The sequence below is a fragment of the Argopecten irradians genome, chromosome 7 (genome assembly GCF_041381155.1).
Source record: "Argopecten irradians isolate NY chromosome 7, Ai_NY, whole genome shotgun sequence".
Classification (NCBI taxonomy): domain Eukaryota; kingdom Metazoa; phylum Mollusca; class Bivalvia; order Pectinida; family Pectinidae; genus Argopecten; species Argopecten irradians.
The window spans coordinates 45,451,393-45,682,757 of record NC_091140.1 but is presented as its reverse complement, the minus strand read 5'-3'; the positions used below and the strand labels follow the sequence as shown (position 1 = coordinate 45,682,757).

The following is a 231,365-nucleotide window of genomic DNA, read 5'->3' as shown; positions in this document are numbered from 1 at the left end:
TTTTGATATTATAAAAGATCTAAATATTGAGATATTAAACAAAACAAACTATTTTTTCAGACCGTGTGGTCGCTTTCAATTTTTAATCGATATACGAGTAGATACTCCGATATAGATATATAATTAGCCATGTCTTTAGTTTGATGGTTATGTAATACCTGGACAAGGATGTTGTTTACCTGTACACAACGCCATTCATCGAACTCACCTGTATTTACCTGGCCGCGGGCAATTTGCTATTCGGTGGACTATATCGGGTATTTGCTATTGTCTTACTGTCAATCAGGTTAGGACATCTGTTAATTGGATTGTGATTTGAATTATGGAAACCCCGTACATTTATGCTCTAGGTTTTTTATTGTCACCTCCATTTTTAAAATGTAAAAGCAAATGGAAATAAAATATATATCGAACACAGGTAAAACAATAATGGAAGTTGACTTATTCAGAAACAAAAATGGTTCTAAGAACTAATCAACTAAAGATTAAACTTAAAACATTATTCCAGTCTAATACTGTAATTACGGAATCGTGGCATATCTATATAGCAATCTACCGTAATTTCTAAGGTATTAGTAAAACTTCTAAGCATGTATTTTCACCGTTTCGAATCTACATGTATAGTCATACAAGAAGGGTTACAGCATGACCACACTAATTATATGTAAATATACTTATTTTAATATCACTTAGTATATTTTTGAAAAGGTACAAGATATTATATCTATTTATAATGCCTGCATACAAGTAATTTCATTTTTCATTTGAACACTATATGTGGTTACGTTTTGGATTATACGATAAATGTTCATATATCATACTATTAAATTTCGGTATGATATACAAAAGGATCGACAATGAATATACTATTTTAAGGATTTAGTATGATTTTGAAATAATGAATTTAAATCTACTCTTATACTGTAATTAAGAAACATATATCAGAAATACCATTGATGTATTTCTGCTTTTTAGTAAACGTTAAAGTTTCAAAGGCAACAATATAGATATACATATTATTTTCGGTATAAGTTCGGTACTGTTACTCCAATATCACATAACTGATAACCGTCCAAATTTATTTTTACTCAAAAACTGTGCCGTGTTTGCATCGTTGTGGCAGAAGTTTGAAATAAAAACATGGATTCTAGATATATTCATGCTAAATTTTGGGATTTTACTCGTAAAAAGATAGCGTTACAATATACTGTTTTTTATTACACAGAAATTTACATAATATGCTATCTAAATCTCAGTCCAGACTGATCCGAACATCATATTGATATCGCTATCGAATTGGTATTCTTGTTTGAATGTTTGAAATGGTGTAAATGGAATGTTTTGAAACTGAAAATATCTTAATCATGAAGCTAGAATAACCATTTACTCGAAAAACTCAAATTGTAGATCTAACGTATACGTGTATGTGCTGTATAGATGTATAGTACTAGGCTTACCTTGTGTAGCCGCGGACTACTGTGACATCACAAGACCACGTGAGCGCCTAGCTCATTATCTCTGAACCGTAGTCGACACTACCCGTAAATCACGACCAAAACCAACCGGTAGCGCTAAAAGCTAGGCGATTCGTTGGGTGGGACTTAATTTCTCATTCATCCAAAGCAATATCCTGACGTATTATCAAAAAAAATTTTGGCTGCACAAATCCTTTAAAGAGCCTCAGAGAGAAATACGCCCAATGAGGGACTGATAGCTGGATAATAAGGAACAAGATGTATTATGATAAGGAAACAAAAATTGTTCTCTTAAAAAAACCCAAAATATGCTAACAACTTTAAATTAAATATAAAAAAAGACCCCCTGCACCACCTTCTGAATAGCTTTTAATTTAAAAAAGTAATAATGTGATAGAATGGGTTTCTAAAAGGAAATTAACGAATACGCAAATTGGCCAAATTAGCGTGTGAGCGTCGAAGGCGCGCGGTTTTGGTGTTTTAGCGGTCTGAGGCCTAGGGTGAACCCCGAGAAAAAATATTGTAATTTAGAATGGCTGAGATGAGTTTTACAATGTATTCTGATGATTTTGCGAGCGCCCGAAAGCGCGAGATTTTGCTGTTTGGGGGGTCCGGGGGTCTCCCCCGGAAAAAAAAACGTTTTAGAATATGGCTTAGATGAGTTTTACGATGCATTTTGATGAATTTGCGAGCACCTAAATGCGCGAGAATTTGGTGTTAAGGGGGTTTCGGGGGTCTCCCCCAGGAAAAAAATACGATTTAGAATGACTGAGATGAGTTTTACGATGTATTTTAATGATTATAGAGCGTTCTTAACATGGTAATTTGTCGATTTAAAGCTACCTGCATTTAGAAATGGTGTGTCCTCATAAAATTATGTAACCCTACTCGATCTGAATATACCGACTTCACACCATCGGCACATTATTGTTGTGTAACATAAAAAAATGAATTAATTGTCTCGCTAAGACATATAAACAAATTTATCTTTTATGAGCATTTTTTAAATAGTACACAGAATTCCTTGATGGACATTTTTAGTCTAGTTCGTGTGTATCGAATTTTTACTATTTAAGGTTTGACATTATGTGCTTGAACGTTTTAAGAAACGCGCCGCGCAGCGGAAAATTTTCTAGAATGAAGTATGAAAAATGTGCAGGAGGACCCTTTTTTCTTTCATATAAGCATTTTTAGAAAATTTCGGTCGGCGAAAATGGGGGGGGGGAGGCGGCAAAAAGACATGTTTGACCCCCCCGTCCTGGGGAACGGGGGCACCCCCCCAGGGTCCTCCTGCACGGGTACAGTCAGGGATGTAAGTTATATATGTTGTATAGTACGGGTACAGTCAGGGATGTAAGTTATATATGTTGTATAGTACGGGTACAGTCAGAGATGTAAGTTATATATGTTGTATAGTACGGGTACAGTCAGGGATGTAAGTTATATATGTTGTATAGTACGGGTACAGTCAGGGATGTAAGTTATATGGTACGGGTACAGTCAGGGATGTAAGTTATATATGTTGTATAGTACGGGTACAGTCAGGGATGTAAGTTATATATGTTGTATAGCACGGGTACAGTCAGGGATGTAAGTTATATATGTTGTATAGTACGGGTACAGTCAGGGATGTAAGTTATATATGTTGTATAGCACGGGTACAGTCAGGGATGTAAGTTATATATGTTGTATAGTACGGGTACAGTCAGGGATGTAAGTTATATATGTTGTATAGCACGGGTACAGTCAGGGATGTAAGTTATATATGTTGTATGTGACGGGTACAGTCAGGGATGTAAGTTATATATGTTGTATAGAACGGGTACAGTCAGGGATGTAAGTTATATATGTTGTATCAAGAACGGGTACAGTCAGGGATGTAAGTTATATATGTTGTATGTGACGGGTACAGTCAGGGATGTAAGTTATATATGTTGTATGTGACGGGTACAGTCAGGAATGTAAGTATGTTGTATGTGACGGGTACAGTCAGGGATTTAAGTTATATACGTTCTTATTAGAGCATTTCAAATTAATATAAATGATCTATCATCAAAACACAAACACTTGTGTGGGAGGAAGCCTCTATGGTGATCTTCAGCAGCATTTAATAGCGATTTGCTACAATGAAATCGACACGGACGAGAACAAAGGGATGATTGTTTTTGTATCCTGTCGAATGGTCCAGTTGAGATGAGTTCGACCTAGCTTCTCTGGGAAAGTAGGTATGCCGTCCAATACACACACGTTCAAACACTGAACTATGTTCAGATGACATCAATGGAATGTGGCGAAAATATTCTGGAAAATGACAATAGTGCAAGACCTCTTTTAATATATGGGTGAGTTCAGGAGTTGGAGAGGGACGGGGTATTGAGACTTCTGCGCATGACAGGCTAGCAGCTGGTTGGCATTGTATAGGCTCCGAATATTTTTACAAAGTTTGATGTAATTCTGACACTTTACTGAACTCATTTTGACCAAATAACGGATAGAAGCTATGTGTTATGTTGAAACCTGTGTGAAAGCCATGAGGAAATGGGAGGAAGAAGAAGGAAACGAAGCAAAAATTCTGGTGTGACCCCACCCAGTAAGTCACGAGTCGGAACACACGTGAGTACGAACGATACAGGTACGCAGCACGTGAACATTTCTGATACAGGTATACAAACCGGAATGCAGACATCACAAATATTATCGAATGCCCACTGCTCACTATTCGGTTCACCAAATGGAAGTTTACCCATTTCGCATAGTTTTGACCCAAACTCGCCAGTTATATATCATGTACCTGTGCAACCAGGTACACAGGTAAGTGCACGTGAACCAGCGCGTGCATTCCATCATAGCACTCCGAATAGGACGAGTGAGACGGGGACCGCAACAACAGGACTCAATACACCGCCTCCTGCACAATATGTTAATCCTGTCCCAATCCCGTACCACGTACCCTACTCCACACCGGCCCCGCAAATGGCCAGCATGGAACCGCCTCCCCCGCCTCCGCCTCCACCGCCCTCGCCTCCTCCTACGCCTTCGATGTTTCTTATCAATGATCTACATACTAGACTCTCACAACTAGACCAAATTCTCCCCAAACTGGACATTCTAGATCAGATAAATGAAAAAATAAATACGTTTGAAAACTCAAGGATTTATGTGAGTCTCATATACGTCCTTGGAAAACTGTATAAGAAATATCCAAAATGATTTGGGTGATGTTAGGGAAATGGCGGAGAGAAACAAGGCTACAAACGATAAACAGGAAGATCACCACTGCAACCTGGAATTCCGTGTAAGTGAGTTAGAGAAAAAAAAATGAAATGTTACTTCAAGAAAACCACGAACTATCTGAAAACTTCCTGAGACTGCAGACACAGTCCATGAAGTACAATTTGCTATTCTCAGGAATCCCTGATACTTATGACCAGGCTGAAAACGCTGAAGATACGGTGAAGGACTTTCTCCGCGATTCCTTACAAATCGAGCGCGCGGATGAGATAGCATTTGACAATGTTCACCGACTCCGACAGAGGAGCGACCGCAAACCTCGCAGCATCATTGCTAAATTTTCAAAGTACAGTGACTTAGAAAAAGTACTCCAGGCGGCGCCTACTAAACTACGGGATAAACCGGAGATCAGCATACAAAAACAATTTCCCCAAGAAATCGCGCGAAGGCGCGGCGCGCTATACCCAGTGATGAGGGAACAGAAACGCCGTGGTAACCGGGCTGTGCTTAATTACGATACTTTGTATGTTAACGGAGAGCCATACCGCGACGCACCCCCGAGATATCCTGCAACCGAACGACCACCTCCCGGAAACAACGGCCGTCACTAGGGACGCGACACAAGGGGTCATGTGACCAAGGACTTAAAATTTACCTACCTCAATGTATGTGGTATCAAATCAAAACTGTTATCACCTGAATTTGTAGATGTTATCAAATCAAATGACGTCTCTATTTTTGTAGAAACTAAAACAGATGACTATGACGTCCTAGATTTACCCCAGGGATTCAGTTATATAGCGAATAAGCGTAAGTCAGGTGGTATAATATTGATCTATAAGAACGAGTATAAGTCATCATTAGTGTTTCATAAAACTCCTTCAGAGTTTGTTCAATGGGTAGAAATAAATACCTCTAAAAACTCGCATAATCTACTGATAGGCTGTGTTTATGTACCGCCAGAAACGTCAAAATACACTTCGAATGAAGCGTTTGATGATATCGAAAATGAAATGACCAATCTGGTTAAGAATGAACAAAAAATAATGATTATTGGTGACCTAAATGCTAGAACACAATGCCATAATGATTTTGTTGTTCCAGACGGTCAGCTGGTAGAACTTTCTAATGCAGTTGAAAGCAATGATTTGAGAAATTATTTTTACGATTATGAATCATTAATTCGGGCTGGAGTCCCATTACTAAGAGTTAGCCAAGATCAAGCTAGACCAAATACATTTGGAATCAAACTTCTAGAATTTTGTAAAAATAACAATCTTTACATAGCGAATGGTAGGGCCGGTAAGGACATTAACATTGGTAGAAATACGTGTAAAGATGTAAGTCTGATAGATTATTTAATCGTCTCCTCAGATATATTTCCTATATTAACTGATTTCGAAATTCTGGATTTTGACCCACTTATATCTGATGCGCATTGTAGAATATTGTATAGTATTCAATACACAGAGGCCATATTTGAAAATGAAAAAAATACTTCAACCTCAGAGAAAATAAGAAAATGGGTAAAAGAAAAACAAACTGATTTTGTTAACACTCTACAATCTGAACAAGACGGTATCATAATGGAAATAAATGAGAAAATAACAAGACTTCAGCAGTCAACAACACCAGTATTAAAAACTGATATAAATGATATAGTAAATATGATTACGGACATGTTTAAAAAGGCAGCTAAAAATGTTTTTGGTACACAAGAAAACAGAATTAATAGAAGAAAATCTACACTAAATTGTGACAAACCTTGGTTTACACGCGACTGCTCACGTAAAAGAAAAGAATTTCATGAAGCGAAAAAACGTTATAATATTCTGAAAAGTAGTGCAAACCGGAAAACAGTAGTGAAAAAGAGCAGGGAATATAGGAATCTCTTGAAGACAAATTACAAGAAATTCCAAGAAAATATCGAAACTGAAATTAGAAGAACATCAGTTAATCAACCAAAAGTAGTTTGGGATATGTTGAATAGACTTGATAAGAAGCATCATGAACTTAATGTTGATTTACCTATCGAAGACCTCTATACATATTTCAGCAATCTAAATTCAACCCAAGATAATGACACAGAAGAATTTGAAATTCCTATTTTTACAGATAACACATATGACAATATACTGAATAATAAAATTTCTTTCAAAGAAATTGTGGACACAATTAAAAAATTAAATAATAATAAAGCATGTGGCATTGATAATATATATAATGAATACATTAAGAGTACTGTAAATGAAATGTTACCTGTTTATAACAAACTTTTTAATATTGTTCTCGACACCGGTATTATTCCGGAAAGCTGGAGTACGGGGATTATTAAGCCTATCTTTAAAAATAAAGGTGATCCCAAAGATCTAGATAATTACAGGGCAATTACACTAGTTTCGAAAGATTTCAAAGATTTCAAAGATTTCAAAGATTTTATTATAGTCTCCCAGACACATTAAAATGTGTTACATGGATTATAAAATTACAAGTTACATTTTCAACTGCACGTGGCAGGATGGACAATATATATCATTACCAATTACTAAAATATGGACAATTAATTTGGAAATTAACAATACTTATACCGTACTACTATCATAGCTTTTATTCACATCTACAAAAATACCATCATTTTTCTAATGAATAGAGACACCTTCTTCAATAATTGGATATTACAAATACCTATAAGGCCACCCATCTTATGAAGACTGGGATTACTATAATAATACTGTGGGATATATTTAATACGTATATTTTTTATTTCTTCGTGTTTACATACAAAAAGATAGTGAAATTCATCCCCGATATTTTCATTGCATAAATGGCATATTCTTTCACGTTTCTCAACATTACGCCATCTTCCAGTCTCAATTGGAATTTTTAAATTTGATGTACGGAATTTAGTTATGTATACTCTATTCATTTCCGATAATTTTATAAGATAATTTTCAAATCCAAATTCTTTTTTATATATTAGATAAGTTTGCCCTCTTGAGGAATTTTCCACATCTGAGAACCATTTTTGTATAAACTGATCTTGAAGGCGCTGTTTCATAAAACTTTTATAAAAACTGTTAATCATTTGTATTTCATTGAGGAAGACATTTGACTGACCAGATTCATCAAAAATATTTTTAATGAAAGATATCCATTTAAATGTGTATATTCCTTCGAAATGTAACTTCGAGATTAGTTTATAAAGTATACTACTTAATTTATTTTCATTTTGTATAAGTCTATTCCAAAAACACAGCATTCTCAGTTTGATATTTATTTCGAGTGGGAATCTTCCCAGTTCCCCATACACCATAAAATCTGGAGTGCTACTTCTGACTTTAAGTATTCGTTTGCAGAATTTCAGGTGTGTTTGCTCGACTGACTTTAAATTCCCATACCCCCAAACTTCGGAACCATATAGCAGTATTGGTTCAACTAACGAATCAAATAATTTTAGTTGTAGATCTATTGGAATAGCTTGGTTACGCACCTTTTTTATATATAGCGAATATTGATTTTTGGGCTTGGTCAACCAATCTGTTAACAGCGTTGGAAAAATTACCATTATATTTAAAAGTGATGCCTAAATATGTAAAAAGTATCTGTTGTTTCCAAGACATGACCGTTAAGCACGAAATTATACACCTGTTTAGTTTTCCTCTTGCTGAAAACTAACACTTTAGTTTTGTTAATATTTACCTGAAGTTTCCATGTATCGCAATATTGTTGAAAAATATCTAGTGCGTTTTGCATACCTTCTGGTGTTTCGGAAAGTATCACAGTATCATCTGCATAAAGTAATATGAATATTTTCAAAAATATACTTAATTTATCAGACATTTTCTGTTCGATAGTCTCAAGGGAGCTAACTCCTGCAACCTCCATATATTGTTCTAAATCGTTTAGGAATATTGAGAAAAGAAATGGGGATAGATAATAAGGTACTGTATTGGTAGCTTTAGGCACGGGAAAACAATCAGATATTTGACCATTGTATTGTACACAAGATTTTATATTATCATACATATTATAAATTACTTTAAAACATTTTCCCTTTATTTTGCTTTTCCTAATCTTTTTCCATAAACCTACACGCCACACAGTATCAAATGCTTTTCGAAAATCAACAAAAGTGCAATACAGCTTTTTATTATTAGCGAGATATAGAGATATCAGAGATTGCAAAATAAAAACATTATCCATCGTGGAGTGATTCTTTCTAAATCCTGCCTGATTTTTTGAAATGAGGTTTCTTTGAATAGAGTATTTATTCAACCTTGTGTTTATGATAGAAGTAAACAATTTCCCAAGACAACTTATAAGGGTTATTGCTCTATAATTATCCGGATCTTGCTCACTTCCTTTATTTTTGTACATGGGTTTTATAATACCAATAGTCCAACTCTCAGGTATCGTGTCTTGGAAAGGTTTTTACGCCTGTTATCAATGCTAGGTTGTATAAACTATCGGATGAAATTGATCTCATCAGTCACGCACAGGCGGGCTTCCGAAAAGGTCATTCAACCGTAGACAATATATTTATTTTACATGTACTTATATCGTTGTACTTGTCTTCAGGTAAAAAAATTACTGTGCTTTTATTGATTTCAAAAAGGCCTTTGACTCGGTTTGGCGTGTTGGCCTGTGGCAAAAGTTAATCAAGAGTAATATAACTGGCAAAATATTTAATGTTTTATATGCTATGTATTCGAACACAAAATCTTGTGTACAAAATGGAAATGAAAAATCAGAGATGTTCACATCCAATATCGGTCTAAAACAAGGGGAAAATTGCTCACCTTTTTTATTTGCCCTGTATCTGAATGATTTAGAAACTTATTTTGCTGATAAAAATGTTGATTGTCCAAACAAAATCCATGAGTTATGTCGAGAGAACCTTAACATGTATGTTCGACTTTTTCTAATTTTATATGCTGACGACACCGTTTTGATGTCTGAATCAGCTGATGGTTTGCAAGCAATGTTAGATATGTTTCAAGATTATTGTCAAATGTGGAAACTTGTGTTGAACACTACAAAAACTAAAGTGATGATTTTTTCGAAAAGAAAAACAAAAACGGCAATTAACTTTTCCATTTTTGATAATAGATTGGATATAGTAGAAACTTTTTCGTATCTAGGAGTAATTTTCAATTATAATGGAAGTTTTAACATTGCTAAGAAACATTTATGTGATCAGGCTAAAAAGGCACTTTTCGCCTTGTATCGTAAAATAAGGAATCTGCACCTACCAATAGATATACAATTAAAAATTGTTTGATTCATCGATTAAGCCAATGCTATTCTAGTGAGTGAAATATGGGGTTTCGAGAACATAAATATGTTGGAAAAAATCCACCTACAATATTGCAAAAGAATTCTTGGTGTGAAGAAAAATTCTACAAATTTCATGATATACGGAGAAACTGGCAGATTCCCTATTTCAATCGATATTAAGTTAAGTTTACTTAGGTTTTGGTTTTCTCTCATCTCAAATGAAACGAAATTGTCTAGCTCTATGTATAAATTAATGTATGCCCTCCATGTAACAGGGAAAACTGAATTCAAATGGCTTAAGTGCGTTAAAGAAATTCTAGATATTTCTGGTTTAAGTTTTGTTTGGATATATCAAAAAAGCTGTTTACCTGATATTAAGTATCTGAAAACAACTACTACCCAGAAATTAAGGGATCAGTTCATCCAGTCGTGGTTCCAAGATATTGAAAACTCTTCGAGAGGTTCTTATTACTCTATATTTAAAAACCATTTTGGACTTGAAAATTATTTAATACGATTGAATGAAAAAGACAGAAAAACAATGTGCAAATTCAGAACTTCAAATATTAAATTTCCGGTTGAAACCGGAAGATGGATAGGAGTTCAACGTAACAATAGAATATGTCATTTATGAAATACCGGTATTGGTGATGAATTCCATTATTTGTTTTTATGTTCAGATTATAATGTTAAGTCAGCTACGTGGGGATTACATTCCTGCTTACTACACAAAACATCCTAATCACATTAAAATGAAAGGCATGTTCTCCATTTTTCATAAAAAAATGTACGCAAATTTATGCTTATTTGTTCAGAAATTATGCAATTTGTTATAGTATTAATTACAGCTCAAAATTATCTAAAATATATGTATTGTTCTAATGTATTAATATATATACACATATGAATAAGTCAATTATTACTATAATCAATACATGTATATTAATATCTCCTATGTTACCAATTTTAAAGGTGAAACAATTTGTTGGAAAAAATGTTATGACACACTGAATTTTGTTTGTAAAAGTTTGAATCTTTATACAAATAATGCATCTAATTTTGCCTGTCATGCTTTAAAATTGAATTATATATGTATGACCTCTTGTTATACACAATAGTGTATCTGAGTGTAATAAAAGAATTGAATTGAATTGAGACCGAAGATCCTACTTACAAACACCAGTACAAGGAAAAGATACAATTACCCTTTCCACCCGACCGATTACGTATTTAAAGTTATTTGTCGTAATTGGGCGGAAATTGACGTTTTATTTTCCTCAGTAATATATTGAAAACCATCTGATTTGATTAATTAAGCCGCTAAAATCATTCAAATAAACAAACAAACATGTATGTTACCTTATATGCACTGTAAAATTCTTGTTTGTATGCCTTTTGTCTTTACCTAGAAACATACATGCAGAAATCAATTTATCATTACTAATAACAATATTATTAAAAATGTAAAATGTATTTGTAGACCACAACCTGGCTTCATGGTCTAACCGTACGCACATATTTTACTGTATTGTAGATAAAAATATAATGACTTTTAGCAGCACTGCCAAAAATTATTTTCAGCTCTTAGCTCTAATTGTAAAATCAAAAAAATATACGTTGTACGTATTGTAATTCTCAAAATGTTGGTAATATGTGATAGCGAATAAAATATTGAATGTTCTTATTGCTTCGTGAGTATGAAAATTACGGCACACATGACTTTAACCCCGCTTCCCCCACACGTGTTCATGTACCCATAATAAATACTTAAATGTTTTATAGCACGGGTACAGTCAGAAATCTTTTTTTTTATATGACTGCGAGTTTTCCCGTTTTCTGATTGATCTAGACGATCGGTCAGGTCTTTAAAAAATGCAATGTCAACCTGCAACCGATGAAAACCGGAGATAGCCATTGCAAATCCGGTAACCTGTGATCAAAAGACACTGGAAATTCCACGTCTATTGCATTTTTGACCAATTAAAATAGAGCATCGACAATCATAGGGAAATAGACGCCATCATGGAAAAATATTAAACACATTTTATGTAGCTGTACGTTATATTGTGAAGAAATATAGCAAAAGTACTAAAAGTTTATTAATATTAGTCGTTGTGCTGTCCATGTTTCAAAGTTTTGTTTCAAACAGCAAATCTTCTATTATAGGCATCATTTCATATAACAAAACAATTATTGACTTCGTGTAGGTTAATACAAGAAATTTTTAAACCTGCGATATTATTAAAAATGTGAAATGTATGGTCTGACCGTATGCACATATTTTACTGTATTGTAGATAAAAATATAATGACAAAAAGTCAATATTTCTATATCTTATATGCAGTCAGAGATGTAAGTTGAAATATATGTTTGATAGCATTGATACAGTCAGAGATATGATAATAAGTTATATATGTTTGATAACACGGGTACAGTCAGGGATGTAATTATATATAATATGGTTGATAGCACGGGTACAGTCAGGGATGTAAATTATATATTTTGTAAAACACAGGTACAGTCAGGGATATGATAATAAGTTATATATGTTTGATAACACGGGTACAGTCAGGGATGTAATTATATATAATATGGTTGATAGCACGGGTACAGTCAGGGATGTAAATTATATATTTTGTAAAACACAGGTACAGTCAGGGATGTAAGTTATTGATGTTGTATAGTACATCTCTAGACAAAGACTTAATTTAAATGTGTTGTATAGCATGAGTACAGTCAGGGATGTAAGTTTTTTTTTACATTATCTACAAAGTGCCGTTCGAATGCACCGAAACAGTCTAGTAATTGATATCCGGTACGACCGCAGACGTCCGGTACGAGCAGTGATACGGCTACAGTCACGGATGCGCCTGACAGCCCCTGCCCGAAAATAATGCGAAACTACGGCAAGCGTTTTTTTTTTCATTTACTGCGTACTGACACGTACTTCCGGTTTCACAATCGTCTGAAAAATAGGAAAGCAAGATGCCGAAAGACAACAGCCTGCGAGATAAATTGGAGGGAAACGAGTTGGATCTCAGTCTGAACAACTTAAGTGTTGTCCCAGTTAAAGAACTGGTTGGTATTTTATGGATATAAGTCATATTTTCTTGATTACAATTGTACTTTCACTTCCCCAGCGTCTAACATGAACACCGGCTAAAATTATGCAATCCACCTCATCAGTCTTGTAAGCCATGAATATGGTTATTTATTGGTATATAGGCAGCACAACATGACATAGCTCTAATCCTATCTGTCGATACGTCTTCTTTAAGATTACCCAATTTTCAACGTGAGTTTAAGAAAGAGAGAAATCTCTTTAAATCTGATCAAATTCGAATTGGGAAATAAATGCTTTTAAATTGTACTACTGTAGTAGATTATCACATGATTACATTTTATCTTGATTATCTACCAGGAAGTTATTATTAGTTTGATAACAAAAGTCAAACTAAAAATAATTTCACTAGGGCTGAAACGATTCATCGCGATACACATTGAATCGCGATATTTGTGTGTCGATACAATTTTACGATACAGCCTTGCCGTTTTGGTTCGATACGATGTAGTCTCTGCTGTGTTAAGACTCGCATATGAAGCGATAAATCTTAGCCATATCCAGATTATCAGACACTGCAATCAGATCAAAAAGTGGTGTAAACATTATCTGACCATCACCCCACCTGTTTTGATTAGCAGTATGGGCCTATTACGCCTGGCAAAGAGATCATGAGATGGTGTCGCTATTCACCAGTTAACATATGTCGGCCAGCTGAGGCTGATTTGGAAACAAGCTACTGACTTTACAATAAATGTTATAACTACAGCTGGTAGGCATCAGATTAAAAGCTAACACTTTTCACAATTTATTTAACGATTTACTCACGTTTTCAGTGTTTAATAGGTCTATACTCTCTGAAGATAATCATAAAGTTTGCAATTGTAATGGCTGCCATTTTGGCATTTGGTAATTATAATAAAAGAGTGGGATAGGTATGACAAATCTGGATTTAAGTAAAATTTTATTTATGATATAACAATGATAGCAATGACAATAAATTGTACAAGTATTAACAAATACATTTTTGCACAGAAATTTTATCTATAAAGATAATTTTTTTTTGTTCCTAAACTTAATTTCCTTAGTATTTTTGGCCTAGTTGTCATGAGAATAAGTCCATAATATAATGATATTTATTTACAATTTTGAACCATGTTCAATCAATTTAAATAAGTCTGTTGATGCTTTGAAAATATGTCAAGCTATACAAAGATATAAATTTTAGTTTTATTTTTTTGTTATAGTTTCATTGGCTACAGTGATTTATCTCTCTTTTATTCTTCTTCTTATTTTTTTATTTTTTTTTGTGTAATTTGAGTTATTGATTTTGTTGTTGTCATCAAATATAAAAAATACTCACCTTTTTAATTTGTCTCTTTTACGTATGGTTTATTAATACATTAGTTTTGCAGCTTAAAATCCAGACATAAAAAACTGTTGGAAATGCAAAATGACAGAAAACAAATGTATCGTATGGAAAATAATCCAATCGAAAGGGATATATCGTATCAGAGTACTGCTCTATCGTTGTAGCCCTAAATTACACAGTAAATGTTATTTTTGGCAAAAATTAGTCCTTCTGATTATATATGATTGACTTTTAAAATTGCTATTAAAAGTGCAAGGGTTAAATGAATGACTGAATAGAACTGTTACTTTGTAAGTTTAAGATGTTGAGATAATAATAATTAATTGATATTTCTGTATTCCAGGCAGCGTTACCGAAAGCAACACGACTAGACCTGTCATGTAATGCCATAACAAGCCTACCTGTAAGTTCCACTTTTTCTCGCTTACACAAACCTGGTAAATATGGCAGTTTTGAGAAACTAAAACAATGTGGGTAAAGCACAATTTACTGTCAATTAGTCTCACCACCTGGTAATTATGAAGTCATCTGTTGATGATTTTTGTGACGTCATAAACACAATCGCCAGAAGGTGTGACTAAATTAATCAACAGTAAATTGTACTTTACCAGTGTCATTTTCGAATCTCGAAACCCCTGTATTGTTCCACATCATATTTATGATTTTCTCTTTCTGTGGGAAAATTGAAATAATAGAGGTACATTATATATCTCCTCTCATTCTTATGAAATCAAAATATGTATTTATTGTTATATAACATTAATCACGTTAAGAGTTACTTATTTTGTCTATACTGTATTTCAAAAGTGAGTTACCAATATTTCTTTCATATTGTCATTTGGTAGATGAAAATCTGTTGTTTTGTATGTTGGTATGCATGAAACTATATAGCCAGTTGTTAAGGACTGTTCAGAGCAATTGATAACAGTATACGTGTATGTATTGTTAAAATAATTGATGAAAATTTTTGCAAGAAAATGTGTTTTTTCTCTCCAAAATTGATTAATTTAAACTTCACATGCTAACTACAATGTATACAGATGCATGGGATAACTTTTATGGAAAAGGACTGATATTGGCACATCCAATCCTGTGATTAAGATTATATATGTTTGTCAGTAAAATCTGGTTTAACTCTGACAATAGTCACTGGTAAGTCCAAAATAGGTAAAATAACCGAAACTTGGTAATTTAACTGGGAAATAGGTAAAAATTACCAATTTTCGGTTATTTTCCCAGTTGTACAGTTATTTTCCCAGTTGTAGAGTTAAATTACCAATGTCCAGTTAAATTCCCTATTTACCAGTTAAATTCCCTATTTTTCTCAAGCCTTGCCCGGAGGCTATATTCTTCACCGGGAGGTGTGAAGACTCCCGCTGTGAGACCATGCCTCGCTGGCACAGCAAATTTACCTGTGTCCGGTCGGCTAACTGGTCGGTCAACGTCCCAATATACTTACTGTGGGCATTTCTGGGCTAAGTCAAGAAGCCATTTCTTGTATTTTATTACGTTTGCGATGTGTGTTACTGTTTCAACAGTTTTAATAACGTAACCTGCAGTTCTCGTTTCAGATATCATAGGACCAGAGAAGATCGAAGAACTGTTGAAGAGATGAACATGATTAATTTTGAAACTATTTAAATTATACAACATACACTGTCTGTCTCTTGTTTATTTTTTACGAACAGCTGGTTGATCGTATAAATCCTTGCTAAAGTTTTTAATTCTATTTCAGAGAAACGAAACATCGTGATGCATGACTGTTATAGAGATGAACAGGATCGATTTTGAAATAAATCAAATTATTATCTCGCGAAGAAGTATTGTGTATTTTGAGGAAATAACAATAAAATGGCATTGTTTTGTTTTGTTTTTAAATTAGTCACCGTAACCAGAAACTGATTGTCCAAAACATCGGCGGTCCACCGTACTCCGTGCACATTTCAATGTCTAGAGATACTACACATGAATAGTTATTAGAAGTGTTTGAAAAGATTAGAATCTAGTCACTTTAAATCGTCACAATACGTATTTAGTATGTTTGACTTTGAGATCATTAACCAATTAATCGGATAGCAGATACGTTGGCTTGCAATAATCGCATTGTGAGTAAACTCACTACGATACCAGACCCAAGCCATGGCTAGAAATATATAACAATACGATTGAAAATATCACTAACCTTGCAGAACCTTTCAGATTATTAATTATGTAGTAATTAATTGTAGCACCAGAGAAGATCGGAGAAACTACCAAATTAACATTGTGATGCATAACTGTTGAAGAGATGAACATGATTAATTTTGAAACTATTAAATTATAATACACTGTCTGTCTCTTGTTTATTTTTTTACGAACAGCTGGTTGATCGTATAAATCCTTGCTAAAGATTTTTAGTTCTATTTCAGATATCGTAGGACCAGTGGAGAAGAAAACTATTATGATAGTAATTCAATATTTATCTTATATTTACAAATTACAATGTCTAACATAAACCTTTGCCGACAAGATTCAGACTGGCCATGCATATAGGCACTTACGGTGACCAGCATCATATGCTTCACAGTGTTAAAAGATTACACAAATATGTTTTAAATTACCTCCTGTATAGACCCTTCTGAAGCACCAGCGATTACAAAAGGTAACATCCATGATTTGAGTAAGTAATAGTATGTACGTCCGAATTTGTCAAACAGCAATGATTTATCTAACACAAATGTGCCACCCCACGTGCTAGCCTTGGACCATACCAAATATCTTTAGGGTGCAAAGGTATATATTTCCTGCCAACAGTGTTCAACTCTCAAATAAATGTCCCTTCCTAAAAAAGAAATGGCGTCTCTCATATTATTATAAGGCCGCTTGTCATTGAAGTTGGGTACGCGTGTCCCGAAACGATCACGTGGCGGCACGTAAAACTCTTCAATTCCTGAAGTTGGGTAGCTGCCAAGACTCGGTGAGAGAAGTGATGACAGGGGCGGAGTCAATCAGATACCAATCAAGGTACACTTCGTAATTTGATTGGATACAATATACACTGAAATCGGAATGATCGGGACGCTGATTATATACCAAATATAACGATGACATAAGTTTCTCGTATTATTTGTACAAAGTTTATATCAAAAATCCTAAATATCAAATCTGAAAATATTTGGACATTCATATGTATAAATTAATTATATTAGTTATATGCAGTTACAACTCGACTCAAATATAAGTAGAACTACTAAAAGTTACAAATTGTGTGTTCTCAGTAGTTCTTATTAACTGCCATATTGAACATATGAAGATATTGAACAGCAATTTGTTATCCAGACGATTAAATTTTTTGAGTGGTTAAAATTAAGGGTCCTGATGAAAAAGATAAAAGACACTCTGAGAGACAGAAGACAGCTGTGAGCGCCAGGTATACAGGTATAGAAATTAACGCAGCACGACATTGGCTATTCGGAAGTTTTCTGATTTTGATACTCGAAATCTACTATTTGGATTAGACATAGACATCTTTAGTCTCATTTGTTTTCGTCTGACACTTGCATTATTTATATTTTAAGTACGCTAAATCACAGTAGATACTGATAAATAAGCAATGGTATGGTTAATGTGTGCATTAAATCCCACGATCGATTTCAGACATAATGCAATAAATAGATGCATTAAGATATATGCAAAAAAAAAATCTGTTTAGAAACATACTTATTGTATGGGCAGGTTTCGTGAAAAAGTCAGAACTTTGTTAAGTGGGTTTGACCAATCCCGAGTTGGGTTTTAGGTAACATAATCAAGAACATTTATACGTCCTTGATATAAAAGTCATGTATATGTGGTTCCAAACATGGCGGATATACAACGTACATGGATTATTATGTACATTTTATTGTGTATAATTATGCAGTAACCGCGCAGAGATGTTCATTTATCAACGAGAGGTACATCAATATATGTTTGGTATAAATCCTTATTACATAGTGTATTCCAAACTCATATTTGTGATTGGGGATAATATTAAACATGTATCGGATATGTACACAGGTATTTGTGCCTTCAAAATATTAGATGGCAGACACCGAAAATCGCCGACACCAACCGAGTAGAGTCGACATTCAGGGGTCCCGAATCGGGTCAATAGGTTGGGGCTGTGTTCTGAGAAAAGTTGCATTATCATCTTTAATTCTAAATTTTATCCAATGGCGCATTTTCAAGCTTGATATACCAAACCATTCCGTGTACACTTGAATAAAAGTTCATGTTTCATGTAGAATATTAATTTCAACACAAGACGATACATACATCATGAGAATATATTACCAAACATGTAGCGAGTTGTCTTAATTTCAAAAGTGTGTATAACCAGAGACAGATAATTTATGATATCTACGTATCTGTTATATTATGTCTACGTCTTTGGAATAACTCGCGGGAAAAATCACAACCATTGTAAACTAAATCACCACCTGTGCTAACTAAGGAAAGTACATGGCCGCGGGCAAAGCGTTACGAAAACAATGGGGGGGGGGGGGGGGGGGGGGGGTCGCACCTCTTGATAGCAGGGAAAGCCCACCTGTAGTGTTTTGATTGACAGCCACCGGTACGCTAATCAGTAATTGATCCGTGTCACTGCAACTCACAGGTAAGTGCCTGAGCATACGTACGTGTACAAATATTACTCCCCAGAATACATCTTCTTTAGTTTATCACCATCCGTCGTGTAGATTTAGTGTTGAAGTCAGCTTGCAAAGCGGTGCCGGGCCGTCACACGTACAAGTTTTTTTTTTTGTTTCACACCAGAAATATATATGTAAATATGTTTCTGTTCACACATAGAAAGCCATGTTGTGAAAAGGTTAGGAATAGATAATTGATTTTATTGTGTCATGTTTCTGTAATTCATGATAAAGTTGTTCACAACAATATTTAATATAACGAAATGTGAACCACCTTGCCAGACCACGGCCCCGCTCGTGCATGGCATAGATAACCTCAGGCCACAGCCCATAGCTGGGAAAATAAAAATATTGATACCTAATTACGAACACATTTCTCAATAAGTACTTGTAACAGATTTATATTTCGTTCTTTACCATGTATATCTTGTTTTAAATTAATGCTATTAATGTTACACGTACATATACAGATCTGCATGCCTATCTCCAAAGTGAAATCGTTCAGTTTTCATGTTGTAGAATTTAATATTTTTTAATTTTTAATCGCTTTTATTCCACGGGCTGTTATTTGAAGTGTCAAATTTAAGTGATGTTATATAGACTACATTTAGATTTATGAATACAGATCGTAGTACACCCCACCAAAGTTTGTTTAAAAATATGATAAAAAGTGATTATAAACTGACTCATTTGTACTGTTGTATGTCACAAACTAAATTCCAAAATTTCTGAAGAAAAAAAATCTTGTCTGGCTAAAAATATCAACCGGTAATATTTTGTAGAGATGTTAAAGACTGGAAATTTTAGCGTTATAACTTGAAACGAACAGGCAATTTTAATAGACATGCATTTAATCATTATCCAATGTAACCCACGAAAGCTTCATGGATCTTTTACTTGTAAATTTTTAAGGGAGAGAGTGTATGTGTGTGCCTGTCGGCCAACTGTGATCATGAGTGACTGGTTAGCTTAACCCGATCCACATATCATCAACAATGAGTCTGAATCGACTTAATAAAAAAGATTTCATTCTTGACATTGAATAAACATTGACTTGAATAAAGAACTATTATTTAAATAATATAAGAAATCTTCATATTTCTTGTAATATTGCATATGAAACTCTGAAAGCAAATCTAGCTATGCTCCTTAAATAGGAACCGCCATATCCCGGCTGCAGGCCGTGTGCAAAAAAAAGTCAAAACATGCGGGATTTATTAGATGCCTTAACTGACCTATATCAATAATGAGTGTTTTGCAATTAATTACTACATAATTAACAATCTAAAAGGTTCTGCAAGGTTAGTGATATTTTCAATCGTATTGTTATATATTTCTAGCCATGGCTTGGGTCTGGTATCGTAGTGAGTTTACTCACAATGCGATTATTGCAAGCAAACGTATCTGCTATCCGATTAATTGGTTAATGATTTCAAAGTCAAACATACTAAATACGTATTGTGACGATTTAAAGTGACTAGATTCTAATCTTTTCAAACACTTCTAATAACTATTCATGTGTAGTATCTCTAGACATTGAAATGTGCACGGAGTTCGGTAGACCGCCGATGTTTTGGACAATCAGTTTCTGGTTACGGTGACTAATTTAAAAACAAAACAAAACAATGTCATTTTATTGTAATTTCCTCAAAATACACAATACTTCTTCGCGAGATAATAATTTGATTTATTTCAAAATCGATCCTGTTCATCTCTATAACAGTCATGCATCACGATGTTTCGTTTCTCTGAAATAGAATTAAAAACTTTAGCAAGGATTTATACGATCAACCAGCTGTTCGTAAAAAAATAAACAAGAGACAGACAGTGTATGTTGTATAATTTAAATAGTTTCAAAATTAATCATGTTCATCTCTTCAACAGTTCTTCGATCTTCTCTGGTCCCACGATATCTGAAACGAGAACTGCAGGTTACGTTATTAAAAACTGTTGAAACAGTAACACACATCACAAACGTAATAAAATACAAGAAATGGCTTCTAGATAGTAGCCCAGAAATGCCCACAGTAAGTATATTGGGACGTTGACCGACCAGTTAGCCGACCGGACACAGGTAAATTTGCTGTGCCAGCGAGGCATGGTCTCACAGCGGGAGTCTTCACACCTCCCGGTGAAGAATATAGCCTCCGGGCAAGGCTTGAGAAAAATAGGGAATTTAACTGGTAAATAGGGAATTTAACTGGACATTGGTAATTTAACTCTACAACTGGGAAAATAACTGTGCAACTGGGAAAATAACCGAAAATTGGTAATTTTTACCTATTTCCCAGTTAAATTACCAAGTTTCGGTTATTTTACCTATTTTGGACTTACCAGTGTAAACTTTCTGTTTTATAGGATCCTTTCTGCAGCCTCGCACATCTTGTGAAGATTGACTTGAGTAAGAACCAGCTCCAGGAACTCCCACATCAATTCGGTCAACTTCAGAATCTTCAGCATCTAGACCTTCTTGGAAACCAGCTCTCGGTCCTCCCCATTAGCTTCTTCCAGCTACGTAAACTAAAATGGCTGGATCTGAAGGACAATCCAATGAAAGAGGATCTGAAGAAAGTAGCTGGCGACTGTCTCGACGAAGCCCAATGTAAAAAGTGTGCCCAAAGGGTAAGTTTACTGTTTAATGCTTATAACAAAGTGATTTCTTTGGTCCACAGTGATTCATTATAACTGTGTTTTACAATATCATCAACAAAGTACAATTTCAATAGGAAATTCAAATGAAACCTTTGGATCAACAATTGTATTTTACAATATACAATATACACATGTATAGATTGCTTTGAAATCCACCGAAAACACATTTAAACTTTTCCGATTTACTGACTGGAGCTGGGAAACATTTGATAGACATGCTAGAAATATGTAAAATACTGTATAGGCTGCTGATTTCGCTGGTCAAAATGTTCATGATTTGATCTAATTTGATAAATCAAGATTTTAGCTGTTGTAAATATTTAGCCCACCATCATCAGATGGTGGGCTATTCAAATCGCTTTTTGTCCGTGGTCCGTGGTCCATCTGTCAGTCCGTCCGTTGTCCGTTAACAATTCTTGTTATCGCTATTTCTCAGAAAGTGCTGAAGGGATCTGTCTCATATTTCATATGTAGGTTCCCCTAGGGGCCTAGTTGTGCATATTGCATTTTGGGACCAATCGGTCAACAAGATGGCCGTCAGGCAGCCATCTTGGATTTTGATAATTAAAGTTTGTTATCGCTATTTCTCAGAAAGTACTGAAGGGATCTGTCTCAAATTTCATATGTAGGTTCCCCTAGGGCCCTAGTTGTGCATATTGCATTTTGGGACCAATCGGTCAACAAGATGGCCGCCAGGCAGCCATCTTGGATTTTGATAGTTAAAGTTTGTTATCACTTTTTCTCAAAAAGTACTGAAGGGATCTGTCTCATATTTCATGTGTAGGTTCCCCTAGGGCCCTCGTTGTGCATATTGCATTTTGGAACCAATCGGTCAACAAGATGGTCGCCAGGCAGCCATCTTGGATTTTGATAATTAAAGTTTGTTATCGCTATTTCACAGAAAGCACTGAAGGATCTTTCTCAAATTTCATATGTAGGTCCCCCTAGGGCCCTAGTTGTGCATATTGCATTTTGGGACCAATCGGTCAACAAGATGGCCGCCAAGCAGCCATCTTGGATTTTGATAGTTAAAGTTTGTTATCACTATTTCTCAAAAAGTATTGAAGGGATCTGTCTCAAATTTCATATGTATGTTCTTCTGGGGCCTTGTTGTGCATATTGCGTTTTGGGGCCACTCGGTCATCAAGATGGCCGCCAGACAGCCATCTTGGATTTTAATAGTCTATGTTTGTTATCATAATTTCTCAGAAAGTACTGAAGGGATCTGTCTCAAATTTCATATGTATGTTCTCCTAGGGCCCTTGTTGTGCATATTGCGTTTTGGGGCCACTCGGTCAACCAGATGGCCGCCAGGCAGCCATCTTGGATTTTAATAGTTTTAGTAAATGTTATCATAATTTTTCAGAAAGTACTGAAGGGATCTGTCTCAAATTTCATATGTATGTTCTCCTAGGGCCCTTGATGTGCATATTGCGTTTTGGGGCCACTCGGTCAACAAGATGGCTGCCAGGCAGCCATCTTGGATTTTAATAGTTTTAGTAAATGTTATCATAATTTTTCAGAAAGTACTGAAGGGATCTGTCTCAAATTTCATATGTATGTTCTCCTAGGGCCCTTGTTGTGCATATTGTGTTTTGGGACCAATCGGTCAACAAGATGGCCGCCAGGCAGCCATCTTGGATTTTCATAGTTAAAGATTGTTATCGCTATTTCTCAGAAAGTATTGAATGGATCATTCTCAAATTTCATAAGTAGGTTTCCCTAGGGCCCTAGTTATGCATATATCAATTTGGGACCGATTGATCAACAAAATGGCCGCCAAGGAGCCATCTTGGATTTTGATAGTTGAAGTTTGTTACTGCTATTTCTCAGAAAGTACTGAAGCAATCTGTCTCAAATTTTATATGTAGTAATTTTGAAAAAGTTTGAAAGCAGAGAAAAGATCCCTCTTTCCATTGTCAGACATAGATCATTTCTTTGGTGGGCGCCACGATCCCTCTGGGATCTCTTGTTGTGATATGGCTTTAAGGGTCTGTTTGATTCAACCTTTTCTTAATATTTTGCAGATTGATTTTTAGGTCATCTGACCAGAAGGGTCAGGATGACCTATTTTTATCATGCACCGTCCGTTGTCGTGCGCCGTGTGCCGTGCGTAAACTTTTCATTCAAACAACTTCTTCTCAATAACCAGAAGGCCCAGGGTACTCATATTTGGCCTGTAGGTTGCTAGGATGGAGGGCTACCAAGTTTGTTCAAATGAATGACTTTGACCTTCATTCAAGGTCAAAGGGGTCAAAAAGGCTAAAATCTTTAATCCTCTTCTTCTCAAGAACCAGAAGGCCCAGGGTACTGATATTTGGCCTGTAGGATGTTGGGATGAAGGGCTACCAAGTTTGTTCAAATAAATGACCTTGACATTACTTCAAGGTCACATGGGTCAAATAGACAAAAATCATTTAAACAACTTCTTCTGAATAACTGAGAGGCCTTGAGACCTGATATTAGGCCTGTGGCATGCTGGGATGAAGGGCTACCAAGTTGCTGGGATGCATTTGTCGTATTGTACTAATAATCAGATGACCGTTAAGGTCCATGGGCCTCTTGTTTGTGATTACATCAATGTTCCGCAAACTTACAAAAATATCATCCTTGCGAAAATCAACAGCTGTACAGTATTATATTGTCAAAAATAATGAAAAGAAAAACAACCCCAAAACAATCCAATATCATTCTAACTGTTCGAATACTGTTAAAACTGTATTAACTAATACTGCTTCTTATCCAGGTGTTGGACTACATGAAAGGTATCAACTCTGCAGTGGAAAGAGAGAAACAGCGGAAACTTACCATCCAACGCGGTAGGTTCATCCTTTAGCAATTCTTGACAATTGTGGTTTTCCTCCTGGTACTCCGGCTTTCCTTCACCTCCTAGATGACCATCAGTGTTAAATCTATCAAACCAAAGAAATTGCTCTGCTAACTTGTGTATTCAGTAGTTGATTCTGGTGTTGTTTTCAGTTTAAAATACCATATAAATTATAAGCGTCCACTTCATGGGTAATGCCTGATCATGATGCTTTCAATTCATAATTTGCACGACTTGCAATTTTAACAAGTTATTAGCATAATGACTGAATTCTTTTATTTTGAAATATCAGAACGTGAAGCTGCTGAGAAGGCTTTAGAGGAAGAAGAAATGCAGTTAAAACGTGAACGACGTAAACAAGCTAAGTTGGAACGTCAGCGAATACAGCAGTTAGAACAGCAACAGAATCACCAACAACCGCAAAACACATTTGAGGATGAGGAAGAAGAAGGTGAGAATGTTTAATGAGTCAACATATTTCATTGATGCCGCTTCTTACAGTAACGTTGACTGCAAACCAACTTTAATTCCTGTGCAATTTACTTTTGCAAATTTCAAGATTGAGATCGAAATTGATTAAGTAGCGGTGAAAGAATGTTCGAATTATTTAACCAGAGGTTTACCGTATTCGATTTGATAAGGATTATGATTTGAATTTGGTATTAACATTTCAAAAGTCATTTGTCCATATCTGGAAGAAAAATGTTCTGAATTTTAATGTTTTCAGTTGAGGAAGTTGAAGCTAATGGGACACATCAAAAGGCACAGACCCGTCAGAAAGGTAGAGTTATTTCCCTTTGTATTCATTATTTTTGAAATATATTTTACACAATAAGTATCATGCAATGTTTAGATAACCAGAAGAGGTTTATTTTTATAATGCCATTTATTGTGACTAACATTTTAATTGTTATTCCTTTTTTTTCAAAAAATAAATTGCTGATATGATCAGCAGCCGCTTATTCTTAGATACTTTTTCCAGTAGACACATGAGAGTAGATTTTTGACTCCCAAAAAATCACATTTGAGTCTTAGGTTTGAAGCGCATGTCTATTTCTCATAGGTTTTGACTCTTCAGATTTTGACTTTTTAATCAGCTAAAAGCCAAGGGTGAACTTGATGTCCTGTATATCTATATTTTTTTTGGTGTCCAAGAAAGATCCCAAGATATTATTTCAAAATGATGACAGATAAAGTTCGATGGTTTCATGTGAATTGTCAGTAGCCACAAGGTATAGCGTCTAGTAACAAAGCAAAAATAAAAAACATTAATCTAAGTCATGTTTTCAATATTACAGGTGGTGGATGTTGTTCCTGGATAATGTGGATGGCAATATTGTCTCTTGTCATTGCTTTATTTATTGGAGCCTTCAATGTTTACCAAAAGGAAATAGAAGCTAACCCTGTGTATAGCCAACATGTGAAGCCTGTTTGGGACAAATATGGAAGCCCACATTGGAACACATATATCATACCGCCTTGGAAAATGTATGGAGACCCAACATGGCAAAAAGTAAAATCATTTTGTGTGGAAAAAATCAAACAGGTGCAGGAATTTATTAATGAAAAATTATCGTCAGAGGAGAAAACAAATAAGAAATCAAAAGCGAAGAAATCTAAAGACAAAAATAAAAGCTGATGATTCTAGATGTTGGCAAAAGATTGTGTAAATTTGTCATAAAATGCTGAATTAAAGCATACCACTAAGGGTAATGGGTCCTTTTAGGGCATTCTGGTATATCCGAGTTACTTCCTTCGTTTCACTCCATCATTATTAAAGGGAAGTAACTCTGATATATCAGATTTTCCTGATTAGGTGAATGTTCCTGAATCCAGGCCATGATATCCTGTCTAATGGCCACTGATAATGGTTATGGAGTCCGGAGGAAGGTGTAATTTCCTTCCATATAAAAGAAATAAAACTTAAATTAAAGACAAATTAAATTAAGTTTTCATCGTAAAATTAAGTTATGCACTTCGAGTAATTCCAACTGAACATAATTTCGTGCATATTGCCCATGGGCTATCTGCAATTGTGACCCATTTTGCAAATAAAATCATTTCTTAATAATAGACTCGTGTGTAATTATATACACATTAGATTTATTGTTCTTGAGTCTATATTTACGTATAATGCCCATAGCAATTAATTAAAATGCACCAGTGTAGGTTGTCTTATGGGTAATACACAGAAAGTTACGGTATTTTTTTGTCAGAAATATATAAAAACAGAATTTTTGTTTGTTTGATTCAATAAACGTCCTTTTAATAGCTATGGTCATATTTTTTTGTCAGAAAATGTATATAAACAAAGTATTGATAACTGTCAGTAATACTTTGTAAAGTCCTTTTTATTTTTCATGTCCAAAGTTTTACTGTTGTGTTTTGTGTTATTAGGACTATAAAATGATTACTTGATAGTACATGTACTTTCATGATGACAGCCAGATATCGGGTGATGTCAATGTTGGTATTGTTATTTTTTCAGCTACAAAAATGTACTTGCACAAACTTATATAATTAGTGCAATAACTATCTTGCATTATGCCTTTCACCATCAAAATACCAATATCATCTCTTAAATTTTATGTAGTGAGTACAAATTTACAATGCTCTAGACCAACAGTAAATACTAACGGCCTTGTTCAGAACTACCTAATGCATTTTGTCAGTTCCTGGTAAACATATGTACTACTATTTACAATATAATGTACATGTCAATATTTCATAGAAATTTCCTTAATTTCCTTGCCATATTTCCCTTCTTAGATTTTCCACCACAGATTTTTTGATTTTGATGTCTACGTCAGATAGTTCCTTGAGAACCCCAGTATCCAATTCAGGCTGTAAAATGGAAGGAGTCCTGAATGATAAGCATTTTTGTCTTCATTATAATGAAAATAAGTAAACAACTGTGGTATAAGCTTAGATTTCCTGTCTGCTCTGCATTCAAGAAGAACCTAGTATTAAGAAATACCATGTAATTGGACAATACTCTGGGGCATTAAGTGCAGTTTTTCTCTCTGCTTCATAGTTGACATATTTATGCATTCTTTTTTATTTGCAGAAAGAAAAAAATATCTTTACATATCTGTATATTCTTGCTTTTGAATATTTTTTGTGAAATGGATGTTACCCAATTGAATTTCTAACAACTTATTTTATACAAAACTACTTCTATCTATATTGATATCATCAAAAATAGTTCCCGATCTCATTAAAAATAAATAGAAAAATCATCAGAATGTTTAATTAGAACTAAAAGTGCAAAGGTATATCAATTAAATATCTTTATCAATTAATATTGGTAATAATTGTTGTTTTAAAAACAAATGAGAAAGTGCCTGTTGTATTTTGTTTCTTAGTTTCACAGTTTTATATTTTTGTGATAGATAATGCGATTCATACCATTCTGATAATTTCCTGATTTCTTTTGGATTGCATTTTTCCTTTGAACAGATTAAACATTTGAAATAAAAACCTAAGACAGTTTTTTCTCTCAATGTTTTTTTTTCTAACTGGAACGCCACAAGTGAGACTCTGAGATTCTGAATGATACAATGTTCTTATGACATACAAAACGTCAATTTACGTTATTTAATTATATATAATAGCTTGTACATTTAGTTGCTCGGTAGAGAGAAATCAGGTCTTAATTCAATACCTAAATGTGCCTGATGAGTAAGTTACTGTAATCATGGATAATTTCGTGAGTGTCTAATTTCGCGATAGATTATTATACTCCTGTTAACTTTTTGCAAGGATTTTTAAGTGAGAAGGATTTGTCACTAGGGGTTTTGGATAAATAGGTCGCAAGAGCGTTTGTGTTTATGCACTGACCGTGACGTTGGGCGACAACTGATTTCCCTTTGATATCCGCCGGCGTATATCCTTTAATGTAGCTTGCGGGTGCGAGGGTTACCGTCTTACTTTCTGAAGAAGGCTCATGAGCTGTCGTATCTCAAAGAAAAATTTAAGACAATTCTTCTAAATTTTCCGTCCTTTAAGTCAGCACTAATTATAAATGTTGTGAAATTTAATAAACTTTACAACGGTGTTTCTTTTGAAGCGATAAGATAAGTATTTGTTGAGAAAAATGTTTTTTTCTATTCCTGGTTCATAGACGCTCCTGTGGTGTTTAGTAGTGTAAAGAAACTGTGACGAATCCTTCTCGCTTATAAATCCTTGCTTTTGCAACATACATGCTACTTCATACATGCACGAAACATTGCGTGCGGGATTTTTTTTCGCGCTAAAACGTCGATTTCTGCGTTTGCAGCATTCGAATTCTAAGAAAAATATTTTAGATTTATTGACACAGCCAACTTTTATAAAGGTGACTTATTTATTTTACACCTAGGACATGTATGTTTTTGGAAAAGAAAAAATCTGAACTAACGTACTAATTTAGTGTCAGAGAGTATTTAAGAAGCACAGGAGACATACACTGTAAGCGTTTGTTTTTTAACGTTAGGATCTTTGTGTTTTATTTTGAATTTCACTAAATAGAAGTTTATTTCAAGTGAGGAAAGTCTAAAAGAAAAATATAAATGGTCATGATACCATCGGTGTAGCTAGTTTTGAAACTTGAATTCTAATGTAAATTTGCTTGTGTATCTAGTCTTTTGGGATGATCATGACAATGTATAAAGGTCATCAAACAAGAAAATAATAAAGACTGGGAAAATCTGTCATCAAATGTTTTATTTTTTTTACAAATGGATCCATTTTTCTGCATGATAATCAAATGCACTAAGTCATTTCTTTTTTTTATTGGAGCAAGTTTAAAAAATATTCTCTTTTGTCAAGGTCTTTTGATCGTAATCCGAAATAGCTTAAAAGTAGTGTGGAGTCTTCAGAATAAAATGTTTCCTTTCGGGGCAGTGTGAAGGTTATTTCGCAACTCTTCTTTTAGATAAGATTTAATCATATGTTGTCCAACACATTCTTTCTTCATTTATATAGAAGTGGCTTCTATGTTCCTGAGACGGTCATGCTTTCTGGTGAATTCATGTTGCTTCTATGTTCTTAGGACGGTCATGCTTTCTGGTAAATTCATGTTGCTTCTATGTTCCTGAGACGGTCATGCTTTCTGGTGAAAGCGTGTTGCTTCTATGTTCCTAGGACGGCCATGCTTTCTGGTGAAAGCGTGTTGCTTCTATGTTCCTAGGACGGCCATGCTTTAAGCGTGCTGGTGAAAGCGTGTTGCTTCTATGTTCCTAGAACGGCCATGCTTTCTGGTGAAAGTGTGTTGCTTCTATGTTCCTAGGACGGCCATGCTTTCTGGTGAATTCATGTTGCTTCTATGTTCTTAGGATGGTCATGCTTTCTGGTGAAAGCGTGTTGCTTCTATGTTCCTAGGACAGTCATGCTTTCTGGTGAAAGCGTGTTGCTTCTATGTTCTTAGGACGGCCATGCTTTCTGGAGAATTCATGTTGCTTCTATGTTCTTAGGACGGCCATGCTTTCTGGTGAAAGCGTGTTGCTTTTATGTTCCTAGGACGGTCATGCTTTCTGGTTAAAGCGTGTTGCTTCTATGTTCCTGAGACGGTCATGCTTTCTGGTGAAAGCGTGTTGCTTCTATGTTTTTAGGACGGCCATGCTTTCTGGTGAATTCATGTTGCTTCTATGTTCCTAGGACGGCCATGCTTTCTGGTGAATTCGTGTTGCTTCTATGTTCTTAGGACGGTCATGCTTTCTGGTGAAAGCGTGTTGCTTCTATGTTCTTAGGACGGTCAGGCTTTCTGGTGAAAGCGTGTTGCTTCTATGTTCCTAGGACGGTCATGCTTTCTGGTGAATTCATGTTGCTTCTATGTTCTTAGGACGGTCATGCTTTCTGGTGAATTCATGTTGCTTCTATGTTCCTAGGACGGCCATGCTTTCTGATGAATTCATGTTGCTTCTATGTTCCTGGAACGGCCATGCTTTCTGGTGAATGCATGTTGATTCTATGTTCTTAGGACGGCCATGCTTTCTGGTGAAAGCGTGTTGCATCTATGTTCCTAGGACGGCCATGCTTTCTGGTGAAAGCTTGTTGCTTCTATGTTCTTAGGACGGTCATGCTTTCTGGTGAAAGCGTGTTGCTTCTATGTTCCTAGGACGGTCATGCTTTCTGGAGAATTCATGTTGCTTCTATGTTCTTAGGACGGTCATGCTTTCTGGTGAAAGCGTGTTGCTTCTATGTTCTTAGGACGGTCATTCTTTCTGGTGAATTCATGTTGCTTCTATGTTCCTAGGACGGCCATGCTTTCTGGTGAATTCATGTTGCTTCTATATTCCTAGGACGGCCATGCTTTCTGGTGAAAGCATGCTGCTTCTATATTCCTAGGACGGCCATGCTTTCTGGTGAATTCATGTTGCTTCTATATTCCTAGGACGGCCATGCTTTCTGGTGAAAGCATGTTGCTTCTATATTCCTAGGACGGCCATGCTTTCTGGTGAAAGCATGTTGCTTCTATATTCCTAGGACGGCCATGCTTTCTGGTGAAAGCGTGTTGCTTCTATATTCCTAGGACGGCCATGCTTTCTGGTGAAAGCATGTTGCTTCTATTTCCTAGGACGGCATGCTTTCTGGTGAACTGTTGCTTCTATGTTCTAGGACGGCCATGCTTTCTGGTGAATTCATGTTGCTTCTATGTTCCTAGGACGGCCATGCTTTCTGGTGAATTCATGTTGCTTCTATGTTCCTAGGACGGCCATGCTTTCTGGTGAATTCATGTTGCTTCTATGTTCCTAGGACGGCCATGCTTTCTGGTGAATTCATGTTGCTTCTATGTTCCTAGGACGGCCATGCTTTCTGGTGAATTCATGTTGCTTCTATGTTCCTAGGACGGCCATGCTTTCTGGTGAATTCATGTTGCTTCTATGTTCCTGAGACGGTCATGCTTTCTGGTGAAAGCGTGTTGCTTCTATGTTCCTAGGACGGCCATGCTTTCTGGTGAATTCATGTTGCTTCTATGTTCTTAGGACGGTCATGCTTTCTGGTGAAAGCGTGTTGCTTCTATGTTCTTAGGACAGTCATGCTTTCTGGTGAAAGCGTGTTGCTTCTATGTTCTTAGGACGGCCATGCTTTCTGGAGAATTCATGTTGCTTCTATGTTCTTAGGACGGCCATGCTTTCTGGTGAAAGCGTGTTGCTTTTATGTTCCTAGGATGGTCATGCTTTCTGGTTAAAGCGTGTTGCTTCTATGTTCCTGAGACGGTCATGCTTTCTGGTGAAAGCGTGTTGCTTCTATGTTCTTAGGGCAGTCATGCTTTCTGGTGAAAGCGTGTTGCTTCTATGTTCTTAGGACGGCCATGCTTTCTGGAGAATTCATGTTGCTTCTATGTTCTTAGGACGGCCATGCTTTCTGGTGAAAGCGTGTTGCTTTTGTGTTCTCTATGTTCTAGGACGGTCATGCTTTCTGGTTAAAGCGTGTTGCTTCTATGTTCCTGAGACGGTCATGCTTTCTGGTGAAAGCGTGTTGCTTCTATGTTTTTAGGACGGCCATGCTTTCTGGTGAATTCATGTTGCTTCTATGTTCCTAGGACGGCCATGCTTTCTGGTGAGCTGTTGCTTTATGTTCTAGCGCTGCTTTGTATGTTCCTAGGACGGCCATGCTTTCTGGTGAACTGTTGTCTATTTCTGGAGTCATGCTTGCTGTGAAGCTTTATGTTCTTAGGACGGTCATGCTTTCTGGTGAAAGCGTGTTGCTTCTATGTTCTTAGGACGGTCATGCTTTCTGGTGAAAGCGTGTTGCTTCTATGTTCTTAGGACGGTCATGCTTTCTGGTGAATTCATGTTGCTTCTATGTTCCTAGGACGGTCATGCTTTCTGGTGAAAGCGTGTTGCTTCTATGTTCCTAGGACGGTCATGCTTTCTGGTGAATTCATGTTGCTTCTATGTTCTTAGGACGGTCATGCTTTCTGGTGAAAGCGTGTTGCTTCTATGTTCCTAGGACGGTCATGCTTTCTGGTGAATTCATGTTGCTTCTATGTTCCTAGGACGGCCATGCTTTCTGGTGAATTCATGTTGCTTCTATGTTCCTAGGACGGCCATGCTTTCTGGTGAATTCATGTTGCTTCTATGTTCTTAGGACGGTCATGCTTTCTGGTGAAAGCGTGTTGCTTCTATGTTCCTAGGACGGTCATGCTTTCTGGTGAAAGCGTGTTGCTTCTATGTTCTTAGGACGGTCATGCTTTCTGGTGAATTCATGTTGCTTCTATGTTCTTAGGACGGTCATGCTTTCTGGTGAAAGCGTGTTGCTTCTATGTTCCTAGGACGGTCATGCTTTCTGGTGAAAGCATGTTGCTTCTATGTTCTTAGGACGGTCATGCTTTCTGGTGAAAGCGTGTTGCTTCTATGTTCTTAGGACGGTCATGCTTTCTGGTGAAAGCATGTTGCTTCTATGTTCCTAGGACGGCATGCTTTCTGGTGAACTTGCATGTTCTTCTATTTCTGGTGCTTTCTAAAGCATGTTGCTTCTATTTCTAGGACGGTCATGCTTTCTGGTGAAAGCATGTTGCTTCTATGTTCCTAGGACGGTCATGCTTTCTGGTGAAAGCGTGTTGCTTCTATGTTCTTAGGACGGTCATGCTTTCTGGTGAATTCATGTTGCTTCTATGTTCCTAGGACGGCCATGCTTTCTGGTGAATTCATGTTGCTTCTATGTTCCTAGGACGGTCATGCTTTCTGGTGAATTCATGTTGCTTCTATGTTCCTAGGACGGTCATGCTTTCTGGTGAATTCATGTTGCTTCTATGTTCCTAGGACGGTCATGCTTTCTGGTGAATTCATGTTGCTTCTATGTTCCTAGGACGGTCATGCTTTCTGGTGAATTCATGTTGCTTCTATGTTCCTAGGACGGTCATGCTTTCTGGTGAATTCATGTTGCTTCTATGTTCCTAGGACGGTCATGCTTTCTGGTGAATTCATGTTGCTTCTATGTTCCTAGGACGGCCATGCTTTCTGGTGAATTCATGTTGCTTCTATATTCCTAGGACGGCCATGCTTTCTGGTGAAAGCATGCTGCTTCTATGTTCTTAGGACGGTCATGCTTTCTGGTGAATTCATGTTGCTTCTATGTTCCTAGGACGGTCATGCTTTCTGGTGAATTCATGTTTCTTCTATGTTCCTAGGACGGTCATGCTTTCTGGTGAATTCATGTTGCTTCTATGTTCCTAAGACGGTCATGCTTTCTGGTGAAAGCGTGTTGCTTCTATGTTCTTAGGACGGTCATGCTTTCTGGTGAAAGCGTGTTGCTTCTATGTTCCTAGGACGGTCATGCTTTCTGGTGAAAGCATGTTGCTTCTATGTTCCTAGGACGGCCATGCTTTCTGGTGAAAGCGTGTTGCTTCTATGTTCTTAGGACGGTCATCTGAATGCTTCTCCCATGGTGAAAGCATGTTGCTTCTTTGTTCCTAGGACGGCCATGCTTTCTGGTGAAAGCGTGTTGTTTCTATGTTCTAGGACGGTCATGCTTTCTGGTGAAAGCGTGTTGCAAAGCGTGTTGCTTCTATGTTCTTAGGACGGTCATTCTTTCTGGTGAATTCATGTTGCTTCTATGTTCTTAGGACGGTCATGCTTTCTGGTGAATTCATGTTGCTTCTATGTTCCTAGGACGGTCATGCTTTCTGGTGAATTCATGTTGCTTCTATGTTCCTGAGACGGTCATACTTTTTGGTGAATTCATGTTGCTTCTATGTTCTTAGGACGGCCATGCTTTCTGGTGAAAGCGTGTTGCTTCTATGTTCTTAGGACGGTCATGCTTTCTGGTGAAAGCGTGTTGCTTCTATGTTCTTAGGACGGTCATGCTTTCTGGTGAATTCATGTTGCTTCTATGTTCTTAGGACGGTCATGCTTTCTGGTGAATTCATGTTGCTTCTATGTTCTTAGGACGGTCATGCTTTTCTGGTGAATTCATATTGCTTCTGTGTTCCTGAGACGGTCATGCTTTCTGATAAATTCAATGTTGCTTCTATGTTCTTAGGACGGCCATGCTTTCTGGTGTAAGCGTGTTGCTTCTATGTTCTTAGGACGGTCATGCTTTCTGGTGAATTCATGTTGCTTCAATATTCCTGTTACAGTCATGCTTTTTAGTGAATGCGTGTTGCTTCAGTATTCCTGAGACGGTCATGTTTTCTGGTGAATGCATGTTGCTTCAATATTCCTGAAATTGCCATGCTTTCTGGTGAATACATGTTGCTTCTATGTTCCTAGGACAGCCATGCTTTCTAGGGAATGCATGTTGCTTCAATATTCCTGAAATTGCCATGCTTTCTGGGGAATGCATGTTGCTTCTATGTTCCTAAAATTGCCATGCTTTCTGGGGAATGCATGTTGCTTCAATATTCCTGAAATTGCGATGCTTTCTGGGGAATGCATGTTGCTTCTATGTTCCTAGGACAGTCATGCTTTCTAGGGAATGCATGTTGCTTCAATATTCATAAGACGGCCATGCTTTCTGGTGAATGCATGTTGCTTCAATATTCCTGAGACGGCCATGCTTTCTGGTGAATGCATGTTGCTTCAATATTCCTGAGACGGTCATGCTTTCTAGTGAATGCATGTTGCTTCAATATTCCTGAGACGGCCATTCTTTCTGGTGAATGCATGTTGCTTCAATATTCCTGAGACGGTCATGCTTTCTAGTGAATGCATGTTGCTTCAATATTCCTAAGACGGCCATGCTTTCTGGTGAATGCATGTTGCTTCAATATTCCTAAGACGGCTATGCTTTCTGGTGAATGCATGTTGCTTCAATATTCCTGAGACGGTCATGCTTTCTAGTGAATGCATGTTGCTTCTATGTTCCTAGGTCGGCCATGCCTTCTGTTGATTGCATGTTTCTTCTATGTTCCTAGGACGGCCATGCTTTCTGGTGAAAGCGTGTTGCTTCTATGTTCTTAGGACGGCCATGCTTTCTGGTGAAAGCGTGTTGCTTCTATGTTTCTGAGACGGTCATGCTTTCTGGTGAAAGCATGTTGCTTCTTTGTTCCTAGGACGGCCATGCTTTCTGGTGAAAGCGTGTTGTTTCTATGTTCTAGGACGGTCATGCTTTCTGGTGAAAGCGTGTTGCAAAGCGTGTTGCTTCTATGTTCTTAGGACGGTCATTCTTTCTGGTGAATTCATGTTGCTTCTATGTTCTTAGGACGGTCATGCTTTCTGGTGAATTCATGTTGCTTCTATGTTCCTAGGACGGTCATGCTTTCTGGTGAATTCATGTTGCTTCTATGTTCCTGAGACGGTCATACTTTTTGGTGAATTCATGTTGCTTCTATGTTCTTAGGACGGCCATGCTTTCTGGTGTAAGCGTGTTGCTTCTATGTTCTTAGGACGGTCATGCTTTCTAGTGAAAGCGTGTTGCTTCTATGTTCTTAGGACGGTCATGCTTTCTGGTGAATTCATGTTGCTTCTATATTCTTAGGACGGTCATGCTTTCTGGTGAATTCATATTGCTTCTGTGTTCCTGAGACGGTCATGCTTTCTGATAAATTCAATGTTGCTTCTATGTTCTTAGGACGGCCATGCTTTCTGGTGTAAGCGTGTTGCTTCTATGTTCTTAGGACGGTCATGCTTTCTGGTGAATTCATGTTGCTTCAATATTCCTGTTACAGTCATGCTTTTTAGTGAATGCGTGTTGCTTCAGTATTCCTGAGACGGTCATGTTTTCTGGTGAATGCATGTTGCTTCAATATTCCTGAAATTGCCATGCTTTCTGGTATTCCTGAAATTGCCATGCTTTCTGGTGAATACATGTTGCTTCTATGTTCCTAGGACAGCCATGCTTTCTAGGGAATGCATGTTGCTTCAATATTCCTGAAATTGCCATGCTTTCTGGGGAATGCATGTTGCTTCTATGTCCCTAAAATTGCCATGCTTTCTGGGGAATGCATGTTGCTTCAATATTCCTGAAATTGCGATGCTTTCTGGGGAATGCATGTTGCTTCTATGTTCCTAGGACAGTCATGCTTTCTAGGGAATGCATGTTGCTTCAATATTCATAAGACGGCCATGCTTTCTGGTGAATGCATGTTGCTTCAATATTCCTGAGACGGCCATGCTTTCTGGTGAATGCATGTTGCTTCAATATTCCTGAGACGGTCATGCTTTCTAGTGAATGCATGTTGCTTCAATATTCCTGAGACGGCCATTCTTTCTGGTGAATGCATGTTGCTTCAATATTCCTGAGACGGTCATGCTTTCTAGTGAATGCATGTTGCTTCAATATTCCTAAGACGGCCATGCTTTCTGGTGAATGCATGTTGCTTCAATATTCCTAAGACGGCTATGCTTTCTGGTGAATGCATGTTGCTTCAATATTCCTGAGACGGCCATTCTTTCTGGTGAATGCATGTTGCTTCAATATTCCTGAGACGGTCATGCTTTCTAGTGAATACATGTTGCTTCAATATTCCTAAGACGGCCATGCTTTCTGGTGAATGCATGTTGCTTCAATATTCCTAAGACGGCTATGCTTTCTGGTGAATGCATGTTGCTTCAATATTCCTAAGACGGTCATGCTTTCTAGTGAATGCATGTTGCTTCAATATTCCTAAGACGGCCATGCTTTCTGGTGAATGCATGTTGCTTCAATATTCCTGAGACGGCCATGCTTTCTGGTGAATGCATGTTGCTTCAATATTCCTGAGACGGCCATGCTTTCTGGTGAATGCATGTTGCTTCAATATTCCTAAGACGGCCATGCTTTCTGGTGAATGCATGTTGCTTCAATATTCCTGAGACGGCCATGCTTTCTGGTGAATGCATGTTGCTTCAATATTCCTGAGACGGCCATGCTTTCTGTTGATTGCATGTTGATTCTATGTTCATTGGATGGCCATGCATTTTGGTGAATGCATGTTGCTACATGTACATCTGTAAATGTTAGAAAACTCCGTTTTATGTTTTGTATTTTAATTTTGGTATTCCTTACGATGAATGGTGTTATTTTCGAAAATTATCACATCTTTGATGTACTAATGCATCGTTTGTGATAGCGATATTATCCTGCTAATACACATAATCATAGCATCACACACAGTATTTTTTCTTGTTTAACTATATCTGTGGATATCACTTAATGATTTTCTAAAATATAACAGTTTCTCGTCAGTGCCGAAAACTTAACAAAATATGTGTTACCTAGTTGCATTCCGACATTTTTTAAATGTTGGTTGCAAGAACAAGCTAGGCCACAAAAAGGCTTTATTTTGAAGAGTGTTAGCTAAAGCGACAAGTCATTTTTGTTAATTTTCTTAAATAATGTTTCAAACAATGTTTTGCCTCGGAAGTGGGAAGTAGATCAGACGAATCCATAGACGTGATGGAATTTTTACACATGGTGTCCAATAAATTATGATACACTTTCAAAGTTTAATCATTTGTATAATACAGAAAGAAAAACACCAAAATTTCATTTGCAAAAAGTTGGTTTTCTGCAGTACACAGCTTAACAAAATAAAATATGTAATCTTAGCAAGGCTGTTCTTTTAAAGACATATCTTTGCAAATGCGGCTAAAACGACGCTGTCCCTGACATTTGAGCAACTTAAGAACACCGGTATCGAAAATTTATTCTTATTTTCTAATGCCTAATTAATAAATTTGACAATATTTTGTGGGGTTGGTGATTGCTTTCTATATTCTGGTAATACTCACATAGAAATGATTTGATTTGTTGAGAAATAGGGCATTAGAGAACCAAAATCACCATGTCTTACAAACTATGGAACATTTATTTCCTGTATAATGTCCTCTTAACGTGTCAACGTTCTGAAAATGGTGATGCCATTATGACGTCAATACGTTTTAACAGAATAATTATTCAGTTATGTTATTCATATAACAAAACTTTTGATTGCATGCCTTCATATACAATTAAATAACTTTTCGTTGCTCTTGTATGTCAAACGCTTTCACATTTTGAACGTGTTACATAAATTATGAAACACCCTGTATATACATGTTTCTGTCAGTACTACATGATTTCAAAATAGTTATCACGGGTACATTGATATTTTAATTCCGTCAGGGCAAAATGTTGACTACAAATTCTATCAAAGGAAAACGTGGTTATGCAACGCATTCATGAATCTATCAGGAGTTCATTGCGGTCCCTCGTTCAACGAAATGATCATGACGGGACCGAAATGCACTCTTGGAGAGATGGAAAATCATGAACTGTTTGTGAGATGTTTATGAATATAACGTATTTTCTTGTGTGATTAAATTTTGTGTATTTTGCGAGCTATAAGACACCGCGAAAATTGATCACTGTCGTTTTAACGTGATGGCTGAATAAGAAGGCTTACAAATCTGAAGCACCTGATTCTACTGTACTTTTCCGTGAGTCATTAGACCGTGTTAAGGTTAAGGTTAAAATGTTCGACCATATCCTCTTCTTAGTAGTTTTAGGTCTTAACAGGCAAATTAAAAAATAAAATGATTTAATGTACAATCGCATTTATAATCACAGCGTGGATCGTTCTTACCAAAATGGGTTACAAAAACAAGGGTGTCTGTTAAAATGTAAATATATAGCCTATGATACCATCGATGGGATATTTTTTTGTATGAAAGCAAGCGGTATACCCGTATTGTAAACCAAGTTTTATTAATGTTTTAACAATTTTCGTGCGTTGTTTTTCACAAACAATAAAAAACGCTAATAGGAAAGTTATTATCATAGTGACAGTAACGTTATCATCAACCATCGGTTCTGATTAAGAATGTAAATCAAGAAAATAAATAGTCACAAAAATTGCTATAGACATGGAAAATGATTTAAATCACCACTCGATGGTGTCGTTTACAATGTTATTATTACAGTGTTAACTTAAATATCTGAAGTCTCATTTCCATGGCGTTACAATTCTCGTACGAGATTTCCCTCGACCTAATCGGTGTGCATTGTGCCTGTTCATGATGGAGCCTAAATTATAAGTCGCACTCCTCTTTGGACCTTTCGCACTTGGTTCGATACACCATACCATATCGTTACTGGTCAAGCCCAAGCGTTTGACCATGCGGTCGTGGTGTTTGCTGGACTCAATATTAGGAGGGTTAAACTTGGCCATTTCATAGCCTGATATCACAGTTGGAACGGAGGAAGATTTTTTCACTTCGGTGCTTCCGTAATACTCATAGTTCAACAAAGGATGCGTCCACGGGTCCAGCTTTCTATGTCTACTGTCATTTATGGGCATCGGCGAATTCTCCCTTGGAACACTTGATGCAAATTTATTTTCCAGTTCTGTTTGAATACCAATAGAAACTCCCTTTTTCACTGTATTAGGCACAATAACACGTTCTTTGGTATTATCTGTATTGGTGCTAATATCAACAAGACGTTTTTCACGAGACACAATACTTTGGTCTTTTTCATTTTTCTGTTCACTCGAACGATACCCCAAAGAGCTTCTGGCTGTCTGTGTTTGAATATTGACAGCGGAACCTTTTTCACTATTGTCACGGATATTCTGTTGACTGTGTATGGTTTTACTTGAACTGCTTCCAAATGAACTTGTTCTGTGAACGTTGCCCTTACGTCTTGGTGGTCGTGTGTTGCCGTCCACATGTACTGTATCATACACTTGTGGTCCGGTGGGATGTCCGCCATATCGGCCCTCCAATCCTGCGAAATCTGGATCCTGGAATTCTTGTTCATCGTCCTCATTAGTCCAAATGAAACGATCGTGTCCTTTTCTATTTTCAGTATAATGAGAATCGCGATTACGCGCATTATTTTCTGAATCCTGCAAGCGTTGCTTTCTATGAGGACTATTGCTTTTGGTTCGAACACTTTGTCTTTCGCTCGGACTTGAACGCACCTGTGTAATTTCTCCTTTCCCAGGTGGACTTTCGGCAATCAAATTTTTCTCCCCTCGTTTCATGTTCTTTACTAAAAGTTTGTAGCTATCAGTTGCACCAACTGCAAGGTCTTGAAACACAAACCCGTCATCCGGGCCTCCGTAAACGCTCTGCTGATAATAAACCTCCTTTCGAATATCCGGAAGTGACGTTTGCTCAACAGGAAATGTTATATTTGTCTCATCTTCCATGCCATGTAGACTGTTTTTCACTAGGCGACCATTTTGTTTGCTGGGCCGTCTTGGTCTAATATCATCTATTCGTCCAGTGTCCCTGTATAGAGGACTTCCGAAAGTCGGCTTTCGGAATTTTGGTGACGTCTTGTCGCTCTTGGCAGACGACCGTTGGAGATACGGGGAATATCCACTCATTTGTGCGGATGATATGGCAGTCAAGTCCCTTTCAAAAATGCGGTCTTCATCATCTTTATCTATATCGACGATCACGTCTACAAATAGAAGAAACCACCAAGGTAAATATCTTTATCATTGTCAGTTATTGCTATAAACATATTTATGAGTGCGACTTAAATTTCGGGTAGATTAAAAAATCATTCGCCACTAAAAAGTGTAGGGTGAAGGTACGATAAAGCATTATTTTTACAGTTTGCACTGACATGGACTCAATAACCATGCTTTCTAGTATTATCATTATCAGTGTATAATGTTAGCACAACACGCGCGGTGATTCTATTGTTACGTGAATAGTCGATGGCGTAGCAACGTGGGGTCATGACGAGAGAGAAAAAAATATGAGTATTTTGATAAAAAAACCATGCAACCGACGCGGGAATAAATAATATTCATTTACTTGAAAAACTGTAAATATAAGGAATAGATGTTTATTGTGTTGAGGTTATGAGGGTATAATTATAATGCAGCCCGTGTAAATTTTATGTAACCCGGCCTCGCCGGGGTCACATAATTTACACGTGCTCCATTATCATTATACCTTCATAACCTAAACACAATAAACATCTATTTCTTAATTAACTGTAAACGCAAAATGAAGTCGGCATAGAAATAAGTTGATTAACAAAAACAATGACACCCTTTTTGATATAGTAGTTGAATTATTTTTACAAGATGAACCATGAACACTTTTAACTACCGTATAATATGAAAATGCAAACCACGAAAAAAAAGAATCCACGAATTTTTCACGTCATAGATTATGGTCAATCCATTTCAATTCATGTGTGAATCCATTTACTATACATACTTACCTGCATCTTTCGACTTGTGATCTACTTTTGTAACTTCTTTTACTACAATGACTGTAGCTTTTGTTTTTTTACAGCACAGACACCCAACAAGACATATGATTATGGCGATCAGAAAGACTACGCCCCCTGCCACGCCACCGACGATACTTGCGAAGGCGACACTTTCCTCGGAGGTACCAGTTTCTTTTGTGTCTGTTGGTACTGTAATGAAAAGCAAGGATCATCATATAAGATATATGTTTGCACATTATTCTACATCATCGAAACACTCAGGGGTTACTATCACTGCTGTTATACCCACTCCTGCATTTTATCACAAAAACTGAAAGCAATCCAGGAGAAATAAACCCTTACCAATATAGGCCTATATATACTTCCTTTGATGATTACAGAGCGATGAAGTGTACCGTTATGTGATTCAAAAATGTTGATGCATATCATGTGACCAAACGACTTGTCTCATCTGATGTCGCGCACATAGCCTTCAGTTTTGTTATGTCATAGTCCAGGGATGTATTGATAATAGTAATTGTAAGGAAGTACAAAAAATGGAGAGTTACGTGGATGTAGATTATCTTGATTTTTTTTGTTAAGTTTTTGTGCTGTTCTTTCTTCTTTCATTTCATATAACAAAACAATTATTGACCGTTTGTAGATTATTACGAGGAATTGTTAAACCTTTGAAAGGTGATATTTTCCTTGGTCTTCGGCCTCGGGGGATATCACCTTTCACAGTTTTAATAATTCCTCGTATTAATCTACAAAAAAGTTAATATCTGTATATAATAACCCCTGGATTATCGAGGATGATTATTCCAAGTCTAAAAAGTCTCAAGAATGTTTAGGTATACTCTATAAACCTTAGGGTTAGGACGAAAATTTCATCAAATATAAATTTTCGGTAGTGTTACACCTAGATAATCACGAAACAATAAAAACACACGTGCTTTAATTTATTATCTTTTGTATCTTTCATGTCATCTTTAGAATCAAGTATCCTCTATACAATATGAAAGGAATGAATTTCCATGTATTATGTCCCATGTATGCTTACTTTCATTAAGCAATGAACACAGTAAAATAACTTCAGTTTACTATACTTATTGTATGCTAGATACACGGTCGGTATCATGTTACCACTTTACCGCTCACAATACCTATACTAGAACAATACACATGTTGTAGTTTAACTACCATATATTATACAAAAATAGTTTCACTACCATATATTATACAAAATATTTTGACTACCATATATTATACAAAAATAGTTTGACTACCATATTTATACAAAAATAGTTAGACTACCATATATTATACAAAAATATTTTGACTACCATATATTATACAAAAATAGTTTCACTACCATATATTATACAAAAATAGTTTCACTACCATATATTATAGAAAAATAGTTTCACTACCATATATTATACAAAAATAGTTTGACTACCATATATTATACAAAAATAGTTTGACTACCATATTTATACAAAAATAGTTAGACTACCATATATTATAGAAAAATAGTTTCACTACCATATATTATACAAAAATAGTTTAACTACCATATATTATACAAAAATAGTTTCACTACCATATATTATACAAAAATATTTTGACTACCATATATTATACAAAAATAGTTTGACTACCATATTTATACAAAAATAGTTAGACTACCAGATATTATACGAAAATATTTTGACTACCATATATTATACAAAAATAGTTTGACTACCATATTTATACAAAAATAGTTAGACTACCATATATTATACAAAAATATTTTGACTACCATATATTATACAAAAATAGTTTAACTACCATATATTATACAAAAATAGTTTCACTACCATATATTATACAAAAATATTTTGACTACCATATATTATACAAAAATAGATTGACTACCATATTTATACAAAAGTAGTTAGACTACCATATATTATAGAAAAATAGTTTCACTACCATATATTATACAAAAAATAGTTTCACTACCATATATTATACAAAAATAGTTTGACTACCATATTTATACAAAAATAGTTAGACTACCATATATTATAAAAAAATAGTTTCACTACCATATATTATACAAAAATAGTTTCACTTCCATATATTATACAAAAATAGTTTGACTACCATATATTAAACAAAAATTGTTTCACAACCATATGTTATAAAAGAAAATCTATAGCTGATTACCTCTTGGACACTCCTGAGTTATTCCTCTTTGCTTTAGTTTCATTCAAACATTTTAGAAATAGATGTATACTTTCAAGCTTTGTAAACATATAAACATGTTTGATATTGTATCATAATATTTTCCTCCTTAAACTGTTCATTTTAAAAAGTTCATTTCAATATATTTTTTTTATAAAAAAATGAAATACTTGGATAACAAGCTATCGTCAATAAATAACAATTTAATTTTGAGCACATCAGTAAGCTGACTGTTCTTTTCTAATGAACACCTTAAAGAACTTTTTATGGTTCGTTGTTTTCAGAATGTCATGGTATAGTCTTTGGGTGATATCCAAAAGTTGTTAAAGATTGACTTGTACATTCTGGTGTTCAACCATATCGAATTTTAACAATACATAATTATATACCCCATTGTAAGTACGAATACACCTATTGCTTATCACCACGACATGTCAATGAGGTGTTTATTTCTATGTAACGTACAGCTATTGTCTGAGACTATCGGTACATTCCATGTGTATGGGAATATATAACGATAAAACGATATATAGCTGTAGTGTGTACAGAATATAAACGAAAGCTATCAAAATAGTTTGATTAGTATTTAACCTACATTCGAAACACGAAAGAATTTAAAACATACACTCATGAGTTTTATGAAACTGAAGTTTATAAAAAGCCATTGTATGTTAACTTGCAAATTGTGTTCATTGAAGGGATACATTTTAATGTGTATAAAGTATAAATTCCTGACTTTTGTTCAACGAACGCTAATTACGACAACGTAGTGATGAACCTACATTTGTATTTGTCCCTGAGGATTTACATACTTTCAGCATCAATGATATTATACGGGGTTATAAAAGGTATAAAATGTCTACTTAGTTGTGGTTTTTTATTTAATGAATTCATTCTACAATGTACATAGCTGGTTTCTGCTATGTACTTAATTATACACTGTGTGTATCACGATTCAATAAAATTTTCTTTAATTTAATTAGGAAAAGTTATCAATTCAAATGTATTTACATCTTGAATATTTACTGTATACCATATATTCATATGACACTACGTCTAACTTATCAAAAACAAATAAATCACATATTGTTAAAATAATCAAGATTATGTGTCGACTTTAGGTGAATTAGTCATTTAACTTCATTCGAATTATAGCTTTCATGCCTTAAATTAGACAAGAATTTATACACATAACTTTTATTACCTATACATGTATGTAACTCTTAGAATTGAAACTGTATCATAATATAGATTTCTTAAACAATTCAAAATCTCGTGAAAACGATAAAAAATGAATAATACTCACCACAGATTTCTGAAAAACAAAACAGACAGTGATTTCAGTTACATAGTTTGTAGGCACGTTGAGAAATTACGTAGAACTACACGTTTTATCGCTAAACAACTCCCAAGGAGCCACGATGAGGGCTTTAACTATCCCCTCGACTCCTTATCTGACAGTTCACGTACTCATTTACATAGGAAATATCTCCATATGCCCCTAAAATACATGTACCAAGCCAAACGACTACAAACTAATCACCAGTGTTGGTTCAACAGTAAAACCCATTATACAAAGAGCGATTGTATCGGTATGTAGTCTTCGGTAAATGTTTGTAGCCATGCATGGTAGGGGAATGAAAGTTTGAATGACTTAACCAGATCCAGTCTGAATTTATTAACGATTTGAATAGATTTGAACACGGCATATCTTGTTTGGGTAAATACAGCTTGTCTGACAGGTGGCTGATTGATTATTGCCAATATATCTATCTACCAAGTGTCCGTTTAGTGTGTCGGTTTGTATAAATGCAATGTATCGAGTAATGTGTGGCAGTAAATCGAAACAAAGGTGCTTTGTAGTTTACTCATTTTTTAAAATCTAATTAACACTTTTTAACTTGCATTGTCAGCTCTAGCTTTAATTTGTATTTCTCGTTTTGTCGACACTATTTGCCTTTTAATGTTACACATGGAATTGGAGTCATTTTTACCTTCAAATTTAAGTTTGTTGACTTGATATAGTAAAATTATAGTTAAACTGTTTATTTAATATATAAATTGAAACTGATAATACTGCTGATAACTCCAGTGAAAAGGATTCACGAAGTTCAGGATTTTATCTAATGCTTTATTATTATATTGAGTTATGCTTTGTCACAACAGGTTTGTTTTCCACAGACAGCCTTGTGTTATATTCAGGCATTCTATGTAATTCTGTTTTTATTCGGAATTATCTGACAAAATAATATGACCAAGAACTGCTAGTAATTAAATTGAAGTTTTCCCATCTAATTTATCAACATGAATAGAACTATAGAAAACTTTGATATTTCAACTTCAATAAGGACTGGATATTTTATCTTGAAGTTGTGGGCCACTTTATGGAGTTATCATTCAGATATTACACGGAATGCTCAATGAACATGTATACACATTGAACAGCCACGCTGTAAATATTTCCCGGGTAGCTTAAATCATTCCTTCGCGATAACGCTCACAACACAAAAATATGTCTTGTTTGTTTATTGATAAAATCCTTATGTACCTGTAACATTCTGCATGGTGATATAAACGCCCCCTGGCGGACTATATTGACTTGTCTGATTGTAGTGACACCTGTCGGGGACCTCGGTTCCAAAGGTGACGCCATTTGCTTCTTCAATAGCCTAAAGGTCATATAAAAGATGTAAAACTCAAACATAATACATTGGTAAACCCCTATCATGCTTTTCCCCCACTCATGCTTTTCTTTATTTTACAAAGCGTCTCCTTTGTTTGATATGTATAATGCTATGCCTTAGTCAGTATGACTTTTTATTTGTTTGTCTATATATTTTGTGTAATATTAAATGTCACCACCCGGTGGCCATTTCACACAAAACTATTTTTTGTTGTTTATGCGACAAGATTGAGGATGCATAAATGGCTTTAGTATTAGCATGTGATAGTTTCCTTATATGTGTTATTTCTCTGTCCCATGCATTACTAGTATAGCATAATTTTATATGCTCGTCTAAAACATTTTCGCACATTTATACCATAAAACTTTTAACCATGAGATAGAAACTTAGATACCTTAGTATTTATATTGGTCAATTTTGTTCAGCATGTGAAATAGAAATACATTTTTAAGGGAAAATGTTTCATAAAACAATTCACAAGGGAAATTCGCAATCGAATGACAAATGTTTACTGTAAAACGATATAAAACAAACACACGGTTTTCGGAATCGTGTTGTATGAGTTATTTCGTGAATTGAAGCTTATAATTGTAATAAAAGCACCAAAATCACCCATTAAATCATATCTAAACAAATATGATTGACGTAATATTAAATATCGAAAGTTACAACAAAAACCTACGTAGCATGATGTTCTGTACGTTTGGCCATCTGTAAGCGAAACATCTGTATTCCACAGAGCAATGTAGGTCACGCCATTTTCTGTCAGATCAAACAGGCAGACGAATTCTCCACCAGCTAGCCATTCAAATGAAAGCATTACACCATAAGTTGCACGATATCAACATTCCTATTGTTCAATTATTCATTGTTCTAACGGAAAATCTCCTCGTATACGCCGACACTAAAATGTTTAATAAATCGACCGAATTTGCACTTTTCTCTGATTCTGAATGTATGATAATATTTTCCAACAGAGTAAAGTAAAGACAGTAATATAGTATTATAACTGTTGGAATATCAGAGACATCTGATAAGAAAATCATTAGAGTTATTCTTGTTCATGCGTATAAGTCCATGTTCTAAGTTTATAATGGACCGGGATGACCGGGATGACCGGGACATTGTGTTGTGTTGCGGTTTGCTGCAGCTAGGCACCCGCATCTTTGTTCAAACCTCGACAGATATGAAGTACTAAGTGTAGAAAGGCGTCCCCACAAAAATGAAATCTAAGTGGGACTATTCTGTATTTGCATATCACAGCCTTATACTTATCTGTAGGTAGTATCAATTGTTATGTCATGTGTTTTGAGCGTCACGTCATTTTTTCACGGAAATCGACGTAAATTGTGCTCACAAGGTGATGAAGAAACCTACCGTAAAGGCAGACAACTCTGTAATACGCATAATGGATTAACGTTTGATAGGCAGAAAGAAGATATGGAAAATATATGTAAGCCGTAAATGATGCATTTAATGGTTAGGTTTATAGCTATTATTCAAAGCAAAGAGAATTGTGTCTTCGATGTAATGTATTTAAGCTGGCTGAATTTTGTTGATGAATCATTTTCTTTACTATGTTGGAGAGAATTTTGTTTTGGAAATTCACTACGTTTCATTACACCAGGAAAAATGAAAATGTGTAATTACCGAGAACTAAATCGCGGTGTATCGTAGCGGCGTTGTCATGGCTATTATTTCATATAACTGCTCATTTAAAGAGAAGGGAAGAAAATGCGTGAAGAGTACAAAAATGTATATACTTTTCAGTTTGAGGTTTCTTAAAATTTAAATTTACGATGGAATTAAAAAGCAGAGGTAAAGATACAATTGCTTCCCAGATTTATTACGGAGAATTAAGTTTCCATGCCTTAGGCACGATGCAGATTCATTTAAAGCAAATAATTTATTTGTATAGCTATGAATGTTGTCCAAGTATATCGTATCACAAGCATAACTACCTTATGCATGTGCATAGACGAATACGGAAAATCTTTTTACAATAAAATACATAATTTTAATGGAATTTTAATATCTATAACTTCACGGTTAATGAAATATTTTCTCAAATTACCTGCATCGATATTTGTTTTTGTGTACGAACTCTTTGTGTCCTCACGAAAATATACTAAAGCTGAAAGTATTGAAAACAAACTCCTCGAAAATTCCATTATTAATATTGTTTTCACATAAACAAAATAACATTTTTACACTTACCAGAGTAGATCAGTGCTGGTGCGCATGCCTGGTACGTTATATTTAATATACTGGTGTTGCTACACACATCTAACTGGACATCGTCACATCGAGATGAACCATCGCTTGACACAATGGACACGTTCTGGTGCTGTCGTAAGATCGGATCCGGACATGTCCGAGAAATCGAACTTGGATCAGCTCCTGGGAGATAAACGTTTATGTGGTTTCGTTAACTAACTATTTGCAAGCTTCTTTTCTTTATAAAAATCTAGATATTTCATAGAAATGATTTTTGATTTTACCTGGCCTTTTATTTCGGAATATCAATATATTAGCTTTATATCGCTTTTATCTCAGTATGTTTAATAAAAATCCTCACGTATATATATATTGCTACGATTATGAAACTATTGCTCAAGACCAAAGTATCATTGGAAATTATAATCACGAAATGTGAGACAAGCGAAAATAGCCGCTACATAGTATGTCAGCAGGATCAGTTTCAAGTTAAATGAGATCCACTGCCTTGGTGATGGTTCCTTGGTTTGAAATAAATAGACTTTTAAAGTGACACGAATTCTTTTGCTGTAAATAAACAAATAACTTAGTATGCATTTCTTAAAATATACCGTATACAGATGGACCTCACTCACTTATTCGATCTCACGAAACACGAAGTATCAATTGAATTAGAACATTTTGAATGTTTCGACTTATTTCACATTGTATTTTAAAGTGCATTTCATTAACTCGAACACTTTGATTAATCAAAGTCAAGTTTGAAATCGAGGTTGTGAGGTTTGACTGAATATAAATAAATATGTAGCAACTTATATAATTGTCGCTTTATTTTAAATGTTGTATCCTACATTTACCTTCACGAACCAGCATTATGAATGTCCCAGCCTCATAAGGCGTTTCCCTGTTACATATATCGTCAGCAGTCATTGTGAAGTTGTCATCACGAACAAATATACGGTCGTTGATTGAACTCTCAAGACCTTCATAAATCGTTAAAGAATTAAATTAAATAATTGTTATCAAAAAGAGTATCATTCTTACATGTTACAAAAGAAACGAGTCAAAATGTTTGAACTAGAACTCTCAAGACCTGAATAAATCATTTAAGAAATTAGATCAAATATTGGTTATTCAAAACAGAATTTCATTCTTAAATATTACAAAAACAAAAAACAAAAAAACAAAAAAAAAACCCGAGTCAAATGTTTGAACTAGAATTATTTTATCTTAGAAATGATTGAAGCTGAACTCTCAAGACCTGAATAAATCATTTAAGAAAAAAATAGATTAAATATTGGTTATTCAAAACAGAATTTCATTCTTAAATATTAAAAAAAAAAAAAAAAAAAAAAAAAAAAAAAAAAAAAAACGAGTCAAATGTTTGAACTGGAATTGTTTTCATCTAGAAATGATTGAAGCTAAACTCTCAAGATCTGAATAAATCATTCAAGAAATATAAAATCAATATTTGCCATTAAAAAGGAATATCATTCTTACATGTTACAAAATAAATTGTTTGAACTGGAATTGGTTTCATCTTCAAAATGATTGAAGCATTTGTACTAAATATGTTAAAATGTGAACTTGTCATTTTACATGTATACAGGCTTGACACCATTATACAAGTGAGTTATTTCACAGACAGCGGATATCTTATCTTACTCCAGGTTAAAGAAATAGGGAACAACGAACAGCATTTTGTTTATAGAAAATGTCAACGAAGAATGGTTATTAAGTAATAATATACCAATGTCAAGGGAGGTTTAACGAACGGAAAAACTTTTTTTGAAAAGACGTTTGTATTAAGTATACGCTTGGGACGAATATTTTAACTTTGAACGAAATGCATATTTTTGTTAAAAATTCATAAATTCGTGTTATTTATCTCTTCACAATGCACCAGAAATGATCAATTCGGCTGTTGTAAAATGTACAATGATATATCTGTCTTTCAAGGTAAACCTGACTCGACTCTATCCAAAAAACGAAAACCTGACAGTTCTACCCTACAAGGTTTAAAAACAATTCAACTAAATGAATCAAGATAGACGAAGGCTGCTCAGCTTTTCCCGACAAAGTAATAAAAGTGCATATTATATTGCGCTGCAAGCGTAATTGCATTTTGGCGTATGTTAATCATATCGTGCTGCATTGATTCAACAATGGTATATGTACTGCTCTGTTTTCTATTATATTATTTATATTTGCATTACTAGTGCTATAGGAAACATCTGAAACACATGGTTAATGGTTACCTAAAACTCAATTAAGGACATGTCAGGTTTATGATGCAGATTAAGTACCCGGAGGAAAACAACCGACCTAAGGCCACTTCCTGGCAACTGGCTCACTTAGAATTTGAATTCGAAGCTCAAAAATGATAGTGGTGATAGATATGTTTGAACACTTCAACAATTAATGCATTGACTTTGGTTTTATGTTAGGGTTTCATTGATATGTAACTATCTATATTTAGATACTATGAAGTCAAATTTTCATCATTTTAAATAGCTGTCTATCAAATGCTGATGTTTACACTATAAAGATCTATTGAATGCTTGCAATATTCAAATGATGAACAATTTAACATGTTTTCCAAAAAGGTAATGATAATGTTATAAAGTGAACATAAATGGAACATTTAATGCTATATTCTTGTTTAATGCCACCTTATAACACTGTATGCCCCTCTTGTCATGTCGATTTCTTTGTATACATGTGCTTAATAATAGATATGTTCTCATATAACACGTTTTCGTGCGTAGGAATGCATCAGTAAATATATTGAAATATCTTAAAATATATACACCATTTCTAGGTAGTATCATTGTATCGTTGTTTCACAATGAACCTAACGCTGACCTTATAGGACTTACGGTTTAATATATAGTAATAGAAGACCTCCTGGGAGACCTGTGTTAGTGTCAGACACAGATACGGACGGAGCTGATTACCAAAGACTGTGAAAGTAGAGATCCCTCTGAAACAATATCATTGGTATAAATGATCTAGAGCATTCTGTTATCATGAATAATAAACATACCTTAATTTATAACTTTTCTAACCGCTTGTCATCAGGAGCATCATATATGGTTGGTATAAACAGGTTTTCGCATTATACAAGTTTTATTTACTATAAATTTAAAAAACGATGCCATGGAATTAAGCGGAAATAAACAGGAGTCCGGATTGAACAATGACCGTTTATGATAGGTCACACTGAATCTATTTATATAATAACATATTGTACAGAAGACGTAGTATATGGATATGTCTTGTTACCAGTTTACCTTATCAAACATGCAAACTCCAAATCAAGCATTCATAGGTGTATTTTGTAGTACATCTTTAATTGCATTACTTACATGTATTTTTACTTTCTTTGGACACAGATAAATATTATAACACACACATTTTCATAGTATATAACTTATCAAGTAGGATATGATTTGTACATGAAATCGTTAATTCACATTCATTATATTTCTATGGATATAAAACGCTTAAATATCTATTGGAATACACCATCTTTCACTTTTTTTAACGAATACGATAAGTAGGTATACTTGAAATATCAACGGACGCTAGACATGGAGAAGAACGCATGCGCTACTGACTTGAGTATATATCTGTTGACGTTGATTTCGTCACAGGTGAAGGTCATATTGCTGACGTTACTGGAGAGGAAGACAGGGTACTCCACTACACTTGACGCTGTGAAATTGAGGACGCCTTTGTCCGTGCTGTACCAGTCATTCCTTAGAAGGACTGGGAACTCGCACAAACCTTTAATAAAGATAAAATCTGAATAAAAATTGCGATATTGCAATGATAGAGTCACTTGAATTTTTTAAATCTTGAATACCGTCGCAAGTTGAAATAGCAAACGATAACAAAATAAATAAAAAAAACATGCCAAAATAAATAAAAAAATGCCAAAAAAAAAAAAATACAAAAATAATATAAAATTATAATATACCTAAAAATCAATAGATTCATATGAAAATACAGAAGTGTTAATAGAACTATAGGCTCCAAAAGGACTTCATCAATTATAAGTACCATGCTAATAAAGTCGAATTTAGTGTCCCCTCCGACAAAAAAGAATCAAAACCAAAAGTGAACCAAACACCCCTGAGCTTAGATCCGATTGCGTAATAAAATATTTCTGAGGACATCACGATATTGGTCAATAAATTTCTGTAACATCTTCATTAACTAAGGAGTAATTAACTAGGATAAACTGACGACTTACATTATACATGGATACATTACAACTTTAATAGTAAAATAATGAAGGAAAAATTCATAATGTTTGACAAGTGAAAAATACTTTAAATGCTTTTGATTTGCTAGAGTTTTGCACTTAGCTTCACCCTGTCAGCGATATTACTATTTGACTGTATGTGATTTACTTATATTTCTAAAGCACTTTGATACTTTTAATATGATAGGGTTTGCAAGCTCAGCTTATTTATCTATTTGAAATTCCCCAACATCAAAATACAGCATTGCAGCGCTGAACCAAATAGCAAAAACAAAACATCAATGTCATGTTTTAGATGTGTTGCACGCTTCGATTACGTAATTTATTCTTTATGATTTGACCAATCAAATATCTCATAGGATATTTTACGCTTAAATATAACATTTTAATGGAGTAAAAAAATGAAATACAATCAAAATATCAAAATTTATTGAGCATGGTAAATGAATTGGAAAAAGGTGACTTCAGAAACAAGGATGTGTATAAATAAAAGCGCTTTCTGAAACAAAAGGTTGGAATGGAAAAAACGTCTTGTTGACAATGTTATTCAATAGAAACGGTTAGTTGCAAGTAAATTAAAACAGTTTCTTCCGTCTGTGTAAACACATTACTTTGTCAGAGCTGTGGAAAGGAAAGTGAAATTAGATATCTGTTTGATTCATATCTGTTTTTGAAATGCATGCTAAATTGAATTCAATTGGTATCAGTAACGCATTCGGGTCATATCGAATTCCAGGACTTGCGGTTTAAATCGGGAAACTAAGGTTTCATTTATAACCACACTACTCATGTCGCAATTATTTTGAAACAGGTATGATTATTTATGTAGTCCAGAACAACGATGTGTCTCAATATGTATGTTGTACAACCAACATTATGTCGATTCGACGATAACGCCATAGTTGAAACGTACCATATATCTACATGTACTTCGTCAGTTTGTTGAATTATTAATCTTTGAAATTCATTTTCTACTTCTTAATATTTTCCCTTTATATCTTAAGTCTTAACATACAGTCTTCCAGTCTTCTTAAGAAATATATATAAAAATAAGAAATATCACCTTTCAATGGATTGCATTTAATGAAAAAAAATTCCTTGAAATATCAGTGATACGTTTACCACAGTTTGTAATATTCTTGCTACGATTATTTAGTACTGCATATGCCAGTTTATTTATCTGCAATATTTTAGCATTAAGATAATCCGGACAGGTAATGGTGTCGTCATTATTCATACATTTGGTGCCAACGTGTTAAAGAATTTTATCTAATTAGGTTTAAATATTTCCCTTACCGATAAGGCTATATGCGAAATATTTACAATTTCAACCAGATATTACAGAGCATTTGCTTTACATACACATAAATCAGTCTTTTCAAAAATGGGCAGGTACGTAAATTCTTTCGAATACAATTTCGATGACGATTCATTATATGACATTAATCGTTTTGTGTAATTTAATAATAACTTCTAGCGCATTTGGTTCTGTAATCACGATATATTTGTTTTTATAAATGTAACAGACCGATTACTCTTCCGTAATGCTCTATCATTCTGTTTTCTGTTAACGTCTATAATACTATGCTATTAGTTGGTTAGATTTACCATTGTTTATGTTTATACCATCGTTTATCTTTATATATACCATCGTTTATCTTATGTTAACATATGATCTTAAAATATCTTTGTATGGCCCTGTTTTATAGTATGGAATTATTACATAGTGTTCGAAGATAATTATAAGAATCAATCTCAATATCATATACATTATACATTGTAAAAAAATCATTTTCACGGTATATCAATGAATATGATTACAATATTGATATCGATATAAAGTCACGCAGCTGCAGTTTTATCTTGATTCAGGAAGTAGAAAAAAAAATCTGCTTACTTACCTGTACAGCAAGGAATTGTAACTCCCATAAAAAGAATGAAAAACAACATGATATTCCACATCTTCTCACCAAAACACTTTTATCACCACCTCATATGCTGTCATCAACTTTTTCCATAGAACACCTTTGGTACATGTGTTTTAAAGATGGTTAGAATAAATGAAATGAATCATATGATATCTGAGATATGTATAAAAAGTTTTTCGCAAAAACTCGACGAGCTTATGAACTGCCTGTCACATGAAAAATACGCACGTTCATTGGTCAATGCCTTTTAGGGATAATCGCGTATACCCCAAACTTTCTGCTCCTTTACATCAGATTTTGCCAAACAATGGTATCACGTTTCCTTATCGACCCAGCTTATAAATTGGTCATTGTTTTTACCTGGATGGGCTTTAAGCTACCTTTGTCGACATGGTCAGGTTGCTTTAAACTACGTTGTTATCACCGTGGAGGTGGTTTTGACATTCAATATCATTCAAAACAAATATATTTCTTTATAAATTCGTGAAAAACATCTGTAACTTTTAAGTGAATATTTGATATCAAAATGATAAAAACTGATAAGGGGCAAATAAAACATGAACTCGGTAAAGTAGAAAGTTGATTCCTTTCGTGTAAGGAGGTAGATAGTGGAAGCGTAAAAGTGATTTAAAAACTGATAGAAAGTAGTGTTATTTCCGACCCATTAGTTCTAGATAAGTAGTTCTATATTACCCCGAACACACATAATCATTCACCCTTAATGTAATCACGGCGTTTGTTCGTCACCCCAAATCATTCCAGATCGTTGGTTTTATATACTGTACCGTTAATACGCCCAGTATCCAGTGGTTAATTATTTCAAAATTCCACCGTAAAGTAATACACTAACGTTCTATTCTAAAATTCTTTGTGTAAAATGATGACGGATATGTGATTGATAAATAACAAAACAATTATGAATTCCGCGTTTCATGTAGATTGTGAACAATTTTGAAATACATTTTAAACAATCGACAAATGGCATTTTAGTGGGAAACATATGAAAAGAAATAAAAACATAAAAAAGTTGGAATATCTGCAGTTTTATGAATCTATATTTTTACGCGTAATTTCCTGCACCTGGTAGCCTACAAAGGTGTGAACATATCATCTAATGAGCCATTGGACAATTTCAAGGTTAAAGGTAATGACGTACGTGATTGCTACCAATGTATTAGAAGTCTACAAATTGCTAACCCACACAAGGTAATTAAATAGATGACGGAAATGGCGTTTTTCCTGTTTTGAAGTGTAATAAGTTATTTTTGTAAAGGATTAGACATAATAATGACTTTTTTGGCCCCTAAATCTACTAAATTTCATATTAAGTATTTAGTAATTAAGTAACTGCGTTTGCAATATTGAATACGCCCCTGATAAAAACTTAATGATATTTTTGTTGACAGAAAGTATGTTTTTGCTATATAACAATGGTAACTTTGCATTAATTAATTTTATATTTTATGGGAATTACCAGACACGAAGAATACATCGTTTAGAGAAATATAAAGTTTGTTCTAGAATGCTTTATGTTAACTAGATGAAAAACTGGATAAAAAAATGCAAATTTTGATGAAATTTTCACATTTTGCATAATTAAGTGATTAACAAACTAAAATAACAGACTTTGAAAAATAGCGGATTTTGGGCACACAAAAGACCCTTTTCATACCTAGTCCTTTTAAATTTGAATATGATAATGTTATCAGATTCATAAAGATAATTGTTTATCTTTCATTCATTGTGTTACGGAGATACAGATATATATTTACATGTCTATATAATCTGCCGATCGACACGAGCTTATCGTCGCGTTATATTCGCTTATCAAATATCGGATTAATATTACACCATGAGTCACATTAGCTGATAAACAATTTAACAAATCTGTGTTCTTTTATTGTGTACAATTTGGACAAAAAATCCCGAAAAGTTAAAATTAATCAGCTGTCCAGTCGACATTTGTCATATGGTTTTCAAAAATGATAATTTTTATAAGTATAATGCATTACCATGAGAGAAAACAAAAGTTCTAGAACATCAAAGAATGACGAGACCAACATTCTTGTACCCCTTATGGTTAATCTTGAAATGTGAAAAAAAAGATTAACAAAAACACATTTTGAACATGATCATGAAAAAAGATGCGCCGCCCGGGAATCGAACCCGGGTCGCAAGAATGGGAATCTTACATGATACCATTACACCAGCGGCGCTTGATAGTTCGATGTGGACCTTTGTTGATGTTGATCAAATTTTCGATTTGTCACATGAACATGACTTTAAGGCTGTTTATCACTAATCCAAGAATACTCTCCAAGCTAAAATAAATGGTTACCATATGTTTTGTGTTATTGTCAAAATATTTTATACAACTTATTTGTTGATTGCATAAAAAGATTTGCGCCGCCCGGGAATCAAACCCGGGTCGCAAGAATGGGAATCTTGCATGATACCACTACACTAGCGGCGCTCGTTAGCACAATTTCATACAGAAATATAATTTTTTTCCAAAAATAATTTTATTTAGGAGTTAATTTGTCAATACGGATATGTAACATACATTTAACAGTTCAAAACGAAATACACACATATTTCATGTAAATTCTTTTTAAGTATATCCACATTCAAAACACTTTCACACCACAGAATTTGAAACAGAAATATTCGCAATGCTGAATCATTGGGATAAATTTAACATACTTGTATGGATATAATTTACTACTGTGTTGTTCCATTTGTATCCAATCACACTTACCAACCCCTATCCAAAGCGTGTGAACCAAGATTAAAATGGTCGCTTTTCGCTTGCATACGACAGGAGAAGTCTCAAAACGATTCAAGAAATCTGATACTTCAGTACTTATTTTCAATCATAAATGCATTGTCTATAACTTGCAATGTCAACTTTGCAAGTTTGTGCATGATATTTATGTATTAACATTGTTATCTATAGAAACAAAGAAATAGGAACGCGCTTTTAACATATGTTTGAGGAATCGTATTTTAATAAAGAACATTTTTGTACTAACGAAAATCTTAAAGATGAGTGTTTCAAATTTTTTTACCCAAAATTATTGGCATTATAAAAACTTAGTGTTGAAACAATCCTCTATTAGATTTTCGTTAATTCTAAAAATGCTATCTTTTTTATTCAATGATATCCAATACATAAGAATGTAAAGGTTGCTGTAACTATTACCCGACTTATGTGTGTTTATTGAAAGATATTCAGATTGGTGATTACCATTTTTTAATTCTGGTGGAACACGATGCTTCTATTACTGGAACGCATAATATCAAATTGCATATCTCCTTGTATCAGTGTGTATTCTATGGAAAATGGATTATCATGGTCAAATTATTACCTAATAACCTGTTGTGTGTAGCCATCAAATGAATCATTGCTGTAGTAAAAAAGGAAATTATTCTACTCATTTATCATTGGAGCGGCATCCAGTCATGCTTTTATATCATCAATCCTTGAAATGGGTTCCGATCGACTCTCAAGGACTTCCTTGAGTCTATGATTTCAAATGATTTACTATTATTTATCGTAGGATTTTCTTGATTCTCTCTCCTAGCTAGAGATCAACATCTATTACAATGGAAGATCCGGGGATTGGGTATTGGTTCGCTCGTTTTAGCTCAGCTGCCTGAAGGGCAACAAATCATCTGCCGTGGTGCGGCGTCCGTAATCCGTCCGTTGTCGCAACGTCCATCTGGCGTCAACGTTTTCACTTAAAAAACTTCTACTCCAAAAGTTGGAAACCTAGAGTAATGAAATTTAGGCTTGTATATGTAGCATGCTGGAATGTAGGTCTACAAAGTTTGTTCAAATGAATGGTCTTGACCTTCATACAAAGTCGCAGAAGTCAAATAAGTTAAAATCGTTAAACGACTCCTGTTTAATCTACATGGATTGGATTTGTTGTCATTATATTTCAGAGAAATCACACTAAGGTGATACAACGACAAAGTTTCAAACATCATGTTTGAAACGAGCATTTATATTAGGCTAAAGACCGCAAGATCAGCTGAAATGCTCAGCGAAAGAAAACTTAAATGTAACTATTTCAGAATGTTGTTACTAATCAAACATATTCGTTAATTGTAAGGTTGTAGTTACCAATTTTTAGTTCGTCTATTTTATTTTTATCATGACCAAAACTTTGTATATATTGATGCATAAACTCTTGTCACATCGATAAAACCCGAAGACGATTTCAATATCTTACGGGTGTGTTATTGTATATTGTATTTTACTACAGAGAGATAACGTCATTCTTTGAACTAGCGTACCAGCGTGTGGTATTTTCAATTAACAGTTCCGATTCCTAAACAATATCAATAGTGATAAAGCTGAAAATATCTACATGTATATATATATAAAACGTTTAACGAGTATTCATATACTTGTGAGAATTGAAATTTATGTAGGCGACAATTATCATCAGCTCCTGTTGTGAATTCCCAACACCTTTCGTCTCGATTTTTGCAACGTCTCTCCCGTGTAACTTTTCTGCATTGGCGAGAACCCAACTACACCTTGCTTATTCTAACTAAAGCAACTTCGTAAAGAGTTGCTTGTAAAAGTACTGTCTCGGCTTTTACTTTTAAGACATTGATAAATTGTTAAATAAAAGAAGGCGAAAATGTCGGAGGGCTGATTTTTTTTTGCGAGTTCCTTATTCCGGTTAACTTAAACGGAACCAAGTACAAGGTTCTCGCAACCAACTTCAGTCCTCTGAGAATGTTTCCTCGGATATGAAGCAGCGGTTCTGCATATCCAGGTTTTGGTAACCGCCCAGAGTTTTAGTTGTATGACTGACACTCTTAGCTGCGACTTGTTGTGACCGGGTCATTCATCCTACTATTGTAGTCCTCCATCTCAATATTATTATCGAGTAGTTGATATGTGTGATGTTTTAAAATTCATACTCAACTTTGCTGCAAAGTGGTTTTAAGATGGTCTCCCTGCATGCATTGTGATGAGTAGTTATTGACTTTACTCGTGTGTTTTAGGAGTGGGTAGAATGATTTGGAAGTCTTAAACCGCGAAAAAATTCCCACGAATATTTCATGTTCTGCAGTAAAAACAAAAAAACTTCATTTCTTCAACGTTGTCATTTAAGTATCAAACTTGTTCTAACGTATTTGTATCATTATTTCAATGGATTTCTTACTATAAAACTGTTATTATATTTGAACAAAACACTATGCCGATCTTAGACTCGAAATAAATTCCCCAGTTTTTTCATGCTTTACGGCGGTCAATGACCGTAGTTCATTAAATCGTCAAACGTGCTTCAGTGAACAGCATAGCTATTTCGGATCTAAATTTATCGACACCTGTACATTGACCCCCTTGATAAACATTTTTGACGTTTTATAGCTAGGCCTACGTAAATGGGTCGTTTCACCTGACCAGAGGTAACTGTATTCCCTTATTATTTATTAGATATAACAATGTTTACGTATAGTGTGCCAGCTTGGAATTGATTTTTACACACGCAAATATATGTGTTGATTTGTGAATTCCTGTTTATAATTTTGTGTGTGAAATATGTATACCTAACATGCAAAAAATGCGTCATTTCTACGTGATTCAAAAATATGTCACACGCAAAATCAGGCTACGTAAAATTGGTTATTTATGAGGTTCTTTCCTGACATTTTATTCATTTGTTTTTATGAATTCATGATATTGTCAAATCAATGGAAATGTTTTACAAAGTTATTTGAATTTAACTGTATAATTAATGACCACATCGAAGGTATTTATTGACCGTTATCAAAGTGGCGACATTTTTTATTTAACTTTGTTTTGTTACATTTCATATATTTCTATTGTGTATTTGTTCTTCATGTCTAAAGATATTTTGTTAATTCGTCATGATTTGACGATACATTATAGTATCCACACACAGGGGGATACCTTTTGTGTTTTGTCTTATAAAAAACTGTCATCTTTTGAGAAACGACGGCGAATCATTTAAACAGACTATATTTATTGGTATGGGTACTAGTTTAAAAATGTTTTCAAAATAATTGTGTCAAGCAAACAGTTGTTTTACCAAATATGAGTCCTAAGATGTTCAGTAAAATATCGAACCCGCATTTCTCGAATATTTTCCGCTGTATTACATCAACTCTCTGATTCATTGAACACAAGTCGTATACAGAGTTATTTTACTTTACTTTACGCTCACTAAAAATGTATGCTTTCGGAGCTTTAAACAACTTATTATATACAGATATTCAAAAGATCTGAAGTTATAACTTAACTGTAAAAAAGCTTATCTACATTTGCATATGTTGTGTTGGTAATAAACCAGAGGACACTTGTTCTTGGGAAATCTCTTACTCTTCTCTTCTTACTCGTGTTCAGTTTTCCACCCAATCTGCAGTCTGTTTGACAATAAACATTGATTTTGTGTTTGCACAAGAGATTCTGTAAACCTTTTTTCTTACGCACTTTTGTATTTTTATCTCCACGAATGGTTAATTATCAAATATGTATATTGAGAGAAAATCCTTATAAATTCTCATTCTGAGACATGTGATATTCGGGAAGTAATTTTGAAAATGAAACCGCCAAAAACTTTCTACCAAAGAGAACGGAGCGAATCTATCAATTTCGGATGGAAGATTAAAATCCCTATCTGCTCTACGTTAGAGTTATAAATGTCGTTTCTTAATGAAAACTGTTTACACGATATGAATCCCCTAAGACTGGTTTTAAATCAATGTCACGGTGGTTTGATCAATGAGGCAGTCCTAATGAAGCTGTTCTCAGCAGAGACAGATTAGCCTCAGCACAAACTATGCATCAACATTAGCCGCTATTTTTTATGAAATGTTTTAAAAGAAATAATCGGATTAATTTTATTTTTTTTGCATCAGACTTATCAATGAATAATATTCAATCATTCCAATATCATTTTAGAGGAGCAATGAATAGAAAGATATCCTTAAAATAGCATTCATTTTCTTTGCTCATTCTATCGTAACATTTTCGACCAAAGTTTCATACAGTTTTTTTAGGAAACGCGTTCCAAAATTGGTTTTAGATTAGCTTAAAATAAAGTAAAGAGTTATCGTCTTTATATGGTAATATGGAGGAGACCGATAAGTCCCAACTACGGAAATCCATGCTTTTTATCACATACCTGTTGAATCTGGTTATAGTAATACAAGCAAATTTCAGACCATGAAATACATTGTTTTGTATTGCACATGTACAATACGGAATGTTGTATTCACCTACTAGCCGGAACTACTTTTTAGGGGAATTGCTTGTATTGCATTGGTTAATTTTGGGAAGAAAAAAGTTTGCTACTTAATAAATTGTAAATTTTATTTTTGTACTTTATTTAAAATATAAATTAATAAAAATAATGTTGTGGACTTAGAATAGTTCTGGGTAGAATTTAAATTTGGAATATTAAAATGAGGATGTTGGCAGCAAATAACAACAAGGTGTCGTCTGCTTACACCTTGTTATCAGAGCCGGTGTTGGCTTTGTTTATAATGGCATTTGTTGGGGATTTCGACATTTTACATGATTTACTGATGGATCCAGAGACAGATGATGAATCAAGCATTCCTCAAGTTGAAGGTAACGAAACATCGAAGTCTGGAAATGAAATTAGATCTAGTTCATCATCCTCAACCATCGCGTCTTGTGTTCCCCCTCCTCCTGACCCCACCCCCGATACCCATGGCCATGTTTCATCTGATTTAGACGACGCCGATGACCTTATTCCATCCAATATTTACACTTCCGGTGTCTCAGATCTGAGAAATTACATCATGAGTAAAAGAAATGAAAACACTGTTAAGAAAACTGAGGGATGCATTAAAAGATTCAAAGACTGGATCCAAGCTCCTCCTAGGTCCGACCCCAGGGAAGTTCTTCAGATTCTGCCATTTGAACTAGATACATACATTGGTGGGTTTTTGCTGTCCCTTCAGAAGAATGATGGTTCTAATTATGAGCCTGATACTCTTACCAGCTTTCACAGGGGTATCGACCGCTATCTGAGAGAAAATGGTTATAGTTTCAACATTTTAACCTCAGATTTATTTGCCACGAGTCGTCAGGTACTTCAGTCTCGGCGTAAAGAGTTGAAACAGAAAGGATTTGGGAATCGTCCCAATAAAGCTCAGCCTGTCTCAGACAACGAGGAGGAAATGTTGTGGGAATGTGGTCAGCTGGGTCATGACAACCCACATGCTTTGCTAAACACCGTCTGGTTCAATAACACTAAACTTTTGGGGTTCAGGGGGTGTGATGAAAACAGACAATTAAAATGGGGAGATATAGAATTTGAAGCACGATGAAACTGGATCAGAATACCTGGAATTTAACGAAAGAACAACAAAAAACAGGAGGGGGAAACAGTACTCACATGAGATCGTTTAATCCGAAACAGTTTGGAAATCCTGAAAATAAATCGCGATGTCTGATCGAGGCCTACAAACTGTACGCAAAGCATCGACCTCAAGCGATGAATACACCGGAATCGCCATTTTACGTTGCTGTTAATCAAAACAACAGTGGTCAGAAGTGGTTCAAAAATCAACCCGTCGGAAGAAACAAACTTGGTGTAATGATGAAAACAATGGCAAGTAATGCTGGTTTAACTGGTAAGAAAACAAACCAATCCTTGAGAAAGACTCTGTGTACAAAACTCCTTCATTCAGGTGTTGCTCCTACGACAATTATGCAGTTATCTGGTCACAAAAACGTAAATAGCGTAAATAACTATGCCGTCGCCTCATTTAACCAACAGCGTGAAATGTGCGAAATTCTTCAAAATGTGAAAAAGTCTGCTGCATCCTCCAGTGTAGCTTCCAGTGTAACTTCCACAGTATCACACAGGCCTATGACCATGACGAAAACACCACACAGGAAGAGTTTACCAGATGTCACCACGTGTTGTGAGAATGACGTAAGCCTACAAAATCTTGCGACGGGAATGTTTTCTGGTGCAAATATCAGTGGTGGAACTTTCAATATCTCATTCCAAATATCATCCCAGTCAAAAAATACAACATCTCATAACACTTCACCTCCTCGCAAGTACAAACGTATAGCTCAGCTACCGGACTCCGATTCTGACTGAAGTTAAGCCGTGGGAAATTTTGAGTGTGTGACCGATGTCGGTGACGTCACGATCAGACCATGATATCGCGAGTTGGGAGAATTTACTATGTTATTGTGTTTTTTTTTTATCTTATTTTACAAGTAATTGTAGTAAATCTTAACGAAAAATTATTGTCATATATAAAAATCAAAACCTGTATCTTACTTGTTGAGTTATAATTTCACTGACTCAATTCGAAAAACGAGATAGTTTGCAAAATCTACACTTTGTAGCATTTTCTCTCCTCTCTCTGACAAGCAAGGCAGTGGCTTGTACCGAAACTGGTTCAGACCGGTTTTTGAAAGACGAAGCGAACTGAACATTTGGATTTTTGTTAATCATCTCAAAGTCAATAAAACGATCTACATCAAATAGGGAAGGTATGTGATAAAAGCACTCATTTATTGCGCGAACGTATATATTCACTCGTGCGCTCCGCGCACTCGTAAATATATTCGTCCGCACAATAAACTCGTGCTTTCTGATTCGTTAGAAAAACACAAGTGTGTGGTCTTGCATATTTATTGAACGAATATGAATACTATATCGTTGTACAAAGATTTTTTTTATTAAGTCTTATATATATATAAATATCAATCTACATAAATAATCTAACAACGATGCCTATAAACAAATTCTGATAATTCTTTGTTTGTTTGTGCTATCCTATTTAGCTCATTCAAACGATCCATAACCGTCTTAGTGTTGCCTCGCATCAGTCACACTGATCAATAGGATTTCAAAACAATTTCTAAAGCTAACAATGGAAGTTAAAAGGCATTCATTTGTGATTTACAAATAATAATATCCTATTTCAAAATTCGTCTCTGCGACCATCCTCCGTTATGATTATGCGGTTGAATCCAAGGAAGTGGATGGTCATTTTTTTATTTCTCTACATGGATACCAATACTCCGGCTGACGACCCCTTATATAAAACATGTGCATTGACACACGTGCGTTGAGTCTAACATCTAGCGATGCATGCTTTTAAACTTGCACTGTCATCGTTAAGCTTATAATAACTCCTCTCGCTACAAAAAGACTTCTTTCCGATGAAATCACGATGTCGATCCTTACATTTCCCCCAACGCCTTCATCAGACAGTATCTCCGGAGCCGATGCATGGTAATTTACCTATTTTCAGATTTGACAAGAACCGTCTGACTATAAACACACTCTTAAATCTATAAGTCAGACGTCTAAATAGTTTTTGTTGTTTTCGTCTACTTATGATATTGTCTTGGCTCACTATATGGTTGATGTCCTTAAACATGCATTTCAATCGTTACATTGGAATAGCAAATATACACACCGTATACAATTTATCATAAGCATAACGAAAATATCATTTTCTTGTAAGGTGTGTATTCTTATTTGTAAATTTGCAATGTCTATATGGATAACCTAATATATCACCTATTGTATTTGTCTTTAAGTTATTTAATGTATGCATTAAGTCAAATATGCCTATAAAGACTACCCCCAAGGGGCCAAGAAAAATGTCTTTATAGCTAAGTGGTCTTTGTACACAGGTCAAATTGTAATGAAATTTGAGACCAGAAGAAGGAGGTGTCATTGATAGGTGATCTGTATACAGAGGTGGTCGCTAAGACAGGTGATCAGTATACAGAGATGGTCGTTAAGACAGGTGATCTGTATACAGAGGTGGTCGCTAAGACAGGTGATCTGTATCCAGAAGTGGTCGTTAAGACAGGTGATCAGTATACAGAGATGGTCGTTAAGACAGGTGATCTGTATACAGAGGTGGTCGTTAAGACAGGTGATCAGTATACAGAGATGGTCGTTAAGACAGGTGATCTGTATACAGAGGTGGTCGTTAAGACAGGTGATCTGTATACAGAGGTGGACGCTAAGACAGATGTTCTCTATCCAGAAGTGGTCGTTAAGACAGGTGATCTGTATACAGAGGTGGTCGTTAAGACAGGTGATCTGTATACAGAGGTGGACGCTAAGACAGATGTTCTCTATCCAGAAGTGGTCGTTAAGACAGGTGATCTGTATACAGAGGTGGTCGTTAAGACAGGTGATCTGTATACATGTATACATAGAGGTGGACGCTAAGACAGATGTTCTCTATCCAGAAGTGGTCGTTAAGACAGGTGATCTGTATACAGAGGTGGTCGTTAAGACAGGTGATCTGTATACATAGGCGGTCGTTAAGACAGGTGATCTGGTATACAGAGGTGGTCGCTAAGACAGGTGATCTGTATACAGAGGTGGTCGTTAAGACAGGTGATCTGTATACAGAGGCGGTCGTTAAGACAGGTGATCTGTATACAGAGGTGGTCGTTAAGACAGGTGATCTGTATACAGAGGTGGTCGTTAAGACAGGTGATCTGTATACAGAGGTGGTCGTTAAGACAGGTGATCTGTATACAGAGGCGGTCGTTAAGACAGGTGATCTGTATACAGAGGTGGTCGTTAAGACAGGTGATCTGTATACAGGGGTGGTCGTTAAGACAGGTGATCTGTATACAGAAGTGGTCGTTAAGACAGGTGATCTGTATACAGAGGTGGATGCTAAGACAGGTGATCTGTATACAGAGGTGGTCGTTAAGACAGGGGATCTGTATACAGAGGTGGTCGTAAAGACAGGGGATCTGTATGCAGAGGTGGTCGTTAAGACAGGTGATCTGTATACAGAGGTGGTCGTTAAGACAGGTGATCTGTATACAGAGGTGGTCGTTAAGACAGGGGATCTGTATACATATGTGGACGCTAAGACAGATGATCTGTATACAGAGGTGGCCGCTAAGTCAGGTTTCATTATAATCATAACTTTATCTTAAATATCAGATTTAAATGTCGTCCTCTGCTAAATGACTTTTGACTAGAAGTCCGCTGTGACAACGCCTTATGCTTTGCGTTTGGTTTGACCCTGATGCCAAATATGAGTGTTCATTTATATAACATAAAACATACAAAGTATTGGTAGTAAACTTCTACTTAATGTTAACGTGGATATTGCTGTGTGTTGACGATTTCGCTAAACCAAATTTTAAATTGTTCCCTATATAGTAGTTGTGATCTGTTCGTCTATGCTATACATATTCGTGATATTTTCCGTATGAAAGGAGCGAAATTTTCCATGTTGCATATAATTCTATGTTTACAGTTTTTAAAGATGCTCCACCGCCGACAGAGCATAAACATTTCTCATCATTTGAACAATAATTGGTGTTTAATTATCTATATACAATATGTCTAATTAACACACAAACACATAACATAATAAAATATAGTTTATTTTGCCTTTGGTGTAAAAGGACATAGTGCCACGGATTTTTTCGGGACGTAATTAATTATTTTTCATATATTTAATTTGAAATAAAATGAAGTAATGGTGTAAAGTAAGTATTTTTTGTAACAGAAGAACAAATATCAAATCGTCTGCTCGTGTTTTTTATTGAGAAAAAATACCATTTGTCAGCGGTGGAGAATCTTTAAGAGGAAACAAACGTTGAAATAATGCGGTCTCCGAAATACACAGAAAGACGTCCATATTGTTTTAATCCTTGTTTAAACTAGTATTATTTTGTATGCCTATATATCACTTCTTAGGTATACTTTCCATATAGACATGATATAATTTACAGTCAAACTAGCGCTCCTTGTAAATGCTAAAGACACTAGGAAACATAATGACAAGGCTATTTGGTGACAGACATATGCGCCTACTAAACTGAAATGTACATTTGTTGCATATTTTGTCAATATTTACAAACAACACAACACTCTACGACTCAACAGTAATACCTAAGTTTAGGCTTAATGCTTACACACTTTTTATCAACTTATTTATGTTCAAGTGATATATAGGTATACACAATTTTACTAGTTTAAATCGGGCCTAAAACCTTAAACGAACGTAATGTTACATAGAACTGGAACGTATCGAAGCCAGGGATCCAACCAATGGAACGGTCACCCATCCGAGAGCACAGCGAATGATTGTCGGCATTTATTTACTGTAGGTAACGTTTTCGTTGGTTCGAACCCCGGCCTTGGGACGTTACAATTGGTCCTGACATCTTACGGTGCCTTCAGACAACACAGGAAGCACAAAGTTCCAGGAACATCATATCTGTGACTGTAACACTTACAAAATTGATTAAAACTTAAAATGAAAATAATCAAAACATAACAGTTTGATCTTTTTAATAACATTTATTTATTCAATATTTCAACAATCATATTTCACATTTCATATAAAAAAGACAGAAAGTCAAGAAAGTTTGACATTTTATAATGGTAGCAATGATACGTGATATTTTCTGCAAAAAAAAAAAATAAATCTGTAAATCTGTATATTATTCACTTGTGAACACAATAAACACATGTTCACATAAAACAATTGTACATGTATAAATCTCATGTGTTTAGTACGCTGAAACATGATCATGGACAGTCTCTGAACTAACTGCAGAACATAGATTGTTTTCAATACAGAATCGGGAACTATCGTTCCGAAGCAATCTGATAGTGCTATATTCAGATAAATAGGAAAAATCTCAAAGACGTCTGTATGTATAAATGCATAATCCTCGTTTTGCAATTTTCATGCACTTGTTATATAGCTATTTTAACCATGTACCATCCCTAAGGAGATAGATTCTTAACTTAAAGCAAGAGAACACTGTGTCTTGTCATAATTAGTTTCGTTAGAATTATTCTTAGCTACAGTGATATGGATGTGATTCTTATTCCATATTTTAATGTGTTCGGTTAAGTCAGTAATATTTTGGTATCGGAGCGAAAGTTGAATTTAAGCAGCGATATTCCCAATAGAAACAGATAAAGTGATGTAAATATCGTTCTGTTTTTGTTCATACGTCTAGACTTTGTTTAATGACAAAATATCATCCCCTGCAAATCAGCAAAAGTACTTAACCAAATCAATATGAATCCTCAGGATGTTGGACATGGAAGCAAACTTAAGACAATATAGTTCACTCAAGGTATTTTGCTTTTCAAGGAAAAACATTTCTTAGGCAAAGGCTTCATGACATCGTATATTTATGGGTTCTGGTAGCTAGGCAAAACTATACAGTTTATGGGAAGATAGTTTCCATATTTTCTTTTAGAGACACTTAAAGGACAATGACATTCTAGTATTGATTATACGTAATTACTGATGCTAACTTTTAGACAAAAATCGGATTAAAGCGTACAATGTAGCACTGTATTAATCAACTTCAGCTGACACCAGATAGACGAATTTCATTTCGGTTTACTTGCAAGTGTTACCTTAGAATTTATTGATCTTAATGTGACAGTATGATAGATGAAGTGCGAAACGAGCCCATAATTAACTTACAGCTGCATATGTTGTTTCTACATTTCACGCGATCTTCTGTTAACAATCTTTTATATTACATCACAAAAGGAGAATATGTGTTTCTGCTCGAAATACTGTCTTTTTTTAGTGATTTCGAATATTGTAACTCTTCTTATTATGCGTCTTTCAGTTCCTATTGATACGTGGTCGGATCTTTTTGGACTTTCATCTAACGTCCTACCTAACAATAAGTTTGACCGAATTCAAGTCGTTTTGGTGCTGAGCAGTTTAGGTACAAACTTTCGATCTTCATTTCGAAGTACCGAAAATACTCGGTACCGAAACGACTTGTTCCGGTCGTTTCGGATCTGAACAATTTCGGTATAAAGTCGTTTCAGAAAGTACCGAAACGACTTCGTTTTTTGAAATATCGAAACTACTCAGTGTCGAAACGACTTGTTCCGTTCGTTTCGGTACTGAGCAGTATCGGTGTAAAATCGTTTCAGAAAGTACCGAAACGACTTCATTTTTTAGTACCGAAACTACTTAGAGCCGAAACGACTTATTCAATTTGACATTCGACATCTCACAATCCACCAAGTCTAACACCATATTTTTTTGTTTCTTTGAAGAACATGGTACTCATATACATATTGTATTGCCCATTTGTTCTGTGACAATTTAAGCTGATGTTGATGATTTAGTAATACATTTTAATGAATCTGTTCTAGGTTATATGATATACTGTACACGTAAAAGTATTTTCGCTTGTGAATTAATTTCGCGTATCCTGTGGCATGTAAGAATCCACGATAATGTATATGCTGGAAGTCAAATAAAGCTTTTTAATTGTGGTATTTTGTTGCCGTGAAAAAAAGCAGTTCGGTATGAAATTGTGAAATTAAGTAACTGCAAAAATAAGAGGGTTTACAGTTGCTCTCTATTTAGATTACCTTATAAGTTTTATTATTTAAGCATTGAACGTCTTTCAGTTGGCATTCACAGCCAATACGAATGCTAACTGGACAGATGCAAATTCTATGAATCGCGCTAGCGCTTCATGTTGACTTTGCCTCTGTCCAGTTGGCATTCGTATTGGCTGTGAATGCCAACTGAAAGACGTTCAATGCTTACATTTTTATTTGATTACAATTTTATTCAGGAATTTTGCATCTATGACGAATAAAGAATTCATTATCGCGAAAGACGGAACAGAAAATTGAACAGCCATCTTCTAGTATCGCTGGTACAGCAATTTTGACGTAACAATAATATTGACGACATAATAAGCGGATGGCATTTCATAGACTGATGTATGCCAACAGCGGGTACATAGTAGGGCTGCAGTGCAAATGTAAATATTTAAGATTGAGTTAGCACAAAATATTATCTTAAATATCTTGATCATTGCCTAACCTGCATACAAATACAAGCTATAGCATTGAAATTTACAATTGATTGTACGCTGTGCATTAACATGTATGAGTAATTAATCTAAGGTTTTCGCTTTTGAGCGTATATACATATACACGTCTTCACAAGGTAGTAAAACATCAATATTTAATTATGTTATTGAACATAATGAGAACATATTGACAAAACCATTAATGAAGTCAATTGTATGCAGTACAAGTATTCATATTGGCTTAGCATCACACATCGCTTACACTCCTGATAAAGAATTTGTGATTGGAAAATATATATATTTATATAGGTGCAAATTTGTTAATAATAAATTAATTTTAAACTGTTTAACATTCACAACGGTTGTATAAACATCTGACAACACCTATCGTAATTAACATCATTTCAATCTTGTGAAATGATGTATTATTTCGCTGACAAAGCCATTTACATAATTCAATAAAAGATCTTCATTGAGTATGTTACAAATGATTAAACGACACCCGTCATATCACTTCATTTATTTGTAATTAAAAAAAAAACATACGAGAAAGGTTGCTTTTTAATCAAGCCAAATACTTATCCAAAATGCCGTACGATTATTTACGTGGTCAAAATTTTCGTGATTTCGCTAAAATTAACAAAATGAAATCACAGCAGTTTTAAAGGATTTAAGTGTCATGTATGATGTTGAAATAATTTCTCAATGTTTTGAGGATTATCTTAGAAATGACCTGCGAAATCGCGAAAATATCCCAGCGAAAAGAACGGGCTGTACGGTATAAACACTTTGATAGTACGTTTGAATTTTCGTAGCAATCAAATCTTATTATCTGTTGAAAAGAATGCACCGTAATCGAAACGAATGCGCCGAGAGTACTCAATTGGCGGTATAACCTCAAACATTGAACCTCAAGGAACAACTGATACGATTACGTAATTTAAACAAATGATCCCAGAGTTGTCAATTCGTAATAACTCCGACAATGAAACTGATATACATCAGTTCCAAATAGTATCATAAAGTGACTGATACCAAGGTCAATGTAAGCATTATTTAATGCAGTCGATAGATATAGAGGGATTGGAGTGCGAAAGGCACTCGCTGTCCACACACGTGACATGTCATGGAACATTTACAATGATAATGAAATATGGATGAATTTTCGGAGACAATGTATCCTATTTATGTGTACGTACATCGGTTAATGATTATAAATCACAGACATTTCAGGCCACATCAAATTAATTTATAGTTTTATGAATCTGCTTGCTTTCAAAGTGAAAAAAATACGATCAGCTTAAAGTTTCCCACTTTTCTTTCTGAGAACTTGCACAGTGCATTTTTTAAATAAACAACCACTTTTGGGACGATGAAGATAATAAAACCATTACCATTGAAGAATGAACTATTCCAAAGCAAAACTACAAATTAATCTGTTGTGGCCTTAGTAGAGTAGAAGATGATCCAGCAGTTCCTTAAACGATCTCTACAGTCTAGACAGTCCATAATAGTCCTTCACAATAGACCTACAGCATTTGTCAAACTCGTTTGGTGTCATAATTCCTTCTAGTATTGGCATACACACATCTGGGCAACCTTGTCAGTCACAAATGTAATACTTTTTGGACGTTATATATGCCTTCGTAGTCCTAACCTGATAAATTCAAAATGATGTAAAGCCATTACTTTCCATCTAAGCCTGATATTCTCTATGCTTTACAGTACATAACCACGAAGAAAACTCATTTAAGATAATAACGTTACAAAACATGCCTTGTTTTTGTAAGTCTTGGGAAAACCCTCTTTTTAAAACCCATTTACAGAAAAAACAAACCGTCATTTTCTAATGTTTTTATCATAGTGCGCATACAAACTTATATGTAGATGTATACGTTTTAAATTCTACATATATTTGAAACCATTAAACAGTCATTTTTGTCTCACCAACTTCAGACTTCTGACGTCATAGGAATAATGACGTAATTTTAAATGCAAAACGTATATATACTGTAAACCAACTTATTGCGATCTAAATTCGCGAATTTTGCGGAAGATAGGAATTCGCGAAAATAAGTCACCACGCAAGAAGTTCCTCTTAAGCCTGTAAAGTTTATTTTGGCTGTAAATCGCGTCAAAGCAAAACATTATGGAAAACGCGAAGTTATCTCGCCACGGAAATGAGTTAGTCTACAGTAATGATAGCAGTATTATATTAATCTATACCCGAAATAGGCAAACTATATTACAGATAGTTGTTGATGATTTAAATGGAAGAAAGCTGGGTGTCGCTATCGATTGATGAACTACTCATTCTTATACACGTGTTTATTTACATATCTTTCGGTTTATTTAAATGCTGTTTTGTCGAAAATGCATTGAATGCACGTATTAATGTATTTTTTTATTGCGTGAAAAGTACTAACATGGGAGAGATAATATTACTGTACAGGTGCCTTGAAATTCGTTATGAAATCGTATTCTTTTGTTTTGATGATATTTGAAAACTTATTTCATTTTGAGTCGTTAGCGTTTAACAACCCTGGTATTAAAATAATATTAGATAAACAATATCTTCTATATGACTTCATGTATGTGTAACAAGCTAGGCATTGCTTTAGAACAAAAACAATTACTGAATGACATTAGTTGAAGTTTCTAGTAAAACGATTATTACGCCCCCTCCTGGATGAAAAAGTTAATACACAAGTGACTTTGAGAAGCTTGACGAATCTGAGAAACACCGTAGTTTCAGACAATTATCGTGCGATATATTCCCTGCAGATCGATGTATGATATATGAGTATCATAATTGCGTCTGTCCATTCTCCGTAATTCCCTCAAACGTGATAAGATTTGCCGGCGCGGACGGCTGGTACTGCAACAGACAGATAATGGAAATTAGTGTAATCTCGAGAATTAGAAGGAATGGCTAATGACATAGGAACAGCCATAAGGTGTCTGGAATTTCTGGACACGTCCTGCATTATAAAAGTATTTTCCTAGTGATAAATACTGATTTTGTCACCGAAGGTAAAGTATGTCTTTCGAATATGGTTCAGTTCAAAGACCAACCAACATTTTTCTATGAAACAGAAAAAAAGTCAGACCTAGCAAAATGTACTTAAATGATATAAAAAAAGGGTTATTATGCAATTCTGTATTTGTATATTACAATGTTATCTGCCCTTGCGGATAGGTATAGATTGTGACGTTATATATTGGCAAACGTAACGTCATATTTTTGAAAACAACGTGAATTGCAGTGGCCAAATAATTGTGACTTAAATAATGACTTAAAATCGATACAACTCTGTAGTATGCAAAGACGGAGTTGATAGATCCCCAACCATTCATACAGTGCTAGGCAACATATCAACACAATTATGAATTTTATGAAAACTATTATACATAAAACACGGTTATAACGAACATCATGGCGCCAACGAAATAGCTTCGTTCTAAACATAGTTCGTTATACATATTACAGACATTCTGAAGTGGAAGGAAAACCAATACGTAATAAACGTGAATACGAGTACAAGGTACAAGTAGTTTACCTCTTGTGTGTAACATAAACCCTTATTCTCGAGCGCGGCGTCGCTCCCATTTGACCGTAAAGGTTGCAATTCTCCCTTATTTGGAGTTGCCGCCGCTGCTGCTTTTAAAGCTTTCTCCTTCTTCTTCTTGACCTGTTTTAAAAGATGTATACATTTAACATTTTTATTTTAGTGGTAGTTTGATTTTAGGGCTTTTCGCGTTGTCTTTGAAGTGTTAATTCATTTATTGCGCTAAATTTTGTACAATTAAAAAAAATAAACAGTTTTGAACCACAGCATTGCATTATCAATATTCGCGCTCATAATTCATAATTCAATTTGTTAACTTTTTCACATTTGCGTTAAATTTGACTGCGCTAAAATGAATACATTTACATTTTCATTGTAACAGGTCGGACAAATTTACAGTTTTAACAGGAACGAGAGATCCGTATAGCTAGTCGGGCGACCCGCATCCCGAGGCGGCGTACTGTTCTGTCGCTCTACCGACTGAGCCAAAAGAAAATCCTCTCGTTCGCAAAACTAGAAGGAGACTGTTACACTACATACAGTATTATTTAATAGATTGGGACATATGCTGAATTAGGATATGCTGATGGAGAAGTATTTACAAGTATTTGAAATTGAATGTGACTCCACTTTTCATAAAACTGTTTACCTTTACATACTGATTCCATAATCTAAGTAGGCTTCCATCTTGCATTAAGTAGTGATTGCATAATATCAAGCATCTCGAACTTTGGGCAATATAAGCCCTTCAACATCTATTTGAAGGTGCAGTGTACTTTAGTGCAGACACTGAAATCATCTTGAAAACACATTTATCAACATGCTGTCAGAAAATCGATATTTCATGACAAGTATTCAAATATATATTGTTCTTATTGGGATAAAGCCGGTTCAAAACTCCAAATGCACATAGACCTACCTTGTACTTTTTGCGCCGTTTACAATTCACATGCATTGCATATTCGATTATTGACACAACCATTGCTAAGACGAGACCTCCAATCAAGATGTGAAAAATTCCGGAAACATTACTTAAAGATAAAGACTTCTTTCCTTTACCCTACAAAACACATCAACATATACACAATATATTTTGTAATCTAAAAGATGAGTTGGTATGTTAGTTCATTATCAGATATGATCATCCAATGATTTTGTAGTATAGGTAAATGTAAACAATTTTCATAGAAGATTACATGGATAATTCCCAGTCTAGATGAGTTGTTATTTCTGTGACTCGAGGCATTTTTTCATAACAAAATTGATGATATTTAATGAGGACAAGATAAGGGCAACCCCAGGCCTACAGGTACGACTTTAGACAGATGCAAAGGAGCGACATCCAACTGCAAATTAATTCGATCAAATGATTTCTGTACATCAAAAGACAAAACTACCCTCACCAACCTTAGATACGAGTTGTCTCACACAGAGCCTTCAGTTAGCTACGTTATAATCAGGGGTGAGATAGGAGAACATTGATATAATATAGAAATCCCGGGAGATCGGACATGTAGGTCGAGTGAATACTTACCCCTGTTACACCTCCACATTGACCTCGGTCAACCCACCACTTCTGTCGGAGTCGGATCAGATGACCAATCTCCCGTAGATGTAAAACTGCTAAATTAACACCTTTACTGTAAGGCAAAGAACATGATACATTACATGTTTTACATGAACTTTTTTTTATTTAAGAAGAGACTGAAACACGAGTACAAAAACAAATAAGAAAGGTAAAAATGTATGCCAGACGAGTTCGAACCCATGACCTCCGAAAACAAGCTTGTTGCGGTACTGATTGAGCTAGCCCCTGTAGCTGCGTGTCGGCGATCAATTCGTAGATGCAAAAAAAAAAAAAAAATAATATCGATTCTGTAAATTCTATATTCTGCAGTTTGTGATGTTATAAATACCGATTAAAATTGTGAAAATGCTATATTGGATATGTTAATTCAGTAATTGCAAATTACAGAGCTATATGTCCTTGCAGGTAGGTACTGAGTGTTGCATCATATCTTAGGAGTATATTACAAAGTAAGGATATACTAATCAATACCTACCCACAAGGCAGCTAACCTTGGACATACTAATCAATACCTACCCACAAGGGAGCTAAGGTAGCAAACAAGAGAAGAACAGCCTGGCCCCAGTCTATATTTTTATTAGAGTGGAGTCCCTGTTTTGAGCCATGCATAAAAAAATTAAAAATCAAATATATTCTGAAATTGGTACATCCAATATGGAGGGTTTGATTTAAGCTTCAATTTTTTCAAAAATAAACATAACAAAAATGGGTTAGAGATTACAATTCTGGGCTCCTCCGAAAGTGCGTCTTGACCGGAAATGCTAGCTTTACTTGAAGAAAAATCCATAGCGCGGGTTTTCGCACAAATATTGAAAAATCCACACGATCGACCTATGAAATAAGTTAGCTTATTTTGCCATTGTGATAGAAGTGCTCAATTTAAGGTAGGTCTTAAGAAAAAAATTGAGTACAATTTTCTGCAATTTTGGGCTAAAAATAATGATATTTTGCAATTTTTCAGGTAGTTTTTTGTTGTTACCATGGTATTCACATGCATGAATAAGCGCAGAATATGGCCAAATCTGTATCAAAATATCAGATTGTAATTGCAAAAGTTGTGCTGATAAATTATATATATATTTTTTGTACAGGTTTTTTTTACAGTTAAATGACTATATCTATATTTTAAGGCATGCGCCTTATTTTCATAGATTGTCCAAATCTACTGTTTTCTGCTACCTAACCTTGGACATACTAATCAATACCTACCCACAAGGGAGCTAACCTTGGACATACTAATCAATACCTACCCACAAGGGAGCTAACCTTGGACATACTAATCAATACCTACCCACAGGGGAGCTAACCTTGGACATACTAATCAATACCTACCCACAAGGGAGCTAACCTTGGACATACTAATCAATACCTACCCACAAGGGAGCTAACCTTGGACATACTAATCAATACCTACCACAAGGAGCTAACCTTGGACATACTAATCAATACCTACCCACAAGGGAGCTAACCTTGGACATACTAATCAATACCTACCCACAAGGGAGCTAACCTTGGACATACTAATCAATACCTACCCACAAGGGAGCTAACCTTGGACATACTAATCAATACCTACCCACAAGGGAGCTAACCTTGGACATACTAATCAATACCTACCCACAAGGGAGCTAACCTTGGACATACTAATCAATACCTACCCACAAGGGAGCTAACCTTGGACATACTAATCAATACCTACCCACAAGGGAGCTAACCTTGGACATACTAATCAATACCTACCCACAAGGGAGCTAACCTTGGACAAACTAATCAATACCTACCCACAAGGGAGCTAACCTTGGACATACTAATCAATACCTACCAACAAGGGAGCTAACCTTGGACATACTAATCAATACCTACCCACAAGGGAGCTAACCTTGGACATACTAATCAATACCTACCCACAAGGGAGCTAACCTTGGACATACTAATCAATACCTACCCACAAGGGAGCTAACCTTGGACATACTAATCAATACCTACCCACAAGGGAGCTAACCTTGGACATACTAATCAATACCTACCCACAAGGGACTAACCTTGGACATACTAATCAATACCTACCCACAAGGGAGCTAACCTTGGACATACTAATCAATACCTACCCACAAGGGAGCTAACCTTGGACATACTAATCAATACCTACCCACAAGGGAGCTAACCTTGGACATACTAATCAATACCTACCCACAAGGGAGCTAACCTTGGACATACTATCAATACTACCCAAACCTACCCAAGGGAGCTAACCTTGGACATACTAATCAATACCTACCCACAAGGGAGCTAACCTTGGACATACTAATCAATACCTACCCACAAGGGAGCTAACCTGGACATACTAATCAATACCTACCACAAGGGAGCTAACCTTGACATACTAATCAATACCCTTGGACCCACAAGGGAGCTAACCTTGGACATACTAATCAATACCTAACAGGAGCTAACCTTGGACATACTAATCAATACCTACCCACAAGGGAGCTAACCTTGGACATACTAATCAATACCTACCCACAAGGGAGCTAACCTTGGACATACTAATCACATACCTACATACCAATACCTACCCACAATGGGAGCTAACCTTGGACATACTAATCAATACCTACCCACAAGGGAGCTAACCTTGGACATACTAATCAATACCTACCCACAAGGGAGCTAACCTTGGACATACTAATCAATACCTACCCACAAGGGAGCTAACCTTGGACATACTAATCAATACCTACCCACAAGGGAGCTAACCTTGGACATACTAATCAATACCTACCCACAAGGGAGCTAACCTTGGACATACTAATCAATACCTACCCACAAGGGAGCTAACCTTGGACATACTAATCAATACCTACCCACAAGGGAGCTAACCTTGGACATACTAATCAATACCTACCCACAAGGGAGCTAACCTTGGACATACTAATCAATACCTACCCACAAGGGAGCTAACCTTGGACATACTAATCAATACCTACCCACAAGGGAGCTAACCTTGGACATACTAATCAATACCTACCCACAAGGGAGCTAACCTTGGACATACTAATCAATACCTACCCACAAGGGAGCTAACCTTGGACATACTAATCAATACCTACCCACAAGGGAGCTAACCTTGGACATACTAATCAATACCTACCCACAAGGGAGCTAACCTTGGACATACTAATCAATACCTACCTACCCACAGGGGAGCTAACCTTGGACATACTAATCAATACCTACCCACAAGGGAGCTAACCTTGGACATACTAATCAATACCTACCCACAAGGGAGCTAACCTTGGACATACTAATCAATACCTACCCACAAGGGAGCTAACCTTGGACATACTAATCAATACCTACCCACAAGGGAGCTAAACCTTGGACATACTACATCAATACCTACCCACAAGGGAGCTAACCTTGGACATACTAATCAATACCTACCCACAAGGGAGCTAACCTTGGACATACTAATCAATACCTACCCACAAGGGAGCTAACCTTGGACATACTAATCAATACCTACCCACAAGGGAGCTAACCTTGGACATACTAATCAATACCTACCCACAAGGGAGCTAACCTTGGACATACTAATCAATACCTACCCACAAGGAGCTAACCTTGGACATACTAATCAATACCTACCCACAAGGGAGCTAACCTTGGACATACTAATCAATACCTACCCACAAGGGACTAACCTTGGACATACTAATCAATACCATACCCACAAGGGAGCTAACCTTGGACATACTAATCAATACCTACCCACACAAGGGAGCTAACCTTGGACATACTAATCAATACCTACCCACAAGGGAGCTAACCTTGGACATACTAATCAATACCTACCCACAAGGGAGCTAACCTTGGACATACTAATCAATACCTACCCACAAGGGAGCTAACCTTGGACATACTAATCAATACCTACCCACAAGGGAGCTAACCTTGGACATACTAATCAATACCTACCCACAAGGGAGCTAACCTTGGACATACTAATCAATACCTACCCACAAGGGAGCTAACCTTGGACATACTAATCAATACCTACCCACAAGGGAGCTAACCTTGGACATACTAATCAATACCTACCCACAAGGGAGCTAACCTTGGACATACTAATCAATACCTACCCACAAGGGAGCTAACCTTGGACATACTAATCAATACCTACCCACAAGGGAGCTAACCTTGGACATACTAATCAATACCTACCCACAAGGGAGCTAACCTTGGACATACTAATCAATACCTACCCACAAGGGAGCTAACCTTGGACATACTAATCAATACCTACCCACAAGGGAGCTAACCTTGGACATACTAATCAATACCTACCCACAAGGGAGCTAACCTTGGACATACTAATCAATACCTACCCACAAGGGAGCTAACCTTGGACATACTAATCAATACCTACCCACAAGGGAGCTAACCTTGGACATACTAATCAATACCTACCCACAAGGGAGCTAACCTTGGACATACTAATCAATACCTACCCACAAGGGAGCTAACCTTGGACATACTAATCAATACCTACCCACAAGGGAGCTAACCTTGGACATACTAATCAATACCTACCCACAAGGGAGCTAACCTTGGACATACTAATCAATACCTACCCACAAGGGAGCTAACCTTGGACATACTAATCAATACCTACCCACAAGGGAGCTAACCTTGGACATACTAATCAATACCTACCCACAAGGGAGCTAACCTTGGACATACTAATCAATACCTACCCACAAGGGAGCTAACCTTGGACATACTAATCAATACCTACCCACAAGGAGCTAACCTTGGACATACTAATCAATACCTACCCACAAGGGAGCTAACCTTGGACATACTAATCAATACCTACCCACAAGGGAGCTAACCTTGGACATACTAATCAATACCTACCCACAAGGGAGCTAACCTTGGACATACTAATCAATACCTACCCACAAGGGAGCTAACCTTGGACATACTAATCAATACCTACCCACAAGGGAGCTAACCTTGGACATACTAATCAATACCTACCCACAAGGGAGCTAACCTTGGACATACTAATCAATACCTACCCACAAGGGAGCTAACCTTGGACATACTAATCAATACCTACCCACAAGGGAGCTAACCTTGGACATACTAATCAATACCTACCCACAAGGGAGCTAACCTTGGACATACTAATCAATACCTACCCAAGGGAGCTAACCTTGGACATACTAATCAATACCTACCCACAAGGGAGCTAACCTTGGACATACTAATCAATACCTACCCACAAGGGAGCTAACCTTGGACATACTAATCAATACCTACCCACAAGGGAGCTAACCTTGGACATACTAATCAACTACCCACAGGGGAGCTAACCTTGGACATACTAATCAATACCTACCCACAAGGGAGCTAACCTTGGACATACTAATCAATACCTACCCACAAGGGAGCTAACCTTGGACATACTAATCAATACCTACCCACAAGGGAGCTAACCTTGGACATACTAATCAATACCTACCCACAAGGGAGCTAACCTTGGACATACTAATCAATACCTACCCACAAGGGAGCTAACCTTGGACATACTAATCAATACCTACCCACAAGGGAGCTAACCTTGGACATACTAATCAATACCTACCCACAAGGGAGCTAACCTTGGACATACTAATCAATACCTACCCACAAGGGAGCTAACCTTGGACATACTAATCAATACCTACCCACAAGGGAGCTAACCTTGGACATACTAATCAATACCTACCCACAAGGGAGCTAACCTTGGACATACTAATCAATACCTACCCACAAGGGAGCTAACCTTGGACATACTAATCAATACCTACCCACAGGGGAGCTAACCTTGGACATACTAATCAATACCTACCCACAAGGGAGCTAACCTTGGACATACTAATCAATACCTACCCACAAGGGAGCTAACCTTGGACATACTAATCAATACCTACCCACAAGGGAGCTAACCTTGGACATACTAATCAATACCTACCCACAAGGGAGCTAACCTTGGACATACTAATCAATACCTACCCACAAGGGAGCTAACCTTGGACATACTAATCAATACCTACCCACAAGGGAGCTAACCTTGGACATACTAATCAATACCTACCCACAAGGGAGCTAACCTTGGACATACTAATCAATACCTACCCACAAGGGAGCTAACCTTGGACATACTAATCAATACCTACCCCAAGGGAGCTAACCTTGGACATACTAATCATCAAACCTACCCACACACAAGGGAGCTAACCTTGGACATACTAATCAATACCTACCCACAAGGGAGCTAACCTTGGACATACTAATCAATACCTACCCACAAGGGAGCTAACCTTGGACATACTAATCAATAAATACCTACCCACAAGGGAGCTAACCTTGGACATACTAATCAATACCTACCCACAAGGGAGCTAACCTTGGACATACTAATCAATACCTACCCACAAGGGAGCTAACCTTGGACATACTAATCAATACCTACCCACAGGGGAGCTAACCTTGGACATACTAATCAATACCTACCCACAAGGGAGCTAACCTTGGACATACTAATCAATACCTACCCACAGGGGAGCTAACCTTGGACATACTAATCAATACCTACCCACAGGGGAGCTAACCTTGGACATACTAATCAATACCTACCCACAAGGGAGCTAACCTTGGACATACTAATCAATACCTACCCACAGGGGAGCTAACCTTGGACATACTAATCAATACCTACCCACAGGGGAGCTAACCTTGGACATACTAATCAATACCTACCCACAGGGGACTAACCTACCTAATCAATACCTACCCACAGGGGAGCTAACCTTGGACATACTAATCAATACCTACCCACAGGGGAGCTAACCTTGGACATACTAATCAATACTACCCACAGGGAGCTAACCTTGGACATACTAATCAATACCTACCCACAAGGGAGCTAACCTTGGACATACTAATCAATACCTACCCACAGGGGAGCTAACCTTGGACATACTAATCAATACCTACCCACAGGGGAGCTAACCTTGGACATACTAATCAATACCTACCCACAAGGGAGCTAACCTTGGACATACTAATCAATACCTACCCACAAGGGAGCTAACCTTGGACATACTAATCAATACCTACCCACAAGGGAGCTAACCTTGGACATACTAATCAATACCACACAAGGGAGCTAACCTTGGACATACTAATCAATACCTACCCACAAGGGAGCTAACCTTGGACATACTAATCAATACCTACCCACAAGGGAGCTAACCTTGGACATACTAATCAATACCTACCCACAGGGGAGCTAACCTTGGACATACTAATCAATACCTACCCACAGGGGAGCTAACCTTGGACATACTAATCAATACCTACCCACAAGGGAGCTAACCTTGGACATACTAATCAATACCTACCCACAAGGGAGCTAACCTTGGACATACTAATCAATACCTACCCACAGGGGAGCTAACCTTGGACATACTAATCAATACCTACCCACAAGGGAGCTAACCTTGGACATACTAATCAATACCTACCCACAAGGGAGCTAACCTTGGACATACTAATCAATACCTACCCACAAGGGAGCTAACCTTGGACATACTAATCAATACCTACCCACAAGGGAGCTAACCTTGGACATACTAATCAATACCTACCCACAAGGGAGCTAACCTTGGACATACTAATCAATACCTACCCACAAGGGAGCTAACCTTGGACATACTAATCAATACCTACCCCAAGGGAGCTAACCTTGGACATACTAATCAATACCTACCCACAGGGGAGCTAACCTTGGACATACTAATCAATACCTACCCACAAGGGAGCTAACCTTGGACATACTAATCAATACCTACCCACAAGGGAGCTAACCTTGGACATACTAATCAATACCTACCCACAGGGGAGCTAACCTTGGACATACTAATCAATACCTACCCACAAGGGAGCTAACCTTGGACATACTAATCAATACCTACCCACAGGGGAGCTAACCTTGGACATACTAATCAATACCTACCCACAGGGAGCTAACCTTGGACATACTAATCAATACCTACCACAGGGACTAACCTTGGACATACTAATCAATACCTACCCACAAGGGAGCTAACCTTGGACATACTAATCAATACCTACCCACAAGGGAGCTAACCTTGGACATACTAATCAATACCTACCCACAAGGGAGCTAACCTTGGACATACTAATCAATACCTACCCACAAGGGAGCTAACCTTGGACATACTAATCAATACCTACCCACAGGGGAGCTAACCTTGGACATACTAATCAATACCTACCCACAGGGGAGCTAACCTTGGACATACTAATCAATACCTACCCACAGGGGAGCTAACCTTGGACATACTAATCAATACCTACCCACAGGGGAGCTAACCTTGGACATACTAATCAACTAAGGGGAGCTAACCTTGGACATACTAATCAATACCTACCCACAGGGGAGCTAACCTTGGACATACTAATCAATACCTACCCACAAGGGAGCTAACCTTGGACATACTAATCAATACCTACCCACAAGGGAGCTAACCTTGGACATACTAATCAATACCTACCCACAAGGGAGCTAACCTTGGACATACTAATCAATACCTACCCACAAGGGAGCTAACCTTGGACATACTAATCAATACCTACCCACAAGGGAGCTAACCTTGGACATACTAATCAATACCTACCCACAAGGGCGCTAACTCTGATATATGCAATGTCGGAATAAAGACCTCAACAGACGTCAATACGCACCTCATGTCACTGTGTAATGGTAAGGCTATGCCGTAACCAAAGTTGTTTAAAGTGGAGCCTACTTTCATCGTGTTACATGGCTTTCTGTGGTTGAAGTATTCATTAAATGACTCCTCTAATAAAAAGGCATATTTTCCTTTGGATGATTGCACCTTTTCCCAGCCTTTTTCGTTGGATTCCATGAATATGTCGGCGTTTGAATCATTTTGAAGCTGCATAAACTTCCACATGCTCTCATAAACCATAACTTTTGATTCCTACAAAAGCCAAAGTCAGAAATACCATCACCAAATATTAATTCATTATAGTGTGCAGCCGTATGGGACATGAAGTGACGTTATATAATGGGACTGTGCGTAACGGAATTGGAAATTACTAAATGCCCCGATTCATAGTGAGAGCAAAGGTTGAAAGACCTCTCGTATTAACCTTCGTATGTATTTTGCAAAATATATTTTTGTATTTATCGCTTACATAGTTATCTTCCTTTGCGAGAAGGTATTGATTGCTAAGTCATTTTTTCTGAACGTAACGTCATACTCTTCAGTGACATAGTTTTCACACACAACATAGTGACGTCACAATCGATACATACCCACAAGCGTATGTAATATCAAGAGACTGGATTTAGATAAAGAGGGTAATATGTTCGGATTTTCTCTTGCGGATAAGCTTTCTCTTGATACAATACTTATCTTTCAAAATCATGAGGCCGTATCGAAATATGATATTGTTAAAATATTCCAAGCAATATATCTATTACAAAATAAACCATAAGCTTTTGATGCCGTGTTATGTCACAGCATTGATTTATATTGAAAATAACCGCTTACCTTATATTAGTATCGATTCAATGTTTCATGTGTACAATCAATATATTAAAAATAATGAAAGATGTAAACATGTTTAGAGTGATATTTAAGCATAATCATTATATATTATGTGAAACGTGATACTGTAAACGTGGATATTTTCGTGATTCCTTAATTTCGCGACTTTCATGCATTAGATTTTAGCAATGTTGTTATTATCGCGATAGATACACTTTTAGACATTAAACAACAAAGTGCATACATGTATAAAATATTACGCGCGGGAGTATTTTCGCGATCAAGCGACCTTTGCGTAATGAGCTTAAATTTCCTCCTCGCGTAAATTTCCACGTAAACAGTAATATCAGGTGATTCGATGATTATAGTTGTTACCTTGAAAAATGTTATGGTCGAGCCGCCACCCATGCAGCCATATTTAATCGTCTGTTGTTTCGCCAAATCATCGACAGAGTCGATAGGTATGGAAAATTGTTCTACAGTTAAAAACGCTGCTAGGTTAGCAGTATAGGATGATATCAAAATCAAAGTGAAAAACCACCAGGCGCTTTCAGCTGTCCGACCAGAGATAGACCTGGAAAGAGTATCATACATTTGTTACTGTTACGGTACTACTTTTTAGCAGTAAACTTATTTCGGCGGTTTTAAGCTTTAATCGCAGCATAATAATACCTAGACTTACCCATGTTCATATTATACGATATAATAAAAATAATAAGCATATGTCAAATTAGGATCCTCTGTCATAATCTTTAAAGCTGACAATGCAAGTTAAAAAACGTATTTGAGATTTAAAAAGACAACAACAAAAAACAAACAAATACACTTGTATTTCAAAATCGGTACATGTGTATCCGAAACAAGATATGTTAAGAATGACATGATGTCCAGCCCGTTCTTTATATAGGGGGATGGGCCAGTGGAAGGTAACTAAGCAGAACAAAAACAAAATGGCTAACTTCCTTGGAACGACACTGTCATATAACTGGGGGGTCGTCTCAGAAACGGTTTTTTGAAAAAGATTTATTTTCATTGTGTTTTGTTAATCTCAAATGCATGTTTTTTTTTAACTTATATTGTCATCTTTAAAGATGCTCCACCGCCGACAGAGCATAAATGATATTCATTATTTGAACAATAATTGGTGTTTAATCGTGTATATATATGCCTAAATAACACAAAATATAACATAAAATATCTTATTTCGCCTATGGTGCATGCGCAATCATTACTTCGTTCTATATAAGATATAGTGCCATGGAATTTTTTCGGGATGCAATTAATTATTTTTCATATTTTTAACTTGAAGTAAAATTAGAAGCTCAAACTTTTCAATGGTGGTAATGGTGTAAAATAAGTAACTTTTGTAACTGAAGAAAAATACAAAATCGTCTGCTACTGTTTTTGATAGTGAAAAAATACCATTTGTCAGCCGTGGAGCATCTTCAAGTTAAAGACAGGATAATATAAAAATCGGAAATAATAGCGCTTAAACAATAATTATTATTTCGTAAAAGTAAACTTGTTGATGCAGTAATTGATGACTTATCAAAGGAAAGGGAGATTGCAAGCGTTAATGTTTGTTACCATTTATTTGAGATTCTAGAACTTTCTAGAATCATTTAGGGATTCTGTCTGTAAAGCGACATCAGAAGTCGTCAATACTCATTTACAATGCTGGAATTTTGTAATTAACACCCGTCATCAAATACAAGTTAAAAGATTGACGCTAATGAAGCAAATGACGTAAATTCCTCGGGAAAATAACATTTTAACTTTCTTTTAAGAAGACATTGATGAAAAATCACAGCTCTCATACATCCGTGTGTTCTTGAGTAATGTGTTGCGCTAATGGTTTTGTGTAAATGCAAGTTTCACCAACTAGATAATATGTTGCTGTTAAATAAATATCAAGGTTGGCAATTGTCCCATGTGGTTAATAATTCAAACTTAAAACATTTCACCACAATGATACATATTGTAAATAATTCTATGTTATCCCCTCTGACCTATTTGTCGTTAAACCCACCTCTACGCAATGTGAGCACAATCAATATGTCCTTCACGAGAGAACATCATCTGAGAAGATGACACAAGACAGCAAATTACAAAGTGAAATTAACAACGGCGTTTTAGTACAAGGCGATTATTTTTACTCATTAAAGGAAGATGTTGCGCTGCAGCACAAATCAATATTTTGCTCAGTGATGTTGTCGAATATTTAAATACAGTTAGTAGTAATTGTTGTACATCTATGCACTCTTATATATGTATGTGAAGCGAGAAATCCAGAATTGCACTCTAACAGGACGAGTCTATGGCGATAAATCAAGGAAATATGAACGTTTATATCTACATTCTGACGTTGCCAAGCAGATATATCAACTACATCATTTACTACAGAGCGAGTACATACAGGAAAGTACATTTAGGGAGAGCAATTAATGCGAACATTCGGAACAAACAATGGCAATATAGGAATGTTTTCTCTTTTGGTACATTGCATTTATTAAATGAAGCTATTTGTCATTTTGTAGATGTATTCTAATGTCTTTTAGATAAGTTACCAAAATAATAGTCAATGTCTCATTGAGGTATTTTATTCTTGATAAAATTGATTGAATTGCTACCACCGGATTTTCTTTTGCAATTGGGATCAAGCCTCGATTTATGAATTATTGAACACTTTATACAGCAAATATGCATATCAAAATCAAATTCAACCTCAGTCTATAGTGCATGATTAATAAGTATCAGTTTGTTGGTATCTAAATACTGTAAATAAACTTTCTTTCATGTGCGATTTGTCTTCGCGAAGTTCCCGATGCAAATAAATTAAAAAAACTAATGCATCTACTCTGCATCGCTTATACATTGTACTGATAGGAAGTTCCATTCAACATCTAAAACTGCGACCGTTAATATTAGCTGTTCTATTATGGAAATTGAAATAAACAGAGCCGCGAAAGAAAGACGGCATTCAGTAGCATATACTGTAAAACATTCCTTAAACGATTTAGTAATTCTGACTTATTTTGAAGTTACCAAATTAATGTTAAAGAAATCAAAATAATATCGGGGAAAGCTATTAAAAGGAACACAATTACCTTGGAAATATATCCGAACCTTGCATCATAAGAGCCCCAAGATTTGACCAGAGTGAATTCAGCATACTGAAGTCATCTGATGGCCCTGTGGCGGAGTTCTCCTTCCATTCATAGGGACTAAACCGTCCCACTAGGAATAATATGGTACTGACTGCTAGAAATCCCACAGTAATACACACCCAGACCATGTTCGACAAAGGCTCTTTGAAGGAAAATACTCCTGGTTTCTGCTTGTCCGGACGTTTGATCATAATGGAAATTCCTGTTTTCATAAACGGTTTTGTAAAGTCCACGTCTGCTTCTCTTTCCTTTGTAATCGTCAATGGTGCCACTGCCAGGTGTGCATCCTAAACATGTAAAAACAATTATTAATGTTATTTCATATCTGTTCTTTTTCGGCAGCGTGGTTGTACGATCGCATAATGTTATATAGACGTTAAAGATGCTCCACCGCCGACAGACCATAAACGACACCCATCATTTGAACAATAACTGATGTTTAATTGTGTTTATATGTGTCTAATTAACACAAAAATGCATAGGAAATAAAGCGTTTTACTTTTGATGCATGTACAATCAGTACTTAATTTCATATAGGATATAGTGCGACGGATTTTTTTCGGGATGCAATTAATTATTTTTAATATTTCTATTCTGAAGTAAAATTAGAAACTTTTCAAACTTTTCAATGGTGGTAATGGTGTAAAATAAGTAACGTTTAACTGAAGAAATATACTAAATTGTCAGCTTCCGTTTTTGATAGTGAAAAAATACCATTTGTCAGCGGTGGGGCATCTTTAATAACTGTTTGTTGTATTATTTTGTATTGATGGAAAATAAATTGTTGGTAGTTTGCTTAGTGCGACATATAATGCGGAATTCCCTATCAGATAAGTAGAGTAGGAATAACCCGAGAGGTTCCAGGTAGAGACTGTCAATGGGAACGGTTTTGGATATGTTGGTGGCTCTGAAGAGGGCTATTTATGGTTTGGCTTCAGTTTCCGAAGAAAAACCATCGAAAAACGGCTAGTACCAGACAAACTGTGATTCTTTGGCCTTACAATTGTGAGCCAAAAATAGGAGGCTAGTTTTATAACAATTTGAGTAATGTAACAGCCCGACAAACGCAGATTGTTTGATCAAATTATAATGACTCAAGTAGCACTTTCACGATGTTTTACACTTCCATTTGAATAACCCTGTAATCACCTACATGGTATGACTATAGTGTGTAACAACACTTTATATGACCTGGATAGGAGCTGTCACCGTCACTTATTTTACTATATAACTCAGGGGAAACAAATGCTTGTTTTTATTATTTTTATGAATTGGTTGTAAATTTTGATTTTCTTATTTGGAGAACCTGAATACAATTTTGGTGTGGGAGGTGGGGAATTCTAAATACAATATATGGAAACAAATGCTGGAATACTATGTGAAGGCATATCGATAAGTATATAGATATTCCTAACATATAATCAGTTTCCTTACACAAGGCATGCTATATTCCAGGAATTCAATTTCTAGACATAGATAAAAATATCCGTTAGACCTGGGTAACACTACATGTGTCGTCGGTGAAAAGTAAGATATTGTGATTATAGTAGAATTCAATTTCATCATATCACAAACAATGTGTCCCTATATAAAGCAGGAATGCAACTCATGCTTATCGAACAGCAGAAAAGTACATCTTACCGACCTCAAAGAAATTCAGTTACGAAGACATTGACATTTGATGTTTTAGGAATTATACATGTAGATACCTTTTTGAACAGAAAACCAAAAGCAGGCACTAAGTATGAGATGAAGGGGTCTGAAGAAATTGGGATATCAGATCAGTGCTTGGGAACTGTTCCAAAAAGGGCTAGTGACAGAACCTTATTAATACAAAAATCCTCGACCATCGACCCCTGCCCCCAGAACTGAGAACAGAAATGATGTCATTAAGATTTGTTTTACAGCATTTGTCTTTTTTATGTTTATAAGAATGAACTAATAGAAAAAACCCATAAGGGACCCAGATGACACAGTCTTAAAATACACAAATAAGATAAATGATCATATCTTTTTCATTTTGGCGTGTGTGAGTCATTGGAGGACAGCATTTGCAGTGAAAGATATCCAATGATTGATTTCGATACCAGACGGAACCGCGGGTGGTTAAGATGTTCTGCCATATTACCATAAACCATTCACCTCTGGGTCACGAGTTCGAACCGCATGCTTGAAAATGTCCTTAAGTACTAATCGGTGGTTGGTGTATTTTCTCACCGGGCATACCAGATTTCCTCAACATCCTAAACCAGACACCTCCGTAAATGATCCTGGCTTTTTATAGGACGTTACATCAATCAAACAGAACCAAACGATGCATAACAATGAAAGCTTAAATAACACGTGTTAAACCAGATCAAACTACAAGTTAACAAGTGTTGAGGAATACATACGAGGTGTTCCGAATAGGTGTTAGGGCGAGTTCGATCAGAAGCTAAAGTGACTGTAGTGTTTACTAAATCAAGTAAAACACTTAGTGGACTAGTACATACCCGTCGTACAATTTCACCGATCATTCCCGTCCAGCTGCCGTTGACCTTGACCCCATATTCATCATCTTTCTGTACGACGAACTTGTACGTAAAATTAACTAAATTTGTAGCTGTAATTTCTTTCAGTAAATCAACACAAAACCCTTCATACTCCTGAAAGGGTTTTCCGTTGTCATTTTTCTCCTTCAACTGAACAAAAGGCTGAGCCTGAAACAAATTCAAAGTACATAATTGTTGATATTGTCATGGCATATTTTACGCTGATTTTTGATAAGCAGGGAAATCCATATTGTGACAAATCCCTTGTAAACTACCTAAACACGCATTATCAGATTTAGCACGTTTCTCAAGACTTCTTTATACAGAGTTATCTACCCTTGCGTGTATATATTGTTTGTTGCGTTTGTTTATGTGTTTGCAAGCGTAACGTAATATTTTCCTCTGAGAAAACGACGTGAAACGTGCACATAAAATAATGATATAATAATGGATAACTACCCACAAGAGAAGTAACTCTGTAGTCTGCAAAGACGGAATAAAGATTGTGCCGAACGTTAGATGGGAATTATTCGACAGTGAATTATTTTCGAGCACTAGAATATTTTCTATGATTCTGATTGAAGCAACAAAAATATGAACTGAAAATTTCTTACCAAAACAGTTGTTATGATTTTTATGGGCTGGTCAGGTGTCGCTATAGGTGGAGGCTTAGTGTTGAGAACTAGACCCTCTGAAGACCAGTATCCTATCTGCAAATAAAGGCATGTTCAGTTATTCTTTCAAAGACATTGAAGTATATTATTATGCATTATCTTGATGCAGAAATGTGCAGTGAACTGATACAAATGTCAATCATGGATATTGTATGTGATTTGAATTCTTTAAATGTATGCATTCTCCCAATTAGACTATAACTTTAGGAAGAACCCATAGGTATGATATACTTATAGGTATGATATATTTATATGTATGATATATTATCAGATTAGTCAACATCTATAATAAACTGACAAGGCAACAATCTGAGAAGTATGGTCTCGATATTCTAGGAGCAACTACCGCTATCGTTATATCCACCCTGTATGTCATAATAAAACTGAAGGCTATGTGTTTGACAACATATGAACCAGGTAGCATGGTCCTTTTGATGTGTATCAAAAATTCGAATAACAGTACGCTTTGAAGCTTTGCGTCGCCTTTTGTAATCTTAAAAACAAGAAGTTTCTATTGGCATGTGATTGGTAAGATATTTCGTCTCCTGAACTGTTCTCAATGATATTACATGGTCCAGGGGAGGGTATAACGACAGTGATAGTAACCCCTGAATGAGAATGATTGACATGCATAAAAAGAGCATGGTTTACCTTCTTTGCACTTTGTTCGTAACTGCTTTGGTATATTTGTAATGTATAATTTACTCTTTCTCCGTCCTCGTTGAACTGAACATTTCCAGTAATTCCCGAAAATTCAATCTATATGTTAAAAAAATAAAACGTTAACAGAATTACTTCCTTTATGAATAAAAAAAATGTATATCATTTCAATGAATAATTCTAGTTATGTGCATTGGTATTTATTTCATCATTGACTTGATAACAAATTGTTTCAAAATCGTTTGTATAATTTTAATACTTTAATAAAAGATTTAAAGATATTGCTTCCTTTTAGATATAGAGACTTTTATCAGATACCGTGTACATAACCGCTTATTTCGAAGGACGGTATTTTCGGGATTTCACGAGGCACATCTATGACAGTGAAATGTTCAATTTACATCTGCGAAAATTTTAAAATATTTTATTGGTAATACAATAAATATAAATATAATTATGATATATATCATAAATATAATAAAGTACGTTGTATTACAGGCAACGCCTATACAAATCCGTTCCAAGAGAAAATCTTTAATCATATATGCCCTGAAAATCACTTAACGAGAATTTATTTCCGTTGGGATACAGAAATACCATATTTGCGTTACCTGGATAAATTATTATGTCAAATTAGCTGCAAAATAATTCATATACTGTAAATAAATAATTGTTTGCGAGCGATTTAATTTCGCTAATTGCATGTTGGTAAATAAATCGCGAAAATGAGTCACTACCAAATTATTCAAGTACACATAAATTATAACCAGAGAAGCACGTAAAAATATAACCAGAGAAGACTACATCGCGAATTTAAGTCAAAATGAATATGAAGAAAGTTTTGCTCTTCTATCTTATTTAACATATGCCGGGCAAGAAAATCTATGACACACTTACATTTTTTAAAGCAGCAAGAACTTCATGTCCGTTTGCAAATATCACTTTCGGCGAACACAATATCCCTTGGGTATTGTCAGTGTTATAGATTTTACCGCGTCTTCTTTTGAAAACTTTTAAACGTCCGTTTTGTTGCTCTCTTACAAGAATAACATTTAGAGCTGTAGCTAAACTTGCTATTCCGTCAACCATTAACGCCAATTCCGTCTGAAAAGTAATTAGTAAATGAGTGAATTATGTCATTAGAGAAACTACATTTTTGTGGGTTTTTCTTTCAAAATGTTTATGCCTATAATACTAATCTCCGATTCTCTCTTTCAGCTTTCAAACATTTTTATTCATCATAAAGTTATAAACAATGTAGTTCTTGTAATATTTCTATGATAAATATTTTAGAAACAACTTGCTACTGCATTTTTTTCATTACAGATATAAAGATATAGAGGAATTTAACTGCACAAAATACTCTTATGCACTAATGGAATAATGATACGTTAAAGTGAACAGTCGGGCAAGGATGGCTAAAGTCGGTAAAAATGGTGTGAATGTATCCAGTATAATTTCTTATGAAATGGAAAAATAAAATCTCTTGTCAAAATCTGTCTGCGTACGAAGAAATTAATTTAAAGTATGGAAATTCTAAAACGTCCTCCCGACTCACTATGTCCGTGGTTACATTTCCACGCAGCCTCGCTTTCAATGCTTTCAACTTTTCTTTACTTTAATGGTCAGAACTGGGAAACTAAGCAGAACTTGACCGTCGTATTAATATGTGAGAACTTTTGGAAGGCCAATGAACGCATTTAGACTGATTTTCTTTGACCGACTATTCACTTTAATGTTTTACTACACATAAAGGGAATATAAGTATAGAAGCAAATATTAAGATGCACTTTATGTGATATCTTGACTTGATTACCACTGGTAACAACAACAACAACAAAATATTTCTTTTGTTTATTTTTTTAAACCTACCGTAAACTCTGGCACTGTGTTGTTTTCATTCCTATTAGGAAGATTCCACTTCTCCAGAAATTGTTGTAAGTATCTGTTTTCGTTGTTAAGAAGTTGAAATCCCGTAAATGTTGCTCCACTGTGGAAAAACATTTTTAGGTCAATGTGTATGATGTCCTGCAACATAAAAGTATAACTAAAACAATAGCATTATTTAGTATCAATTAAAACAGTGGGAATTAAAACAACAACATTACTAATTATTGATTAAATCAGCGACAGAATCAAGTATCGATTTAATTAACAACTCATTATTGATATAGTAGAATCAAAGAACAATTCATCTCCAAAGTAAGTTCCGTCTTAGTGTACACTGTAATAAAATGTATGGATTCAAATTGCAAATGTTTTCACATGATCCAGAAAAAAATTCTTATTAAGTTGATTTTATATTTACAAGGTTCAAATCCCGCATACATTTTAATATCTAATACAACTTGATTAATTTATATCAAGAGTAACTAGTGAGCATCATATCAAGTACCATATCCTAGTATTACAGAAATAGAATTGTTTGATGATAAAGAAGTAAACACATACGTACCAAGCCAGTAATTATATAGTTATAACCGTCCCTATTCATACCAACTTCTGTTAACTGTAATGAAATAAAATGAATAATATTTAAAAGGATGAAATGATAGACACGACACATATACAATGTATATCTTCCCCGGCTCGTGGTCTAAGAAAAGTACAAAAAAACTATTATTTATATAATATACATTGATTTAGTGTTTTGATCCTCTGTGCAATGGCGCTATAATGCGAATACGAAATAAAAGGGCGTATCAGTTACATGTAAAAGGGCGTTTAACGTATATCTACCCGTATCCCGACATCCCAGGGGTACCTACAATTATATCATTGTTGTTATATCCTCACCGGACTAGTTCTTTGTCATAGCAAAAAATGAAGTTTCTTTGTGCAACAACAAATGAAATAAGTAATTTGAGTGTATAACGGTATACTGTATGTGATGGTAACTCATAGAAAGCGGCATTACATGGCGGGTAATATTGGTTCCCTTTTAGCTTCAAGTAAACCGTTTTGTATGAGAATTTACAAAACACTATGATGATATAAAAGATAAACTTTACGATACTTGCGGAAAATTAATGCTCAAACAATCGCTAAAAGAAAGAAAGTCAGGTAATTGTTTTTGTTTAGTTAATTATAAAAAAATACGTAAAACGTGTATACAGGTTAATATACGAAATATAGTAACGTATAATATCGTATGGCATCGATGAAATATCATTTATGGTGGTATGCACCGAAAGCGTAATATATCTTTAGCACTTTCATGATTAAACTTACGACGGATCATTATTGTGAAAGTGAATCGTCCTGTGATATCTTAATGTGAAAACAGTATTGAATATCCGATTTACCATCCATTATCAGAAGTGTTCAATTTATGGTTATAATATAACTAATTCACAGGAGGGCGATGTCATGGAAACAGATCACATGTACCGCTGTGACACGTCACGTGCGCTACATTTCCGATGACATGTTAGAGTATACTTGTGGTCCTTTCTTAATGGGTTTATAATGATATATACGCTAATGGTTCATATCTCAATTCACTTGCATCTGATTCCGTCATTTTAGAAATCATTCGGTCATAAAATTTTAGAAACAGTAGGTTAAAATTTATCGCAGTGTAACATCATACCATCACCGCTTAATGGGGATAATGGAAGGGTTGACAAAATTATGTATTATAGCTTAAAAATGATATTCAATAATAAATTTTTAAACAAGGTTATCATTTGCACCAATCAGGACACAGAATTTAAGCTAAACGTTATTATTTCATATTTATTTTCCCATGCCGATGAGACGGTAAGGGCAATGATTTCATTTTCACTTGTGCATCCGCTTTCCTATCTTCCCTTATATCACGTTTGTCCTAAGTTTGTCAGCACCGCCATAGCTTCATTTTGCATGGGTCACAATCAAATCTCAAGTGGCTTTATTTCATTGTTTCATTATTTCAAGTGCTTTGAGAACCTATGTCAAGTTCATGATTGGTAAAATAAATGAGGCATAAAACGTGAAGTTCCCTACTCATTTACATCCTAAACCTAGAACTTAAAACAAATACACACAATTTTATTACCGACCAACAATCATACATCTTTACTTTACAAAATCCTATTTTACCAGGCAAGAATTTGAGATTTCAATTTCAACAAACTTCGCGACAAATTGTCTTCACGGATTTACCTTTCATATGCGTAGGTAAGTTAAAATTTGGCGAACTGGCAACATTCGAGAAATTCGAGAGGAAAAAACTGAAATAAGTTAGGTTACAGTAAATAAAAGGTTAAAAACAATCTAATAAATGAAAGATATAATTACCTTTTTAAGAAACACAGGTAGTCTTTTCCTATCAAAATCCAAGACAAAAATCTTTTCCGCGCATGGAACACCTAGTTTGTCTATTTTGTGTAGAATGTCGTGAGCAGTATGAGGGTCCTCTATCTGTCTGGCCATTATGGTTATATTTTCCTTATATTTACTAAACAATCTATATAAATGTTGCAGTCGCCACATATCTGTAATAAAACGAAAATAACAATTTAATAATTCTCTCTCTCAATATTAACATTCTTAAAACATTTCTAGTTTTTCATTTAAATTTTTTTTTATTATTGAATAAGTCACTTATATTCCGAAAATCAGATTACAATGGAGCCTTATGAGCTTATTGGTAAATAAAGGTAAAAATGCTAAGGTGGTTTCATTTTGAATGAAAATATCAATTTTAAATATTTCACATTGTCTGATATATTTTTCCATTAAAATAAACCCCCTACAAGTATTGACGATCACCTTAGTCTTAGTATTAAAACAATAATACAATGCTAACATCTCGAAAATTAATGTAAATATAACTTTGTTTCGAAAATGTATGCACTTCACAATACATGTATGAAGAAAAAATAAGTTCATTGCTTGGTGATCAGTCAATTTGTGTTTGAAATACAAAAATTATATTAATAAAAATGCGTTTTGAGATAAAAGTCAAATGTATACCTTTAAGTGTCGCTACCTGTTACAAAAATAATGTAAATCAATTGCATATCGAGCAATGTTTAGATTTCATTTCCAAGAGAATTTCAAGGGATTCGAAAAATAAAGAAATATGAAATTCTAACTCAAAAGAAGACAGATTTATCTCTTTCTTTATTTCACTTAATCTCAATTTCACACTTGCGTCTCACAAAATATTATTGCCATTGTTCTCCTGTCCTATTACAATGTAAGCATTGTTATTTGTAAGCATTTACTCTACAGAGTTGATCATTGATAGGCCCCGGCGGAGATAACCCTCATGTCAGAATCAGCTGTTTCTATAATTTTCAAGAGATGTTTTTCTTAAAAATTGCTTGTCTTATACACTATCGTCAGCAGTTTGATTTGACCTGAGAAAAAAAGGACGAGAAAAAGGCAAATCAACCTGTCTGTGTCTGCGACCAAGTATTTAGTCTGCGAAGCTCAAATGACATCCAGGATATCTAATGCTTTATAATCGTTTCGTATTATTCGATCTTTGATATCTGTACTAGTCTTATAAAAAAAACAAGAAAGCGGTAAGTATCAACTACTATAGACTGATTTAATTTTACAGAATGCAAACACGAATTAAAATCCAACAGCTAAATTGCGAATTAAGAAGATATTTCGCCATTTCTTTGAATATTGTACGAAATGGAAAGTAATGAGTAAGTCATATATGCTGTTTATTTAGATCGCGAAATTGCGATTCACGAAAATTAAAATGTTCTTGTTTTACGTAAAAATTTGGGAAAATATAACCAGCGAAAAAAGTAACCGGTTATTCGGCAAAACTGTTATATCACTAATCATATATTCATATAAACTTATTGCTATTATGAAAATATAGATAATTATATTACAATGAACCCTTGATAATCCGGACGCCGATAATCCGGAAACTTCACACTCCGGACGGAAATGTTGTTAAACTGATTTGATTACTAACCAAGTAAACAAATTGCGTGATTCACGTTTTGGACTGGGGACATAAATGTCCGGATTACCGAGGGTTCACTGTAGAGCGATTCAGTTATATTTTGTCAGCCTTAATATACAACCACTCTCTGAGTCAACAATGCATACTTGCATAATGAAATATTAAGGTCGTATTTCTATCGCAGGTTCTGCTAGGAAATATAAGTATGCTAGTGCATTCCAGTTCAGAAAACATAGATCACGGTGACCTAATGAAACATTTGCTTATCACTTAAGGTCCGTAGATCAGATGTCAAACCGACAATGTTCGCCAAACATTAGTTTTAAGTTTACAAGGCAATATGACCAAATATAACGACCGCTACTCTTTTCAGGTAAACTGTTTCTTACTTTTCAAGATGTATTTTCATAAAGAAGGGAATGACGTTTGAAATAAAGAAAATAAAAATTCAACCATTCGACTGTTGGCAGCAGATATATACACCGCGTCGATAAATAAGCACCACCTTATTTTTCATGTTTAGGCAAAAGTAAAAGATGAAGGAAACGAAAACGACATGGTTTCCGTAATATTTGTCTTTTAATATGAATCAATAGATAAAAGATAATGTAAATTTCATTAAATTTAAAGATGCTCCACCGCCGACAGAGCATAAATGATATTCTTCATTTGAACAATAATTGGTGTTTAATCGTGTATAAATATGCCTAATTAAAACAAAAGATAATATAAAATAGTTTATTTCGCCTTTGGTGCATGCGCAATCAGTACTTCATTCCATATATGATATAGTGCTACGGAATTTTTTCGGGATGCAATTAATTATTTTTCATATTTTTAACTTGAATCAAAATTAGATGCTCAAACTTTTTAACGGTGGTAATGGTGTAAAGAAAGTAACTTTTGTAACTGAAGAAAAATACTAAATTGTCTCCTCCTATTTTTGATAGTGAAAAAATACCATTTTTCAGCGGTGGAGCATCTTTAATTAGCATAATGTTAATTTAGCATATTCTTCCGTTAATACAAAAAAAGTGAGACAAAACTGCAAAACATGGAAACTGGAAAAGTAATGCCGCCACACGCAAACGGGAAGTTCTATACATCCAAAAGTGGGTCAAATATGTTGAATGATACCACTAGTTTATTTTCACCCAGTGTCCTTCAATATCTGGTGTGTCCACCGATCATGTTCAACGTTTCCGCGACACGTCTCCTCATGCTCTATACCAGGTAACGCTCGAGCGTAAACTGGAACAAAGGTTCACTGGGGACACGCACATATGTTACACCTACCAGATAAACCTTCACACGATGGCCTTTAAGCGAAGTAGAAAAAAACATAAAGCAAAAATTTACTGATGCTTAACTTTCGACGCTGTGTATAGTTACAGTTCAACCGTTCAGTGATATCATATTAACAAAACAGTTGGATCCGTTTAATATTCATAGCATGTTCAGATAACCTCAGAAGTTTTTATTTAGTAGTTGTGTTAATATAAATAGCTTTTTTCATCACGTCATTTTATTTCTATTTTTTAAGTCATTTACCAACATAAGAGTTTTGTTTTCAAACAGTGCTGTTGTTTTTTGATTAAATTTCAAAATACGTGCATGACATGAAACATTAAAAAAAAGATTATAAAAAGTTAAACTGTTCGTGCAGGGGACATGGCACGATGCTACATAAACGACATGCAATTATAGATAAGGTGGGTGAAGGGGAATGTGGGAATGCAGTCTTAGAAATGTATAAGATTTTACAATTGACGTCCCGAGTGGAAACTATTTCGCCCATTGATGTCATTATCCTCCTCACATTGAAATTGTGGGTGCAACGGCTGTCTCTTTCAGGCAGAAATTGTCGAGACGTTTCATTCAATAGTACATAAGATCATATTCTAGACTGTAACGCTTAGACACGGTAGGTTGTCAAGTTAAAACTTCCAGACAACAAATATGTGAGAATTGTGGGGGCAATGGGTGTTTTGTGTGTGTAGGAAATACATGCCAGAGACTGACAGCTTAAGAGAAGGATTTATATAAAAATATATCTAACAAAAATATACATACTATAGCCTGTGTACATCGGAGGCAATGTTAGAGGAAAACATGGATCGATTAGCACATGCTTGAGTCTATATTAGGATTTGGAATTACCACTATTTTACTAATTGAAGTATTACCGTATTTTCCGATGTATTTATGTACAACAAATTTGCTGGGTTTCCGACCTTAACTTTAATATGGAAATCGAATAAAAATAAAAATGGCTTATTTGCAGTTTCATATGATACGACGACTTTAAAAAACCAAAACGTCGTGGGCGAAGTCCCTCGATCCGGAAATTATGACTTCAAAATAACCAGAAGGTGAGTATTTGTACTTTATCCACGTTATTTTAGTATCTAAAAACTTCAAAGAGAATGACATTAAAATTGTGATATAATATTGTAATAAAAAGTATCATTGGTTCGTGAAATAACATATTGCCCCATGATAAGTTCTACTAAAATATCTAGAATAAATGAACTAAACAATACACAACAATACCTCGGAAATTACGGTAATCTAATCACATACTGCAGTTTGTATTCCTATCGTATTAGTTATAACATAAGGAAACCATCCACAAACATAACAAGTTAACAGTTCTTAACCTTCGCGCTTCCTTTAAGACGATTCTTAAAAATCCATAGTGCCTTGACTTAAGAGAACTTGAAACGGCTCATTTTATACAAGGTTAAAAAAAGTGTGATGGTTGTTTTGTTTTCGATTTTTCTTTCACTTGAGCTAGCAAATGAGAAACTTGATAAAACTCGAACTTTGGGATCGCCTCTACTGAGAAGTAAAAATTATTTTTTAACAAACATTTTTTTTATGTAAATTTTTGGAAATATATGTTCGTACAATAATTGAAAATGGAAGCAAAACCATATAGTACTGTACTGGATCATGAAAGATTCTCAATTCTCATCGGATATCATCCAAATTGGTGGTTGTCTTTTTTTTAGCCAATCAAAAACGTGTAAAACAACGTAAACTATATATTGAACGTAAAACGTCGGTTGCCATTTTCATTTGATATCTGGTGAGTGTAAAATAGCAAATATGTACCATACTAATGTATTTCTACTGTACCGAAAACATACTAAAATACCTCTCATTTTCAATACTTTCAATACAACTGCTGGTATGTGTGATACTATCTAAACTACTGTAAACCAGCTTGCATTCGCGGATAGTAAATTTCGCGATTTCCAGACCAATTTTCAAATTTCGAGAAGAATAACTTCCGACTTAATGGAATTAAAATGTAGATATGTATCAATATAAACGAGGTTTAGATGCATTCGCGGAAATAAACTTTCGCGAATTTACTATGATCGTGAAATTCGCGAAAGTAAATCGCACGGCGAAAGAAAAATGGTTTACAGTATATCAGCTAACACTGTACATACGTATACGCTATGATCGGCATTGCTAAAGCAAAACCATAAAGAGACCATTACACATACTAACCATCATCCGAATTGAAGAGGTAGAAAACTTTTGTCCACCCTCCGTTACGAATGTACTCGGCCATTGCTGGCACGATGGAAGGATTCATCTTGATTTCATAGGTAAATTTATCTTTGTGATACGATTTCGGCGAGGAAGGCACGATTACAGGCACTTCTAAGGCTTGGCTGTACGCTTGTATGACGTCATACGAATGTATATTACTCATGCAAACTAAGGCAAATACCATCTTCTTCAGATGCTCACAAACTGCAAAAGAAGAAATAAAATTCAATTTACACTATCAACTTAATTTCGCCTAATTATTGCTGAAAAGTTCAATTTATATATTCCCTCTTTGCATATTTCAGGATTACCTCCCTGGCGGGTAGGTTTCCCTTGTGACGTCATTATTTTGTAAGCAAAACTCACGTCATTTTCTATAAAACAATAATGTTACGCTCGTTACTACTTGACGTCACAATCTATACTTTACCACAAGAGCAGATACTTCTGTAATATGCAAATACAGAAGAGCGGTTCCGGTGGGATTAAATCGATTGCCGGATGCATTTGAAAAGCGGTAATTTAGTGTTCGGCGATTCCGAATGGATAACTACCCGCAAAGAACATGGACTAGGTTGGCATCGCATTATCCTTTCTCTGTGCATTAAATGTCGAACCCTTATCACGTACAATGTATGTCATTCAGTCAATCAATTCCATCAAATGTTTATCGTATATCAAGGTATCAACCGATTGTGATTTTCAAAGGAAAATGTTTTCTAATGTAAAACATGTCCTATATTATGAAAAAACCCATTAATATTTACAAGAACATGTCATTGAAAGATTTTATAATAGAGTTGATGTTTACTTTGCTCTGTTATTTGTTTATAATACAGACAACGTGACTTTCTTTATCTTACCTGTTTATAATACAGATCAAGTTCACTTTTTTATCTTATTTTTTATAATACAAATAATGTCCACTTGCTCTATCTTACCTGTTTAAATACAGATGATGTTCACTTTTCTATCTTACCTGTTTATAATACAGATAATGTTCATTTTTCTATCTTACATGTTTAAATACTGATTATGTTCACTTTTCTATCTTACCTGTTTAAATACAGATAATGTTCACTTTTCTATCTTACATGTTTATAAAACTGATAATGTTCACTTTTCTATCTTACCTGTTTATAATACATATAACGTTCACTTGTCTGTTCTTCCTCTTTATAATACAGATAATGTTCACTTTTTTTATCTTATCTGCTTATAATACAGATAATGTTTTCTTTTTTTATCTTATCTGCTTATAATACAGATAATGTTCACTTTTTTCTTTTATCTGCCTATAGTACAGATAATGTTCACTTTTTATTTTATCTGCTTATGATACAGATAATGTTAACTTTTTTTTATTTTATCTGCTTATGATACAGATAATGTTAACTTTTTTTATCTTATCTGCTTATAATACAGATAATGTTCACTTTTTTATTTTATCTGCTTATGATACAGATAATGTTTTCTTTTTTTTTTATCTTATCTGCTTATGATACAGATAATGTTATTTTATTTTACCTTATCTGCTTATGATACAGATAATGTTAACTTTTTTTATTGTATCTGCTTATGATACAGATAATGTTCACTTTTTTATTTTATCTGCTTATGATACAGATAATGTTCACTTTTTATTTTATCTGCTTATGATACAGATAATGTTCACTTTTTTATTTTATCTGCTTATGATACAGATAATGTTCACTTTTTTATTTTATCTGCTTATGATACAGATAATGTTAACTTTTTTGTTTTATCTGCTTGTGATACAGATAATGTTCACTTTTTTATTTTACCTGCTTATGATACAGATAATGTTCACTTTTTTATTTTACCTGCTTATGTTACAGATAATTCTCACTTTTTTATTTTATCTGCTTGTGATACAGATAATGTTCACTTTTTTTATTTTATCTGCTTGTGATGCAGATAATGTTCACTTTTTTTTATTTTATCTGCTTGTGATACAGATAATGTTCACTTTTTTATTTTATCTGCTTATAATACAGATAATGTTCACTTTTTTTATTTTATCTGCTTGTGATGCAGATAATGTTCACTTTTTTTTATTTTATCTGCTTGTGATACAGATAATGTTCACTTTTTTATTTTATCTGCTTATGATACAGATAATGTTCACTTTTTTATTTTATCTGCTTATAATACAGATAATGTTCACTTTTTATTTTACCTGCTTGTGATACAGATAATGTTCACTTTTTCTCTCTCCCGATTCCTTCAGGTTTTATTATGTTCCATGGAAGCTTTACATACTTTTAGAGCCCACTTAAGAGCATTTGCGAACGTCTGGCGAGGGCGTGGTAAAAACACTTGATTTAATTTTATTTCGTGAAAACTCAGTCACAAGGTCTGCAATCGAGCCATCTTCTATTGGATTAAAAGCTTGAACGTCCTGGATAAGGGGGGTGTATGGACTTAGTCCTGCCTATTACCTATCATGGGACGATAAAACGTGTTAGCTAGATACTTTATGCCTCATTTCTTGTACGACAAATGCTATTCTATAAAACGCCACAAAACGTACATCCAGTGAGTTTAAAAGTGTTGTTAGACTGAAAAACGATAACTTCTTTATGTATCTCTCTTAAAGAACATGGTATCATGCGATTGAATCATTGATATATTGATGCTATAAATTTGTGATTTTATTATTTGAATATAAAATCCCTTTAAAATAACAATAACGTATATCTTTATACGTCGAAAAACCTTACCAATACATATTACATAACACTTCCTTGTTATGATAAATTACCACATTTTAATATTTTTGACATCATAAACGAAGAATTAAAAAAAATCGCAAAAACAAACCTTAAAAAAGAGAAAGAAATAAACTGATAAAAGATATCTCAAAAGAATTCAAAAGAATTCTAAAAAAACAAAGAAAGAATGTATAGACACTTTCTTTAGCGGATCGACAAGGGGCAGCCTTAAATTTTACAATACTGACAGGTTTGCCGTTAGGCATGCTACTCTTCGAAATCCCATCCAGACAAAGTATCGTTTTGACACTTATTTTTTATAATACAGATAATGTCCACTTGCTCTATCTTACCTGTTTAAATACAGATGATGTTCACTTTTCTATCTTACCTGTTTATAATACAGATAATGTTCATTTTTCTATCTTACATGTTTAAATACTGATTATGTTCACTTTTCTATCTTACCTGTTTAAATACAGATAATGTTCACTTTTCTATCTTACATGTTTATAAAACTGATAATGTTCACTTTTCTATCTTACCTGTTTATAATACATATAACGTTCACTTGTCTGTTCTTCCTCTTTATAATACAGATAATGTTCACTTTTTTTTATCTTATCTGCTTATAATACAGATAATGTTTTCTTTTTTTATCTTATCTGCTTATAATACAGATAATGTTCACTTTTTTATTTTATCTGCCTATAATACAGATAATGTTCACTTTTTATTTTATCTGCTTATGATACAGATAATGTTAACTTTTTTTATTTTATCTGCTTATGATACAGATAATGTTAACTTTTTTATCTTATCTGCTTATAATACAGATAATGTTCACTTTTTTATTTTATCTGCTTATGATACAGATAATGTTCACTTTTTTTATCTTATCTGCTTATGATACAGATAATGTTATTTTATTTTACCTTATCTGCTTATGATACAGATAATGTTAACTTTTTTTATTGTATCTGCTTATGATACAGATAATGTTCACTTTTTTATTTTATCTGCTTATGATACAGATAATGTTCACTTTTTATTTTATCTGCTTGTGATACAGATAATGTTCACTTTTTTATTTTATCTGCTTATGATACAGATAATGTTCACTTTTTTATTTTATCTGCTTATGATACAGATAATGTTAACTTTTTTATTTTATCTGCTTGTGATACAGATAATGTTCACTTTTTTATTTTACCTGCTTATGATACAGATAATGTTCACTTTTTTATTTTACCTGCTTATGATACAGATAATGCTCACTTTTTATTTTATCTGCTTGTGATACAGATAATGTTCACTTTTTTATTTTATCTGCTTATGATACAGATAATGTTCACTTTTTTTATTTTATCTGCTTGTGATACAGATAATGTTCACTTTTTTATTTTATCTGCTTATAATACAGATAATGTTCACTTTTTTTATTTTATCTGCTTGTGATGCAGATAATGTTCACTTTTTTTATTTTATCTGCTTGTGATACAGATAATGTTCACTTTTTTATTTTATCTGCTTATGATACAGATAATGTTCACTTTTTTATTTTATCTGCTTATAATACAGATAATGTTCACTTTTTATTTTACCTGCTTGTGATACAGATAATGTTCACTTTTTCTCTCTCCCGATTCCTTCAGGTTTTATTATGTTCCATGGAAGCTTTACATACTTTTAGAGCCCACTTAAGAGCATTTGCGAACGTCTGGCGAGGGCGTGGTAAAAACACTTGATTTAATTTTATTTCGTGAAAACTCAGTCACAAGGTCTGCAATCGAGCCATCTTCTATTGGATTAAAAGCTTGAACGTCCTGGATAAGGGGGGTGTATGGACTTAGTCCTGCCTATTACCTATCATGGGACGATAAAACGTGTTAGCTAGATACTTTATGCCTCATTTCTTGTACGACAAATGCTATTCTATAAAACGCCACAAAACGTACATCCAGTGAGTTTAAAAGTGTTGTTAGACTGAAAAACGATAACTTCTTTATGTATCTCTCTTAAAGAACATGGTATCATGCGATTGAATCATTGATATATTGATGCTATAAATTTGTGATTTTATTATTTGAATATAAAATCCCTTTAAAATAACAATAACGTATATCTTTATACGTCGAAAAACCTTACCAATACATATTACATAACACTTCCTTGTTATGATAAATTACCACATTTTAATATTTTTGACATCATAAACGAAGAATTAAAAAAAATCGCAAAAACAAACCTTAAAAAAGAGAAGGAAATAAACTGATAAAAGATATCTCAAAAGAATTCAAAAGAATTCTAAAAAAACAAAGAAAGAATGTATAGACACTTTCTTTAGCGGATCGACAAGGGGCAGCCTTAAATTTTACAATACTGACAGGTTTGCCGTTAGGCATGCTACTCTTCGAAATCCCATCCAGACAAAGTATCGTTTTGACACTTGAATAACCGGTTCCCCAGACCAGGCATTCAAACTGAAATGTCATAAAAAATAACCACTGTTCTATGTGTTTTTGTCTGTGTAAAAGGACACGTAACCTTTCTCTATTGCAGAAAAGATTTTTTTTTTTTAAAGCGTCCGGACTTTGACAAGTTATGATATAGGCAGTTTTTCTTGTTGAAATCATGTATAGACAGCTGTATAGACCAAGATCTGGTTGATCATGGTTAGGATTAACCTTTAAAACGTTACTTTAAAGATGCTCCACTGCTGACGAATTCTTTTCTCTATGAAAAACAGGAGCAGACGGATACGTATTTTTCTTCAGTTACAAAAGTTATAACAGTTTTTTTGAAAACTTAAATGAATTACTTCACGTCATAAGCATATTTTTGAATAACGTCATTGCTTAAAACAATCATTAGCATAACATAACGCTATGCATACCAATACATAATTTGTTTACGTGTTGTTTCGGCAATTTTAAAAATAGATAAATTCTGTTTCTTATTATGCTAGAGAATAACTTCAGTAAAACAAAAACTTAACAGTAAGTATAATGCTTGAGGGAATGGAATGAACATTACAATGAAGACACTATTCTCGAGGGCAAACGTTTTGCTCTGCATAAAAAATTGTGTTTAAAGATGCTCCACCGCCGACAGAGCATAAATGATATTCATCTTTTGAACAATAATTGGTGTTTAATCGTGTATATATATGCCTAATTAAAACAAAAGATAATATAAAATAGTTTATTTCGCCTTTGGTGCATGCGCAATCAGTACTTCATTCCATATAGGATATAGTGCCACGGAATTTTTTCGGGATACAATTAATTATTTTTCATATTTTTAACATTAAGTAAAATTAGAAGCTCAAACTTTTCAACAATGGTAATGGTGTAACGTAAGTAACTTTTGTAACTGGAGAAACATACTGAATCGTCTGCTCCGGTTCGTGTTAGTGAAAAAATACCATTTGTCATCGGTGGAGAATCTTTAACTAGTTTCATAGAAATCTACGGATGATCCTAGCCTGCTTCTTTATATAGAAAAACAAGCGATAAGCATCTTTATAAAACCTATTGCTACACTGTCCATGCTGATTGAACCTTGCCTAATATGTGTACTTAAATCAAGTTTATTTTGTAAGACTGTAAACCATGTTCTGGGTGTAGTTCAAATACCAAAAATTGCCTGTTGGCATGGTTACAGCTTCAAATATAAACATTTAAATCAGAAGAGACCAAAATTCTCCTCCCAGATGACTTCATCAGCTATGAGTACGAGGCAAGCTTACAATTTGTATGTCTGTAGTAGGTTTCTATTAAGAGACAGAAAGAGTAAGCATTCTCTATGGCCCACAATGTCTTAAATGCAACATTTACTAAGGGACACATTATGCTTTTCAAGCGAAATAGATAAAAAAAAGAATCCAAATTTAGTCTACTTTTAAAAATACAGTAGGGTCTTTCAGCACATGTTAATGTTCGACCGTCAGAGACGTGCCATAAAGGTGGGAAAGTCTATTTGTAATGGAACTGAGAAAAAAGTAATTTCTTATGTCATTTATTGTGTTGTCTTCCCCAAAGCTCAATTTATCGACTTCGGTTAAGGTACACATCGTTGGAGTAACAATACTGCATACTTATGTTATTCGTGGGGATTTATTTTCGTGATATTATCAATCAAGTTTATTTTAACGAGTTTAAGTACTCGGGAACAAACAAGAGAGAATAACAAGAAATAATTGCTACTACTGTTAGATTTTAATGAATGCGCGAATTAAAAAAAATATCTATATCGCGAAAAGATTTTTCCTCAAAAGAAACAACGTCATTAATTTTGTATATAGTACATGCTATATGGATTCCATGACGGTTTCTGATGTGAGTTGATACAATGTAGTTACTTTATTCAAACAGTCAATGAATCAATTTTTTTTATTTACAAAATATTCACATGCAAAGTAGTCGATCGCTGTTGATATTGATTTTCATGGTTTTTACGGTGTAGTAAACTTCTGCTTTTTCACCTGTACGAGTTTGAACAATTCTATAATTGGCAGTATATACGTGTTTTAGCTTAGAGCAAACCAAACAAATGTTGGACTTGAGAAATATTTGTAATATCAAAAACCTTGGCATGTCTGTTGGGATTAGATAAAAATACAAAATTGATGATGATAAATTAAATGTTTGCTCTAGGAAACATTAATGTCATTGTTTAAACATAAAGTATTTCACATTTGTGAGATATATTAAGATTGTATTATACATGGTTAACTTTTATGATCATGATACCACAACGAATGCCAAAACAGCGCAATATTATTGATAACTAAAATCAACCCTTCCAAAACAGAGGAAGTTAACAAAATATTTATTTTATAAAAAGTTAAAATTTTGTACAAAAAGTCATAAGCACATATTAAGACTTTATGTTTTATGTCTGCAGTTTTGTTTATCTGTGAAACTATTACTGAAATGGTGTTTTTTACAAGCTCTATCTATTTAAATAGGTAGCGGAGCAAAGCAAGGTTTATATCATAATTGTGAATATTTTATTAATGTTGTTTTTGTATATTAGATGTAAAACGGCAATCCCAAAAACCAACCCCACGCACAATACCCAACCTTTTAGATGTGCACTACTTTGAATTTGTTTAATCATATGTACAATGTACTGCTTCTATTTTAATGTATAATTTGTATTAATTGTTTATCGATTAACTTCTGAAAAAAATACATAACTAAATTGAGTTATTTGGCATATAAACACAAATCTATAGTACACTGAATCTTGTACATATATGTTTGACTCCTGAAACTCATGGATGGATGATCTGTGATCTCTATTTGCGAATGGATGTTTTTGATCTGTATCCCATGAGCGGAACGAGTACCTTACACATTCACAATATTCAACTAAAAAACGCGTATATCAAATGATACATCATATAATTTACAAACTTTGATTATCTAAATTATCATAAATAAGTTGTTTAGATACTATATATATTTCATGAGTATATTTTGTAAATCAAATGTATACAATATTAAATGCATTGTGTTATCTGGGGGAGAATCTGTATAGGCATAGTCTGTTGTTTAATCCCTTTTCATATTTTTTATGAAATAAAATTTGATGATTGAAATTATAAACAGCATAAGATAAAGCAATGCTCCTATCCGGAGTTTTAACTATATACCACTCGCTGGACATGGTCTTTGTATCCGTATGGTTTTTTTTATTCACAGGTTGGGCCAATTTAATTTGAAATCGGTTTTATTGAAGTACCGCTTAAAAAGAAATGAAATGCAATCCCTGTTCACACATAATCATTGTCTTTCTCCTTGGTTATATTAAAATCTGGATAATTTAAAGGGATTTTCCATTACAGAAGACTTCAATATAACCAGGTTCCACTGTATGTTGCAATTGGTTGTTTCCGGCCCTTGATACGCGGTCTTATTAAGTTGTTGGTCGTTATATAGAGGTGGTCACTAAGACAGGCTCACTGTCTGAAACATTTCTTAACGAACACTAGAATTGAATTGTATTTGAACTATTATCGCACATTTGAACTTTAAAATGGTATTTAAACCGTAAAACGTTAAAGAGGATTGGTGAAATTGATCTGAATTAAACAGCTACGCGATGGGACTATTAAATGCTGAAAGCTATCAAATTAACTTCGGCTACATTAGTAAATGAAAGTAAGAATTGTAAAACGGATCTTTGTGGTTTAATGTCGATTGAAAACGAACGAAAGTAATGTTTCATATCACCGTTTTCCAAAAGTATTGAATAGAACAATAAAACGACACTACTTCATCACCTTATTTTAGGAGTCAATCCGAGGATATATCATTAAAACTTTATGTCATGTTTCTTAACAGATATACTGCAAGCGATTGTCGAAATATTGTTATAAGTGAACAGTAAAGGAAACAAAACAGACATGATTTTACCTTATATTTTTTATTTTATAGTTGCTTAAAATTATAATTGACAACAATAGCTCCAAATTTCCAATTTAAAGTCTTTTCGTGAAACTCATTAAAAGTTAACAATACACATTTTTTGACGAAAAATGGAAAATTCACATTCCAGTCGAATGCCCGAACCAGGGTCTCTGGTGTGAAAAACTAAGGTACGAAACATGCTCTGTCAACTGAGTGACCGTATTTAACACTATGTATAGACACCCTACTTCTACCATAGTTTATTGGGACTCCAAACAAATATCTATACGTCCGCTTTCAATGCTTCATACTTCTCCCATACTTATCGCGGGTTATCCCCGATTACTAGGGAAAAGATAACTCGGTCTTTTACCGGGGTAAGGAAAATACAGTTACACGCGCTAAACAGTGACGTCATCAATACATGCTACGACCATTTCTACCATATCTCGTTAAATTATGGAGGAAAAGAATCATACATGGGCCAGTCAGTTGGAAAAGGATATCTTAATCTTCGTGAAAGATTTTGACCAAGCCTCGGGTTGATTAACCAAAATCGTTCACTATGGTTGGGATATCCCTGTCCACTTGACAGACCCATGTAAGATTATATTAGTCATATACATATTTAAGAAAGGACAATGACATAGTGACATCCTACACTATGTTCCTTTTCAGAATAACATAAATAACTTTTTTACCAAAAATGAAATCTCCCGTTCGCATTTATCGCCAGCTTATGTTTATAGTAGATTGGCAATAACACATACCCAGCTCGCCGGGTAACCATTATCACTTGTGGAAATAAACCTATCTATGTATTCATTGTATGATAAATCACCACTGTGAGTTTAAGTGACACTACATCCCTCCCTAATATAATCGATTGTCCGACAAACATTTTAGGGTAGGTAATTCTTAGGTATTGGTTTAATGGCACTTTCTTGGTCAGGGGACATTTCTAGAGCTACCCTGAGAAACCATCTTTTCAGTTTAACAAAGAGAGTTGGAGTTACAAAAATAGATTATTGGGTATGTATTCACTAGAATTGTAGAGTTAGTTTTATTTTCGAGAAACTAATACTAACATTTCGAGCGATTAATTGCATCAGTGAGACATTTTTCAAAAGGACATGTTCAGTCTTTGCCTATCACAGAGTTACAGCACCTCTCTTGCAGGCAAGTATCCAATGTGATGTAATTGGTTGTGAGAGAAATTCACATCGTTTTCTCTAAAGTATGACGAAACGCTTACATACATATGACGTCAAAATCAATACTTCCCACAAAGGTAGATAATTGTAGCGTGCTAATAGAGAAGATCAAATAGACTGGTTCCCATCCCTTAGTTTCATGCTCTCCGCCAGGCTGCGCTCCGCTCGCTCTGTCTATTCATGTCACCACTTGATGACGGGTAAGAACTGTTCTCATAACGCAATACCGAAAGTAAAAGACTCCTTTCCCATGTATCCTATGTGTGTATTTCTCTCTAAGATAAAAAAGAAATTAAGTAGGATTTAGTTGTTCGTGTCTTTGTCAGAGAGTCCCCAACAGTAAGCAATTGTAAGAAATGTGACAATTTATTCGTCACTAACAGTTCACATAAAGCTTCAGCTCACTGACTGACATCGTCATATATATCGTATGATTGTTGGGTCAAGTGATAATAGTGTTAAGACACATCAGCCGAGAGGGAACAAACGCAACCTTTAGTTGATTATGGTTACATTTTAAAAATGTGTTTTAACATAAGGAACTGTTCTATTTATAAAAGCTTCATAGTAAAAGGCATTTATTTGAGGAAGGTTTTGATACCTGTTCGGCGAATGTCGTAACGAAAATGATTTGGTATGGTTACAACATGTCGGCGTGAACAGCTACATCATTGAATAAGGAGATTCTCAATCTACAGTCTATTTTGTTTACTGATACACCTTTTTACAACACATTTCCTACAGTGTTTAAACGTACTACATCTAAGCACTGCTGATAGATTCTAGAGATGTAACAATTTACAACTTGTGTTTAAGTCCTTTCGTACATAATGTTCAAATAGATATGTTTAAATCAAATTACATATTTGTAAGACAATGTTGAGTCGCATTTTAAAACATTCATTGAAGAAAAATGACGTTCTATATGTAAAACCACCTTTTCAACATAAGTATTCGAATATTGTTAATATCTTTAAATGTTATATGGGCGTATTCATATTTGAGAATATTGTAAAAATAGCACTTTTTAAAACCACTTGACGTACAGATCTCGTACATTCTACTGAGAGTTACGCTTAATGCATCCACCCATGTAAGTAAAGTTTGATTATACTGATACTTGGAAAGATTTTTAAGTTATGATATTTACCTCTGCATGCATGTTGTCGAGTAAAATTTTGATTCTACATAATGACTTGCCTAAAATACTTGACTATAGAAATATATAAAAATCAATCCCTTTGTAAACCTGTCCGACGGGTAGGTGCTGAGACAGATAATTGTTAAGTATCTATTGATAATATAAACTGGTTAAGTCTCCATGAATCTAGAGTACAGACTGAATGCTACTTTAATAGAATACATATAAAAGACCACACCCAAACTGTGAAAATCGTAACAGGACCTTAAACGTTAAGTGCCTAGACGGACAGAATTTAAAAGTGAAATACGATCTGTGAAACAAGAAATAGTTGGCGTTTTTCTAACCATTATTTAAAGTGACCAATTGTAGACTTGGTAAAGGAGATAAAAGCTGAATTCGTTCTATGAACCAAAAACTTGCAGATGTCTGTCTTACCATTCAATAAAGTGGTCATTCTTAGCTAGAAACTTCAGGGAGATTAAACGAAAACACAACTTAAAATATGTGATACAAAAGCTTTTGAATGTCTTTGAAACCATTCAGACGTGACCAGTCCTAGACAGGCTAAAAGTTACGGAGATTAAAAACAAAAACTCGAAGTCATGATATATTTCATTTATCAACTAGATGATACATATGACCGTAAGATAAATATAAGATTTATAGTTTAATATTTGTTAAGATTGTGCTAAGCTCGAAATAACATTTGATATGAAATTCCTCTTATCGGTTTCTGTGATCCAGCATGGAATTGAATTCGGTGCCTGGGATTGTGCCCGTTGTTGATGCCGTAGTCACTAAAACAAACTCTATCATAATATTGAATGACAATCTCTATTTCTTAGACGCTTAACCAATGACCTGTCAGTTCTCTGGCTCTGTCTATAAATACACTCCAATTGATCATCCAGCTAAATATATATACCAAATTAGGTCTGCACAAAATGGCTTCTAATGATGGCTTTTGTATGATATTTACTGGGGAATTTCTTGTTCCTTCTATAAGACACATGGGATTTGTACCATTTGCTTCCCTGATGATCTTTTGAAGAGAACGGACCGTGATGTCTGCTAGTAGCTAACGAAACAATTGTAAATAACTGGACGAATCCATAAAATGGCTATGTTGTCTGCGATAGATACTTCCTCCAAAAATAGCTGACCTATATAGACAATCTCGACCTTGATTTCCAAATCGGAAGACAACAAAAACGTTACTTTATAACTGTATGTCTTTTGTACACCACATGCCTGATTTCAGTTCTACGATAAAATAACATGAACGTAAGTAATATCTAACCACGAGAGCATCGAACTGCCCAATATGGAATTCCAAATAGAAATTCTACTGAATGTCGAAATTTATGAATGACCAAGGAAAATCATTAGAAATATTACTTCATGATTGCCTTTTGAGTTTATATCAAAAACAAAAGATATTATTAATACTCTGTTTTAAATCTATAAGATTCAGTGAACGTAACCAGGTCTAGGAAACCCATTGGTACCGCAGAAAAACCACCGACCCAATCGTAGACAGTTCAAACCAATTGTTCAACACTGAATACCTACTTCAAACTGGAGGGTATGTGGTAATATGTCAGAACATTTTATACCACTCGGTTACCCCAGCCTCTCTGACAAAATGCAATATCTATTAGTATGCATTATGTAATAAAAATATAGTAATTAAAACTTCCCCCATAAAGATTGAATTGTAAGTTCCATCCAGACAATCAATTATGCAATTGTATTTTACTTTCATATACACAATAACAATGATGTGGTGGGGTGTTGTTTCTTTTTTGTTTTAAATTAAGTGTAGAAATTGATAGGTTCTCGAATAGACTGTGGAGATTTCACATCGAAAGTCACGTTAAGTGTATATGCTACCAAACGCACAAATTCGTTATCAATGTAAATGACCACTAATATGCACTTCGGGTCAATCTGATGATGCATTATCGACTAGTCCATTCATTTTGGTACATTCCTTTTGAAGCTCATCACATGTACAATGTCAAGCATCAGCAGCTTGACACGTTTATTCGAAAATAGCACAAAAATGAAAATCATGTTGCTTATGGATGTCTGCATTTGACCGTTTACCATACAATTACGCTTGCTAATGTCTTATATGAATAATATCTTACCTTCTAAACTGTCTTTATTGTGTAATGTTGGTTTCAGAACAGAGCCATGCGATGATGATGAGTATGTGTTACACATTTCCTGGTAAGTGAATATGCTGATGAAAAAGTAAGTATGGAAAGTCTAGTCAGCTTTACAACACATAACCCTATTTGACTGTCATTTTCAATTAGATACACAATAAAATGAAATAAATTTCACTGATTTGATTATATGCCAATTAGCCTGAACGTTAATATGCAGATTAATTAATAATTTAAGAGAGGTGCTTAGTATTTAACATATTGCACGATTCGGTAAGATGACAATATTTTTAGTAATCAAAATTCCTGATTATAAGTATGGAGGACTGTAATCGCCATCTGATCTGTCACTTCCATAGTCGATTTATGACGTCCATTTATGCTCCAGCAGGAACAGAGCCCAATTTCACGAATATCCCTAACTTTATATTCCCCATAGTAAAGTATTACAGAAGTAGAGAAAAGCTCCTTCACTTAGTATGCCCCTTAACTTCTGCAATGTTTTCCTCTGCGGAATTACAAGTTAGGGAATTCTTTAAAGGTATAATATGTTGATGTAAGTGGTTATGTCAGCGTTTGTGTGTTTGGTTTATAAAAATCAACAACGTCAAGAATACGAATAGGACCAAGTTTCATGAACAGTGCCTAAGCATTACAAAAGAAAAAACAATCTTTAAGTGAAGGAGCCTTTCTTGAAATATACAAAATGCTTTTCTATGGAGAAAGTTAAGGAATTTCTTAAATAGAAATGTTCGTGAAAGTGGGCCCTGAAGACAAACAATAGTTTTAACACACTTTAACATGGCCAATAATATTTCCTAAATTAATGCTCAATCGCAAATTAAAATATTGCTCTAATAACTCTGTAAAAGTAATTGCAAAATAAATAATAGACCTTGGTCATGTTTTATATATTTACATATGTTGGAAGTAATGAAATATAATATATGCGAAAATAAGTAGGTTTATTTTTATATCAATACATCATATATATATCATGTATAAAATTTTTGACTTTTAGTCCATTCGACTTTGTATCAAACTTTGTCTGCCAACAATTACAATTTGTTAAAATAGAATACATTTATGACAAATAAACTATTGCTAAACGCACACAATAAAGCAAAGGTTGAACTAGATTTTCTATTTATGTACATGTGTAATACAATTGATTATTGACTACAACTATTTTAGCCATTTAAGGATATATATTAGTGATATGAAGATCAGTCATCCCATCAGAATGATAAGTAACCACAATTTAATGACAGTATAGCCAGATAATTTGTGCTAGTACAAACCCAAAAGCTTCAAAATTACCATTTGATAATACGCTATCACATCTAACTTTCACTGTATTAATCGATTGAAATCACAAATGGGATATTCTTTGAGCAATCACTATCTCCGGAAGATACCGACAAAGGTTCATTAATTCGATTTTCAGCTGTCTTGAAACTTACATCGTGAAATACAGAAGAGAAATATATTCCATCAAGCGCTGTGCTCCCAGACAAAGTTTCAATGCCTTAGACAAGTCGAAGACATCCATGACGTGGTACGGTGCGAAAGATTGACGATTGCGTGTCAAAGCAAATACCAAAATTATTATTCACAACGGTAAACTTGACATTATGACAAAATATTGTTATGACACCACTTATCAAAATATAAGACGCCATTAGTGTATGCATATAAGCGCAATGTGAGACTTGGTCTACGACTGAGGCTTGGCGCAGAATTTTAGCCATTTTGTCCTCGGACTTTTATCCATAATACGTCTTTGCTGTATGGTAATGGACGCATTACAGCACCAGGTATATGGACCGTGTATATCATCTTATGACCAGATTAGTCCGTACTTATTGGTACAGTGAGGCATAGACAAAAAATGCTAAATTCCTCTATTTATAAAAGAATAAAAAATGATTGGTTTGTGCAAAAAGCGATTTTAGGAACTCAATGTGTATATTCCCTTTCATAATATGAATATATTATATATGTACTGAAAAGATATCAACTAAGAACAAAAATCGAATATGGATGCAAGACATCACTTTTCCAAGTTTGGCTTTATTCTGATGTGAAGGATATATTGTCCAAGTTGAGATTTATTTGTGTACTTGAATGTATTGTCGGTATGTCTGCTTTGAGCAGCATTTCAATGATTTGAACAGCAGCAGCTTGTGTATAGATTCCATTCCTGAAAATACGAATACCATTTCCACTTAATGTAAACGTACGAATTCTAGGACAGTCAGATTTAAGCGTAAATGTGTATTATAGTAACCTACCAACAGTAACTTATGATTTATTAGCACGGATAATAGTAACCTATCAACAGTAACTTATGATTTATTAGCACGGGTAATAGTAACCTATCAACAGTAACTTATGGTTAGTTAGCACGAGTAATAGTAACCTACCGACAGTAACTTATGATTTATTAGCACGGGTAATAGTAACCTATCAACAGTAACTTATGGTTAGTTAGCACGAGTAATAGTAACCTACCGACAGTAACGTATGATTTATTAGCACGGATAATAGTAACCTATCAACAGAAACTTATGGTTAATTAGCACGAGTAATAGTAACCTACCGACAGTAACTTATGATTTATTAGCACGGATAATAGTAACCTACCAACAGTAACTTATGATTTATTAGCACGGGTAATAGTAACCTACCAACAGTAACTTATGATTTATAAGCACGGGTAATAGTAACCTATCAACAGGAACTTATGGTTAATTAACACGTGTAATAGTAACCTACGAACAGTAACTTATGGTTAATTAGCACGGGTAATAGTAACCTATCAACAATAACTTATGATTTATTAGCACGGGTAATAGTAACCTATCAACAGTAACTTATGGTTAATTAGCACGTGTAATAGTAACCTACCAACTGTAACTTATGATTCATTAGCACGAGTAATAGTAACCTACCAACTGTAACTTATGATTCATTAGCACGAGTAATAGTAACCTACCATCAGTAACTTAAGATTTATTAGCACGGGTAATAGTAACCTACCAACTGTAACTTATGATTCATTAGCACGGGTAATAGTAACCTATCAACAGGAACTTATGGTTAATTAGCACGTGTAATAGTAACCTTCCAACAGTAACTTATGATTTATTAGCACGAGTAATAGTAACCTAACAACAGTAACTTATGATTTATTAGCACGGGTAATAGTAACCTACCAAATATAACTTATGGTTGATTAGCACGGGTAATAGTAACCTACCAACAGTAACTTATGATTTATTAGCACGGGTAATAGTAACCTAACAACAGTAACTTATGATTTATTAGCACGGGTAATAGTAACCCACCAACAGTAACTTATGATTTATTAGCACGAGTAATAGTAACCTAACAACAGTAACTTATGATTTATTAGCACGGGTAATAGTAACCCACCAACAGTAACTTATGATTTATTAGCACGGGTAATAGTAACCCACCAACAGTAACTTATGATTTATTAGCACGAGTAATAGTAACCTAACAACAGTAACTTATGATTTATTAGCACGGGTAATAGTAACCTATCAACAGTAACTTATGGTTAGTTAGCACGAGTAATAGTAACCTACCGACAGTAACGTATGATTTATTAGCACGGATAATAGTAACCTATCAACAGGAACTTATGGTTAATTAGCACGAGTAATAGTAACCTACCGACAGTAACTTATGATTTATTAGCACGGATAATAGTAACCTACCAACAGTAACTTATGATTTATTAGCACGGGTAATAGTAACCTACCAACAGTAACTTATGATTTATTAGCACGGGTAATAGTAACCTATCAACAGGAACTTATGGTTAATTAGCACGTGTAATAGTAACCTACCAACAGTAACTTATGATTTATTAGCACGGGTAATAGTAACCTACCAACTGTAACTTATGATTTATTAGCACGGGTAATAGTAACCTACCAACTGTAACTTATGATTTATTAGCACGAGTAATAGTAACCTATCAACAGTAACTTATGGTTAATTAGCACGGGTAATAGTAACCTACCAACTGTAACTTATGATTTATTAGCACGGGTAATAGTAACCTACCAACTGTAACTTATGATTTATTAGCACGGGTAATAGTAACCTATCAACAGGAACTTATGGTTAATTAGCACGTGTAATAGTAACCTACCAACAGTAACTTATGATTTATTAGCACGAGTAATAGTAACCTAACAACAGTAACTTATGATTTATTAGCACGGGTAATAGTAACCTACCAAATATAACTTATGGTTAATTAGCACGGGTAATAGTAACCTACCAACAGTAACTTATGATTTATTAGCACGGGTAATAGTAACCTACCAACAGTAACTTATGATTTATCAGCACGGGTAATAGTAACCCACCAACAGTAACTTATGATTTATTAGCACGAGTAATAGTAACCTAACAACAGTAACTTATGATTTATTAGCACGGGTAATAGTAACCTACCAACAGTAACTTATGATTTATTAGCACGGGTAATAGTAACCTACCAACAGTAACTTATGATTTATTAGCACGAGTAATAGTAACCTATCAACAGTAACTTATGGTTAATTAGCACGGGTAATAGTAACCTAACAACAGTAACTTATGATTTATTAGCACGGGTAATAGTAACCTATCAACAGTAACTTATGATTTATAAGCACGGGTAACAGTAACCTATCAACAGTAACTTATGATTTATTAGCAGGAGTAATAGTAACCTACCAACAGTAACTTATGATTTATTAGCACGGGTAATAGTAACTTACCAACAGTAACTTATGATTCATTAGCACGAGTAATAGTAACCTACGAACAGTAACTTATGAATAATTAGCACGAGTAATAGTAACCTATCAACAGTGACTTATGATTAATTAGCACGGGTAATAGTTACCTATCAACAGTAACTTATGGTTAATTAGCACGGATATGAATTAGAGCAAATTGGTGGTGCATTATCGGAAACCAAATTTACCAAATTTAACGCTGTACACGAATTAGCGCTTTAAAGACAGCACAAAAAGTGCTAAAATAGAACTACCGCTAAAATAAGAATGATAACAGATTTGATTGTAAGTAAAATACCCCTCAATATCACCTTATATTCAGAGGTTGAATGTTTCTAACGTCAATCAGAAAATTGACAGGTAATCTATCATCAATGACACATTATAGGCGTATTATCAAAAAGCTGAAACGAAGGTAGTGAGAAGAGATGTGGCATTATAATTGTTGTTTAATTTTAATCATTTTTAATTATACAAACGGGTGATAGGGACACCTTTAGCGTTCGATACCTTCATGACATTTAGATATGGAGCTAAGGGTGTCACTTTGGGTATAACAGCTAAAGGTAGCGGCGGTAGCGATATAATAAGGAAGAATCATTTTCAATAGCGGCGTTATCAACATATCTGACAGTTATAGGGGTATGAACTTAACTTTTTCATTAAAAATGGGTTTAATCTTTCCGTAAAAGTAATTGAATCTAATATGGCAGCGATGAGGGTAATAATATCGGCGCAGTACAGAAGAGAAAAAAACGTTAAAACTTCCCCAAAATTAAGATACTTAATCTTCCCCCTCAACAAGCCCTGTTTGTTATTGTTGAGTCTGACTAGTATCAGACTAATTATTGTCAATTATGTAAATTAAATTAAATACATTTAGCTTAATTAAATTTAATGACTTCTATGCACAGGATCACGCAAAACCGCATTCAGTAAACCTAATTTATTTTTCTTGGAAATCGAGTTTAAATTATTTTGATTTAATTTCGGTAGTGAGAGGCAACGTGAAAAACGGGCGGCACGCTAAGTCGTTACTGAGAGAATACGGGAGGAGTGGAGCCCTCATTATACGTGTTGAATGAAGAGACGCTACATGTGACAAAACGGAGAATCGTTGGAAAAAATATTCAAAATTACATTTTATTTTTTTAAATTTGAAAATAACAGTTAATACCTCCTATTACATTCACGAGAGATCTATTTATAACAGCTAATGCCTCCTATTACTTTCACGAGATACCTATTTATAACAGCTAATACCGCCTATTACATTCACGAGAGATCTATTTATAACAGCTAATACCGCCTATTACATTCACGAGAGATCTATTTATAACAGCTAATACCGCCTATTACATTCACGAGAGATCTATTTATAACAGCTAATACCGCCTATTACATTCACGAGATACCTATTTATAACAGCTAATACCTCCTATTACATTCACGAGATACCTATTTATAACAGTTAATATCTCCTATTACATTCACGAGAGATCTATTTATAACAGCTAATACCTCCTATTACATTCACGAGAGATCTATTTATAACAGCTAATGCCTCCTATTACTCCTATTACTACATTCACGAGATACCTATTTATAACAGCTAATACCTCCTATTACATTCACGAGAGATCTATTTATAACAGCTAATACCGCCTATTACATTCACGAGAGATCTATTTATAACAGCTAATACCTCCTATTACATTCACGAGAGATCTATTTATAACAGCTAATACCGCCTATTACATTCACGAGAGATCTATTTATAACAGCTAATACCGCCTATTACATTCACGAGAGATCTATTTATAACAGCTAATACCTCCTATTACATCACATTACATTCACGAGAGATCTATTTATAACAGCTAATACCTCCTATTACATTCACGAGAGATCTATTTATAACAGCTAATACCGCCTATTACATTCACGAGAGATCTATTTATAACAGCTAATACCTCCTATTACATTCACGAGAGATCTATTTATAACAGCTAATACCTCCTATTACATTCACGAGAGATCTATTTATAACAGCTAATACCGCCTATTAAATTCACGAGAGATCTATTTATAACAGCTAATACCTCCTATTACATTCACGAGAAGATCTATTTATAACAGCTAATACCGCCTATTACATTCACGAGAGATCTATTTATAACAGCTAATACCTCCTATTACATTCACGAGAGATCTATTTATAACAGCTAATACCGCCTATTACATTCACGAGAGATCTATTTATAACAGCTAATACCGCCTATTACATTCACGAGAGATCTATTTATAACAGCTAATACCTCCTATTACATTCACGAGATACCTATTTATAACAGCTAATACCTCCTATTAAATTCACGAGATATCTATTTATAACAGCTAATACCTCCTATTACATACTCATTATTAGAGAGATCTATTTATAACAGAATAATTTTAACAGCTAATACCTCCTATTACATTCACGAGAGATCTATCTATAACAGCTAATACCGCCTATTACATTCACGAGAGAAATATTTATAACAGCTAATACCTCCTATTACATTCACGAGAGATCTATTTATAACAGCTAATACCTCCTATTACATTCACGAGAGATCTATTTATAACAGCTAATCTCCTATTACATTCACGAGAGATCTATTTATAACAGCTAATACCTCCTATTACATTCACGAGAGATCTATTTATAACACTAATACCTCCTATTACATTCACGAGAGATCTATTTATAACAGCTAATACCTCCTATTACATTCACGAGAGATCTATTTATAACAGTTAATACCTCCTATTACATTCACGAGATACCTATTTATAACAGCTAATACCTCCTATTACATTCACGAGATATCTATTTATAACAGCTAATACCTCCTATTACATTCACGAGATATCTATTTATAACAGCTAATACCGCCTATTACATTCACGAGATACCTATTTATAACAGCTAATACCTCCTATTACATTCACGAGAGATCTATTTATAACAGCTAATACCTCCTATTACATTCACGAGAGATCTATTTATAACAGCTAATACCGCCTATTACATTCACGAGAGATCTATTTATAACAGCTAATACCTCCTATTACATTCACGAGAGATCTATTTATAACAGTTAATACCTCCTATTACATTCACGAGATACCTATTTATAACAGCTAATACCTCCTATTACATTCACGAGATATCTATTTATAACAGCTAATACCGCCTATTACATTCACGAGATACCTATTTATAACAGCTAATACCTTCTATTACATTCACGAGAGATCTATTTATAACAGCTAATACCTCCTATTACATTCACGAGATACCTATTTATAACAGCTAATACCTCCTATTACATTCACGAGAGATCTATTTATAACAGCTAATACCTCCTATTACATTCACGAGATATCTATTTATAACAGCTAATACCTCCTATTACATTCACGAGAGATCTATTTATAACAGCTAATACCTCCTATTACATTCACGAGATACCTATTTATAACAGCTAATACCTCCTATTACATTCACGAGATACCTATTTATAACAGCTAATACCTCCTATTACATTCACGAGATACCTATTTATAACAGCTAATACCTCCTATTACATTCACGAGATACCTATTTATAACAGCTAATACCTCCTATTACATTCACGAGAGATCTATTTATAACAGCTAATACCGCCTATTACATTCACAGGAGATCTATTTATAACAGCTAATACCTCCTATTACATTCACGAGATACCTATTTATATTAGTTAATATCTCCTATTACATTCACAGGAGATCTATTTATAACAGGTAATATCTCCTATTACTTTCACGAGAGATCTATTTCATGATAAAACCAGTTAATCATTACTTTGTTGCTAAAGAAATCCCATGAATACAAATTTATGATTTTCATGGAAATACACGTGTGTTATCTCTTCCAGTGATTTGCTTTGATGACGTGTCAGCTTGAGAGCGATATCTCCATATATCCTCTTGATGCACAATGCACATGCTTATACTTTTGTCATAGGATTGGATTAATTGCACATAAACCGATTTCCTTTGGAATCAAAAACAGAAATCTTAACAATCCAGAAATTATGCGTTTATCGATAGAAAGAGATGAACATTTCGTAATTGAAAATGTTATTCACATGTACTGTGAATGTGTGATCAATATTACAATTTAAAACGTTTTGAGGTTAACGTATCGAGGGCCAAATGTTGTTAAAGACGTGTGATGGTGGCATTACGTGTTTTGAATGTCTATGCCTGGCTTATAATGTCTGTTCAATAACGTGTTCTCTCGATTAAATTCAAATATGGAAAGAAAATCCCAGACATTGTCCACCAAAGCCATGCTTATCCCCTAGATGATGTTACAGAATCGCACCTTGGTCAATCAATTTGTAGATTATTGAACTATAAGATTGTAAAGATAATCAAAACTCAAACATGGTGAAGAGATTGAAAAATACTAAACACAGCAATAACTGTCTATAAGAAGAAACTACCCCGGTCCAAAATGAAATTACGACGTGATGGGAAAGGATAGCATCAAACCGAACCTTGTGGATTACGCAAAATATTCCATAATATTATATCGACAGTTTACAAAATTAGATCACTGTCACCTCCTTTTAGATAATAGGTTATATTTTCATTCATTTTTATTTACCTCGGCATATAAATGTATGATAATTTAGAAGGAATTACAAATATCCTCCATAGTTTTGTTGAAATTGAAACAGAAATTTCAACTCCAAGTTAAACCCCTCATAACTCTAAATGGTCTCTGATCTGACCTTAGTATTGTATTCATGATGTGATTATATTGTCATATTATGTTCACCTTACCCTAAGGTATATGTTAAAAGCGTCATCGGTGAGGGCCATCGAGACCAAAATTGACATCACTTCTTTTATAATCCGAAACAGAAAACTAAGCGGATTGCCTCTGAAGGCATGAGGCAGACTGTCAAGTTCATAGCAAACCTTATAGATATGAGTTACTGTATTATTGTGAAATTATTCAATTTTAACAAAAATCAAATCATTTGATTGATTAATCTATTTCATGACGAAATTAAAGAAAATATTAATATATAATATTTAATACACAATAATTTGAACGATTACTATCATGATTAGATACTTTTGTTGTTTTATCAATAAAGATTAAAAGAGAGATACCGGATTATTAACGAAACAGGCGGAACCATTGAGAATGGAGCTACATCTTAATAGACAATTTACTCTATGTATCGAACAAGTCTTCCGTTAGGAAAACATTGCTCGACACTAGATCAAAGGATTCAACTTCCGCGTACAATCAGAGTAATTGATGATTCGCACAACCTGCCCGAGCGCCTCTGTCTATAATTAACTTGTACGTCCTCTAAAAATCGATTTATATCTATTCCCGACTGATGATCCTTTGAGTACATAAACATAACTTGTGATATCGTTCACACAGTCGTCCTTATGATGAATAGACTGGGCTCGATTATTACGGCGGATGCTCTCCCGCGGTCAGCTTGCTGAGCAGCAGCGGCAAAGGTCAGGAAGATTCTAGCTGAAATTCACAACGATCTGGAGAGAAATTGATTCGAAACGGATAGAGAACTGAATAGATGGAACACGCGTAAATGAAAATCGACAAATTGTCGGTTTATTTATTACTATATTTCCCCCCTTAAACACAAAGAAATTGGTCAGAGTTTTACGTTAAGTTTAGTTTAGTTTAAACATATTTTATTTGAACAAAGTCAAAAGGAATTAGCACAAGTTATACAACTTAGAATTGCCTTTACCATACAAAAATGTATATGATGTTACATAAGAAAACAAACAATAGCAGCATTAATAATTGTATATCAAATTATATGTAAAAGAAAGAAAGAAAAGAGAACAAACATGAACAATTATTGATAGTCACATTTGATTTGTTTAGCCATACCAGCACCCACGTTTTATAACTACATCTAAAAATGTTTTAACATTTGACATTCATGACGTGACTAATTCCGTACAATTGAACATTATTTTTTAAACAATCTAAAATAATATATAATAATAATGATTTTTGCAATAAATATCTTACAAATACATTTTGGCATTAATGTTCTTTAGAATTTTTTTTTTATATATATCTTGAAACAAATTTTGACGATGAAATACCAGCAATTATCATTAAGCAACCAGTGAATGTTGTTAAATCAAACAAAACGATTAGTATTTCTTATATATTCTTGGATTGTCATGCGTATGCTTTCATTATCTTTCGGACTGAGTGTATCAGAAACATAAATTATCAACTTCAAATTAAAATTCGTATTATACAAAGACAAATCTACACGGTGGTCATTGAATTGGTCACATTGGAAAAAAATTATGATATGCATTTTCTATAGGAAATAAACAACGACAAGATGGTGATAAAACTAAATTAACTTTGAATAAGTCAGCATTTAACGCACTACAACCATGACGAAGTCTTGTATGCATAATATCAAGTGTTCTATTACCAACTGACCGTCTTGCTACAGTTTTATTCCGTTAAATTTGGGTTTTACATTTTGAAACAGTTTCTGAAGATCTTACTGCCAAATCTAATGAATTCCAAAGTTTCACCGTACTGGGAAGAAACAATTTTTCAAATAGCACTAGGCGACACCTAGGTGATACATAATCATGATTATTTCTTAAGTTATAAATGGTACTTTCATTAACCCTATCAGGTAAAAAATCATGTAAATAAGAAGGAGCTAAATTATGATGAATTTTATGAAATAATAATAATTTTTTCTGCTTACGTCTTTCAGATAATGTGTCCCAACCAGTTTCCATATATAATGAATTTCTACTTGCGAAAGAGGTAAAACCTGTAACTATTCTGGCAGCTTCTAATTGTATTTTTTCTAGGTTTTCTGAATCTAAATTGGTACATCATCCCAAACCTCACTCGCATATTCCAATAAGGGTATAATAAATACAATATATAATTTAGACAATGTTACCCCTTTTAATGTAAATTTCAACTTACGCAAAACTGACAAATGCCGTAAGGCGGAGTTAGCTATATTTGTTATATGCGTTTCCCATTTCATATTTTCATTCAAAGTTATACCCAAGTGTTTGTATAAACCACTGTTAGTCAAGATCGCGTTATCAAAATGCAAATTAATATCTAATTTTGCAAGATAACCGTTAAATAAATCTACTTCAGTTTTATTAGGAATAAAATTTACTTTCCATTCCCTTGACCAGCGCTCTAAAATTGATAAATCATGATTTATGTGTTGTTCAATATCTTGGATGTTATTTGAAGAATACGCGAGAGAGGTGTCGTCAGCAAACATTCTTGATAAGGAAAACAAATTTTCAGATGTATCGGTTATGAAAATAAAAAATAACAATGGTTCAAGATCCGACCCTTGAGGAACACCAGCTTTTAAATAACCAGAATTTGATTACAAGTCGCCAATAACAACAATTTGATTTCTATCACTTATATAATCCTTTATCCAATTATAAATATTTCCCCTGAAGCCATAAGAAAATAGTTTTTTTAAGTAATCCACGAAAAAAGAAAATATTACAGTTTCGATGGTATTTTGACATCTCGATGGAAATTTGGTGTGTTACATAGTTCATCAACAATTTCAGATATGGAACAAAAATGAATTCAGTAAATCAGTTTTTTTCTTGTTATCGTACACTAATGTACCATTGCCACTATCATATAATTGGGGAATAGATTCTGATAAAGCAGATTTTCCAATTAGACGATGCATCAATTTCCAATATGATTTTGAATCGTGTACAGCAAAATTGTCAATAATTCCATTAATATTTTCAAAAAAGATACTTTAGTAATTTTTTTTCATATTGTTAACCCGGTTTCGTTTTTAAATCTCAAGATGTCACCTGGACTATTAGGGCTACGTGCTTTTTTATGCAAACAATCTCTTTTTATAATTTCAGTACGTAATTCAGAGTTGAACCATGGTTTGTCATCTTTCCTGATAGTTACTATTTTACTGGGTATACACGTATTAGCCAAGTTTAGAAAAGAGTCGGTGAAAATTTCACAAGTTTCATCAACGGAACAATTTTCAAATCTATCTTGCGATGGAAAATAATTCATATTATTTAGGCTTTCCAATAGCAAATTCCTTTCCTTTTATCATTTTTACATTCGAAAAAAGTGATGTACACTCTCACAAATATGTCCACAGTAACAGCATGGAGTTTCCACAAGGTTTATCCTGAACAAATCGTAATTTAGGGAACTACATTGGTGTCTAAGTTTTGTATGCAATATATTTAACTTCCGGTCACCAATGCCAAAGTAAGAAGGAGAAGATTCTAAAACCGGTTTTAGTGAATTTCTAAAAAGGCTCAATGATATTGCTGACTTAACAGAGTTTTCTAAGTTATTCCAAGAGCGAAGAGTAGAAGGTAGAAAAGAAGTGTTTGTAGATGAAAGTCTGAAATACGGAATTCTATAGTCATCTCTATTTCTTAATGGATAGGCAGCTTGATCTTGAACGGTAGAAGGAAGTAGAGAAGTAAGAAAATCAGGAGTTTGATTTGTGCGCATTTTGTAGAGAAGATGAAGTTTTTTCCTTTTTCTTCTAGAAGATAGAGATTCTAAACCAGTTTCAAAATATAGAGAATCGATACTTGCATAAGAGGGAAGACCGGTTATTATTCTAGCAGCTTCCTTTTGAACTTTTTCTTATTTTTCCGAGTCTGAGTTTGAAAAACCATCCCATAATTCACATGCGTATTCTAATACAGGTAAAATAAAAGCGCGATAAATTCTGAGCAAAGCGTCACGTTTTCAATTTTCTAAACACATTTAACTTTTTCATTACTGAAGAATATATTGCTTCCTTGTGATCTCCCCATTTGGCACTAGAATTGAATACCACACCCAAATGCCTATGACGGTCGATAAAGTCTAAAATATTACCATTAAATTCTAATTCTAATTATTCATTTATTTCATTACTGTTAGAAATAAAAAGAACATCGGTTTTATCTGGATTAAAAGACACTAGCCATGTTTTTGCCCAGGTGTTTAATGATTCAAGATCTTTGTTTAAAGTTGTTTGAATTTCGAGACAAGAAGAGGAAGAACATTGAAGAGAGGTATCATCTGCAAAAAGACGCGATACGGAGTCAAAAACATCTGCAATATCATTTATGTATATCAAAAATAATAGAAGGCCTATATAATGGAACCTTGTGGAACCCCAGCATCAATATTTCCCAACCTTGAAAAGGTATCATTAACACATACCTTTTGCTTTCTTTGACTTAGGTAGTCCTTTAACCAAACTAGTAATTCGCCTCCAATTCCATAGGACTTTAACTTTACATATAACCCAGAATGCCACACCCTGTCAAAAGCCTTTGAAATGTCACAAAAGATAATACATGTATGTTTTCTTTCTTCGAGGGATAAACAAATGTTATGGTATATTTCAATTAATTGATAAACAGTGGAATGTCCTGGGAGGAAACCAGATTGGTATTTATAAAATAATGAATTTTCCATTAAATAATTAAATATATGTTTAAAAATAACACGTTCAAAAACTTTACCAACAGTGGACAAAAGAGATATTGGAAGATAATTTGTTACGGAATGTCTATCACCTTTTTTTAAAATAAAGGCATAACAATTGCCATTTTCCAAAGTTTCGGATAAATGCCAGATGACAAAGACATATTGAAAAGTATCTCGAGTGGTTTACTAATAGTATTACAAACATGTTTTAACATATGGTGACTGATACCATCATGACCCGAGGCCTTGCCGAGCTTTAATATTTGCAGTACATCTTTGATTTCAGAGTGATTTAACTGTATAGAATTTAAACTTTTATTTGTTTTCAGTGTAATATTTGGGATCTGAGCGTCTTGTTCATTTATACGAGTAATGCTGCAAAAGTACTCATTTAATAAATTTGATTTCTCATCATCACTCGTAACTATATTATCCGTAACAGGATCTGCAAGAGTTGGTATAATTTGTGAAGTTCCGTTAGAGTTAAGTAAACGTTTGATTAACTTCCAATAAGCTTTTGGGTCAGTAGTAAAATATTTATCAATTATACCATGCACATTTTCATAAAAGTTTAAACGACAATACTTTTTCATATTGTTTACTTTGTTTCGTTGTCTTTTAAAATTGAGAATATCCTGAAAACGCTTAGATTTTCTAGCTATTTTATGTAACCTGTCCCGGATTCTTAGATTAGTTCTGAGCTCAGAAGTCATCCAGGGTTTATCGGATGGCCTAATTGTAACTTCTTTAGAGAGTATACACTCTTTAATGAAATTTAAAAATACATTAGTAAAAGTTTACAGACCCACTACCAAGCAACGATTCACTCCAGTCGTATTGCGATATAAGATTATTTAACTTGACATAATCGGCTCTTTTATAAAACCAAATTTTTCTCTTATAAACAGATTTAAAAGCGCATGGCAAAGTAACACTGACAATACAACCTTCATGATCGCTTATCGATCTATCAATATTTATTACAGAAGAATCAATACAAGATATAGACTGACTTAAAAGAATTAGGTCAAGCAAACTTGATCAAGTCTGACCTATCCGTGTAGGTTCATTGATTACATTTGTTAAACTGAAAGTACTCATAATATCCAAAAGAATATGGTTTGGTCCAACATTGAGCAAATCAACATTAACATTACCAGTAATAATAATGTTAGGTGAAATATCTAGAGCATTTTCTATAGAGGTTCGTAAATTTTCCCAAAAAGCCGCAACTGAAACTTCAAATCTATAAATAGTACATAAAATAAATTTGGTATGTTGCAAGATAACTCGTATCCAAATAACTTCATCACCCGGGTGTTCAAGATGATCTAGACGGTCAACTTTCAATAGACTATTGACGTAAACAATGACTCCACCCCCCGCCCTGTTTCTATCCAGTCTAGGTGGTGCATGGAAACCCGATAAAAGAATATCATCGGTACAGACGTTTTCATCAAGATGGCTTTCAGTAAAGCACAAGATATCATATTCCCCAGCTACATCTTCAATATAATCTAATTTGTTTCGGATACTTCTAACATTCAGATGGAAAACGGAGAGCTCGCCAACGCCAGGGCCAGGATTAGACTCAACGTCCATATGTGTTAATATAAGTAGAATAAGAATAGATAAAAAATCAGTATTAAGAACCAGAGATAGAACAAAATTAATTAACAAACATATCGAGTTTTTCACGTAACGATAATTTATCAAAATTCCTTATGAAAGATGTTCGCGTTTGCGTACATCTATGTCTATACCGGATTTACCATGTAAATCATATGTGTAAAACAATAAAAACTTTATTACTAATAAAATGGCAATGTTATCTTTTCGAAGTAATGCTTGCAAACAAGTTAAATACACTGGAATACAAAGCAGTTTTGAACATTACATAAAAGGAATCTGTCTCGTCATTATCGCTTAAAACATGTAACCTTTTGTATACACAAGAAGAATGCGTTCTTAAGTAAAAAACACCAATGGCACACCTCCAGGTATTAATACAACTACCTATTATGGGAGATAAAAATGGGAAAACATACATATTTGGAGGTTGCCAGAAGTAATTCTATATTTCACAGAGTACATGTATATGTATTTCGATATCTCATTGTCAAAGTGGGAAAGGGGGGAGACGGACTGACAGGTGATAGATTTAGAGAAAAGTGATAGAAGCAGAGAAGGAAAAATAAGGACAGAAACAAAAGAAAACAACAGAAGACACATTTTTAGACAGGTTTAGTTAATTATGAAAACTAGGGTTTAGATCGGCTGTTTCAGAAAATTTATAATAATATGGTAAGTATATGTGTAGCAATAGCAAAAAAACAATAAAATGTTCAAAAACAACTTAAACAAAGCAAGAAATAAAGGCAAAACGTTCAAAAGATACATTATATATGTCATATATTTACAAAACAATTACAATATGTACATTTTTTAGATAGTCAAATTTTGCTATAAATGCATTTGTGAGTTGAGAGGTTCAGAAATTTATAGCTAAGCCTTTTAAGGTTAAACTCTTCACAAAAAAAAAAAAAAAAAAAAAAAAAAAAAAAAATGCTATGCACTACTTAATATGTTTAGAACTCTTTCAGATAAAGAATAAAAAAAAGAACAACATCCCAATGATACTGCAACATACTTTAACTATTTTATACGGGAAAAAAATCCCTGAATTACAGGGATAATTTACTATACGTTGCAGTATACATTGTTAAAAAACTTATTAGTGAAAATTTACATGATGAAAGAAAGCCCAGTTTTTATATGGAATATTTCTCAATTTACATACAATTTTAAAATGCATATATCTATACATTTCAGTAATTTGTGCCAAGGAGAGCTTTATATTTCACCAGAAAACTTCATATTTTATTTTGAAACACTGTCATAAATTTGTCACATTTTGAAAGTTACAAATTAAGACCGTGGTTGCCACTCCATAACACTCTACATTTTGGCAGGGAAAACATGCAAAAACTATGATTGGGAACATTCCAAATAATGCTTTTAAAAAACACATATTCTGATTGGGAACACTTGACATTTTTACAGTATGTTTCACTATAGTTTGGTAAATCAAATTTATGACAGTTTATATATTAAATACATATAATTTAGTGACATTTTCGATAAGTGGTTTTTGCCATGAAAAAGGGCTAGTTTTAGAACAATAGAATCCTAAATCAGAAAAAAACCACTGAACATAGACAGTTAAACATGAAGGTGTTTTGAGTCTAGTTTATCTTAGAGAAATTTTGGAGTGTTTATTGACTACCACCGTTAGTCGGAGTTCGGTTGTCGATAACACAACCAAGCGTAATGAGATCCTCGTCATTTCGAACCATAATTCTAGAATTACTGTCCTGGGTTTTCTTGGCGTAGATTTGGCCATCCCTGGTCCAGAACGCATGGATGTTGTTTAGATAGCGGTTCTTGTTTAGAACATTTACAAGGCATTTGCGGTGTTTTGTCAGGGCCTCAACTACCAGAGTTTTGTCAAGATTTCCTTTTAACTTTGCCTTTGCCTCGAAGACCCTTTGGCGATCAGTATAACGGACAAAACGCACAAATGGCAGTGACCTTGCGTTCCGTGGAGATAGAGCCCAAAATGTGACAGCGAGAAACTTGGGTGTCATCAATAACAATGTTCAATTTATCGCGACATACTTTTTGAATAGCCTTTAGAGGGTCAAAAGTATGCGTGTCCTCGAATTCAGTAACAGGTAAGTTGATGAACTTTAAACACCTTCTACGCGAATATTGTTCCTGTTGCCCGGACTCTAGTTTAGCGATTTGTTCTGTAAGCAGCAATATTTTGGAGTTTTGACTCTGAATTTGTCGCTGTAAGGAATCTACTTCTTTATTCATACAATGAGTTATTTTGGAGTCAATGACATTTGACACAGATGTTTTAACTACGGACTGGACAATATCACGAACTGTAGAGTCATTTTCGACAAGATTTTTTACTTTGCTTTCAAACACATATACGTTTTGTGGCTGAAGGTAAATATTCGGTTTTGATCTTTGAAAAGATTAATTGTATATCAACTGTTATGTAAAATAATAAAATAAAAGCTGCAGAATAAACTTTAAGTTGGTGGTTTTCTGCAATTTTCTGTCATGTTGATATACTTTATATGATCACAACATGACGCAATAATATTTCGTTCCCACGCAATAATTTTATTTATTTCATGTCCGCTCCCAGCCACCGTAGTTTTAGGACCAAACTAAATAAAACACGTGTTTTCGTGCGTTACAACATCAACATACATATCTCATTCTGTGAATGCTTATCAGGTCTCCAGGATATTTATGTAAGAAGAAGGTTTATGTGCCAAAGTTCTTTAAAATAAGTTCTGTTTTTATGAAGCCTTTTCACAAATATTAAAGATGTGATCCAACATTGATACTTTTTTTTGTTAAATGTTAAACCTAGAAGTGTCATCATGTTGTGATATTTGGTGGTTATTAAACGTTAGTGGTGGGTGAAGATTTGTAAGTTTCCTTGCAAATGTTAAGGATGTTGTTTTATTTGAATTAAAAAGAATTAGCCATCGATTGATCAGCCCATGAAGAAATTGATGATAGATAATCATTCAAGAACTCTGCATGTGTTATTGTCAGTAAAATGTCATCATCAATATCAATACAGAGATGTGTCATCGGCAAATAGTTTAACATAAGACATTAAATTATTTGTTAAGTCATTTATAAACAATAGGAAAAGAAAAGACGAAGTACTGAACCTTGCGATACTCCAGCATGTATCGGTTTTCCATTGGATTAATTGATTATCGTTTATGATTACGCGTTGTTTTCTGTCAGATAAGCTTAAATGCCTTACTCGATCAAAAGCCTTACTTATATCACAGAAAACAGATGAAAATAGAGACTGATCCTATCAACAAAGGGAGGAAACATCTTGGTTTTTAAGAGAAACCTCCACTAAGTGTTTAAAAGTGTCATATTATGATATTTCAGATCATATATGACATCATTTGTTTCTCTGAGGAAATCTTCTGAATTAAAGAGGAAGATTCTCATCCTTGAAACCTTGAAGACAGTCAAGTATATGATCACTAAGAAACTGTAAATTTGACAATTCTAGTACAGATGCTTTACAAAGTGTATATTAATCTAACTCTGAAAACTAAAATAAGTCAGGAATTATAAGAAAATGATGAAATTGAATGATCTAGTATAGTATTTGTATTAAATATTTACACTTATAACGCTGAGAAATAGCACAGGAATATATAGCTTAAGACTAAGACAAAAAAGTCTACAAATACAAATCAAGTCGATAATTTAACGTTTAATTCTAATATCATGGCAAGTATGATTTTTTTCTGAAGTATGCCACTGTTTTTATACACCATTTTACAATTACAGATTTGTAAAATGAAGACGTTCAGATTGGCTGTATACATACCGCGCTGAAATTGACAGAACACCCCTCTATATACCCGAAAGTAACAATACATGCACGATTGACCATTAAAAGGCGGAACACTACACAGGCGCTCGATACAATGACATTATACACGACAGCCAGCTAGCACAGGGACATGACACCATACCTATTCCCTCTCTCTACTAGTTTTGCAACGCGCTTATAACTGGGGGATGTCTCAGAAACAGTTTTCATTTTTTTTAAAATCTTAAATGCATGTTTTTTTCTTGCACTGTCAGCTTAAATATTAAACGTCAGATATCAAATAACAAAAATATGATTATAAATAGCCCTAACTGATTAAATATATCATTATCCTATGATGATCTCATTTTTTTTGATAATGATTTTAGTTATGATCTACATTAATCTATTACTATCAGCCTATCCAATTTCTTTACGGATAGTTTGGCATTTTACTGTACTTTTGGGAGATAAATAGGCCAGTTATGATAGTTCTCGTAAATGACATATTAATGCTTAATACGACCATTATCTGTTCAATTTAATACCGTGATATCCATTCTATCTCTAATAAGGCTATCTTCTCCGGATGGACATTCATCTTTACGCTCTAATAACTTCTTGACCACATACAAGTCTTGGCCACATACAAATCATCGTTTGAGATAGTTTCACATAATTGGTAATCGGCTTAGCATCGTTGCTGTAAAATGGAACTAAATAGTTTACCAGCATCCTTTTACATCGTATAGAAATAAACAACTTTATATAAATCGCAAATCAAATGCTTGCAATATCCGTTCCTTTGTCGCAGATAACATTAATATGCCAGGCACATTTATCATGTAAACATCAACTTTGACACAAAATATCCCTTAATATATAATGTAAGTAGTATGAGAATATATATCAGAATCAAATGAAATAAACTACCTAATATCATTCATGGCCCACTACCTTTTCGAAACAACAATAAAAAAAGTTTCCTTTTTGTAAAACAACAATCATAATGTCAGAATATCTATGTTGAGGCTACAACACAAAACAAATACATGATTTCCTGAATATGTGTCATAAAACAAAGTTTCATTTTGCTGTTTACAGCGTATGTTTTGCCCAATGCTTTGTGTGAGGGCAACAATGTAAAGATTCCGTGTCCCCCAAATAGCCGTAATCGATGGTTTTTTCTCTAAGTACTCTGGTGATTGCATATATATTTCTGTCATTGTAGGTCGCGTTACTCCAAGTCGACTATGCCAAAATAGTTATGTTGACCAGACGAGTTTAAAAGCGACTTTTTAAGATATTTATGTCGTGATGATAACTCCATCTTGAAAAGCTTATTTCGACAAGGTACATGATTGTAAGCCTCAATAATATGTTTAACCTATGTCGACATAAATATCTTAACTAATCATGTCATTACTCGACATGTCACCAAGATTGTCCCGGCAAGTCAAGTTACAGTCAGACAACCTAAAATAGCACGATTGTAAAAATGTGTCACCATATCTTTCTCCTCTTTAACCTGTTGTCGAATAATAAAACACATTGTTGCTATGCTGGGATATCACTGATGGCGGGGATACAGTTTTGTAATCAATTAACGCATATTTTTAAATCTTTTACAATTTGTTTTAAAAATGATAATGGGGTTACAATTCCGGGCGAGCTTATGTTTTATTCTATTACATAGACTTATAATTGTGGGTCGTGAAAGTAATTTCAACAGTATGTCGAATTTTCAAGGCAATCTGCCCCTTGATCAAGACACAAAAAAAGAACAAATGAAATTACATATTGAGGACGTCACAAATCTTAAAGATATAAACAACAAACAATAAACACATAAAGAACATACAGGTAAACTATTGGGACAATAGCGATACGTATTATCTAGATGATCCCTTTGGTCAGTCGCTAAAATTAGCTGCGATAGCCAAAGGCTTTTTTTATCTGATGAAAGGCATTTCAAAATTAATTCTAAATTTTTAGATAAGCTTTAATTTGATTTTGATCTGCCCTTTCATCAGATAAATCTCACATTAGCTAGAATACAATTGTTAATAATACTTCTTTGGCCCATAGAGTTAAAATTGATAACATCTTGTTTACTTGAATATTGGGTGGAATTTCAACTGTAATCAACAGCTTTTTGGCAGAAGCTGTTGTGTTGGCATAAAAGTACGCACTAATAGGATTTAAACCGATATTAATGGGAACCGGTTCTAAGACAATAATTATCAATCATAATCTCTATTGAGTATATGACTTGTCTTATTATCACTGAAATTATCCTTCGTAGGCGGAAGATCAACAAATCGTAAGTTTAGTTTTGAACTATGCAGTCTCTTTTAATTACATTCATCATTCACCAATAAATTAATCTAATACTAGCTAATGTTAATGGTTGTTATCGAATACACCGTTCGAATAAAATGCACCCTAAATTGTCTCCCTTATCGGAAACACACAGATTAGTCTCGATATATCATGACCATATATTGCCATTCCAACCATTTATTACGTATTGGTGAATAAGCCCAGAATTATCTATGATTTATAGTAAGTTTGGTATTAACTTTGTCTTCGGTATCATTAATTTTAATGTGTCGTTATTTATGACTTTTTAATGAGTAATTAAGTTTTCATGAATTGTATGAAATGATAGATTAAAGAAAATATATCTAAATGCGTTATTAGCCTTTTTCTCTCATACCAAAATGGTGTAATACTGGTTTATCACTTGTAATAATACACTCATGTCGGATAAGGCTTTTATGCTATACAAACTCAAGCCATAAGCAAAATTACTGCTTTTCATTTGTTCATTTTCAGAAAGCAGACTGGTTTTAGTGCCAATAAGGCAAACACCAGGATTTTATTTTTAAAATGCGCATTTTAAACTATGAAGTAGTAGTTTTCGCAGAATCGTTTGCTGTAAATCTTTCAAAATAATGGGGTATTTTAAAAATGAAATTGTATTTAAAGTTAAGGTATGAGAGAAAAATACATTTTCATAAGTAGATATGAAGGATAGAGATATCTTACCAACGGACACATAAAACGTTCTTACATTTTTACATTTTTGACCCTCGGGTAGAATATCACTATCCTTCATATTTATATGAGAAAGAGAGTTTAATGTGATATGTTGTTTATTCGACTAGCACAGACATGTTGTTTGATAGATTGGGCTATAGAGTGGCATGAATCTTTAACGGCATATGGCACATAAATTGCATCAATAGTCTTCAAAGTACATGACAATTGATCAAGATGACTGTGCCAGCCATTTTGCATTATTCATTTTAAACGCCAAAAGGTCGTTTCTGTGAGCAACACATCTATGTCATTAAAACCTTCTTCAATTCCGTTATCAGTATATCTAACGGGCCATCAATGCTATAATATCTGCAAATGAAATGTTTTGATTGAAAGAATGAATTTTGTTTCAATTGATGTATTCGGATTTTCTACCCAAAGGCAGACATATGCCTCTAAATCACCACAAGCAATCCATCTGTCTTTTTGACATCGTTCTTTTAAGTTCATAAAAATATACGAATGACATTCTTTATCCTAATTCTCACATCATTAACAAACAATTGTACATCCTAGATGTTTTCACGTCAGCGAAACGCGAAGAAAAATTTGTTTAAAATCACTCAAGAAATAGGTATTGCAGGAGGCAAATTCGTCACACCGGATTTACAGTTCGCCTGTGAGAAAAATTAACTTTCTGTACAGAAAATGTCAAATAATCATTTAGCGAATTTTGTCTTTCATCCTACTGGCAATGACAGTGGGAACAAAACTATTATGTTAGTCACATGTAGTTGTACATCGATAAGACATGGGGTTGTAATGAAGAATTGCGGAAAGCGTGATTGAAAAGGAACGCATGTCCTTTTCTTATTCGCTTATGTTGCAGCTGCCAATCAAGCCACCCGGATACGGCATGTTACTTTGGATTTTGTATTATGTATGCTCCGACATGTGGTCCGACATTGAATAAGTAGCCGTGCGTTTGAGAGCAAGTGGCGTAACTCATACTGCTGGCCGATCGAAAAAAGTTCAGACTAATAAGTCATAAGACTTTTATTATACCCTCAAAATGAAAATCCTGCATTCTGATTGGTCGAGAGATATTTGGTATTTTACACTATCACACGGCAGGTAACATTAGAACAATAGAAAACAATAGACGCGTTTGTAGCAACCCCCTAGCAACGGGTGATAGTGTATTTATGACAGTGCAAAATATTAACCGCCCGAAAAAGATGCGAACTCGTTTCTTATTTCGACGCCATCTCTGTTTTTTGAAGCGACGCATCAAAATTTATATGGAGCTATTTAGTAATAGTTTTGCAAAATTAGTCTGTTTATCAATAAAAATATCATATTAAGGACGGAGCTTTCCGTTCACGTCTTTTCGCTTACCTTCAAAGCGCTATATGTTGGTTTTTATGAACCCGTCGGTGATAACGTGAACGAAAGACATGCGATTTCAAGCGTCTTCGTGACGTTGCTAATGTTGTAAACAGACGATGGGACGAAACCAAAATTCATTGAGATTTACAAAAACGTTAAGATTTAAACAAACGCAGGAGACAAGACAACAAGAATTTTCACTAAATGCTTATTGTGAGTATTCTTTTTTATAATGCAGTGATAGTTAGCGCTACTGAGTAGAAGCTGATATGCTATTCTACTGCCGACGGTGACTGTTCGACTTTTGCTAAAATCAGTTAAAATGTTTCAATATATTGCAAATACTTGAAAAGCAATTTTGTTTCTAGACTTTTGGTATAATAAATTAAATACTACCTGCATTAGAGGGTGACAGTGCCTAGTGTCACCCCTCGGAATATCACTGTCACCCTCGGCTTCGCCTCGGGTGACAGTGATATCCTCAGGGTGACACTAGGCACTGTCACCCTCTAATGCAGGTAGTATTTATATAATATTCTCTCCTCTGTCACACATATCAAGCATTTTTCATTAAGTCAATTTTTGACTGAAATTTGTGTCGCGATATCGGGTCCTGATCTATCCTGCAGCGATTATGTACTTTATTAAGACATATTCCTTAAAAAGTCCCGGTGAATGATAATAACTAGCTCTGGGCTCTGGGTAGAAACGAAAAGAACGTAAATCCTTTCCAAGAATAAAGTATTCGGAAAACCTAAAGCGCTCTAAGAAAGTAACTCTGAAAACATCCAGCACCTTCACATACTTTACACTATAAATTATAGAGTACATGTAGTATATAAAACATATTTGTTTCTTTTTTAATTTGACCAACTCGCTCTAAATCATTTGTTACTTTCTTAAAACACAAACTGTTAAACAAATCAAATTTATATATAGAACTATATTTATTAGATTTATCTTACTATACAAAAGAGAGTACACGTCTTTGAAATTATAAATAAATCTATGCAGTAAAAAAACGTTTATAACGAACATATTTAAAATGAATTCCTGATTACAACACAATTAATTTCATTCCACATTAAAGTTCCTAGAATATGTATGTAATATGTGTATAAAACTACGCTTATAGCGCAATAGGTCTGATGGTTTTCGGAGGTTCGTTATAAACATGTTTCACTGTAATATGTATAAGAAGGATATTGTTGTAACTAGCATTGATTTTTTCGTTAAAAAAGAAGAAAGACATGCAAATGAAGAAAAAACTTACTTGAACTACTCAGCTTATATGTATCCCGTATATCCGTAATTTTTTGAAATGCGTAAATTTTAAACTTATTTTCTGTTGCATTTGCAGTTTCTACTCCATAGGAAAATGCTCTCTCCAAGTCTCTTGAATTGTGATCGAAAATAACACCTGGAAAAAGAAAAGAAAAACCATAGCAAAAAGCATGTCATAAAAGTGCCTTTCAATTGAGGGAACAAATTTAAAATGTTGCCATAGCAAAACGGGATGACACACATTAAAAAAAAACCTCAACCCCATATATAAATTAACCAACGTTTCAATACGGGATTATAAACGACGTCAGTAAATTACGATTTACCGTCGATAAGTTCCACATCCGGTGACGGTGACGTCAGAAACATCACTTTAAATATCACCGGAAGGTGGGACTTATTGACGGTCAATAGGCATTTATTCACGTATTTTTGATATCTGGAAATAGACTTAATAAAAACATAAGTATGGTACTTGTTAGTATTCAATAACATGTTAAGTTCATAACCTCTTCCATTACAAAACATATGACATTGGTTTCAGCTCGAAGCTATTTTTTTTTTTTTTTTTTTTGGGGGGGGGGGGGGGGGGGGGGGTTGTAGGCCGAAAGGAATGAACAATAAATATTCTCCTCATATGAGAAATCTGTTTGAATAGATAATATAAAACACTTTCTTAAGATGACTGATCATGATCAAATGTAAGCAAACTGATCACGATGGTAGAGTTATAAATGTGACATTGAATCTTTCAACTTTTCCATTTCTTTTGTACGTGTTCGAGATATGTAGATATGAAGGACCGAGAAATGCGTTGCTTCATTTGATAAGTACAGTCGTCTTTTGGTAGACCATTAACCAACAAATTATCACAAACAACTACTTAACAATGCATAAAGTCCACAACATGTGCTTTAGCGTAGCGTGGTTTAGGACTACTATTGTTATAAGGTGCCAACGGTATGGTAGGCTATTATATAACATGATATCAGTGATATCAGAGATCGGCGGCCTGAGGGCTGATATCGTGGCAAGGCCTGATAAAGGATGCGAAATAAAAATTGTCATAACCTTTTTATCACATATTATGAATTAAAAAAAAAACCTTTTGGAATTAAATGTGATTCTGCTAGGCATACATTCGGTTTATATAATGTTATATAATATGTTATAGAGAAGCGTTCCATTACACGTGATACAAATGCACAATGCCCGTTGTAAATTGAATGATTTTAAAAACACGTGCAAAACCATTACTGTTACATCCTAATATTTACAGTTTGCATTGACATGTACTCAATAACCATGCAAAATGAATGACAATGAATATTTTGACGTCTCTTTGTTTCGATGTTTTTCTTTCTGTCGGCCCCTTGAACTTCGAAATATCGAGGTTTGACTGTATCTATTTTAAGTAAAATGCATAAAAACATATTTAATTTATGAAACAAGCCTATAGACAATGAACTATATATGTGAAATGCTTTTAGACTACCACTTTAGGACATATTAATGTATTCTTGCAGGCATTCATATGTATCGACAGATGTCAGTGAAGGTTTCACACACTCATTGTACAAATAATTGTTTTAGATTTTCTATAGGTTTATGCAAACTAAAACGACAATGTCACGTGATCATTGGTGGTGTGCCGTAGCATATCTTTGATCTGCTAGATATTCAGTCTTTGCATATTACAGAGTTGCCTCATTTTGCGGGTTGGTATCAATTGTGATGTCATTATTTTGTGAGTAAATTTCGCGTCGTTTTCCTCTATAATGTTATGACTTTACGACATAAAGTGTCACGATGATATAAAGATGCCCAACACAATCAGTAATGATACATATTCATAGTCATAACATCTTAATTTGCGTGCTTATTGTAAATTGTTCAGACAAAACAATTCAAAAAGTGATTTCCAGTTTTGAATAATGATAAATATATTCTAATCTTGGACATCACTTCCTATTGCTTTTATGCTTACACACTCCTTTTACTAATGTCTTGTTTTGCTAATGATGCTCTCAGAGATCACTCAAATTTGGAAGTATATACTAGGTTTGTAATTAACATTAAAGTGGTTTTACTTGAAGCGAACCATTGTATCAGCCATACGTATAATTTTAGTCGCACTATGGTTTATCTGTAAAGTGTCTTTTTTCTACCCGTAGGGTCTTCCCGTGAATGAAATGATTAGTATGCTTACAAATCTTAAAGGCATGAAATTGTGTGTCAACGTTCGCAAAATACAAGTACATTGTATATATAGCTATTTTGTAATATGATGAGTAGGCAAGATAAATAGCTGGGCTGTGTAAATATTTCGAGTATGCACAGCATCAGAGGTGTGGGTATCAACTGTCAATGATATACAGACCTAAGCTGGCCAACTTTGTCTTTTAATTTGATTATAATTAATTTTGTTTTGCAGGTTAGCTGTCCCCACAATGCGCATTTTGTAAACTAAAAGAAAAAATAGTACACCTTTATAGCGCATTTGTACAGAGAATTCATTCATACAAGAGAAATCCCTTTTCATTGAAGGAGAAGCAATAGGATGGGTAGTACTGTATGTCTAATAAAACATGCACATATTAAGAGATGAAAGATGAAACCGAGCGACGCGCTATTGACCCACATTATGTACATACAAATGTATAAAAAGCGGCTACCGGCACGTGATCAGAAAGAAATGGTAGATTTAAGCGATATTGCCAATAACAAATTTAGCTTTCAAATATTCGTATATTTCATTACCGGGCCAAGAACTTTAAGAAATTCATAAATCATTCGAGTTAAATATAAATAGGATACCGTGACTGGCTAATGTAATTTTGTTGTTTCGTCTTTTGGAAAATGAGCACCCCCACCTCCCGTCAAATCTCATTTTCTCTTTATCATGCATGCTACACTGTATATTCTTTCATACCTACACGTGTAATACTGGCTGGTCTAGGGCAATACACTCATGTCGCCTGAGGCTGTATTGCATGGCTACCCATGCAATAAAGCCTCGTGACGTCACGGCGTCAACAAAATCTCTATTTCCTCGGTAAAATTTTAACATTTTTTTCACAAAATTGACTGGTTTTACTATAAAAGATGCAAGCAACGGAATTTGTGTTGAAAATATCACGTTATTTTTCATGTATGGAAATTGACTTCCAGTCGTGGATTTCTTCGAATTTATTTCAAAATGGCGGGATATTATAGTTGTAAAATTGCAGTAAAACGTCGTGGTATGAAAGAAAAATACTCTTTCATAAGTGGATATGAAGGATAGGGATATTCTACCCTCGGGATCACAAAATGTTGCAAAACCCTCGGCAAGCCTCGGGTTTTACTACATTTTGTGACCCTCGGGTAGAATATCCCTATCCTTCATATCCACATATGAAAGAGTCTTATAATATACACGTGTATGCTGTTTTATTCCAAAAGGAAAAATGTAAGAAATTGCATCATACTGCATTAATATCTTGCGTTGAATTTTCTTATGAAATAGAAAACATATATGGTGGTTTATTGCGATTTTGTGTGTCGTATTGTCGCTTCACACAAAATCGCTCCGCGCGTTTCGGTTGTAATGCACATTTGATATTTGATGTAATGTAGGGAGCATTGTAATTGCATTGTATAATTATATACATATAATATGTGATATTTCTAGCATTTCAGGTTGGAATTTAATTACACATCACAAGGCAATACACGAAACAACGGTGCGATAATGCCCGGAGTGACACTGCAACAAAAATACACTGTCGGTGCCACAAATTTTATTTTCTTGCAAATTATCCCACAGTCGCGTGATATCGGCAGGGTTTTTGTAGTTGCTCCAAGCATTGTCGCTCCAAGCATTGTCACAATGGGCCACACGTCAATGTGTATTTCTTCTAACTAAAATTCAAGATTCGCTGAAGCACTGGTTAGTAAAGCATGAGTTATCTAAATAAACTGAGTTTAAATTGATACCCTGGTGTGGCAATGTTACGTACTTAACGTTATGTAAACTATTTTATCAATTCATTTCTTACTACATGTCATCAGTAGAATTCTTTTTCTCATGTCTTGACATAGGAATTAACAGAATGTACGTAGAGACATATTCACTTTTGAGCATTTTTTGAGTTATTTATTTACAATGTACATGTAGGTATATTACTGTACATATCAATCTATCTTTTTTATTTTACACTTTTAATTACACGTGCTTGAAGAAAACGATTCATTAGAACTTTAAATGTTTTATTTTCGTAAGTGTAAAACATCAGAATAAACCATAAAAATATGTTTTTATTGGTATTGATAAACAGTCCAAGAGAAGTTATTGAAATAACATACTTATTTACTTAATTATATACTTGGAATAAACATTCAATTTTATGTACATTAAATTTACAAATTTTATTATAATCTGTAATCAGACTAATATATTGTACATACACAGGCATTTGGGTCTATAAAATGCTGTGACACCGTCGTATTACATCATATAGAGAAAAAAATATCTATAGAGACAAACGCCTGAGCTACTTATATCTAAGTCTGTACATCATCGCACATTTCGACGTATTCGCTTCATAAATGTATATCTACATACCTGTGTGTATCAAAGAGGTTTCAATTCCTGTCCGTTAATAAATACAACAAGAAAATCATAATGTTTGAAGAATTTATGTCTGAACGGAATGAGTTTTGCTTAATACAGAGAGTTTCGTCAACAAATATCTAATCTTTATTCCAAAATCTTGCTCCGGTATTAGCTGGTGATTCAAAACCGGCTGATCCGGCGTACGCCGGTCTCGCAACCGGCGCACTTTTTCTTTGAATCGAGTGACTTTGCCGTCTCGCCGGATCGCCGTCGGGCGCCCGCTCTTGACGAATCGAGCAGGGGTCATGTTTGAATACAGCACTATACCACAACCATATCAAGTTTATTAGTGAATTACAGTAGGCGAACTCCACTGTATAAATACCGCATGTTGCGACCGCCGAAGCGAGAGATTTGTTTTGAAAACACAGGATGCTACGGCGGCGTATTAGGGCCACTACAAAATTTTATTTATCTTGTACGTACAAGTTAGTACTTGTACGTACGTACAAGATAGTATCTTTGTACGTACAAATTAGTATCTTGTACGTACAACTTAGTATCTTGTACGTACAAGATAGTATCTTGTACGTACAAGATAGTATCTTGTACGTACAACTTAGTATCTTGTACGTACAAGATAGTTTCTCACATAGCTAGCCATGTAAGATAGAGTTGTCCCATGAAAGACAGCTATGTAAGATAAATCTATCTTACATAGCTGTGACGTCACAATTCAAAAAAACAATGAAATGACGTCATGTCAGCCAAAGTTGACGTCATTTTTCTTCTATTTCGATTGATTTGTCGGATTTATTTACCATTTCTTTTGTTTAATTTGCATTTCAAACCGTTTTACCTAAGATTTCTTGTTTATATTTTCAATATAAATCTTGTTTATATTTTCAATATAAACCACACTTTGATGAGCTCTTTCGAATGGCGTTTTTATTTTTAAAATCGATCGATTATTTAAGAAGTTAAAGATTTTATCACAAAATGGCTGCCTCACCTTTCCTGCAAGTAATTCGATAAGCAATGTGAGAAAATAACTCTTTCATATGTAAATTATATAGGACAGAACTATTCCACCCTCGGGTACAGAATTTTGGGTCAGAAACCTCGGCAAGCCTCGGTTCTGACCCCAAAATTCTGTACCCTCGGGTGGAATAGTTCTATCCTACATATGTACATATGAAAGAGTCATATAATCTTGTTCGTACAACTTAGTATCTTGTACGTACAAGTTAGTATCTTGTACGTACAAGTTATTATCTTGTGGTCATCGATGAAGTCGATGATGGTTGTTAACATAAATATAAAAAACGTGTAATTTGAATAAAGAGACAATACCTCACTTAACAAAAAAGATTCCTCGTCCTATCGATCCCTTTTGTATCGATGTAAGGAAGCAATAAAGTTGAATTGAATTGAATTGAATTAGATCTTGATGTATATATGTAGTTTTTTTTTTTTTTTTTTTTTTTTGCAAATATAGAATATGCAATGTATACCGCCCTGGTACTTTTATATAGTCATTTGCCTTATACATCTTCACAGGCATTTTGTTATAAAATTAATGTGTCCAAATCAAATTTTTCAACTTTTCCAACTGGTCATGTAGATCGTCATATAATTATGATGATTTAGAATTATAAAGTCCTAAAGATTTAAACGGGTTCAAATAAGTCTTTTCCAGTATGAATGATTTAAAAAATGATAATCAAAATACATAATCATTTAATTCTAAAGATAAGACTGTGATTTTGAAACCCACGATAATCCGGACATCCGAATCCAGCCTAAATCCTTCGGATGACGAGTTTTCGGATTGCCGGTTTCTATGTTCTTAGTCTATATGTAGCGTTATGGCAATTAATCCCTTGTCTAAAATGTCCGTCCGGCCTGCCAGTTTTCAGGACTATATAGACGTCCGGATTATCGGGATCCACTTCACATCCCATAAAAACTATATATTCAAATCTGTTGGTTCGTAACATGCATTTTTTCCTCCGGGTGACATATGCCAAGACGTAATGTTCCTGTAAATACGCCTGAAACTTTCAGGATTATGCAGTCGTTCACACATTCTACAAAATACGTTATTCCATTCTATGTACAAATCGTCGGTATAATAGTATCGTTTCCAATTGAAGTATTCCAAGTAAGCGGTCTTGTCGTTGGCCAGTTTCTTCATATACTGAGCAAGGTCCTTCACAGACTTGTAATCTTCGGTGTTAATATAAGAGTGATGAGGATGGAACAAAGATGTATTACTTCCGTCACGTATCACTGGTACGATCGGATGTTGCATGACACGATGGAGAGACTTTTCTGTTGTGTAATCCAAACACAGCGAATTTTCAAATGAAAGGTAAAACTTATATCTTGCAAGAACGGAAGGGAAAAAATCTGGAGTTAGCGTCCTCGATATATTATAGACAGATTGAAATCGACCTTTGTTGTCACTCTTGTCCAATACTTTTCCACATTTTCCAAAAATGTCAACATCAACACCATGGGATCTAAGACTTTTGATGAACTTCATTCTTTTGCTAAAAGTATCACAGTTGCTCATAAAGACAACAGCAGTCTTAGTTTTCTTGGCGTATATACCATCCAGGTGTCCTAAACTGTATTTAGGTTTGGTGCTCTTTCTAAAATAACCATATGTTATAGTGAAATCTGCATCTCGACGATAGGTAACAGTCCAGTTAATTTTGTTATTCATAGCAGGCAGACACTGTTTTTTGGAGAAATAATTTGGAGATTCGTTTTCAAAAAATATCCAAACTTGGCCTCTCGGTTTGCTTGTTGACGAAAACTATGTACTATAACGGGTATAAAATGTGTCTTTGTACAGGGAACTACATTTACCATGGTGACGACAAACTATACGGTATAAAATGTCTTCTTGTACAGGGTACATTTACCTGGGTGACGACATATACTATGTTACTATTCGGTATTAAAGGTCTTTCTGTACAGGTATGACATAACTATGTCACTATTACGGTGATGTTCTTCTGTACAGTGCAACATTTACCTGGTGACGACAAACTATGTACTATACGGCATAAGATGTCATTGTGTACCTGGGAACATTTACTGGTTCACGACAAACTATGTTTACTATTACGGCATAGATGTATACCTGTACAGGCGTACATTTACCTATGGTCCACGAACAAACTATGTATTCTATACGGTATCTAAACGATGTGTCTTCTGTTTACAGTGTACATTTACTTGGTCGACGACAAAAACTATGTATCTATAAATACGGCATAAGTATGGTCTTCTGTACAGGGAACATTTACCTGGTCACGACAAACTATGTACTATACGGCATAAGATGTCTTCTGTACAGGGAAACATTTACCTGGTCACGACAAACTACTGTTTACTATAATCGGTATCTAAGATTGTCTTCTGCACACGGGAACATTTACCTGGTCACGAAAAATATGTACTATACGGCATAAGAATGTCCTCTGTACAGGGAAACATTTACCTGGTTCACGACAAAACTATGTACTATACGGTATAATGATGTCTTTCCTGTACAGGGAACATTTACCTGGTGACGACAAACTATGTACTATACGGTATAAGAATGTCTTCTGTACAGGGAACATTTACCTGGTGACGAACAAACTTGTATATACTTAGATGGTTTTCTCGTAAGGGAACATTTACGGTGATATGTTCTAAGATAGATGTCTTCTGTACAGGGAACATTTACCTGGTGACGACAAACTATTGTACTATACGGCATAAGATGTCTTCTGTACAGGAACATTTACCTGTTGACGACAAATACTATGTACTATACGTCATAAGTTGTCTTCTGTACAGGGAACAGTTTACCTGGTGACGACAAACTATGTACTATACGTATAAACGGATGTCTTCTGTACAGGGAACATTTACCTGTGACGACAAACTATGTACTATAACGGTCTATAAGATGTTTTCTGTACAGGGAACATTTACCTGGTGACGACAAACTATGTACTATACGGTATAAAATGTCTTCTGTACAGGGAACATTTACCTGGTGACGACAAACTATGTACTATACGGTATAAGATGTTTTCTGTACAGGGACATTTACCTGGTGACGACAAACTATGTACTATACGGTATAAAATGTCTTCTGTACAGGGAACATTTACCTGGTGACGACAAACTATGTACTATACGGTATAATGATGTCTTCTGTACAGGGAACATTTACCTGGTGACGACAAACTAATGTACTATACGGTATTATATGTCTTCTGTACAGGGAACATTTACCTGGTGACGACAAACTATGTACTATACGGCATAAGATGTCTTCTGTACAGGGAACCATTTACCTGGTGACGACAAACTATGTACTATACGGTATAAGATGTCTTCTGTACAGGGAACATTTACCTGGTGACGACAAACTATGTACTATACGGCATAAGATGTCTTCTGTACAGGAGAACATTTACCTGGTGACGACAAACTATGTTACTATACGGCATAAAATGTCTTCTGTACAGGGAACATTTACCTGGTGACGACAAAACTATGTACTATACGGTATAAAATGTCTTCTGTACAGGGAACATTTACCTGGTGACGACAAACTATGTACTATACGGTATAAGATGTTTTCTGTACAGGGACATTTACCTGGTGACGACAAACTATGTACTATACGGTATAAATGTTTCTTCTGTACAGGGAACATTTACCTGGTCACGACAAACTATGTACTATACGGTATAAGATGTCTTCTGTACAGGGAACATTTACCTGGTGACGACAAACTATGTACTATACGGTATAAGATGTCTTCTGTACAGGGAACATTTACCTGGTGACGACAAACTATGTACTATACGGTATAAAATGTCTTCTGTACAGGGAACATTTACCTGGTGACGACAAACTATGTACTATACGGTATAAGATGTCTTCTGTACAGGGAACATTTACCTGGTGACGACAAACTATGTACTATACGGTATAAGATGTCTTCTGTACAGGGAACATTTACCTGGTCACGACAAACTATGTACTATACGGCATAAGATGTCTTCTGTACAGGGAACATTTACCTGGTGACGACAAACTATGTACTATACGGTATAAGATGTCTTCTGTACAGGGAACATTTACCTGGTCACGACAAACTATGTACTATACGGTATAAGATGTCTTCTGTACAGGGAACATTTACCTGGTGACGACAAACTATGTACTAAGATACGGGAACATTTAACGACAAACTATGTACTTACGGTATAAGATGTCTGTACAGGGAACATTTACCTGGTGACGACAAACTATGTACTATACGGTATAAATGTCTTCTGTACAGGGAACATTTACCTGGTGACGACAAACTATGTACTATACGGTATAAGATGTTTCTGTACAGGGAACATTTACCTGGTGACGACAAACTATGTACTATACGGTATAAAATGTCTTCTGTACAGGGAACATTTACCTGGTGACGACAAACTATGTACTATACGGTATAAGATGTCTTCTGTACAGGGAACATTTACCTGGTGACGACAAACTATGTACTATACGGTATAAGATGTTTTCTGTACAGGGACATTTACCTGGTGACGACAAACTATGTACTATACGGTATTAAATGTCTTCTGTACAGGGAACATTTACCTGGTCACGACAAACTATGTACTATACGGTATAAATCCCAGATGTCTTCTGTACAGGGAACATTTACCTGGTGACGACAAACTATGTACTATACGGCATAAGATGTCTTCTGTACAGGGAACATTTACCTGGTGACGACAAACTATGTACTATACGGCATAAGATGTCTTCTGTACAGGGAACATTTACCTGGTCACGACAAACTATGTACTATACGGCATTAAGATGTCTTCTGTACAGGGAACATTTACCTGGTCACGACAAACTATGTACTATACGGTATAAGATGTCTTCTGTACAGGGAACATTTACCTGGTGACGACAAACTATGTACTATACGGTATAAAATGTCTTCTGTACAGGGAACATTTACCTGGTGACGACAAACTATGTACTATACGGTATAAGATGTCTTCTGTACAGGGAACATTTACCTGGTCACGACAAACTATGTACTATACGGCATAAGATGTCTTCTGTACAGGGAACATTTACCTGGTGACGACAAACTATGTACTATACGGCATAAGATGTCTTCTGTACAGGGAACATTTACCTGGTGACGACAAACTATGTACTATAACGGTATAAGATGTCTTCTGTACAGGGAACATTTACCTGGTGACGACAAACTATGTACTATACGGTATAAGATGTCTTCTGTACAGTGAACATTTACCTGGTGACGACAAACTATGTACTATACGGTATAAGATGTCTTCTGTACAGGGAACATTTACCTGGTCACGACAAACTATGTACTATACGGTATAAAATGTCTTCTGTACAGGGAACATTTACCTGGTGACGACAAACTATGTACTATACGGCATAAGATGTCTTCTGTACAGGGAACATTTACCTGCTGACGACAAACTATGTACTATACGGCATAAGATGTCTTCTGTACAGGGAACATTTACCTGGTGACGACAAACTATGTACTATACGGTATAAAATGTCTTCTGTACAGGGAACATTTACCTGGTGACGACAAACTATGTACTATACGGTATAAGATGTCTTCTGTACAGGGAACATTTACCTGGTGACGACAAACTATGTACTATACGGTATAAGATGTCTTCTGTACAGGGAACATTTACCTGGTGACGACAAACTATGTACTATACGGCATAAGATGTCTTCTGTACAGGGAACATTTACCTGGTGACGACAAACTATGTACTATACGGCATACGAAGTCTTCTGTACAGTGAACATTTACCTGGTCACGACAAACTATGTACTATACGGTATAAGATGTCTTCTGTACAGGGAACATTTACCTGGTGACGACAAACTATGTACTATACGGTATAAGATGTCTTCTGTACAGGGAACATTTACCTGGTCACGACAAACTATGTACTATACGGTATAAGATGTCTTCTGTACAGGGAACATTTACCTGGTACGACAAACTATGTACTATACGGTTATAAGATGTCTTCTGTACAGGGAACATTTACCTGGTGACGACAAACTATGTACTATACGGTATAAAATGTCTTCTGTACAGGGAACATTTACCTGGTCACGACAAACTATGTACTATACGGTATAAGATGTCTTCTGTACAGGGAACATTTACCTGGTGACGACAAACTATGTACTATACGGTATAAAATGTCTTCTGTACAGGGAACATTTACCTGGTGACGACAAACTATGTACTATACGGTATAAGAATGTCTTCTGTACAGGGAACATTTACCTGGTGACGACAAACTATGTACTATACGGTATAAAATGTCTTCTGTACAGGGAACATTTACCTGGTGACGACAAACTATGTACTATACGGTATAAGATGTCTTCTGTACAGGGAACATTTACCTGGTGACGACAAACTATGTACTATACGGTATAAAATGTCTTCTGTACAGGGAACATTTACCTGGTGACGACAAACTATGTACTATACGGCATAAGATGTCTTGTGTACAGTGAACATTTACCTGGTCACGACAAACTATGTACTATACGGTATAAGATGTCTTCTGTACAGGGAACATTTACCTGGTGACGACAAACTATGTACTATACGGTATAAGATGTCTTCTGTACAGGGAACATTTACCTGGTGACGACAAACTATGTACTATACGGTATTAAGATGTCTTCTGTACAGGGAACATTTACCTGGTGACGACAAAATATGTACTATACGGTATAAGATGTCTTCTGTACAGGGAACATTTACCTGGTGACGACAAACTATGTACTATACGGTATAAAATGTCTTCTGTACAGGGAACATTTACCTGGTGACGACAAAATATGTACTATACGGTATAAAATGTCTTCTGTACAGGGAAAATTTATCTGGTCACGACAAACTATGTACTATACGGTATAAGATGTCTTCTGTACAGGGAACATTTACCTGGTGACGACAAACTATGTACTATACGGTATAAGATGTCTTCTGTACAGGGAACATTTACCTGGTCACGACAAACTATGTACTATACGGCATAAGATGTCTTCTGTACAGGGAACATTTACCTGGTGACGACAAACTATGTACTATACGGCATAAGATGTCTTCTGTACAGGGAACATTTACCTGGTCACGACAAACTATGTACTATACGGCATAAGATGTCTTCTGTACAGGGAACATTTACCTGGTCACGACAAACTATGTACTATACGGTATAAGATGTCTTCTGTACAGGGAACATTTACCTGGTGACGACAAACTATGTACTATACGGCATAAGATGTCTTCTGTACAGGGAACATTTACCTGGTCACGACAAACTATGTACTATACGGCATAAGATGTCTTCTGTACAGGGAACATTTACCTGGTGACGACAAACTATGTACTATACGGCATAAGATGTCTTCTGTACAGGGAACATTTACCTGGTGACGACAAACTATGTACTATACGGCATTAGATGTCTTCTGTACAGGGAACATTATATGGTGACGACAAACTATGTACTATACGGTATAAGATGTCTTCTGTACAGGGAACATTTACCTGGTGACGACAAACTATGTACTATACGGTATAAGATGTCTTCTGTACAGGGAACATTTACCTGGTGACGACAAACTATGTACTATACGGTATAAAATGTCTTCTGTACAGGGAACATTTACCTGGTGACGACAAACTATGTACTATACGGTATAAGATGTCTTCTGTACAGGGAACATTTACCTGGTGACGACAAACTATGTACTATACGGTATAAAATGTTTTCTGTACAGGGAACATTTACCTGGTGACGACAAACTATGTACTATACGACGACGACAAACTATGTACTATACGGTATAAGATGTTTTCTGTACAGGGACATTTACCTGGTGACGACAAACTATGTACTATACGGTATTAAATGTCTTCTGTACAGGGAACATTTACCTGGTCACGACAAACTATGTACTATACGGTATTAAATGTCTTCTGTACAGGGAACATTTACCTGGTCACGACAAACTATGTACTATACGGTATAAGATGTCTTCTGTACAGTGAACATTTACCTGGTGACGACAAACTATGTACTATACGGTATAAGATGTCTTCTGTACAGGGAACATTTACCTGGTCACGACAAACTATGTACTATACGGTATTAAGATGTCTTCTGTACAGGGAACATTTACCTGGTGACGACAAACTATGTACTATCGGCATAAGATGTACGGTCACAAACTATGTACTTTACGGCATGTCTTCTGTACAGGGAACATTTACCTGGTGACGACAAACTATGTACTATACGGCATAAGATGTCTTCTGTACAGGGAACATTTACCTGGTGACGACAAACTATGTACTATACGGTATAAGATGTCTTCTGTACAGGGAACATTTACCTGGTGACGACAAACTATGTACTATACGGTATAAGATGTCTTCTGTACAGGGAACATTTACCTGGTGACGACAAACTATGTACTATACGGTATAAGATGTCTTCTGTACAGGGAACATTTACCTGGTCACGACAAACTATGTACTATACGGCATAAGATGTCTTCTGTACAGGGAACATTTACCTGGTGACGACAAACTATGTACTATACGGTATAAGATGTTTTCTGTACAGGGACATTTACCTGGTGACGACAAACTATGTACTATACGGTATTAAATGTCTTCTGTACAGGGAACATTTACCTGGTGACGACAAACTATGTACTATACGGTATAAGATGTCTTCTGTACAGGGAACATTTACCTGGTGACGACAAACTATGTACTATACGGTATAAGATGTCTTCTGTACAGGGAACATTTACCTGGTGACGACAAACTATGTACTATACGGTATTAAATGTCTTCTGTACAGGGAACATTTACCTGGTGACGACAAACTATGTACTATACGGTATAAAATGTCTTCTGTACAGGGAACATTTACCTGGTCACGACACAAACTATGTACTATACGGTATTAAGATGTTTTGTCTGTACAGGGACATTTACCTGGTGACGACAAACTATGTACTATACGGTATAAGATGTCTTCTGTACAGGGAACATTTACCTGGTGACGACAAACTATGTACTATACGGTATAAGATGTCTTCTGTACAGGGAACATTTACCTGGTGACGACAAACTATGTACTATACGGTATAAAATGTCTTCTGTACAGGGAACATTTACCTGGTGACGACAAACTATGTACTATACGGTATTAAGATGTCTTCTGTACAGGGAACATTTACCTGGTCACGACAAACTATGTACTATACGGTATAAGATGTCTTCTGTACAGGGAACATTTACCTGGTGACGACAAACTATGTACTATACGGTATAAGATGTCTTCTGTACAGGGAACATTTACCTGGTGACGACAAACTATGTACTATACGGTATAAGATGTCTTCTGTACAGGGAACATTTACCTGGTGACGACAAACTATGTACTATACGGTATAAAATGTCTTCTGTACAGGGAACATTTACCTGGTGACGACACAAACTATGTACTATACGGTATAAGATGTCTTCTGTACAGGGAACATTTACCTGGTGACGACAAACTATGTACTATACGGTATAAAATGTCTTCTGTACAGGAACATTTACCTGGTGACGACAAAACTATGTACTATACGGTATAAGATGTCTTCTGTACAGGGAACATTTACCTGGTGACGACAAACTATGTACTATACGGTATAAGATGTCTTCTGTACAGGGAACATTTACCTGGTCACGACAAACTATGTACTATACGGTATAAGATGTCTTCTGTACAGGGAACATTTACCTTGGTGACGACAAAACTATGTACTATACGGTATAAGATGTCTTCTGTACAGGGAACATTTACCTGGTGACGACAAAATATGTACTATACGGTATAAGATGTCTTCTGTACAGGGAACATTTACCTGGTCACGACAAACTATGTACTATACGGTATAAGATGTCTTCTGTACAGGGAACATTTACCTGGTGACGACAAACTATGTACTATACGGTATAAAGATGTCTTCTGTACAGGGAAACATTTACCTTGTGACGACAAACTATGTACTATACGGTATAAGATGTCTTCTGTACAGGAACATTTACCTGGTCACGACAAACTATGTACTATACGGCATAAGATGTCTTCTGTACAGGGAACATTTACCTGGTGACGACAAACTATGTACTATACGGCATAAGATGTCTTCTGTACAGGGAACATTTACCTGGTCACGACAAACTATGTACTATACGGTATAAGATGTCTTCTGTACAGGGAACATTTACTTGGTCACGACAAACTATGTACTATACGGTATAAGATGTCTTCTGTACAGGGAACATTTACCTGGTGACGACAAACTATGTACTATACGGCATAAAATGTCTTCTGTACAGGGAACATTTACCTGGTGACGACAAACTATGTACTATACGGCATAAGATGTCTTCTGTACAGGGAACATTTACCTGGTGACGACAAACTATGTACTATACGGTATAAGATGTCTTCTGTACAGGGAACATTTACCTGGTGACGACAAACTATGTACTATACGGTATAAAATGTCTTCTGTACAGGGAACATTTACCTGGTGACGACAAACTATGTACTATACGGTATAAGATGTCTTCTGTACAGGGAACATTTACCTGGTGACGACAAACTATGTACTATACGGTATTAAATGTCTTCTGTACAGGGAACATTTACCTGGTGACGACAAACTATGTACTATACGGCATAAGATGTCTTCTGTACAGGGAACATTTACCTGGTGACGACAAACTAATATGTACTATACGGCATAAGATGTCTTCTGTACAGGAACATTTACCTGGTGACGACAAACTATGTACTATACGGCATAAGATGTCTTCTGTACAGGGAACATTTACCTGGTGACGACAAACTATGTACTATACGGCATAAGATGTCTTCTGTACAGTGAACATTTACCTGGTCACGACAAACTATGTACTATGCGGTATAAGATGTCTTCTGTACAGGGAACATTTACCTGTGACGACAAACTATGTACTATACGGCATAAGATGTCTTCTGTACAGGGAACATTACCTGGTGACGACAAACTATGTACTATACGGCATACGAAGTCTTCTGTACAGTGATCATTTACCTGGTCACGACAAACTATGTACTATACGGTATAAGATGTCTTCTGTACAGGGAACATTTACCTGGTGACGACAAACTATGTACTATACGGTATAAGATGTCTTCTGTACAGGGAACATTACTGGTGACACAAACTATGTGACTCTTCTGTATTTACTGTACGACAATATGTACTATACGGCATAAGATGTCTTCTGTACAGGGAACATTTACCTGGTCACGACAAACTATGTACTATACGGTATAAGATGTCTTCTGTACAGGGACTATTTACTTGGTCACGACAAACTATGTACTATACGGTATAAGATGTCTTCTGTACAGGGACCATTTACTTGGTCACGACAAACTATGTACTATACGGTATAAGATGTCTTCTGTACAGGGAATATTTACCTGGTCACGACAAACTATGTACTATACGGTATAAGATGTCTTCTGTACAGTGAACATTTACTTGGTCACGACAAACTATGTACTATACGGTATAAAATGTCTTCTGTACAGTGAACATTTACCTGGTGACGACAAACTATGTACTATACGGCATAAGATGTCTTCTGTACAGGGAACATTTACCTGGTCACGACAAACTATGTACTATACGGCATAAGATGTCTTCTGTACAGGGAACATTTACCTGGTCACGACAAACTATGTACTATACGGCATAAGATGTCTTCTGTACAGGGAACATTTACCTGGTCACGACAAACTATGTACTATACGGCATAAGATGTCTTCTGCAGATGAGATGGTGTTAGTCCTATTTTATTACATATTTTGTATTTCCACGCTAAAGTTATAATCCTTCCTGAAATGTATATAGCGTGACACTATAAGCTTGTAACAAACATATATATTTAAATGTATCCCAGCTTGCTGTACACTATACTATCGTCATCAGGTCAAATTGCACATGAGTCAGGGCTCGTTTCAGCAGGAAGTAGAACTACTCGTGTATCTAAGCTTTAATTTGCCTACTTGAGGGATTTATGGTCCTATAATTCTTCAAGGATTGCAGACAAATTGAATCTTATGTTTCCGTTTTCTGTTATTTGTAAGCCAACCTGTAATGTACAATATTATCACTATTACCAAATCAAATTCCCCGCCGCCCCCGTCAGTGGGGCCTCTTCGTGTGACGTCATAAGTACCTCCGACGTCATTCGCGGTAAAAATAAGTCCATGGAAATAAACATAAAATCATTAGTACAGTTTCAACATTTTAATCAAAATGTTCCATCTTTAGGATATTGAATGTTTCAAAATCATAACTACAAATACTTATTGCAAATAACATGGAATAGTTGGGGTTTTCCATTCAGGTAGCATACAAGTGTCCGACCAGTTGAAATTCATCTCAACCTGTCTGTTTTCCGATGTTTCTTGATACCTAGTGTAACGGTCGCGTGACCGACTATGCCTGTTGCTACTCTGTGCTGCAACTACAACTGTAGTACGGTCCGTTACCAAGTTCTATCTTGGAGCCAGGCACTGTTAAACACAACCAAGTAAATAATGCCTACAATATATACAAATAAGTGGCTAGTCTACCTGACTTATAATCAGATGTTAACAACCACGATCCGATTCATTTACACCTGGTAAATACAACAACTGAATCACCTTGAGCACCCTGTATCTTCAATACCACATGTCTAAGTAAAGAGGCTGCTTCACTATGACAGTCAGTTCCTCGTGTACAAAGTACACATTATCATGACACCTATACCTGCGACTATAATATCGAGTCACCCAGTGCTTTGGCAAACCTTGTCTCATTGTTCAAGCAACACGCCGCCCTGTGTTACTGAACACCTGGTATCGAACTGACACCCCGTTACCCTGTACTCGTCAGTACGTCACCCTGTACTGCAGTACCCTGTAACGTGTGCCTCATAGTGGAAGCAACAGTGGAACCCCAACTTACTCAGCTTGGTCGCTCGCCTCTTTTATCGTGCACCACATTGTCAATCATTCTGAACTACTTAAATTAGAATCAGTAAATTATTCCTGGTTTACAGAATTTCAATAATTAAATACTTATCAATTTCAACTATAATCAACTTTTAATTTGCTAATATATCTTTACTACATGTAACTGTAAATTTAGAAACTATTTACAATATTCCAGACCTGCACATTGATTAGTCATTAATCAATTAAAGAATCATAATAAACTTCCGGAAATCGAGGGGAATAACTCTAATCAAAATATCTTACATTACAATCATTCGCTTCACCTGGTGACATTTATAAAGCATTATATATATTGTATCATATACCAAATCAAATATAAATTATCGGGCTGTCGATTGAGAGTATTCCCATTGTCACATTTTATACGGTTTGTTAATATTCATACTTTTTCTGAAGTTGGGTAGTGTTAGGCCGGTTGGGTATATAAGTAAAGTATAATACTGGTCAAGGTCATACTCGGCCGCCATATAACACTACCATTTCAAAAAAGTATGATTTTACCAACCGTATAGAATATGATAAAAAATACTCTCAATCGACAGCCAGATAATTATCTTTATTTGGTTATGTTACTTCATGTCTCTAGCCGCCATGTAAGTATGTCGAAATTAATTGACCAATCAACGCCGAGAAAACAAATGTACTACACACATATCAACATGACGGCTAGAGACACACTAAATTTCAAAAGGCTGTATGAGCAAATGGATGTATATAGATAAACATACATACGCTACCAAACTTTAATTCCTATGAAGCTGAAATGTTGACATGCAGTGGTTTTTGAGCTACCCATTAGAGCCCTGGCGTGTTTATCGGAGGACACCACAGTGTCCGACCAGTTGAAATCTGGCTGTTTTCCGATGTTTCTGGATACCTAGTGACATTTATACGGCGTGATTTATATTGTATCATATACCAAATTAAAGATAAATTATCTGGCTGTCGATTGAGAGTATTTATATTATCATATTCTATACGGTTGGATAATAATCATACTTTTATTAGAAACGAGCACCTGTGGCTAGACCACATATATAGAGAGAAACATGTCTATGGAGCCAAATACCTGTGGTCTGAAAGCTTCTCCGTGTTTTCTCTGTAAAACGTACTTTTACTTTTCTCATTTGAGTTTTCCCGATCTCATTTATGAACGGATTTCAACTTAGTTTTACACGAAGATACATATTATACACTAGAATATATGTGGGAAACATACATACATGTACTAGTATTCGAATCACATTTGACATGCGAGATATAATGGATTCGTATGACTTTTTGTGCCATGTATGCAGATTTTTTATGTCTATTTTTTGTTTGTTTAAAGTTCAGGTTAGTTTCATGGATTTTTTCTGACTTATCAGATGGACATACATATACATTATTATATAATATTCAGGGAGGAGGATCACGTGACTCAAAATTTCGCGAAGAAAATGTGACAAATCGTGCCATTTCAGGCATATGTTTCAATCAGGACAACTTTTTTATACCACTCAATCTTGCTATAATATAGATGATGCATACATGTGATTCTGAATTAGGACCAACTATCTCTGACGAAATTCGCTGCATGTTAACTGTCAACTCATGCAAGAAGCATGCTAAATCAATACTAATAATGCAATTCAATTCAGTCACTAAGTTCACTGATATTGACTTTTTTCTTGTTTTTTTTTTAACATCAGGAGACGCCAAGCATTCAGTTAACTTTTATTTATTGATTACATAATTTTTCGCGAATTTAGCGAAACAGACAAAAACACTTCTGATATTATATGTTGTTATCAACTTAAATTGTTGCTGAAATTAGTGACCGACATGCAAGCGTTTTGGTTCTACTACATACGAAATACGTGTTTTGTTACCCTCACTCATTAAAAATGAACAACATATTATGGAACGTTAATGCCACGCGAATGTAATTCCAGCCCGACAAACTGGGTGCCGTGGTGAATGTATAAATAGGTTGTGTTGGAAACAATTTTAAGAAATATGTTATTTTTCGGTAAGAATGCATCTCTAAATATCTATAAGATATAAATAAGGACAAATTTGTTCCGTCCAATTTTTATGGCAGTGGTATTTATGTCCATAAGATCATCTTTAAATCATTTTTGAGTACTTTTAACAAATAATCTCTAAACAATTATATAAATGACTTTAAAGTTCTGAACTTCATGATAATAAACATGTAGCGCGAATTGCATGCTCTCTGAGTCACAATTTCATTACCTTTAGATAGTACACAGTGTAATCGGCGGCGAATCCTTGTTGTTCTAGAAAAGAAAAAACTAAAAAAAAAACTACAATAAAAAAACGAAACGGTTGCGAACTTTTTTTTACACGTTTTGTTATATGTATTTGGATTTAGTTCCGTAGTGTTTCATTTCCGTCGAACTTATAAAATATTTTGTTCATCTTCTAACATTTACTTCTTTTATATTCAATATTACAATGAAAATAGAAACAATTCAGCACCAGAGTTAAGTTGACAAATATGCATTTTACATTATATGTTATATTAGGATCGTTTTTCCTCACAATTTTATAACCCAAGTACATATAACTAAATATCGGCAATTAATTTTTTTATCATTCTTGAATTACGGAGTTGTCTATATTTTACGACTTTGATATTATCAGGCATCCCACTAAGCTTTGTTGCGAAATGTTACTGGTGTAAAGTCAATAAAAAATTAAACAGAAAAAAACAGCAACGAAAAAAGCTGCATTCCCGGTCCAATCGCGTGACGTCATACGATAGTCGATTGTGTTAATATGGCGTCATATATGTTCAAATTCCAAAGAGGTCTAATTCGGACTTGGCACTCTCTAAAGAAAAGCATGTGGCACTCAAAGAGTTCAGTTTTGCATACGCTTTATTTAAAACAGTAAGCCCCCGATGAGAGTTACACATTGATAATAGTCTTGTACCAGGGTCAAGCAGTTGTTTGGAGAGACTTACATTTTCATTGGCCTAGGCATTCATGTTCATCAACCCGCATTGCCTATTCCCTATAGTATTACCATAGGAAGTTAAATTGTGAAAAATCACACCTCTGATTTATGTTGAACACCCGACAAGAAGACCCGCATTTCCTGAAGCAAACCTTCAAGGTATCACTTAATTATTCTTAGTAGCAAATTAAACGTTTCCCTTTTTAACTTCACATATGGATTTTTTAAAACGAACATTATGGACAATGTACTGTATGTTGCTTTCAACTTAAGAGAAAGAGATCTGAGATATGTTGATAAAACCTCGATAATCCGGACACATTTAATCTCAGCTTATTAAATTTAAGCTTATTTAATTTTCAGATTAACGGAATTATGTTTCAAGTCCATAAACAAATGTATAACGTTACGGTAATCCATTCCCTGACATTTCCGTCCGGATTGTGAATTTTCTGGACAATCGGCGTCCCGATTATCCACTGTATCACATGTCTTCTTTACAAGGGACCAATGTTCCCGAATTCCAGTAAAGCATAACAAAATTACGATGGCTATATCTTTAGAGCATAAAGGCGTACTAGGTACAAGATTTAACAGAGATGATCCATTTGTAAATTTTCTTTTTAACAGGAAAGCAGTATTGTCAACTCACCCGATTTCCCTTGGTTGACATGTGGTTTAGATAACCCGATTGACCCGTAGTGTCACCAAATAACCCGATTTTCAGCACCAGGACCAAAGTGTCAAGCTCACAAAAATGTCATGTCAGATCAAGTCATAAGCGCAAAATTTACTGCATCTTAAAGTTTCTACCTAACTTCCATTCTTATGGCGCTGAAATGTTGACATGCAGTGGTTTTTGAACTACCCATTAGAGCCCTGGCGTGTTTATCGGAGCACAGGTGCTCGTTTCTAATATAAGTATAAGTATAATACTGGGTCAAGGTCTATAACTCGGCCGGCCATATAACACTACCCAATTTCAGAAAAAGTATGATTATTATCCAACCGTATAGAATATGATAATAGAAATACTCTCAATCGACAGCCAGATAATTTATCTTTTAATTTGGTATATGATACAATATAAATCACGCCGTATAAATGTCACTAGGTATCCAGAAACATCGGAAAACAGCCAGATTTCAACTGGTCGGACACTGTGGTGTCCTCCGATAAACACGCCAGGGCTCTAATGGGTAGCTCAAAAACCACTGCATGTCAACATTTCAGCTTCATAGGAATTAAAGTTTGGTAGAAAAACAAACTTACCGGTTAGTAAATCCATGGATAAATACCATCCATTTGCCTAACGTAGCCCTTTGAAATTTCCGATTGAAAAATTTATGTCTCTAGCCGCCATGTAAGTATGTGTGCAGTAGATTTGTTTTGTCGGCGTTGATTGGCTCTCGAAAAATTAATTGACCAATCAACGCCGAGAAAACAAATGTACTACACACATATCAACATGACGGCTAGAGACACACATTTTTTCAATCGGAAATTTCAAAAGGCTGTATTGAGCAAATGGATGGTATATAGATAAACACTAACATACCGGTAAGTTTGTTTTCTACCAAACTTTAATTCCTATGAAGCTGAAATGTTGACATGCAGTGGTTTTTGAGCTACCCATTAGAGCCCTGGCGTGTTTATCGGAGGACACCACAGTGTCCGACCAGTTGAAATCTGGCTGTTTTCCGATGTTTCTGGATACCTAGTGACATTTATACGGCGTGATTTATATTGTATCATATACCAAATTAAAGATAAATTATCTGGCTGTCGATTGAGAGTATTCATATTATCATATTCTATACGGTTGGATAATAATCATACTTTTTCTGAAATTGGGTAGTGTTATATGGCCGGCCGAGTTATAGACCTTGACCCAGTATTATACTTATACTTATATTAGAAACGAGCACCTGTGATCGGAGGACACCACATGTACAGCGTGCGACCAGTTGAAAACTGTCTGTTTATGATCGATGTTTCTGAATACCTAGTGACATTTATACGGCATGATAGATATTGTATCATATACTAAAATAAAAATAAATCATCTGTCTGTCGATTGAAAGTATTCCCGTTGTCACATCTATAGCTACCCCACTTTAAATAATTTTCAATCAAACCCTAAACAATAGCAGTATCCCTATCCAATGGAAACAGGCTCGGGTGTATGTTATCTTCAAAAAAAATAAAAAGAAGAAGATAAAAGAGCGGCGGAGAACTATCGACCTGTCAGCCTAACATCAGTCGAGTGCAATCGCATGTGAAATAGCCTATTCTGTCATGCATCAGGATGTCGACTCCCCTGACCAGTGTTCGAACAATAAACACAGATTTTGGCTGTTAAAATCAAAATAGTAAGCAATGGTTGAAGTTTGTATAATTGTAACTTAAGACAGACTTATGACGAATATTTTAAACAAAATTAAAGATTAAGTTCACTTGTTGGCTTGTTTACGACAGTGAGTCAATGATCACTGTCAAAATGGCAGACGTAAGAAGGGACTAGTCCTCGAACACTCAAATAAAAAAATATATTATATTTATTTTCTACCTATTCTGGTCTTTTTAGATCTCTGTTTCTCATTATTATTTTTTTCTTGCATATAGACGTTATGGTACGCATATCATGTATCATGACCTCTCTACCACGATATGCATTTACCAAGCACATGTACGCTTATAAGTTGGTCTTGGGCCGACAAGTCAACATTCCTATTCAAGGAGTAATTAGTCTTTGTGACTTTGTAATCGATTTATGGTGTAAATAATTTGACTGATTTCATGATTAAAAAAACCCACTTATAAATGCTGCTAATCTCCGAACTACCTCAGGTACAGTTGGGTGCAAACTAAACTTGGTATCTAGTGCACTTTGAAGTGCACATGTAGTGAACAACGTAATGCACTAGACTAAACATTGTAGTGCTCTAGAGTGCACTACGATGTGAACTCCAGTGCACAACAGTGTTAACTCTAGTGCACTATGATGTTAACTCTAGTGCACTACAATGTTAACTCTAGTGCACTGCGTAGTGCACTTCAGTTTTACAGTGCTGTGATACACACATGTTCCAGTATAACCTTACAAATACAAATACAATGTATATTCAAATTTGTGGTATAACTTATATTTATTTTGTAATAAATAAATGAATGAATTTTCCGGCTACCATATGGATCCTTACAAAATGCTAACAATTGTAATATGGGGATGAAAGTAATCCCAACAGTGTGCATGGACAATTAAACTTGGCAATTTTTCACAGTGTCATTCATAAATAGCAACAGCACTAATGCAATGTTTATAGGGTGACACCCTTATATCCCTACGGCCCAATAGTCCGAAGGCCCGTTAGTCCGAAGGCCCGTTAGTCCGAAAATTAGTAAATATTGCAAGTTAGAGAGTTGTTATAATTAACGTATTTTGACGAAAACATTTTTCGGCACTGATGATCTGACAATTTCTATGGACAGCAAGTTGTCATTTCTTCATGAGCAATGCCAGGTCAAAATTACATCAAAATAAAAAAAAATAGATAAAAAAATAAAATAACATCTTACATTTTATAGAATATCTCACAAGCATACATTCTATGGATTATCTTACAAACATGCAAGCTTTAAAATGTCCGATTGTTAGCCTTTTGTACACTGTATTGCATTAGGATTAACATTGCTTCATGAATAAATGATGTATATAATCAAATCTTATCGAAAATTGACTTTTATTATACCTGTAAACGTCGTTATTTTGTACAATATATACATGTATTTAAGGACTTATTTTTGCTTCCCCATTCTTTGAATTGTTTATTCTACCCATAATGATGGAAATGGTCCGCATAATGATATTTTTTCGGGGAAATATTAAACAGGATCACATTGTACATATACAAAATAATACTCTTTAATATCAGATACGTTTATGTATTTCAAGATTAGGCTCTTTTTGAAAATACGCTACATTTCGTTCTTTCATATCATTTTCCGTATCAATTCTATAGTCACATACATGTAAGTATACCTTAGCAAGTTTACAACAAATCTTTTGCATCGAAAACTGTAATAAACGTTTGTTTCATTTCAAGTACTATTCGCATATAAATCCCAATTGTATTATCTGTTTTCGGACTATCGGGCCTTCGGACTATTGGGCCTTCGGACTAACGGGCCTTAGCACTAATGGGCCTTCGGACTATTGGGCCGTAGGGATATAAGGCGGTCACCGTTTATAGACACATACATAGGCACACTGTATCTATATTAAAAGTTAAATAACTTGTATTTTTTAGATACCGTGTACATGAAGTTACATTTATTCTAGCTAGATTATAGGTTTTACCAGAAATTTATGTAATATATATTATCTAAATATCTGGTTTTACATACGTTCATTCAGATAATCCCATCCTTTTCTATACTAGATCTCTTGGCCTAGTATATATGATGGCAGTATGTATACCTGAGCCAGCATGTTAGTTAAATTTCAGGTAAAACAATTCATGGCCAGAGGGCAGAATTATAGTGTCAGAGTGGCGAAATACACATACAATATAGCTAGGTAGGTTTGGGGTAGGGCTCGGGGGTTCATTCCAGTCTAGCCAACTTTCCTGTTTTCACACCTTGGTCAGACTTGGTCATACCTGAGTGACCATCAGGAATTAATTATGTTCAAGTTAAAAGTAGTCACTTACCTATATTTATTGTAAGATTTGATTCTACTGTTCACAGAACTGTATTTCCATAATGTACTTTTTTTACAACTTATTTGAATGAGGAAACATAATACATGTATATACATATACAGCAATAATGACGCGTCGCAAGATACTGGTGATAATAATATTATAATACCTCTCAGCGTAGCTAAAATACACGGTTCTTCATCTTAATTGATACAAGATGGAACACTTTTCCTCTTTTTCTATTCGACTCTTTTACGACTGAAAAAACCCACTAAAACTTCTGGTATTCTGAAATTGAAATTGCTTTGATTAGATTTGAAAATATACTTAAAGTGAACAGTCGGGCAAGGATGGCTAAAGTCGGTAAAAATGGTGTGAATGTATCCAGTATAATTTCTTATGAAATGGAAAAATAAAATCTCTCGTCAAAATCTGTCTGCGTACGAAGAAATTGATTTAAAGTTTGGGAATTCTTAAACGTCCTCCCGGCTCAGTATGTCCGTGGTTACATTTCCACGCAGCCTCGCTTTCAATGCTTTCAACTTTTCTTTACTTTAATGGTCAGAACTGGGAAACTAAGCAGAACTTGACCGTCGTATTAATATGTGAGAACTTTTGGAAGGCCAATGAACGCATTTAGACTGGTTTTCTTTGCCCGACTATTCACTTTAATATGAAATGGATTCATGTCAAATGAAACGCTACCTATTCTTTGTGAATTCAATCAAAATTTGGGTATACCATATGATATGTATTTTGTGCATAAATGAGAAAACAATGCACAACTTTCAAATGTTGAAATCGTAAATAATAATTTCTCAAAAAAGGGTATGTATGTCAATTACATATATAATGGACCTTTAATTGAACAGTGATATTCTGATGGAAATTTTTGATGTTCATGGGAAATATGTTGGCGAGTGTTGCTTTGGTATAATTCATGGGGTGCTGAATTGAGTTCATCTTCAAACAAATTAAACGAAATGAGAAGTTTATATTCAATTTGTTTCAAGAGGAACTCAATTAAACGAAATGAGCAGTTTATATTCAATTTGTTTCAAGAGGAACTCAATTCATCACCCCATGAAATCGACCGAAGCAAGATTCAATCCTTATGTTTCAATTCAATCGTAGTTAATTGACAGATTGGAATATTTCTGTATAATGGTTAATGTTTCGATCTAAATCTCACTCATACACACTAAAGGTGTGACAAGAGGTACAATGTATAGTACTGTTGTTAACGGTTTTTGTCAAACTTCGTTCTTTAATTAAATAGTTAATACAGTGTGTGGTACACAAATTTTCTGATATAAAAATGTTTTTGATCAAAATGATCCATTTGAATAGCATTTGTTCTGTTTCTTGAAGTTAATACATCCGTTTATACAGACATGTACGGCTTGATGATTTATTTTATTAGAAACCAACATAAACCAAAATTTTGTCATTCTTAATCAAATATCGACATCTAATGAATATCTACTAGGATATGGTTTTCCATGATGTTAACCTGTGCTGTCAGTGTTGTGACAGCAGAACTAGTGTTGTTTTAGTAAAACACGCCTATTCCACCCTGGCCAACCTTTTACCCTACATGTACCTGTTTCTCACCTAAAATCCCAAAAGTTGGCTAGACCGGAAGAACCCAAGGGGTATTTACAGGTCCTTGTACACATGAAGTATAAATTTGACTAGAGTTCATAATTGATAAACCCCTCTCCCTCTCCTTAAAAAAGATATATAAATCAAAAACAAATTATAGAACAATGTGTATACATTATCTTCATTTTGAGAAAAAATCAAGATTATAACAATTATTCTCAATTGAAAGAATAAGCTAATTTTGATAAAAAAAGTAGCTATAAGTTTATTATTATTATATGAAACAAAACCACAAAAACACAGTTAGACTTTACTAAACTAATCAGGTACAGAGGCTGTCACAGCATGCTTTCAATTGAATTGAATGCTATAAATGGGCCCCTGGGGTTAAAGAAGATAGGCATACCTTACCTGTGACGCCTGACTAATTATCATCTCAGGTAAGGTGTCAGCTCTGGTGGTGGGATGGGGAAATAGGGAGAAAAGGGCCCTAGGCCTGGTGACCATAACAACAGACCTCGTCCTGTGTGCCTAGAGTTTACAATATACAAGTAATTTATGCGGGTACAGTATATACCTGTATCCCCATGTACAATATTAATATACAGTACATCAAGGACGTATAGATTTTCAAGATTTTATTTTTAACACTCAGACACATAAGATATGTGTAACATCAGAGATTTACTATTTAAATCTCTGGTAACATGAGGAGGCATACAAATATAATTGACAGAATGGAGAGATAAATTGGTAATTAACAGTTACATATACATACATATGTGTATAATAACACCAGCCACACACATACATACAATGTATACGTTCAACCATATTATCCTCATACATTTACGTGTGTACATATATAACCTGCCACACACACACAATTCATACGATCAAAAACCTAATATTCTCACACATGTACATGAGCATGTAGTTATTAGTCACGCGCTCGCACACGCACCGTGTAAATCCACATTATATGTATAAATGTGTACATATAAATAACTTAATATTTCAATCAGAACAAACAGATTAACAACTGCACAGGAATTAATTACAAAAGAGGGGAGATTTTGGTTAGGATAAACCTATCAGAACTTGTTGGTTGCATATTGATAAAAAACCTTTAAACTTATCAATATTTGGGTTTGTATAATAATAGCGAGGTATATACTTATTTCTTAGAGTCGATAAAGTAATATTGTTGCATATAAACAAATAATGAAATTCATCACCAATGCTTTCGGCGAATAAATTACATAAACGATTCACTTTTGGGATATTATACCATCTACCCGTTTCTATAGGAAATTTCATATTCGAAGTACGCAGTTTTGTTATTTGTATTCTGGCATGTTCTGACAAATTTAATAAATATTTTTCCATACAAAATTCTGTTTAAATACAGAATATAATTGTCCACGAGATGAGTTAGCACAGTCGGAAAACCATCTTTGTATAAACTGATCAATCAGACGTTGTTTCAAAACATCTTTGTAGAAATTATCAGGCATCAGTATTTTATTATCGAATATAAAAGAAAATCCAGTTTCGTTAGAAATACTTTGTAAACATTTAATCCATTTAAAAGAAAAATTAGCATCATTTTGCAAATGTAAGGCCAATTGTAATAAAATGCTACTTAGTTTGTTATCGTTACTTAGCAATCTATTCCAAAAACCTACTAATCTTGATTTAACATTTATTTCTAATGGCACACGACCTAGCTCACCATAAATCATAAAATTTGGAGTAGTAGACCTCACTTTCAGGATTCTTTTGCAAAACTTAAGATGAATCTGTTCAATTATTTTCAAATTTTCGAATCCCTATACCTCTGACCCATACAATAGGATAGGCTCTACTAAAGAATCAAAGAGTTTTAGTTGTATATCTATCGGAGGAGACAGATTCCTGATTTTATTTTTACATATAGAAAATATTGACTTTTGTGCCTGATCGATTAGTCTACGTCTCGCGTTGACAAAGTTGCCATTGTAATTAGAAGTAATTCCTAAATAAGTAGAATTATCTACATTTTCTAAAGTTTCGTTTTGCAATATAAATACATGATTCTGTTTACTTTTTTTCTTACAAAATACCATACCTTTTGTTTCATTTACATTAATTTTAAGCTTCCAAGTTTCACAATAAAGCTGAAATACATTTAAAGCACTTTGAAGACCTTCTGGACTTTCTGAGAATAACACAGTATCATCGGCGTATAAAAGAACAAAGATTTCAACAAAGATGTGAAGTTCGTTAAAAAGCTTATCTCTTACAGTTTCAAGTGGATGACTACCTAAAGAGGCAAAATAACTTTCTATGTCATAAAGGAACACGGAAAAGAGAAAGGGAGATAGGTTTTCTCCTTGCCTGACTCCAATTAAGCACGGGAAGAAATCAGACGTTCTGGAATTGAATTGAACACATGATTTAATATTATTATACATGTTAAAAATAACTTTGAAACATTTACCATTTACATTACTGTTATGTAATTTTTGCCAAAGGCCTGCTCTCCATACGGTATCAAATGCCTTTTTGAAGTCTATGAAGGTACAGTATAGTTTTTTCCACTTGAGAGATATATATAGATATGAGAATATGCAAAACGAAAACGTTATCTACAGTTGAATGACCTTTCCTAAAGCCTGCCTGGTTTCGAGATATTAAGTTAATTTGTTTTTCATATTCATTAAGGCGATTATTTATTATTGAAGTGAATAATTTGCCAAGACAACTTATCAATGTGATAGCTCTATAATTATCTGGGGCTTCCGGACTAACCTTATTTTTGTATATAGGTTTGATCAAGGACGTATATGAGAAGGATAAGTCACACTGAGTTTTAGGCAAAGACAGCGCAGGCGCTTTTGTGTTTGTGCACTGACCATGACGTTGGGCGACGACTGATTTCCTTTGATATCCGCCGCCGCAGTCTTTGATGTAGCATGGGGGTGCGAGGGTTACCGTCTTACTTTCTGAAGCGTGCTGCCATTTCGTGAGCGGTCGTATTTTTTTAACGATAGTTTAAGACATTTTTTCTAAATCTTCCGTCTTTAAAGCAAGTTATAAACGTTGTGAAATTTAATTTACTTTACATTGGTGTTTCGTTTGACTCGATAAGACAAGTATTTGTTGAGAAAAACGGTTTTTATTCCCGGTTCATAAGCGTCTCGCGTGGTGTTTAGTAATGTAAAGAGACAGACACGAATCCTTCTCACTTATAAATCCTTGGTTTGATGATACCGATACTCCAACTATCCGGAATAATCCCCGTGTCTAAAATTATATTGAACAATTAACCATAAACAGGGAGCATCTCCGGAGGAGACACATCCGGAGGAGAATTTTTCAAATATTCGTTCAAAATACGATCTAGGCCGGTATATGAGAAGGATAAGTCACACTGGGTTTTGGGGAAATACAACATAGGAGCTTTTGTGTTTGTGCGCTGACCGTGACGTTGGGCGACGACTGATTTTCCTTTGATATCCGCCGGCGCAGCCATTGGTGTAGATTACGGGTCCGAGGGTTACCGTCTTAATCTCTGAAGCGGGGCCGTCACTTCATGAGTTGTCGTATTTTTTTAAAGAAAATCTTCCGTCCTTAAAGCAAGTAATAAACGTTGTGATATTTAATAAACTTTACATTGACTCGATAAGACAAGTATTTGTTGAGAAAAATGGTTTTTATTCCCGGTTCATAGGCGTCTCGGGTGGTGTTTAGTAGTGTAAAGAGACAGTCACGAATCCTTCTCACGTATAAATCCTTGAGTACATGTATAATATGTATATCAGTGTATGCGACAGACTTTTGTACCGATTACACATCAACTATACATGTACATACATCTACGTACATCTACGTACATGTACATGTAATAATGATATGGTAATTAATATGTACAAGGATGTAGTTAGAAATCCTTGATATGTATATGATAAAAATATTGTACTTTTAGTTAATAATCTTTTAATAAATGTACACAACTTTTGCTTAACTTCAATATAGATTTCCTATCTTTATAAATAGATATATATAGAGATCGCCCAAACTGACAATACAATGAATAAATAAAAATTTGATATATCAATCAAAATATTTATTTCACAAATTTGATTGACCGATCGTCCCAATCGCACAGCTGTAAAATAACAATTCCTTGCTAGAAATAATTAACAAAGTCAGAGACCTATAATATACACATGTATAGGTCTCTGACAGAGTTATTTGGGTACAAAAGGTAGCAAATAATAAGAACTATTTAATACATTAAAACTTAATTTATTTCAGTAAAATAGTTGACTGTTGACAAAATACAAAGTAAAACTCATAGGGCACCTGTACACTTGTATTTTCAAGAATCACATTTTGTTGTTAATTGAACTGGTTTCATAGGTAATTACAGGTAAGATCAGGGGCAATCATGCATGGCAAGACAGGTGACCACTAGCTTGGTTTCTTGCCCTGGAGCCTGACCGGTACAGGTAAAATTCACTGTGCCAGCTAATGCTAGGTTTACACTATGTTCCCGGCGGTCACGGCAGCCCCGTTTGCCCGAAACGTGGCGCGCCGTTGAATTTTGGCTATTTTTTCTTCTGTATTCAAGTTGAGCTAGGGCTTCTGAAGTTTTGCCACGGCCTTTTACGGATTACGTGGTGGATCGTGGATATATGGGAAAGTGCTGTTCCCGGAGGTTAAAGGCACACTACGGCTTTAGCACGGTCTATCAAGGATACCACTACGTTCTCTCTAGGCCTGTTACGATCTGATGAAGTCTGTTACGTTTTACACGTTTTGATCAAGCTCAGATTACGTTTTTCACGGTTCGCCAAGGCTAACTAGGGATGAAAGTCTGATGACGGGCTTTTTTTGGAGGAAATGAAACAATATTTATTGCCGAACATGTCATTTCAAACACGTTTTAATTACAAAATGTGTTAAAAGAAAAGAAAATCTTAACACGAAGTGTTTCTACGCAAATATTTTTTTTCTGTAATGGTTCTCACTTAGACTGCCTCTTTGGTATAATTTGATGGTTTAAATGTGTTTGATAATGACTATTTCTATTTATTAATACAAATAATTCGAAAAAGTAGCAAATATGTACCAGGCCAGGCAATGATACTCTATCATATATTGCTTGCAACGTAAGACCGTAATAAGACGTAACACGCCGTATCACGTCGGGTTTTCAACCGCTACGAGCCGTGATGTGCCTTGACAGAACGCATCAAAACGGCTATCATCCACCTTGGCTTGCCGTCAAAACCTTGACAAACCTGGACAAAACGGCACAAAACGTGCAGCCATTCTGCATCAACCGTGATAAAACGTGGAAAAAAAACGCAACAGAACGTCACAAAACTTGAAATCACCGTGAGATTCTGGGGAACGTGCTTGCTGGCCGTTCCACCACGGACCGTCTGGAAGTTTTGTTACGGCCTCGTACGCGCTGTTACGTGTTGTTACGTCAATCCCGTTTTGTTACGTCCTGTGGCGTTCACCATCTGTACCGTGACTGCCGTAGCAAATTTTTTGACAGTTTAAAAATCTGGCACGGCATTCACGGTAATCACGACCGCTCACGTTTGTCTATCACGTCTATCTGCGTTGTCTCACGTTGTCTCACGGTCACCACGTTTTGTCCACGGTAGCCTGAAACGGGACTGCCGTGACCGCCGGGAACATAGTGTAAACCTAGCATAAGTGAGGGTATATTAAAAATTTAATAGCCGAAATTGCTGAATGTACAAAACCTGACATTCTAAATGTGAAATACAATTATATATATATGTTAATGTCTAGAATGACAAGTATAAAGACATATGATTCAAATGAATAAATGATGAAATTAAAAAAAGAAAGATTAAATACATGAAATAAATTTAAATAGATATAGCTCCCTATTTCTATCTAGAATACTTAATATTTGTAATAAATACAGCTATAAGTAAATGTATTATAACAAGTATAAAATATTTGATCCTAATAAACAAATAAATAAATAAATAATTTCATCTATTTTCTGAAAACAAAAATGTCTAAAAGCGATATTGATCTGTCATACACGTTTTTGATTTAATTTTTTTTTTACAAAAGCCATTTAATATGTATTAGATGTAGAAGCCCATTTCAATTTCAGTTAATGCTGTTGAGGAATATCTACATGTCTAGTATTATTCAGATTGCTCCCCGTTTGAGAAAGCTATCCGGGTTTCGTTCGTTTTATCCTCAATATGTACATGTGTAGTTGTATTTGTTTTAATGGATGTTGGCTGTCATGACGCCTTTTTTTGTTTTATCTCTGACTAAAGCATTTATCTCTGACTAAAGCATTGATCAATGTTAGGATGTCGTTATCAAAATGGTTCTTGAGATCATTGCTATCTGTTGTTGTGTATTTTAGGAATGTAATGCCGATTCACACGTCATGAACAACTGTTTGTTTCTCATTTACAACACTGTAATCTACATTGTTTCAAAATTTGGTTTTCGGGAAAAGGATTAGGCACAATCAATATTACTTAATGCCATTACAAAACTGCATTTGGATATTCATTATTAAAAGACGAAAGTAATCTATCAACTGTTTTATCTCAATGGTTCAAGGTCTGGCTAATTAAACTCAATGCTACATATAAATTAAACCAATATCTTTGATAACGTATCATTAATTTTTATTTATTTTTCAAGTAGGTTTTACAAATGTCATGGTGTTTAGAAGTTTGCATATCTCCATGAATATACCCCCGTGCTAGTGATAAGGAAGGCATGTATTGATATGTAATTCATTTTCATTTTCTTATTCCAAATTAAGAAGAATTTTAAGACAGTAACAAAACATTTCTTCGATATTAGATAAATTGTATATTTCATGTTAACGAATTATCTGTCCTTGTGCATGGGCAGTTTCATTACTAATTTGTGTTAGAAAATGACGTGTAAGTAGCAGAAACAAATGGCAAATCTCCATATATCGCGACGAGGACCGAAATAATAGAATGACGAAAAGACGTATTATAGCTCCTTATTACAGCGACTACCTCAATACTGTCATGCTGAAGAAAGCGTAAAATGAAACAATTAACCCCGGGCAATAAATAGAGGAAATTCAATTTTATCTAGGGTAATGTCGAAAGAGCCAAATATATTTCCGAAATAGCTTTTATTTATATATTCTTTTAAACTGGGAATCCAAAACGAGATTGATAACTATTGATAACTATGTGGAATCACAAAAAATATTAGCGTACCGATAGTATTACACTTATCATCACCTTCATAACAATATATTTACATATGTCTCTTTACTGTCAATGGAAGGGGAGTTGTCTGATCCTCATAGGTAGGGAATGATTATTTTTCTTCCATATACAAAGCTAAACGTTCAGAAAATAGCCTTAAAGTTTTCACCGCGACCAGAACAAGGTTCCGTCGATAACACGTCAATATTAATGACGTCATCGAAAACACAAGCCGCAGTAACATTGCATGACGTCATGACGTCACGTAATTGTTTTGCCGGTGCTGTCAAACATTAGGGGTTGACAGATAAATCTCTCACGGCTAAAACCGTTGATAAATCAGTGAATGGTGGGAGAACTCATGATCATTGAGATCTGCAATGTCAGAGAACCATTCTGCAATGTCCCCAAGCAACATGCCTTGTCTGAGCTAATTATATAATAGTAAAGACAGCAGACAATTGACCGATTGTTAATGTCTGACATCAAATTAACAACTGTCCGGCACTAAAGTGGATCGACCATTAGCTATCATGTAGCTTAGTGGTAAATTTGTTTGGAGGTTTCGGTGACGAGCCCCCGGTCTGACTGCTACATTTCTCCCTCTTGTGTTACATACTTCACGCTCAACTACATATCCACTGTACATATGTACTGGTACATGTATAAAGGTCTCTTGTGTCTTCCAATACGAACACTTTGCGAAGGAAAGGAGTATTGTAGAGGGGCAGAACTGGGTTGGTCTTTGGTAACCAGGCAACTCAAATGGTAGAGTATCCTATTAAAGTTTGTAGGTCCTGGGTTAGAACCCTCGTCTGGCAACAATATTTCCCGTCTCCTGTTGCACAACTTAGGTCATTTAGGAACGTCAGCTGAGTTTATATAAGATGATCTGTGTAATTTATACTTATCAAATGGTGAGCTATTCAAATAATAAAAAAACCCATTATAAAATCTGTTTACAGTCGAAGTGGATATACATTGTCACAGACCAGTACCTATATGTTGCTACTTAGCCCGATGCATGATAATTTCCAATATTAACATTGGCAGTAAGGCTTTGGTGTATTAATACCTTCATCAGAGTAGGAAAGGGCACTGGAAGACTGGGTTCATGGCACCATTGGCTATGCTAGAACACCTAATGTAAGTTACACACCAATACATGTCAAAAAGATGACAACCAATGACAACCAAGGCTGAAATGAATATGTTACAAACGAAGGCAACAGGACTACGTAGACCCACGTTAGTGAGAACAAAAAGACGGAAAGTATCTTGCTTAAGAATGAGCTGTATATATAAACATAAAGCGATTTGTTTTTCTGTTAGATAGAAAAAAAAGGTATATAACAATGCGTGCCTCCTTGTGTGGTATCTTAACCTGAACATTTGATTTTTAAACAATTGTTTGTTGTATCTCTTATAAACAGGATGGCAATAATTACATATGTATTAACAATGCATGAATCAAGCAGTGAAAATATATATTCGTTCTTTGCCTATTGCAGTTACTATTTTTCTGTTCTTGTTGGTAGATATTGTAATTGTTTCCGAGATAAACGTCAATATTTCCCATGTTACATTGCTATCCCTTGAATGAGACACCGCAATGGACCATGGAAGGAAATGAAATACGGCGTGATATTCACCCACAAACTGATGCCGTAACAATCAATATCTCCAACAAAAGCAGATAAATCTGCAATATACAAAGAGGAAATGATTTAGGTTTTGAAGGATGTCTTTATGCATTGACAAGTGACGGTCTGAGGACAAACTAAAATACCTGGACCAATTAAACAATAGCCTTCATTCATGCCAAAAGTATCAAAATAGGAAATGTTTATCATACGTCTTTAATATATTTAAATAAAACATGGGTTCGTGTTCTTTAAAAGTGAAACGAAGGCACATATCAGTAGTCATTCAATACAGTCATGTTCTGGTGTTTCAGAAATAGTTATCTTGATCTATTAACAAAACTAGTAAAGTTAAAACAATGTTTTCTACTGGTTTTACGTCTAAATATTCTTTAACAGTATACTCAATACTATCACAAGCTGTCGAAATGTCATGGTTTTTAAACCCTGAACAGACTCCTATCTCGTAATGATTGCGCTAAGAGCACAACGCCGATAAAAGAATAGGTTTTCTTTCACGAAGATAATTGTCGATATATAGGTGTAAGCCCGTTTGTCAATTCTATATTACACTATCTAGTCGCCTTGTACCCCGGGGATGAAATATCATTTCGGTAATTCCTTAGCCATCCTTATAACAAAGCCCATAGTTATGGCTTTCTTTCGTTCATTACAATAGAGCTACCTTCTCACCGCCGTCAAAGCACTAAGAGCTATATTCCCAAGAGGCTCGTGGCATGAAATGTTTAGTATTTCACAATGTTGAATCATTGATTCACTGTTTCAGCATGTTTGGCTATTATCATTCTACCTAGCTCAAACAGTTCTTCCCGCAGTCGATACACTATCTTTGAAATATCCCCACAGAAATTTCTATCGAAACATTCCTGACATATATGTACGGTTTTAATACATTATCATTTTGATATTTATTTTAGCGCCACGTATCTACAGTCTCGCGCTGATGATGTTTTTAATCAATAAATCTATTCGAATGCGTGTCATGAATTAATCTATTTTACTCTTTATATTTTCTGCGTAGTGATGAAGACTACTTAGATAGAAAATCTGATGGCACTCAATCCCCAACGCCACGGGAATCTCATATTAGCCAATTGAGTTTAATAAATCTAAATGGTGATCCACGATTTGTTTATTAACGGCACTGATGCAACGTCAGGGTGATGCAAATATCAATTCATTTCAATTAATTGTGTATCGTTTTGTCTGGAAGGGCCGCCGTGGTAGTCAATGCCTTTAAATCTCATCTTTTAGGTCATAATTCTTTTACCATATTTCCGTTTGAATTCCCTGATATTACACAAAGATGTTCTCCAACAAGTGACTTTTGTTTATCATGTTAATCAAACTCGGGTTAGTTAATTTTCAAATTTTGAAAAGACACTAGCTTTAGCGAGTGTCTTTTATGAAAATGTAAATTAACCAACGAACGTTAAGACAAACATGATAAACAACAGCCACGGGTTGGGGAACTTTTATATCACATAACTTGAACTATATCTACAGCGGTGATAATTTCTCGACTTTATTCAGGGAACCTACCATCATACAATGTGTAGTGATATCTTTCCGACATAACATATAGTTTCTAAATAGAGAGCCAATATTCTATTGTTTTATACTGAATAAGCATTTAACCGTTATGAAGTTAATACAATGTTATTTAAAAGAAAATGCGCTATGAAAAGTAGCCCGAAGTTGAAAGGTCATCGGAATCAAGAGATCTTGGAGTTGACCAATCAGAGGCATGGTAGGTGTTTACACACTGGAGAGTGTAAACATAAACGATAACCAACTGCTATGGAATTTATCACATGGGTTTTCCATTGAGAAACATACATAGTCATATAATAAAAACATTTCTCTCATCGCAAGACGATGAAGTTTGACTTTCCTCTTCCCTAACACAGTCTTAGTTGATTGTTGATCCTCTCGATCATGGATCATTTTGGTTCATTTATCGGGCTGATCTAGTCTTAAATTTAGAAGAGTCCAAATGTGACTTCAGGGCTGAATGAGTTAAGTGGCCGATACCAACGTCTCTACTAGCGGTAGTTTCTACACTAGTTTAGAGAAGCTGAAACAGGGAAACAGGAGAGGAAGGATTCCTTAGCGTCTATAACAGTATGCTGAAGTGATTGAAGAGGTACTAAAGCAAGAACTCTAGGAGGACACGAAACGAGTGTAATATTATGATCCTATGACATACATTAAGCCACCAAGAACTGTCAGTGTAGAATGGTAAAAGGCGATTTCATTCACTAGAAATAGGGAACTGCAAATCATACCATATACAGTGTATAGAAAAGCACCATGATATTGCAATATTTTTTGCAAACTGCGATACTTGGGCTACATCTTTTTTTAATATTAAGACCTTCCGCTTGTAGATAATGCATTGCATTGACTGAATCTTAGGACAGAATCAACATAAAGAGGGATAGTGCCCTTTCTGATAGACGGGTTGGATAAACAAAAACATCATCAGATTTTGGTTTTCGTCCACGGATAAGTCGCACTGGTTTATAAGTCGCACCCCCGATTTTCAGGGGAAAAATGTCGCGGAAAAAATACTCCGGAAAATAATACGGTAAATGGAAATTAAACAAATAAACAAATATCACACGGATATAAGAAGGAGGTAGGAAGGAGAAGTGAGAATGAAAAGTTATACGTTTTTTAATGTACGATCTATGCATTTCAAATTCATTCGTGATATCTCTTAAACATGTCTGGATAATTATAAACCTCTTATTTTCATTAACCTCAGAGAACTGATACAAGTATATAATTCTTCCATTAACGAAATAATTGATCGCTCCTTCAGAAAAAAATAAAGAATTAAATTCAATGTACTGTAATCGTATTTATCTAGTAGCGGTGATTATATCTTAACGCTTTCCTCACAAGAAATGTTGTGCTAAAAATGCATTAATTACAGTTTCGGTGTGTCTAGTAACTACTGTAAATAATGCATTAATTCATCGTTCGGCAAACATTTTTAAAGTCAATTTTGCGCTATAATCTGGTTCCACCAAAATTAGCACATTTACAGCATCACGGTGCAGTTCGGATTCAGTTTCAAATATGTCTAACCGAAGATGATTAAATTACCCCGAGGCTTTAAAATCTGTTCTGTATGTCATCCTAGAGATGCCATATACTTCAGCACTGAGCCTGTATGGGAGTAAAACGCGTTTCCGTTTTGGCACATTTCTGACATTTCACCAAGGAAAAGATCAATGCGTCGGTGCCTAATGACTGAAAAGAACCCCATAAAATATTCCTGGCGGGGAGAATGTCCCACTCTAACCAAAACGTGTCCTATCTTATGGTGTAATTTTGTCGTAGTTGGTGTTTAAAAGAATTCACGGCTTGACTTTACACGACATCGATGAAGTCAATAATACCTTAGTTATATCTGCCGGCCATACTTCAAAGTTAAGTAGCTTTGTTTATAGTTTGGATCCATTCCATTAGATTTTGTAAGCTTCAGTTTTTGTCAAATATAGTCTTGATTTGGCACATTTTGCAAAGAGGTTAGAATTATTTTAATATAATTTATTCTTCTTTAAAAATTGTATGTGTGCATTGTTTCAAAGGAAAGAAATTACTTTTGAAATTATAAATACTTGCATTTTATAATTATTCAAGTAAGTCTCTTAGGGTTTTATTTGATATCCCGATATATATTTCTTTATAGATAATGGTTCAGACTAAAAATAGCTAAATTGCTCTTATTACATGAAGTTCAAAATACAAAAAATCCTTATAAACTTTTTTTCTCAATAAATGTTTAATAAGTATCCCAATATGACAAAGTTCGATAATTGAATATAATATTAAAATAGTTTTCGATTTATTCCTCTAATGAAGCATAATGTCATAATTGATTAAACTGATAATTTTCAAACCGATATATCGTTACCGATGAAGAATAAGCAAATTTGGCCACATACGGTAACTCTTTGCTGCTCTTTTGTTATGTTTAAAACAACTGAGAAAACATGAACATGAAGCATATTACTGAGGAGAAATCGAAATGTTTCATTACATAGAGTTATTCCCCCTGTAAAAGAAGATCAAATTTTTGACAGTTAATCATGGTATTAATTCTAATGCATCAGAAAAAAAGAATCATGATATTAAACACATTTACATACGCATTAGTGTGGCACCAGACTGATAAGTCTTGTATTTTGTACCCAACAACACCATGTGAAAAATGGATAAAACAATTTTAAAGTCATAATGATACATAAAATGAATTAGAGATTGAAAATATCTCATTATAGTCGCGTAGAACACATGCTCTGGGCATCGGAAGCGATGTATATGTCTAAACAAGGACAACTTTCTCATCGGGGAGTGAATAATACACCGGAAACTCCACAATTTACAAAATTACCTATTCGGAAGCTTGGCCTGCAGGGGAATCAAAACCTAGAACACACGTTTATGGTATTAGGATACCTTGGGGACTAAAAACTATGTTTGACAATTGCCAAGATTTGCACTTGCCGCTTACATTACATTAGCGACTTTACCAAAATCCATACAGAGTTTTCACGACATGGAAAGTGTTTTTTCTAAGTGAGATGGCGTCTACATGATTGTTGTATACCCGTGGGACATAAGCAACGGCGTGATATACAAATTACATTCACCAGAGACGAAGTTATACCAGGGATCATATTGCGTAACATTACTGTTGTCTTCATAACTCGTAAAAAACCTTCCCGCTGCTTTTATAACCAGGCTTTTATTTGACTCACAGATTACCATTGTTCAATTTCATTTTGCATAGACGATGCATACATCACAATCGACCATGGTTCTTGACATATTTCCAATCATTCGACCTTAATTCCCAGCGTTCGTAAAATGATTGCTTGATTCTTCAATGAAATATTTGAAAAATCAATTCAACATTATAACTCGTGACTATGTGATATAAAATTTATCAAACGAGTTCAATAATTTTATCAGATTACTTAACGAGTTTGATAAATGTCATATCACATAGTCACGGGTGTAAGATTTCATTTATCACATAACTTTTTATTATAGAAATATAAATAAAATTTTAGATTTCGTCTCTATATAAAACAGTAGAAATCAGTGGATGTCACGTTTACGTCTACTGAGACAATCATGCGACGTCATATTTAGATTATGACGTCACAATTACATGTGACGTCACAATAGTGTTATTATAAATGTGTTTTTCGATATTTATGACATGGCCGTATGACATGGCTGGATGGGCCAGCTCTGATGAACTGTATTGTTTTGTTGGTTGATTTGGCCTATAGTCTTATTGACAGACCATTTCAGGTCAACCTCTCGTACATGTTATGTGTACGTGATGTGTGGTGCTTGAGCATGTTTTGGGATACTGTGGTATATTCGTGTAGTGTGCCTTGTGATAATGTGTTTTGGGAGGCTGTGGTATATTCTTGTTTGTCTCCCTGTGATAGTGTGTTTTTGGGAGACTGTGGTATATTGGTGATATGTCTCCCTGTGATAGTGTGTTTTGGGTGACTGTGGTATATTTGTGTAGTGTCTCCTTGTGATGTTGTGTTTTGTAGACTGTGGTATATTCGTGTAGTGTACCTTGTGCTAGTAAAACTCTGTCCTATTTTATAGCCCTATCTCGCTAAAACATATTGCCGCAAAAAGATAGGATAAAATGCCACAAAGATAGGATAACATGCCACAAAGATAGTATTATATGCCACAAAGATCAGATAACATGCCACAAAGATCGGATAACGTGCCACATAGATCGGATAACATGCCACAACGATCGGATAACATATTACAAAGAGCGGATAACAGGCCCGACTTTGTCGTCCTAGTTCCTTAATGGTGAAGTTAAAGACGTTGAAGCTGGATCTTTATTGTGAGAATGTGAGCAGTGTCAAGTGAGACGTTAGAAAGAATAGAAAAGATAATATCCTCAATTCAGTTGCATTTTTCAATCATGCAATGGAGGCAACAGCTAGAATTTTGAATCGTTGGTCAAATGTGATTGTACAGTGCTATCCATTCATCATAAACTGTGGCATAACTCATAATATAAGGTAGAAGCCAAACCATCGAACTTTACCTTAAGTATTTGCATCATATGTCTATTGTTCTAGTCATAATGATCGTCTAAAGAATAAAACTAACGTAAGCATTATTCCATAAGAATTCATAACGTGGCATTGTACGAGCAGTTCAACTCTCATTCCTCCAAATTATAATAATTTTTAATTGAACAATTGTTGTTTCCTTTATATAGATATATTTTGTGTTAAACACGAATGGATATGAAGCAATGGCATGGAACTCTTATTAACCTTGCAGACAACCTCATTTCTGGCCCATTCATTCCTTTATCACACATGAGATATCTATTCCAAACATTGCAATGACCAAAGATAATGTATTTCTATGGAATTAATTTCCCTTATTTTCTGAAATGATAATCACAACATAAAGTAGTATACAACATACATACATCTTCCCGACTTATTATGTCTTGCTAATTATTTCCTGAAGTAGGATACTCCAGATGTAACGTACCGTACTGTATACATTGTAACTGTGTTTGGATTTTACGTTATTGTTGGGACTCTACAATCAAACTGTTGAGTTATTTCCGGTTTAATAGTGAAACTCTCTAGTATGAAGGCAAGAAAGCTTGATTTATTTCCGGTTTAATAGTGAAACTCTCTAGTATGAAGGCAAGAAAGCTTGATTTATTTCCGGATTTATAGTGAAACTTTCTAGTATGAACGCAAGAAAGCTTGATTTATTTCTGGATTAATAGTGAAACTTTCTAGTAGAAGATAGGAAAGTTTAATTTATTTCAGGAATAAAAGTGCAACTCTCTTGTTTGAAGGTAAAAAAACGTTCAAACCGACAGACAATTCGTTTATTATAAGATACTTTTCATTTCCACTCTTTTTCCCGTAAAGACATCTCTAATCTGAATCCAATTTCCCGTTAATCAATCGTAAAATACCAATAAAGAAGGTAACGAGACAGCAAGTAGTCAACGATATAGAAAACTTGATCTATATATCCCTAGCACACAACTTAATTTACCTGCGTAGTAAACTTTTCCCCTGCAAAATGGTAGATAATATGGCCATCAACAGGCAAATTATCAAAAACGAACATTCATTAATGTGTGTACAGTAGTGATAAAGACGATACTAAATTCATCTTTACACATATTACCTATTGAAATCAACACAACAGCTATCAGAACAAAGTGTTTGGGTTCTAAGATGTAAATTAACTGTTGAATATGTGAAATATCGCTACACTTTTTTAAATCACTTTTTTGAGAAGAAATCAAAAATAAGATTTGCAATGATGAATTCCTATTTTTTAATTTCCATCTCTTTATTAAGTAAGTCAGAAATTCGGTTCCTCTTTCGTCAGTAGTAGAACCAAGTTTCATAAACCACGGCCTTGTGTATTCTGTGCTAGAAGGGCATGTTCAAATACATCAAACATTAGTGAAATGCTATAAAGCATTTCGTGCAAAAATGATCTGCAGAAGCCTTCAGAAAAGTGAGACACATTTTGAATAAAACGTCGGCATGGCACCAAGAGTTCTGATCGGTGTTAATAAAAGATTCCAGTCTTCCTATGTCCAATTTTAATGTTTCTATATTAGTATTTTATCTCTATATAGTAATTTTATTTCTATGAGGATATACAAAGCAAGAAAAAAAGACTATTTCTTTAAATTGCATGCTTGCTCAATCAAGCAAAAAAAAAAAAAAAAAAAAAATGTGGCGAGTCAGATTATTACGACCTAATTCATTTGACCTAGATGTCTTTGATCGTAACACAAGTAGGACAATCGATGTTTCATTAAACATTGCATGTGAAGCTGTAATGCACTTTGGTTAAGCTATCAAAACTATTAATTTAGAGGTATCTGTTATACTTGACAATGTCATGTAATAAATCATATCCAAATGAACAATAGATTCGGACTGTAAACTGCACTCCTTGCGTGAATTTCTGATTGTCATTATGTTTGCAATTCCTATCTGCATTTCCGTGCATGTTGCATAACAATGATGTTCATATTGAATTTTTTTCATTCAACAAAATAACTTTATAGATGTTAAGTTTTTTTAAAACAAAAATGAAATACTATGTTCAGGAATACAAGAATAGAACGACCTTGAAATGAGATTGTATTCAAATATGCCTCTCTCTCTCTTATAGCACGAAAGCGGGGCTTCTATCGAAGTTGCACAGTGGCATACGCCTATACAAAAAATACACACGAACAAATCCTTCTCAGTTTCAATCAACTTTAAATCAATTCTTAGATTTGGCATTTTAATCAAGATAACTCGCAGGCAAGGCTATACTGCACGCGTTAATCAACAGGCTCTTGCAATGTATTGAAACTAGGCATTTAGTGCTCTTTAAAGTTACTCGTATCTAATTCTTCAATCAACCAGAAAAAAGGCCTGTTAATGTCTCAGGTATCACAAAATGAGTTCCAAAATTGGCCTTATTTCAAAATGATATTATTGGTGTTAAAGATCGTTATCAAAACGCACGATCAATTACATTCAAATCTGAGATAAGTGATTGAAGTCGGTCAAGGAATCCGTGAGGTTTAGTTCTTAAATTACAGAAAAAAATCTGTAACATTTCAGTCCACACAGCAATGCTTGCAAAATTCCAAGGTAGCTAGGAATACTTGCATATGGTATGTATTCATAGATGTTTGAGTAGGCTGAGAGCATTGTGTAGTCATCCGCAATGACTGTTGGCAGATTTCTAGTTGATATGATTTCAAACAATAATTACTCACTTTTCCAACAACAGCTTTATCCTCAAACGAGTTACAGCGCGTTGTAAGAATCATTGTTTATAATTTTATGTATGCTGCAATTAAACAAATTTGAAATATCTTTTGCGTTTGAATATTTTATATTAGGCGAAACATGCAATGCATTGTGCGAAATAATTTTTTGTAACAATAATAAATTGTTATGAAAATGTGTGTCAAAATTAATCAATTATAATTATCTGTTTTTGTTGAATTTCCTGTTCCCAGTTTCCGTGAAAATAGTCTTTTTTAATCGCATATTGATTTTTTGGAGACTCCGAATGGCTTGAGTCACTTAATGTATTATTTGATATGAATTAATCCTTTCATATTTTATACAGGTAGCATTTGTAAACGTGATATTTGTGTGCGGCTCTATTTGGTAGTCTTGTGTTGAGCACTGGGTCCGCCTTGGAAGACTTTATGGTATGTTCCCAGGCCTAAAGAAAGAAATGCATGTAGTCTTCCACGAATCCACATACATGAATTGGGACGACTGGTTGGGTCAGTGTATTGGACCGTGGCGGAGTAACCTCTATGTCTTATTTTAATCGTTGCTATTGCATTATCAAATGGGAATCGGGCAGTCGGCTAAGCCAATATGAATCTACCCCTATTTGTTGTTTTTGTGGGTTGTTTCAGTGAGATGGCACTATAAAACGGACAGGAGTTTCATTGATAGAAGCATACAAAGTCAGTTTTAAAAAGATCAAAGGGACGAACCAAGACAGATATGGACGTCTTCCATTTGACCTTCGCTGGTTCTAGGACGTAAATAGATATAATCCAAACTACATGTGGATATTGTAGTCTCAACTTGATGATTTAGGAACAAACATATCAATTTCCCTATTCTACACCCGCTCTTACAGTTTGACAGCAAAATCGATAGCAACATCATATTTAGACAAATGATATTGTATGTTCTTTATTGTTTTTAGGGACAAAACACTTCCTTATGAAGTCATTTCTCCCAAAGCGATCAGTTTATGTAGTTAAATTGTATATATAATATGGGCGCTATTGCGCAAACTTAAAGTCGTGCACATAGGTTGCAGACATTCACGGCAACACGTTTTTGTGTCTCAAAACGCTTAGTTCGAAAAACTCAAATAAATTGCGTCAAGTGTATTCCCATGCTTCTTGACCCCAGGACCAGCTTTCAAACATTTACGTAAAGTATTGATTTTGTTATAAAATATTTCATAACACTATAGATGGTAACACTTCAGTCAGACGCAAATGGCGTTAGGCAACCATATGTGTGAAGTTATCGATGGGTGTTATTTTAATAATTTAAAAGTACTAGAAGTATTTCCTTACAGGCTTGAAATATAGCCGCGGCGATAAAAGTCACATTTATTAACAAAACTGCGCTGAGCGGCAATGACATCTTTTATCCATTGTGACTTTAAAATTATTGTTTTCGTCAATTTGTCAATTATAATGCAATTTTAACTTAGTTTTCCTGGTAACGTGCATCCAACCAAACCCTTATTCATCATAACCACACTGTATACTTTGGTGACTGTACTCAAATCTATTTGTAAATTGTATAAAAATATTAATAACAATAAATATTATTATATAATATTATTATATAAATAAGCTATATTTTGCACGTATGACATCAGAAGAGACAGAAAGGCCAATAGAGTTTCATTGCCAACTATAAAGTGTCGAAGTAATATCAACGTAATATCGATGGTAGGTAGCAAGGAATCATGACAAACGTATATCTGTACGGTACGACCCCTTCGAGATGGTATTCATATTCATGACATCATGAATATTCATGAATGATTAATGATCTTTCATGAATGATTCATGAACTTTCATGAATGATTCATGAACTTTCAATAATATTAGCAGATTGTGGTTCATGAAAATAAATCATGAATATTCATCAAATGACCTTTTATGAATCCATGAAACATTCATGATTGTTCATGATTAATGTGTCAAGAAATATCCATGAAGTTTTTATGCATGACTGATATTCATTAAAATTCTTCATAATGAACGAATATGTTTCATTCATTTTGAAGAATTTCAATGAATATCAGTTATGCATAAAAATTCATGAATGATTCTAGACATGCTATTTCATTCATTTTGATGAATTTTAATGAATATCCACACTTGTCACATGACTTCTATATACTTTTCCTGCCAAAACAGTCACAATCCAAAATGGCTGCTGTATCTGCTGGCGTGTGGAATGGGAAACGCTATTCATCTTAAAATGGAAGTTTTGGCACATTTATTAACAGATTATTCCATTCCTGGATTTCTTTATGCACAGATGAACACTTTTCAGCAAGTTTTTATTTATCTGCAGTTCTTTTTTAACATGAAATTGTTGCATACTGATATTGCTTTAGTAATTATGCATAGATATTCGTTGGGGGAAATTTGGACAAATGTTATTGAATTAAATTGCCATATAAACTATCATGCTTTACAACTATAGGTTTATTTTGGTAATACATTCTAATTAACTTTGAATGTATTATGAAATTGATTGCTGCGTATCACTGAAAACAGATTTTGTTAGCAATGATCAGTGGCAGTATGAACATATAATGAACACAGTAAACTGTTGGTGATCTCATGTTTAACTTTTCTGATATTTTTATATTATTACATATTATACCTATTGTCATAAGATTTTTCATCAAATATTGAATTGATTCCAATATGATTGTCATTGATTTGATAGCAAATCTTAATTCTGGACCACCGTAGAGTATATGAAATTCAGTTGCCGCTGACTCCAACTTACATTAATTCAACTCTCTGAACACGACTCAAGTTCATGAATATTCATGAATTGTTTCAGTTCATGTAGTTTCATCAATATCCATGAATTGTTTGTGTATACTGCTGTGAGCTGTAGTTCATGAATAACGCATGAATTGTCATGATTAAACATTCATAATCATTCATGATGGTTTTAAGTTCATGAATATTCCTAAAATATTCATGAACTTTTTATGAATGTGCATGGATGGGTTGTTCATGAATATCTATGACTTCATGTCTAAAAGAGATTCATTAGCGTTCATGAATTTATGAATCAAAGGATTCATGAATGTTCATTAAATATTCTTTTCTAAATTATTCATGAAGTTTTAAGTACATGAATTGCATAAAAATATTCATGAACAATTGAAGAATATTCGTGAATTTTATTTATGAAATGTTTATGAATTATTCATTAACGTCACGATATATTGTCGAATTTTCATGCCAGTTGGCCCCTTTATCGTGGCACATAGAACATAGAATTACACGATCACATGGTATAGAACAATAGAAAATACAAGATTATTTGAGGTGATTGCGGATATGTCTGTACGGAGAATAAGGAATGCTTGAATCAATATAAACGATGCACAGAAAGTGTTATATTCTCGCAATTACATGTATCATTATCGTTCATCGTGAAAACGAATCGTTAACTTACAATATAACATAAGTTATCAATCATTTGCAATTTATGCATCATCAACGTTCTTAACGGAAATGATGACTTCAAACCCTTTGGAGTGTGCTTACATAACTTGTTTACTTCACCGATAGAGAAAATCGAACATTTGGAGAAGTACAGAACTTGATTGGACGTTTTATAATTCATATTTTAATTCATCGTCTACCTCATTTAAGAAATATCATTGAAATGTACACCTTTAAGATGACATGTGATATTAATTCCTTGGTTAACTGATTTACAAACAAAATAGAGCAATAACTCTCGTGACCCCTATATCATGCTTCGTGGTCATTAGTCTGTCCAATTTGAGCAGTATAAAATTGATCATGTTTATTTTTGCGTTAAAGTGCAAAGCGAACCTACATATAACGATCAATACGCACCCTTACCGTTGTAATGTGGTTCGAATTAGTTTTCATAAATTAATCAAATAGTTGGAATTAAACGCATATCTTACATGAGAAGTCGAAACACAAATAATGTAATAAACACTTGGAAAATAAAAGGTAATTTTGTGTGTGTCAAAAGTACTATTAATCAGGTATTGTCAGTGTTTGACTTTTTTGTAAGGAAAATGAAATATAATTTACTCTAATGACCGACATTAGCGCTTTGAAATCTTTTAAGTGTCTCTAAGGAGACATTGACTTTGGACAATCGGTTTTCTTAATAAAATAGACTATAGAATGGTTAGGTGAATTTAGGTCTCCCATTCGTGGATTGTCTAAGCAGTCCATAGACATGAGTACTAGCTGGACGGTATGACTGAATGCAAAGCATTAAAGGGCGAGGTCAGATGTTTAATTAACAGTCATGTTTAAAAATGAATTTTGTGGAAATAACGGGGACGATTTTTTGTTTATTTTTTTCATGTATTGACACTCCCTGAAAAGAAATGAGATCGTATTTCCGTAACAGATATTCCGTTTTTGGTCAGTTGGTTATTCTGAAAGCTAGTCAAATTCATCTGAGCGTTTACAAATTAAACCGATAATACTGAGCTTCTGTCGGAGAAAGATTACATTCATCGAAATGATAAGAACGTTCGAACCGCTTGATAATACAGTACATGTATATTGAGCTTACTTGAAAGCATCATATACGTCGTGATATTTTCACCATGAATCCAAAATGGCCGCCGTAAATTTACACGCCCGTATGTGGGTCTAAATGTTTAAAATTGTTTTTTGTATGTTCAAGTGTATTTTTGTACGTGTCACCTTAGAGATGCTTCGCATTTCGTACTTGAAGGGCACGAAGAACTGTCCCTTTATAAGGAAAATCATGCTCATGAATAAAAACCTTCACAATTTTAGCAAACTCATTAGTATGTCATTTCAAATAAAAACAACCAGATATTGATGACGTCATCAATTGAAACGCTCACTTGACGAGACTCTGATTCTGGCAAAAAAGAAAATACTACCACGTCACTTATGTAATCAATTCAGAACACGAGCAACAATAAAGAAACACATGTCTATCTAGTCAGTGAATAGGGACATTAGTACATTGCATATAGACTCTGCAAGCCAATTATGTATGTATACTACTGTCATATTACCGCATAACTCCTGCTGCTTAGACACTGCCTTTAAACCTCACTTATGTCCTGAGTTAACTTTAAACCTCACTTATGTCCTGAATTAACTTTAAACCTCACTTATGTCCTGAGTTAACTTTAAACCTCACTTATGTCCTGAGTTAACTTTAAACCTCACTTATGTCCTGAGTTAACTTTAAACCTCACTTATGTCCTGAGTTGACTCTATACCTTTTTTGGGGAAGAGTGAGTGCCGTATATGCAAACCATACTGTGACGGAAACGTACCAGCTTTCATAAACACACAAACATTCATAAACAAAATGTATATAACACAGCGAACCCATGCTAATATTGCATCATTATTACTAATACAAATAGCTACTAGTAATAGCAATTTGTAAGCTCAAACCTAACTTCTACAAGCATTTATTACAAATCTCTACTGATTTATAACAATTTAACACAATAAGAATTTAAATTCGTATCAACTGCCACAAACTATGTAGTGATGTATAGATGTACTTTAAGGATAATAATTCGCAGTGATCATGCTGTAGCCTCACTCGTTTCAATCCGTGGCAACCATTCCGGAACAAATGTCTTTGATTGCATTGATTTTGGGGCCCCAATCACGAGGGAATGCATATACCGCTAATTTCGGTATTCGGTACCCGCGTTAGCGAAAATTACTACCTCAATTGCTTCCTAAAAGATAATGAACGTGGCATTTCATGAATGTTTTTTCCTTATTAAATCACAAACGCAACGTACGGTGCATATATGGATTAGATTTTAGCTTGCAATTTCGGGAAAACGACCTATGAAAGATCTAACTACATGGCATCAGCGTTTAAATGGGTAGGAACTCCTGTTCGTGTTTAAAAGTTTTAAATTGTTAAGGTGAATCAAACAGATATATCATGAAGACGGTTTCCCCAGCGCTTAGTAGGACTACAGAGGTGAATTATAGGATATCTGAAGTATTAGATGATATCATGTTCTTTCTCAGGAGAAATAGACTAAGTTACATCTTACCAGAAGTACTTTAGAATAGTAAGCTTTGCACAACCTATCTTTAGCTTATATTGGTAAAAGGTCGCTTTACGTTTAAAAGAGAGTAAGAAATCTATAACATATTGTAAGCACAGTCGAAGAACCGCTATCAAACGCTGCAGAACAGTACCATATTTAGTCAAGTATTATTATTTGTAATTTCTTAAATTATTTTATTATGGTTTTATTTTCAACAAGTGGATTAAGGTTGTATTACACCCAATATATCCAACAAAAAGCATAGTTGCAAAAGAGAAAAACAAGAATTCTCGATAAAGGAAATAAAGAGTTGTAAACTTTGTATAATAAAAATAAATATTAATAATTCCTTAAAGTCCACAAATGTTTGCCATGAATCCAGCATTAATTTTAAGCCATTTTTGTCAGGTTACAAAGTATAATGTATGGATATGATTATTCGTTCTGCTTGGTTTAACGTCCAAACAGCCAAAATCATTTGAGAACGAGGGACACTCGGAGATAAACCATCGTCCTATAGTCGGTATTTAGCAACTGCCCAATATGGGATTCGAACTTGTGACCCAGAGATGGAGGGCTTTTGGTGATATTACAGGACATTTCAACCTTTTGGCAACTTCGAGCAGAAAATAATGAACATTACCTGTACAGCACATTGCCTGATGCAAATGTTGGTATTGTATATATACATGGAATGACTTGTTGCCTTGAATTCACAGTTTTACGCATATTGATATTCTTCGTTCGTGCACAATCGACCTTGATTTCTGCAGGTTTAACCTCGAGTGTATTTCCCTAATATAAGTTTCAGACATTCCCAATTTCTAGCCAGTTTTCAATACAGTTGGTCACGAATGTAGTGCAGTTTTATGTAACGATTACTATAGTACATATCAGATGTACAAATAATGTTCTATTAAGCTGCAAGGTTAACTGGACTTCTTCTTGCAATGTAGCAATATCATTTTACTCAATACCACATGTCAGTCTGCGTTTAAATGTTATGAAGGGCAACGCTTGGCGGCAGTATTAACCTTGTCAGTCAAAATATTGATGTCGAACTTTAAAGGAACACATATACGTTCAGAACTTTAATATCGATGGCCTAAGATGAGGTCACAACACCAATAAATACAAGTTTCCCTGTTTAGTCTATATTATGCCGGTGGGCGCAGTGATGATCAACTAACGCGTGGCATTTATGACGATAGCAGGAAACACAATGCAACCCTCGTTATGAAAATCAACATTTGATTTATTTTGATTAAATTGTTCAGAAGGTGGTGTTAAGTGTAGTATGAACGTTAATCTGATGATTTCTGTAACTCTTTGTGAGCCTTAACATGAAGCATTTCACTCGATTAAACTGTTCCTGAAAGATTTTTATGTCATATATTTTATTGACATTGCTTATTTCTGCAAGTATAATACAATTTTTTAGTTTAGTTTTATGGGGAAAAATGACCTGATTGCGTTTTTTTAAAGCGGACGCTGTTGTTAGAGGTACGCGGACGGCAGACACATGTTTAATGCGTGATTTTTGAGTCTGTGATATGATTTAGCGAGCCTTGTATAGTAAGATCGTGCAGCAGGCGCGTTTCCAAATTTGCTACCTAATGCAGGCATGCCATATTTGCATGTTTTAATCTATAGCCGCCATTTGCATGACTTTATAAAAATAGATTCGATGTGTATGCTTTCATAAGTCGAATCCGGACAAACAACACTAATAAACATAATGGCATGATCATTGGTGACAGAAATATTTACTGAACCCGTGAACTTACTAAACTGAAATGTATAATTTTTTACATATTTTGCCAAAATTTACAAAGAACACAACAATCTACGTGCAACCAATAATATTTAAGGTTAAAATTGATTCATAGACACGTCTATACACTCACAAGGGGCAAACCAACCTTCCCAAAAACCAACAACGTCTATTAAAAGTATAAAAAACAGCATTCTTATGCGCAAGGATAAAAAATTGTAGAATGATTCCAGGATTCCAGAGTAATTAACCAAATAATGAAAAGTAGCTTCATTATCAGAAATGTTGTTGTCTTTTTATATGCCAAATACATTTAACATGACATTAGAATTCCTACAACCTTTCATACTTGTAATTTCCACGTATAAACCTGTATGTAATCTTATCATTGCTCACACGTTCTTCAGGAAACTATCTCCTGTAGGACAGGTATAGGGCAACATGGACAAAAATTACTTCAAACTATTGTTATATAATAGCTTAGAAATATTTTACACAAAGCCAAAGACACAATGAAATGGTCCGCGTATATGTTGCAGTTGTCCTTTGGGCATTTCAAACTGTGCGACAGCCAAACGTTGAGCTCGTTGATAATGCATAATCATAGGTCTATAAGTAACAGACGGAATGTTAAGTAGGCAACGACCTTCGGAACATGGAAATAAAATTTGAATTTAAAACCCGTTAAAAAACGTAAACGGCATATTTACGGAATACTAACAAGTTTGCAACAAGCACGAGATATATCAGCCACAAGAAAACTGCTTTTTTTGGGTGTCTGTTTCGCATAACATTATATGTCTGAATTGCCTTTTTATAGCCTTTTCCTATATTTCTGAACCTATATCTTCATGGACTATTTGTGGCTTGAAATTCGTGTGAGGTAAAAGACGAATACCATTCCTGAACGTTTATGCTTCATTTAAATGTGTTGGAATGTAACATATATTCTTTACAAAGAGTTTTTTTCGAAAGGCGTGAAATTTTCGTTTTTAAGATATCGGTTTTCCAGAAATTGATCGCCCTGAAATGCTAATATAATAAGAGTTTGACACTCCATATTGACCTTTTCGTTTCACTGGCAATGCGCATGCGTATCTGTGTTATGTATCTTTTATAGTCGAAGGTCATGGTTTTCGAGTTACGATAATTGATTTTCTTGCATTAGCCCTCTATCCCTTGGTTGAAAATCCACAGTGTATGTTTTACAATTACAATGATCTTAGGTGTAGGCTATGGCTTTTCTACGGGTAATCAGATTTCAACAACCTTGTCATGTCCTTAAATTGTAATTACAATTAAGTGTAACATATCTCAACACAAATGAGAGAAAAAAATGACAGGTTTTCTCCGTGATGTTGTCACAATACAGTTGAACCTAGTTTAGTCGAAGTGTTGTTACTGGATAATGTTTAAAAGAAAATACTAAAAAGACAAACAAGAAAATTCAGGACTTTGCCTTTTAGAAAAATATTCAAATACCTTCACAAGGATCCTTTTTACTATATAATGTAAAGATATACTGAGCAAACCTTGTATACTTCCACCGACTTTATTTAGGGAGTGGGACGACTGGTTTGCCAATTGGCAATATAATGTGAATGGATTGGTTAAACAGATTAGAAAATGTTACCGGCTAAGGTGTGTTGTTGAGTGCCGTTAACTACAAACACAGCACGAGTCCAACTATTATTAAAAAGATATACAACACGATTAATTCATTCATACTCCACTTTTATGGGCCTTGATTGAAATTCGTGACATATTCACATTTTAATGTTTTCTTATATATTTCCATTCGTCATTCTTTAAACACAACATGTTTTCTATTCTCAGAACTACGAAACGCACTTTTATTTCTCAAGGTTTTCAATTGGATGTTCTCACATTATGAATAAAGTCGGCAGTGCTGTTTTGGTATAATACATGTCTTCTGACTCTTGGGATACGTAAGATATTATCTGGTGCTAATGGTTCATACAAACCTAAGGAACTCCATCTGTGGTAAAGCAATTACGTTACCATGTAAACTCAACAGAATGACGTATTCACAGCGTAGGTGGCGCTGTTTACACAAACCATGACCAGGACAGGACACATAATATGTCCACATCAACTCTATATTACTATTCGGCACTAGTTGCCATCAACTTGAGGACCCCATGGGAACCCGAATGGGCATCAGATCGAAATTATAAAACAATGTAAGAAGGTGACGCATTGGTAGAGTATCTTAAAAACCCCATTCCGCTGGTGTTAGTACATTAACCTCATCGTTATGACCAAATATTTCTGATATTTACGGAATAAGCGTAGCTATCAGTCATCAGCCGACAGTTATGTGTATAACAGTGTAGTATTGTCTTCATGGCAGAACATTGCAGGCTCGCATATAAAAGAAACGACAATCCAAGCGTGCTGGAACATTTAGTTATTGTATACTTTGTTACTGAAGTGATAATACTATGAAGGAGACCGACACTGCCTAGATCACAATCATGTCTCAGGAATGCTATAAATGTGCCATGTTGTGTATCGAAAATATGGAAGGAAACGATGCATTCTTAACAGCAAATAAAAATTAAATACATTCGTTCTGAGATAAATGGACATTTGCATATTTGTAGTTGCCCAATTTTTATCGGCCATCGTTTCGAAAGAAGTTGGCGGCCATTTTTATTAAGCGCACCTGGTTACCAGTGTTGTAATATATGGGTATAAACGCAGTCTTGTATATTTTTATCTTAACACGAATATTTGCGTTATTGGGTGAAAAAAACGTTCATTTTACATAACTAATCTCATTATTAATACAAATGACAAACACACAAATACACCCCAGAACCTACACAAATCATCAACGGGATATAACATATTTGTTATTGTCAAATAGATAAAACATAGTTATGTCACAAACACGTTAATCAAACTACAAATTCAAGTAAAGAAGGGCAATGTGCAGATCAGAATAAATATTTCCGAGATGATTACATAACAGACAACCCACTGACAACATATTGCTATTGAAGACGATATCCTCCTTTACCTCATTTAAAATGCGTCCACTATAATTAACAATATATACAAACCATGAAATAAAGCCGATCTGACAATATACAATTTTGAAGGAGGAAAAAAGGAATTATAACTGCATGTGGAGAAGTGAATATGATATACACAGCAACGTACCCTCAAGACCCACCAAAATGCGTGAAGATTGTCTTTCGGATTAACGTTTGGTTTCGCTTGTTTTAAGTTTTACGTCCTATAAGCAGCCATGGTCATGTAAAGACGTGCCAGGTTTGATGGTGGAGGAAAACCGGAGTCCCCGAGAAAAACACATCTTAACATATAACCAAAATCTCCCCTCCAGACCTTTGGGTCGCGAGTTCGAACTCCACGTTTAAGGTATACACAATTACATAATTAATCATTAATAATGATTATTTTACACCGGCCTCTTTATGTTTGATTTCGAAAATAAAAGGCACAAAAATGATTTTTCCGGTGACGTTATATAGATGTACTGAATCTGGAAAATAACAGATAACCTAAGCCTTTAGTTGAAAAGGATGTAAGATTTTAAGTGATTCTTGTAAGATACCATCCCAAACATTGGACATTGCAGAGATAAGATAGGTATTCAATTGGTTCCAATGGAGACGTTTAATCAATACTTGAAACTTCAATGTCTTCTAAATTGCAGTCGAACCTCGCTTTTACATGAACCTCCATTTTTGTCGCCATCTAACAAATGGAATTGGACACGGCATGCAGAGATTTTTGGTTCTCAAATTCTCCCAAACCGATAAAAAATTAGGCAGGAATTAATTGGGTATCCTTTTCGGTTGTGGTAGTTCGATGTAGCACTCTAAGTATGTTTTTGCGTGTCTGAATAAAACAGAAAAGGCATAAAAAGGAAAAGCCATTGACCGAACCGTAAGACGCAAGAAAAACGACATAGAATTGTATGACATTTTAAAATTCAATATAAGAATGTACAATCGTTATTTGAGGACCTTTTAAAAATATGTCAGACAAATTAACTATACAATACAGAGGTGAGAGACACCATTTGCTACTGTAGTTGATATGTGATGACGGGAAGTGGAGTGTCAGATGCTCTAAGTATTAGCCAAAATTGTGTATGGATTGAGAGTTAGTATTGGAAAGTCAGACACTCATACCAATTGCCAAACTTACGAAAGGGGGACAGGGTTAGGAGTAAATGGTAGGATATCAGACGCCTTAACCACTTTCCATAAGTATTCAAGGGGTTAGTGTTAAGACGTATTAACCTCTTGGCTGCTGCATCCTAATAAGCGAAAGAATACATCAGTTCTACAAAATGAGATACAGTGATTGGATCTGTTTATTAAGATGCTGAATGAATTAAAATCTGGAAGAAAGCGAAGAAAACAAAGAATCTATTATTTTGTAAAGCATATATCAACAAAATAACAATAATTAATTCAATAAATATCAGTAAATATTAGTTTTTTATTGTTTCAACAAAATTCTTCTTCTCATTATTTCAGGCAGCTCATGTAAAATCTAGCATTGGAATATAATTTGACCTTCAGCATCGGTTAAATTTTAGTTTATTACGCAATTTATGAAGAACTATCATCCCAAAGAATGCTTTAGGCCTTAGTAAACCGTTTGGTTTCTTATCTATTTATTTCCAATTCTAATTTTCAAACATGTGACCCCAATAATAAATTTGATAAATGAATGTGTTTGGTATCTGGTTCTACATATACATAGTTCATAATATGAACGTAAAACAAATAATACGCGAATAATACATAGAAATGAGAAGTTGTAAAACCGGATAATTAAATAGCGAACGGAAAGATAACCTTGAAAATCTGAGGCTCATTGACTGTGACAGTTATCTTAGATCAGGATATCTTTGATATGTGCAAATAAAGCACTTGATATAAATCAATAAATGAACCATAAAATCATAATTGGATTTGTGTCTCCTTAATGTCAAGATAAGACTAGGACATACCAAAATTCTCTATGCTTATTCTATGAAGTCTAATAACTTTTAAGAAAATTGATTTTGTTGTAGTTAAACGGTTCTTTAAAGGTAAAATGAAGACAAACAAGGATTGCATCTAATCTAAAGTCTATCAAAATAGCGTGTCGCCTTCCTTATGTTCAGAATGTAGGGAATGTGGAAGTTGGTCAAAATTTAACAGAAAGGGGCGGCTCTGTGTCTTCGACACCATACCCTAGTTAGGTTGAATCGATAGTGGATAATACCACAGTCGCCCAAAACACATCGGGACACATTTGTATTAAGCGTTTAGCTGAAGTCATCCGTATTGACTATAACTGTAGGGAAGCTAAAATTAAATCTTTATCTAAGTGAACGCAAATTTTACAAACTGCTAACTGTTAATACATAGAATGATGAAAAACTTAAAGTTTATTGACCACCTTAGGTATACATTAAGTATTTATATTTTAATTAAATGATATTTAATGAGATATTTGTGGTACAAGATAATATAAACTCTACATCAGACTCAATTACACATACTTTATGATACCAGTTTTTAATTGTAACATCACTTCAGGTTATTAACTAGCCTTGAAATTATGAAATAAATCGTTGTTTTTCCAATGTTTATCCAGTTCAGGTTTGTTTATCATGGATGACTCCTCATCACGAAATCTGATAATAATAATGTAATTATGCAAATGGAACATCAACCGGTAAAGCAAGATTTGTTCATGCGAATCGTCAATATAGGTCACTTAGTTATTATAAAAATTGTGTTTTAAGGCAAATTAATCAATCATTTTTTAATTACAGTCTAGTATTCAATCCAGTGTTTGAAATCCAGGGTTTCCAAAGAAAATATTAATCAACCATGAGGTAGCATCTACTCTGAAATATTCTAAAAACATGATCTACCGTACCACTGCCACCACCACAACAGTACTTAGCATGTTGTTCGTGAGATTAGTGAAAAGTCATTCATTGTTTTATTTCTCAATTTCTCATAAAATCAATTGCATTTTGAACAATTTTTCATAACAATTAGAATTAAAAAAGTGTTTCAAGGATTAAAATGTGTTACTGATTTAAAATATTGTGTATTGTCGCAAATTGAAATATTGATGTCACAAACATTTTCTGGCTTCTCATTAATTCCCGCATTGCAAAACGATCTATACTGCCGGCACAGTTTCTGTACCTTTGTATTCAACGAAGCCAGCAATACTGGCGATACGTTGATATAAACATTTAAAATTCAATCGAAAAAAACAGATGAGAAATAATCGTGACTCTGCCAGACTTTTCACTAATTCAGACTAACTGTTTTCGAGACCCAACAGAGGAATCCTTGAGTTCCTGATTCAATCCAATAAAACCATTGTTCAACTGTCCCACTTGATCAACTAGATCATGACAACTATGGTCATGTCCAAATAGCTCCGGACATATGGCAGTCAATGGCGACGTGGCAGACACTTCATTGACCAGTAGGTGGACCTCGGACACGGAAAAAGGCCGTCTACAATCAATGACATTTTCTCTACTAGTTAGTATACTTAAAGCAAACAGGAAATACATATAATAACAGTGTATACTAAATGTTAGTTTAATTAAATAATTTTCTCACAATCTGAATGAACATACATGTATCAAAGGCTGCTTGATCTGACGTCACAAAATTCTGTTAATTCAAATTGGGCAATAAAATGCAGATTATTTGATAAGAGTAAGTCATAAGTACTAGCCAGAAGAATTTAAGCAATAACTTATCAAAAAGCCATGATAAGTATTTTTGGCAAAGCGAATCGTCTATTCTCTCACCCTAAAATCAGCACATCTCATCCAAAACTCGTTGGACCTCTTCTTTGTGGTTTTGTCCTGTTGGAGCTTTGACCGGGTCAATAATCTTGCATTGTGGAACATTGTAGTTTGTTCAAGCTAAGCAACAGTGGGAGCAAATCATTACATTAGTTTTTTTTTAATATCTGTGTTAAAACGACAGAACCAAACTTGGATTTCAATACGAAAAGTGATGGGTGTACATATATATCTTTGTCATCCTGTGAGACTTTATTGCCTAAAATACACCCTAGAGTGGCATATATTCAATAAAATGCACGAAGGCATGTATTGACATTATCCCGTTTTAACACGCAATTTCTCAGGAAGTCGAGACATAAACCTACAAACCCACGACGTCTGGTGTTTTTACCAACTGACATCTTACGGTGTAATATATATAAATGAGTTTTGACAACGAAACTACATCAGGGAATACATTGGCAAAGTATTGTGGTGTCATATCTGGTATACATAGTATATGTAGGACTGAAAATGTATTTGATAAATAACTTACAAAACGAGTCGTCTTGGACTTCTTTTAATTTGTTTTTATTGGCGAGCAACGATTAAAATATGAAATTTCATTTATTTGAATATATGAATGAACAAGAAGTTTGATATTTGTAATCCCATTTTCTTAAAAATTGTATTGTAGTGAACTTTAATGTCAAAATTCAAATTGATGCAAATTGAAGCTGTAAACTTTTTAGATGCATATATGAAGCATTCTGCAATAGTTATATAGACTGACAATGTAAAACAATAGTAAGTTGATGAATATTCCGTTGTGACTTGCAATGCGCTAAATACAAAAGTACAAGATATGTGGAATATCACGTTCATTTTTGCGTGATTTCCATGACTTTGGTGAATGATCAAATATTCTTTAAAAAGAGATTACCTCTGAGTGCAATCTCCCTTATTTGGTACAAGCGCCGATATTGTTGCTGTTTCAGAGAACGACAAAAGTGCAGTATATGTGTGGGTTTATGGCATCATACATTTGTGAAACCTGTCAAATATGTACAAGTTTGCATCACAAGATGTATTTATTCACGGTCTCGGCGCTTTCTTTTCGTTTAAATACATAGATGTAATTGCAGAATATCGACATAAGTATGATACAAAGGCCTGCCGAGTGAACATACAGTAGAAGTCAATGCCCCATAGAGTCCGTAATTTAGAGGAGTTATGTCTGCTATTGACTTAAACTTCCACATATTGTCCATTGTGAAACTGGTAAGAGAGTGGACCTCCCTATGGGACGTCAGTTGGTATTGACCAATAAACATTACACTTGATTCCGGCCACGGCCAAATTCGATCAGCTTGATTTACTGCTTATAATAGATAGACAAATTACAACATCCTGATGTCATTGTTTATTTCGTATACTTTTCACGTCTACGAATTACTTCTAGACGGAAAATATAACTTATTTCATGGAATTTCGGATTCAATAACGTCGCTATTACTTCCGTTAAGCTTAAGGGTTGCATGCAGTTCTGGCATTTATTGATCAAATTCTATAGGGACCCAATGAATCCGATGTTGCTTATTTCTTACCATCAAGCGAATATTCAGGGGTCGAGTGTAGGTGCACATCAAATCTCGTAATGACTACGATTCATCATTACCGCCTTGATTGTTCCCATCAGATTAATTCCTCGCCCTGCCGCAGGTTTCTATTATACAATATTTCCTTTAGTTTGTGCCTGTAATGGAGAATTATCACAGACAGCCGAGTGTATGAGGCCACATCAGGCGTCGAGTACACCATGCTAGACTGTAAGACGGGACTGTAGCGATATGGTCGAGTTATACATCAGCCACTGCCTGCCTTTTAGCAATAACCTTCTACATTTCACATAAGTCCTTACAATGAAGTAATTTCGTCAGGGAATGTCAGTGCTCTGCAAATAACAGATTACCCCCATGCAGTCTAAAAAGGGTCCAAATTTTACAATTGCACCAATATCGCTGCCTTTGCAAATGACAAGAATAAAACTAATTTCACATCACAAAATTAGTTTTTGGAAGACTAATTTAATCTATCTTCAGATAGTTTATGAAGTATATATATATATACTATGAGTTAGTCATTGTCTTGAAGTTAAGAATAGTTTTGAAAATTGCTTTATCAGAAAATCAAATTAGAATTAAACGCTATCGACATTACAATTTTATTATAAAGGTGTCTTATGAAAGGGCCAAGCCGTCATTTTGACAACCTTATGCACTCAACGTTTTCATATTGAGCCTAACGAGAACTGAAGCTGCCAGTTATTCAAACCACAGCTTTGAATAAATGACTTAATGACCAGGAAGCGAGTCCAAGACTGCGTCGCAGAGGGATTTGTTCTGGCACTTTTAAGTTAACATGATAAATGTGCCGGGAGAACGAGCGGATATAGGGAGTATTTAGACAAGAGAGCAAGCCACCTTAATACGACAAGGCCATAATATGCTAAATTAAGAGTATAAAGAGTAAGAAAGCATCACTTACCTATATTTACAGTCAATGGATCTTCCGATTTAGCCATACCAACACAAACACACCAAAACATCACAACAACTATAGTAAATGTCGTTTTAGAGAAACATCCAGACACCTCCATTTGTAACGTACATTAAATTTTTTTCCTAATAAGTATGTAATTTTTCTAAAGACTTATCATATATAAACCCGTGCGAACACATGCTACTGAGAACAACATTCTGGTACAATTTTTTGCATCATGCAACAATGCGCATGGGCAGTGTACCACAGGTTGACACTTGGTGCGAACTGAGGCTCTTTTGTAAAGTTCTGTACTCGTCCAGTACCATGGATTAAAATGACTCTAGACAGAGCAGAGGCGCATTCGATGAATGAAATCTCGTATGTGTTAATGGAAAAACTGTTGTAATATGATTAGTTATCCCATGGCAGATAGATCCTATACTAGTTTGCACTAGCTACCTAGCGCACGCCCATCACACTGGCGTACTCTCCGAGTTCTGTCGCGATCTTCAGCCGATAGGCCAAACTTCGATCTCTCTATGTCCAGCAACAGGAAAGAAGCAGGAAAATGAATACGTGTAATTGGGTATAAAATTTTACCTGGCGCTAAACCATGGAAATAAAATCAATTGTAATGATAGCAAATATTGCTTTCATACGACCGCATGTAACCCTGCAATGACGCGTATTGACAGTTCCACACAGTCGAGTCGTATCGAAATGGATGTGAACGTGTGGATTTTAAACTAATAGTTTGACAAGTATAAAGAAAGTGAGAAAAATGAGCAGAAAGCCAATCTCGTTTATTTGATCAAATGTTCACTAAACCAAAATGTCGGAGGTGACATATAGGGAGATTGAGTTTGCGGCTAAAGTATATTCACAGCTACGTCAAGCTCCTGGCAAAATGCGATAAACAATATATACGGGAGTGAATAGCGAAATATAAAAACATGTTGAAAACAATTTCGCGATGCTCTTTTTATGGCAACGATAACATGATATGGTAGGAGAATCATAAACATTTTGATATGCTATTGTTTTAGATTGATTTGTGGTATCAAGGCTTCGACGTCATTACACTAACACGTCATAACTTAATAGGTTATATATCAACTGACCGATGAAATAACCATTGATTTAATTACTCAAACACGTGCAACTACCATTTTATGATAGGTTGGTATAGGTAAACTTATTACCCATCCAATTTCTATTATAAAATTACTATGATTATCTGTAGTATTATGGGAAAGAATGAAATATATCCTGTTTTAAACCTTTAACTTCTAAAGAGTAATCAACTAACTTTAATACGTATCGTCGGTTATTTGCATTTGGGATAATATTTTCGTGATTTCGCGTAACGTTGCTATGATCCGCTATCTAGAAATCACACATACCATGGAATTAAGATAAGGAAATTAAAAAACATTACTGATAAAATTTATTTTCTTGTTTTTATTAAAATCAGAAAACGTTGTGCTGCGAACGTAAATAGCCAACTATATGGAACACGTGAACATTTGCTTCTTCTTCATTTTCGGGGGAAGGAAACCTATTTAAAAAAAAATTATGATGAAATATAACTCCAATCATCAGCTTTACATTAACCACAAGATAAATTTATTGTTTATCAAAATGAAGCGAAATCTTCAACAGAAATCTGTAGGCCTATTGAATTACTGCAAACTTGTTTATTTTAGTAACGTAAACATTTCGCCTAAGCTCGAATTTGAAAGTTTCACAAATAATTGCATAAAATGTCACATAAATGCACTATTGTTAGTAAGAATATTTGATAAAGAATTCACGATGTAAATGTATGTTTAGCCTTGGAGTCAAATTCGCGATTTTTTTTAACTTAAGGTCAATATCGCGATTTTTTCCCACGTAAATAACCGGCTAAAGGATATACTTTATTTTAAAAACTAATAAGTAAGCTGTTTATACAACCATTTAGCGTGAAGGCATACGTGATGCTTTTAGATTTCCCCATCCGTTGGCAATATACAGTGTACAGATAGATAAAGATTGTTTAGGTACATGTATAGAGGCAGATACACCATTATCATTTTACTGATGGTAAGAAATCGGTTGTATTTTCAACCTCTCTCCCCTAAAAACACAATTTAGTGTAGCACACTAGCTTCAAACTGTTTCCATTAACCATTTAATGTTGAACTTTATAGTTCCATTTACACTGTTGTGATTTAATATAGAAATATTTTTTACAGTTTAAAATATCACTATTCCAAAGAAAAAACATCATGCAAAACTACATATAAAAAACATTAAAAGTTACGCTTCTGTGTCTTTAAGCGATTTGAAACGACTCGTTAGGACACAATCAGGAATAAAATCACTTTATTGAGTTTTAACATAAAATGAATATGTATTTGTTGAAGGAATATGTCCATAGTTGTCACATCGCTCTTACATAACACGCTCATTATAGGATGCATTTGTGGACAATTTGTCAGGAGCTGGTTTTTATTGATTATTTCTTTCATTGATGACAATTGGCACTTTAAATGTGTCATACAGGAAAACGAATATGTGGCAACGCGTTACGAGTTTCTGTCTCAAATATTTAGGTTAAGTATTTTTCTGAGATAATTGAACTTTAAATGAGGATGTGCTTGGGCATAAATCTAAAGAAGTGCTTCATTTATGACTTTATTACAAAATCCGAGGACTTCCTGATTTTACTTATTTTTACGGATATTTTCGCAATAATGAATGTTTTGTCATTGATGATGATGATGGTAATAATGAGAAGAGGGAAGACGAGAATAATGAGAGGGAGGATAAAGAGGTAGAGGATGTGGTAGAGGAGGAGATGAGGAAGGAGGAGGGGAGGAGGAGGAGATGAGGAAGGAGGAGGGGAGGAGGAGGAGATGAGGAAGGAGGAGGGGAGGAGGAGGAGATGAGGAAGGAGGAGGGGAGGAGGAGGAGATGAGGAAGGAGGAGGGGAGGAGGAGGAGAGGAGGAGGAGGAGGAGAAGGAGGGAGGAGGGGAGGAGGAGAGGAGGAGGGAGGAGGGGAGGAGGAGGAGGAGGAGGAGGAGGAGGAGGAGGAGGAGAGGAGGAGGAGAGGAGGAGGGGAGGAGGGGAGAGGAGGAGAGAGAGGGAGAGGAGGAAGGGAGGGAGGAGGAGAGGAGGAGGAGGAGGGAGGAGGAGGAGGAGGGAGGAGGAGGAGGAGAGAGGAGGAGGAGGAGGAGGAGGAGGAGGAGGAGGAGGAGAGAGGAGGAGGAGGAGGAGGAGGAGGAGGAGGAGGAGGAGGAAGGAGGGGGAGGAGGGAGGAGGAGAGGAGAGGAGGAGGAGGAGGAGGAGGAGGAGGAGGAGGAGGAGAGGAGGAGGAGAGGAGAGGAGGAGGAGGAGGAGGAGGAGGAGGGGAGGAGGAGGAGGAGGAGGAGGAGAGGAGGAGGGAGAGGAGGGGAGGAGAGGAGGGAGGAGGAGAGGAGGAGTAGATGGAGAAGGAGGGAGGAGGAACATTTGTAGCCAGGACTAAACTACCAAATAGTCCCCCATATGTATTGGCAACCATATGAGTATCACATTTGAAATGATAAAGCTACTTAGATACAGTAACACTAGTGTTTGACTATCAAGAAATGGTAAATAAACAAATCCAAAATATTGAAATACCTGACAACGACTACATCTTCTGAACATTGGATAATTGAGAAGTCCGAAAATAAAGTTGATTTTTTCTGTTTAATATTGAGTATATATTTAATAAAATCTTTTAATTAGCAATAATCAGCCTCAGGTGTTACAGAAAATCACTTTTATTACATAAAATAATATTGTTACAAATTGGTACTAAAGGAATCTGGGGTTAAACTGATCAGTAGGCACTTTCCGCATTGTCGGTTTTGGTGGCATTTTAAAAAATAACGTCACTAGTTAGAGGTGACATTGAAGTCTAAAGCATACAGTAATAAGATTCTGGTACAGACAATCGGATCCCCTCGGAGAAATTTCCGGTAATCATCGGAGAAATATTTCCGAAATCTGACGGAAATTACTCCGAGATGTAGCGATTATCAATGAGAGTGCTCATAATGGAATCAGTCTAATTGTAAAATACAATGTAACTTTATTTTTACTATTGCAATGACATAATTAACCAGGAAAAAGCGAGACAAATAATGTTATTGACTTATCAAATGATATGTGTCATCAATGTATTTTTTATTCATTGTCCATGTTGTTCGATACTCAAAATCAATAAAGGTAATCATATGAATCGTTCGATCATCGAGACAATTTTTATGCATGCATGTAATTTCAATGTACAGCACGCTAATCAATATTCAAAACCATTCATCTCTACGAACTTTAATTAATCGATTCACGAAGTTTCTCGTGAATTTGTACGCAGCATTTATACATGTACTTGAAATAAGGAATGTCAAATTGTTAATTAAAGTTTAAACGCCGTCTGAATATGTGCAGTGAGAGTAAGTTTTCAAAGGCAATTCTTCACCAATTTTAAAATCCAGGGCTTCCATTTATGCGATTAGCACGTGCCTGCAATACTGTAATGGGTGTGGGAACCCGTAAGGGACGAATTACAATAGTACTGAAGTAGCAGCATGGTTACGTGAGGATTTGTCAAAAAAAAAAAAAAAAAAAAAAAAAACACCAGAAAAGAAGAAAAATCGATAGCCTTTCCTGTAGAATAAGATATATGTTTACAGACAATCCTATCTAAAAGGACCAACAAACACATAAAGGAAAATGGTATTTATAAACCTGTATTATCAATGTATAAAAAAACTCAAGTTGTATTTGGTATTCAAGCATGTTAAATTACATGTAGACAGTTTTTACTCTATAAGCAATCATACTCTATAATGCAATTGCATATTATTATATTGTTCTATTAGATCTTAAGATAAATGAAACAAAGTAAAATATAACTAGCAACACTTGTTGATATTCAGCATAAATTCTGTGATTAAAGCATAACCGCAAAACACTTTAATTTCGCATATTCTACATTTTGCGTACACTGTTCACGAAATATTTCAATTCGAGTTTCAGCTCTATCGCAAACGCAAAAATGTGTATCTCACGGTTTACAGTGTCTACGACCGCCGAGTTCATTATACAATGTAAATACGCTATCGTTGGCCTTGTGAAGTCCTCTAAAATAAAAACTTACCAACACGGAAATAGATGTGAATTTAATGTTTACAACTGTACAGCAAGGACATACTCTGTCGCTAGGGTACCGGTTTTCTGAAGCCACTCAAAAATAAAAGCAAATAAGACAGAATTATATTTTTATGGATAACAAAAAAGGTATTTTTAGTTTTGATATGAGAAATATTTGTCTGAGTTGAATATATTTTCCAAAATTTCATTTTAAATAATGTTTTATTTTCTACATAAAATGATAAGCAAAGAATAACGCGATAAAGGAACTCCTTGACGTCCTCACATCACGATGCCAAACAGAACATCCGCTGTGAAAGTTGGGTACAAATACGTATACTTCATGCCATAGTCAATAAGTAAGTGAATGTGTAAAAACATTATCAAAATACTTATCACTTTATCAGATTTACATAAAACACAATAAATACAGCATCATTGGCAGATTGAAAATTACTTTCACTGCATACATTTGGTATTAATGTTAATGGAAAAACGATTCCCACGTGATACTACAATTATAGTTAACATTACGTCATAGCCCCAAAGAATAAAAGCAAATCTTGTTTGGTTTTTAAGATATATTTGCTTCATGAACTAACATTACTTAGAATAATGGATGTCATTTAAGCATCGCAAATTAAAGAAAAAAATATCTGTACAGTCATTATTTTGTTGAATCTTTTGTTTATAGTTTCAATACTAGGATATTATGAATGCGTATGGTGTGGATGATGGTTCTGATGTGAATGCACTATACTCTCTTCCTCTACGTCTTTCTCTTTCATGTCTCCTTCCCTCGCACGCTCTAAATCTCTCTCTCTTTTCCTCCACTTCTCATTCACATTCTTTCACCCTCTCTATCTTATACATAGAAAGGTCTATAGTATGCTAAGGGAGCTATGTTTACACGTTGGTACTTTTAACACCTGTGATTGGATTAGAAATAATGCTATTTATTCAAAATCTCTAGTATCTATAACAAATTTTATCGATTATGCAAAAAAATGTTTTGATATATATTCATGTGTTCCTATTATAAGCTAATTCTTACTTATTTCAATGGAGAGTGGATAATTATATTTGGCACATTACGAAATTGATTTGAAGCTTTATTGATACTGTACAACATCGAAATTTAAATTGATTTGATTTTATTTTCTGTAAATATACGGGAGGTTACTCTGATTTCACTATGCTATGATTATGTTTACCAGGTAGATAGACCAATTATCTGATATAAAGTTAATCTCCTATCGTTTCCTCCACATTGTGCAAATCCCTATGTATGTGATACAGTTGACTACACACAGATATGTATAAGTAAAAAGGTAGGTCCCTCTCCCACAAATCTGTAAAGTAAATTGAATCAAACTGGTGTAGTTGGTTTTCCTTCTATTTTACCGGATATAACATTTAACAAGTTTTAACTTTAAACACAGGATTGCGATGTGTATTTGTGATGGTGCAATAGTATGTTCCTCTATAAAACATATGTATCACAGGGTATTGTGAATTTTTTGTCCACAAATAATGCACTGAGAAATCATCGAAATATGTGATGTATGCTTGACTTCACATACCCACCGTATGTTAACGACACCGGACCTATTTATTCCTTGAAGGGAAAGTGGGAAAGTCCGGATTTGTTTTTCTCTACTACAAATATCAGAGGGGACTGTTATTAGTGAATGTCAACTATATAGCAAACACAAATAATAGTAGATATATCAATCTGGATTCCAGCCTGGTCATTTTCCATATATCAAGTTTTTGTTTAATATTATAATTTATGGAAAAACAAGTAAAACTTATGCAGTTGACTTTATAAATACATTGTTTTCCACATGTGTCAGAAAAAAATGAAATATACTATTAGGTACACACTTGTAATAAATGTATGTGAAGCAATCAATGTTGACTTTACCTATCTTCTAAATAGACCCGTCTATACACAATGCAGAGCCTGGCGGTTATTGATATTGCCTAATTAACAAAAAGTTCCTAATCTCAGCTGCACGATAATTAAAAACTAAATATATATGTCAGTTATCGCGGATTACAAGCACAGTGAATCTTCCATGAAAAGTACAATTGCTGGCGTTCTGCAAGGTTCGGGTTTTGGTTCGTAACTATTTATTCTCTATAAACATTACATATCTAATAATCTTTAAATATTTGAAAACCTTCTTTCTAGAAGCTAAAATCAAAATAAACACTGACAAAAATTAAGCAGATAATGGATGGCAAAATACAATATCCGCAAGACGGTACTATTGAACATGAACAAGATATTGACTTAAAATTAAATTATTTTGGTGTAGAATTCGTTGATAGCCATTAGGAGTTACGCTTGAAGCTAACTGTAAAGACGAAACAGATATATACAACATTTGTATAGACTATGGTCTACATGTGATGCATTCAAAATCATTAAGCAATACGATTATTCTTTATTTTTGTAATTGGAATGATGAATAAACTTAAAACGAAGATAAAAATGAATGTTAGAAATACAAAAGAAATAGCGGTGTGTTTCAATTGTTCAAGCAAAGAGACGCCAAAAAATTACGAACATATTTCAGCAGTTATCGAAAATAACTTTGAATTTCACGGAAGGCAACATATTCTGGCGTCTTGATGACGTGCTAACGAACATCTTAATTTTATTTGTATTTAAATATATCTGGCTGCCAGTAAATAACTTGTCTGTTTGCTGTCTCCAATGCTGTGGTTCGTCTGCTATCGTAAACATTAAAAGGTGTGTCTATGAACAGAGAACCCCAATCTAAGACACACAGTGGTAGTTGTTACCGTCATGGCATGCTCGCACGATCATTGAACGTCTCTTAAGTATCTCTGAAGCATGCAAATTATCTTATTGTCGAATATAGATTAGCACGTGAGTCAGAGACATTGGCAACAATTCTATGTACTAGAAACATCCGAGCGTTACCGGTTTTTGGAGTCAAAGCAAAACCTAATCATGAAACAACAACAGCAAAAAAAAAAAAAAAAAAAAAATAATAATAATAAACAAGTAATATGTTATCATTTGTGTTCGCGATTCAAAAATCTGCCACAAGACCAAACATGGCATTTTACAGCATTCTTTTATTATAGCATTCGATTTGACTGCGGTGCTATCTGTTACAAATTTAAAGCCACACATTGCAATCCTACACCGTTTACCAGTAACAGATATGGCAAGCAGACAAAACGATCAATTACATAACCAGAAGTTTGAATTTTGAAGCAAGCATTTGAGAGACGACGATTAAGAGCAAGGCTCATGAGCGTTTGTAAAGATAGGCTTGTTTTATCTTAATCAGGAAATGTCTTTAACTTTTAAGGTTTTTCCTGTTTCATTTATCTTGATTGTTTGTTTGCTTTATTGATTTATTAACGTCCTATTAACAGCCAGTGTGATGTAAGGACGACCTCCCATGTATGCAGTGTGTTGCGTATATATTCGTGTTGTGTCTTCTTGTATAATGGAACTCTTGCCCATTTATAGTGCTATATCACTGAAGCATACCGCCGAAGACAACAAGCAACACACTTCACCGGTCACATTATACAGACAACTGGCCAACCAGTCGTCTTAGTTCCTGTATGCTGAGTACTAAGTAGGAGCAGATACCACCACGTTTATAGAATTTGGTTTGTCTCGGCCAGGGGACATAACCCAGAGCCGACCTCACAGGGGCGAGCGCTCAACATAAGGCCAAAAGTGATACGGTGTCAAAGGAGACATCAGGAAGAAGACAGTTAGTTAGGAAGAAGAGAAAAGATAAGATCCTGAATTTAGTCGCCTTTTACAATCTTGCAGTAGGGCAGCAGGTACAATTCTAAGGCCCTACCTGCAAGGCTACATTTTCTTGAACACATTGGATACTTTTTTTTTGCGGATTGTTTTTTTTAATACGGTTAAACCATTGCATAGCAATAATAAAATATAACACCTTCCAAAAATATAACACAGGTCTATTTTTACTTTTTTACATATTTTCTATTAGATTAGAGAACGAATTATTAATCTATTTAAGCAACGTGATACAATAAATCAGAGATAAACAAACTTAACTGTAGTTTAGAATTATTTCTGCGCAACAAATTCTATTATTAATCTAAATTTGTTTGTAAGTCTAGATTTGAAGAAAATGAGTATGCATAAGATAGCATTTTTAAAAAGTAAAATTAACAATTCCTTGTGGTCGTTTTCCGTAGGACAAAAACATATACCATAAACGTGAATATTTAGCAGTTATCTTAACGAGGGAATACTTTGTTTACAGAACTAATTGAAAATGTAGAAGTTTTTGATGTCATTCATGTTAGTGTATTAAAGTACATCGGACAGACAATCTCATATGGACGAAATTGACGAATAGTCAGCTGTCAATCCGAGTGCTACACGTGATATTTTACATTTTGCATTGTGTATGCTCCGACATTTGCTACGACATTGAATAGGAACACGTGCGTTTGTAAGCACGAGGCGTGTCAACATACTGTCAAGTCATCGCCTAATTATATAATATGTCATAACCAATGTCATTATACTTGTGCTCAACCTTAGCAGAATTTCTCTTTACATTAAAAATGTTCCCCGTTTCGTTGGTGTATACTACCATCAGTACAATATGTTACATGTGTAGACATTTTAATTCCTTAGAGAACTTCCGCGTGACCAAGGCCGTTCGTCTATTAGATTAAAAGCTTAAATCTAACTTCAGAACTAAGAAGTCTACTGAGGGGATTTTATTCAATTATCACGAAGGCCGTGTGTTCTGTTCGGGTCAACCCTTATACTTTATCACTGTGAATTTATGAGGATTGTATAAATCGGTTCCCAGACCGGGACAGGACGTGAAAGTTCACCCTCATGAAAGGACAATATCACATTTTACATGTAGTGTTTCAAAGACATGTTAATTTGGAAACGTATAATACACAAGAGAGGGAGGCGATACTTGACACAATATTTCAAGATAAAACTTAGCTACAACTGTCTTTCAATATCGACAAGGCATCATTCGCTGTTGAGGTTGTAAAGCACATACAACAAATGTTCATTCAAGGGCGAACTTCTTTCTCACATCCAACGACTTTTGCGTCATATAAAAGAGAAAGTAATAATCTCGAAATAATGTTATTGCACATCGTATGTACCAATATACATAAAGGGATACATACAGAGTTAATTTGTTGCCAAATGTGTCTTTACAGTTAAGAGAAAACTTTTGACACTCACTTTAATGCATGTCACATCCCAACCCATTACATTACTGACGTTTCATCGTAAATCCCTTGTAATGTTCGAGACATTCATAATCAATGGCTGTTGCATTATATTGTAGTCTTCAAAGATTGCTACAGAAACACTTATTTTTGGACGTCTCGAACACAACTAGAGACATAGCGTCCATCTTGTGTCTTGTCCCCTTCTACATGACAAATTCCTCCATAGTAAAACTCTTTTTGGCTCAATCGATATCGAATTTGAACAGAATAAGGTGTATTGCGATATATTTATATTCTTTTTTTTCGGTCCGTAATGGAAACATGTCGAAAGGATTATATCAAAACAAGCTAACGGGCGTAAGTAACCCACAAACGCCAATGCCAAACGGTAGTTTCACGATCGTATTCTAGTCAGAAGAGCCCGATGTAAATAGACTGTTGGGCAACGAGCCTGCGACAAAGTACGATTTTACCTCTTAGGCAATCATGCGGAAGTGGCAGGTCTACCATTTAACCTACTTATAAAAAGACAGGGAGGTTAAGTTATGTCTCGGAGAATCTGTAATTATACATCTCACCAAGGAAGTGACGATACAGTTTGTTTAAGTAAATAGATGTTACTATTGTTTTCGAAATACGCTGTTATTCCAGCTCCTTTGTCCACTAACCATCTAGGCAAGCGATTGTTTTCTTGCTGATTCCTGTCTCTCGTGTTAAGAGCAACACTTGATTTACTCAAGTTACGAAACAAATCAAACATTTCCCCTATGACTTTTACTTTTTATTTGAAATCCTAATCGTTGGTTTCCTGGTCTCCGCATCTTCAAATTAAATTGCCATCATTGTGAATGGATTAACGACGACTACGTTGATCGGCCCTAGGGGAGGGATTGGACATCGAGATCCTTCTTCTGAGAGACGAAGAGCAGATGAAGATTGATTAACAAGACACTCAACTTTCTTTAATTCTCATCGGGCATGTTAAAGACAATCCTTAGGACATCGAAACAAAAGCGAGTTATATTCACACGGAACTTAAAAGTATCTACTGTCAATAAACGTTATACTCGCGAAAAATCATTTTGGCTTGATTTTAAGCAGCCAATAGCTAATTCTACAGATATTGATTTTTTTCACAGGATGATGTAGCAAAGACAAAATATGACCAAGACACCAGTAAAGACCTCATTTATTATCAGTTATCAAGGTTTTGCTTTGCTGTGATATATAGTAATTGCTTTATTTGAACTTTCATATCGAGAAATAATACAACCGACATGCATGTGTTTAAAAAAATCTGATTGCTTTCATTAGATGGTACCCGAGAATCTTTGGGATTACTTATTACGTATTACTATATACGTGATGGATGATCATTGAAGTTCAATGAGTTAAAGAGTACAGTGTCTGATTCTGGAATACAACCGCTGATATTACGTCTTTTACCTTCATGGTTAATGAATAGATGTGGAGATTGGCAACTCCGCCATTATTACGATCGACAGATGTATCACTGTATGTGCGTTGGAGTTTTTAGACTTTTAAATAGTTTAATACAACAGAATAATTTTGATATGCTATAAAAGTTTAGTAACTTTAAAATGGTTTTTTGAATACTATTTTGGATAGAAAGATAATATTTTATCTTATATATTAATAAAACAAAAATGCACTGTCAGTTTTGAATGACTGATTTTCGAAATACCAGGTAAAATTGCTGATTTTCATACTTTAAAAAATCATACTTAATAACATCAGGCGGGAAAACTGGTGACATCAAAGCATGATATAATGTTTAAACTTTGTATTGATGAAAAATATTATGTTTAAAAGAATACACTTAAACGTAGTTAAGGATGTACTCCTCTGAGAAGTCAAAATATTCTTGTATTAAACTTCTTTTCTCATATAGATTTTTGGAAAAAGGAGTTCATACTATAAAAGAAAATGGAAGAAAAAACATATGTCCGTGTGCTCGTATTTGAGCTATTGTCACTCAAAGATACCTAGTTGACAAAATACTGGATTTTATGGGAATTTTGCCGTTTTGACCACATACACAAGAGATTAAAGCCATAATTCCCTCATGAGGTGTTTGATATGTATGGATCTTTGTAGAATTTATTTTACAGTGGTCTTCTTTAAAAAAATACCAGTTTCGATTAATAAGACTCATTTTTTTTTCACAGAATAACAACATATGCTACCCCTACCCCTTAATTTTGAGCTAAAAATGCACCATTTTCAGCCATTTTTGCCAAATTTAACCCTTTATAGAAAAAGTTCTGGTATTAAACTTTTGTTACTATTTTGCATATCAATAGGGAATGGGTTGTTCTTTCTAAATCGGGCATAAAAATGGGTGGTCCGTGTGCTTACTTTTTTGGCCCATTTGAATATTTGTTATTTTTCAATATTTTGGAGTAAAAAATAGAAGTTCTCAAAATACCATTAAATGTAAAAATAAAATGACAAAAGTGTATCATTTCACACATTAATGCTCATTATTTTAATTACCACGAACCTAGTAAAGATTTACAGCAAAAATTAGTTCGATACAGATAAAAATACTAGCGCAGTGATGATTTAAGTAAAAACAATTTCAGTAAAATGGTAAAACTGTGGCTCTACTCAAAGCGAAAAAGACACGATTTCAAAATGCCCGCCAAATTGGCCATTTCTTAAAATCCCCGTTTAAAAAATCTACTAAGAATAGAAATGTAATTTTTTGACAAAATTTGCATCTGGCAACTTGCTACATATATTGATAAATTGTATCTGAAAATCTCATAACTTCTTTGTTTTTTGTCGAAACGAGACTTCAGCGGGACTGAAACCTCAGAAGAATACATTCTTAAACGTAGTTAGCCAAGGGAAATGCCTATAAACCGGAGGTCCTGCTGACTGTAAACAAAGACAAAGAAGGAGTTTTCAATCACTATGTATATTTCTGTTTAGAGATGACATCCGTGGTTTCTGTGAGTTCCGTGTAGTGAGGAAGTTGCAGTTTGAGACACTGTAATTGATACACTCTTGCCCTGTTCATAGTGATGCCCCATTGAAGTATACTGTAACCTGACAGCGTGCTGCTGGCATGCTCATTGAACAATTGTGAAGAATGTGGCTTAATTATCATGAACTGTTACCTTCGACTACTTTCGTTTTCAATTCTCAACTTTTATTTAACGATTACTTATCTACAGCGGATAGTTTGATTGGTCTTGCCCAGCATATGTCCGTTAAACACAGGTCAGTACATTCACGAAGCTTATCCATGGCCTATTGATTCCAAAGAAAATTCACGTGAGTTATATTACACAATTTTCTATTTTTTTCCATAAAAATATTTAGAAATGTTTGAATGATAATAAAAGTGTGTTTTATTGAATTATATAATACGTATTATACTAAAAGCTTTACAGTGAAGCAAGTACAATGTGCCATTGTTGATAGCGTCTTCAATGTATACAGAAAATGAATTATGTTGTAGATTATTCAATGTAGAATGTTACTTTACATAACATTATGAATGTGTTCATAGTACATTAACTCATTAAATGTGTGTATATATATAATATTCTCATAGACGCCAGGAAATCCATAATACAACTCGTTAATAAGAAAATTGATCGGGAAAATGGCTATAAAAATGATAAGATATTTACGGTGGTCGACGAGTACACATAGTTATGGAGCAATCATTCTGAATTGAAAACCCATCTATGATAAAAACCTTTCCGAAAGTTTAACAAAGCATTTGAATTTGATTAAACACATTTATGAAGCATAGACATTATATGAAATGTAGCGCAACAAATCGTAATGCAGTAATGAAATATTGTATTGCGTAGGTATATGGAAAACCAAAAAAAAAAAAAAAAGTAATACAAGATGGGTAATATCGAGTTCCTAAGCATCAATGTTGCAGGGAGTGAATGCTCATACACCGATATATTAGATTGATGTCCAGATTATACAACGCCTGCATTTTGATTAAATATTGTGAGACTCATTTGGTCATGAAGAACCAATTCTTAGCGTTGCGCTGGTCCCAAATGCACAGATATCTAACGCTTGTTATCTTCAGTAACTCATCAATTATTTAAATGTTTAAAGATGAAAAAACATACATGCAGGAGTAAACTTTAGAATGCTTCTCGAATTTGATATTTTAAAATTATTAGCAGTGTCCTTTGTTTCAAATACTGTTTTTTCTTACCCTGTACATGGATATCAACAATTTCACTTATTTGAGATTTTTCTATTTCAATCACTAGGGTATAGTTAAACTACACGAGAACTTTGCAAGAGCTCACATAGGGTAAGAAAAGAAGAATAATATTCAGCCCTCTTTTGGCTGCGACAGGAAATCTTAGCCCTCGGCAAAGCGTTGTGTTTAACAACTTAACATTCTTACTCTCGGGTTCAGATTCTTCTGTTTCAGCCCAAAGGGGTGAAAAAACCATGGAATAAGCAAGGATACCACAGACCATTAGACATGGTCTAGCATCACATATAAACTTGTTACCGGCTGTGTAACTACATCATCACATAAACTATACTGTTCAACTCAAAGACAATGGTAAGAATTAAATGAAGAGAACATCACCTTTGTGTGCTACAATAAGCCATACTTTCCAATCTGAAAAAAAATGTTAATGGCCCTCTACATTTCCGAAGCAAATCATAAAGGTTTCTTTAAAAACATTTGTAGCATCAGAAAATATATATCCATGTCCTAAGATGAGGTTACAACACCAAATATATGCAAGATTCGCTGCGAAATATATTACAACAGTGGAGAGTCATTTCGCTGTTTTGCCGTCTGGCGCAGTGATAGTCAACTACCGCGCGGTATTTAGGACGACGTTGGGAAACATACGACGACCTTAGTTATGAAAATTAACATTTGATTTATTTTAATCATATTGTTCAGAAGGTGATGATATACGTAGTATTAACGGTAAGTTGACAACTTTTGCGACTCTACAAATTTATCGATTTCGTTTTACATTCCCATTTTAAACATTTTAAGCAGTTTAGGAAAAGAAGACAAAAATAACTGTATGTGATTAATATGCAGATATCTTATATGTGAACCGTCAACAATGTATTTCCGAAAAAGTCTCATTATAAAGTTAAGTTGTCTTGATAGAGCATTTGCATACATATCGGTGATGGGACGTTATTAAACGCACGGGGATACCAAGACAAGGTCATACTCCGAGTGTCCCTTTGATCTCACAAGTCTCAGACTGTCCAATCATTCATTGATCTAGTATGCTTTGTCCATTGGGGCATCAGTTTCTACAACAGCTCTAGCCATATAATTGGTTATGTCGTGAAGGAAATTAAGATAAAACGAAAACGTTTAAGGCATAATAGGATATCATTCTATTAACTTTTTTTTTACAATTTTTGTAGTAATTGTGATAATGTAATTTCGTGTGTATCATTGAATATAAATCTCAATCACATTATACGTCAGTTTCAATCATTAATAGAAAATAATTTTTGCTTCAAGTTCAAATTTCATATCAAATCACTACGAGTGATGATGGATCGTCTAGAATGCAAATATGGCACTGTTGAATGATTTTTATCGTCATAACAGTTAGCCTATTGTGGTGTATTTAACAAATTCTATAAAAGTCAGGTTTTCACGGGATGATATTTTCGCGATTTAGCGGGATATTGTTATGGTTGAGAACATTTCATTTTCGAATGAATAAGAAAAATCAAGCCGAATTGCAAACTATTATCTCGTCAGCATGCATGTTAAGAATAGCCAATTAATCGGTGTTATACTTTTTCCCGAGATCATTAATCAGCTTATAGTGCACATTTAATAATACTCAGCAAATATAAGGGGACTTCCGTAATTCGATTGACTAGGTTTGGATTTTGACTGCATTTCTATTGATTGGTACATGTAGTATGTATCGTTATGCACCAGACGAGCCATTCATAAAATGGCGACCAAAGGGTGAAATATAATTATTCTCTAGATGACCTCCCGTCTATTAACGTCTGACTTTAAAAGCTTTTATCATGTACTCCAGCATTTTCCCCTGTGAGGAATATTCTGGGTTTTAACCTTGTCTGATGCACTATAGCCTAAAATAATTATGGCAGATCTAGCTCCTCGGTACACGGGGAGTGAGACGACTGGTTAGTTCATTGTCAGTATAATGAACGGTTGGGCTGCACTATTCGCGTTGCAAGACATAAACGTATGCTATATAAGGAAGATGAAAGGAAATATATGTATAAGGTCATTCGGAAAACTGTAAAGATGATACTAATTCAAGTGCATTTGTATGGTATCCTTATAGAGCAGTAATGATGTTTGCAAACACAAAGGACACCTCAACGACTTCATTGATAAGGCAGATGGATTTAGTTAGGTAAGTAGGATACGAAGCACTTTTAAACCAATTGACAATTTACATTTCAATGTGTTTGCTTTTGTTTTCAAAAAAAATGTATCAGTTTACTGTGTGGTAAAGAGAGTGATATTTTTATTATCTTAGGGATAAAATTATTACAGTGGTAACCATGGTAACAAGTGATCAAATAAATCATTAAATGTGTACCTTAACATTTATCCATACTGATGATATAACCCCACGGAGAGGAGCACCAAACCACAATCATTTTACAGCATGGCATAAAGATATTTAATATACAGAGATCAAGCCACAGAAGTTGTTCCATAACTGGCAAGAAACGCTTGTAATCAGAATCTGTATATGTGTGATGAGTCTGTAAATCCACAATGTGATAAAATTACTTCCAGATACTTCCATCCATGTCGTTCCTGTCAACAGAGGTCTAATCATCTCTATCCTGTGTATTACAGTACAAATAACCTTAACCATCTCAACAGTCATGTGTATAATATCGCCAGAACATACATGGATATTTAACTGCTTTCATCTTGCAGCTCTCGGACGATGAATGCTAAGTGAACCAGGCAACTCCAATTGAAAGGGCCAGTCTAATGTTTTCTTGCTTTTCAGCTTTCTTGCGATAAAGATATTATATTTCATGTCAGGGATTTTTGCTTGACTAATAAAACGTTTACAACTATGACGACAGAAGTAATGACGTCGTAATAAACATGCACACCGTCACCTGCTTTTTTATTGACGAGAAAAGCAAAAGTCACAGACATTTTTCTGGAACAATAATCTTCGCCACATGAAAACATAAGTCAATCGCTAATTGCGTTACATGAAGTTACGTAATTTTTTGCAAAGATTCCGAGATGAGAGCCATGTGTTGACCAAAAGCTAATGATGTCATATAATCCTTGATATAAACGCGGTCACCAGACAGACGTAGGATTCAACACTAAGAGAGCTGACATGAAAAATCGAGATATAATGCTCTACTTGTACACTATCCTACCAGCCATTGCTTTTATACGGAAATTGTGTTTCATTGATCTAGAAGTCTCCCATTGCAAATTGACAAATTCTGTTTGAAATGAATCAAGTTTTATGTTTTCTGCTAATGGAAGCTTTCAGTGGCCATCAAAACTTAGCCGTAACATAATAAACATACCATGGGAGTTACTGGAAACTCGACACCCAAAACATGTCGCCGGCCAACGACGTCCTCACGGAAAATGTATGGTCTACTTACCTTTCGACTATTACTTGACTCAAAAATTCAACATATCGTCTTCTTTTTAGGTTTATAATTAGCTTTCTCTGCCAAGTCACCTTTATGAATTTCGAGATAATTGAAAAGACCTCTCGGGTTCCATAAATGTGTTTCGTTGATAATGTTAGCCGGATGTTTGTCCAGATAAATGGTTTGAATCGTCAGTCATTTTGAACAGGAATAAGTTTTATTAGGAGAATGGATTCGGATGTCGCCAATTCTCGCAAGGCCCATTACTGCAACGCAGACGGAAATAACATATTCTGAAGTCGTGATAATATTCTAAAGGATACCGTCCATTTAACGACAGGCAGATGGCATTTCGTAAATTTTAACAGATTATATTAAAACACCACCGAAATAGAAATAGACACTATCATTGCCCAACAGAATCTTAACACAGTCATATTTATTATCTTAACATTATATCAATTTTGAAAACAGCAAAAAAGTTTAATCTCTTAAACAAAATGTTTGTTAATAATAAATTCAAATCTAATAATTTAACTTAGAAGAAATTGCGTGCGCAAGAGTGAAACATAATTTTGGATCGCTTTTTATATCATTCACAAATATTGATTACGTGATCAATAATTTTGGGAAATTTCCGGCTCTATAGAAATGGAAGTAGCTAATTGTAAAAATATCTTTTATAATGAAGTCAACAAAAAAAAGAATTCGTTTAATATCCAGTTTTAACGAATAAAACAAATTGTAAAACAAAAAGATATTTTTTTACGATGAAATCAAATAAAATCAAATGATTTATTGACTATAGGCTTTACAGCTCATTAGTATATGTACAAAAACATACTCTGTAACTATACCTACTCATAGAAAATATTGAGGTTTTTTTCGAAAAATAAACCAACCCGCCCCCCAACAAAAATAAAAAAATAAATAAATAAAAGTCAATAAACAAAGTTATAAAATCATGATTTTTTTTCGATTATTTATCATTTCAATTGCTTTGTACTAACTATTTATGAACCTTTTTCTCTCTTCAGCCGAAGTATGGTCGCTATAGACTATTCATAGGAATATCCCATGGTGGCCAAAGTCCATTATCTCTTCGTGTTATTGCGATATAATTTGAACTTACTTGGATTCCTTCCTGATATATATGGTTATGAGATCACGTGTAAAATGATAGAATACATTACAATTAGTCATCATACACTATTATTCATCTAAACGCTTTTAAACTGCCTAACACAAATGCCATTATACTGGTTTTAAGTCTTTGGCCAGTAAAACATCCACAACGTTACCGAAAAGTACAATATGCGCAATATCAATAATGATTGAGAAAATAAACAATGATAATGCAATTACCTCAAAGATATCGTTTTATATTTATATATTATATGTTTCGATATCGCTGCAATACACATGAATTATTGATTGCACTTCCAGACACGGTGGTTCATGGAGGTGTTGATCTGTCCAATTCTCCATATATAATTGATAGGTTGAAATGTGTATCCACACCCCGTTAATGGATCAATCAATATAAAAACCACGAACCCTCTCAGAGTGGAATCAAAAACATGGCCGCAGTTCCTACTTGCATATAATCTATCTTTTAAACCTAACAACACATGGCGATGAAAAGCCTTCATATATTATCATTTTTCTGGCTAAATCATCATTCGTATTTATGTAATACTGTAAACCAACTTGCTTTCGCGCCTACTAAATTTCGAGATTTCCATTTCAAAACAAATTCGTAAAGACCAACGTTTTAAAACAAATAAATGGAAAACCTATAAATACAAGTAATGCAGACATTAAATCGCGGATAGTCACTTTTGCGAATGTGCACTGTACTTGGATCGCGAATTTCGCGAAAGTAAACAGAATGCGAAAGAAAGTTAGTGAACGGTATGTCCATATGATTTGACTTTATACTTAAGTGTATTTTTATTAATGTTTAATTGAACATTTCTTCAAGTAATTTTTGTCCGTATCGTGACCATACCTTGGTTACCTGTACAATCCAGAAGTTCTTACACGGAACCAAGTAACGGAGAGAGTGCTTAATAGGAATGCGTTACTATCGCAAAATCGTCGACGAAATTCGACCAAATAAAAATCATGCCACTACAAGCGCATTAATGGATATGGGGTATATATAATATATCGATATAAGACTTGCTAAAGCACGTCCAGTAAACATAGAGTCATATTATACACGGGAGGTTTTTGTAAGCTAAATCAATGTAAAATATCAACTAATAAAGACATTGAGTCATTTACATGTATGGTCCTATTATGCTATTCCAATGACTGTTATTCATTTTGTTTTCTTAGTTTTAAGTTAGTAAATACGGTATGAGTCACATATGTGTAACATATGTGTTTGGCAGGTCTGTCGAATGAGGCATTTCCTTCCAAGAAATTGAAGATTAATACTTTTACCTGAATTTCAATAATGACAATAGACAAATGCAATGATTATGAAGGAGTAATCAATACAAAAAATCATTTAAATTAGAATAAAGATAGACTAGTTAAAACTGCAGATTATCCATCTATCTTAATCACAGCGTAAAATGTCTTCAAAGATATACAATGTATATGTGAAATTCCATTTGTTTAAATTTTTACGTTGATATAAATCAATGAAGAAGTTTTACATGCATTGATCACGTGATGTGTTTGTTGACAGCATTCTGTTCTGTTTGCGGTCAATTATGAGTCACGTGATGTCAGCACTTTTATTTTACTGAATAATTAAAGAATCACCGCCTATTTTGTGATGTATCTAGGAAATGGATATATGCAAGGGAGCGAATGAGAGGTGTGTAACGGAAGACGGCCCTCTTTATTATTTATAAATTGTCAGAAGGAATAAAATCAAACATCCACATGTTGGTCAAAATTGTCGTTCTAGATCGGAGTCATTTTCAGAATTATATTATCTTTACATAAACACCTCTTGTATAAAATCGGTTGTTTTACAAATGGCGATAGGGAATTCAGAATTGTAATGAATTTTTCATAGCATGCTATTATTTTACTTTATAAACTGAGGTATGTGATGTCAGTATGGACGTGCAAATGTGACTAATTTTAACCTTTAGAAAACACAGTGTTCGATTTATATGATAAAATAATATTGTTTTATATTGTAACGAAGTATCAATTTGGGCCCTACGGTGGTCATGACCGATAAGCATTAGTTTTGTTAACCGATATATATTGGTAAGGTCACCATAATAAGGCATATGATTAAGGTCAGGTCGAAGTCCCTTGTGAGTTATGGGGGTTTAACAGGAGGGGCAATTTTCTGTTTTGTCCAGTTTTGTTGGAACCAAATGTTATCTTTGAATAATTGTTTCATGAATCACTATGTGCCGATATGTCGAAAATTAAACAAATTGGAAAATATATCTTACTGTCAACAAGTAGGTCACAGAGACTTGATTTTGTAAAATGTCAATTTTACAAAGACCAAATCCTTCTGGTGCCATAATATATCCGAGAAAAATTTCATAGACATTTGCATCATACTTAGGAAAAGAACATTATGACTTATTAATGTTTTAAAGTTTAAAAGCAAATACCTCATCTAACCTTTCTCCATCCAATGAAGAAAATATTCATATTTCTTTACGAATTATTTCCTTGAAAATGCCTATCCGCCATTGTATCTGCCAAAAAAATTCGACGTTATGCCAATAAACGTTTTAAATCTGGGGATGTTGCTGTACCGTACCAATAAAACGACAACAATACTAAAGAATACAAAACTACGACCTATACAGCCTAAAAAGGTAAAAACAAATATAGATATTGACTTGTTTAGTTTAACGTCCTATCAGCTGTCAGAAAGGAAGTTTGTTGGTGGAGCAAAGCCGGAGAACCGACAGCTGTTAGTACCTGGCAGCTGCACCACATGGGATTCTACCGCGCAACCCAAAGGTGGAGGGCTGGTGGTAATATGACATAGAAAGATAGTACGAATTTAATACATTACATTTCCAAAAAACTTCGAAAATATCATTTTATCAAACAATGACATGGAGACCAAGGTACATTTCTACTGTATATACCTAGAATTGACCTACAAATGCCACGCTTTTGACAAAATCGTCTGTTTTGTATACCGAAAAAGATCAAAATCGATAGCTTCTGTGTCGTCTGGAAATCTGTTTTTGATTCAGATCAGGAATATGAAAAAGAATCATATCTTGTTTGCCGAATGTTTATATCGCACTGCCAGATCGGCAATCAAATTATCGATGTTATTTAGTACAACTGCTTCGTGTAATATGGATTGTGACATGCTTTTCCCCGAAGCCTTTAATAAGCATCATAGATTGCGTATGATTTCTTGAATACAGATTTGAATTTTCTCATTTCTTCATATCTCTTCCTTTTGAATACGTCCTTCCGGATACAAATTGAGATTACATTACAAAACTCCCGTCGTATGTCGCTCTTAAAGTACAATCGATACAAATCTAATAAATTATCATTCAGATGTACCTTTGTAACTTGTGAATGTAACTTTTGTGGATTCCTGTGTATAAAGGCATGTGTAAGCGTGGGATTTCTATAGTATTAAAGTGTTATCATGCTGCAGCATACTGCCGAGGGCAACACGAAAAACACAACTAGGTTCAATACTACCATGAAGAAAACCAGTTATCATATTTACAATGCTAATTACTGATGAATATGCTAACCAGGAGCATCTATTTATCCCCTTTTTTATCTTTCCTATTTACAATGCTAATTACCGATGAATATGCTACCCACGGGCATCTATTTATCTCCCTTTTCTCTTTCCTATTTACAATGCTAATTACTGCATCTGCTAATTATGTGCATTTATTTATCCTTTTTTCTCTCTTTCATTATCTACAATGCTAATTTCTGAATATGCTAACCTGGGACATCTCTTTAACCCCTTTTCTCTCTTACCCATAAGTCGTCTGCTTTGTATGTTAACTCCATTGCATGATCAAAGGAAGTGACAAAATATGGATAGTGTTTTTCGCATCTTCTATAAGTGCAGACATTTTCAGTCTCTCACTTAATCAAATGACACAGGCCGGGGTATTAAACGACCAAAGCGGGAGCATATGTAGTTCTTTTAAAATTACTGTTAGTTCGGGTTGCATTCACAATATACTTAGTCTACGTTATTCGTAGGTTACACGAAGAGTAGAGATAATACTGTGAATGATGTGGTGGGAAATATCTTTTGATGTGAGCTAGATTTACTATCTTATATCCAGATTACATAATGTATAAGGGTTAGTCTGTACATGAGTACGATAAAAAACAATTAACGTTGAATATGACTTGTTTAATATTTTACTCAATATCATTTTATGCATGCATTTTACGTGTTCAAATAACCATTTAAACATTCAATCTTTCATACGTCTCACAATACAAGCCAACACTCACAGACTATGACACAACTTTTTACAAACACATTATACACCATTCACAGCTGAACATAAATGATATCAGGCATTTACAACCGGTCACATTATTTTAATAAACAATCATATTATATAATAATTAAATAGAAGCACAAGTGATAATTATCACCAGCGTACGTAATGATCTGACAAAATTATCATGATTGCTAGTAGCACCTACCGCTGAAAAGAAAATTACATTGTATTCATTACATCTATCTAGACCGTATTCAACTTATACACTGTAAATTTTATCATCAAAAAATCATTTTATATTCATCTAATATTCATGATCCTCATCATTCAAACCTGACCATTCTTATTCCCCAGCACAAGTCTGGTGACTTATGGTATTGAGCGCTAATCACACTGTTTAAGTTATGAATATCAACCTCAAACTGTCCAAAAAGTGTAAGAAAAAATGTCGAGGCACACAAATAATCAAACCCCTAAACTATAATAATTTACATTCCAAAAAAGTAACAGCTTATTGGACAGTTAACCAAACGTATTAGGCACTTATGACATCATAGCTTAAACCAATGGGACGTTAAGTTATTGACAGATGTTATAGATTACTTGTCTAGCGCTAATTACCATGTTTAAAACATAGCTATCATGTCATAAACGTCTACAAAATTGCAGAAAATGTCCAATAAGTTTAGTTAACTGTCAAATAAGCTGCTACCTTATTGGTTATTTATGACATCATAGTGCAGGTGTTTAATAATCCTACATTTCTTCTCACACTTATTGGACAGTTTGAGGTTAATTAATATATATGGGCAACAACATTCAAATATGGATATTCCTGATCACTTATCATCACCATTTACAAATAAATATTAATCCATCCCAGCATCAGAAGCTGACTATTTATAATTATTCACAAAATGCTATTCACGATCAGAGTATCCCGGAACGTGAACACAGGCGGATTTTCAATATCCAGAGCGATATACCAACTGCAGGCAAAAATACCAGGCGAATAAAGTAGTCTTAAATCTTCTTTTCGATACGATTCCATCCGAATTTACGATCACTACCACTGGATACCTTGTCACATTAGCTTCTTCCGTGGTTCATGTAAGTAGCCTGTATAAATACCACTGTCTAGGTAATGATGATACAGTCCCACTTAATCAAATATTATGCAGGTACACATATATTTTACACAAGCGAAGACAGTATACAGTAATAATGTTACTAATGCGTCAGTGTCGTGTGAAAGGGGTCATGTGGTATTGTCCACATTGTCAGGCGTCGACTGAACGACTGTAGCGAGATTTCCAACCGTCAATTCGTGACGTTTCATAAATCTAACACACCAGCTAACACCGCCTTTAAAGTCTTTGATTTCCATATCAGATGCTATCGACTGTGCTTTCATCCTGATCAATGTAGTAGAGAAAGACCTACCACTTCTACATTCAGAAATAATCCACTGTAACAATTCGGCTTCCAACTCAGGCCACGCGGTTTTGCCGGTTCGTCTTGCTCTCTTTTCTGCTGGAAGTGCATTAAGTTCGTTTTTGGCTAGTCGCCACTGTCGGACGGATTTCTCATTCACTTCAAACAATCTCCCGGCTTCCCTGTTGCCGTGTACCTCGGCATAACTAACAACCTCTAGCTTGAGTTCTGCGGAATAGCTCTGTCGTTTCCTCTTCAAAGGATTAGTATTGCTACTTCCTACTTGCTCCTTTGATGAACTGGGGTTCTCCATATTTACAACACAACCAACGTTCTGAACCACATACACACCCACCTTAATGTAAAACGACTAGGTATATGTACATGTGTGTAGTCTGCCCGCGGGCAATGTGTCGGTACGCCGGTGCGGGCTATGTGTGTAATTGCTTTTGCTGATAACACACACTGTATCCTGCGGGCTTTCCGTTATGCGGGCAGTACGCCGGAAATTACCGGAGACCTTTATCGTCAATCTAAAAAAGTCAATATATCCAAAAGAAAAAAGAACTTTGGCAATGCTCTTAAAATCAATATTTAATCATATTGTTTTTACCAGTCTAATCATGGTTTTTATTTGGCTGTGTTAGTTCATTGTTAATGAATGTAACCTACATTATAGTGTTTATGATATGGTGTGTGACAAACAGGTATCTAGTACGAGTATGTGTGTAGACGCGGAAGGAGGAGACCTTTCGTTGATTTATCACAAATTTTGTGTCTAAGATGGTAGGTACATATAGAATATAGCACTTGATTAAAGACAGTCTTCAATAAATTGAAGGACACTAGCACTTTTTATAGTTTTATCTCAATGAAGCATGTCACCGAATATATCAAACAGCTTACTCCACTCGGTCAAAAGCAGGAACTGGGACTACAACAGTACATTTATACACTATGGTGTGTCCAGGGGACAGAACCCATAACCTCAGATGTACCTGACAGTGGCGACTATATCAAGGCAAAAAACGAAGCGGGGTCACGAGGGATACTATAGAAAGAAGAAATTAAGTTATATTAGAGAGATCAAATATAAGATCCCGAATTTAGTCGCCTCTTACGATTACAACTAAATGTAGTTCTGTCTAAATGCATTGACCTTACAAGCATCGTCTGCACTTTATAGCGTGGATATGTTTTGAAGATAAACATTATATTCACGTAAAGGTAGCGATTACATTACAAATGCTGCTTTTGTAACAATCATCTACCAATTTTGGAATATGTCGCCCTGCAGGGAGGTCCATTACAACCACCTTTTATAACAATGACTATATGCAATTGTGCGGTAATAACATGCAATGATACAAGTGAAACTTGTAGTTTACTTCAATATTTAAAAATATAACTGATTTGAATTTTGTTAAACCATTAGTTTTACTCTGATGTCGACGAAAAACGGATATGATTTAAGTATCTTATTAGATTTTCAATAGTGTATTGTGAAATTTATATGTTTAGTTGATTGATTTTATCATGATACGGAGCTACGGTATAAAACAGACATTCAAGATTAATTTGATTACAACTTCGTGTATATTTTAAATGGGAATAATTTATGTACCGCGTGATACCTGAAGGCTTGTGCGGAACTATTGTTACTATTGGTGATGGAATGACGTCAATAGATGAAACCCGCGCTAACGTCATTTCAGCTGGAAGATTTCAAAGATTACGTTCGATCATTACTGGAGATTCTAGCCCCGCACAAGCGTTATCGGGTGTCTCGTGATACATAAATTAGTAATATTTTGTGTTATAGTTCCTTAACATAAAGATCTATAAAAATTTAAATAATCCTTATAATTCAATCTAATCCAATGAAACCCATGTACCTCGG

General features: G+C 34.8%; 6 protein-coding genes and 2 non-coding genes across 9 annotated transcripts; 2 read left to right on the top strand and 6 right to left on the bottom strand.

Annotated features, from left to right (window-relative positions):
• The first annotated feature begins 3,864 nt into the window (after positions 1–3,864).
• On the top strand, positions 3,865–29,255 carry LOC138326691 (leucine-rich repeat-containing protein 59-like). Of its 2 annotated transcripts, none has more exons than XM_069272694.1 (7): positions 3,865–4,088; positions 14,760–14,819; positions 21,442–21,705; positions 24,482–24,554; positions 24,855–25,013; positions 25,290–25,343; positions 25,861–29,255. In XM_069272694.1, the coding sequence occupies exons 1-7, from the start codon at positions 4,014–4,016 to the stop codon at positions 26,199–26,201; spliced, it is 1,026 nt and encodes a 341-aa protein (XP_069128795.1). In that variant the 5' UTR covers positions 3,865–4,013; the 3' UTR covers positions 26,202–29,255. The 2 variants fall into 2 exon arrangements, with proteins under 2 accessions (XP_069128795.1, XP_069128794.1); XM_069272693.1 differs by lacking the exon at positions 3,865–4,088 and adding an exon at positions 12,886–13,061.
• Positions 29,256–37,996: 8,741 nt separating this feature from the next.
• On the bottom strand, positions 37,997–45,660 carry LOC138326690 (uncharacterized). Its single transcript, XM_069272692.1, has 3 exons — positions 45,168–45,660; positions 41,636–41,836; positions 37,997–40,858 (listed from the first exon to the last, which is right to left on the bottom strand). The coding sequence occupies exon 3, from the start codon at positions 40,779–40,781 to the stop codon at positions 39,393–39,395; it is 1,389 nt and encodes a 462-aa protein (XP_069128793.1). The 5' UTR covers positions 40,782–40,858; positions 41,636–41,836; positions 45,168–45,660; the 3' UTR covers positions 37,997–39,392.
• A 325-nt stretch (positions 45,661–45,985) lies between these two features.
• LOC138326689 (uncharacterized) lies at positions 45,986–55,237 on the bottom strand. Its single transcript, XM_069272691.1, has 7 exons — positions 54,934–55,237; positions 52,383–52,551; positions 51,642–51,745; positions 49,620–49,745; positions 48,763–48,945; positions 47,228–47,343; positions 45,986–46,530 (listed from the first exon to the last, which is right to left on the bottom strand). Exons 1-7 carry the CDS (start codon positions 54,992–54,994, stop codon positions 46,402–46,404), a joined length of 888 nt encoding a protein of 295 aa, XP_069128792.1. The 5' UTR covers positions 54,995–55,237; the 3' UTR covers positions 45,986–46,401.
• Positions 55,238–57,105: 1,868 nt separating this feature from the next.
• On the bottom strand, positions 57,106–57,176 carry Trnag-ccc (transfer RNA glycine (anticodon CCC)). Its single transcript has one exon. It is a non-coding gene; the product is annotated as a tRNA-Gly (tRNA).
• A 186-nt stretch (positions 57,177–57,362) lies between these two features.
• Positions 57,363–57,433, bottom strand: Trnag-ccc (transfer RNA glycine (anticodon CCC)). The gene has a single exon. It is a non-coding gene; the product is annotated as a tRNA-Gly (tRNA).
• A 6,009-nt stretch (positions 57,434–63,442) lies between these two features.
• LOC138326961 (uncharacterized) lies at positions 63,443–64,265 on the top strand. Its single transcript, XM_069272929.1, has one exon. It carries the CDS (start codon positions 63,474–63,476, stop codon positions 64,089–64,091), a length of 618 nt encoding a protein of 205 aa, XP_069129030.1. The 5' UTR covers positions 63,443–63,473; the 3' UTR covers positions 64,092–64,265.
• A 3,973-nt stretch (positions 64,266–68,238) lies between these two features.
• Positions 68,239–204,862, bottom strand: LOC138326688 (glutamate receptor 4-like). The gene is made up of 17 exons (XM_069272690.1): positions 204,533–204,862; positions 141,403–141,549; positions 102,101–102,349; positions 96,940–97,136; positions 95,114–95,167; positions 94,531–94,686; positions 93,556–93,762; positions 92,650–92,757; positions 91,939–92,034; positions 91,286–91,492; positions 88,734–89,080; positions 86,002–86,200; positions 84,797–85,053; positions 75,923–76,028; positions 75,308–75,448; positions 74,380–74,511; positions 68,239–73,697 (listed from the first exon to the last, which is right to left on the bottom strand). The coding sequence occupies exons 1-17, from the start codon at positions 204,642–204,644 to the stop codon at positions 73,626–73,628; spliced, it is 2,787 nt and encodes a 928-aa protein (XP_069128791.1). The 5' UTR covers positions 204,645–204,862; the 3' UTR covers positions 68,239–73,625.
• LOC138326762 (4-galactosyl-N-acetylglucosaminide 3-alpha-L-fucosyltransferase FUT5-like) lies at positions 147,734–187,356 on the bottom strand. The gene is made up of 2 exons (XM_069272767.1): positions 187,303–187,356; positions 147,734–148,834 (listed from the first exon to the last, which is right to left on the bottom strand). Exons 1-2 carry the CDS (start codon positions 187,354–187,356, stop codon positions 147,980–147,982), a joined length of 909 nt encoding a protein of 302 aa, XP_069128868.1. The 3' UTR covers positions 147,734–147,979.
• Positions 204,863–231,365: the final 26,503 nt, after the last annotated feature.

Excerpts from the sequence above, each read along its gene's own strand:
- LOC138326691 (XM_069272693.1), top strand. The coding sequence starts at position 12,969 with ATGCCGAAAGACAACAGCCTGCGAGATAAATTGGAGGGAAACGAGTTG. Across the intron at positions 13,062-14,759 it reads TTGTCCCAGTTAAAGAACTG|GCAGCGTTACCGAAAGCAAC; the intron begins GTTGGTATTTTA and ends TCTGTATTCCAG. Across the intron at positions 25,014-25,289 it reads TGAGGATGAGGAAGAAGAAG|TTGAGGAAGTTGAAGCTAAT; the intron begins GTGAGAATGTTT and ends TAATGTTTTCAG.
- LOC138326690 (XM_069272692.1), bottom strand. The coding sequence starts at position 40,781 with ATGAGTGGATATTCCCCGTATCTCCAACGGTCGTCTGCCAAGAGCGAC.
- LOC138326689 (XM_069272691.1), bottom strand. The coding sequence starts at position 54,994 with ATGTGGAATATCATGTTGTTTTTCATTCTTTTTATGGGAGTTACAATT. Across the intron at positions 49,746-51,641 it reads CTATTACTATATATTAAACC|GTCTTGAGAGTTCAATCAAC; the intron begins GTAAGTCCTATA and ends CGATTTATGAAG. Across the intron at positions 48,946-49,619 it reads CATAATGCTGGTTCGTGAAG|GAGCTGATCCAAGTTCGATT; the intron begins GTAAATGTAGGA and ends TTTATCTCCCAG.
- LOC138326961 (XM_069272929.1), top strand. The coding sequence starts at position 63,474 with ATGAATACACCGGAATCGCCATTTTACGTTGCTGTTAATCAAAACAAC.
- LOC138326762 (XM_069272767.1), bottom strand. The coding sequence starts at position 187,356 with ATGATTCTTACAACGCGCTGTAACTCGTTTGAGGATAAAGCTGTTGTT. Across the intron at positions 148,835-187,302 it reads ATAAAGCTGTTGTTGGAAAA|TTTTCGTCAACAAGCAAACC; the intron begins GTGAGTAATTAT and ends TATAGTACATAG.
- LOC138326688 (XM_069272690.1), bottom strand. The coding sequence starts at position 204,644 with ATGGAGGTGTCTGGATGTTTCTCTAAAACGACATTTACTATAGTTGTT. Across the intron at positions 97,137-102,100 it reads CCTCTTCAATTCGGATGATG|ATATGTGGCGACTGCAACAT; the intron begins GTTAGTATGTGT and ends GTTTTATTACAG. Across the intron at positions 92,035-92,649 it reads ACGAACAAAGTGCAAAGAAG|ATAGGATACTGGTCTTCAGA; the intron begins GTAAACCATGCT and ends CTTTATTTGCAG.